Genomic DNA, 271521 nt, shown 5'->3' with positions numbered 1-271521 from the left:
TCAGTCACGACACCCATAGAAAGAGTCATTTTGTTCTTTCTGGCAAGGTACACACTGTGAGGGAGAGAAGATGATTCACAGCAAGTCCCAAAGGGTTTTTCTCCCTGCAGGCAGACTGGGCAGGGACAGAGTCACCAAACCCCCAAATATTTCATGACTTTTCTTAGGCTTCATGACACATATGAGTGGTTTCCCATGAAAGTGATTGTTCACAGGCTTTGGGCAGAAAGGAGTGACCTGCTGGATGAGCAGGTCTCCTCCTGCCAGCAGCGTGCCTGGGGGGGAGAAGGACAGCAGAGCTGGAGAGGGACTGGGGACAAGGATGGAGGGACAGGAGCCAGAGAATGGCTCCCAGTGCCAGAGGGCAGGGCTGGGTGGGATCTTGGCAATGAGGAATTGTTCCCTGGCAGGGTGGGCAGGCCCTGGCCCAGGGTGCCCAGAGCAGCTGGGGCTGCCCCTGGATCCCTGGCAGTGCCCAAGGCCAGGCTGGACACTGGGGACAGTGGGAGGTGTCCCTGCCATGGCAGGGGTGGCACTGGGTGGCACTGGGTGGGCTGTGAGGTCCCTCCATCCCAGCCCATTCTATCATTCCATGATCCCACAGCCTGAGCAGACCCCCAAGGTTCTGGCATCCCCTGAGACACAGCAGGATGGGAACAGCCCTCACTGCTACTGCCTTGTGGCTTCACTCCCACCTCCATTCCCACCCTGCTCTGAGTGCCCCCAGCACAGAAATCCTGTGGGGTGTCCTCTCCCCATGCTGCTCTTCCTGCTCCCATTCCATGATGTCAGAACGTCCCCATGGGTGCCAGCACCCCTTGGGCGGTGCCCAGTGCAGCACTGGCAGCACCCAGGTCCTGGAGGGGCTGATAAGGGGGTGCAGGAGGGTGGGCACTGGGGGTAGCCTGGCAGCCTTTTCCCTGCCTAGCCCCTCTTCCTGCCTGTGCCAGGCTGAGCTCGACTTCATTTGTCAGCGTGGTCCAGCCCCCAGCTGTGGGGACTGGATTTTCTGGAGAAAAGGCAAATGTAAGCAAATCTAATGAAGATTATTCATTCCTATTCCATTAAAAAAAAAGAGTCTACAACTACTGGGGGGGAAAGATATTGTCAGGCTGGACACCTCCCTTGCTATTTGCTTTCTTTTAATTGCTTTTCCTGCCATATTTTCAGTGCAAAAGACACTGAGCAGGAGATGGTCCCTGTAGGATGTCTGATGTGTGAGAGGAGCTTGGTCAGCCCTGTGGCTCTGCTGCAGCCTGGGCACACCCTCACCCATCATCCCCAGTCTGCAGGACCCAGCAGCTCTTCCTCAGCTCTTCCCAGCCAAACCCTCTGGGAAACAACAGGAAAACAGTGCACTGACCCTGGCTCCTTGGCACCAAAACCCCTGGGCTGATTTTGGCAAGAATGGTGTTTCCTGGGGCTTTGTGCAGAAAACAAAAGAGGAAATCTCCCCGGCATTGCTCCTGGTGAGGGAGCTGCCCCCCTGGCAGCTCCAGGGTGTGCCAGGGGAATCCAAACCTCTCCTCCAGGAGAGCCTGGCCTGCCTGAACGTGACAGGGGCACGGGGAACTGGAGCTCCCCCACAAGCTGTACATCCCTGAGCTGAGCCTGTGCTGGTTTTAGAGCCCCCAGCAGAACCTGCAGCAGCAAGCCCTGCGTTCCAAGGCTGTTTCAGTGCTCCTCAGGGCTGTGGCTGAAGGCAGGAATGGGTGATGTTCCTGCTCCTGCCCACAGCAGTGCAGCGGGCTCCTCCTGCACGGCTGAGGGGACAACGTCTGGGTGGGCCTCAGGCAGCATGGGTGAGCTTCGTGGTCCTTCCAGTCCAAACCATTCTGACACTGTCTTAGAATATCTCCCACTGGAAAGGACCTACCATGGTAATTGAAGTCCAGCTCAGAAGTTGGACTCCAAGGTCCAACTATAATTCCTCCTGCTCTGAAAGGCATAAATAAATCAAAGAGGTCAAGTTCTGTTACAGAGGAAGGTGTTGGGGTTAATGCAGATTTGGCTGCAGAGCCTGAGCACCCTCTGAGCAGCTGCAGCACAGCTCCTGGTGGTGCAAGGACACCCAAGGCCTTGGGCAGGGCAGGGACCTGCAGGGTTTGCTGGTGGCAAACCCCTCTGTGTGGCTCTACCACGGGCTGCATTTTGAGCATTCCCCCCGTCACTGACGCCAGGCAGAACCCGGTGAGCGAAGAGCTGGGGCACGAGCTCAGAGCTCACAGGAGCCAGCCCTGAGCCCTGCCCACGGCCAGGGGGATGGAGCATTGCTGGGGTCCTGCAGCCCCTGCCGTGCATGTCCCATGCTGGAAGGGGAAGGAGCTGCCCCACAGAGGGGATGGGCTAAAGCTCTGGAGCTCAGGATAACCAGAGGCCCCTTCTCGGGTGCCCCACCCTGGCCACCCCCTGCTGCCCCCCGGGACCCCCGCCCGTCCCAGCCAATGGCCGCGCTGCAGGGGCCCGGCAGGGGCTGGCCTGGGGCATAAAACCCGGCCCAGGCTCCGGGCTCGGCTCAGCTCCGTGTCCGCCTGCAGCCACCATGGTGCACTGGTCAGCCGAGGAGAAGCAGCTCATCACCAGCGTGTGGGCCAAGGTCAGCGTGGAGGAATGCGGCGCCGAGGCCCTGGCCAGGTGGGTGCAGCTCCAGAAGGCCCCTGCGCTGCAGGGAACCCCTGAGTCCGGCAGCTTCACCTGCCTCTGTCTCTCCCCAGGCTGCTGATCGTCTACCCCTGGACCCAGAGGTTCTTCTCTGACTTCGGGAACCTGTCCAGCCCCACGGCCATCATCGGCAACCCCAAGGTGCGTGCCCATGGCAAGAAGGTGCTCACCTCCTTCGGGGAGGCCATCAAGAACCTGGACAACCTCAAGGGCACCTACTCCAAGCTGTCCGAGCTGCACTGTGACAAGCTGCACGTGGACCCCGAGAACTTCAGGGTGAGCTGTGTTTGCAGTCCCAGCCCTTCCCTGGCTGGGTGGGGACAGCCAGACCTGCCTGCTGCTCTGTCCAGGGACATTTTCTGGGGCTGCTGGAGAACAATCCCTGTGAGAGGTCATGGTTTTTACGAGGGTCTTTGCAACAGTGTCTGTGACTTTCTCCCTCAAAAGTCCCATTTTTAGTGCCAGCACAGCACAAGGGAGGGGCAGGTACGGAGAGAACACCTGGAGGAGCCTGGTGGTACCTGCAGGAGAGATGGTTACCTGGAGGAGATCTGGCTGTGGAACAGCCCCAGGGCAAGGTGCAGCCGGGGCTGGAGGACTCAGAGCAGAGGGAAGCTCAGCAGAGCATTTCAGGAAATCCAAGTTCCCACAGCAAGACAGGCAGAACCAAGGAGCAGGGTCCTGCCTTGCCCAGCACAGGGCCTGGCACACTCCCTCCTCCTCCTCATCCTCCTCCTCCTCCTCCTCCTCCAACACTTTTAATTTAAAAAGGATCATTCTCTTCATTTATGTCTAAAGACAAAAAAGAAAAAAAAAAAAGTGGTTTTTTTAGGGTGGGTTTCAGGCCAAATCCAAATGCTTCAGCATTCTGAAAATGGGGAACTAGTTAGAGGTTCTTTCTTTCTGGTCTTGTTTTATTTTATTTTTAAGAATGAAACAAATACTGTTTTCCCAAACCCAGAGCTGTCTGTGGAAAGACTGAGGATTCTGTTGTGGCAGGGAGCAGGGAGTGAGCCATGCCCCTAACCAGGGCTGAGGAGGAAGAGGAGGAGGAGTGTGCGGGGTGTGGGAGCCCTTCCAGGAGGGCAACTCTGCCTCAGGGAGAAGTCAGAGGAGGAAAACTGGGCTGCAGGAGGGGTCTGGGGGGACAGGGACTGGGGAGGGGGAAAATCTGCTCAGAAACACCAGGGAGACACAAAGGAGAAGCTGCTGGTGGTGAGGGGGTTCCAGTGCCAGCAGAGCCTTGGTGACAGCGGGTCTGGCAGCCCAGCCTGGACAGCCCGAGCTGCTGGCTCTGTTCCAGCTGTCCAGGGGCTGGGGCTGACCAGGGACTGAGCAGGGGCTGGGGCTGGGCAGGGGCTCTGGCTGGCCAGTAGCTCCCAGCAGCACTGACCCACCTGTCCCTCTCTCCTCAGCTCCTTGGGGACATCCTCGTCATTGTCCTGGCGTCCCACTTGGGCAGGGATTTCACCCCTCTGTGCCAGGCTGCCTGGCAGAAGCTCGTGGGTGTGGTGGCCCACGCTCTGGCCCACAAGTACCACTGACCATCCTGGGGAGAGCAGGAGCCCCGGGCCAGCGCCAGCCCCACGGGGAGCCCCTGACCCTGATAAACCCTCTGATAAACCCTCTGATAAACCCTCTGATAAACCCTCCAATGAACCCTCCAATGAACCCTCCAATGAACCCATCCGTCAGCTCCCGTGCAGTGTCCGTGTGTCCGTGCTGGGCAGGGAGGGGCTGGGCTGGCCTGGGAGCTCGGGGTCACCCACCAGTGACCCCTGGGCTGGGGGCTGGGACAGCCCAGGATCCCCAAACCCTGCGGGGCTGGGGCAGCCCAGGGCTCCCCAGCTCTGCAGGGCTCAGAAGATGCTGCAGAGGGACTGGGGACAAGGATGGAGGGACAGGAGCCAGGGAATGGCTCCCAGTGCCAGAGGGCAGGGCTGGGTGGGATCTTGGCAATGAGGAATTGTTCCCTGGCAGGGTGGGCAGGGCCTGGCCCAGGGTGCCCAGAGCAGCTGGGGCTGCCCCTGGATCCCTGGCAGTGCCCAAGGCCAGGCTGGACACTGGGGCTGGAGCAGCCTGGGACAGTGGGAGGTGTCCCTGCCATGGCAGGGGTGGCACTGGGTGGGATTTCAGGTCCCTCCAGCCCAAACCACTCTGGGGATTTTCTTGGTGGGCTCCAGGAGGAGAGGTGCCATCTCCCACAACTGTGATTTCTATCATTTAACACTTTCCCAATGCCTTTTCCTACCCATTTGGCCAAAGAGCAATCCTCCTCTCCTGAATTCTGCTCAGTCACTACTCTCTGCTGTTGTTGTGGACATTCCCTTCCTTTGTCTCCCAGGCAGCACCATGTGCAGCTCATTGATCACAGTTTTGTGATGCTGTGGGACCACAATCCATCAACCTGCTGGGCTGAACTTCCCACCATTCCTGAGCTGCATTCAGAGGGACTCAGGAGTTTTCCATCTTTTCTAAATCAGACCTGAAGCAAATCTGTGCTGACTGCAACTCCCAGCATCTTTTAGGGAACTCTTATTCAAATGTTAGTCAGGAGCAGGTGAACCAGGGGACTATCAGATGTAATTATTTTTATCTTGGCCTTTTCCCCACACTTATCAAAATTGCTGGTGCAGAAAAAGTCCCCAGTTCACTTCTTAGCACAAGCCAGAAATACTCTTTAAGCAGCTCTGTGCTGCCCCTGCCGGGGTTATTTTTCATGTATTTATAGGCAGGATTTCACACCTCTCAAGGGAATTCTGTCAGGAGTGGCAGTGTCAGGAGCATTGAGCATTGTCCAGCCGAGCTGGTGGGGTTGGACTGCAGTCACTACACCAGCTGCCCCTGGGATTGTGTGCTGTGTTCGACACTGCTGCAAGGAGGGGACTGCCACTGTACTGCTCTGATGTTTAAAAGATGCCTCATGGCTTTTGGGAGGTAAATAAAGATGTTGTTTTCTCCAGGAACTGAGTGGAAATTCCCAACTTGCCCAAAGAATCTCTGTTCCTGCAGGGCCTGCTTCAGCTTTTGATACTGTGTCATGCCTCAGGGATATTTGGACAGAAAATCTCTTTGCCTGTGGCACAGAGGGGTCCTTGCAGATTTCCTAGGATGGCCTCAATGCACATGGCCAAGGCAGCAGGTGAGGCTGCAGGGAGGGGACCAGCCCTGCTTGCAGGCTGGGAACAGGATCCCAACCTTTTCCTCCCTCACTGCCACAATCTGGTGTCATGGCAACTGCAGCAGAGCTGCAAAGGCCCTCAGAAATAGCATGTGGATGTGAAAAGATTTTTGATCCCTTGGTGACTTTGGAGGAAGGAAGGTTGGAAGCCCCAGAGGGACTTGTCAGAGCTGATTTGCCTCATCTTTCCTTTGTTCCATACCCGTGCCTCCTCCCCCCGCTGTCAGTGCCCCTCTAGCCCAAATTCTCTGCAGCAGAGACCCAGACACGTGCAGGAATCACATTTCTGAGCTGCTGCTGCTGAGTTTCTCTTTCCTGCCCCTGAGTCTCACCTGACTTGGGCTGAAGTGCAGGAGTCTCACTGCCTGCACACAGCGACCCCAGAGACCAGACCCTGCTGCTCTTTGGCTTTGTTGGCAGTGTTTTTATGGCATCTCCCTCTGATGCCTCAGGTCTGGCTTTTCTATTTTTCACACTCTGTGCTGCTTTGGTGTGTGGGTCTGGGTTCATATTATGGGATGGAGAGCTCTGTGCCCAGAGCAGGGAGACAAAACAATTCCTGCTCCAGCTGGGCACCAAGGACAAATGAGCCAAATCTCAGCCCAGGAGCACAAACCCCGTGGGCTGGAGAGAGAAAAACAAGCAGGGTGGGAGTGCCTGGGCTAAAGCTGGGCTGGGACAATGAACTGCAAGGTGCAAATGGAGCAGAGCTGATCCCAGGGAGAGACCCCGTGCCCGGCCGTGCATTTTGGGGCCATTTTGGGTCATCTTGGGGGCAGCCCTGGCTGGGCTCTGGTGCTGCCCCAGGTGGGTCCATGCAGGAGATCCTTGGAATCAATCCCTGCTTTATTCCTTAGCTCTGCCCAGCCCCTGCTCTGGGTCAGCCTCACAGGGCATCACCTGCACCTCTCTGTGCCCAGGTCAGCTGAGGGCTGCTGTGCACACAGGGCACACAGGGCACCCCTCTCCTCCTCCTTCTCCTCAGGCCTGCCCCAGCCCTCTCTCCACAAAGTTCTGCATGGGGAAACCTGACTCTTGTCAAGCTCTTGCCAAAACCTGACTCTTGCCAAGCACGTGGAGAAGGGAGCATGAGGCTTTTGTGGTGACCCCAGTCCCAGAGCCACCGCGGCTGAGGCGCAGTCCCAGCTGTGACAGATCCCCAGCTGTGGCTGGAGGTGGTGCCCCAGCCCTGCTGGCCTCTCTGGCAGCCTGGCTGGGAGGGCTGGTGCTGCACAGGGGCAGGAGCTGCCCAGCCCTGGGAGGATCACTGCTCCCAGCAGAGCAGCCCCCGGGCTGGGGGCTCAGCCCGTGCCTGTGTCCCTCGGGGACAGGGCAGGAGAGCTGAGGGGTGCCCCTGCCTGGGTCTGGCTGGGCAGACCCGTGGGTGGGCAGCCCGTGGGTGCAGGATGGGACCTGTCCCAGGTCTCACCCGTTTTTACCCGGACCAGAGGAGGGGGTGATGCACAGAATGAATAAATCACCTGCTTGGTTTTGGGGGGTGCTGCAGAGGATGAGGATGCCGTGCAGGCATACTCAGATTCAAATACTTAAATCTGTATTTTCGTGCTGAAGGCCATTAGAGCACGCTGGAAAGCTGTCTGCTAATTTAACTTATCAAGCTAATTACTGAGCTGCTGGAGTGAGGAGCAGAGGCACAGATGTCTGGAGCTTTGTCTGGGATGTGGGGCAGTTGAAAACACACCAGCTCTATTTCTCATGGCATGCTGCTGAGTTCAGCCCTCAACTAAACAATGCCAAGTTCCCTGACTACACAGACAGAGTCAGTGTGAATTCCTTGAATGCTGGGGGCTGGAAAAGTTAAACTTCTCCCACACCAGCCCCTAAAAAGAGCAGTGGGCAGGTCAGGAGCTCCTTAGTGTCAGCTTGAGGGGCATTTTATAGCTTGCTTGCTTTTTTTCCTTACAAACCCAAAGGCATGTTCTGCACTGGAGGCTTGAGCCCTTTCAGCACCTCTGCTGTGCTGGGATTTGTGTTCCAGAGCCCAGCATCCCCCAGGGCTCTGGGGCTGGCTTGGGAGCCCTGGAGTGGCAGCTCTGTCCAGGGAGAGCGCTGGGTTTGGGCACATGCTGCCTCATTTCCTCACAGCTGTGGCTGTAGCATCAGCATTCCTGACAAGTATCAGATATGCTGTGTGTTTTCCTAATAAATATGGGCTGAAATGCCTGGCACTGGGAGCAGCTGGGGTTACAGCAGTGGCAGCAGCAGCTGGGATGGTGAATGCACTGGAAATGAAGGGAAACAAAAAGCCCTGGATGTGCCAAAGACCTGTGAGAGTGACCCGTGGCCTCGGGGGCAGTGTGGGTGAAGGTAAATTCTGCTAATTGCTGCTGTTCAGGTAGCAGCTCCACAGTGCCAGGCGCTGCACAGACACAGACAGGACACAAGTGCAGCCTTCCCCCTCTCCTTCCCCTGAAGGGTGTGAGGGCTGACAGCAAAGGGGGCAGCTGGGGGACAGGAGGAGCAGTGAAATCGTGGAGTGGTGTGGGCTGGGAGGGACCTGAAAGCTCCTCCCGTTCACCCCCAGCCACGGGCAGGGCCCTGTTCTGCACTCTGGCAGAGTGGCTCCAGCTGGAGGGGCCCCCACACCATGGATGTCCCAAATCCCACGACCAGATGCTTCTAAAGACCCCCCTTGCAGGGGGAATGGGGGACACCGGGGTTACTGCAGGACTCGGTTTGCTCTGCTCTGTCCCCAGGGAGTGCGTGGAGGGAACTCAGCAGAGCTTGCACAGGACACAGGGCAGGCTCTGGGCTGCCAACAGCTGCCCTCTGGGTTTTTAGAGGGCTGATAGAACCTCAGTTGCACACGGAACATTCCATCAGCTGCACCAAGCTCAGTGCAGCCCCAGCCCCCCAGAGCCCCGGCACTGGTGGCACCTGACTGGGACAGGCAGCACTGGGGTCACCAGTCCCACACGGGCTCACAGAAGGGAGCTGGAAGACCCCTCCTGCCCTCTCACCACCCTCCTGGGGTGGTGGTGGGTGTGTGCAACACATCTGCTGATGTGGGAAACCCCATGGAGTTTCTCAAACCTGGGGCTCAACCCCAAGACCCTGGGAAGGGTCTCAGGCTGTTCCTCGTTCTCCTAGTGCAGCCTCTTGGATCAAGCTGCAGATCCCAGAGCAGATCCCAGAGCAGATCCCACAGCAGATCCTGCTCATCCTGCAAAAGAATTCCCCAAAAAGAGCAGTCAGGACACACAGCAGAGCTTTGTGCCCCTGAGATGATGGGGGTCTGGAGCTGTGACTTGGCTGAGACAGCAAATTTTCCCTTTGTGCTCAGCTCCTGGCCAGGAGAACACAACCCCCGAAAGTCAGAGCTGGAGGAGCTGGAGGAGCCTCTCTGCTGAGGGATGGTGAGGGATGAGGGCTCCTGGCTGGGGGATGAGGGACTCCTGCATGTGCTGGGGCTCAGGGGCTGCTCACTCCACTGGCAGAGCAATCCTGAGCTGACTGTGCTGCTCCAGGGAGCAGCAGGGCTGGAGAGCTGATCCTGGCTGGAGGGAGGGAAAGCAGGGTGCATCCCACACAAACCCACCTCTGGGATGGGAGCTGGGAGCTGATCCTGGCGGGAGGGGGGGAAAGCAGGGTGCATCCCACACAAACCCACCTCTGGGATGGGAGCTGATCCTGATCCTGGCTGGAGGGAGGGAAAGCAGGGTGCATCCCACACAAACCCACCCCTGGGATGGGAGCTGATCCTGGCTGGAGGGAGGGAAAGCAGGGTGCATCCCACACAAACCCACCCCTGGGATGGGAGCTGGGAGCTGATCCTGGCTGGAGGGGGGGAAAGCAGGGTGCATCCCACACAAACCCACCCCTGGGATGGGAGCTGGCAGCCCCCTGCTCCTGGCAGCCCCCTGCTCCTGGCAGCCCCCTGCTCCTTGCTCTGGCCTGCCAGGCCCAGAGGAGGACTCTGTGAACACACCAGGACCTGGCTCAGGCATCACCTGAGATCGGAGTGTGGGGTCAGTGCTTTATGGAGGAGATTCCTGGATCCCTTCTGTGTGGGTGCTGCAGAGCACATCTTCTCTGCTGGCAGGGAGCCTCATCCTCACTTCAGATCTATTTTTGTCACTATTATTATTATTATTATTAATAGTAATCATCACCATTTGCACCTCTATTTTTCCTTCTTTCTGTGGAAAAGCCCCATGATGATCTTTTCCTTCCCCAGAAATACCCCTGGCAGCAGAGCCTGGGGAAGTGCCTTTGTGCCTCCCAGAGCTGAGCACAGCTGAGAGCCCAGGCAGGGCAGCCAGGCTTTGCCAAGCACCCAGCAGCCTGTGGCTGCCAAAAAGAGCTCTGGGAACATCTGCCAGCCCAGGGGAGGCAGATTTTGGGCTCAGCTGTACAAACTGGAGTTTTCCAGCACGAGAGAAGTCAGCAATAACCACACCACCCTCTCCTGGAGGGGAGAGCTCTGGCAGCTCCCTGTGCTGCCCAGGAGCGACTTCTGCGTGCTGGGAGGAGATGTCACAGCCATGTACCCACCTGGCAGGCTGGGCAATGGGCAAGGATTGTCCTTGCTGGCCTGGTGCAGGTCCCTGCTCTGAGGGAAGCAGTCTCAGGTGCTTGTCAGGCCCGCAGATCACACCATGGCACAGCTGGCACAGCTGGCACTGCCACGGGCAGTGTGTGCCACCCCTGCTCTGCCCTGGCTGGATGAATGGTGTGCACAGCTCTCCCCAGCAAGGAAAAAGGGTCTGAGGGCAGCCAGCTCTTGGTGACAGGGCCACCCTCCTCCCTGTGACACTGATCCTCACTGCCCCCACAGCAGCACTGCCAGAGGGAGCTGGTGTTCACCCAGAGCTGGCAGCTGAAAAGCAGCCCAGGAAAGCCCGGATCACTTTGCCTTAAATGCAAATATTGAAATGGATATTTCTATATCCAAACTCAAACAGGAGCTGCCGGAGCATCTTCCCTCCAGGCTGCCAAGGAATGCCTTTGCATCCCCCTCCACAAGGTCCCCCGGGAATCCCAGGCTCGTTCCCCGCTGCTTCTTCTTTTTCTTTATGTTTTTGGCTGGTCTGTGGTGCCAGAGGGGATGATGCAAACAGCTCCTGAGTGAACCCCAGTGGCCAGCTGGAGCTGCTCTGGGGCTGCCTTGGGCTGGCACCAGGAGCTGATCAGGACAGGGAGTGATGTCCAAGCAGGGTGGGAAGGTGCTGCTGGTTTATTTGAGGGAGTCCAGGCAGGAGGAAACGTTCCTGGCAGAGCCCCTGTGGGGCAGGAAGGAGAGATGTGAGTGCACCTTCTTATGGAGCTTTTAAATGCCACCACACAGTGCAGGAATGCTCTGCATGAGATGAAATCTGCTGCAGGAAGGTCTTCCAGAACTACTCAGCCTTACAGTGAAAATAATTAGTCAGGAGAGGATTTTTTTTTGAATTGTGAAAGGATTTTAGCAGTGAGGAGTTTAACCCCTGCGAGGGGTGAACTCTGCATTCCCAGGGGTGCAGAAGTCAGATTGAATGCTTTTGTGCCAAGTTTCATCCCACCATTGATGAAACCTCCTGGGCAGTGGTGACAGAGGAGAGAATCAAGTGATTTCTGCACGAATGGATCTCAAACTCCGGCTAGGGAGGGAGGATCCTCCCTGAGCACTCACAGTGCCACCCCTTGTTGAGTTTACCCACAGCTGCAGGAAACTGAGCACAGCTTGAGGCACATACAGAATCAGAAAGGTGGGAAAAGCCTTTGGAGTGATCGAGTCAGAAACCACCTGGGGCAGGTGCTGTCCCAGAGCGGCTCACACAACGGGGCTCAGAGTGGGGCAGGAGGGGGGGGCAGGAGGAGGGGCAGTGGGGCAGGAGGAGGGGCAGAGGGGCAGGAGGAGGGGCAGAGGGGCAGGAGGAGGGGCAGTGGGGCAGGGGGAGGTGCAGAGGGGGCAGGAGGAGGTGCAGAGGGGCAGGAGGAGGTGCAGGGGGGCAGGAGGAGGTGCAGAGGGGGCAGGAGGAGGTGCAGAGGGGCAGGAGGAGGTGCAGGGAGGCAGGAGGAGGGGCAGAGGGGCAGGAGGGGGGGGCAGGAGGAGGTGCAGAGGGGCAGGAGGAGGGGCAGGGGGGCAGGAGGAGGGGCAGAGGGGCAGGAGGAGGGGCAGAGGGGCAGGAGGAGGTGAAGGGGGAAGGAGGAGGTGCAGAGGGGCAGGAGGAGGTGCAGGGGGGCAGGAGGAGGGGCAGAGGGGCAGGAGGAGGGGCAGAGGGGCAGGAGGAGGTGCAGGGGGGCAGGAGGAGGGGCAGAGGGGCAGGAGGAGGTGCAGAGGGGCAGGAGGAGGTGCAGAGGGGCAGGAGGAGGTGCAGAGGGGCAGGAGGAGGGGCAGAGGGGCAGGAGGAGGGGCAGAGGGGCAGGAGGAGGTGCAGAGGGGCAGGAGGAGGGGCAGAGGGGCAGGAGGAGGTGCAGGGGGGCAGGAGGAGGGGCAGTGGGGCAGGGGGAGGTGCAGGGGGGCAGGAGGAGGTGCAGGGGGGCAGGAGGAGGTGCAGGGGGGCAGGAGGGGGGGTAGAGGGGCAGGGGGAGGTGCAGGGGGGCAGGAGGAGGTGCAGAGGGGCAGGAGGAGGTGCAGGGGGGCAGGAGGAGGTGCAGAGGGGCAGGAGGAGGTGCATGCTCAGAGACATGACCCCTGCTTGGCTGCTGCCCGTGCTGGGGGCTTTGTGTCCTGTGGGAAATAAAAGAGCATCCAGCACTCTGGACCTGGCCTGGCCGGTGGCAGACTGGTGTGACAGGTCTGGAAGCTGAGATTTCCCCACTGGCAGTGGCCAGGGGAGCCCTGTGAAATGAGGCTCCTGACAGCTCCCACTGGATGTGTCCTGTCCCTCCTGCTGGGTTCCCCTGGAGCAGACTGGATTCCTCCCGGGTAAATGGAGCAGCAGGACTGCCTGGCATGCACACTTGCTACTGTCCAGTGTTTAAAGGTGACCAGCCCAGGAGGCCAGGGGAGAGCTGGTCTGGAGTAAACCCTCCTGAGGGGTGCTTGGTGGGGAGAGGGGTCCTTGTCACCAGCCCTGAGCCCGTGGGTGCCAAAAAGAGCTCTGGGAACACCTGCCAGCCCAGGGGAGGCAGATTTTGGGCTCAGCTGTACAAACTGGAGTTTTCCAGCACCAGTGAAGTCAGCAATAACCACACCACCCTCTCCTGGAGGGGAGAGCTCTGGCAGCTCCCTGTGCTGCCCAGGAGCGACTTCTGCGTGCTGGGAGGAGAAGATGGCACCCCTGTACCCACCTGGGCAGGCTGGATGTTTGACAGCACCGTGCTGCTCTCAGTGTAAACTGAGCTGCCAAGAGCTCATCTTGGTCAAGAGACAATGGATTTCAGACCAACAGGGCCAGTGTCAGAGCATGTGGCAGCCCCCTGGCCCCCACGTGGGTGCCAAAGGACAGGCACTCACTCACACCCTGCACACTCTCAGCTCATTCCCCCTCATCCCAGCAGGAAGGATCCCTTCAGGATCCTGCAGAGCACACCAGGCTGATGTCCCCAGCCTGACTGGAGCTTTGGAACCTTCCTGCACCTCATGGAGACCTGCAGGCAGCAGAGGGATGGGCAGTGTCCCAGAACAAGGCCAGGCTCTGCAGTGCCGTCCCTGCAGGTGTCCCCTGGAGGTGGCACTGAGTGCTCTGGGCCATGGGGCACAGCTGGAACTCCCTGGGCTGGGAGGGCTGTGCCAGCCCCAGGGATTTTGGGGTTCTGGTCTAGTGGACCTCCCCCAGGGTCTGATGCAGCCAGGCTGGGCTCTGGTCCCACAGCATCCCCACAGATGTCACCCTTGTCACCCTGTGACCATCCCAGCCCATCCCAGCACCGCCACCAGTCCCAGCTGGAGCTGGGCTGTGCTGGAACCCCCGCAGGTGCTTTGGGCTGGGGGCCACCTGCACTCTGGGGACACTCCCCATTTTTTCCACCTGGATTTAAACATCCCAGGAATCTCAAGTCCTGACAATTTTCTTCTTCACCTCCTCCCAGGCAGCTGCCTCTGTTGATGGTGCTCTTCCTAGAAGTTCACTCATCTGTGGGGAGCAGAGGGGACACAGCTCCCGGGGCGAGGCAGTGTGGGCAGCACTGGGGCTGCCCCGTGGCCCCCGAGCCCTTCCTGCAGGGCAGGATTGCTGCCCCAGCCCTGAACGCTCCCCTGCCCCTCCAGGGGACTCTGCTCTGCAGAGACCTGAGGTGTTTTTCTGCCTGACACATCAATCCCAGCAGGGAGCTCTGCCTCTCCCCACGGCTTCGGGCTAATTAGAGACAGAAGCCAGAGGAGGTGGCAGGGTTTAACCCACTCAGTGCTGGTAACCTCGCAAACAGGGCTGAGTTTTGCTGTTCTGTACCTGGCTTCTTACAATGTTTTGATTTGGAGGAGATCTTAGAGCCATCACAGAGTCATAGAAGGGCTTGTGCTGGAAGGAACCTGAGAGATCATCGAGTTCCAACCACCTGCCATGGGCAGGCACACCTTCCACTAGACCAGAATCCCCAAATCCCTGGGGTGGCAAAGCCCTCCCAGCCCAGGGAGTGCCAGCTGTGCCCCATGGCCACCTTGTGCCCAGCCCAGAGCACTCAGTGCCACCTCCAGGGGACACCTGCAGGGATGGGCACTGCAGAGCTCCCTGGGCAGCCCCTGCCAAGGCCTGAGCACCCTTTCCATGGGCAAATTCCTGCTGCTGGCCAAGCTGAGCCTGCCCTGGCCCAGCCTGAGGCCGTTCCCTCTGCTCCTGTCCCTGTGCCCTGGCAGCACAGCCTGATCCCCACCCTACCCTTCCCCAGCTCCATTGCCCTTCTCTTGGCAGTTCAAGGTTAAATTTGTGTGTAATTGCTGGGTTTGCAATTAAGACTGCAGTAGTATGTACTAATGATCCTTTCCAAACAACAATCTACCCTTGCTCGGCTGCTTTTCATCCCCAGCTCTAATCCAGGCTGGGCCAGGGCAGGCTCAGCTTGGCCAGCAGCAGGAATTTGCCCATGGAAAGGGTGCTCAGGCCTTGGCAGGGGCTGCCCAGGGAGCTCTGCAGTGCCCATCCCTGCAGGTGTCCTAAATCCGTGGGCAGGGTGCTCAGGGACGTGCTGTAGTGGGGAACCAGCAGTGCTGGGTTAATGGTCAGAGCTGCTGCTCTTAGAGGGCTTTTCCAACCTTAATAAACCTTAAAAACTGGGAGAGGAGAGGAGAGGAGAGGAGAGGGAGAGGGAGAGGGAGAGGGAGAGGGAGAGGGAGAGGGAGAGGGAGAGGGAGAGGGAGAGGGAGAGGGAGAGGGAGAGGGAGAGGGAGAGGGAGAGGGAGAGGGAGAGGGAGAGGGAGAGGAGAGGAGAGGAGAGGAGAGGAGAGGAGAGGAGAGGAGAGGAGAGGAGAGGAGAGGAGAGGAGAGGAGAGGAGAGGAGAGGAGAGGAGAGGAGAGGAGAGGAGAGGAGAGGAGAGGAGAGGAATGTTTGGAGGTCAGAGGAGCTCTTCTAGGAGAAGATAGGATGCCAGGAGATCTTCTAGGAGATCTCCAACTGCTGCAGCCCTGTGTGTGTCCCTGTTGCCTCTATTGCCACCTCCAGGCTCCTGTGACTCCCAATCCTCTTACCACCTCTCCCACCCTCCTTTTTCCTCCCTCTCCCCCTCCAACCATCCCTGCCTTGTCCCAGCCCTTCCCTTTCCAGTCAGGTGAACCCAGCCCTGGCTCTGGCCCCGCTCACAGAGGAGATGAGGGCTGGGTGTCCCCACGGTGTGGTTGAGGTTTTCCTTCAGCTGCAGGAGAGGTGACCTGTGCCCTCAGCACTGGGCAATCCAGGAGGAAGGTGGCTGTGGTGTTCTTTGGCAAAGACAAGTGCCACGTTCCAGCATGTTCTGTTCCCCAGCAAAGCAACACTCCACGACTGAACTTTGGAAAACAAGATGTGAGCGAGTTTTATCTGCACCCAGGAGAAATCAATCCATCATGCCTTCCTGCTCCAAGCCTCTATTAACTCTCTGAGAAATAAATGACTAGAAAATACAATACAGCATTCCGGGGTAGTTCATTCATTTTTCTTTATTAATTTTTTTCTCAGCACAAGAGGAAATAAAGGAACATATGGGGAATGAGCAGGAGCCATTTCTCAGTGCCATGGCCACCTGAAAAGGGTTTGGACCCATGATGCCTCTGAAAAATTCATTCACATTTCCCAAATCACATTAGGCAGGTACAGATTGTTTTCATTTTTATGAATTTTTTTTACCCTTCCAAGCTCTATTAAACCAGAATATGCCAAAAATGACAGGGGACAGAATTGCCTTGAACTCCCAGATGAGAACCATTTGTAACTCACCTAAATGAACAAATTTATTTTGAAATAAATTGGGGTTGGATTTAGCAGAGAAGGTTATGCCAAGACTGAAGCTGTACCAGCACAGACTACAAAAATGAGACTTTTACTCTCAGCATTTGCTGGAACTGGGAGGAAACTGCACCAAACACTGCAACACTGGGGGCCCTGGCAGAGCCTTTGGGGACATCTTCCTTCTAAAGGTGGACAAGGGCCCTGAGCTCTGGGAGCTGGCCTCTGTCCTGGAGAGCCAGTCCATGGGGAACAGCTGAGGGAGCTGGGAAGGGGCTGGAGAATTCCTGAGGGAGCTGGGAAGGGGCTGGAGAATTCCTGAGGGAGCTGGGAAGGGGCTGGAGAATTCCTGGAGGGAGCTGGAAGGGGCTGGAGAATTCCTGAGGGAGCTGGGAAGGGGCTGGAGAATTCCTGAGGGAGCTGGGAAGGGGCTGGAGAATTCCTGAGGAGCTGGGCAGGGGCTGGAGAATTCCTGAGGGAGCTGGGAAGGGGCTGGAGAATTCCTGAGGGAGCTGGGAAGGGGCTGAGCCTGGAGCAAAGGAGGCTCAGGGGGCCCTTGTGGCTCTGCACAAGTCCCTGCCAGGAGGGGACAGCCGGGGGGGTCGGGCTCTGCTGCCAGGGCACAGGGACAGGAGCAGAGGGAACGGCCTCAGGCTGGGCCAGGGCAGGCTCAGCTTGGCCAGCAGCAGGAATTTGCCCATGGAAAGGGGGCTCAGGCCTTGGCAGGGGCTGCCCAGGGAGCTCTGCAGTGCCCATCCCTGCAGGTGTCCCCTGGAGGTGGCACTGAGTGCTCTGGGCTGGGCACAAGGTGGCCATGGGGCACAGCTGGCACACCCTGGGCTGGGAGGGCTGTGCCAGCCCCAGGGATTTGGGATCTGGGATGCTAATGGAGACCCTGGGCTTTGAGAGCCCCTGGGCCTCCTGATGGAGTGCAGGTCAGACCAGGGCTGCTGCAGCTCCCCCAGAAAGGTCTGGCAGGGCCTTGTGCCCCCCCTGGGCAGCCAAACCCTCGGGGGCCAGAGGGAGCTCAGCCCCTGCAGCCCCTCCCTGGGGGATCTCTGTCTGCTCCAGTGGGAACATCCCTGATTTCACCTCGAGTGTGAAACCACAGGTGATGATAATGAGAGAGCACGGAGAGGGTTCCCATCAATCCACCCACACCTCTCCAAGTGCCAGAGGATGGTGCAGACTCTGCTCTGGTGTGTCACTCTGCTGGTGACAGGACATTTTAGGAATTCCCAGTGTGGAACACCTTTGGCCTGGCAACGAGACCTCCTTCAGCTTGGAATCAGCACTGACATTTATAACTTGCTTATTTTTTCCCCCCTGGAGATGTTTTCATTTTACTGAATACAATTGCTAATTTAAATTATTTTTACAATTGCTACCAGTAACTCTGAATCTGAAGTTTTTCCACAGCATCTGCTCTGAGGAGGTTGAGGGTCTTGACAGAACACCCAGCAGGTCAGAACAAGACCACAGAGGAGGATGCTCTGTCTCTGAAAAGCATTTCTGCATCTGTAGTGTCACTTTGGACTGGTGTCCTGCAATTATTTTACTCAAAGAATGATGCTACGTGCAAATTTTTCTGGCAAAACTTCTGGAATGTGACTGTGCCCCATGTGAAAACAAAGAATGAAGTAAATCATCCCAAACCATCCAGCATTTTCTCTGCTCTGCCACGGTTAGAGGTGAGAAGGGAACCAAGAGGAGCGATGTTGGGACATCTGTGTAAGTTTGCTGAGTCACTTTTCCCTTCTTGTGGATCCTGCCAGGTTGGGCTTGGATTTAGATCATTACAGTCACTTCTCTCTGAGTTTGGTGAGATTGGGATTGGGTTTAGATCATTGCAGCCATTTCTCTGAGTTTGGTGAGATTGGATTGGGTTTAGATCATTGCAGTCACTTCTCTGAGTTTGGGGAGATTGGGTTGGGTTTAGATCATTGCAGCCATTTCTCTTTGATTTTGGTGAGATTGGGATTGGGTTTAGATCATTGCAGTCACTTCTCTCTGAGTTTGGGGATATTGGGATTGGGTTTAGATCATTGCAGTCACTTCTCTGAGTTTGGGGATATTGGGATTGGGTTTAGATCATTGCAGCCATCTCTCTCTGAGTTTGGGGAGATTGGGTTGGGTTTAGATCATTGCAGCCATTTCTCTTTGATTTTGGTGAGACTGGGATTGGGTTTAGATCATTGCAGTCACTTCTCTGAGTTTGGTGAGATTGGGATTGGGTTTAGATCATTGCAGCCATTTCTCTGAGTTTGGGGATATTGGGATTGGGTTTAGATCATTGCAGCCATTTCTCTGAGTTTGGGGATATTGGGATTGGGTTTAGATCATTGCAGCCATTTCTCTGAGTTTGGGGATATTGGGATTGGGTTTAGATCATTGCAGTCACTTCTCTCTGAGTTTGGGGATATTGGGATTGGGTTTAGATCATTGCAGCCATTTCTCTGAGTTTGGGGATATTGGGATTGGGTTTAGATCATTGCAGCCATTTCTCTGAGTGTGTTGAGGGCTCCTCCTCTCGGGAGGAGTTTACAAGCCTGGTGGCAGCACCTCAGAGCACACGGAGAGGACAGCCTGGCACCAAAGGCTCTGATGTGAAACGAGGTGAGCCAGGGTGAGGACACGGGGCAGCGGCCGGGCTAGGGTCACCGGGGAGCTCTGTCAGTGACGTGGATCAAGCTCAGGATCCTCCTCTGGATCTGCTTGGTCCTCACCCCGTAGATGATAGGGTTGAGCACGGCGGGCACCAGGATGTAGATGTTGCCCATGATGATGTGGACCAGCGGGGCCAGGTCCTTGCCGAACCTGTGCACCACGGAGAGCCCGATCAGGGGCACGTAGAAGGCCAGCACCCCGCAGATGTGGGCGATGCAGGTGCTGAACACCTTGAGCCGCTCCCTCCAGGCCGCCAGGCGCAGGACGGCCCTGAGGATGAGCAGGTAGGAGAGGCAGATGAGCACGGCGTCCAGCCCCATGACCAGCAGGATGGCGGCCAGCCCGTACACCACGCTGGGCGTGGTGTTGGCGCAGGCCAGGTTCATCACGTCCTGGTGCAGGCAGAAGGAGTGGGACAGCAGGCGGGGGCCGCAGAAGGGCAGCGGCAGGAGCAGCAGGGGAAGCGGCAGGAAGAAGAGCACGCCCCGGGCCAGGGCCAGCAGCCCGACGGCGGCCGTGGCGCGGCCGCCCGGCACGGCGGCGTGGCGCAGCGGGTGGCAGATGGCCACGTAGCGGTCGGCGGCCATGGCCAGCAGCACGGTGGACTCGGCGGCCGAGAGCGCGTGGATGAGGAACATCTGCAGCAGGCAGGCGCCGAAGCCGATCTCGCGGCTGCCCAGCCAGTAGAGGCACAGGGTGCGCGGCACGGTGGCGGAGGCCAGCGCCAGGTCGATGGCGGCCAGCATGCAGAGGAAGAAGTACATGGGCACGTGCAGGCCGGGCTCGGCGCGCACGGCCAGCAGCACGGCGCCGTTGGCCAGCACGGCCAGCACGTAGGCCGAGCACAGTGCCGCGGCCAGCCAGGAGTGCGCTCCCTCCAGCCCCGGCAGGCCGGCCAGCAGGAAGGACGGGCTGAGCTCAGAGCTGTTGGAGAAGGGCATGGCCCCCATGCCATGCCCGGGCGCTTCCTGCTGCGAGGGAAACACAAAGGGGACTTTTGACGAGCCCTTTCCCATGGCTCGGCATCCCACAGGGCCGTTCTGGGGATTCTCAGAGCTGCCACGCTGAGGCAGAGAGCTCCTCTCCTCTCCGCGCTTCTTACCCCGTTACGGCTCTGTGCAACAACATATGCAGTGACAAAATGCTGACATTTGAATTCAGGAATTGCCTGAATTCTCTAAAAGGCAGAACACCGTAAAATCAACCTTTTGAATAATAAACCCATCAGCTGAACTTGTTTGCTTTTCCTTTTAAAGGACAAAATTAAAAACTATAACAAAAAAACCCGGCAGATTTTTAGCGCTTTCTGTAATACTTCAGTGCTGCTTGATTTTTTCCATATGTGCTGTGGTGGCCTGTCAGAAATGTGCTCAGCGAGGCTGGAGCTGGCAGTGCTGCCTCCCACGACCCAGCCCTCCCCAGAACAGCTCACAGGCACAGGAAGACATGGGTCTTTCAAATGTTTTTGCACATGCAAATTGGATTTTCATCCTATGAAAAACATGTATGGAAAAAACAGAATATCTGCTAAAAAAAAAAAAAAAATCAGATTATTTACCTTATTCTGTACTTGTAGGTTTTCCAGGAGTGCTGTGATCCAAGGATAATGGCCTGAAGATATGGAAAAGGCTTTGCTTTAGGCACCTTTCTATTTTCAGGCACCAAGCCAGTACCTGTGCTGGAGTAAACCCACCATCCCTCCTGCCCTGGAGGGGCAGCACAAGGTCAGGCTCAGCCTGAGCTTTCTGGTTATTCCTTTGTGCCCAATCTGTGCAAATCAACGATGCCAAGTGGCTTTATGGCAAGCTCTGCAGGTTATTAATGGAGTTATTTCATAAGCAATGTTGGGTTGTGAAACATGGGGTTTTTATTGCACATCTGTGCTGAAGGCCTAAAATAGCATCAGGCTTTATTCTCCTGATGTGGGGCTTTTCCATCTCGGATGTATGACAAGTAGGACTCACATTGTGGCTTTTTATGCCCGATTTACACACAGTGTGGGAGGGCTGCTGCTGTCACTGTGCCCAAAATCTATTCCAGGGAGGAGGTTGTCAGCCAAGCATTTGAATTAAGACACAAACGGAATGAACAAGGAGCCTCAGTAATCAGCAGGTACTGAGGCACCTCAGCTGCCAGCCCTGATGGAATTACCTGAGTCCCACCCGAAAATTCTGCCCTCCTGATCCTTTCCCTGAGGGAGTGGGGCTGTGAGACAGGCACTGAAACAACCCCTGATGCTTCACCTCGTCTCTAATTCTCTGGCACTGATAAATGCAGTCAGGTTTCCATGAGTGGCTCAGGATTTGGGATTGCTGGTGGGCAGAGCGGGTGCTGTGAGGGCCTGGATTTCTGCAGAGGTGGAGACTGAATCCATGTCTTTGAAACACCAGTAAATGCAGATTCATTTTCCTGGGGGGCCCAAGCAGCACCCCCAGCAGCAATGCACAGAATCACTGAGGCTGGAAACCCAGGATCACTGAGCCCAGTCTGTGACCAATGCCCGCCTCATTAAAGAACCATGCAATGGTCTGGGTTGGGAGGAACCTTAAAGTTGCTCCTATTCCTTCCCCTGCCATGGCAGGGACACCTCCCACTGCCCCAGGCTGCTCCAGCCCCAGTGTCCAGCCTGGCCTTGGGCACTGCCAGGGATCCAGGGGCAGCCCCAGCTGCTCTGGGCACCCTGGGCCAGGGCCTGCCCACCCTGCCAGGAACAATTCCTCATTGCCAAGATCCCACCCAGCCCTGCCCTCTGGCACTGGGAGCCATTCCCTGGCTCCTGTCCCTCCATCCTTGTCCCCAGTCCCTCTCCAGCTCTCCTGGAGCCCCTTCAGGCCCTGGCAGGGGCTCTGAGCTCTCCCTGGAGCTTCTCCTCTCCAGGTGAGCACCCCCAGCTCTCCCATCTTTCCTCTCCTTCTTTCTCCTTCTCTGTTTTCTCCCCTCTTTCCCTTTCCCTTCCTCTTCCCTCCAACCTCTATCTCTCCCTCTTTCATTGCCCCTCCACCCTGCTCTCCAGCTGTGCTGACAGATGTGCTGATAAATGCCCCACACTTTGCCCTCCAACTCCCCCACAAACATTTTCTTACTGTGGCAGAGGCTCCTCAGGGTTTTTGTTTCAGAGCCATTCTGGAGAACAGCAGCAGCCAGGAAACACAGACATCCAGGGATGAACTCTGGAAGTGTTCAGAATGGGAGCAGACTCAGAATCTTCTCAGAATTCTCAATTTCAGAGTCCCATGTGAGGATGCTGCAAGCCAGGCCTCTCCACAGCAAAGCTCTCCTCTCCTGGCTGTTGTTCTCTTCTGTAAATTTCTCCTGCAAGCTCCAGTTTAGGTCAGAGGTATTTGAGCAGAGCTCTCCCCTTCCCCAGTGCCAGTGGGAGCTGCTCCCCAGGCTGAGCTCCCGGGGGCTGCTGGTGTCTCACCCTGGGAAGGGGCCCTGGGACACAGTGAGATAATGAGCACAGCACAGAGCAGGCAGTGGCCTGGGAATCCTCCCCTCAGGAATCCTCCCTGCCCTCTTTCTGCTTTTTTATGGAGCTGTTTCCGCATTATTTTTTTTCTCTCAGTTTTTTCTCTCCAGCTACTGCACATGTGGAGCAGAACAGAAAGTCTGACCTGGGCTGGTGAAGTGCTCAGTGCCAGGCAAAACCAGGACAGTTCAGGGCTGGGATCCTGTCCTGGTGCCTTTGCAGCTCCATCCCTCCCAGGCAAACACTGCCTGTTGCTGCTTCTCCACCATGCCCAGGACTGGCCAAAACGTGGTGTGAGATAACAGAACTACAGCTCTGCCATTTGGAGGAGAGAAATATTTACAGCTGACGTGGCTCAGTGCTCTGGTGTGAGTGACAAGGTGGGGGATCAGTCACAGGTCTGGGAGAGCTTTTCCAGCCCCAGTGGCTCTGTGATTTTGTTCTGTGATTCTGGGACACTTTACTCTGTCTGTGGGAGCCAGGAGAACCACGAAACCTTCTGCCTGCCTGGCTCCAGCAGAGCTAGGAGGTGCTGGGCATGCTGCCATCTCCCACCTGTGGGTGTCCCTGGGGACCTGCTCCCATGCTGAGGGGCACAGCCAGCACCAGCAGAGCTCAGAGGGAAGGCAGCACCAGGTGGGCCTGAGTGTCAGGATGTTTAGCCATTCCTACAATGTTTTTGAACTCCCCTCTTCTTGCAGGAGAGCTTCCAGCCCCAGCAGACCCCCAAGCCCATCCAGAGGCACACCTGGCTCATCCAGTCCTGCTCATCTGCAGCACACCCTGAAGATTTCACACAACCCCAACCTAATTTTTCTGCATCATACAGACAGAAAAAAAAGGCTTCCTCCAACCTTATGACCTTCCACAAGGAATAGATGGATTTTATTGCAGATGCTGCACACACACGACACTCAATGCAGAACAATGAATGGGACATTAATTGGCTGGTCAGACTCAAAGGCTTCCAAAAGGGATGCACAAGCAGCTGTGTTCTCACTGGGGATGGGCACAGCACTCTGCACACATGGGTGATGGCTGAGCATCTTTCTCAGAGGGTGAGAGTGCTCTGGGCCCCCAACAAGGCCAAATGAGAAGTGCTCTGTGCAGGAAGGTAGGAAAGCACCATGCCAGGACACAACATGAAAGCTCACAGCTCTGGGTTGGGGGACAGCACCCCAGTGGATCTGCAGTTCTTTCCTCTGGCAGTGACCTGCACGCATGGAGCACCAAGAGAGCAGTCCACCAGCTCTGCCTGGGAAACCAGGCCAAGAGCTCTGACCAAGGAACCAGCCCCAGAGCTCTGACAGAGAGCCCAGTGCCGGGGGTCTGACAGACAGACAGACAGCCCAGTGCCAGGGGTCTGACAGACAGACAGCCCAGTGCCAGGGGTCTGACAGACAGACAGCCCAGTGCCAGGGGTCTGACAGACAGACAGACAGCCCAGTGCCAGGGGTCTGACAGACAGACAGCCCAGTGCCAGGGGTCTGACAGACAGACAGCCCATCCCAGAGCTCTGACAGACAGACAGCCCAGTGCCAGGGGTCTGACAGACAGACAGCCCATCCCAGAGCTCTGACAGACAGCCAGGGGTCTGACAGACAGACAGCCCATCCCAGAGCTCTGACAGACAGCCAGGGGTCTGACAGACAGACAGCCCATCCCAGAGCTCTGACAGACAGCCCAGTGCCAGGGGTCTGACAGACAGACAGACAGCCCAGTGCCAGGGGTCTGACAGACAGACAGCCCATCCCAGAGCTCTGACAGACAGCCAGGGGTCTGACAGACATACAGCCCATCCCAGAGCTCTGACAGACAGACAGCCCAGTGCCAGGGGTCTGACAGACAGACAGCCCAGTGCCAGGGGTCTGACAGACAGACAGCCCATCCCAGAGCTCTGACAGACAGCCCAGTGCCAGGGGTCTGACAGACAGCCCAGTGCCAGGGGTCTGACAGACAGACAGCCCAGTGCCAGGGGTCTGACAGACAGACAGCCCAGTGCCAGGGGTCTGACAGACAGCCCATCCCAGAGCTCTGACAGACAGCCCAGTGCCATGGGTCTGACAGACAGACAGACAGCCCATCCCAGAGCTCTGACAGACAGCCAGGGGTCTGACAGACAGACAGCCCATCCCAGAGCTCTGACAGACAGCCCATCCCAGAGCTCTGACAGACAGCCCAGTGCCAGGGGTCTGACAGACAGACAGCCCATCCCAGAGCTCTGACAGACAGCCCAGTGCCAGGGGTCTGACAGACAGACAGCCCATCCCAGAGCTCTGACAGACAGCCCAGTCCATCAGCCCCTTCTGGCAGAACCTCTGGAGGAAGCTACCAGTGAGAGCCCCGCTTCCTGCACAGGGCCCTGAGCAGAGCCTGGCGGATGTGGGTGGATTTGATGCTGTAGATGACGGGGTTGAGGGCAGGGGGGATGATGAGGTAGGTGTAGGCCACCAAGGTGTTAACGAGGGGAGGGACGTTCTTCCCGAAGCGGTGGATCATGGAGAGCCCGATCATGGGGATGAAGAACACCAGCACGGCGCAGATGTGGGACACGCAGGTGTTCAGAGCCTTCAGACACTCCTCCCTGGTGGTGAGGCTGACGACGGTTCTGATGATGAGGATGTAGGAGAGCACGATGAAGACGAAGTCCGTGCCCACCGTGGACAGGAGAACGATCATGCCGTAGAAGACGTTGACCTTGATGTCGGCGCAGGCCAGGTTCATGATGTCAGGGTGGAAGCAGAAGGAGTGGGACAGCTCGGTCCTGCCGCAGTAGGTCAGCCTCTTGAGCAGGAAGGGGATGGGCAGCAGCGAGAGCACGCCCCTGAGCACGATGGCCAGGCCTATCTTCAGCACAGTGCTGCGGGTGAGGATGGCCGGGTGCCGCAGCGGGTGCGAGATGGCCACGAAGCGGTCAAAGGCCATGGCCAGCAGCACGGAGGACTCGATGAAGGACAGGATGTGGATGAAGTACATCTGGGTGAGGCAGGCGTCGAAGCCGATGCGGCGCACGCCGAACCAGAAGAGGCCCAGGGTGGTGGGCAGGGTGCACAGGGCCAGCCCCAGGTCCGTGATGGCCAGCATGCACAGGAAGTAGTACATGGGCTCGTGCAGGCTCGGGGTCCTCCTGATGATGAAGAGGATCACGCAGTTCCCCAAGAGAGCAGAAAGGTAGAGGGCACAGAAGGGGATGGAGATCCAGGGGTGGAGGGCTTCCAGGCCCGGGATGCCCATCATGAGGAAAGCTGAAGGCTGATAGAAGGAGCCATTGAATTCCCACGGGGTGTGTGAGTCATGCTCCATCCCAGCTCAGCTCTCACATGGCCTAGACCTAGAACAAACCAACAACACAAACCCCACACAGCTGGACTCTGTGCACATCCCTCCCCCTCCCCAGCAGCCTCTGCAGGGATCCCTGAGCTGGCTGGGAGCAGTGCCACACACAGCTGCACTCCTGTTCACCCACTACACCCCAAACCGAAGGAAAAGGATGGACAGTTTCTGTTGGTAAAGAGGGGGGAAAAAAGAAATACTTGAAATGCTTCCGAGTGAAAAGGAGAACATTCCACTGTTTCAGAGTCATCCCCAAATTCCAGGGTTTGAGATGCTCTGTGGAGTGAGCAAACGCCTTTTCCATGCTCATCCCAACCATGACCAAGCTGCTAAGCCAGGGCTGCTTTTTTATGCCAGCTGGAGATCAAAAGGTGTGAAAATTGTGAAAGTTTAACCCTGACACTTCTTATTTAGGAAATTAACACTGGAAACAAATGCAGAATCTGTTGGCACTGGCAGTGGCCCAGGCTGCCCAGAGAAGCTGTGGCTGCCCCGTCCCTGCAGTGGTCAATGCCAGCCTGGAGCAGCCTGGGCCAGTGGCAGGTCCCAGGTTCCAGGGATGGAACAAGATGGTCTTTAAGGCCCCTCCCTGTCCAAACCAGTCTGGGATTCCACAATTTCCAACAGAACAGAGAACCAGCCACCCAGGCCCTCCTGCTCTCAGCTCAGAAGATGGTTGCCAGGGCAAGGTGGATTTTCAGAGGTACTCACTCCCAGGCCCTGCTCTTTTCACAGCCTTCCTGCCAGGTGGAGGGAAATAAATGAGCAAAATCCCAGATGGACACAGGCTCTGTGTGGGGCCTGGGACGCCTGTTGAGAGCAGGCAAGCACAAGGCAAAGCCCAGGGCAAAGCCCAAGGTGTTCCAGGTTCAGAGCCCTGGGAGCTCCCTGGGGAAGTCTCTGGGGATGAACTGGAGGGGAGGGATGTGGGGGTGTTTCACACAGGGATCCAGAGCAGAGGGGAGGAGGCCTTGGCAGGGATCTGGCAGTGCCTGCTCCAGCTCAGCAGGATGTCAGCGGGACAGGTGGGTGGAGAACACCTGGAATGGGAGATCCAGGGAAGAGGCATGTTCAGCCCTGAGAAGAGAAGGTTTGTTTGAAGGGATCCTCCTCCCAAGGGGCATCAGGGAGGCTGGACTGGGATCTTCAGAGCAGAGCCTGGATGAAGGATGGGAGGCAGCAGGTGGAAGTGAGACGAGGGAGGTTTAGACTGGATGAAATGAGAAATGTTTCCCCATCAAGCACTGGAGCAGGTTGCCCAGAGGCTGCACATCTCCATGCACAGAAGTTTTCAGGACCCAGCTGGCCCCGCATGAGGCAGATGTTGGGCCAGAGATCTTCAGAATTCTCTCCAACATGAAGGATCCAATGAACCTCCAAGCCCAGGCACATCCTGCATGTCCTGTGACAGTGCTGCAGAGGCTGGCAGGGCCCTGAGCCCCTCAGTGCCACAGTGACCCGCTGGGTGGGCGGGGGAAAGAAACAAATGTGCAAGATGAGCTAATTAAAGCAAAAAAATATTTGTGACTCCAGTCTTCCTGCACCTTCCACAGGATCCAAGAGTGTGCCTGGATTCTGAGCCAGAGGGTTTGCTGTAACACAGCTCATCTTTGATTACAGACAGTTCTTCCATGACGTATTTATTAGGGTCCTAATATGATTCTCTTCATTAGATTCCCAGCTTGAGAGTCTAATGTGACAATAAATCCTGAAGCTTTGCAAGGACAGACATCTTCCTGCTCCGGGGCAAAACCAGCACATAACTGATGGCACCTGGGGAAAACCCCAACCATTTGGTTTTCTCCAGGCAGGGCAGAGCCACGTGTTGGCATCAGAACCACCCTGCCCTGCAGGGCTGAAGGGACAATCTCAGCCCTTCCTCAGCAGAGCCTGGGCAGCACAGGGGGGCTTGGGGCAGCTGCTGCATGCCCTGATGCTCCACAGAGCCTGGTGGTACCACAGCAAACTGCCCACGGGCACCTCTGGTCCTCACTGCTGGCTCAGAGCTCCCCAAAGGCAAGAGCTGCCCCTTTCTGCCAATGCAGCAGCATCTGGAGGGTGGGCAGGCCCTGGCCCAGGGTGCCCAGAGCAGCTGGGGCTGCCCCTGGATCCCTGGCAGTGCCCAAGGCCAGGCTGGACACTGGGGCTGGAGCAGCCTGGCACAGTGGGAGGTGTCCCTGCCATGGCAGGGGTAGCACTGGGTGGGCTCTGAGGTCCCTTTGTACCCAGACCATTCCACAATCCTGTGATCTGAGACACTGAATTAACTCTGCTGACTCCTGCAATTGGGGCCTGGGTTAAAAACCTAAAAAAATCTGAGTGTGTGCAGGCCTGTGTCCCCCAGTGCAGCTTCTGGCAGGCATCCAGAACTCTCAAAGACAGAGATTCAACAGTTCCTCAGGAATATGGAGGTGGAAAAAGAGACTGCTGGAGCACCAAGGAAAGAAGGGACTGGTGAGAGCTCCCTGGGTCTGTAGGAGATGCTTCACTTACAAGAAAACCTTCCCCCAAACCTGACTTTGTCCAACACCAGCAGCTCCCACCACAGTGTAGAAGTCACTCAGAACTTCAGGATTTATTCACTCTGCTCCCCCCTGAGCTGCTGTGGTTTGTTTTGTGCCCCAACACGTTACAGATTCCACTCCCAGATGGTTTTACCCCTCCGTGTCCCATGTGTGTGTCTGTAAAGGATTTGTATAAATATACACACGTAAAATGTGTGAAAGACATGAACAACCAGGCAGGCTTGTTCCTGTTTGTGTGCATTTCTGGTGTGTAGGTAACACACAGCTCAGCTCACAGCAGGCACGTGTCTGTCACAGAACCACAGAGCCACAAACCAGGCTGGGAAAGCTCTCCTGGCTGGCTCCCCTGGGATGGCCACTGCACCTTTCCTGTGCAGCCAAGCCCTGGGGAGGCAGCCAGCCTCCCATTCCTGGAGGATTCCAAGGTAAGGGCTGGTGGCAGCCCTGGCAGGTGGCTGCTGAGCCACCACCAGGGACAGGGTGTGTCCTGCCCAGTGCTGAGGTGCTCCTGCTCCCCAGGAGCAGCCCAGCCTGCCTGGGAGGAGAGGCCAGGCACCAGGGCAGAACCCTCAGGGAGGGCACGGTGTTCCTCCTCATGCCTTTAAAGCCACCTCCTGATTTTTGCCTGTCTCTGACCTTGATCTCTCCAGTAACTCAAAATGCTGGTGTTTTATCCAGAGAGGGCAGGGCCAGGGCCCTGGGAGCTGGGGCTGGCTGGGGCTCAGACCTCTGCTTCTTCCCAAAGAGGAGACCTTGCTGCTCTCTCAGCAGCATCCCTGCCTGCCCAGGCAGCCAAGTGAGGGCTCAGCCAAGGGAGCAGCATCAGTGCTGGAGTTTTGGAAAACCAAAGCCCAAGAGAGCAGCAGGGGGACCCTGGGGATGCAGCTCCCAGAGAGCCCCACTGCCTGGTGACACTGGAGGCCAGGACAGGGACCATGGCCAGGGCCATTCCCACAGCTGAGAGGGCCCCCAGGAGTGGGAGAGCAGCAGGATCTGACAGCAGGCCACAGCCCATGGACACCACCATGGCTCCACAGGGATGGCAACAGCCCCGCCCTCCACACAGCCCCCCCACGGCCACCACGGGGCCACGGGGACCACCTCAGGGCCCCTGGGGACACGGGGACCAGCTGTGTCACTGTGCCACCCCAGGGGCTCAGGGAGCAGCCCCGGGGCCGTGGGGACCACCCAAGGGCCCCTGTGGCCATGGGGACCACCCGAGTGGCAGTAGGGCCATGGGGACCGTGCTTGTCACTGTCCCACCAGACGGCTCAGGGAGCAGCACTGGGGCACAGCTCCCACCCGTGTCACTGTCCCACCCCAGGGCTCAGGGCACAGCTCCCACCCGTGTCACTGTCACACCAGAGGGCTCAGGGCACAGCTCCCACCCGTGTCACTGTCCCACCCCAGGGCTCAGGGCACAGCTCCCACCCGTGTCACTGTCCCACCAGAGGGCTCAGGGCACAGCTCCCACCCGTGTCACTGTCCCACCCCAGGGCTCAGGGCACAGCTCCCACCCGTGTCACTGTCCCACCCCAGGGCTCAGGGCACAGCTCCCACCCGTGTCACTGTCCCACCCCAGGGCTCAGGGCACAGCTCCCACCCGTGTCACTGTCCCACCCCAGGGCTCAGGGCACAGCTCCCACCCGTGTCACTGTCCCACTGAAGGGGCTCAGGGCACAGCTCCCACCCGTGTCACTGTCCCACCCCAGGGGCTCAGGGCACAGCTCCCACCCGTGTCACTGTCCCACCCCAGGGGCTCAGGGCACAGCTCCCACCCGTGTCACTGTCCCACCCCAGGGGCTCAGGGCACAGCTCCCACCCGTGTCACTGTCCCACCCCAGGGTTCAGGGGCACAGCTCCCACCCGTGTCACTGTCCCACCCCAGGGCTCAGGGCACAGCTCCCACCCGTGTCACTGTCCCACTGAAGGGCTCAGGGCACAGCTCCCACCCGTGTCACTGTCCCACCCAGGGGCTCAGGGCACAGCTCCCACCCGTGTCACTGTCCCACCCCAGGGCTCAGGGCACAGCTCCCACCCGTGTCACTGTCCCACTGAAGGGCTCAGGGCACAGCTCCCACCCGTGTCACTGTCCCAGCAGAGTGCTCAGGGCACAGCTCCCACCCGTGTCACTGTCCCACTGAAGGGCTCAGGGCACAGCTCCCACCCGTGTCACTGTCCCACTGAAGGGCTCAGGGCACAGCTCCCACCCGTGTCACTGTCCCAGCAGAGGGCTCAGGGCACAGCTCCCACCCGTGTCACTGTCCCACCCCAGGGCTCAGGGCACAGCTCCCACCCGTGTCACTGTCCCACCCCAGGGGCTCAGGGCACAGCTCCCACCCGTGTCACTGTCCCACCCCAGGGCTCAGGGCACAGCTCCCACCCGTGTCACTGTCCCACTGAAGGGGCTCAGGGCACAGCTCCCACCCGTGTCACTGTCCCACCCCAGGGGCTCAGGGCACAGCTCCCACCCGTGTCACTGTCCCACCCCAGGGCTCAGGGCACAGCTCCCACCCGTGTCACTGTCCCACTGAAGGGGCTCAGGGCACAGCTCCCACCCGTGTCACTGTCCCACCCAGGGGCTCAGGGCACAGCTCCCACCCGTGTCACTGTCCCACCCCAGGGGCTCAGGGCACAGCTCCCACCCGTGTCACTGTCCCACTGAAGGGGCTCAGGGGCACAGCTCCCACCCGTGTCACTGTCCCACCCCAGGGCTCAGGGGGAGGTGCCTGCACTTACCGAGGTGCCGGGGGCTCTCGGGCCAGCGCAGACTCAGCCGTGTCGAGGAGCAGAGGGAGATCCCGTGCCCATGCCCGTGCCCATGCCCGTGCCCGTGCCCCTGTCCCTGTCCCTGTCCCTGTCCCTGTCCGTGTCCCTGTCCCCAGGGCAGCCCTTTTAACGCCGACCCTGCCCACTCACCCGAGCCTGAGCCCCGCTCCCGTGCGCAAACAGCGGGAGGAGTGTGTGCAGTAAGTGAGCATTTCCATTTGTGCTGCCCTCCCAGCAGGCAGGATTTTCTCCTGATAGTTTATTGGTGACATGTTTATGGCTCCCTGTGATTTATGGCTGGCACTGCTGCAGCCACAGTGCTGGCAATGCACATAATTTTTATTGGGAGGGTAAATCTGTAGTGGAAGTCATAAATTTTGCAAGAGGAGTGCTCGCAGCATTGCTCCAAGGGAATGACAGAGGGGAAGTTCTGGCTGTCTCCCCTTGACCGGTGAGACGCCAAATGTTTAATTAAAATCAGAATATATTGCACAATGAAAACAAACTGGATGTCACGAAGGCAAACACAGCCCCAGGTGTCCCCTGGGATGGCCCAGGAGCCATCCGTGTCAAGATGTCTTGTGGCAATAAGTTTATCTTTGCCCCCTCAGCTGTGGGGTGGAAACTGAATTTACCTCTTTTTCTGTGCCTGAACCAGGCCAGGGAGAGCAAATGGGTTTGTCTCACATGAGGTGTCTGTAGGAAATGCAGTCTCTGGCCCTCTGACACTTCTGTGAACCCATCTGTGCTGGGGCACTGCCCTCTGTGGACACCAGGAAATTCACAGGATCCCAGGATCCTTGGCATTGGAGAAGTGTCCAAGACCACTGAGTCCAGCCTGTGCCCAAACCCCACCTTGTCCCCAGTCCAGGGCCAGGCCTGCCGTGGGCACCTCCAGGGATGGGGTCTGGTAAAAGTGTTCACGTGGGAGGACAGCACAGGAGGAGGCAGGGCAGGCTCAGCTTGGCCAGCAGCAGGAATTTGCCCATGGAAAGGGGGCTCAGGCCTTGGCAGGGGCTGCCCAGGGAGCTCTGCAGTGCCCATCCCTGCAGGTGTCCCCTGGAGGTGGCACTGAGTGCTCTGGGCTGGGCACAGGGTGGCCATGGGGCACAGCTGGCACTCCCTGGGCTGGCAGGGCTTTGCCAGCCCCAGGAATTTGGGCATTCTGGGGTTCCATGACCAAGCCTCCACCCCTCTTCCCTCCCTCCTCAGCATCCTTTCCCACACTCCTCTCAGCCCTGAGCCCCTGAACTCTGCCCTGCAGGGTCAGTTTGTGGGCACTGGCTCAGCCTCAAATCACAAACACTTCCAGCACAGGCTGCCGGTGCCAGGGGAGGCTGTGCCCACCCCAGCCGGCTCCTGGGAAAGCTCCTGTTGTTTTCCTAAGGATGGGAAAGCAGAGGAAAGCTGCTCACACCCTCCCCACACACAGCAGTACCTCTGGGAAAGGGAGTCCAGCAGAAAACCAGAGTGGCTGGGTGGGAGCACAGCAGGGAGACATCCCCGAGGGAAGCTCGGTGTGCGCAACGCCCGAGGCACGGCGCAGAGGAGCTGCAAGGTGTGGAGCTCCTGGGGCAGGATGAAACAGGCTCACACTGTGCAACAGGGCATTAAAGCAATGTGCCCCGTCCCTGGGAGGGCTCCAGGCCAGGCTGGAGCATCCTGCCCCGTGAAAGGTGCTCCTGCCCGTGGCAGGGGCTGAACTGGACGGGCTCGAAGGTTCCTCTGCAGCCAAAGCACCCGGAGCTCGATTCCACTGAGCAAACTAAAGAACCCTCCGTCTTGCCATGCCGCCACCAGGAGTGGCTATTAATGGCCATTTAGGAAGGTCGTTTTCAGATTATCATTCCCTTGGCACCTGCCCAGCATCTGGCAATCAATTCACAGGTTTGCTGAGGGGAGCAGCACCTCAGCCACCGCCTTTCATAGGGAGAAAAACAATCTCTCACCTGTGGACTTGTCTGATCCTTTTGCACATCCTTTGGGATCCCACCACATCCAGCAGTGATGGGTTCCATAATTCCACTCTAAGCTCATTTTAAAAACTACTTTTTTACTTGATCAAAATCATAGAAAGGTTTGTGCTGGCAGCGACCTCAAATACCAATTTATGAATATTCTTTAATTTATCTTTAATATGCTGACATTTTCAGGGTGTGTCCTCCCCTTCTAGGTTCACATAGTGTGAGTGAATCTGAATAATTATTCCATATGGATCACCTCCTCCCCATTTTTTATCTTACAGACCTTTCCTTCATTTATTTATTGGCTCTGTTCAGGGCTGAAAATTCCCTTTCTGACAATCTTGATTTCTACAGGAGCTTCCTTAGAGTGGTCAGGCTGATAGACTGAAAGGCTGTGGGTTCTTTCCAACCAAATCTTCCCCTTCCCCTTCCCCTTCCCCTTCCCCTTCCCCTTCCCCTTCCCCTTCCCCTTCCCCTTCCCCTTCCCCTTCTCTCACCTTCCCGTTTTCTCCCTCTGCACAAGTCCCTGCCAGGAGGGGACAGCCGGGGGGGGTCGGGCTCTGCTGCCAGGGCACAGGGACAGGAGCAGAGGGAACGGCCTCAGGCTGGGCCAGGGCAGGCTCAGCTTGGCCAGCAGCAGGAATTTGCCCATGGAAAGGGGGCTCAGGCCTTGGCAGGGGCTGCCCAGGGAGCTCTGCAGTGCCCATCCCTGCAGGTGTCCCCTGGAGGTGGCACTGAGTGCTCTGGGCTGGGCACAGGGTGGCCATGGGGCACAGCTGGCACTCCCTGGGCTGGGAGGGCTCTGCCAGCCCCAGGGATTTGGGGATCTGGGATTCATCATCTTATGAATGTTTTATGACCTTTACACTGCCCATGGATGAAATGTCAGAGGTGAGGGCACGGGGGCAGCTCCAGGGGGGAAATGGTGACTTTGACTGGAATCAGCAGAAGCCCCAGGTAAAGCCAAGGGGAATCAGCCAATTTCCTGGGCTGCCATGGGTGACACCCGGGATGCCGTGGCCCCCACAGCCCTCCTGCCCAGCGAAGGAGCTCTTCAGGGGCAAACATTGACACAGTTAATGCCTGGCTGGGTCCATCAGGGAGATAACCAGCGGGGCTCAGGAGCACGGAGGGCACAGGCCCTGGGGCTGCACAGGCAGCAGGCTCCACTCTCAGTGCACGGGATGGAAAATCAAACAGTCCAGAGACATCTGCAAACAGCGGGTTCTGCTTGCCCACACTGAGGGCAGAGAGGTTCAGAGGCACAGCCTGGGTGTCCATGGCTGAAAACAGGCTCAGAGCCCAAACCCCTGCCAGGCTGAGAGCTGCAAGTGAAAGGGATCCAAAGCTCTCAGACAGGGTGCAGAGGAGGGACACGAGGCTGGGGAAGGCTCTGGAGGGGCCCCCGAGGTGCCTCGGTCAGCTCAGCCTGGAGCAGCCTGAGCTCAGAGCTCCCCGGGGCTGCAGCTCCTCCCGAGGGGCAGCGCAGGGACAGCTCCCAGCTCTGCTCTGGGACAGGGACAGCACCAGGGAGCGCCTGGGGCTGGGCCAGGGCACCTCAGGCTGCAGGGCAGGGCAAGGTTCTTCCCCAGAGGGTGCTGGCACTGCCCAGGCTGCCCAGGGAATGGGCACGGCCCCGAGGCTGCCAGAGCTCCAGGAGCCTTTGGCCAGCGCTGCCAGGGATGCCCAGGCTGGGCTTGGGGGGGTCTGGGCAGGGCTGGGCTGGCACTGGGGGATCCCTGGGGGTCATTCCCACTCAGGATGTTCTGGGATTCTGGGATTCTGAATAACACCTGGGATACAATAAATTTACCCTGATGGGGAAGGAATGGCAGGCACAGCTGTGTCACTCCTGCTGCTGGGTGGTCCCAAGGACAGCAGTGCCCAGCCCCCAGCCCCAGCTCCACACTGGGGACTCCTGCACAAACAAGAGTCATTCCTGAGGGGAATGTTCCTCCCGTCCTCCTCCAGCCCCCACCCCCAGCACAGCTCCACCAGCAAGGGCTGGCAGGGCAGAGGACACAGCATTACCTGTGGAGACACCTCTGCTCTGCCAAAGCAGCAAAAGTGTCACTGAAAAGCCCACTTTGATTTCTGGAGCCTTCCCAGGTGCCCAAAATGGGCCAGATGCATCCAGGCGCTTGCCAGGGACAGGGACAGCTGTGGCTGCTCTGCAGGAGGATTTCCTTCCTAGAAAGAGTTCATTTCAGGGTTTCCAGGTTGCCTGGCCACATCTGGATCGAGGAGGCAGGGTTGAGGTGCATGAGTGGTGCATGAATTTCCCATTTTTCTTCACCCTGTTTCACAAAGTTTAAAGACCCCAAAATTCCAGAATACAGTGTCATAGAATCCCAGGCCAGCTTGGGTTGGGAGGGACCCAAACTTTAACCAGTTTGGGTTAAAGCCCAGCCTGCTCCACCCCCTGCCACGGGCAGGGACACCTTCCTCCAGACCAGGCTGCTCCAAGGCCTTTCCAGCCTTTCCAGCCTGGCCTGGAACATTTCCAGGGATGTAATTCTGAAAAGGTTTAGAAGAGTCCACGTTTTAATCTCCTCAACAGATCTTGTGCTCTGCAGTTTGAAGTAGTTTCATTCTCATAAGGCCAAGTGTGTCCATTCTCCTTTATCACTCTGTTTTAATGGGATTTTTGGAAAATATTGCAGCAGGCATCTCACTAACAACGCAAGGAAATGAGGGCAGAGCTGTGAGGAGAGGCAGTAACAACATTATGCTGCAATTCTGCAATGATTTCTCCAAAATAAATCACTGGCATGTCATCAAACTGGTCAAAATTCAATCTGGCAAACCATTATCAGCTGATTCTGCTTCCAGAAGGGACGGGGGAAGGATCCAGGGGAATTTATAACAGCCCATGAGCAGCTGTGATGCTGAGTGATCTCAGAACCTGTGCTGCTCCTGGAGAGCTGCTTTGGGGCTGGTGTCACAGACCAGCTGTGCCACTCGGGGGACCTTGTGGCTCTGCACAGGACTTGGACACCAGCATGGCAATTTCCCCATGGGAAGGGTTGTCCAGCCCGGGAACAGCTGCCCAGGGCAAAAGCTGAGGGTTTATCTCCTAAAGAGCTGTAAACACTTGCCATGGTCCCACCCACCAGGGAAGCCAGAGATGGAGAGTTTGGGATCTGGGATGGGGGTTTGGGGCTGGGATTTGGGTTGAAGTTTCCTTGTTTGAACTGACAGAGCATCTCAGCTCACCTCAGAGCAGGGGAGCTCCACCCCACCCACCACCCCCTGCCATGGCACCTTGGTCTTCACGGGTAGCCCCAAGCCTGGGACCCTCAGTGCAGGTCTGGGGAAGCTCAGAAGCTGCATTTTGGGAGGTTTTCTCATCGTGTGCAAGGCCCTGTATCCCTGTATGGTGTCCCACCTGAAGCGTGCAGTCCCTGCTGGCCTCACTGATGGCCTGCTGCCTCCTCAGGCTGAGCTCAGGGTGTGGAACCTGCTCACCCAGAGCCAAGGGCTGCTCTGCTGCTGCTCAGGATATGGAGGGTGAGCAGAGGAGTCTGTGGGCTCACACAGCTCAGGACATCAGTCCAGGTGCAATTCCCAGGTGCAGCAAACTCTCCCAGTGAAGGTGTGACCGCCCTCGGGCTCACACCCTGAGTGTTCAGGCACAAGGAGGTGTCCTGGGCCTTCACAGGATGGTGAAATCCCAAAGTACACAAGCAGAGGGGTTCAGTGGCTGATCCTAAAACAACAAAGAGGACAAATATCTCAGTGGAATGCATCAGAGTATCCCAGATCAAGCTGCATGTCAGAGTTGGTCTCCTTAACTCCTTTAACTCCTTAGGACCCCTTTTCTTCTCTTGCAGAGCAGATGAAGTTTTACTGCTAAGAAAGTTGAGCTGCTGCAGACACATCTCCCTTCCTGGGAAGAAAAACTCTTTCAAATCCATCAACAGCAGCCCAGCTGAATCTCTGGTGGGGCTGTGTGGGGTCAGCTGGCACCAAAGGAATGTCAGACAAGGGGCTAAAACGTGAGATTGGTACAAAACACAAATGTTGACCAGAATAAGATTGAAGTGAGGCAGTGTCATTTATTCATCATCATCATCAAGAGCTTTGGGTTGGAGGGACCTCAGAGCCCACCCAGTGCCAGCCCTGCCATGGCAGGGACACCTCCCACTGTGCCAGGCTGCTCCAGCCCCAGTGTCCAGCCTGGCCCTGGGCACTGCCAGGGATCCAGGGGCAGCCCCAGCTGCTCTGGGCACCCTGGGCCAGGGCCTGCCCACCCTGCCAGGGAACAATTCCTCATTGCCAAGATCCCATCCAGCCCTGCCCTCTGGCACTGGGAGCCATTCCCTGGCTCCTGTCCCTCCATCCTTGTCCCCAGTCCCTCTGCAGCTCTCCTGGAGCCCCTTCAGGCCCTGGCAGGGGCTCTGAGCTCTCCCTGGAGCTTCTCCTCTCCAGGTGAGCACCCCCAGCTCTCCCAGCCTGGCTCAGAGCAGAGCTTCCCATCCCTGTGAGCATCCTGGAGCTCCTGACCTAACCCCCGTGTGCTGGTGGTGTGAAGGGGATGTTGACAGCTCCAACTGTTTGCTGGCAAAATGGAATTCTGGCATGGCAAATACAGTGTGCAGGCCCAGGGCTGAGGAAATGCAGGAGGGGAAGGGCAGCGACAGCTGGAAGGCACTTGCAGAAAAATTGGTCTGTCCATTATTGCCGTGGGTGCTGCTGTGGAAAGTCAAACAGAGCAGAGCAAACAGGCCCTGCTGGGAAGGCTGGAGGTGCTGTCAATGATTAAAGGGAGGCAGCGAATGGCTGTGAGTGGGAACAGCAGGAGAGCAGCAGGGTTTGGGGGCAGCTGGCAGGGTGGGAGTGAGGAGAGGCCTGAGGGGACACAGGGCATGGCTCAGCCCTGGGCCATCCCACAGCAGGGCCAGCAGGGCAGTGTGCCACTCTGCTCTGCTCTGAGACCCCAGCTGGAGAGAGTCTGGGACCCCCAACAGGGACAGGGAGCTGCTGGAGCCAGCCCAGAGGAGCCAGGGAGAGGCTCCAAGAGCTGCTCTGAGCCAGGCTGGGAGAGCTGGGGGTGCTCACCTGGAGAGGAGAAGCTCCAGGGAGAGCTCAGAGCCCCTGGCAGGGCCTGAAGGGGCTCCAGGAGAGCTGCAGAGGGACTGGGGACAAGGATGGAGGGACAGGAGCCAGGGAATGGCTCCCAGTGCCAGAGGGCAGGGCTGGGTGGGATCTTGGCAATGAGGAATTGTTCCCTGGCAGGGTGGGCAGGCCCTGGCCCAGGGTGTCCAGAGCAGCTGGGGCTGCCCCTGGATCCCTGGCAGTGCCCAGGGCCAGGCTGGACACTGGGGCTGGAGCAGCCTGGGACAGTGGGAGGTGTCCCTGCCATGGCAGGGCTGGGATGGGGGTGCTGTGAGGTCCCTCCAGCCCAAACCAGTCTGGGATTCTGTGGTTTCCCTTTCTCTTTCTCCTCCTTGCCCACTCAGCTCCTGGGATAAGGAGCAGGCTGGGCTGAGACATCCCAGAGGAGAATAGCCCCAAGGGAAGACTCAAGGAAAGGGCCTGGCAGGACCCTGCAGGCAGCACAAAGCCAGCAGGAATCTCCTTGCAGGGAGGATTATTTTGCACCATTCCAGGCTGGTTAATCAGGAGGGATTGCCCTGGGATGGGGTGAGCTCCTCAGTGACCCCTGGATGCTCTGAGAGGGGCAGCCCAGCAGGCCAGGTGTGAAACATGTCACTTCTGCATCCCCAGTGTGCCTGAGGGACTGGCCATGCACTGCCAGCCCCACACATCCCGGGGTGATCGGGGTGGCACTGCACACCCAGGCTCCCTGGAGCTCCCTTCAGAGCAGCCTGTCCTCACTGGGAGCACAGCCTGGGCAGTGGGACAGGTTTTCCTGATGTTCCCAAAAGGCTCGTGGGCTGAGCAGGAGGTATCATGGGACAGGAAATTCCACACACTCCCCTGCAGACCCTTCAGGCAGACCACAGTCACATCTCTGGGTTTGTGTCCCAGCTGACTCAGGTTTCTGGGTTTGTGTCCACAGGCCACCCGTTCTTGTCTCCATAACTGCACAGCTGTGACTCACTCTGGCCGTGCAGGGAGAGCTGAGGGGTCCAGAGGGTCACACAACCCTGGGAACTGACAGTTTCATAGCCTGGACTGAACAGGGATGTTGCAAATAAAAACACAGCTCTGGGAACACTCTGTGTTTCTGCAGAGACCAAATCCCCTCTCAGCAGTGAACCCCAGCGAAATCTGCTCCAGCAGCCTTGTCTCTGCTGTGCCTGCAGGGAGGGCCCTCCAGAGAGTGGGCATCCCAAAAGGGGAGAGGGATGATGTGGATTGTCACAACCCATCCCTCGGGGAAGGGGAGCTGTGCCACGGAGAGGTGACAGCGATGGGAGGGAACACAAGGAATTTCTGCCAGGAGGGGATATTGCCCATGAGCAGCCAGGCTGAGAGAACAGCAGGAGGTTGTGAAAAAATGTGTATTTTATGATTGGCTTTTTGCAAATATTAAAATGAATATTAAATGTGTTATGTTAGAAAGTTCTGCTGTGTTAATTTTTTTAGTAGTGTGTTAAATACAGTTTAGGTTATAACATAAGGTTAAAATAGAAACTGTTTTCTGAGATACATTTTTAAGAAAGGAATGAGGTACTCACACCAGACAGCAGCCAGAGGACACCCAAATCCGTCAGAGAAAGAGAATTTATCGCCCCATTATCAGGACAAAGGAACTTCTCCCTGCCTGCTCAGCCCTGGAGACGCCGTCAGGATCCAGAGGAAGGAGCTGACCCTGCCCAGACAGAATCCTGGGTGGGAATGGGATTGATGCACCAGGGATGGGCTGTGGGAATGTGCAACAGGCTGTTGTTTTAAGGGTTAATCCTCTGTGCACGTGGGGCCTTTTTGGGCTTGTTTTGCCCAGAAGAGGTACCCAGACTGTCTGTAACTCTGTTTGTATTGACTCATATTGTCCCAATCCAAACTGTCCAAATTATTAGTACTCTAATTGTATTGCTAATTTTATAACCATTTTATTATCATTTAACTTTTAAAATTTTAAAACGAAGTGATTGGCATTTTTCACAAGGTGACTGGCATGAGGGAATGGCCACTCTGGGCTCCAGGCTGGAGAGGGTGGGAGGAGGATTCTGGCTTTGGGCAGCGGGCCTGGCCCTGCAGCCAGGTCCCTCAGGTGGATCACTGGGGCTGTTTTCCAGCTCTGCACCAGGGGCTTCAGGGCAGGGGCCACCAGGAGATGGGCACTGGCCAGCAGCCTGGGGCTGGGGTCTCTGTACAAACCACCAACGGGACAGCACTGCTGGGGAACAGCCTTGAGCTGTTCTATTTTCCAGCATCAGTCTCATTCCATGGGTATGGCAATGGGAAGGTGCCAGCAGCTCACATCCCAGGCAGCAGACCAAGAACTTCATGTTACAACTCACTTTAAAAGTTTTTAGACCAATCACACAAAGCAGAAGCACATTGACAGTGGTTCCATCCAACCACTATAAGCACACATTCCTTTGGTTAAACAATCCTTGCTTATTTTGAATACAGCACCTGCTTGTGAGCTTTAAAACACAATGCACAGAGCTCATTTGTTAGGCTTAGAACTTCCCAATATCTCACTAGATAAACATTTCTGTAGCTTAGGGAGTTGTGCTAGACAAGTGTTAATACACAGACCATTGTTCTATCTGTCCTTACTTTTCTACTTCTTACATCATTTTTCTGCTGACAAATCTCATGGCTCCTGCTTAGCTCCAGTCACAGTTCTGCTGTCTCTGAGGCCTGCCTTCTGCAGCTTTCCCAAAACCCTCTGATTTTAAGGATTCCCACAGCCTGGGGCCAGGGGGCAGCTGCTTTCCAAGCCTGTGGATGGCAGACAGGGGGATGTAGGAGATGAGGATGGCACACAGCTGGGACAGGCAGGTGCTGAAGGCCTTGGCTCCCTTCCATCAGATACGAGGAAGACACCAGACATCTTCTTCCTCATTTCAAAACAGATATTAGGAAGGGATTGTTCCCTGGCAGGGCGGGCAGGCCCTGGCCCAGGGTGCCCAGAGCAGCTGGGGCTGCCCCTGGATCCCTGGCAGTGCCCAAGGCCAGGCTGGACACTGGGGCTGGAGCAGCCTGGCACAGTGGGAGGTGTCCCTGCCATGCCAGGGGTGGCCCTGGGTGGGCTCTGAGGTCCCTCCATCCCAAACTGGGATTCCATGACTGATCAATGAAGGAGAAGCCACAGAGGAGCAGCCTCAGGATCACCATGGCTGTGCACAGCAGCAAACAAGGGACAGCAGTGGGACATTTAAGTGTCTTCCCCTGCTGCAGTCCCCTTTAAGTACCCACATTTTCAGGAGATTGGAGGTCAGCCCTTTGGGAAATGCCCCAAGGGTTCTCAGCAGCACAGGCAAACAGGCTGGGTGCTCCTGCCCGGGATGGAGCCCTGGGGATCAGCCTTGAATGGGGCTGGCTGCCCCCATGGCAGCAGCCCTGGCCACGCTGGCTCCTGCAGGGATGAGGCACCCGGCAGGGGAGGGGAGGGAGGATGGAGGACATGGAAAAGGCAGGGAAAAGTCCATGTTTGGAGAGTCCATGCTGAACCGAGCGGGGTGGGACCACAAGTGATAACATCTGCCTCAGAGAGGAGATGCAGCCCCAGCCAGGGTGAGCCTGTGCTGGTTCCTCCCCTTTGGTTCCAGTTTGGAACAGCGTGTGATGCTTTAGGGAGCTTTGTCAGCAGGACCTGCGGGTCAGTCATCCAAACATCCCCAAGGGAAGGAAAACAAGGAAAACGCCATTTGTATTTCTCAGTTCCAACAGGATTTTATGGAAAGGAAGAAATTCAGAGGCTCAAATCAGAGAAAACCTGAATCCCAGCATCCCCAAATCCCTGGGGCTGGAACCCAGCCCATGGAGTGCCAGCTGTGCCCCATGGCCACCCAGTGCCACCTCCAGGGGACACCTGCAGGGATGGGCACTGCAGAGCTCCCTGGGCAGCCCCTGCCAAGGCCTGAGCACCCTTTCCATGGGCAAATTCCTGCTGCTGGCCAAGCTGAGCCTGCCCTGGCCCAGCCTGAGGCCGTTCCCTCTGCTCCTGTCCCTGTGCCCTGGCAGCAGAGCCCGACCCCCCCGGCTGTCCCCTCCTGGCAGGGACTTGTGCAGAGCCACAAGGGCCCCCTGAGCCTCCTCTGCTCCAGGCTCAGCCCCTTCCCAGCTCCCTCAGGAACTCTCCAGCCCCTGCCCAGCTCCCTCAGGAATTCTCCAGCCCCTTCCCAGCTCCCTCAGGAATTCTCCAGCCCCTTCCCAGCTCTGCTCCCTGCCCTGGACTCCTCCAGCCCCTCCAGGTCTCTCTTTCTCTGAGGGACACTGCAGATGAAATGATGTTCCTCCTGCCCTGGGCTGTTAGAGAGCTCCCCAGCAGATCCAGTCCCTCTGTAAGGATGCTGCAGCCTCACAGCCCGGGCAGGAGCTGTGGTGCTCAGCCACAGGAGGTGGGGGCAGCCAGGGCCATTTCCAGAGCAATGTTCTGAGCAGGCTCTCTGTAGTCAGAGCTGAGCAAGTGATGGTGGCTCAGCCCAGCTCAGCCCAGCTCAGCCCTCCCCACGGCTGGCCAGGGGAAGCTGTGGGTCTCTGATCAGCTGGGAGTTAACACTTGTTGCATAACTTTTCACATAATTATAGATTGATTAAAATATGTCTCAGGCTCCTCATAGAATCCCAGACTGGTTTGAGTGGGAAGAGACCTCAGAGCCCACCCAGTGCCACCCCTGCCATGGCAGGGACACCTCCCACTGTGCCAGGCTGCTCCAGCCCCAGTGCCCAGCCTGGCCTTGGGCACTGCCAGGGATGCAGGGGCAGCCAACACCTACTCATGAATCACCTGAGAGCATGAGGGGAATTTGTAATTATTGCCCCAGGTGGACTTTTAGGGTCCCTTTTCATCAGCACAGATCGGCACAGAAAGCTTTTCCTTGTCTGCTCTGAATAAACAGCACCGTGCAAAATGGGAGGAGAGGGGGGTTTGGGGCAGTGGAGGGAGAAAAAAAATAGCAAAAATGATGTATGCAGGAAATTCACAGGTTTTCACCCTGCTCTGTGCAAATTTTGCATTTGGGAAAGCAAAGTGATCCAGTCTTGCTGCCCTCCTCCCCTGGCTGCCCCGTGCAGGTCCCTCAGTGATAGCAAGGGAGATTTTATAGATTTTATATCTGTGTATGTGCACATGGGTCTATATCACATTTAGAGAGAGATTCAGAGAGAGAGGGACTACACACCAGGAAACAAGGAGGAGAGCAAAATCCCCAAAAGGCTTCTGAAAAAGAGCACAGACCAAGAAAGCAGCCACAGGATTGACAGAACCATCACGGAATCACAGAAGGGTTTGGGTTGAAAGGACCTCAAAGCTCATTTCCTTCCTCCCACCCACCATGGTTCACACCTGATTCATAATCAGAAATGGTTTTTGGAGAGGTTTTCGGTAATGTGATGAATTTCACACACAGGTGCTGAGTGATGGGGTACAGAGCTGGAGGGGGTGTGATGCTCCCGTTGGCTGGGGGGGAGCCTCCAGCACCTGTGCCACACCTTTGGCAGGGCACAGCCAGGGCTGGGGTTGTGCCAGGGCCTGAAGGGGCTCCAGGAGAGCTGCAGAGGGACTGGGGACAAGGATGGAGGGACAGGAGCCAGGGAATGGCTCCCAGTGCCAGAGGGCAGGGCTGGGTGGGATCTTGGCAATGAGGAATTGTTCCCTGGCAGGGTGGGCAGGCCTGGCCCAGGGTGCCCAGAGCAGCTGGGGCTGCCCCTGGATCCCTGGCAGTGCCCAAGGCCAGGCTGGACACTGGGGCTGGAGCAGCCTGGCACAGTGGGAGGTGTCCCTGCCCACGCTGGGGGGGCGCTGGGTGGGCTCTGAGGTTCCAAACCATTTTGTGATCCTATAATAAAACCAGCACAAGAGCAAACAGCCTCAGGCTGGGCCAGGGCAGGCTCAGCTTGGCCAGCAGCAGGAATTTGCCCATGGAAAGGGTGCTCAGGCCTTGGCAGGGGCTGCCCAGGGAGCTCTGCAGTGCCCATCCCTGCAGGTGTCCCCTGGAGGTGGCACTGAGTGCTCTGGGCTGGGCACAAGGTGGCCATGGGGCACAGCTGGCACTCCCTGGGCTGGCAGGGCTGTGCCAGCCTTGCTGGTTCCAGAATCTGGCATTCTGCACAGGTTTGGGAAGGTCCTGGCTGCACTTGCCCACATCACTGTGGGCATCACCTCCATCCTGGTGCCCCCTGTGCCCACCCCCATCCTCTGTGGTGTGAGCACCAAGCAGGTGCACAGAAGGATCCTGACTCCAGTTTCAATTTTCAAGGCAGGAGCTCCCGTTGGGACCCCACTGGAAGGTTTGGGGTGGGAAGGGGCTGCTCAGCTGTGCCCAGGCTGGCTCTCAGCACACAGAACTCATCCTGCAGCAGAGCCATGCCCTGGGGCTGCAGTGAAGGGCTGAGCAGCCCAGCAGCTGATGGTTTCTGGAGCCCTCAGAGCCTGTCAGGAGCTCCACTTGGCTGGGACCTGCTCCTCCCCTTGCAGCACAGCCCTGAGTGACACTCAGGCAGACAGCACAAAGCATTCATCTGCAATTTACCATTGTGACATCTTTCTCTTGCATTTAACCAGTGCCTGTAATTTGGAAATTTATTTTTGGAAGAAGAAAATCAATAACACTTTGTGGAAGCAGAAAGTTCTAGCACAAACCCAATTAAGATCTTCATTTCCTGAATTAGGCACAAATTAACTCATTATCCACACAGCAAAATCATATTTGCAAACAGCAGCTTGAGATGTGTTTTGGGGTGGGTTTTGGGGTGGGTTTTGGCAATGGGGGGTGCACGGTGCCCAGGAGGGAGCTCTGGGCTCTCCTGTACCAGGCACGGGTGGTTCCACATGGATCAGGAACTGACCCATCACAAAATCCTGGAGCCACAAAATTCCAGATGGGTTTGGGTTGGGAGGGACCCCACAGCCACCCAGTGCCACCCCTGCCATGGCAGGGACACCTGCCACTGTGCCAGCCCCAGTGTCCAGCCTGGCCTGGGACACTGCCGGGGTGGGGAATTGTGGTGCCTTTGTGTAAATGTATTTATTATAAAGGGCAGAAAATATCAGACAGAGCAGGTACAGCCCTGAAGGGCCCCACCTGAGCAGGTACACCCCCAAAGGAATGAGCCCACACTGGATTGGACTGTCCAGTTTATCACTTCATCTCTCAGCATCCCAAATTCCCCCGTGATCCCTCATATCCAGGACCCTGCGTAGAGGGAGGTTCACAAAAAGCTTCAAAACAACCCAATTCCATCCTTTCCTTTATGTGCAAAGCTCAGTTCCTGCACAACTAAATTGGGAACCTCCCACAGGTGTGAAAAAGGACTATTTATATACTTTATTTATATATTATATATCTATTTAAATATGATATTTGTATTTTTTCCCTTCTCCTTGGCTGTGGGCTCTGTGCTGGAGAAAGAGCTGCTGAGGACACCTTGGGGGAAGCAAACACAGACCCTACAAAACCCTGTGACCTCAGGGCAGCAGGGGCCACCTGGGTGAGGGGATTTCTTACCTGCGGGCTGGGATGGCAAGAGCTGGATCAGGGATTCAGCAGTAAAATAGGCCAGGTTTGCTCTTGTGCCTCATGAGGAACCTCCTTTTGTATCAGCACAGATTTATAAATATTCCAGTTCTGCAGTTCCTTGTTCTAAGACTTGGGGGAAATAAAGAAGGTAGGTACATTAAATCAGTGGAAATATTATGGATTTCATTATCTTCAGCATGTCTCAGAGCTGCTGATTTGTGTTTGATCTGTGAATCAGCTCTGCAGCAGCCCCACACATCAATAACTAATTCAGGCAACAGAAATTATGTCGGAGTCATAGGAGGACAAACACACTGAAAAGACAGATTAAAGAAAAATCAGTGTTCTTCTCATGTTTGTGTTCTTCCCCATGAGCTGGAGCTGCTCTCCCTCAGAATCCCAAATCCCTGGGGCTGGCAGAGCCCTCCCAGCCCAGGGAGTGCCAGCTGTGCCCCATGGCCACCTTGTGCCCAGCCCAGAGCACTCAGTGCCACCTCCAGGGGACACCTGCAGGGATGGGCACTGCAGAGCTCCCTGGGCAGCCCCTGCCAAGGCCTGAGCACCCTTTCCATGGGCAAATTCCTGCTGCTGGCCAAGCTGAGCCTGCCCTGGCCCAGCCTGAGGCCGTTCCCTCTGCTCCTGTCCCTGTGCCCTGGCAGCAGAGCCCGACCCCCCCGGCTGTCCCCTCCTGGCAGGGACTTGTGCAGAGCCACAAGGGCCCCCTGAGCCTCCTTTGCTCCAGGCTCAGCCCCTGCCCAGCTCCCTCAGGAATTCTCCAGCCCCTTCCCAGCTCCCTCAGGAATTCTCCAGCCCCTGCCCAGCTCTGCTCCCTGCCCTGGACACACTCCAGCCCCTCCAGGGCTCTCCTGCAGGACCAGAACTGGGCACAGCCCTCGAGGTGTCCACAGTGCCCAGCACAGGGGACAATCCCTGCCCTGGCACAGCCCAGGTGCCATCAGCCTCTGGCACACCTGGGCACACCTGGGCTCGTGTCCAGCCCCTGTGATCAGTGCCCCCAGCTCTCCCAGCCTGGCTCCAGAGGGGCTCCAGCCCTGGAGCAGCCCCGTGGCTCCTCTGGACTGTCTCCAGCGCTTCCACATCCCACCAGGGTTAAAATATTGCCCTGTATGCCCCAGGATCTGTTTGGCATCTTGGTGCTGGGACAGACATCACCCCCGCAGTGGGAGTAGTGCATTTGTTTATCTTTTCTCTTCCTGGCTATTCCCAGGCAGCAGCTTCTCCCCCGGGATGACTCAGTCCCTCAAGCCCCAGCAGTGATTAGGGACATCAGCTTCCCTAAGACACTTAAATATTTCCATGCAGGTCTTTTTGCAGGCTGAGGCCGTTGCTGTGGGAGGAACCAGTACCTGCAGAGGTTGCAGGCACAGGCAGGATCAGGTCTCACTTCATCCTGGGTATGCATTTTTTCCTTTTAACCTGGTGTTGGGGCAGTGTTTTTAAGTGCAGTGCCATGCTCTGAGCCAAGCTCAAACTTCAGCAAGATCAAGGTGGAATATGAAAGAATCCAGCCAGAAAAGCTGCTGGGCAGCAGTGCCAGTACATCTAAGTGGGCTTTGGCTCTGATGGAGGTAATGAGCTGCTTCACCACCTCCAGACACCCCAGACTTAGTGAATATTGTGGTCAAAATTCACGAAATGTGAATTTATGTGCCAGTCACACGCGTGCAACCACCACTGGCTGCCTCACTGAGGTTAATTACAACAGTGCTAATTACCTGGCTCTCCCTTGGTCAAACCCACCTCAAACAAGCTGCAGACACGCAGGGGTGACATCTGCCAATCCTGTCACCTGGCTGAGCTGCAGTTCCCTGCTCCCAGCTCCGGCCTGTCCCTTGTGCTTGCACACACCTGGGAACAGCAAACACGACTGGAAGGAGAATGGAGCTTGGGAAAATCCCGAGCTCGGGGGAGGTACAGGCTTGGAGCAAGGAAAAAACACCTGGATGGGTGATCTGGGGGGAGTTCAGGGTTACAGCAGTGGGGCCCCCAAACCCACCTGGCTGCACCCTCCTGCCAGGCAGCTGTGGAGAGCCAGAAGGGCCCCCTCAGCCTGAAGGAGCAGCTGCTCCAGGTGGGATGCTTCACACAGGGCTGGGACTTGGAACTGGACACCTCTGTGAGTGTGTGGTCCTGAGGAGAGTCAGTTTAGATGGGATATTGGGCAGGAAATGTTCCCTGGGAGGGTGCTGAGGGGCACAGGGTGCCCCTGGATCCCTGGCAGTGCCCAGGGCCAGGCTGGACACTGGGGCTGGAGCAGCCTGGGACAGTGGGAGGTGTCCCTGCCATGGCAGGGGTGGCACTGGGTGGGATTTAGGGTCCCAAACCAGTCTGGGATTCTGCAATAAGGAAACAAGGCTGGAGCAGCACTGTGAACCAGAAGGACCCAGTAAAGCTGAGCCTGGCTGAGCAGCACTGTTTAATAACCTGGAGGGCTTTGTTACCCAGGATGAAGTGCAGAAACTGCTGCCCAGAGGATAGAGTACCTCAGAGAGGGAGGAGGGAAGGAGGGGCTGTTTTTTCCCAGGCTCAGGATTACAGCATCTCAGACGAGTTTGCCCTTTCCAAACAAACAATTCCAGCACGAGATGTGGTTCCTGCTGGAGTGGTCTGTGCCAGCTGCCATGGGAGTCACAGGTGCCAGGCTGGGAACAGAGTCCTCTGAGCAATAAGCCAGCATCAACACCATCCCTGGGCAGCAATGGCACCATGCTGGCTTTGCAGTGCCCGGCCTCACATGGCCAGTGACCATGGCTGAGCCAGGCAGAAAACCTCCTGGTTTGTGTCCCTGCCTGGGATCAGGCTGGAAAACCTCCTGGTTTGTGTCCCTGCCTGGGATCAGGCTTGAAAACCTCCTGGTTTGTGTCCCTGCCTGGGATCAGGCTGGAAAACCTCCTGGTTTGTGTCCCTGCCTGGGATCAGGCTGGAAAACCTCCTGGTTTGTGTCCCTGACTGGGATCAGGCTGGAAAACCTCCTGGTTTGTGTCCCTGCCTGGGATCAGGCTGGAAAACCTCCTGGTTTGTGTCCCTGCCTGGGATCAGGCTGGAAAACCTCCTGGTTTGTGTCGTGGGGAGGACTCAAAGTGACTTAGAAGACAGATTAAACTGTTTTGGGATCAAGGAAGTCAAATGCCTGGAAAGCCAAGGGGGTGAGGTCCAGCCCTTTGGAATTTTGGCTAAAGCAGAGGATACAAGTGCCTGAGAAAATTGCATCCCATTCCCAAACTGCCAGCAGCCCGGTTTAACCCTTGCATGCCTGTGCTCCCTGTAAAAGAGGACCAGTCACAGCGTTTCCTCTTGTGCCAGGGCTGGAGGGGACACAGCACTGTTTTCCTCTCACACAGAGACCCCGTGGGTGGGATGCCATCCAGAGAGGGGCTGCAGCAGGGCCAGCCCCACAGCTGACAGTGCTGTTTCACTCAGGGCTCCAGGCCAGGGAAAGCCACAGCCCCTGCACAGGAGCACCGGCGCTCCCAGCAAAAATCCTCTGGGCAGCACATGCAGGGGGGCAAAGGCACGCCCCACTTCCCAGGGTGGGGGTCAGGTGGGACACCCAGCCCCAGACATGGTGTGGCTTCCACCTGCACAGGTGTGTGGGTGAGCAGAGTCCTGCTGAGCTCGTCCTCCAGGTGCTCTGGGTCTCCCTCTCCCTCCCTAGGTTCTTATCATGATGGAAAATAAATGTGCTCAACCCTGAGTTTGTAACTGCCAGGCTGTGGAGGGGAGGGATGGGGTGGGATGGGATGGGATGGGATGGGATGGGATGGGATGGGATGGGATGGGATGGGATGGGATGGGATGGGATGGGATGGGATGGGATGGGATGGGATGGGATGGGATGGGATGGGATGGGATGGGATGGGGTGGGATGGGATGGGATGGGATGGGATGGGATGGGATGGGATGGGATGGGATGGGATGGGATGGGATGGGATGGGATGGGATGGGATGGGATGGGATGGGATGGGATGGGATGGGATGGGGTGGGATGGGATGGGATGGGATGGGATGGGATGGGATGGGATGGGGTGGGATGGGATGGGATGGGATGGGATGGGATGGGATGGGATGGGATGGGATGGGATGGGATGGGATGGGATGGGATGGGATGGGATGGGATGGGATGGGATGGGAGGTGAGAAAACTCCCGCAAGTTCGGGCTGAGAGCCTGTGAGTTTGTGCCTTGTCAGGGACAGCCTGCTCTGCACTGGAAAGCTCCTGGTGGAAGATCCTCCAGGCAATTTCTCCAGATGAATCTGGAGAAACAGTGTGCCAGCGGGGTCTGGTGTGTCAGCACTGCCTGGTCTTTGCTGCTTTCTGGGGAGAAGCAGCAGAAAAAATTTCAGCACGAACAAAGGTGTAGATCCTGCCCACCACACTCAGACTCTTCTTGTCCCTCCAGAACTGTTCTCTGGAGTTTCTGTTACCTTCAAACTTCTCCCATCTGAATAAACCCTCAGAAATTGGTGTTTTCTTCTGCCTGCCTGCCTTTGCAGGCTTCTGTCATGGGCAGATGACAGAAGGCAGAGCAGCAAAAGGGAACTTCATGATCACATTTAATGTCCCAGAGTACTGTTTTGCTCTACAAATTTGGAAGAATTTCCTGTGCTGGCCCCACTGAGGGAAGCCAGGGCTGGAAGCTGACCTTGCTCTCCTTGTCCTCTCCTCTTGCAGCTCATTTCAGGATGTAAGCTGAGCCCTGGCAAGCAGCCAACAAAGGAATCAGCCCTTCACAAGCAACAGACTAAAAGTCCCTTGGTTATCCCTGATGGCACAACCTGAAACATTGAATTTCTTCCCTCATAGGAACTTCCTAGCCACAACAACCCCATTTATTCTGCATTTCTGACCCATTCCCCCTAGCTAGTGATCCCAGAATCCCCAGATCCGTGGGGCTGGAACAGCCCTGCCAGCCCCATGGCCACCTTGTGCCCAGCCCAGAGCACCCAGTGCCACCTCCAGGGGACACCTGCAGGGATGGGCACTGCAGAGCTCCCTGGGCAGCCCCTACCAAGGCCTGAGCACCCTTTCCATGGAGAAAAGATGATATGCTGTTTCACACATCATCATAATTATCTGGATTCCTGATCTGGCTCTTGCACTGACGCAGAGTCCCCACCTTATCCCCCTGGTACCTCGGGACTCAAAGTTTGGTGTCTATTTTCAAACACAAATGAAGATTCTCCTGAATGGCTTCTGATTCCTTCAACAGGAGCTCCTCCTCCTCCTTCATGCTGGTGGGTGTGCCTGGCCTGGAAGCTTTCTCCACCTGCCTGGCCATCCTTTTCTGCTCGGCCTACGTGCTTGCCGTGGTAGGAAATGGGGCGGTTTTGCTGGTGCTGGGGCGGGACAGGGCCCTGCAGGCCCCCAGCCACATCTTCCTGGCCATGCTGGCGGTCACCGACGTGCTCGTGGTGCCGGCCGTGGGGCCCGAGCTGCTGAGCCTGCTCTGCCTGGGCTCTGCCGCCATCGGCCCCGCCGCCTGCTTCCTGCAGATGTTCCTGGCGCACTCCAGGACCGCCGAGGAGTCGGGGGTGCTGCTGGCCATGGCCCTCGACCGCCGCGTTGCCATCGCCACCCCCTGAGGTACCGGCGGCTCCCGGGCGGCCGGGCCGTGTGCCAGGCGGGCCCAGCTGCGGCAGGCGCAGGGCCGGCTACGGTTCCGTGCAGGGATGTTTAGAGAGAGGTATTTGCTGAGTCACAGGAATTGAACCAGGAGTCCTCACTCTGGTCCTCCAGGCCTGCTTATCTCTCTGTGACCCCACAGGCTAGTTTCCCTAACCCTTACAATTGGTCAGTTTCCAATCCTCCCTAACCCTATAAAAGAGGCTGTCTTGGCCCATTTCTAGAAGAGCAGCTTCAAGACCCTCCGCGAGACCCTCAGAATAAACCATCGTGGAACCCTTGGCCGCCTTCTCCTCTCTCTTTCCTCTGCCTTCCAGGAGCCACGGCCAGCCACAGCCCCTAGAGCAAGCTAAGAGCTGAAACCATAAAAGAGCTGATTTTCACTGAGAGCTGACAATCACTGAGCTTGCTAGGGGTCACGGCTGTACCACAGTCTGGCCTAGGGCACCCCAGCCTCCAGAGGGCTGAGGTGTCCGGCCTTGAGCCTGCTTGCCTGGGGCGCTTACCCTACGAGGGCCCAGCTATCGGGCTGAGAAGCTAGCCCCGGTGGCTTCATTTTATTTTACACCTGGCCATTGCACTGAGGGCTGTCCTGTGCGTGGTGCCCTGACGGGGCTGCTGATGTCCCTGCCCTGCTGCTGCTGCCCCTCTCCTCCTGCGAGCACCTGGCCGTGGGCGGCCTGGCCTGCGCCAGCCCCGCCACCAGCGGCCCCTAGAGCACGGCCTGGTCCTCCCTGCTGGTGGGGACGGGCGCGGCCCTCATCACCGTGTCCTACAGCGTGATCCTGAGGGCTGTCCTGGGGAAGGCGTCCCTGAGGAGGGCCCTGAGCACGCGCGGGTGCCGCCTGTGCGCGGTGCTGCTGTCCTACGTGCCCGGGATGGTGTCCATCTGCTGCCAGCGCTTCCCCGGCGCCGTGTCCGTGGGCACGCGGGTCCTGCTGGCCGACCTGCACCTGACCCTGCCCGCCGTGCTCAACCCCCTGGTGTCCAGCCTGAGGAGCAGGCAGATCCGCCAGGCCCTGCTCAGGATGCTCCTTCCCAGCAAGGGCTGTGCCTGACGCCAGAGCAGGGGGTTCCAGGGGTGATATATGTTATACAGTAATTCGTGCTGAGGGGAATTAAAACCACAGCGTCCTGTGTACCGAGCCAGTGTGGGGCAACAACAGCAATAGGCTGCGTGATAAAGAGTGGAGATTCAAACACCAGGAGGACACTGGCTCCAGGGATGGATATTTCAAGGGATTTCTTTCCGTCTGACAAGACCCCAGCAGGAGGCATTTGATAGGCATCATCAGAAGTTTATCCCAGAAAGGTCTCACCTGGCAGGATTCCAGGAATTATCCACCGGTTCCAGGAAATGTGGCAGCAAGAAGGAAAACCAATGATCATATGCTAAAATATGCTAATGAAGGGCCCCCTCCAGAGCCCAAAAACTGTATAAAATAGACCCCTTCAAAATGACATTTGGAGACCCACAGGGACTTTGGTGTGATAGAGGCCAAATCCTGAGTCTCCCAACCCTGGTTGCCTGGCTCAGAGTTGAAATTGCTTGTGGCTTTTTCCAAATTTATACTTGGATAATTTAATAAATTTCCTTAATTATTAAATTGGAGTATTCATTTATAACACAGGGATGGTCATCCCTGCAAAGGCAGCCCCAGCTGCTGTCCCAGGGAGAGCACCAGGTGAGCAGGAGCAGGCAGGAGGGAGGGAGAGCAGTGATAGTGATGGAGCGAGATGGGGACACTGACTTGGTGATCAGAATCCAATTTTATTGTGGGATACAAACACTTATGTACTATTTCAGGGAGACTAGTAATGTGTACTACAATGATTAGGTTAAAGTCATGTACACAAACTTATGCATATAACAACATCTCTTGCTTGCAGAGTTTAATGGGATTTTCTTTTTCTGGTAAACCTGTCTGATTTAATCTTCTTACAATCTAGGTCTAATTTTCAAAGTTCCGTTTGCTTTTGCCAAGGCATCCTGTTATCAAATCTCTTATGTTAACCAGGTCCAAAGTCCATCATCTGTCTTGTGTCCCCCAACATTCCAACATCTCCCCCTTTCCTTTTGACCAAAAATACTCTTTTAATGGCCTTAATAATTAATGTCTGCACACCTTGAAAGGTATCATGATTTACGATTATTATCAAAAATCCCACATACATACTCATCCTAAAAAGAATCTTTTAGTTACAAACTCCAGCCACTAAAAGGCTCAGGCTTGATCTTTATAAACTAAAAACATTCCTGATGGCAGCTGCATTACTGGATTTAGAAAGGCTGCCAGAAGTGTAATTGTACCAAAAAGATTGATTCTTATACACAGAGTGATAGGGAGAAACATCTCAAGCTTTAGACTGATTTCTTCCCACGTATTTAAAATTAACACAAAATCCAATTTCACAGAACCCAGGAATTCTAGTTCTTGGGATTCCACCAATGGCGTTTCAGGAGGGTAAGGGATCCAATTTAATATGATTTGGTTGCTTTAAAAACATTTTAGTGCAAATATTAGTGTAAAATTCTGAAGGAGCTATAAGCAGGAGCAGGCAGGAGGGAGGACTCGTCGGCTCTAATGAGCCCCTGCTCGTGATGAGGGTTATTTGGGACTGGGAGCAAGAGCACACCCCAGGTGCTCCTTCCCTTCCTCCTCTCCAGGTGACTGGGAGCAGCAGAACCCACCTCTGAGTGTGGAGATGTTCCCAGGGCCAGGAACTGTGATAATCTCAGGACTCCAGATGCACTTGTGTAAACACTCAGATCCTGATCCAAATGGAGAGATTTCTTCTGTCTTGTCCTCTTTGGTCCCCCTGGGCTACCCCAGGGGTTCTCCTCTCTTGCACAAGAGGCTGAGAGGGTCATGGATGGTGATGTCCCAGAGCTACCACGGGGCAATGACCCTGTCCAGAGCAGCTGTGACTGCCCCTGGATCCAAGGCCAGGTTGGACACTGGGGCTGGAGCAGCCTGGCACGGTGGGAGGTGTCCCTGCCATGGCAGGGGTGGCACTGGGTGGGCTCTGAGGTCTCTCCCACCCCAAACCAGCCTGCTCTGTGATTTTACGGTGGTTCTGACGGCTTCATTTTGAGGTTTCTGGATCACCTGGTCCTGGTACTTCCAGGAGTGTCCCTGTGGCAGCTCCTCCCCCGAGGGGAGTGGGCAGAGGCAGCTTTGAGTGATAAACCTTTCAGTGGGCAGAAATGGAATCTGGCTTCTTTGGCAGCAGCTGCTTCCTGCAGCCCACGTTGATTGCCCTAATTTAATTTGATTCCAGTCCTTCCATTCTCTACTGACCAAATCACCTGGTAAATTCCTGGGCTTTCCGCTGGGCTCTGATGTCAGGGTGACAATGGCAGCCCATCCCATCAGTGTCCCTGCCCCCCTGGGGACCATCCTGTCAGGGTGACAATGGCAGCCCATCCCATCAGTGTCCCTGCCCCCCTGGGGACCATCCTGTCAGGGTGACAATGGCAGCCCATCCCATCAGTGTCCCTGCTCCCTGGGGACCATCCTGTCAGGGTGACAGTGGCAGCCCATCCCATCAGTGTCCCTGCTCCCTGGGGACCGTCCTGTCAGGGTGACAATGGCAGCCCATCCCATCAGTGTCCCTGCTCCTGGGGACCATCCCTCAGGGTGACAATGGCAGCCCATCCCATCAGTGTCCCTGCCCCCCTGGGACCATCCTGTCAGGGTGACAATGGCAGCCCATCCCATCGGTGTCCCTGCTCCTGGGGACAATCCCTCAGGGTGACAATGGCAGCCCATCCCATCAGTGTCCCTGCTCCCTGGGACCATCCTGGGAAGTGCCTGCAGCCCCAGAATTCCTGGGAATTGCGCAGAGCCCACCACAGACCTCTGGAGATGCTTTTCCTGTCATGTAAATGATCCAAGCCAGCGGCTGTGTTTGTTTTTTATTTTTGCAGAGGGTGTTTAACATCTTTTAAAGCTGCCAGTCAAATAAATGACATTAAGAAATAAAGTTCTCTGATTGCCTTCTCTCAGGGAGGCTGGGACCTCCCTGCTCCATGCAGAGGACAGATGCCTTTGTCTGCTTTTATCTGACTTCTCCACTAAACAGCTTCCAACTCTAATCAGGTCAGAGAACCTTGACAATGTGCAAAAAAGCCCAGTAAGAGAGATACTGGAACTGGTCAGTGGAGATGAGGCAGTGCAGTGCTCTGGGCCTTCAGTTTGTGTCAATTTTATATCTTTTAGTTTCTCAAGGGCTCTGCCATGAGAGTTCTCTGGCCAAGAGAAGGCAGGAGAAGGAGCAGACAATGTTAAAGGAGAGGACAAGCAGAGGGTTATAACCCTGAGGGGGATCAACACCTGTGTGCCAGTCAAGGGGTGGATATTCTTCACCTCTGGGCACTCCAGTTTCTGCCAGGCCCACAAGCCTGGGCACTCCAATTTCTGCCAGACCCACAAACCTGGGCACTCCAATTTCAGCCAGGCAAGCATAATTTAGTGAATCCTGTGAGATCCAGAGGGGCAAAATTGGGTGTAAGTGCAGGGGGTTTGACAGGACCTGTTGTGCACGGTTTGGCCTCCAGTCCCACACCTGGGTGAGGGTGGAGCAGGGGTAGAGAGCCCATTTTAACTGGGCTCTCCATGGCTGGGACTTGCAGCCAGAGCTGCCCAGGGAGCCCGTGGGTCCCTCAGGGTCAGGCCACAGCAGGGAGCACCATTTCCCTGGCTGCAGGTCCTGTCACCCAGCTTCACCTCAGCCATGGTGCAGCTCCTGCACGACCCAAAGGAACATGGGGTGAACCTGTGTGACCTGGCCATGCCCAGCCCTCTCTCTGAGCAGGAGGGAGGACTCCCTTGAGCTCTGCCACAGAAATGGTTCTGAAGGTTGGGCAGGGGCCAAAGAGCCCGGGGTCCTTGGTGGCTTCAGCAGTTCTGGGTTAAGGTTGGACCTGATATCTTAAAGGTCTTCACCAGCCTAAAGATTCTGGGATTGTGCCCTGTTTCTGTCCCCTGAGAGTGGCAATAGTGGCAGGAAGCCACAGCAGGGCAGGACACCATGGTGCCAGCCTGGGACAGACATGGACATGGCAAGGGCTGGAGAAGAGGAGTCTGAGGGGAGACCTGACTGGAGTCTTCAGCATCTCCTGAGGGGCAGCCAGCTCTGAGCTCTGCTCTGGGACAGGGACAGCACCCAAGGAGCAGCTGGAGCTGGCCCAGGAGGGATTTGGGTTGGATTTCAGGGCAAGGTTCTTCCCCAGAGGGTGCTGGCACTGCCCAGGCTGCCCAGGGAATGGGCACGGCCCCGAGGCTGCCAGAGCTCCAGGAGCCTTTGGCCAGCGCTGCCAGGGATGCCCAGGCTGGGCTTGGGGGGGTCTGGGCAGGGCAGGGCTGGCACTGGGGGATCCCTGGGGTCCCTTCAGCTCAGGATATTCTGGGATTCTGAGTCCTTTGGGATGTGCTGACCACAGACGATCAGTGCATGACTGCAGATAAGAGGATCTGAAAGCTTTTCCCCAAAAACCAGAACACAGTTCCCTGATGCCATGGACACTGTGGTCACACCATGGCAGCCCAAATCCCAACTTCCTGTCACGGTTACAGGGAGCTGCAGCAGGGGACAGAGATGACCCTGGAATGTCTGTGGGGCAGCTCCTGGGTCTGGGTTCATCCACCCCCAGGTTCCTCCACAAAGGAGCCCAAGGAAAGAGGCCCTTTCCCTTGTTTACCTGCAGAGGAGACTGAGACCAGCAGGGACAGAAGAGTAACGAGCCTCAGGAGATTCCAGCTGAGCCTCAGGACAATTCCAGTTCTGAGCCTCAGGAGATTCCAGCTGAGCCTCAGGGCAATTCCAGCTCTGAGCCTCAGGAGATCCCAGCTGAGCCTCAGGGCAATTCCAGCTGAGCCTCAGGATGATTCCAGCTGAGCCTCAGAGCAATTCCAGCTGAGCCTCAGGGCAATTCCAGCTCTGAGCCTCAGGGCAATTCCAGCTCTGAGCCTCAGGGCAATTCCAGCTGAGCCTCAGGGCAATTCCAGCTCTGAGCCTCAGGAGATTCCAGCTGAGCCTCAGGGCAATTCCAGCTGAGCCTCAGGGCAATTCCAGCTCTGAGCCTCAGGGCAATTCCAGTTCTGAGCCTCAGGGCAATTCCAGCTGAGCCTCAGGGCAATTCCAGCTCTGAGCCTCAGGAGATTCCAGCTGAGCCTCAGGGCAATTCCAGTTCTGAGCCTCAGGGCAATTCCAGCTGAGCCTCAGGATGGTTCCAGCTGAGCCTCAGGATGGTTCCAGCTCTGAGCCTCAGGAGATCCCAGCTGAGCCTCAGGATGGTTCCAGCTGAGCCTCAGGGCAATTCCAGCTGAGCCTCAGGAGATCCCAGCTGAGCCTCAGGATGGTTCCAGCTGAGCCTCAGGATGGTTCCAGCTCTGAGCCTCAGGATGGTTCCAGCTCTGAGCCAGGGCTCACTTGCTCATTTTGAACTCCTCTGGGTGAAGTGTTCAAAGCAAACAACAGCTCAGCCCTGCAGGTGCTGGGGGGGCTTGTGCCCGCTGGCTGTTCAGAGATGGGCAGGGGACACCGAGTCCCTGCTGGGGCAGAGCTGGGGCAGGGGTGGCTTTGGGCAGTGACCCAGTCCTGGCCATGCATGGAAGGGTCTCTGCTCCCCCCACAGCTGGTTGCAGAGTTGCAAAGCCTTTGCAGTGCCAGCATCCCTGAACCACCACGGCCCCTCAAGGTCATGGAGTCACAGAAGGTTTGGGTTGGAAGGGACCTCAAAGCCCATCCAGTGCCACCCCTGCCATGGGCAGGGACACCTCCCACTGCCCTAGGTGCTCCAAGCTCCTTCCTGGGGACGTTGGTCTGGCTGCAGCTCCCTGGGCAGTGCTAGGACAAACCCCTCAGGACAGTGACCATAGCCAGAGCCAGCTGTGGGACAGCAGGAAGGAGCTGGGTGAGCAGGGACAAATTCCAGGGTTTCAGCAAGGCCAGCACTGGCTGCTGGGGGCCCAGGCTGGGCACAGAGCCCAGCTCCCCCACCATCCTCTTGCCTGGACCAGCCCAGAACCTGCACCACCCCTCCACCACAGCCCACACCCCGGCCTCAGGTCACTCAGCATTAATGTTTATTTAATTCCAGCTAAATTATCCCTGTCCAGCAGCATTTCCTGGCATGTCTGTAGTGTGCACCCTTCTCGGGACCTGCAGCACAAACTGCCAAAAGCCAAAGCCACCCAAACCCCTGCTCTGCTGCTGGGGGCTGGAGCTGCCACGGGCACAGCTTTCCCCATTTTGCCGTGGCACTTTTAGCCCCTAAAACTGCCTCAGCTGGGCTGGGTTTGGGGAGGGTGGCTTTGGCTTTTCCAGGAAAGCTTCTGCTGGACTGAGCTGCCCCACGGGCTGGGGGAGCTGCACGAGGGATGGATGGATGGATGGATGGATGGATGGATGGATGGATGGATGGATGGATGGATGGATGGATGGATGATGGATGGATGGATGGATGGATGGAGGGATGGATGGAGGGAGGGATGGAGGGATGGATGGATGGATGGATGGATGGATGGATGGATGGATGGATGGATGGATGGATGGATGATGGATGGAGGGATGGATGGATGGATGGATGGATGGATGGATGGATGGATGGAGGGATGGATGGATGGATGGACGGATGGATGGATGATGGATGGATGGATGGATGGATGGATGGATGGATGATGGATGGAGGGATGGATGGATGGATGGATGGATGGATGGATGGATGAGGGATGGATGGATGGATGGATGGATGGATGGATGGATGGATGGAGGGATGGATGGATGGACGGATGGATGGATGATGGATGGATGGATGATGGATGGATGGATGGATGGATGGATGGATGGATGGATGATGGATGGATGGATGGATGGAGGGATGGAGGGATGGATGGATGGACGGATGGATGGATGATGGATGGATGGATGATGGATGGATGGATGGATGGATGGATGGATGGATGATGGATGGATGGATGGATGGATGGATGGATGGATGGATGGAGGGAGGGATGGAGGGATGGATGGATGGATGGATGGATGGATGGATGGATGGATGGATGATGGATGGAGGGATGGATGGATGGATGGATGGATGGATGGATGGATGGAGGGATGGATGGATGGACGGATGGATGGATGATGGATGGATGGATGATGGATGGATGGATGGATGGATGGATGGATGATGGATGGAGGGATGGATGGATGGATGGATGGATGGATGGATGGATGGATGAGGGATGGATGGATGGATGGATGGATGGATGGATGGATGGATGGAGGGATGGATGGATGGAGGGATGGAGGGATGGATGGATGGACGGATGGATGGATGGATGGATGATGGATGATGGATGGATGGATGGATGGATGGAGGGATGGATGATGGATGGATGGATGGATAGACGGATGGAGGGATGGATGATGGATGGGGATGGATGGATGGATGGATGATGGATGGATGGATGGATGGATGATGGATGGATGGATGGATGGATGGATGGATGGATGGATGGATGATGGATGGATGGAGGGATGATGGATGGATGGAGGGATGGATGGATGGAGGGATGGAGGGATGGATGGATGGATGGATGGATGGAGCACCCCCAGGGGACCCCCAGGACAGTCCCTGCCTGGCCACAACAGGCACCCAGGGACAGCGAGGCACAAACGTGCCTCCCTCCAGAGAGGGGACCGGCAGAGAAGGGAACAGAGCTGTCCCCGGGCCCTCGTGCAGAGCTGGGGCTGGGAAGAGTGAATTACCGGGAGAGTTTGTCCGGGATCAGGGAGCAGGGTCCCGAGCCGCCTCTCTGCGGTGGCAGCGGGGACTGTCCCCGCAGCGCCACCAGCCCAGAGTGACGGAAAGTCCCCAGATGACGAGCATCCCCGGTGACAAGCCGGTCGGTGACAATGCCGTTAATTGGCCCCTGGGCAGCGGCGGGGGGGCCGAGCCGCCCGGCCAGCAGCGCTCAATGCTCCTGGGGCCAGAGCCGTAATTACCAGCCCGCTCGTTAGCGCTAATTGGACTCTCCCGGGAAGGGAACCTGATGGAAAAAACACAATAAACAAAGTTCAATTGCTTTTAACTTAGCCCTGTCGGAAGGTCCGGGGAGGGCAGTGACTCAGAGGGACGGCGGTGCGGGGAGGGGACGCTGCTGCCTCCGCCACCGTCACACGTCCCGATCCCCGGGCAGGGCAGGGACAGGACCGAGCCCCATGGCAGTGTCCCCCGGGCAGGGAGGGGACAGGACCGAGCCCCATGGCAGTGTCCCCAGGGCAGGGACAGGACCGAGCCCCATGGCAGTGTCCCCCGGGCAGGGCAGGGACAGGACCGAGCCCATGTCAGTGTCCCCCGGGCAGGGAGGGGACAGGACCGAGCCCCATGGCAGTGTCCCCGGGGCAGGGACAGGACCGAGCCCCATGGCAGTGTCCCCGGGGCAGGGACAGGACCGAGCCCATGGCAGTGTCCCCCGGGCAGGGACAGGACCGAGCCCCATGGCAGGGTCCCCCGGGCAGGGAGGGGACAGGACCGAGCCCCATGGCAGTGTCCCCCGGGCAGGGGACAGGACCGAGCCCCATGGCAGTGTCCCCGGGGCCAGGCCAGCCCGGCGATGCTGTGCCACACACCCCGCAGTGACCCACGGCGGGGGTGGCACCGGGGGAGCTCTCGGGTGCATCCAGCCCAAACCATTCCATAATTCCATGAGCACCTCTCCAGCAGGACCTGCCCCCTCGGAGCTGGCTCTGCAAGGGGGCTTGGGGGGTGTCACTCTGCTGATGGGTGACCACAGCACCCAGGAGGTCACCCTGCCCTGCTGCTGCTGCTGGTGATGGTGATGATGGTGATGATGGTGGTGATGATGATGGTGATGATGATGATGGTGGTGATGATGATGGTGATGATGGTGGTGATGGTGATGATGGTGGTGATGATGGTGATGGTGATGATGGTGCTGATGACGCTCGCACTGCCAGGCTGTCCGCAAGGAGCACGATAAATGGATGCCACTCCCAGCCTCGTCCCGGTGCCGAGGGCCAGCAGAGGCCGGGCCGGGCCGCCCCGGGAGCACGGCGGTGACAGGGACACCGGGCATGGCACTAAGTGTGGAGCGCAGGAGGCCCCTCCTGGCCAGAAGGCAGCACTGCCACCGCGCTGCCGTGCCGCCGCTTCGCTGTCACCTCCCTGCCACCCTCTGCCGCCTCCTGTCACCTCCCCGCACTGTCAGCACCTCGCTGTCACCCCCTGCCACCTCCCTGCACTGCCATCCCCTGTCTCCCTGTGTAGGGAGAGTCACTACCCTGAAGTGCCACCCTGTGCCCCCTCTCAGGGCATGGGCAGTGCCCGAGGAGCAGCACAGGGGCTTCAGGCTGGACTTTACACCCAGGGCTTGCCTGAGGACAGCTCTGGGAACAGCCCTGAGCGTGGGGTTGACCTTCTCTGACCCAAGACAGAACCATGGAATCACAGAATGGGTTGGGAGGGACCTCAGAGCCACCCAGTGCCACCTCTGCCATGGCAGGGACACCTCCCACTGTGCCAGGCTGCTCCAGCCCCAGTGTCCAGCCTGGCCCTGGGCACTGCCAGGGATCCAGGGGCAGCCCCAGCTGCTCTGGGCACCCTGGGCCAGCCCCTGCCCACCCTGCCAGGGAACAATTCCTCATTGCCAAGATCCCACCCAGCCCTGCCCTCTGGCACTGGGAGCCATTCCCTGGCTCCTGTCCCTCCATCCTTGTCCCCAGTCCCTCTGCAGCTCTCCTGGAGCCCCTTCAGGCCCTGGCAGGGGCTCTGAGCTCTCCCTGGAGCCTTCTCCTCTCCAGGTGAGCACCCCCAGCTCTCCCAGCCTCAGCTGATCCTCTGAGCTCTCTTGGCCTGCAGCCAGGGGGGTCTGGGCTGTGGCTCGCCTGTGACAGGTCCCTGTGCCCAGGTGGGCCCGGCTTAGGGACACTCCTGGCATGGGGACAGCCAGGAGCAGTGTCCAGGAGCCTTCTGGCTCCCTCTGCTCCCAGCTGTTCTCATCCTGGCCAGGATGAGCCCCAGGAGGCCCTGCCTGTGTGACAGCTCCTTCAGAGCCTCCCAGCCTCTGGTGACAGTCCCAGGGGAGCCCAGGACAAGAGCCCAACATGGATAAAGCTGTGCCTTTCCAACCTGCCGCTTGCTGAGGTTCTCGGGGATCCTGTGTGCTCTGCACAGAGCTGAGGAAGCTGTGGAGAGGCTGTGGAACAGCCTCAGCTTCCATGGAAACCCAGAGAGAGCTGACAGGAATGCAGATTCCTGTGATTCAGATGCCAGCCTGGAGCCCTTCCCTGGAGGTGTCCCACGGAGGGAGCTGGGGGTGCAGAGCTGCCCAGCTGCTCCCAGGGGCCGGGGCTGCAAAGACACAGGCAGAGATTGTGGGGGAAAACCACGAGGGTTGTGCAGGAAAAGCACAATTTGGTGGAGCTGACAGGGTGTAAAAAAGCACCCGAGCCTGGCTGGGAGACGCTGTCCAACCCAGCATGAGGCAGAGGGCAGAGACCTTTGGGCCATGGAAACCTCTTCAGCTGAACAGCCCCGGGTGCTGGCAGAGCTCTCCAGGAGCAGCCAGCCAGAGGGCACAACCTCTGCTGCTTTTCCATTTTGATGTTTCCTCCCAGGGGCTGAGACTGCAGCCCTTGGAGCGCAAAGCAAGGGGACAAAGTGCCAGAGCTGGGGGCTGTGAGCGGGGTTTGAGACCCTGCCTGGGCTGCCAGGGGCAGGTGCAGCTCCCGGGGATCCTGCCCTGCCCTGGACTGACCTTGCAGCTCCACCTTTCCCAGGGTGCCTGGCCCTGGGGCTGGGTGGCCGCTCTCGAGGTCTCTGCTGCTCTCAGTGACCCCCAGGTGTGTCACCAAGTCCCTTTTCCCAGCCTGGCGCTCGAAGAAGGACTCAGAGCTCCTCAGTTCTTGGTCTTAAGGTTGTTTATTGTTCCTTGCCTATAAAATTCTTCCTCCTGACCTGCTGAAGTCCACTAAGCAAGACAGTCAGAGGCACTCTGCCCGCCCCTGTGGCAGTGTTGTCTTTTTATGCTAAAAACCACATGTACAATATTTACAGTAACTTCCCAATACCCATCACCTGTGTCAGACAGTGAGCTTCTACTCTAAACCAACCCAAAAGTGCCACCACAACAGCAGAAGATGGAGGCCAAGAAGAAGAAGAAGGAGAAAGTCTGGACACACCCAGATTCCTCCACCTTGCCCCCTGAACCCCCTTCTAAAAACCCCAAAAATCTATTTTTCACCCTGTGATAAATTCACTATCATTCTACTCAAACTGTCATGGCTTGTAATTCTTCATATAAAGTTGGTAATTGTTTTTTTCAGGGCTAAATCAAAGGCCCAGGGGTCTTGGGCTCTGTGCCAGGGTCTCTGAGCCCCCAGGCAGGGGCTGGAGCCCTCCAGGGCAGCCAGAGGGATGTCCTGGGCTCCCACAGGCCACCACGTCCTCCCTGCATGGCCACACGGGCTGGCACCCCTGTCCCCCTGGCCTCAGCAGGGTGGCCCTGGTGGCTCTCCAGGGAGGGAACCCCAGTCAGCCAGGGCTGGTGCAACACTGGCACATCCAGATTTTGTGTCAGCTCCTCCTCATCCAGTTCAAGTACTGAGAAAAAGGACAGGTGATCCAAAGCCAAGTGACAAGGCTGGTCACGCTGTCCCCAAGGGCTCTAAAGGTGATGCTGGGGTGCCCAACCTCCCAACCCAGACCTCTCCCTTCCTCTGCAGCAGTTTCACCTCTTCCATCCCTTAATCAGAGTATTTGCTTTGGTTTATGTCAATTTTTAATGTTTAATTATTTCCACAATATCTTTGGCTGGGTTATCTTACTTGAGCCCTCCCCCTGCAGTCAGGAATTTTCCCTAGGGTCTTTGCCTCTTCTGTTCTAATTATATTAATGACATAATTAGCTCTCAGCCTGACTAACCCCAAGCACCCTCCATGAGTAATGTGTGTCTGTGCTATAAACCCCCTGCCAAATCAGGCTGGATTTCTCCCAGGCCGTGCTCCTCTGTGACTCAGCCAGTAAACCACAGAATGGCAGAAGGTTTGGGCAGGGAGGGGAGCACTGCTTGGTGTCTCCAAGTTCCCTCCTGATTCTGATTTCTGATTTCTGCAGGAGCTGGATTCAAACCTGGCAGCTCCCCATCCCCTCCCTGCAGCAGCCTTGGGTGAGCAGGGACCCAGCAAGGGGCTCTGCTCCCCCTCCTCAGACCCCTGGAGCCAAACTCCGGGGGTCCCTGAGCCTGGGGGGTCCCTGGCTGTCCCTCTCAGGGGCTGGAGCCCCCCACACCTCCCCTGGCTGTTGCTGCCTTACAGAGCAGCCGGGTTTGCAGGGATATCCACGGGAGCAGCCCCTGCCCCCAGCTCACTGCCTCAGCCTCACCAACACCATCCCAAGCCCCCCAGCACCTAATTCCTGCCAGGCTTCTGAGCCTGGCCCAAATTAAGGAGCAGCTCCACGTCTCTGCCCTCCAAGGTGTTGCTGTGCGTGGGGACGAGGTTTGGAGGGAGGCAGGAGAGAGCAGGAGCTGCCAGATGAATATTAAACCCAAAGAGCTGCTTGGCAATATTTAATGCTTTTACTGAGTTTGACTTCTATGCTTGTGGGAAAAAAAACAAAAAGAAAAAAATCCTGGGCAATGCAAGGGCTCCAGGGAATTAGTATCTTCCCCCAGCATAAAAGCCTCATTTTTTATGGAACACAAATGAGTTCTGTGCAGACAGGGAGGTCTGGGAGCACCTTGCTCTACTTGCCAGCTGATATTTCTAAGTGTCTACGGAAAGTTGGGAGGTCCATCAAGTGATGCATAAAAAATTGTAATTTTTGAAATAGGAAAATAGATGGGAAAGGGCCTGGGAGTGGGGGAGAGCTCCTTGTCTGCCTGCTGCATTGCGGATGCAGAGTTAAGGATCTCCATTAGGCTTTGCTGCCATAAATTAAGAAGCATCAAACACACAGACACAAAAAGGCAAGGAAAGAAATCAGAGCTCTTACAGCTCCAAGTCAGGGCTCTGAGAGAATTCCTGGGCAGAGCCCACAGTTCAGTGGAGGGGTGAAACCTGGGGCCAAGGGCCAGCCAAGGCTCTGGCTGCCCTCACCCCAGAGCAGGAGGGGTTTCAGGTGGCCTTGACAATGGGGCAGAGCCCAAAATCCACCGTGAGAAACCCAGCCAAAAGCAGGGGAAGTTCCAAACTTGGTGGGGAAGAGCACGGATTCCAAAGGGGGAAGTCCCACAGAGCATCCCTGCCCGGAGGAAATGAGGAGCAGGTTGCAGGGCAGCTCTTGGAATATCCCCTGGATCCTGGCTGCAGGCACACACATTCCCAGGCTGGGCTGGGCCTCCTGCCCGTGCCAGGTGTCCCAGGGACTGCAGGGACAGGCTCCCCTCTCCCCTGACACCCCTTTCAGCAGCTTTCCCTCCCTGGGCTCCCCACCATGCCCAGGCTCCCTCTGCCCTCTGGGCACCCAGAACAGCAGAGCATCCCACGGCAGCTGGGCCAGGTGGGATGGACAGACAGACAGGACATGTCCTGGGCAGCTTTCAGCTCTGGGATAATTTCCCAGGAATGGGTTGAAGCTGCCAGAGAGGAGAGATCCAGTCTTGGGAGCAGCAGGAGCACACAAAGATGCCCAGAGCCACGGGCCTTGGAGAGAAAAGCCTGGAAAGGCTGTGCTGGGAGAGACTGCCACTGAGGGGGCACAGGGGACACTGACAGGAGCTGCCCTGGAGGTGGCATCACCCAGATGTGACAAAGTTCAAGCCTCCCATGGACACATCCCACACAGCTGGAGATGGAAGAACTCCCACCTTCCACAAAGGTCCAGGTCTGGATGCTCATAACAAGGACATGGAGGGGCTGGAGCGTGTCCAGGGCAGGGAGCAGAGCTGGGCAGGGGCTGGAGAATTCCTGAGGGAGCTGGGAAGGGGCTGGAGAATTCCTGAGGGAGCTGGGAAGGGGCTGAGCCTGGAGCAAAGGAGGCTCAGGGGGCCCTTGTGGCTCTGCACAAGTCCCTGCCAGGAGGGGACAGCCGGGGGGGTCGGGCTGGGCTCCCAGGGCACAGGGACAGGAGCAGAGGGAGCGGCCTCAGGCTGGGCCAGGGCAGGCTCAGCTTGGCCAGCAGCAGGAATTTGCCCATGGAAAGGGGGCTCAGGCCTTGGCAGGGGCTGCCCAGGGAGCTCTGCAGTGCCCATCCCTGCAGGTGTCCCCTGCAGGTGGCACTGTGAAGCCCCGATGTGCCCGATGCCCACGGCGAGCTCTGCTTCGCGCCGGGAGGCTCGGGAAGGGCTGGGTCAGGTTCGGGAAGGTCAGGGAAGGTCTGGGGACATTTGGGGACGTTCGGGACCGGGACACCGGGGGGGGGGGGGGGCGGGGCGCGCTCCCAACGGCCCCGCGGCGGCCGCGCCACCAGCGCCCCACAGCGGCGGAGCGCGGAACTGCAGGAGCCGCGCTACCCCCGGCACCGGCACCGGGGTTCGAGTGCTGGGACAGAACCGGGACCGACACCGGGGTTCGAGTGCCGGGACAGAACCGGCACCGGGGTTCGAGTGCTGGGACAGAACCGGCACCGGCACCGGGGTTCGAGTGCCGGGACAGAACCGGCACCGGGGTTCGAGTGCTGGGACAGAACCGGCACCGGGGTTCGAGTGCTGGGACAGAACCGGCACCGGGGTTCGAGTGCCGGGACAGAACCGGGACCGGGTTCCTGTGTGCCCCGTTGCCGTTTCCTGTGTGTTGTCCCGGTGCGGGGCTCTGCGGGAGGAGGTTTTGGCAAAGCACAGCTGGTGACCGCTGCCCCCCCGCGCTGCTCTGGCATCTGTTCTGTTTGACAGAAGATAAATCCTGCCACGGCACTGGGATGGGGATAGATCCTGCCATGGCACTGGGATGGGGATAGATCCTGCCATGGCACTGGGATGGGGATAGATCCTGCCACGGCACTGGGATGGGGATAGATCCTGCCACGGCACTGGGATGGGGATAGATCCTGCCACGGCACTGGGATGGGGATAGATCCTGCCACGGCACTGGGATGGGGATAGATCCTGCCACGGCACTGGGAGCCCTCTGCTGATGCCAATTCCTGGCTGCTCTCCCCAGATCCTTGCTCTGTCCCCCGTGTTTTCCACCTGGGCAGGTCCCAGTGCCCTCAGGCACCCAAAGAAAACCCAGCTGTGGGTGGACATGGCAGCTCTGTCCTCCTGTTGTCCTCTGTCCTTGCCCTGCCACCCCGCAGCCCTGCACAGCCTGGCAGGGACACAGAGATGAACCTGCAGCCCCTGAGCTGCTCCTGCCCTTCCAGGGCCTTTGGACTGATGAGAAGAGCTGGCAGTCAGCATCCCCAAAAGGCCAACAGGTTGTTGGTTGGAGGATGGGGTTGGTTATCAGCTGTATTTATTGTTGTAGACTTGCCTCAGAGGCTGCCTGAGGGGTGGTCAGTGTGTTAGAAAAGGAATAAAGAGGAAAAGTTGATGGAATGGGAAATTCAGCATCTACCTCAACTGGCTCAGCTTCATGGACCTGCCTCAGGTGGCATTTTGAAGAGGCCTGCAGGAGAGATGGAGAATAAGGGATGGAGAGATGGGGCAAGGGGGAATGGCTCCCAGTGCCCGAGGGCAGGGCTGGGTGGGATCTTGGCAATGAGGAATTGTTCCCTGGCAGGGTGGGCAGGCCCTGGCCCAGGGTGCCCAGAGCAGCTGGGGCTGCCCCTGGATCCCTGGCAGTGCCCAAGGCCAGGTTGGACACTGGGGCTGGAGCAGCCTGGGACAGTGGGAGGTGTCCCTGCCATGGCAGGGCTGGCACTGGGTGGGATTTAGAAGGTCCTTTTCAAGTGAAAGGGTTCTGTGATTCTGTGACCAGTCTGGGCCCAGGTGCTCTCCTGCCCAGGAGATCAGCAGCTCCAGCTGGCAGGTGAGAGTTTTGTGCTGTCAAGGGCACTGAGGAGCTGCCCTGCTGGCCTGGCCTGCACAGAACCCCAGGTTCTCCTGCCTGGCACGGCACAGAACAGCACCAGTCTGGGTTCCTTCACCACCTTTCAGCCCTTGCATTCAGTGGGAGGTGGGGAGAGCTGGGCTTTGTTGGGAATCTGTCCCTGCCCAGCTGCAGTGACACCCAGAGAGCCACAGACAGCAGGGACACTGGGCTGGGGTGTGGCACAGCCCTGAGCTCCTGGACGGTGCCATACAGGAATCCAGCCTGGGTTTGGGTCCAGCAGGGACACTGGGCTGGGGTGTGGCACAGCCCTGAGCTCCTGGACGGTGCCATACAGGAATCCAGCCTGGGTTTGGGTCCAGCAGGGACACTGGGCTGGGGTGTGGTACAGCCCTGAGCTCCTGGACGGTGCCATGCAGGAATCCAGCCTGGGTTTGGGTCCAGCAGGGACACTGGGCTGGGGTGTGGCACAGCCCTCAGCTCCTGGACGGTGCCATGCAGGAATCCAGCCTGGGTTTGGGTCCAGCCCTTAGCACAGGACTCTGCACACCGAGAGCTGCAGCCATAAACGATGGCGCAGTTGCCCTGGGGAGTGCCAGGTGTGACCAACTCCCCCCCAACAGGAAAGGCATGGAATGAAACTTCCAGAACAAGCAGTGTGGCATCGCTGTGTAGCCATGGAGTGGTTTGGTTGGGAGGGACCTTAAAAGTCATCTCATCTTAAAAGTTGTCTCATTCCAGTCCCCCTGCCACCTCCCTGCATCCCTGTAGGGATGGAGGGCAGAATCGAAATGGTAGAAGGAAGAAACCCATGGGTTTTGATAATTTATTAATTAGAAATGAAGTCCAAGGCTCTTGGAGGGCAGTGTCCACAGCCCCCTAGTCGATGTACCTCACTGTCACCAGGGGGCTGGCGAAGCGGACGTGGCGGCTGCGGCGGCGCTGGGCGTGTCGTGTCCACCAGCCCACCACCAGCCCCCTCAGGGAGGAGCAGAGCTCCAGGAGGCCACATCCTGCCCCGGTGCCCCTCTCCTCGGGCTCCTGCTGCCGGGGCCTGGGCACGGACAGGGACGCCCTGCCCCGAGCGGTGCTGACAGTCCTGCCCGGCCCCAGCGCGCTGATGCTGTTCCTTGGTGCCCTGGGGCCGAAGCTCGCCACTTCTCCAGGGGGGACGAACCAGTCCATGGCTGCGGAGCTGCTGCCTTGTCCCAGCTCCAGGAATAGGGCATTGCCTCGTCTCCTGGCCTTGGCTCTGTCCTTCTTGGCCGCAGTGTCCGTGCCTGCTTTGGGCTGCTCCTCTCCGGGGCCCTGCGGCGACTCCTTGCCCCCCAGCAGCCCCGGCTCCACGGGCACCTCAGGCTGGGCCGCCCTGCAGCCCCTCTGCATCCTCGGCCACCGGGGCACCTGTGCCTCCAGCTCCTTGTGCTGCTCCTCCAAGAGCGCCTGGGAGGTTTGGGTGAGCCTTGGCTGAAAGTCTTGGGGCACCCCATGGCACCATCCCTGGAGCTCCAGGTCACCAGCACAGGCTGGTGAGGAGGCTCCCCAGAGACCTGCAGGATCCCAGTGAGGGGAGTCCAACCCTGCTGGGGTGGCAGAGGCTGAGGCTGTTGTCTGCCAGGACACTGCCAGACTGTGGTACCCAGCACTGTCCGTTCCTGTGGGGCCCCTTTTATAGCCTGGCAGAGTCCCCTGTGTGACATCACGGGGCAGCCAGAGCCCTCTTTGTGACAGCATGGGGCAGTCAGAAATCCGTTTGTGACACCCAGGAGCCCAGGGGAGAGCCCTCCCTGCCTTGGGCACAGGGCTGTGGGAAAGAAACTCGTGAGATAATAGAAACAAATTTTTAAAAAAATTGAAAGGCAAAATACAAACAAGAATAGAGAAAAGAAGAAGTGATGTGATGGGGGGAGGCTCTCCTGGGCACAGTGAGCACCAAAGGAGGAGTTCTGGATTCTCAGGGAAGCAAGGACAGAGGCAGCAGGGATGGAGATGACCTTTGGGAGAAGGGACAGCAAGGCAGGAGGTGACAAGGATGTCCTGAAGTCCTGCAGGAGGAAGATGAGAAGGGCCGAAGCCCAGCTAGAACTTGAAGTGGCTGCTGCTGTGGTAGACACTAAAACTTATTTTGCCAAATAACACCTTCGCTTTGGTTTGGTTTGCTTGGGGTATTTTTTCGTTTGGTTTTTTTTCACTGCTGAGAGGAAACATTGAGACAAAGAGTGAGGAAAAGTCCGAGGTACCCAGGAATCAGGCCTGGAGAGTGTGGGTTTGGGGAAGTCAGCTCCTGCCTGAGCAAGCTGCTCCCCTCCAGGCCGGGTGCCCGCCGGGCCGGGCAGGGCTGGGGAGGTGACAGTGCCAGGCCAGCCACGGCTGCTCCGCATGGACACGGGCATGGAGATGGGCACAGGCACGGGCACAGACATGGGCACAGACACGGACACAGACATGGGCACAGACATGGGCACAGACACGGGACATGGGCATGGGCATGGACATGGGCACAGAGACTGGCACAGACATGGACACGGGCACAGGTACGGGCATGGTCACGGACACGGAGATGGGCACAGACACGGGCACGGACACGGGCACGGCAGGGACACCGGCACGGACGCGTCCCGTTCCTGCGGCTCCGCAGCGCGGGGGCAGCGGGGCTCAGCGGCGGCGGCAGCAGCAGGCAGGGAGGCGGCGGCTGCACCAGGCTGCCAGGCACTCCCCGAGCCGGGCACGGAGCTTGCCCAGGGCCCGGCCCGGCTCCCGGCCCCGGCCCGCGGGCAGCGGCTGCGGCTGCGGCTGCGGCGGGGGCGGCAGCGCCGGGCCCCACCACGGGTCCGCGCTCAGGATGCCGAACGACAGCCCCAGCGAGCTGTTGCTGCTGCTGCTGCTGCCGCCCCCCGAGTCCTCGGCCTCGGCGATCTGCACGTCCCCGGGGATGAACCAGGCCAGGGCCGTGCGGCCGCTGCCGCGCTCCGGCTCCGGGCCGCTGCCGCTGCCTCGCCCCGCGGCCCCGGCTCGCTCCTGTCCGGCCGCGCCGTCCGTGCCTGCTTCGGGCTGCTCCTCTCCGGGGCCCTGCGGCGACTCCTTGCCCCCCAGCAGCCCCGGCTCCTCGGGCACCTCAGGCTGGGCTGCCCTGCAGCCCGCCTGCATCCGCGGCCACTGGGGCAGCTGTGCCTCCAGCTCCTTGCGGTGCTCCTCGAAGAGCGCCTGCGAGTCCTGGCAGCTCCGGATGAACCTTGGGAAACGCCTCCTGGAGCTCATGGAACCGCGTGGGGAGCTGCCGTGGGGCAGCCCCGTCTGTGCTGATCTCCGTGCCCTGCCCACGTTGCTCTGCCCCTCCAGCCGGCCTCTGGCTGCGCTTGGCTGCTCTGAGCTCTGACGGATCCTCTGCAAGAACCACGGCTGGGTGAGACAAGAGCAGCTCCCCAGAACGCTCCACACTGTCCTGCCACGCACGGCACAGCGGCACAGCCCAAACCCACAGGGCCCAGCCCAGCCCACACAGCAGATCAGAGGCCACCTACCCACAGACGCTTGTCCCGTAGCGTGACAAGAACCAGGATGAGCTGCAGCACCACCATCATGATTGCTACCAGCTCACCCATGGTGAAGATGCTGAGGAGCCCCATGGCACTGTCCCTTGTCACTGGCACAGGCTGATGAAGAGGTTCCCAGTGACCTGCGGGGCCCCAGTGAAGGACCCCCAACCCGGCTGGGGTGGCAGAGGCCCTGGTGATGCCACTCTGCAGTGTCACAGCATCCCATGGCCCCTTTTATACCCCAGCAGGTGGACAGAGGCCCCTTTGTGACAGTATGGGGCTGCGAGAGCCCCCTGTGTGACATCACAGGACAGGCAGAGACCCCTGTGTGACATCTGAGTGCCACTTGACAAAGGGGACATGCCCTCGTGCCAGGCTATTGAAGTGGAGCCATGGGGCTGCCCAGGAGCACACAGAAGGTGCTGGGCAGCTGCAGCCCCCGTGGCAGCTCCCCACACAGTTCCAGGAGCTCCAGGAATTGCTTCCAAGGTTCATCCAGAGCTGCTGGGGCATCCTGTTTTCCCCTTGCAGGACTTCAGGACATCCTTGTCACCTCCTGCTTTGCTGCCCCTTCTTCCAAAAGCCATCTCTCTCCATTTCTGCTGCCTCCGTCCTTGCTTCCCTGAGAATCCAAAACTCCTCCTTTGGTGCTTGCTGTGCCCAGGAGAGCCTCCCCCATCAAAACACCCACCAGTCCTGGAGAGTTTATCATTTTCCCTTCCCTTCCCTTCCCTTCCCTTCCCTTCCCAAACCTTCCCTTCCCTTCCCAAACCTTCCCAAACCTTCCCAAACCTTCCCAAACCTTCCCAAACCTTCCCAAACCTTCCCTTCCCAAACCTTCCCTTCCCAAACCTTCCCTTCCCAAACCTTCCCTTCCCTTCCCAAACCTTCCCTTCCCAAACCTTCCCTTCCCTTCCCTTCCCTTCCCAAACCTTCCCTTCCCAAACCTTCCCTTCCCAAACCTTCCCAAACCTTCCCAAACCTTCCCTTCCCAAACCTTCCCAAACCTTCCCAAACCTTCCCTTCCCAAACCTTCCCTTCCCAAACCTTCCCTTCCCAAACCTTCCCAAACCTTCCCAAACCTTCCCAAACCTTCCCTTCCCAAACCTTCCCAAACCTTCCCAAACCTTCCCAAACCTTCCCTTCCCAAACCTTCCCTTCCCAAACCTTCCCTTCCCTTCCCAAACCTTCCCTTCCCAAACCTTCCCTTCCCTCCCCGGGGCAGGGCAGGGTTCCCGAGGGGCCAGGCTGCCATGGGACAGTGGCTGCCGCAGGCTGGGCTGGGTGGGCACAGATGGACCCCGGGACCAGCCTGCTCTGGCCTCCAGAGCTCCGGCTGGGCCCTGCACCCCTTCCCGAGGGAAGCCCCCACCCCTCTCATGGGGAGCCCCATCCCTCAGCCAGGGCTCAGGGCCTGACCCCCCATCCCTCCCAGGGCCACCCTCCCCGGGCAGCACCCCTGTCCCAGGCAGCAGGGGCAGGACACACATTCCACGGTTTATTTCCACTTTGGAATTTCTCAGGTGCAGGATGCCACGGGGGGATGTGGGTGCCCACTCTGGTACAGTGGGACAGGGGCTGGGACCCCCCAGCCCTGCAGCAGGGGGTCCCACCCTCGGGCACCTCTTCCCCAGGGATGGTGCAGCTCCCACCCTGCAGCTCTGGGGGGCACCAGGGACATTTGTGTCACCCTCACCAGGCACCCGCAGCCCCCGCCATCCCGGGGGGTCGCAGTGCCGGGCCCGCAAAGCCATCAGGCAGCGTTGCCCAGGACCAGCACGCTCATGAGGAAGACCATGAGGAAGAAGACCCACATGAAGAAGCGGTCCATCACCTTGGCCACCTTCTTCCACTCGCCGGTGCGGCGCTGGTTGGCGCGGTGGCGCCGAAAGCAGCTGGCGATGTACCCGACGTTCCTCAGCAGGGCGTCGTGGTGGCACAGGCAGTGGTCCCAGGGGCAGCCCCTCACCTGCGTGCCCACCTGCCCCTCGCCGGGGCTCTCCCCCGCTGCCCTGACATCCCCCGCGGCTGCCCGCCCGCCCGGCCCACGCTGGGGGCTCTTGCAGCTCTCGCCCACCTCGTAGACGCAGCAGAGCCGGGCCATGTGGTGCAGGATGAGCCGGCGCGCCCAGGGGGGCACGGGCCGGGCCCCCGGCCCGCAGTGGTGCACGTTCATGATGAAGATGGTGAGCGCCGTGGAGGCCGTGATCATGGTCATGGTGGCGATGTAGTACTTCCCTGCGGGGGCAGCGGGCGCTGGCAGGGGGCACGGGGGGTCCCGCCGCCCCCTGGGCCGAGCCCCGAGCCCAGCCCTGGCACAGAGCCGGGCGCCCAGGGCTCACCGATGAGCGGCACGCTCTCCGAGGGGGGCATGCTCTCGGCCACCAGCAGCTGGAACACGGTGAGGGCCAGCAGCACCGTCACCCCCAGCGACACCTTCTCCCCCGAGGCGGCCGGCAGGTAGAAGCCCAGGGGCGCCAGGAAGGAGACCATGATGCAGGGCAGGAGCAGGTTGAAGATGTAGAAGGAGGCGCGGCGGCGCAGGAGCAGCGTGTAGGTGACGTCGGGGTAGGGCTCGGAGCAGCAGCCGTAGGTGATGACGTTCCTGGTGGCCGGCATGCCCAGCACCTCCCACTCCACGTTCTCCACGAAGTCCGTCAGGTCGCCGGAGTCCAGCTGGTTGCGGAGGTCGATCTGGTTCCCGTTGTAGGTCCAGGAGCCGAAGGTGAGGCGGCACTGCTGCCCGTCGAAGGGGAAGTAGGACACGTCCACCTTGCAGGAGCTCTTGGTGATTGCGGGCGAGTCCCACGTGATGTGCCCGTCGGAGCGCAGCACCACGTTGGTCTCCATGGAGCCGCCGAAGTGCTCGTCGGCGCTGGGCAGGGAGGGGTGCCCGTGGGGCCACATCCCCTCCCTGTGCCCCTTGCAGCCCCTGGCTGTCCCCTCGCTGCTGGGCTCAGTCCCAGGCACAGCTGGCTGCTGCCAGCACCCCCCCGCCCCCCATCTCCCTGCATGTCCCCCTTCGGGACCCTCCTGCTCCCCGCCCGAGGCTGGCAGCAGCCCTGGCCATGTCCCCCTCCAGGACCCTCCTGCTCCCCACCCGAGGCTGGCAGCACCCCCGCAGCCCCCCAGCCCCAGCCGGGCCCCCCCGGGTACCAAGCACAACGCACTTATTGTAGAGGATGATGTCCGGCCGCCAGACGTAGCTGCTGGGGATGCGGATGCTGTCGATGCCGCCGTACTCGTCCTTGTCCCAGGTGAGGTGGGAGTCCAGCCAGGTCTGGCGGACCCACAGGTAGGAGGTGAGCACCTGGTTCCTCTCGTCCTGCCGAGGGGAGAGGGTCGGCGTGGGCGAATGGACCCCGCGGCCGCCCCGCTCCCCTCGGCCCCCACCCAGCCCAGCGGCATCTCCGGGTGCCCCGCGGAGCTGAGCTGGGTTCGAGGGGCTCGTGCTGGTTTTGGGGGGAACCGGGCTGTCTGCAAAGTGCTCTGAGCTGACTCGAAACCACCCGGGCTGCTTTGGGGACGGATCCGGGCTGGTTTCAAGGGCGGAGCGTCAGCGCGGGGCCGAGCAGGACCCGGCGCGGGGAGCAGGGCGCGGGGCCGGTGCCGTGCCCGGCGCTCACCATGTCGATGATCTGGGCCAAGGTGACCTTGAGGGTGACGTTGAGCGCCCGGTCCGTGTCCTCCACGGGGCGCAGGGCGCTGGAGTAGTTGGCGAAGAGGTCGTGGAGCAGTTTGTAGGCGAACCTTCCCGGCGCCGCCCGGCAGCCTGGGGACACCCGGAGCGGGGCTTGGAGGGGCCGGGGTACAGCCGGACCCCTCCCGAGGAACCCCCAGGACCTGGCCGCGGGACCCTCCGGTAGCTGGGAGGGACAGGAAGCCCGACGGGACCCCCGTCCCCCCTCATCGCCAGCCGGAGCCCCCAGCCCCGGGATTCCCTGCGTGAGGGGCGATGCTGCCCCAGGGACCGGCGGAGGGGGTTCTGCGCCCCTCGAGCCCCCCTGCTCACCCGGGGCCGGGAGGACGCCGGCGAGGCAGAGGGCGAGGCACAGGCGAGCTCCGGGCTCCATCCTGCCGCAGGTGCGGGGACACGGGGGGGCCGGGTGACGTCAGGGCGGGGACAGGGCGGGGGGGCACGGCCCCCAGGCACCCACGGCGAGGGGTTACGGTGGGTGAGCCCCGCGGGCCCCGGCTGGGAGCGGGCAGGGGCCGGGATGGGCTCCGGGTGCAGCCGAGCCCCTTCGGGGATGGGTTTGTGGGGCGCCGGTGGCAGCAACGCGGTGTCTGTCCCTGCCCGGCACCGGCCCCAGCCCGGGGACACCGCACCCGCGACACCGGGACACCGCGGAGCCGAGGGCGGCTGGGGCAGCCCTGGAGCGGAGTGACCGCCCTGCACAGCAAGGGACATCCCGCTCTCCGGGCTTGGGAAAGAGCAAGGCAAGGGAAGGGGCAGATCCTTCCCGTTCGGTGGGAGGAAAACCCGGGAGGCTGAGGGGCACGAGCCGAGCCAGGAGGCGAAGCAGCGAGGGGCAGCGGCTCCGGGCTCGGAGGTGCCGGAGCATCCCCAGCTCCAGCCCCGGGGAATCCGCCGGCTCCTCTCCCCCGGCGCCTCCTGGCACCTTTCCCACGCCGAGCCCCGGCGGCAGATGCCGAGCGGTTTTGAGGCCGGAGGTTTTGTTTCCAGGCGGTGAATTATTCATCCCCGCCCGTGCCGCCCGGGCCGGGCCGCTCAGGCCCAATTACAGTAATGGAAGGAGGCGAAGCCGCAGTGACCCGGCCCCTGCACACAGCCAGTGTCACCTGAACGCGCCACCAGCCAGGGACAGGGACACCTCCCTCTGTGCCAGGCTGCTCCAGCCCCAGTGTCCAGCCTGGCCTTGGGCACTGCCAGGGATCCAGGGGCAGCCCCAGCTGCTCTGGGCACCCTGGGCCAGGGCCTGCCCACCCTGCCAGGGAACAATTCCTCATTGCCAAGATCCCACCCAGCCCTGCCCTCTGGCACTGGGAGCCACTCCCTGGGTGCTGTCCCTGCAGGCCTTGTCCCCAGTCCCTCTGCAGCTTCTACAGGAGCCCCTTTCAGTACCAGAAGGCCACAACCTGGTTTATCTGGGTTCCCCACACTCTGTCCCGGAGATGAGTGACGTTTCCTCCTGAGATTCTCAAGGAGCCTACCCTGATCACCACCGAGGGCAAGATGGGATTGTATCAGACATTCCTGGGCTGTCCTTACCCTCCACCCAACCCCCCCGGGGTGACACAGCACAGGACACACCTCCAAGCCCAAACCCTGCCTTAAAAACCAAAGGAACCCATGGGAGTACTATAAACATTTTATTTGTGGTTTTCAAAAAGACAGGAAAATAATCTAGAGCATTTATTTATATTTTTTTGATAAAAACCTTTCGATACTCCTCATGCATGAAGACCTTGGGAGCGCACCCCGGGGCGGTGCGGGGCGCGGGGCAGGGCCCGCGGCGCGCACGGGGCCGTTCCCCAGCACGGGGCCGTTCCCCAGCACGGGGCAGCTCTGCCTGGCCCGCCGGTCCCGGGCGAGGCCCGGGCCGGGTCCTGCCGGGCGCTGGCCGGGCGGGGCTCAGTGCGCGGCCAGGGCCAGCTCGCGCAGGTAGGCCTGGGTGAGGCCGCGCAGCTCCTCCAGCGCGTAGTCCTCGGGCATGGGCAGGCGGCCGATGTGCGGGGCCAGCAGGCGCAGCGGCAGGCGCGGCTCCGCGGGCTCGGGGCCCGCCTCGGGGCCCTGCTGCAGGCTCAGCACCGCCCGCAGCACGTTGGCCACGCGCTTCGCCATGTCTGCAAGAGCGGGGACAGAGCTCTGCTGTCACGGACATGTATGAAAACCCTTCCACTAGGATCTTTTCTCCTGAGAAGCTGAGAGGCCTCAGAAACGAAATGTAAACAATAATGATCTGCTGCTGTGGAATGCAACAGGTGCATCTGGGATCGGTCTCGTGCTTGTTTTTAATTAATGGCCAATCCCAGTTCAGCTGTCTCAGACTCTCTGGTCACTCACAAGATTTTATCATCATTCCATTCCTTTCCTTTGCTAGCCTTCTGGTGAAATCCTCCCTTCTATTCTTTTGGTATAGTTTTAGTATATAATTTTCTTTTGATGTAATATATATCAGAAAATAATATATCAGCCTTCTGAAACACAGAGTCAAGATTCTCATCTCTTCCCTCGTCCTGCAAACACCACCACACTCTGTGCGTGCTCCGCCCGGAGAGGGCTCCAGAGCAAACCCAGCTGGGACTGATGGGATGGGGACAGCCCGGGAGTGAAGGCACTGGGTGTGCTGTCCTCTCCCTGCTCCCTCCCTCAGCACAGGCAGTGCAGCCACAGGGGGAGAGCAAACAGCCTCAGGCTGTGCCAGAGGAGGTTTAGGTTGGATACTGGGGAAAAATTCTTCCCCCAAAGGGTTGAGGTGGCTCAGCCTGCAGAAAAGGAGCCCAAGGAGGGACCTTCTCACACTCCTCGACTCCATGGCAGGAGGGGACAGCCGGGGGGGTCGGGCTCTGCTGCCAGGGCACAGGGACAGGAGCAGAGGGAACGGCCTCAGGCTGGGCCAGGGCAGGCTCAGCTTGGATATTGAGAAAATTCCTTCCCACACAGGGCTGTGCAGCTCTGGCACAGCTGCCCAGGGAGTTGAGGGGGTCCCCATCCCTGGAGGGATTTCACAGCTCTGTGCATGTGACACTTGGGGACATGGGTCAGTGGTGGCCTTGGCAGTGCTGGGGAATGGCTGGACTCAATCTGAAAGGTCTTTTCCAACCTAAATGATTCTGTGAGTTTGGGATACAGCTGCTGCCCAGGTGTCAGCCAGGTGTGGAACTGGCTGTCCCAGGGAGCTGCTGGACAGGGTGTCACCATACCTGACTGAGCCAGGCGGTCCTTGGCCGTGTGGCACTGCAGCTGCTCTATCCTGTTGCACAGGGACGTCACTTTGGTGTGTAACCGCTCCAGCTCGTAGGTGGTAACATCCAGCTGCAAGCAAACACGGGTCAGCTCCAAGGCCAAACACCCACCAGGTGACACTACACCAAAACCTGCCTGAATCCACACCAGAGCAGGGAAAGGGGAAGCCTGGACAGGAATGTGGGGAATGGACAGGGAGACTGCTGGGTTTGTCCTGTCCCTTTCACTTGTCACGGCCACACTCCCACAGGACACAGCCCACCCCCTGCTGTGACAGCAGAGAGCAAAGCCCGGTTTTAGAGATGCCCCATGTTCTGTTTGAAGTGCCGGCCGAAGAGAAGCACCACCTCCCCCTCAAGAGGCAGTGAGAGGCTCAGTGCAGCCCCTGCGTGAGCTGCCAAGGCACGGGAAGGCAGCTGCCCTACCTGCTGAATCCTGTCCAGCATCTCGTTGACACGGATGTAGTCGAGGTAGACCAGCCCTGCCAGCTCCCAGTCCTGGATGAGCGCGCTGCGCTCCGGGGGCGCCAGGTCCTCCAGGAATCCCTTCAGGTACTTGTAGTTCTCGTTGATAATTGCATCTGGAGAGAACTGGAGTCAGGAACAGAGCCCACCCCATCTCCCACAGAGCAGGGACCAGGATGGCCACTGCTGCCCTTGTCCCCAGAGGCCCCTGTGCTCCAGGAAGGTGGGGCTGTGCAGCAGGGAAAGCACCGCCCTGCTTCCCTGTTTGCCCAGGAAAAGCACGGCACCAGGTATCCAGGGAGAGCTGAATTGGAACTGCCAGGCCTTCTGTGCTGACTCTGCTGCTCCAAACTCAGCCTGATCCCTTCACTGGCCACCCCATGGCTTGGAATCACAGAGTTACTGGTTTGGGTTGGGAGTGACATTAAATATCATCCAGTCCCACCCCCTTCCACTTGTCCCCAGTCCCTCTGCAGCTCTCCTGGAGCCCCTTCAGGCCCTGGCAGAGGCTCTGAGCTCTCCCTGGAGCCTTCTCCTGTGCAGGTGAGCACCCCCAGCTCTCCCAGCCTGGCTCCAGAGCAGAGGGGATCCCACTCCCACTCCTGCCATGCTTTTGGTGAGCTGCTCAAAGGACAGGTCGCAAGAGGAGCAGCAAGAACCCACCTGAGGCCAAGTGCCTGACAACCAGCTTGTGGCACTGGTTCCAGTGGCCAGCCTTGAAGAGGAAAAGGGCCTCTTTGTGCTTGTCGCCCTCCATCCTGGCCCGGACAGCCTTGGCCTCGTGGATCCAGCGCGGGGGCACGCAGAGGCGCTGTGTCAGGAAGCTCTCCTTGGCCCAGCACTCGGGGCTCTCGGCCAGGGCGCAGTGCCGGCCCAGCAGCTCCCGCACCGCCTTCTCGCGGGCACTGCGGACACACGGGGCACTGTCACCGACCAGCTCTGCTCCTGTCACCCACACCAGGAGCACACACTGCAGGAGATGTGCCTCGAGGCCCCTCCCCCCCACACCAGTCTGGGATTCTGGGATTTTCCCAAGTGGCACAAAGCCCTCCAGGCGCACAGCTCCATGTGGGAGAAGCCACTACAACCACAGGTCTTCAGGACTGACCCCAAGTTACTTCAAGGCCTGGAACAGGCACACAGGGTCTGTCATTGTGTGTCCAGGCCCAGGACAGTCACACAGGGTCTGTCATTGTGTGTCCAGGCCCAGGACAGTCACACAGGGTCTGTCATTGTGTGTCCAGGCCCAGGACAGCCACCCAGGGTCACTCAGGGTGTGTCCAGGCCCAGGACAGTCACACAGGGTCACTCACTGCATGTCCAGCCCAGGACAGTCCCCCAGGGTCACTCACTGCATGTCCAGCCCAGGACAGTCCCCCAGGGTCACTGTCACTGCATGTCCAGCCCAGGACAGTCACACAGGGTCACTCACAGCATGCCCAGCCCAGGACAGTCACACAGGTTCACTGTCACTGTGTGTCCAGGCCCAGGACAGTCACCCAGGGTCACTGTCACTGCATGTCCAGCCCAGGACAGTCCCCCAGGGTCACTGTCACTGTGTGTCCAGCCCAGGACAGTCACACAGGGTCACTCACAGCATGTCCAGGCCCAGGACAGCCACCCAGGGTCACTCAGGGTGTGTCCAGGCCCAGGACAGTCCCCCAGGGTCACTCAGGGTGTGTCCAGCCCAGGACAGTCCCCCAGGGTCACTCACTGCGTGTCAGGCTCGTGCAGCATCACGAACACGGCCCATTCCCACAGCCCCTCGCTCTCCAGCTGGGCAGCATAACTGGTGTTGAGCACTCCCCAGCTCTGCTGGGACAGGTGGCAGTAGTTCAGGGCCCTGAGCACCTCCCACAGGTGCCAGCTGAGGCGGAAATCCAGCGGGTCAGAGGTGACACTCCTGGGATCCAGCAGCTGGTCAAGCTCATAGGACCTGCAGAGGAGAACTGGTAACTGGGAGAGCTGATTGTGCCCACAAAATCACATCCAGTCCCCTCCCTTCACCCACCTCCATGTCTGTGACTTACATCGGTGTGGGGGCTCGGTTTTCTTTTTTAAGAAGAAAATTAACAGTATTTACTGCTAAAACTCTCATGAGTCTGCACTCAGACTGTCACCCCTTTTCCTCTGGATGTGCTCCCCTGCAGATTTCTCACTGCCTTCAAAAAAGGCAGCTACAGAGAAGCCTTCCTGCACTCTTCAGACACAGAAAGCACCTAAAACCCCACAAATGTGCCCCAAAGCTTAAGGTTCCCAACTCCACCATCCCCAGGTGACACCACCTTCTGTCAGGGGTACGTGTGGGGCTGATTTTGGACTGCTCCAAGAGTTTCAGACTGATTTCATCCCCCTGGTTGGTGAACTCAGGCAGTCACTGACTGATCATGACTTTTCTAAATACTTATTGAACTCTTTGCCCACTTACCTGTCACTGTAGAGCTTTAACAAATGGAAGCAGACATCTCTCAGGGGCCTTCCTCCATTGTCATCTTCCTCAATGACATACCCAGAATCCTCCAGGTAAGGAGGCAGAGGACAGCAGGCGTATTTTTCACACTCTGAGGTGTTCTACGGAGATAGTTTCAACAGTAAGTTTGAAGACCACATTCTGAACAAAACTGAATTCCACAGCTCAGCAGGCTCAGGAGACTGTTTCTGCACCTGCAGATGGAACCTCCCCAGAACTATGGACCAACATGAAAACCCTGACCTCAAAATGCTCGGGCATGTTCATGTCTCACACAGAGCTCTTACTAACCACTGCCTGGAGCTACATCCAGCTCTCACACACAGCCTGTATTCCTAAAGGCTTTTATAGCTGGAAAACCACGTAGGCCTTGGTGGAATGAAGTGGGAGCATCCCAGGGAGCCTTCTCTTCTCTCTGTAGCCACGCAGGGTCTGGGCAGCCATGACAGCACAGGATACACTGAGTCAGTCAGAACACTCAACTGAGAACTTTCCCTGCAGCTGGGTATTCAGAAGTGCTCAACACTCTGCACACCAAATATTGAAGCAAAGACCAGTGACAAATTTCCAGACTTGCTGCTGTCCTTAGGCTGCCTTGAGGATGGAGGGCTGAGCTGGCTTTAGTTAAATGATTAAACACGTTTTTCAGCAGAACCCTTTGTCCTGCTGCAGAGAGAGCTGAGAGCTCTGCAGCAAGACACAGGGCTCTGCATAATGCATGGAGCCACAGGGGTGTGGGACAGGGGCTGGAGGGGCACACATGGGGTGTGGGGCAGTGTCTGGGGAGGCTGAGGGGGCACACATGGGGTGTGGGGCACCATGGGCTGCTGGACAAGGCAGCTGAGGATTAATGACCCCAGTGGGAGAACAGGCTCCTTGCCTCAAAAGGGTTTTCCTGCTGTTGGCCACTATCCCTCTTCCTAATTTTGTCCAGTTGTCAAACAGCTAGACATAAACCTGGAAACACTCCAGAAATGGGTTTTCTCCACAGAACTTATGACTCTATAGAATTACAGAATGGTTTGGGTTGGAAGGACCTTAAAGATCATCCAGTTCCACTCCCTACCTTAGGATGCCTTCCACTGTGCCAGGCTGCTCCAAGCCCGGTCCTCTCTGGTCTGGGATGCTTTTAGGGATCCAGGGGCTGCCACAGCTGCTCTGGGCACCCTGTGCCAGGGCCTGCCCACCCTCCCCGGGAGGAATTCCTTCCCAGTATCCCACCTAACCCTGCCCTCTGGCAGTGGGAAGCCATTGCCCCCATATCCTACACTCAATTGCACCTTCAGCAACTCCTGGCTGCTCCTGGAGCTTCTGTGCAGCACCAGACAGGCAGGAGCCCCCTGAAGGGCTCCTTTAGGGCAGGAAGGAGTGACCCACCTGAAAGGCAGACTCGTACATGGCCAGAGCCCTGGAGATGGAGGCCGTGGGGGGCAGCAGGTACCAGAGGTGCACGGCCACGCAGCGCTTCCAGTCCAGCAGCGAGCACACGTTGACACTGATCCTCTCGGAGAGCTGCCACACCTGGAGCCACAAACCCTGCTCAGCCACCCCGGAGCCACACACCCTGCTCAGCCACACCTGGGGCCACACACCCTGCTCAACCACACACCCTGCTCAGCCACCCCTGGGGCCACACACCCTGCTCAGCCACACCTGGGGCCACACACCCTGCTCAGCCACACACCCTGCTCAGCCACACACCCTGCTCAGCCACACCTGGAGCCACACACCCTGCTCAGCCACACCTGGAGCCACAAACCCTGCTCAGCCACCCCTGGGGCCACACACCCTGCTCAGCCACCCCTGGGGCCACACACCCTGCTCAGCCACCCCTGGGGCCACACACCCTGCTCAGCCACACCTGGAGCCACACACCCTGCTCAGCCACCCCTGGGGCCACACACCCTCTCAGCCACACACCCTGCTCAGCCACACCTGGAGCCACAAACCCTGCTCAGCCACACCTGGAGCCACAAACCCTGCTCAGCCACACACCCTGCCCAGCTACACCTGGAGCCACAAACCCTGCTCAGCCACACCTGGGGCCACACACCCTGCTCAGCCACACCTGGAGCCACACACCCTTCTCAGCCACCCCTGGAGCCACACACCCTGCTCAGCCACACACCCTGCTCAGCCACCCCTGGAGCCACAAACCCTGCTCAGCCACACCTGGGGCCACACACCCTGCTCAGCCACACCTGGAGCCACACACCCTGCTCAGCCACACCTGGAGCCACAAACCCTGCTCAGCCACACCTGGAGCCACAAACCCTCTCAGCCACACCTGGAGCCACACACCCTGCTCAGCCACACCTGGGGCCACACACCCTGCTCAGCCACCCCTGGAGCCACACACCCTGCTCAGCCACCCCTGGAGCCACACACCCTGCTCAGCCACACACCCTGCTCAGCCACACCTGGGGCCACACACCCTGCTCAGCCACCCCTGGAGCCACACACCCTGCTCAGCCACCCCTGGGGCCACACACCCTGCTCAGCCACACACCCTGCTCAGCCACACCTGGAGCCACACACCCTGCTCAGCCACACCTGGAGCCACACACCCTGCTCAGCCACACCTGGGGCCAGCTGTGCAGCAGCAGGAGGTGGCTCTGGGAGAGGAGCCCCTCCCTGCAGTGCCCGTGGCTGCATGGCACAGCTCACCAGAGGAGGGGGTGATTGGGAAGGAAAGAAAGGAAAGTTTCCCTAAAGTAACCATCTTTCTCTTAGAAGTTAATGATTTCTATTTGGAATTTCCAACAGGCAGAGCTAATTTCTTGTACAGAGCTAATCCCAGCCAACAGCACTGCCACAGGTGGCAGAGAACCAGTCCCTGCTGAAGGAACCTTCTCCTAAGTCAGTTTCCTGATAAACTGTGCTAAGAAAACCCTGCACCCTGCCTGCCAGCTCTAAGATGCTCCAGAAAATCTGTCTGGACACTGGGGACTCAGAGTTGTCTGCATTTTGAAAATTGTTTTATGGGTGCCTTTGACTATTATTGTCATTTTCTGTTGATCCTTCAGAGAAGCTTTCTTAACAATATAAAAAACGGGGAGTTGTGGAGACCCTGGGGGCATTCCCTGCGTTAGGGAGACACAAGAAGCTTCCCTCAAAAGCTGTCTGACCCCATTGGCTCCTTCCCTTGTTCCTATGTCCCTGAGCCACTCCCTCCCCATTCCCCCACTGGCCCTCATCTTTGTAGTGCCCCGATGCCACTGTGCAGCCCCTGCCTCCCGAGGCACAGGGACCTGGACCCTCCCATGAGCGTGCCCTTGGACCCTGAACATCTCACGGCACGGCTCAATAAAACATCTGTGGACACCATGCAAAGGCCCTTTCTGCTTCTGTTGTATTGCACTAAATAGCTATTTAGTTATTTGCACTGGGTGTTTGGTAACTTGCACTGTTCACATGATTTGTATCCTACCACCACATGGTCTTCCCCTTTCCCCAACCCCTAAGTGTCACTGTGGTGGTCTCCCTGGTTTACCCCTCCCCTCGCCCTCCTCACTGGTATCCCACTGGCTGTAGTCCCTCTCCTCCAGCCCCCTTCCCAGCTCTTAAACCCCCTAGAGGCAGCTGGCCTGGCCTCTTTTCTACCTTGGAAACAAAGGTAGGACATTTGTCCCCATGTGGAGAAGAGCGCTTCTGGTCTTTTCCTTTGTCCATGTAAGACGGTGTGGGCTGGGGTCCACAGCTGGCTGTCTTGGACCCGAACAGCCCAGACACAGATTCCTACAGGCCTGCCCACCCCAGATGTCAGTGCCAGCTGTGCCCGTGGGCTGTCCCTGTGGGGCTGTCCTTACCGGCTTGCCCGCGAGCAGGGCGAAGAGGCGCAGCCGCTCCTCCTGGATGAAGCGGTCGCTGTGCAGGCGGTGCCAGTCCACCAGCTGCAGGGTCAGCAGGTCCCTCACGGGCTGGCTGCCAGCCAGCTGTGACAGCAGCAGCGCCAGGCGGTGGTCACCTGCAGGGACACCCCTCAGCTGCACACCTTAGAGCCCCACGAGGCTTGGGGTGGGAGGGATCCTAAAACTCTTCCCGCTCCAGCCCCTGCCCATGGCAGGGACACCTTCCACTAAGTCAGCTGCTCCAAGCCCCATCCACTGGGGCATGGAACACTTCCAGGAATGGGGAGGCCACAACTCCAATACTTCTTATGAAATAAACCACTCCATAAACACCTGGTATAACAGGGATAAAACCTGCCATAAGGCTCTGAAAATACACATTTTTAACCCAAATATAAAATGTCTGAACAGAAGCTCAATTAAAAAGATCATTCATTAAAAATTCAAAGGAGTGACTATGAAAACTCCCAGTTCCAAATGCACTCCAGCAGCACTTCCTAACTGGGGGTAGCTGACAGAGCCAGAGTGAAGGGGACCAAGGAGTCCAGCAGCATTCCATGATTTTGTGGTCTCTGACAAGGGAACACTTCACACGCACAACAGCCAGTGACTACGAGCTCTCTAAGTTTAATCCCTCTTTGTACATGTCCTTTATCCTCTACACAAAAGCTGTGATTTAGGAACCTTACAGAATCCCAGAATACCCTGAGCTGTAGGGACCCACAAGGATTGCCCAGTGCCACCCCTGCCCTGCCCAGACCCCCACCAAGCCCACCCTGGGCATCCCTGGCAGCGCTGGCCAAAGGCTCCTGGAGCTCTGGCAGCCTCGGGGCCGTGCCCATTCCCTGGGCAGCCTGGGCAGTGCCCAACAGCCCGGAGTGCTCACCTGCCTGCTGTGCCAGCCTGCAGGCCTCACCGATCCTCTTGCCCGTGAGGCAGCTGAACACGGCCTCGACGTGGCTGCCGTGCCGGGACAGAGCCACCTCCTCCTCGATGCGCCCGGCCGCCGTCTCGGAGAGCCACCGCGAGAACGCCCGGCGCCGCTCCAGCGCCAGCACGTACTCGCTGGGCTCCTCCAGGCTGGCCTCCAGCTCCTTCAGCTTGCCCCAGATGGCCTCACATAACGTCCAGGCCAAGCACCAGTGCTTCACAACGGCTGTGGGGACACACACCCAGTGTCAGGAGTGGGAGCACAGAACTCAGAGCAGCTCATGGGAGGATAACTCTGGAGGGTTCGTTGCCCCCACTCTGGAGGGTTCGCTGCCCCCACCGTGTTTGGCAGGGGCTGCCCAGGGAGCTCTGCAGTGCCCATCCCTGCAGGTGTCCCCTGGAGGTGGCACTGAGTGCTCTGGGCTGGGCACAAGGTGGCCATGGGGCACAGCTGGCACTCCATGGGCTGGCAGGGCTGTTCCAGCCTAAACCATTCTGTGAGAAGGATCATTCTATACTCACTCTCTGCCACAGTGGGATCCTCGGATGCTTTCCTGGCCCAGTCAGCATAGTCATGGATAGCAGAGACTCCAGGGTTGGGGGCCAGGAGAGGACAGGGCTCATCCATATGGACAGTGCTGTGCTTCAGCTTTATCTCCAGAGGGGTGAGATACAGCTCCTTGTCTCTGTCCATCTTCCATTGTTCCAAGCTCAACTTTTCCACGTGTACTTTGAAAGGGGATTCTGTGAGTCTGGAGGAAAAGAGGAGATAGACCAAGTAGCAAAAGTTCTGCATGATCTCCATGCAAGTAGAGAAGCTCATCCTGGAGCTTGTCCTAATTAACACGACAGTAAAACATGACCCAAGGCATGAAGATTCTGGTGAGCCTGGGATTTGGAGCCAGGCTTTGGGACTCTGAACAACCTGGTGTAGTGGAAGTGTCCCTGGCTACAGCAGTGGATTGGAACAAGATGGTCTTTAAGTCTCTGAACCCAAACCTTCTGTGATTTGGTGAATAAACTGTGTCTCACTGAACTCTGCAGAGGCAGCAAGCACACCTTCACTCCAGTTCATTCCTCAGCACTTCACTTATGCTGGAGAACATCCAGAGGAGCTTTCTGGAGCACTTCAAAGGTGGGACTGGGCTATATTCCAGTCTGGTTCAGGTATGGAGACCCTAAAGGCCCATGTGCTGCTGGATGCACAGGCAGCATGAAGGTGTCTGGGAATTGAACTAGAACTTCCTCAGGTAGGGCAGATGTCCTCAGGGAGAACCAAGAGATTGGAAGCTTTCTAGATAACAACTTTGAACCTTCTCTTCAACCTTGTGCTGGGTGACAGTGCTATTTGTTTGATAAAAAAGAAAAACCAAACCCTCTTACTATGCTATTCCAGGATTTGACAGAGATATTTTTGTGGAAAAGGGCCACGAAGGAGATCTCCATGGCTAACACCATTGCACCACTCCTGCATGTCAGAAGGAACAGCGACCTGCAACCAGGATTCTGCCAGTCATGGAGAGCGAGCCTGTCACACCCATCCTGAAGGGAAGCACTACTCACGATTTGGGAGCCACGGGAGTGGGCAGGAATCCATATTCCACAGGCTCCAGCTGAGCATCTTCCGCTTCACTGGAGCCACTCAGCTGATCTCCACAATTGACCAGCGTCCAATTGGGGCCCCAGCCCACACGGAAGGAGCGGCCCATGAAGAGTCCCATGTCCATCAGGAGCTTCCCTTTCCCGTAGGTGATGGACCTCTCCAGAGGGACGAGCCCGCGCTGCCTGCGGGCCCCCACTGTCTTCACCTGCACCTCGGGCACGGCCGCGGGCACGGCGAAGGCCGAGGCCAGCGGCGCCGCCGACCGCAGCGCAGCAGAGGGGGCACTGTCCAAAGTCCTGGGGCCCTTGGCATCTGCCACGGCAGCACTCGGTGCCTGGGAGAGCACACTGGCAAACTTGGATTGCAGCAGCCCAGCAGCTGACGGGAGAAGCGGAAGAACGGTTCAGTGGAAGGGCAGCCGAATTCCAGAGGGCATTTCTGGGCTTTGAAGGGATCTCAGGAATTGCCAGAATAGCCAGTGACAAATGCCTGAATGGTGTGATGGGAACATGGAGCTAAGTGTGACTGTGTGCAGGGCTGAGTTCCACTGAACCTCCAGCACTGCCCACAGGAACACATGGGGTGTTCCCAGGAAGGGGAAAGGCACAGCCCCATCCCAAACTGGGCCACTCCCAAAGGAGTCCCTGATTTAATGCTGCAATCAGGACACCAGAACAGAAGTGGGGTGGCACACGGATCAGCAGGACTCACACACACTTCAGGGCTGTCCCTGCCAGTCACATGGGCTTTGAATTGATTAACAGATCTGAATTAATGGGTTTCCTCCATCAGGGAGCACCTTCCTGCTTGTTCCCAGAGGCATTCCTCAATATCCCTATGGAAAGCACCACTTAGGGGGTGCACTGGGTGCAAGGGGCAAGGTTTGGGCAGTGGGGGAATCTGGTAGGGGCTGGCCTGTGCAGAGCACAGCTGGTGCCCACAGCAGAGCCACCACAGGCCACCTCCAAACCAAGCTGCAAAGTTGGTGCCTCTGGGAGATCTTAAAATGGGAAAAACCCCACACAAGCAGAAAAAAAACGAAAAGAAAAAGAGAAGCTAAAAGATCAGGGCAAGCATCAGAGGAGGTGAAGAGGTGCTCCAGGCACTGAGGTGTCTAGGGCAGGGCTTGTGCTGGAGCAGGGAATGAACAGAGGAGGAAGGAGTGGCAGGAAGGAACTGCTGCAGACCCCAGGATTTTGCCTGTTTATATTAAAATTCACCTTTCTTCACACAATCTGTGGTTTCTCACCATACCTGAGTGTCTTTTCTGTCCTTGTGATTTTGAAATGGGAAGCCTTGGGGAGCAGATCTCTTGGGAAGTGTCCATCTTGACAGGTTGTTTCCCAGGATAATCCAGGATCAAATCCAAGTCGTCATCATCAGCAAGTAAGGAAGCTTTCATGATCTGAGGATGTGGGAAGCCAAGCCAGAACATCAGGAATCCCTCCCACAGCTACAGCTCACTAAGCTCATCAAATTAGCTCTTCCCACCCAAAAAAACTCCTACATGCAGCACATGACCAAACAACACAGCCATGCTGCAAACATTCCAAGGAACAGTGGAGGGACAGCTCAGCTTGCTGCCTGATGGATGAGGTTTTACAACTACTTGTTACATCAGTGCACAGGACTCGCTGGGGATGGGGTGACATCCCACAATAACCCTGATTTCTTAGATCTTAGCTCTGTCTGCTGTTTGTCACCTTAAGGACTAACTTCTGATCTATTTGTCATTACAGGGAGAAACCAAAAAGTGTTCAAGGTTCTGTCCTTCCACAAAAATTACAAAGAGCTGGAGGGACAGGAGCCAGGGAACAGCTCCCAGTGCTAGAGGGCAGGGCTGGATGGGATCTTGGCAATGAGGAATTGTTCTCTGGCAGGGTGGGCAGGCCCTGGCCCAGGGTGCCCAGAGCAGCTGGGGCTGCCCCTGGATCCCTGGCAGTGCCCAAGGCCAGGCTGGACACTGGGGCTGGAGCAGCCTGGGACAGTGGGAGGTGTCCCTGCCACGGCAGGGGTGGGATGGGCTTTATGGTTTTACTCAACCCAAATCTTCTGTGGTACTGTGAAATAAAAGCATCAACAGCAAGCCCCCAATCAAGACCAGTTACCCCAAACCATTTTTTTTCTACCAAGGCAGAAGGGGTCCAAGGCAGCTGCTCTGGTATCAGTTCAGCTTGTCCCAGTGCCCACAGGCCAGAGTTCTGGAAACTGAGCTCTGGCTTTAAGGTGTTCCCTGTCAGTCAGGAGCTCTCCACAGGTGGGACTCTCCCCAGAACAGAGGTGTGGTGTGAGCTCAGTCCCACGCCATGGGATGCCCTGATCATTACAGGCTGGTGTGAGACCACCCTTGGGGAGGCAAAAGCATCCTTGAGAAGTGCTCCCTCATTTCCCAGCGAGGAGCAGGGGCAGGACACTGACCTGCAGCACGTAGGGGTTGATGCCCTGGGTGGATGCGATGTGCGTGGACGCTGGCACTGCCTCCTGCTCCTCGGCCAGGGCATCCTCTGCCAAGGGCTCCTGGGCTGGCTCCTGGGTGACGTCTGCCATGTCACTGTCCAGCTCCACCAGCCTGCCCAGCTGCTCCAGCTCCAGGGGCTGCAGATACAGAGGCCAGGTCACACCCACAGAGCACAGCTCAGCCAGGACAGCCACGGCTCCCAGCAGCACCTGTGGGCTCTGCCAAGGCTGCACACCAAGGGCAGGGATGGACACACAGAACCTTCAGGGTGTGCCACGCCAGGGAAGGAGCAGTCCCAGAGCAGCGGTGCCCTCCTGGAGTTTTCCCAGTTCTGCCATGCAGTTTAGGAAACTGTTCTTCAGCAGTGCAGTTCCCACGTGCCCAGCGAGGGAGAGCTCTGTGTGCCCTGCCTGCCTCCCTCCCCTCCCAGCTCCATCCCATGTGGCACAAACTCCAATCACAGAGCCTACATTCCACACAGATCGGCCTTTCACGTGGATACTGTAATGGGCAGGCCCTGGCACAGGTGCCCAGAGCAGCTGGGGCTGCCCCTGGATCCCTGGCAGTGCCCAAGGCCAGGCTGGACACTGGGGCTGGAGCAGCCTGGCACAGTGGGAGGTGTCCCTGCCATGGCAGGGGTGGCACTGGGTGGACTTTAAGGTCCCTCTAACCCAAACCCTTCCATGATTCCATGGCTAACTGCTCACATGTACTTTTGCCCAACTGGCTCTGTGGGACCTGAGCTCCCTTGTACTGGTTTGGTTCTAGTTTAACCATCCCATGACTCACTTTGTGTCCTGTGAAAGCCTCATGCTTCCAGCTTCCCAAAAAAAACACAGTAAAGAGCACTGAAGTGATGCAAAAACAGGAGTGAGGAAGCTTAGGCAGGGAGTGTCCTGGGAATCCTGATCAGGAATTAAGGAGCATGTTCACAAGGCTGTGCTCAGCTCTGTTGAACCAGCCAGGATGGGGTGAAGGTTCTCAGCTGAGATAAAATCACCTGGGGTGTCTGTAAGGACAGAACTGAGCGGCAGATACAGAATCTGAGCCTGGCCCCACGTGTGGAACAGATTTACAAGTCAAAATATGGTTACAAACACACAAGTTTCACTGCTCCCTTCATTGGGCTTTAATGCAGCAAGCTCCCTTGAAATATTAATAAATTCATTAATATTTAACTTACTGAGGGAAGACAAAGCAAAAACCAAGTCTAGATACTAAATGCTTCTTACAGCCCAAATAACAGTATTAACAGATATGTTCTACACCAGGTTTTTGGGATGTTTTAAGTGATGCTATGATGTTTCTTAGGGTTTTGGGAAACTGATGTTTTTCCTAATTTCAGAAATTAAAACCTAAGTTAATGTTATGCAAGTCAGAGAGGTTAATGAACCTGGAGGAGTTTTTGCTAAGTATACTGCATTGTGCAAGAATAATTGAATATATCAGTGATATTCCCAGTGTTCCTGAGTGTTTAAAACCTCAGCTCTGGTCCCCCCAGTTTGAACATGAAGCAGGGATGGGAGCTGAAGTGATGCTGTTGGGCAGCCAGGTGTGCAGCTCAAAATGCAAATAATTAAGGATCTGCTCCAGCAGAGGGATGAATGAGTGGGTGTTAATTAGCTGAGGAGCCAGGAGAGCTGGAGCAGCAGCTGGCCACTGCTCTGGGATTCTCCATGCAGAATGCAGCAGAGCTGGCAGCCCCCAGCCTGCCCCAGCAGCAGGGTGTTCTGCAATTGCTGAACAGGGATCAGGGTCCTGAGGGCCTCTCTCAGCTGCCTGGAGAGCTCTGCTCTCCTGCCACACAAATGGTCAGCAGAGACTCACACTGGGTACCAGGGACAAGTTCTGTGTTAGAAACACAGAGCTACTGAGGTGGGAAAAGCCTCAGAGCCCACCAAGTCCAACCACGCCCCAGCACTGCCAGGGCCACCACCGACTCCATCCCAAGTGCCACATGCACAGGCTGTGGAATCCCTCAGGGAGGTGACTTCACCACTGCCTCGGGCAACCTGTGCCAGGGCTGGACAGCCCTTTTCAGGAAGAAATTTTCCCAATATCCAACCTAAACCTCCCCTGGCACAACTTGAGGACATGTCCTGCTCCACCCTCCTGTCAGGGAGTTGCGCAGAGCCACAAGGGCCCCCCTGAGCCTCCTTTTCTCCAGGCTCAGCCCTTCCCCAGCCCCCTCAGCCCCTCCTGGGGCTCCAGCCCCTTCCCAGCTCCGTTCCCTGCCCTGGACACTCTCCAGCCCCTCCAGGCCTCTCCTGCTGGACCAGAACTGGACACAGCCCTCAAGGTGTCACACAGTGCTCAGCACAGGGGACAATCCCTGCCCTGGGTCTGTGGCCACACCATGGCTGGGACAGGCCAGGGGCAGGGGCCATTGGCCTCTTGCCTACCTGGGCTCCTGGTATTCCCAGTGAACTAGCTCAAACACTGCCTGTGGATCAAACATTCCTGTGTAAGATGGGCCCAGCGCTGAGGATGTTTTGCAAAGGTTTAAAGCAGTCACATCCAACACAAATATGTTTACGAAGCCAGCATATAGCCAGCCTTACAAAAAGTATTATTTTAATAAAAATAGAGCACATTCTTAAAATGGAAAGCAGACAGTCTTGCACACTAATGGTGGTAAAGGCAACTGAGTGCACAGCATCACTGTCCAGGCAGGCAGCACACGGCGGTGGCATTACGGGCGTGCATTTAATAGTCACAAAAACAAGGGTTCTTCCAGAAGAGGTGCAAATCTGCCAAACTCAGACTAGAATTCAAACAAGAAACAAGGGTTGAAAGGCTCCCCGCCCCATCCTTAGTCTGAAATGTCAAGTGTCTCAAAGGAAAACAACACGCAGCCACTCAGGCAGAGCTCAGAAGAGTTTCTGTAAGGCTTCACTCTCCAGATTGCACGTTACTCCAACCACCCCCTTCCCAGGCACAGCTATTCTCCAAATTCCGTGTCATCAACCCCCTTTAGTCACTGCTCTCCTTCTACCTGAGCTGGGGGTGCTGGTTTGCCGTTCAGGGCCATCTGCTGGGGTGGCAGGTGCCCTGGGGGTGGCACAGGTGTGGTCTTTAACTTCTTGGTGTCCACTTTTAAAGGATGATCTTCCTCTTCCTCATCAGAATCTTGCAAGCCATACTTGGAAAAGTGTGCTACCTGTGTGAAGGAGAAGGACAAATGTGTCACAGCTTGGAAGTGAAATTTCTGCAAGGCCTGAACACTGGGCAGGTGTAACTGTGTCCTATACAGGTGTACTAACACACAACTCTTGGGACACCTGCAACAAACTCAGCCTCTCTACAGAGGCTGTTGTTTTAAAGCTCATCAGCTGTCACAGACTCTGGGATGACAGTTCAGTGTTGTAGTGCTTGGCAATTGTATGATTTCACATGTGTTATTGATTATGTGTATTACAAAACCACCTGCTCTAGGCAGGTCTGGGGCCACAGTTTTCACCACAGAACTGCAGACTGGGTTGGACTGAGAGGGGCCTTAAAGCTCATTCATTCCATGAGCAGGGATATATTCCATAAGCATGCACTTCCACTAGTGCAGGTTGGTCCAAGCCCCATCCAACCCGACCTTGAACTCTCCCAGGAATGAGGAGCTGCTTTGGTGAGGACGGTTCTCACCAGAGCTGAGGGACTCCAGACAGCTGTCCAAAGTCAGAACGCCTGGAGCTGGGGATGCTGAGGAGCCTGCAGGCCGGGCAGAGCTGCAGGTGGCTCACCTTGAAGACCCAGGAGCCGGTCTCGGGGCGGTACTCCTTGAAGCGCGCGCCCTGCCTGCGGGACACGGCCTCCAGCCGGCCCTCGTAGTCCATCTCGGCCAGCCGCTCGGGGCTCTTGATCAGGCACCGCGACGTCTTGTCCGTGGGCCACACCCCGTCCAGGGTCACCTCGGCTCGCCTGCCAGAGGACAACAGGCTCGGAGACCAGGGGCTGGGAACCTGAGCACAGCACAGCCCCACACAGGGAAACTCCTATCGGCTCTTAAACCCAATCTGTGGTTCAGAAAGCTGGAAGTAACTCACTGACACTGCAAACCAAATGCACCAGTTGGATTTGTCTCTTGGTTGCAAGCCTGCAAGCACAGAACTGTCAGGGTTCTAAAAATCATCCTTATCTAACACTCACCTATTTAACCCTTCCCCAATGGGAGGTTTTTTTTCGTCATCAGGGTAAACAATAACTTCTTTTCTCCGGATATGTACAATCTCATCCAGGTTTAAGTTTGTTAGATTTATTTCTCCTTCGAAGTAAATCGATCCATAACCTGCAGAACAACCCAAAAGGTCACAATTAAATTGTCTGTGAAAAGTCATGTGCCAGAGAGCCCACATTCCTGCTGTGCTCCCCTTGTCCCCACCCAGCCCCATCCTGTCTCCCGAGCAAAGAGACACATTCTTCCCCCTGAGAAAACTATGGAGGAGCTTTATCCACTTTGACACCAATATCAAATGGCTGGGAGAGCTGGGGATGTTCAACCTGGAGAAGGGAAGGCTCCAACCAGGGCCTAAAGGGGTTCCAGGAGAGCTGGAGAGGGACGGGGGACAAGGCTTGGAGGGACAGGGAATGGCTCCTAGTGCCAGAGGGCAGGGCTAGATGGGATCTTGGCAATGAGGAATTGTTCCCTGGCAGGGTGGGGAGGCCCCAGAGCAGCTGGGGCTGCCCCTGGATCCCTGGAAATGTCCAAGGCCAGGCTGAATACGGTTTGAAGCAGCCTGGGACAGTGGAAGGCGTCCCTGCCCATGGAATGGGATGAGCTTTAATGCCCCTCACAAACCAAATTAGTCTGTGATACTGGGATTTATTTTATCCTAAAATCCTACAAAAGTTTGATGCCAACTGCTCCCAAAGCAAGGGCACTGGTGACAGTCAGACCGAGGGTTTGGAACTAAGGTTCTGCAGCTTTAGGATGCCTGGGTCAGGGTGAAGGCCCAGGAAGGCCCAGGAAGGCCGGGGCTCTCACCCGTGCGGCCGATGGTGAAGTCTGTCACGATACATTCCTTCCTGTCGTTGGTCAGCCGGGCCAGCTCCTCCAGGGTCGGGATGGTGTAGTAGCCAGCTCGTGTCAGGACAATCCCTGCAACACAACATCCCCTGAGAACAGGGCTGGCAGCAATGCATCAACATTCCCAGACTGTTATCCCATTTCTTTAGCCAGCCTGACTGAACAGCTGGAAGCCTCAGAGAAGCTGAGAATCAGGGCACCCACAGCCAACAGACACCACAACACCTTCATTCCACAGCCTCCAGAGCACATTTAAACCAACTGCTCTGGCAGGTTCTGCCTAGGCACCTGCCAGGGAGCAGCAGGTATGCAAACAGGAAGGGAAGAAGGTGTGCAGGGAGAAGAAAAATTGCAAATGTATCAACACTTCAAGGAAACACTCTCCCTGCTTTAGTAGCCAGGGGCATCAGGAACTGTAGACCAAACTGCAGCTTCTTCTACATTTAACAGGCTCCAATTCTTGTTCATCTATTAACTTGTCTAATGATCTTCCTATTTCCCAAAGCATTTTGCATCTACAAAATGTCTAGAGACATTTCTTCTGCACATGTCACCTGCCAGTTTCATTACATGCCACCTAAGTATTACCTGGAAGGATTAACAAATCCTTTCCCTTTACCTTCTCAAGTTTAAAAAACTGCAACACACGTGATATAAAACTGGGGGATAAAATTTAAATGCTTACTGACTCAGCAGATAAAATTTCTGCACTAGGTAAGAAAAACAACATTTGTATTCTGGTGGAAGGAGGAGGAAAAAAAGCAAAAGCTGAGGGTGTCAAAGAGCAGAAAACTCTGCATGCAATGCTGCCCCCGCCAGCCTCACCTGCAGGATGCTGCTGGAGCCCAGGTTCGATCTCCTTGTCCCACTCCTCCTGCAGGGAATCCTCCTGGAAGGAGGCGTCCTCGCTGCTGCCCTCCAGGCCGTTGCGCAGCGCCGCGCGCATGTTCAGCGCCACGATGGTGTCGTCCACGCTCGAGTGGGGCTTGTGCCCGCTGCCCTCCAGGCTCTGCGGGATGGGCTTGGCAATGGGGTTGGTGTAAAACCTGGTCACCTCGTGGGCCTCCTCCTCCTCCTCCCGCTCCCCGTCCTGCCTGTGGTTCTCCTCGGGAGGCACTGACAGGAAGAACCTGGGCAGAGGAAGGACAATGTGAATTATTTCATTCCCAGGGACTTAGACCAGCATTCCTGGGCAGGGCCGGCAGCTGCACTTGGGTGACCCCTGTGGGTCCTGCACTCTGTGATTCTATGATTAAAATTCTGCCCTTTCCACACGAAGAGCAAACATGACCACACCAACTGCAGTGTCAGTGATTATTCCCCTTCCCTCTGCTCCTGCTTGACCACCTCTGCCACTGAGGCTCCCACTGCAGCAAGGACAATGGTGAGACTGGGACAGTCCCCACAGGCTGGGGACTAAGGCACGTGCCCTGTGCAGAGCTGAGTGGAACAGGGAGCTCAGGCTGGACAGAAGCCTCAAAAGGGAGAGTAACAGCAACCTCAAAGCTCCAAATCCTTTGCCCACAGGGCCAGGGTGACCTCAATCCCACAGGAGCTCTTATTTTAGTAGCTTTCAATAAAATCAGCGTAGTGAGCTGGGCAGATTTTTTCCAGACTCTGATTAAAAGCAAACCAAGGCAAAAATCAGAGTCCAACTGAAATATGGCCACAGGTTTTTTAGAGGAGGTTGGAATTCTGGCTTTTGGTGGGAGAGGATGTAGCCTTAGAGGCTCCTCATTGTAATCAATCTGTACAAAACACATATAGAAGATAGAAATATGAGACATGAGGATCAGTGGGGCTCCCTTGCAATTCCCACATTACTGAGGACTGACCAGCAGAGGTTCTTCTCCCCTCAGAGCTAGGTTTAGCATTTCCCCAAGGAATATCCTGGTTTCTTGCTACAGGGAAGGAAGAGAGACTTGTCCAGAACCTAAGTCCCTGCCCCCTGACCTGGATTTTGGGTGAGGTGACCTGGTAGTGCCCACACAGGAAGAACACATGGTTAGTGCAGGAGGAAATGCATCTCCCAGCAGGTCAACTGCTTTCAATGAACAGCGAAGTGACATCCCTGAGAAGAAGGGGCTGCTGTCCAGCAGTAATTTAGGGACAGGCAGAACCAGTCTGCATTTCTGAGGACAAGCCCTGCAGGGTGACTTGCTCACCTGTCCCCATTCTCTGGGTACTCTGACGGCGACGCCAGGTCCTCGTTCTCTCGGCTCACAGGGGAGAACAGGTTGCTGCTGTTGAGGTTCTTCAGAACCAGCTTCTTGATGCTCTTCCTAAACACACAACACACCAAGGAAGGGAAATTTGGATCTATCCACTGCATACACGTATATTTCATATTTAATTCAGATGCTCCAGGGACCAGGAACCTGCTCTAAGACCTGTTCCCACACCCAGGACATATCAAGTCTCCCATAAGAGATCCTAAAATATTTTGGGGAATTCCATCCAAAGCTCTGGCTAATACAGAGGTGCAAAAAACACAAGCCAGTGAACAGCTCAAAGCCCAAGTTCAGCAAACCACAGTGTTCCCTGTTTCCCAATTAGCTTTTCTACAAACACAGGTCTGGCCCACAAGTGCAGGTTAATTTTACAGCAGGGTCACTTTAATCTTTTAGCCCTTTGTTTTTACTCCACTTCAAATCTTTCCAAACCCCTTTTCTATATGACAGCCACTGATGCACCTACAAACTGAACCCAAAGCTTTACTTGGGCAGATCCATGATTTATTTCTCACAGAAACATCTGTGGACCTGAAACAGAACCAAGGCTGGGATAAAACTACCAGAAACTGGCCTCCATACTAAGGGCATGAGCAAACCTAATGACACTCCCAGTCAGGAGCAGGAAGTATTACCCTGAGCAAGCTTTCCTTGTTAGAATTCCTCAATGACTTTATAGGAGCTTTGTTCCCATCATGGGCTGAGCTCATTTTACAGCTTATTTAGCCTTAAGAGTCTAAGCTGAACCTTTTCACCTCCTCTACAGGAAACAGTTCTAGTGAAACCTTACAGACAAGTTATCGTTCTTCCAATATGAACCAGAGCACAAAATCATGAGATTCAGGGTAATACACAGGAATTCCCAGAGGATTATCACACAGAAACAAAAGAGAAGCTCACTTTGGCATGAAGGCTCCATTGGACAGGGAGGGCTCATCATCATCCAGCCCATCAAAGAGCTGGGACTTGGCCGAGCCCGCTGACTGCAGGGCCTTGGGCCGCACTCTGGTGGCGGGGCGGGGGGTCAGCTTGTAGTGGGTGGGGGTCGTCAGGGCCTTCTGGGCTGCTGGGTTGGTTGGCTTCAGCCTCTGCAACAGAAAGATGGACAGGTGGAAATCTCAGGCATGGGGACAGAGCTTTAGGGTGCTCCAGCCCAGGGCCCTGAAAGGGGGTGGTAAGTAAAGGGAAGCAGTAATTGACTCCAGGTAAGGGGGGCTCCATGTACAGCCCCGGCCATCAGCCTGGATCCATGGGCACCCTGGGCTCCATGTACAGCCCCAGCCATCAGCCTGGATCCGTGGGCACCCTGGGCTCCATGTACAGCCCCGGCCACCAGCCTGGATCCATGGGCACCCTGGGCTCCATGTACAGCCCTGGCCATCAGCCTGGATCCATGGGCACCCTGGGCTCCATGTACAGCCCCGGCCACCAGTCTGGATCCATGGGCACCCTGGGCTCCATGTACAGCCCCAGCCATCAGCCTGGATCCATGGGCACCCTGGGCTCCATGTACAGCCCCGGCCATCAGCCTGGATCCATGGGCACCCTGGGCTCCATGTACAGCCCCAGCCACCAGCCTGGATCCATGGGCACCCTGGGCTCCATGTACAGCCCCGGCCATCAGCCTGGATCCATGGGGACCCTGGGCTCCATGTACAGCCTCAGCCATCAGCCTGGATCCATGGGCACCCTGGGCTCCATGTACAGCCCCAGCCATCAGCCTGGATCCATGGGCACCCTGGGCTCCATGTACAGCCCCAGCCATCAGCCTGGATCCATGGGCACCCTGGGCTCCATGTACAGCCCCAGCCATCAGCCTGGATCCAAGGGCACCCTGGGCTCCATGTACAGCCCTGGCCATCAGCCTGGATCCATGGGCACCCTGGGCTCCATGTACAGCCTCAGCCATCAGCCTGGATCCAAGGGCACCCTGGGCTCCATGTACAGCCCCAGCCACCAGCCTGGATCCAAGGGCACCCTGGGCTCCATGTACAGCCCCGGCCATCAGCCTGGATCCGTGGGCACCCTGGGCTCCATGTACAGCCCCAGCCATCAGCCTGGATCCGTGGGCACCCTGGGCTCCAGCTGCCAGGCAGGACTCACCTCCAGCCCCTGGAACCTGCTAAGGGGCAGCAGACACTCAGAACCTCCCCTACCACCTCAAAAGCCTGGGAAGTGTTTGTTTTATCATCTCTTGAACAAAGCAACAGGGAAAGGTTTCTCAGAGACTCTTGGGGATGTCCTAAGCAAAGCACTACAATTATTTTCCAAGCATTAACCACGATCCATCTTTATTCCCAATCAGTAGCAGGGAGCACTGGAACTCCACAGCCAAGGTGGTGATGCAGGCAAAAGCAGGAAATCATGGAATGGTTTGGGTTGGAAAGCACCTTAAAGATTATGCCCTTCCAACCCCCCCTGCCATGGGAAGGGAACTTTCCACTGGGATAAAATCAAGCACTTAGTGTCCTGGAAGGTAAAAAGCCACTGCACCACTGGGAGAGCACAGAGGGCAACCTACTTGGCTGCTCAGTGTGCACTGAAGTGAGGACTGCACACAGACCAAGTAATTCCAACTGCCACCCATAAAAGGAGTTCAGTGCTGATGGGCACTTACCTCTTCCTTCTTCTTCGGGTCTGACATGGGGTTCCTGAAGAGTGGGGAGTCCCCAAAGGGGGAGTAGGTCAGGCTGTTGAGGTGCTGCTGGAGGACAGCTTGCTGGGCTGCAGAGGCGTTGGGGTCTGTCAGAGCTACAAAAGGAGCAGCATTTTAGAGCTCTGGGAACAGAACCAGGGCAGGCAGAAATACAGCAGTGCCCAGAACATCTCTCTCCTCCATCGCAGTGTCCAACCATATTCACTGAGTTCTCATGTGTGAAAAGCTGAGGGCACAGAAAGCTACAGAACAGTGGAAAGAGTCTGGCCTGCCAGAACATTCAACTAATCCAGCTGGCTTCTGAAAGGGTGTGCAGGGAAAACACTTCATGCAGAATTTTGACATTACTGCTACCACAACCATACAGGTCTAGAGTCCCCTCCACAATGGATTCTAAATCTTGTCTCTGTCTTAAAGCATTTTATTTTAATTCCTATTGAAATGCTCTAAGACTTCACCCCATGAAACATTCATGCCACCAAAAGCAGCTTAATTCTAATTCCAATAAATGCAGGATGGATGTGGGCATTTGCAAAGAACAACAAAACCACTCTCAGAACAACAGCTTATTGTCAGGGTCTGCAGGAAGTTGGGAGGAGAGCTGGAGACAACTGGGTCTTATTTTTGTCCCAAAGACAGAACATTCCTGTTAATAAAGGCCCTCTAGGCCTCTCCTATCTGGAAGTACCGAAAAATCCAACGTTGCACTTCCCTGACTTTTCATTGTGCACATCTATTCTTGCTGCCCCAAATTCAATTTGGGAAATTTACTAATCTTCAAGACAATAATCTAAAATAGGTGCAATTATTGGGCATGTAAAGCAACTTGGAATTCCTTTAAAAATATACATATAACTAGCAAAAAAGGATGATTAACACGGTCTGCACTGTGACTGAGAACAGAAGTGACCCCAAGGAGATATTCTGTCGTTCCAAACCCTTTGGGAGGGATGTGCTCCTGTGTCCAGGCACATGGGCACAAGGCAGCAGGCTCATGGACACTCACCTACAGCAGGCTGAGGGGCCCCGAAGCCCAGGGTGGCTGTGGATGTGTTGAATCCTGGGGCTCCGAACGCTCCCGTTCCCAGCGTTCCCCCCAGCTTTGGCTGCGTGTTCCCAAACAAGGACGTCTGTCCTGCCCCCAGAGCTGTGACAGAGAGGGCACCGTCAGTTACCACAGCACTCTGACAACTTCACAGGCACAACAAAGAATGCTGCACTGGACTGCAGGAAACACTCTCCACGCCCATGCATGCTGCAGGCAGCAGAGGCTCTGAGCACAGAGGACCTCCCCAGCCATGCCCACTTTCTGTCAGGCCACTTGGCACTGTGCTGAGAAGATCCCCATGTTTGAGCTTCAAGCCCGGATGGCTGTCCTGAGCCATCCTGGCTTGAAGCTCAAACAGGCCCAACCATACCTAACTCAGCTACAGGCAATGCCCAGGCTGGACTGCACTGCAGCTTGAGGGCTGGAGCTGCCCAGAAATGAGCAGGGAAACTGCTTACCTGTTCCAAACCCTGTTCCAAGTCCAGTGCCCAGAGTCCCAGTTGCAGGCTTATTTCCAAACAAGCTATTTCCAGCAGTGTTGGCACCAAAACCTTCAACGACAGAATGAGCAGCTCATTAGAGATGAAATGAAAACAATGCATTTAAATAAATAAGCCTCACAGGGTCAAAGAGCCCTGCCAAAGCCAAATTTCTCACTGTTTCCAGCAGCGCAGGTTAAACTGGCAATCAGCAAGAAGGGACTTCACTGGTAATAAACACATTTTAGATATAAATATAGCATTAAAGCAGCAAAGAAAAATGTTGGTCTGCTTTCTTAAGCTTTTCAGTTTGTAACAAACTTCAGAGTTTCCCAGAAAGGCAGAGCTGCCATGATGCTGCTCTAGCTGGCAATGGAGTAAAACGTGCTGGGGTTGTTTGAGTGCCTGGAGGGAACAAACCTCATTTCATCCTGTTTATACCACACACTCATTTCTCTGACCCTCACCACAGAGCAGGTGGGAACTCAGATCTGCACAGTTCAAGAGCACAGCTGTAGCTGCAACAAGGCCACCCCAAATCTACCATGAGCTCAGTTCTACTGCAGATGCTGACCCCATCCCATGCTTGGCTATTACACAAAGCCAGGATTAAACTGAAAAAGTGCAGGTGTGCACCAACCCCTTGGAATCCAGCTCCATTCCTCCTAGAAACTGCTACAGAGGCAAACCAAAACCACACACTGCAGAGGCTCATCTCCATCAAATAGGGCCAACACACTGTGGGGCCATGGAGATCCTGAGCAGCAGAATGAGAACTCAAAAGCACCTTCCACACCCCTGGGAGGTTTATCCAGGGCTGCTCACCACAGTCAAACCCTGCTTGCCAAGGTGCTGCCCTGCTTCAGAGCACTGAGAACTACAAAGAGCTTGATTTGGGAAAGACCTAAAAGATCAGCCAGCTCCCTCGAGGTCTTCCCTGTCTATATGGGCAGGCTGGCACAGCAGGCTAAAGGCGTGGCAGTCCCCACTGCCTTTAAATAACCAACACAAAACAGCACTGCAGGACAGGGATGGCAGGGTCCAACCCCCTCCTACTCACTCTCAGAGACAGTTTTGTTGCTCTGAAATCCAGAATTAAAAAGGCAGAAGAGATTTCAGAGTCCTCTGAAAGAAGCTGCCACTCCCTTCAGCCATCCCTACACATTCCTCCTTCTCAGTCACACCCACCCAACATCAGTTCTCACATCAGAGGCCACCAGGAACACACCAGCAGCTCCTCAGGACTTTCCTTCACACCAAGGACAACAGCAGCCACCAGCTGAACTGGAGCTGACTCAATTCACCTTCACTGCAGTGCAGGATCTCCTGACACCTGCCCAAGCCCAAGGATCACTGGTTTTAGCCCAGTTCTCCCAGTGCTGCTGTGCCAACACAGGGTGTTCACAGCCTCACAAACCCCTCTGCTCCCCAAATCCTCGATTTCAAGAGTTTTCAACCACAGAATTACAGCATGGCTGGAGTTGGGAGAGACCTCTGAGACCCCCCAGCCCAGCTCCCTGTCTCCAGAGAGGGAGACTCCAGCCCCTGCCTGGGCAGCTGTTCCAGGGCTCTGCCCCTCCAGGGACGAAGTTCTTCCTCAGGCTGGCCTGGAATTTTTGTGTTTTAGATCCTGGCCATTGCTCCTTGTCCTGCCACTGGCACTGGCACCGCTGAGCAGAGTCTGGCACCATCCTGACACCCCTGGAGAGATGTGGACGGATGGACGGACGGATGGACGGATGGATGGATGGATGGATGGATGGATGGATGGATGGATGGATGGATGGATGGATGGATGGGGTAATTGGGTGGATGGATGGATCCCCTCTCAGCCTTTCCTTCTCCAGACTGACCAGGCTCAGTTTCCACAGTCTCTCCTCACCAGAGATGCTCCAGACCCCAAATCATCTCTGTGCCCTTCCCTGGACCCTCTCCAGTAGCTTCTGGTCTTCCTTCAGCTGTGGAGCCCAGAACTGAACAGGACATTCCAGATGAGCCTCCCTGGAGCTGAGCAGAGGGGCAGGATCCCCTCCCTGACGTGCTGGGAATGCCCTTCCCAATGCTCCCCTGGATCCGGAGCTCTCCTGGCCATCCCAGGCTGAAAATTCCCTTAAAGACTCACCAACACAGTGGCACTTGACCATCTACTTCCCAAGTCAGGGAGCCCCACCAAGAGCAAAGGCACAACCCAGCACATTCATCTGTGCCAGGGCCATTGCTCACCTGCCAATTCCAACACTACAGTACTCAACATGTGCTCTCTGCAGTGTGTGGTGCACACAGTACAGATTTAAATGACTGAAACCACATTTTTTTCCCTGTCCCCAAACTGGAAGGGTTTGTAGGGGTTCCTAAACTCAGAGCAGGTTTGTTACCAAAGAGTCCCCCGCCCGTGGTGGTACCGAACGAGGGAGCGCTGGTCGTGGTGGCTCCAAATCCAGCAGGCTTGTTCCCAAACAGGGTCTGAAAGGAAAACAACAGGAGTTTGGAAACCTGGCATGCTGACACCACGGGAATTGTGTCGGTGTTTGGCTGCAGGCAAGGAAGAAGAACTAAAGCCAAGCACAGCTGAGCCCCATCAGCCCACCCTCCCATGAGTGGGGTTATCCCAAGCCACCTACAAAACCCCCCAAAAGCTGCCAGTAGGGTCAGACTCAAGGGGCTTAAGGGACTTTTCCAATCTCAGTGATCCTGTGATTTTTGCTCCACCAGAACCAAAATGACTGAGTATCAAAAACCAAGGTTGGTTTTGGTCCACCACAACTTACAACCTGTATTTCCAACCCTATGCTGAGGCACCCCAGGCACTCAGAAACTCAGTATCTCCTGCTGCTTTCATGACTCCACACTTCACCTGTCAAAAAATTACTCTACTATACCTGTTTATCCTCCAGTTTACAGCAAACCACCTGACTTTCACATCTCAGACATCCTAATTCCTAAGCTGACACAACTTCTGTGCAGTCATCACCCCGAACAGGGCTCTGCTTGGTTTTCTCTCTTTATTACAGTGGCACAGACATACCGAACCACCAACACCAAATCCCGTGTTGGCTTGTCCAAAAAGGCCAGTTCCCGTTCCAAATCCAGTCCCAGCATTTGTATTGGCAGCTGTCCCAAAAAGGCCTCCAGGCTGCGAGGGCTGGGTGACCCCAAAGAGACCCTACAAAAAGGAACCAGGTTAAGGTAATGCTCCCAGGCTTTTCCAAGTCCAGCACTGACAACAACAGATCCAACACACAGAATCAGGCAATAAAACAATGCTACATTTGCCCTCGTGCTGGGGGAAGAGGACAGGTGAAGAGCATTCCAGAAGCTTTAGTCTTCCTTCAAAAAATTAGTTACCAAAAGGAAATTTAAAAAAAAAAAAATTTATGCTCCAGGATTTAAAGGATATTGGAATTTCCTCATTGCTTTGAGCAAGGGAGATGGAAAATAAACATTTCACAGGGTTTTCTAGGAGAAGTCACAACAAATTCACAAAGAACACAGGATATCTGGAGAAAAAGCCTCTAGTTACACAAGTTACAACTACGTAGAATCTTTCTGTCACAAAAGCCCCCAAATGTTGCTCATTTGTCACCAGAAAGCCCAGGACTGAATTCCCACAGAAGGCTGATAATGGAATGACGTTATCTGTGTGAAAACGATCGGAAGCACAGGAGCTGCTAGAGGGAAGCTGCTTGAGGAGGTGAGTGGGTACATGATTTGTCAACAGCTGACTGTTCTCCAACTGTCAGGAACAAAGCTGACTGCCAGGAGGTTCCTCACTCCACCGCAGCCTTCAGAGCCTGGCACGCTGCTTTTATCCCACGGCAGTGGAACGTGAGGCACACCCCAATGCTGCAGCCCCCCGTGCCCAGCAGGAGCAGCTGCAGCCCCCCTTACCATGGTGCTGGTGTTGGGCTGGCCCAGGGTGCTGGTGCCCCCGAAGGAGAAGCCGGTGTTCTGCGTGGTGGTGGCCTGGCCAAAGGGTTTGTTGAACAGACTCGTGGTCTGGGACTGCTGCCCAAAGAGCCCCCCGGTGGTGCCCGTGCCAAAGCCGGTCGTACCTGGGACACCAAGGGCAGTTAGAGACCCAGCCCAGCAGATCCACACCCCAGCAGGCACACAGCAAAAAGGGTCACAAAATATCCTGAGCTGAAGGGACCCCAGGGATCCCCCAGTGCCAGCCCTGCCCTGCCCAGACCCCCCCAAGCCCACCCTGGGCATCCCTGGCAGCGCTGGCCAAAGGCTCCTGGAGCTCTGGCAGCCTCGGGGCTGTGCCCATTCCCTGGGCAGTGCCAGCACTCTCTGGGGGAGAACCTTGCCCTGCTTTGCAGCCTGAGCTGCCCTGGCCCAGCCCCAGCCCAGCCCCAGCTGCTCCCTGGTTGCTGTCTCTGCTCATCCAACAACCACTTCCATTCCTACAGCCTGGAGGATTTGTATGTGTTTACAGTCGAATTCCACAAACACAAATATCCACTTCTAGGAAAAAATTCTTCCCTTTGAGGGTGGGCAGGCCCTGGCCCAGGGTGCCCAGAGCAGCTGGGGCTGCCCCTGGATCCCTGGCAGTGCCCAAGGCCAGGCTGGACACTGGGGGGGCTTAGAGCAGCCTGGGACAGTGGAAGGTGTCCCTGCCCATGTCAGGGTGAGACCGGGTGAGCTTTAAGGTCCCTTCTAACCCAAACCATTCTGGGATTCTGTGATCTCTTTACTTTTCAATTTGCACCAAAACCCAATAAAAATCCAACACCTGTTTCAATTTTTCCAAGAGAAGTAAGAAAACAGATTCCTATGGCAAGGAGCTGCACCAGCCAATGCTGGCAATACAACCAGCACAGCTCTGCGCTCACAGCAGTGTTTCAGCATTTTGCATCACAAAATGCTAAATGGTTTAACAGAATATTTGCACACATACTCACAGGAACATCAGGGCCAGGCAGTACTTACTGGTTCCAAAAGCAGTTTTATTCTGCCCATAGGAGAAGCCTGTATTGGTAGTGGAAGAGCCAAAAAGCCCTGTGGCTGTGCTGGACGTGGCAGTGGAAGAACCAAACAAGCCAGCAGTTGCTCCTGCTCCTACAGGATTCGTGGGCCCTTTCCTATTTGCCTGGTAGTCTTCCAAACGGAGTTCCTAGAGGAAAATCCAGCTCTTTTTACCCAGGACAAGGGCAGGCAAATGTCCTTACCACACTCACACAGCACCCCATCCTCACCAGTGTGAAGGCTCTAGAAAAGCTGCAGCACCCACATGTTTAAAAGGACAATAAAAATGGGACCTGAACTTAGATCCATGTTTTTACTTCAATTTGACATGCCAGAGCCTTTTCAGATATTTTATAAATGATCTGTTTTGAAGGGTCAAACAAACCAGCCCAAATGGGAAGGCCTCAGGTCAAATCCTTGGGAACACTAGTTTATAATAAACAACTGAGTTCTGCCTGGGATCCTGCTGTTATCTCAGCAGACCAGGGTTGTTCCCAACAGGACCTCATGTCCTTCTGACAAGACAGAATTTCAGCTCGTCCAGAACTGCATCAAGCACTTAAACCCAACTACAATTAACGTGGTGTTTCATTAATTGTTTTACTTGACAACACCTCTTGTGTGTGATACAGACATTGAAGGTTCACTAATATTTCTGCATTAATGAGCACAGACAGTAGGTGAGGCCCAGAAAGGCCTAAGGCAGGGCTGTGTGCCCCTGCACTGACCTCGAGGGACTTGCTCTCGTACTCCTTCATGGCAGTGATGCACTGGTGCTTGGTGTTGATGCTGGTGCTGACGCCAGATTTCACCATGGTGTCGGTGCCGGTCGGGGGCTGCCAGGAAGGAAGGAAGGGCCAGGTTAAAATCCAGCCAGACTTGGGGGAACACAGCCACAACTCCCTGCAGATCCCGGGAAATCCTACACCTAGCAGAGACCTGAGGCTCAGTGTGACTGCTCTGCTCGGGCAAGACCCCACCTGCAGAGCTGCCCCAGCCCTGGGCCCAAGAGCAGGAGGATGTGGAGCTCTAGGAGCCAGTCCAGAGGAGCCATGGAGCTGCTCCAGGGCTGGAGCCAGGCTGGGAGGGCTGGGGGTGCTCACCTGCAGAGGAGAAGCTCCAGGGAGAGCTCAGAGCCCCTGCCAGGGCCTCAAGGGGCTCCAGGAGAGCTGCAGAGGGACTGGGGACAAGGATGGAGGGACAGGACAATGGGAATGGCTCCCAGTGCCAGAGGGCAGGGCTGGGTGGGATCTTGGCAATGAGGAATTGTTCCCTGGCAGGGTGGGCAGGGCCTGGCCCAGGGTGCCCAGAGCAGCTGGGGCTGCCCCTGGATCCCTGGCAGTGCCCAAGGCCAGGCTGGACACTGGGGCTGGAGCAGCCTGGCACAGTGGGAGGTGTCCCTGCCATGGCAGGATGGGCTTTGAGGTCCCTCCCGACCCAAACCTTGTGTGACTACATGGTTTTATGATTCCATCATTATTTGTACAGCTGAGGCCTCACCCACGTGTGTTCAAGGATGATCAACAGTGGAATTAGTCACAGGAACACTCAAAACAACTCCCAGCAATTCTGCTTTCAGTTTCACTTTAAAAGTAGCTTACCTCAGCTTCTGACACAAATCCTGGAGCTCTGCATGAATTCCAGTATCCCCCCCTGTTTTTACCAGTGCTGTGGAAGTACAAGTCAGCAGCACTGCAAGAGCCCAGGCAACAGCACAGCTCTGCCACCAAAGCCTCAGTCTTACATCAGCTCAGTCCAGAAATGAAGAGGGATGAGATCTGCCTGCACAAGTTTTTGGGGAACAGAGTCCCTCCTCCAGCAGGCCCCAGGTAGCCCAGTTCCTCAAGGCCTCTCTGCTGGGCCACCCTCCAGGTCCAACTGCCACAGAACTTTGTAGCAGTTACTGAATCCTGTCTTAAAGGGGACTCGTCCAGAGGAGGCAGGACACCACTCCTCTCCTTCCAGGTCCCCTTCCCAGAGCCAGGCTGGCTCAGCAGAGCTGTGCTGATTCTGACCCATTCCAAGACATCTCTAACCCTTACTGCTGCCAGCATTTGCCATCCATGGCACCTGCTGGGAAGGCTGAGCTTTAGGAGCTCCTTTACTCTTTCAGTGTTGGCACTAAACCCAGCAAGCTTGCAATTCTACAGTGGTTGAGAAGGGATGTTTTCAAATCAGTTCAAAACACTTGCAGGTGAACTCATTTTTTCACCTCAATGACCAAGACATCACACAAACAACTGCAAAACTGAATACTTCCCACAGTAAATGGGCTGAAGTAAGAAGAAAGAACAGAACTTACATTAAATTTAATAGTCGTGCCAGTTGGAGCAGCAGTGAAGCTGGTTGGGCCAAAGAGAGAGCCAGATGTGCTCCCAAAGGGGTTGGAAGTGGTGTTGGTGGTCCCAAAGAGCCCTCCACTGCTGGTGCTCGTACCAAAGTCTGAATAAAGCATAAAAAAATAACAACATCAGAATTACAACAAACCCGAATTAAGTATTTAAAACTTAAACCCTAATACTTTATTCAAACTAGAAGCTGGATTGAAAATGGAAAGAACAGCTGGGAAAAATAATTTGAAAACAAAGCGGGAAGCTGATGGTGCTGCCAATGCAGTTCTCTGCTGCAGAAGTGTCCTTAACTCAGCACCCCAGAAACACTACACAAACCACAGCAGTTTCCTTCTAGAGCAGTCAGATTCCTTTCTTCCAAGTAGGAAGAAAATAACACAATAACTTTATAATAAAGAGAAATCAGCAAGGCTCCTTTTCTTTCTTCGGAAGGGGCTGCAAGCAGTTGCTTTTGCCTTGTGAAATTACAGAAGAGTTTAACAGCATTCCGTGTCTTCTCCTGCCACAGACAAACCCAATTGTAACTGCTCTGCCACAGGATAAAAACCTAAAATTAAACAGCACCTAAACAGTATTCAGGATAAAGAATTCCAACCAACCACCTTTGGCAATTGATTTTAAAACGTAGGGCTGGAATCACAGCTACAGATTCAGGAGCACGTGGGCTCCCCCTTGGCTGCTGTGGGCAGAGATGTCACTGTATCCTCCAGGAGAAACCCCTCAGCCCCACCCTGACCCCTGTCCCAGCCCCCAGGTACATCCAGCTCCCACTGCTCTCCCACCCAACAGCAGAGGGGCACGAGCCTCACTCACTTCCAAAACCAGCTGGCTTGTTCTGTGCAAAGGCATTATTCTGGGATGAGAACAGGCTTCCACCAGTGCTGGTGGTTCCGAAGAGGCTGTTTGATGTCCCAGTGGATGTTCCAAAGCCAAAGCCAGTGCTGGTGGAGGAGGTGGCTGGTTGGTTGAACGTGGTGGACCCAAACAACCCTCCTGCAGACAGAAACAGGCTGTTAATCCTTCACAACCTCCTCTGCTTGGGAGCTTTGACAGGTTCTTGCTGCCCTGGGCTTAGGAGGGTGCTTTTTGGCTCTTTCTGGCTGGTTTTTGTGGAGGATTGCGTGGTTTGGGGCTGCTCCCTTTCTCCCCTCCCTCAGCCCCCAGGCCGTACCTGGCTTGGTCTGTGTGCTCCCGAACAGGCTGCCGGTGTTGCTGCTGGAGCCGAAGGCCGAGGTCCCGAAGGCTCCTCCGCTGGTCGTACCAAAGCCAGCATCTGCAAGCACAGCCCCGTGAGCCCCTCAGGCTGCAGCTCCACAAACACCCCCAGAACACACACACTCCTTCCTTCCAGGCCTTCCCAACAAACCCACTACTGAACTGTTCCAGCCCCGAAACACCCCAGTGATACTGCCCTCCCCAAGCACTGCATGTTTCACTCTTCCCACAGAAGGAATTTCCACAGCAGACACGGAATCCTGGTTGTCTGCTCAAACTGAAAGCTTAGTTAGGGGTGAAGCCTCAGGCTCCCGGGCCTCTTCCAAGCCAGCTGGAACAGCCAGCAGCTCCCTCATTCCATACCATGAGGAATCACCACCTCCATGGGATGCTCTGAGCTGCACTCCAGGAAAAGACACCTCATTAAAACCACCCTGGATATTTCACTTACTTTGCCCAAAAGTTGAAGTTGTCCCAAAGCCGGTGCTGCCTCCGAACGGAGTTCCAAAAGATTTGTTAAACATTTTCAGGATGTATCAGGTTTTCTTCCTAGACCTGGAAAGCAGAATTCAGGTGTTATTGAAAGCTCACCCTGCAAACTCATTTTCCATCTCCCTCACTGCCAAGGGCAGCAATCCCACCAGAATCCTTCAGCACCGACCCCATGGCACTGTGTGATTCCAAACCCTGCCACAACCCCAGGAGGGTCAAGAGCACCAACATTCCAGTGAACCACAGCTAAGGAGGTGTCACTAAACATCAGTGTCCCTAAAACTAAGGTGTCACCCTTAATTATGGCTGGAGTTCCTGCCCATCTCGGCCTGTGTCCTGGGCTGCAGTGATCCCACTGCAATCCTGGGGGTTTCCAGGAATGATTTTCCTGTTCCACCCTCTTTGCCAACTGCTTCAAGCACGGCAGAGGGGAATGCACTGCACAGGGATTACAGGAACCCAGCCTCCCTCTGCTTTCCCCTCCTGCACTTCCCGGCAGCTGCTGTCCAGGGGAGTTTGGCTGGGCCCAGTTCCCTCTCCAGCCCCCACGGTTTTTTTACAGCACATTCCCTGCTGCCTCTCCCCAGTCTCCTCCCCCAGCACAAACAGATACAAACTTTGCTCCAGCTCTCCGAGTTTGTCAACAAATCCAGCACAATCCCCACAGCTCCTCAGGCACACTGTCAGGGAATTGTGGGGTGTTTTCGTGCAGCTTCACCACTGAAAATTCCAGATTAGCCAAAAACGTGCCAGATTAACAAAAAAAGCCAGTACTACCGCAAATAATGCTCATATCATCCCCAAAAAAACACTACTAGCAACAAAAAAAAAAAAAGTTAGAACTAGAAAAACAAAATGCCATGTTAACCCAAAAAAACCCAAAGTTAAAAAAAGCTAGCATTACCTCCAAAAATGCCATGTTAACCAAAAATAATGGCTGTAATGATCCATGAAAAGCCATATTAGCCACAAGAAAATGACAACGCTAACTAGAAAAAATACACATTACTAAAATAATGTCTATTAACAAAAAAAAATGGTAGTGCTACCCCACCCCTCTCCAGATTCAGCAGGAAACGAGGAATTCCCCTGCATTCCCAGGTACTCCTGGCAGCAGTAGCCACACACAGCACTGCAGAACTAAGAACATCAGCAGTTCAAGGATGGCCCCCACCAGGAATATTCCCAAGGCAAACTATTCCAGTCAAAGCCAAAGCTGCCCTTTCCCTGTGCCCAAGGCAAGCAGAGAGGGACTGGGCACTGCCCAGCACAGCCTCCCCCAGGGAAATGGCTACATCCATGTGCCCATCCTTGAAACTGAAGTGTTTGTTTCCCTAACACCAACAGCACTTTCTGGGAATGGCCAAATCCAGACTGGGAGCAGCCACAGTCTCCCCCCATCTCTGAGCAGCTGGAGACTAAATCAGCCCAGAACCACCAGCCCAATCCAACACTCCCCTGGCAGGAGACCAAAAAGATGATTTTTAGTGTCACCTCCAACAGACACACAGCACAATTTTGGAGTGTTAAGGGTCTCCACACATCCACAGGCAAATCCTTAGAGGTTTTCTTTGTCATAAGAAGAAGAATTTCAGTGAAATGATCCTGGTAAAAGCCAGGAAAAGCTGCTCTGAAAAACTCTCAGAGCTCCCCAAGCTGAGAGGAGCTCCTTGGGAGAGCTCCTCTGGGACAGGGTAACACTGCACCCTGAGCCCTCCTCACCTTCTCCCATGGGATCCCTGGGGCTGGCAGAGCCCTCCCAGCCCAGGGAGTGCCAGCTGTGCCCCATGGCCACCTTGTGCCCAGCCCAGAGCACTCAGTGCCACCTCCAGGGGACACCTGCAGGGATGGGCACTGCAGAGCTCCCTGGGCAGCCCCTGCCAAGGCCTGAGCCTCCTTTCCATGGGCAAATTCCTGCTGCTGGCCAAGCTGAGCCTCCTCTCAGAGAGTTACGGGAGTGGAAAGGTCCATCCTGCACATCCTTTTCTCCAGTCTGACCCCCCCAGCTCCCTCCTCACCAGGACCTGCTCCCAAAGACACCTCTCCATTCCTATGGAATATTTTCAGTCACCTCCCCTTGTGCCAGTGCAAGTTTCCCTTTCAGGCCTGACAAAAATCACCTGCACTTTCCAGCTGTCCGATGTTGTGACTCTCAGCCTTATCTGCAAATTCACAAGTCACTCATTTTCTGTGGTTCCTCTTTCCTAAGTCACTGTTCTCACATTGTCCTGAGATCACTAAACGCCAAACTCTACCTAAGAAGAAAACTAAAAAATCACATTTTAAGAGAAAACGTGTTATGGAAAGATTTCCCCCTCCCACAGCAAGCATTTTGTTCTACTTCAAACCCACCCCTCCTCCCCTGCACCTTGAGAGCTGTGTCCAGTTCTGGGCTCCTCAAAGAAAGAGAGACCTGGAGGGGCTGGAGAGTGTCCAGGACAGGGAACAGAGCTGGGAAGGGGCTGGAGAATTCCTGAGGGAGCTGGGAAGGGGCTGGAGAATTCCTGAGGGAGCTGGGAAGGGGCTGAGCCTGGAGCAGAGGAGGCTCAGGGGGCCCTTGTGGCTCTGCACAAGTCCCTGCCAGGAGGGGACAGCCGGGGGGGTCGGGCTCTGCTGCCAGGGCACAGGGACAGGAGCAGAGGGAACGGCCTCAGGCTGGGCCAGGGCAGGCTCAGCTTGGCCAGCAGCAGGAATTTGCCCATGGAAAGGGTGCTCAGGCCTTGGCAGGGGCTGCCCAGGGAGCTCTGCAGTGCCCATCCCTGCAGGTGTCCCCTGGAGGTGGCACTGAGTGCTCTGGGCTGGGCACAAGGTGGCCATGGGGCACAGCTGGCACTCCCTGGGCTGGGAGGGCTCTGCCAGTCCCAGGGATTCGGGGATTCTGTGAACCCAAGAGCTGGACCAGAATTAGTAAAACTCGAAGGTTCTACACAGGATTCCACTCCCACTCGCTGCAACCCCAGCTGAGGGAAGCCTCACGCCAAAAGGCTGTAATTGAAGTTTAACAGCAACAGCAGAAAATCCCCCAAAACCACCCAAAGAAACCCATGTCATCAACAAAACTTCAACCCACATATAACCAAGCTAACTTTAAACTACGACTAATTAACACGACAGTAAATAACTCCCGGCCCCGGGGACAGCCGGGCCGTTACCCGCATCCAGAGCCGCGTATCCCCTGTGGAAAACACCCGGAATCTCCAACCGGACCCGCACCGGGACAACCAAAAAGGCCTAAAAATCCCCAAAAGCGGCCAGGTACTGCGGAGGTAGCCGGTGCACGGCTGCCGGGAAATCCCCGCCGCTCACGGCCTCCCCGCCTCCCTCCGGCCCTCCCTCCGTCCCGGGACCTCCCCGCGCCCCCCCCACTCCGGGACCGCCCGGTCTCCCGGCACAAAAGGCCTGGCGGCGGCGCCACAGCCACGCCGGGAGGGCAGGGTGGCCAGGCCGCGTCGCTGCCCGCGGGGGGCGGGCAGGGCAGCCCCGGCAGGCCCCGGTACTCACCGCGGGTGCCGAGAAGCGCCGCTCGGAGCGGCCGGGCCGGGTCGGGCCCGCGGTGCCGCCGCCGCCGCCTCACGGGGCCGCAGCTGCGTCACAGCCCGCGCGCGCACTCCCGGCCTCCCCCGCGCGCCGCCTCGGCGCCGCCCCGCCCTCCGCGCTTCCGCCTCCCATTGGCCGCGCCCACCAGCTCTCGCCCTGAGCTCAACGCTGATTGGGCAAAGCGGAGCGGCGCACTGAGCGCCCATTGGCTGAACGGGCGCCGAAGAGGGCGGGGCTTTGCGCCGCGGAAGGGTCCAGAACGGCCCGCGTCGCGGCGCCACCCTGACATCCGGGGCGTTTGAGGGGGCGGGGCTTCTGCCGCGCGGACCAATCGAGTATCGCGGCGCGCGGGAGCTTGGCCTCGCTTCTTAAAGGGGCCGCAGCGTGGTTGAGGGCGGGGGAAGAAGAGGAAGAGGTGGGAGAAAGAGAGGAAGAGGAGGAGGCGGAAAAGGCGGAGGAGGCGTGGTGGGGCTGCCGGGCCGGGCCATGGGGCAGTGCCACGGGGGCTGAGCGGTGAGCGGGGGCACGCGGGTTTTGGGGAGGGGGTCCCAGGGACGGTCCCTGGCGGATGTGGGCTGCCCCGAGGGGTCACTCACTGCGGGAGCCTGGGGGTCCTGGGGCGGGGGGCGCCTGCGGGAGCCTGGGGAGGGGTCTCAGGGGGTCTCTAAGGGGGTGTGCGGTCCCTGGGGCAGCTCTCGGGGTGCTGCAGCCCGTCTCCTGCAGGACAGGTCGCGGCCATTCAACACGTGACACAAAAGATTTGCCTTTTATTTTCGCTCTTTGGGTGAGACCTCCGGGGGGAGGGAGGGCAGGGGCTGCGGGGCTCCTGCCGTGGGCTCCCCGGGGTGTCCCACGGCACAGGGAGCTGTGGCCGAGCCCCCCGAGGGAGGAGCAGGGTTTGGGTGGCTCCATCCCCCGCTCCGGGCTGTGGGGAGCCCTCAGGGGGTCCCGGGGAGGGGAGCCTGAGGCGGCAGGGGACCACCCTCCACACCCAGTCCCGGCCCTTTGGAGCTTCCCTTTCTCTTTGCTTTAATCCTCAAATAATTCCCTCTCTTCGTGCCCAGCAGCGCGGGTGGGGCTGAGCTCTGCGTTCGTTCTGTGGCCCCTCGCTGCTTGGGGTCGGTGCCTTCCCTGGGGCTCGGTACCCCGTTGTGGGGGGCTTTTGGTGCGGGCAGAGTGGCCGTGCTGCCCTGGGGCACTGCCCAGACGGATCAGGGATTGTCCATAAATCGGATTTGTCCCACAGCCGGGCGGTCGGGAGGTGGGATCCATCCCAGCCTGATCCCTCGGGGCTGGGGCACCTCTGTTCTGGGGCCTGCCAGGCTCCAGACGTGCCTGTCCCCGTGTTCCCGACCTGATGAGCCCCGGTTTTGCTGCTGATTGGGGCTTGTGCTGCCCTAACCCTGCAGCCGGGGGTGTGTGGAGTCATGGAATGGCTTGAGCTGAAGGGACCCGCAAGGATCATTGATGGGACCCCACCAAGCCCAGCCTGGGCATCCCTGGCAGCGCTGGCCAAAGGCTCCTGGAGCTCTGGCAGCCTCGGGGCCGTGCCCATTCCCTGGGCAGTGCCAGCACCCTCTGGGGAAGAACCTTTCACAATACCCAACCTATCCCTGCCCTGGCCCAGCTCCAGGCAGCGCTGCCCGTGCAGGGCCGGGTGCGGCGGGGCGAGCGCGGGCCGGGGGAGCCGGGGCTGTGCCGGAGGAGCTGCGGCTCCGGCGGGACTGACAGCGGTGGCCCGGCTGTGTCAGCGCTGCTCCGAGCACAGGGAATGGTCTGGATGGATGCCACGGGACAGAGTTCACGTGCCCTTCCTACCAGATCCCTCTGGAGGGCTGCAGGGAATGGCCCTGCCCTGCTCTGCCCTGCTCCCTGTTCTCTGTGAGTGTCGGGGTGCCCTTTCTTTGTCTGCCCATCCTGCAGCTGTGGGGTCACTCAGGGTGTGAGGGGCTGAGCTGTGTGTCTGTGGGGTCATAGGGGGTGTGAGGGGCTGAGCTGTGTGTCTGTGGGGTCACTCAGGGTGTGAGGGGCTGAGCTGTGTGTCTGTGGGGTCACAGGGGGTGTGAGGGGCTGAGCTGTGTGTCTGTGGGGTCACTCAGGGTGTGAGGGGCTGAGCTGTGTGTCTGTGGGGTCACTCAGGGTGTGAGGGGCTGAGCTGTGTGTCTGTGGGGTCACAGGGGGTGTGAGGGGCTGAGCTGTGTGTCTGTGGGGTCACTCAGGGTGTGAGGGGCTGAGCTGTGTGTCTGTGGGGTCACAGGGGGTGTGAGGGGCTGAGCTGTGTGTCTGTGGGGTCACAGGGGGTGTGAGGGGCTGAGCTGTGTGTCTGTAGGGTTACTCAGGGTGTGAGGGTCTGAGCTGTGTGTCTGTGGGGTCACAGGGGGTGTGAGGGGCTGAGCTGTGTGTCTGTGGGGTCACTCAGGGTGTGAGGGGCTGAGCTGTGTGTCTGTGGGGTCACTCAGGGTGTGAGGGGCTGAGCTGTGTGTCTGTGGGGTCACAGGGGGTGTGAGGGGCTGAGCTGTGTGTCTGTGGGGTCACAGGGGGTGTGAGGGGCTGAGCTGTGTGTCTGTGGGGTCACAGGGGGTGTGAGGGGCTGAGCTGTGTGTCTGTGGGGTCACAGGGGGTGTGAGGGGCTGAGCTGTGTGTCTGTGGGGTCACTCAGGGTGTGAGGGGCTGAGCTGTGTGTCTGTGGGGTCACAGGGGGTGTGGGGGGCTGAGCTGTGTGTCTGTGGGGTCACAGGGGGTGTGAGGGGCTGAGCTGTGTGTCTGTAGGGTTACTCAGGGTGTGAGGGTCTGAGCTGTGTGTCTGTGGGGTCACAGGGGGTGTGAGGGGCTGAGCTGTGTGTCTGTGGGGTCACTCAGGGTGTGAGGGGCTGAGCTGTGTGTCTGTGGGGTCACTCAGGGTGTGAGGGGCTGAGCTGTGTGTCTGTGGGGTCACAGGGGGTGTGAGGGGCTGAGCTGTGTGTCTGTGGGGTCACTCAGGGTGTGAGGGTCTGAGCTGTGTGTCTGTGGGGTCACTCAGGGTGTGAGGGGCTGAGCTGTGTGTCTGTGGGGTCACAGGGGGTGTGAGGGTCTGAGCTGTGTGTCTGTGGGGTCACACAGGGTGTGAGGGGCTGAGCCTTGTGTCTGTGGGGTCACTCAGGGTGTGAGGGGCTGAGCTGTGTGTCTGTGGGGTCACAGGGGGTGTGAGGGGCTGAGCTGTGTGTCTGTGGGGTCACTCAGGGTGTGAGGGGCTGAGCTGTGTGTCTGTGGGGTCACAGGGGGTGTGAGGGGCTGAGCTGTGTGTCTGTGGGGTCACAGGGGGTGTGAGGGGCTGAGCTGTGTGTCTGTGGGGTCACTCAGGGTGTGAGGGGCTGAGCCGTGTGTCTATGGGGTCACAGGGGGTGTGAGGGTCTGAGCTGTGTGTCTGTGGGGTCACAGGGGGTGTGAGGGGCTGAGCTGTGTGTCTGTGGGGTCGCTCAGGGTGTGAGGGGCTGAGCTGTGTGTCTGTGGGGTCACAGGGGGTGTGAGGGGCTGAGCTGTGTGTCTGTGGGGTCACAGGGGGTGTGAGGGGCTGAGCTGTGTGTCTGTGGGGTCACTCAGGGTGTGAGGGGCTGAGCTGTGTGTCTGTGGGGTCACAGGGGGTGTGAGGGGCTGAGCTGTGTGTCTGTGGGGTCAGTCAGGGTGTGAGGGGCTGAGCTGTGTGTCTGTGGGGTCACTCAGGGTGTGAGGGGCTGAGCTGTGTGTCTGTGGGGTCAGTCAGGGTGTGAGGGGCTGAGCTGTGTGTCTGTGGGGTCACTCAGGGTGTGAGGGGCTGAGCTGTGTGTCTGTGGGGTCACAGGGGGTGTGAGGGTCTGAGCTGTGTGTCTGTGGGGTCACTCAGGGTGTGAGGGGCTGGGCTGTGTGTCTGTGGGGTCACTCAGGGTGTGAGGGTCTGAGCTGTGTGTCTGTGGGGTCACAGGGGGTGTGAGGGGCTGAGCTGTGTGTCTGTGGGGTCACTCAGGGTGTGAGGGGCTGAGCTGTGTGTCTGTGGGGTCACTCAGGGTGTGAGGGTCTGAGCCGTGTGGGGTCCCTGCCCAGGGCTGTGTGGGGCTGGACAGAATCCCAGAGTTTCAAAAAGCCCCCCAGGGTCATCGAGCCCAGCCTGTGACTGATGCCCACCTTGCCACCCTGCCTAGGGCAGGACGGAGCCCCCCAGCCGACGTTTGTTTGTTTATTTCCAGGTTTCCAAGATGCTGCAGGTCCCGCTGCCGCTGGATCGGGACGGGATCCTGTTCCGGCTGCGCTTCACCACGCTGGCCCTCGGGACTGTGTTCTGCCCCCTCTTTGGGTTCCTCTTCTGTGTCATCTGGTCTCTGCTCTTCAACTTCCGTGAGACGACTGCGACCCACTGTGGGGTGAGAGACTCCTGGGAGAAAGCCATGGTCCTGGGGGTGGCAGAGCTCCTGTGTCCTCCTGGGCTCCTCTGTCTCCTCTCCTGCCTCCTCTCCCTCCTTCTGGGCTACCTTCACCTCTTGGGCTCCTATCCACCTTCTGGATTCCTCTCTTCTCCTCTGGGCTCCTCTCTTGGGCTTTCCCACCAAAGTGTTCCAGAATCCAGAACAAGCTGCGTTGTTTCCATGTCCGTGTGATGCCTCAGGGCCGGCAGCAGCAGGTTTGGCTTTGTGCTGGGACTGAAGGCAGCACAGACTGCTGGTGCTGGTGTCTGGACTGGGCATCCTGGGGGTTATTGCAGTGAGGAATAGAGGTGGGGAAGCTGAAGGGAAGTACATTGTCCTGGGGAGAGCTTGGTCCAGAGCTGCCACCTGCAGGTCTGCTGGAGTTAGAGGAGCCACAGGTGTCTGGGGAGGGAGGGCCTGGAGCTCCGTGTGGGATGGGATTGGGCTCTGGGCTTTCAGGCTGCTGGATGAGCAGCTGGACATGAGCTGGGAATGGAGGGCAGGAGACATCTCACTCCAGCAGGAGAATTTTAGCAGGGTCTGGAGTGCCAGGAAAGAGGGAATGGCTTCCCACTGCCAGAGGGCAGGGCTGGATGGGATCTTGGGAATTGTTCCCTGGCAGGGTGGGCAGGCCCTGGCACAGGGTGCCCAGAACAGCTGGAGCTGCCCCTGGATCCCTGGCAGTGCCCAGGGCCAGGCTGGACACTGGGGCTGGGAGCAGCCTGGGACAGTGGGAGGTGTCTTTGGGCCTTAAGGTCCTTCCAACTGAAACCATTCTGGGATTCTATGGACAATCAGGAGTGTAAAAGCAGGAAACCTGAGCAGGTACCTGGGCAGAGCCCCTCAGCACCCCAGGGCTGCCCCAGCAGGGCTGTGGGATCCACGACCCCATGGGATGGACCGGAGCACTGCCACAATACATTCCCTGCTTTGGGGCTAGGAATTAGCTCAGTCAGAATTACAAAAAGGACAGTTTCAGTGTCTGGAAGAGCTGACTGCTGTGCCGTGTGCCTGTCCCCACAGGTGCCCAACTACCTGCCGTCCATCAGCGCGGCCATTGGGGGCGAGACCCCGCAGCGCTACGTGTGGCGCCTGTGCATCGGCCTGCACTCGGCCCCGCGCGTCCTCGTGGCCGTGGCCTACTGGAACCACTACCAGAGCTGCCACTGCCCCCACCCCCGCTACCTGCGCCTGTGCCACGTCACCCTGCTGCTCAACCTGCTCGAGAACTTCGCCCTCCTCATCCTCACCTACGTGTCCTCCACCGAAAACTATGGTAGGTGTCACCCCCCGCCCAGGCCCTGCCCTGCTGCGCCCTGCCTTGGGCCGCTGCTTTGCAATGAGGCAGTTAGGGGAGAAAAAACAGTTAAAAGCCCCCAGAGATTCCACTGAAGTTAGTAGTTATAGAGGAATTAAGTGTGCATAGCATGCAAATAGCCCTGCTCTTCCCACAGTTCTTGGTTGCTGATGCTTGGTTGAAGCCTTGGGTTCCGGTTGGGGAGGAAGCCTGGACCAGGCCTTGGCACCTGGTTCCACCCGTGTGCCCCGGCCTGATCCAGGGCTGAGGGCAGGTGGGTGAGGTGGGTCAGACCCTCCATCCCCACAGCAGGGCTGGGCTCTGAGCTGGCTCTGCTCCAGCTGCCTTCACATACCCTCCCCAGGAATTTCTGGGCAAAATTCCATAGAGTCACAGAATGCCAGACTGGTTTGCATTGGGAAGGGACCTCAGAGCCCACCCAGGGCCACCCCTGCCATGGCAGGGACACCTCCCACTGTCCCAGGCTGCTCCCAGCCCCAGTGTCCAGCCTGGCCTTGGGCACTGCCAGGGATCCAGGGGCAGCCCCAGCTGCTCTGGGCACCCTGGACCAGCCCCTGCCCACCCTGCCAGGGAACAATTCCTCATTGCCAAGATCCCACCCAGCCCTGCCCTCAGGCACTGGGAGCCATTCCCTGTGCCCTGTCCCTCCATCCTTGTCCCCAGTCCCTCTGCAGCTCTCCTGGAGCCCCTTCAGGCCCTGGCAGGGGCTCTGAGCTCTCCCTGGAGCTTCTCCTGTGCAGATGAGCAACCCCAGCTCTCCCAGCCTGGCTCCAGAGCAGAGGGGCTCCAGCCCTCTAATAGCTCTTGGAAACAGAATCAGAGTTGTTCAGGTTAAATCCATGTGTCCAGAACCTGGCCACGACAGGCTGGGAAATTCTCTTCCCCCACATGGTCTCATCTCAGAGGAACATAAGTGCCAGTGCTGGTCTGCAGATGCTGTTTCATGCTAGAATCTGGAGGAGGCAGCAGGGGTTAGCTGGAGAGCACTGAAATGCAGGAGCCAGCAAGGTGGTGCTGTCACAGTGGGAACACACCCTGTGCTGGCCTGTATCAGCAGGACAATAATGTGTTGGCTTTCCCTGCACAGCAGGATGGTGATGATGGGTAGTGTGTCCAGCTGTGGGCTGTAGAGGGACTTTGAACAAAGAATGGAGTGCCAGGACAATGGGAATGGCTCCCAGTGCCAGAGGGCGGGGCTGGGTGGGATCTTGGCAATGAGGAATTCCTCCCTGGCAGGGTGGGCAGGCCCTGGCCCAGGGTGCCCAGAGCAGCTGGGGCTGCCCCTGGATCCCTGGCAGTGCCCAAGGCCAGGCTGGACACTGGGGCTGGAGCAGCCTGGCACAGTGGGAGGTGTCCCTGCCATGGCAGGGGTGGGATGAAAAGGTTTTTAAGGTTCCTCCCAACCCAAACTGTTGTGGGATTCAGGGCTGTGGTGCTTTGAGCAGAGTCCCAGGATCTCCCTCAGCCCTTGAGGCTGAGGATGGTCTGTGGCAGAGCCCAGAGACTGGGATGGCAGGGCAGGAACCTCCTGCTGATGGGAGGTCTGTCAGTGATGGAGAGAGACAGGGACACTGTCTTGGTGATCAGAATCCAATTTTATTGTGGGCTACAAACACTTATGCACTATTTCAGGGAGACTAGTAATGTGTACTACAATGATTAGGTTAAAATCATATGCACAAACTTATGCATATAACAACATCTCTTGCTTGCAGAGTTTAATGGGATTTTCTTTTTCTGGTAAACCTTAAACCTGTCTGATTTAATCTTCTTACAATCTAGGTCTAATTTCCAAAGTTCCATTTGCTTTTGCCAAGGCATCCTGTTATCAAATCTCTTATGTTAACCAGGTCCAAAGTCCATCATCTGTCTTGTGTCCCCCAACATTCCAACAGAGGTCTGTGTTCTGGGGCCTGTTCCTGTCCAGCTCACCTTCCTTGTCTCCCCTGCCAGCCTTCCCTGTCCCCAAGGCAAGGTGTCCTCTCATGGCAGGGTCTGCAGCCTGACCTGCCCCAGGGGCTTCTCCAGCTTGTCTGGGCCAGGGCCCTGCCCTTGGAAATCCAGGTGCTGCTTTGAGGTTTGGCCAGCTGGGCCAGCCTGGCCTGGCCCGGTGCAGAGCCCTGGCTGACCCACTTCCTGGGATCCTCACCCCAAACTAATCCCTGGCTCTGGGGAAAGTTTCAGCTCTGAGCTGCTGTGCTCAGGTTAATCATCCCTGCGGGACACCCCGGTCTGACCTCTCCCACCTGCTGGCACCTCACCCCTCGCGTGCTTCCCTTCCCCTGGCATGGAGAGGGCAGACAGGGATGGTCATTCCTGGTGTTCGGGTGGTTGGGAATCCAGCCTGAGGTTCAGCTTCTGGAGAAGGGGCTGGGAAGTTCTTTTCAGAGCAGCACTTAAGAAAATCTTTCACCTGAAGGTGCAGGGATTGTGTGGGGTTTGGGGCCCTGGGAGCAGCTCTGCCTTAGCCTTGCTCCAGCTGCTTTCCCAGCCAGTTCCTGTACCTGGGCTAGTCCAGGTACACACAAGGCAACCTCAGTGCTGCAGATGAGGCTGCTGCTAATGGGCAGGTAGGTAATACAGGGGGCCAGAAGATGGACTTTTCTGGATTTTGGACTGACTCACTCTGCAGCCCCCCTTCCCCATGCCTCAGTTTCCCCATCTCTAGAAAAACAGTGGCAATGCTGAGCTGCACCCAAGGGTCCCTGAGTTTACAGCCATGTGAAGCCATGGTCCCAGAGCACAAAAGCACCCTCCTGGCACTTTGGGATAAGTCTTCCAGGCACTTTTGTATCCTTCCAGGCACTTTTATCCCCTTCTAGGGGGCTCCTGAGGCAGCATGAACAGGTTATGGAACCATGCTGTGCCTGTCTCCTGCCAAGACCCCACCAGAATACCAGCATCACTATCATCTGCTGGAGCTCCCAGCAGAGCACAAAGTCCTCCCAAATCCTGCCCCACATTCCCCTTGTGCTCCTGGCTTGGATTGAACAGCAAACCTGTTGTTTGTCAACCCAGCAATCCACGAAAATGCCTTCATCGTGTTCATCACGTCGGCCCTGGGCCACATGCTGCTCACCTGCATCCTCTGGAGAATGACTAAGAAACACACAGTAAGTCCTGAGGTACAGACACTTTCCTTTCTTTTCTCTGTGCTGGGAGCTGGCAGGGGGCTCTGGGCTGGCACTGGAGGGCTTTGGCTGTCCTTGCTTGTGAAATAACCCTGAGCAGGTGCTAGAGGAGCCAACAGCAGCAGGTGAAATGGAAGAACTCACCAAAATCCATTTACCAAACCAAAATGTGAAGGAAGCTTTTCATTTCCTATTTTCTGGTTTTATCATAGAACCACAGATTGGTTTGGGTGGGAAGGGACCTTAAAGCCCACCCAGTGCCACTCCTGCCATGGCAGGGACACCTCCCACTGTCCCAGGCTGCTCCAGCCCCAGTGTCCAGCCTGGCCTTGGGCACTGCCAGGGATCCAGGGGCAGCCCCAGCTGCTCTGGGCACCTGTGCCAGGGCCTGCCCATTCTCCTAAGGAAGGATTTCCTCCCTAGAATCTGATTAAGTTTTCATTGAGAAATCATATTGGAAACCACTTAGCATCCCTGTGGATTGGGATTGCTCATCACTTCTCCATGCCTGTTTCTAAGCTGAAGTTGGCTTCCCTGTGCTGGGAATTGCTGGTCCTGCAAGCTGGGAGCAGTGGGCAGCAGGAGTTGTTCTGCCTTTGCTCCAGAATGACCGTGAGCTGGCTGGCTCTGGCTCCTTTTCTGGGGAAGGGTCAGGGGGTGCAGGGGCTGCTTGTGGGGTCAGCAGGTCCAGTGCAGGATTCAGCCAGGGGCTCCTGGCCCCATTGCAGCTTCTATGCTGGTTTGTGGTGTGAGTCCTGGACCACAGGCAGGACATCCAGGTTTGCCCTGGACTGTGGGCACTGGCAGCCACGGGCAGGGCAGGACATGCAGGTTTGAGGCTGTGAGGTCCTGTTTCTGTGCCCACGTGGCTCCTGCACACTTGCCTTCACCTGTGGATCTGGACTGCCTGGATCTCTGTCCTTTCCCCCGGGGATACTTCTCCCCAGCTGATCCTAGTCCAGCCTTTGTGGTCCCAGTGTTAAATGGGGAGGGGTCTGGGGGCGGTGTTGCCCCAGAAAGGTGACAGTTTGCAGAGCAGAGCCCTTGGGAAGTGTGTGCCTGTGGCCCAGACTGGCAGGCTGCTGAGGGCCAGACAAGCCTCTCCCAAGGGACTGTGAGCAGGGCTGCAGGGTGGGTGCTGTGCCTGGGGTCCGTGTCCCAGCAGGATGAGTGCTGGGGGGCTGAGCTCTGCAGCCCCAGCAGGATGAGTGCTGGGGGGCCCAGCTCTGCAGTCCTGTCAGGATGAGTGCTGGGGGCCCAGCTCTGCAGTCCTGTCAGGATGAGTGCTGGGGGGCCCAGCTCTGCAGTCCTGTCAGGATGAGTGCTGGGGGGCCCAGCTCTGCAGTCCTGTCAGGATGAGTGCTGGGGGGCCCAGCTCTGCAGTCCTGTCAGGATGAGTGCTGGGGGGCCCAGCCCTGCAGTCCTGTCAGGATGAGTGCTGGGGGGCCCAGCCCTGCAGTCCTGTCAGGATGAGTGCTGGGGGGCCCAGCTCTGCAGTCCCAGCAGGATGAGTGCTGGGGGGCCCAGCTCTGCAGTCCTGTCAGGATGAGTGCTGGGGGGCCCAGCTCTGCAGTCCTGTCAGGATGAGTGCTGGGGGCCCAGCTCTGCAGCCCCAGCAGGATGAGTGCTGGGGGGCCCAGCTCTGCAGCCCCAGCAGGATGAGTGCTGGGGGGCCCAGCTCTGCAGCCCCAGCAGGATGAGTGCTGGGGGGCCCAGCTCTGCAGTCCTGTCAGGATGAGTGCTGGGGGGCTGAGCCCTGCAGTTCTGTCAGGATTAGTGCTGGGGGGGCCCAGCCCTGCAGTCCTGTCAGGATGAGTGCTGGGGGGCCCAGCTCTGCAGTCCTGTCAGGATGAGTGCTGGGGGGCCCAGCTCTGCAGTCCTGTCAGGATGAGTGCTGGGGGGCCCAGCTCTGCAGTCCCAGCAGGATGAGTGCTGGGGGCCCAGCCCTGCAGTCCCAGAGCAGCTCCTGCCCCGTCACCACTGCTTATCCTCCCCTTCCGCCAATTCACCGAGCCTGTCCCTGCTGCCTGACTCCAGAGACCTGGGAAAGAAGCTTCCAGCAGCTGTTTTGGCCGTAGGACTCCTTAGGAAGGCGACTTGTGGAGATGCTGAGAGTCTCCTTGCTCACTGGGAAGTGATCTGTTCTCTCTGCTGATATGGGAATAGCAGGAGCTCACAGTCATTCCCTGGCAGCTTTCCCACAGCTTCCTTTATTTCTGTCATATTGTTTTGGCTTGACTTTTTTCTGGGTGAGACCTCCAAGGCCCTGGATCTCCTCCCCTGCCACATCACCCACTGGGGCTGGTTCATCTCCCCTGCAACGGGCAGGGGTGAGGCATCCCAGATCCTGGGCTCAGCTTTAGGGCCCTCAAGGCAAGAGGGCCTTTGGGGGGCTGTAGCATGTCCAGGGAGGGGAATGGAGCTGGGGAAGGGGCTGAAGGAGCTCAGCCTGGAGAAAAGGAAGCTAAGCAGGGACGTTCTCTGCACAACTCCTGACAGGAGGGGCTAACTGGGGGTTTGGGCTCTGCTCGCAGGGAACAGGGACAGGACAGGAGGAATCAGCCTCAAACTGTACCAGGGGAGGTTCACATTGGATATTGGTAAAATCACTTCCTAGACAGGGCTGTCCAGCCCTGGCACAGCTTCCCAGGCCAAGGGAGTCCCATCCCTGGAGGTATTTCACAGCTGTGTGGATGTAACACTTGGGGACATGGATTAACGGTGGCCTTGGCAATGCTGGGGTGCAGTTGCACTCGATGGTGTCAGAGGGATTTTCCAGCCTCCTTGGTTTCTGTGACTTTACACATGGACTGAAGGAATCTGCACATCCGTGTGGGGAAGGACAGGGAACGTGGTGACTCCTTGGCTGAGCATGCCACCACCTGGCACAGTGCCACCACTCACTTCCTCCTCCCATCCTGGAACAACCCTGCTGGTAGAAGGGAGCTGCCCTCGGGGCTGCGTGGTCCCCCCAAAGCTGGGGGTTTCCCCGAGGAGACAGGAGCCCTCCAGGGCCAGCCCTGACCTGAGGCCACCGCGGGTGCAGTATCCCTGTGCCAGCTCCAATGTCCCTGCGCCAGCTCTGGTGTCCCCGCCCGCTTCATGCGCGGCCACAGGATGGAGCTGTCGCCCAGGGCACGAGGGTGATGGGTAAGGGAGGAGGAGGAGGAAGGCGCTGCAGGCTGACACAGCTCCCAGACCGGCTGTGTCGGGGTGAAGATGGCACAGTGCTTGTCACACCAGCAGGCGGCCCCTTTGGCTAAGGGACTCAGTCACTCTGCAGCTGCCGCGGCCCCGTGTCCGGTGATGCGCCTTGGGCTCGTGCCGCCAATTCTTCCCACGGGTCCTCTAGGCCGAGCGGGGTCTCCTCGGGCTTGTCCCACTCTGCCTGGATTCTTCGGACTCCAAGCCCTCTGCTCACGGCTGGTGGCCCTGGCAGGCTTGGCACAGCTCCTGTGACACCCGTGGTTTGCTTGGCTCGGCAGGGTGGGACACGGGAGGTGCCACTGCCATGTCCTTGCCACATCCAAGGGCTCGGGCAGTGCCAGTGAGCTGCCCAGCCACACTCGGGGGGCTCTTTTGGGCCAGGGCACAGCTGATCCCTCCGTGTGCATCACAGCATCTTGGGGACAGACTCTGGCTCGGTTGGTGTCCCTTGTGGAGCCTTTGTTCACATTTGCTGCCCCCAGCCCTGGAGCTGGCAACGGCAGGAGGGGACAGGCAAGGGATGGCTCTGGTCCTGCGGTGTTCTGTCCTCCCCTCCTCCCCAGCAGAGGGTCCTGACAGGGTTCAGGTTCTCCAGGGCCAAACCTGGGACCAGGACAAGCTCCGTGTGGGGAGCTGGAAGGAGGAAGGAACAGGGGGCTGTGCCTTCCCCACTGCACGGCTGGCACTGCTTTTAGTGCTGCTGGTGGGGGTTGAGCTCCCCAGGTCTGGCATTGTAGAAGAGACAGGAATTGGTCTTGCAAAAGCTTCTCATGTCCGGCAGGGCTCCTGTTGCAACGGGTGTTCTGTGAGGGCAGGAAGGTGCAGAGGAACTGGTTTGTAATGGGGAAGTACAGGCGGTTTCCAGTTTCGAGGTGGCAAATGGTGAGAGAAAGGAAAATAAAGCTCTGTGGGAGGGGAGAAAAGAGAAAGCAGGAGAGAGAAAAGGAGGGGAGGGGGCAAAGCAGAGGAGAGAGATTCTGTGGAAAAGGGAAATGGAGCCTGAGAGCCTTCAGCTGTGGCTGATCACTGCACCCTGTGCTTGGTGCTTGGCCGTGGTGTGGCAGTGCCCACCTGGGCTGGCAGCTCTGCTGTTCCTGGCTGGCTGCTTGCCCTTAAAACCCTCCTTCCCCCCAGCCTTGAGTTGCAGAGCTGGGCAGTGGGGCACAGCAGTTTCACTTCTTGTTTGCAAACATACTTTCCCCCCCCCAGCTCAGGGATGGTGGCCCCAGCAGACACCAGTGTGTGCATGTGGTGGCCACAGGGCTGGCTGGCTCAGGCCCATCAGGGGAGCCACGGAGATGCTCAGAGGGCTGGAGCTCTGGAGCCAGGCTGGGAGAGCTGGGGGTGCTCACCTGCACAGGAGAAGCTCCAGGGAGAGCTCAGAGCCCCTGGCAGGGCCTGAAGGGGCTCCAGGAGAGCTGCAGAGGGACTGGGGACAAGGATGGAGGGACAGGAGCCAGGGAATGGCTCCCAGTGCCAGAGGGCAGGGCTGGGTGGGATCTTGGCAATGAGGAATTGTTCCCTGGCAGGGTGGGCAGGGGCTGGGATGGAATTCCCAGAGCAGCTGGGGCTGCCCCTGGATCCCTGGCAGTGCCCAAGGCCAGGCTGGACACTGGGGCTGGAGCAGCCTGGCAAAGTGGGAGGTGTCCCTGCCATGGCAGGAGTGGCACTGGGTGGGCTGTGAGGTCACTTCTAGTCCATGCTGTGGCTAGTGCAGCTGTGTCCTGCTGTGCCCTTAGCCCCTGGGCTCTGTCCCACAATGTCCCACTCCCCTGGCATCTGCAGGGCACAAGGGCTGAGCCCAGCCCAGGCTGCAGCCAGTGCAAAGGCACGGGAGCCTCTGGGGCACAGCTCCCTGTGTCCCCTGGGCCAGCTGAGCCCCCGGAGCTGGAGCAGGGTGGCTGAGCTGTGTCCCTGCCCAGCAGGGCCGTGTGAGCAGCGGGGACCACAAGCACCTCGGTGACCACGCGTGGTTTCACCCCAGCTCCCCCCAGCGCCCCTGGGAGCTCTGCCGGAGCTCAGACAAGCCCTCTGTAATTAGCTGAGCTCCGTGTGGGGCCCTTTGGCTCCAGGCTCTCTGCACACACCCGGAAACCCTCCAGGGGAGCTGGGACTGGTGTGTGACACGCAGCCCTGCAGGTGCCACTTGTCCCTCAGAAAGGGATGGTGGCTCCCAGGCAGAACCAGTGCCTGGGAGGGCCCTGCAGAGTGAGCTGTTCCTGTTTGAGTTAAGATCACTGTCATCCCTGTCCCCATCAGGGACTGGGGGCTAGGCACAGTCCTTCTTCTCTCTGGAGGCAGTGGAAGAAGCAGGAGGTTCCTGTGCCTCCTTGCCAGTAGCTCTCAGCAGCCACCTCAGCCCTCAGAGCTACATTTGCAGGGGTTGGGGCTCCCCCAGCGTGGGGGAATGAGACTCCCTGTGCTTTCTGTGGGCTGGGAGCAGCATCCCAGAGTGTGCCCCCCGGGCTGGCTGGGCTAGGGGCAGCATCCCAGAGTGTGCCCCCCGGGCTGGCTGGGCTAGGGGCAGCATCCCAGAGTGTGCCCCCAGGGCTGGGAGCAGCATTCCAGGGTGTGCCCTGCCCTGGTCCCAGAGTGTGCCCCCAGGGCTGGGAGCAGCCACTCTCTCCTCCCCAAATTGTCCAGCCTCCTGCTCCTGACTCACCTTCCCCTGCTGGGGAATGTGCCTCAGCTCCGGCCCGCCAGCTGGGCACTAAATATAATTCCCCTGTGCTTTTCTGAGCCAGACACACATGCAGCCACGGAGGGCTGGGGTGGCTGTGTGACACTCCTTGCAGGGGCCACGGGTGCCCCAGTCTGAGTTGCCAGGAGGAAGTTGGCAGCCCCAGCTGTGCCAGCCCAGCAGCCACAGCCAAGCCACAGCCAGGGGAGCTTGGCACCAGCTCAGCTGGGAGCACCCTGTCCTTGGGATTTTCTTACCCCTTTTTCCTCACAGGCAGCCAGAGTTTCATGGCTTCTTGCCAGGGTGCTTGGAGCTCCCAGCTCCTCTCCAGGCCTCTGACCTGGGGGTTCTTGGTCCTGTCCAGGCTGAGCAATTCCAATTCTCCTAGTCTTTCCTCACAGCAGAGGTGCTCCATCCCTCTAATGTTGGTGCCCTCCTCTGGCTCCCTGGGTTGTCCCCAGGTGGGGGATCCCCACACAGCTGGGGCCATGGGAAGCAGGGACAGTGCCTGGCACTGCCTGAGCCCTGAGCAGGGCAGTGGGTCCAGCCCACACCAGCGAGGAGATGGGCAGCTCCTCCATCCAGCAGCTCCTGGAGCTCCCACCATGCTGCCCGAAGTGTGGGCTGGCCCTTTCCCTTCCTGCTGCAGCAGGGCAGGGTGGCACTCCAGCTCCCCCATCCCACGGGGGTCCCCCTGCTGTGCCTGGGCATCCTGCTCATGCTCCTGCAGGGACCTTCCCCAAGGTGCCACCTTCCAAGCCAGCTCTGCTCAGCACTGTGGCATGTCACCAGGTGCTGCCCTGTGATCCCCTGGCACCGGCTGAGCCAGCTGTGCCCTGGAATTAGGGATTAACACCTAATTGTCCGTGTGATAATCCCGGCCCAGACCGGGAGAGGGGGAGCTCAGAGGGCACCCAGCGGTGCAAGGTGGTGACCCGGGGTGGCTCCCACGGGGCCATCTCAGGGTCCTGCGGCAGGACCAGGGCGTGGAGCTGGATGAGCCGGGCTTTCTGTGCCTCGGTGCTGCCGGGAGCAGCGGGTCCCGGGAGGCCCCGGCGGGGCTGTGTGGGTGCGGCGGGGCCGCGCCGGGGCTCAGCGCAGCCGTTTGCCGTGGGAGCGCGGTGACAGCGCGGTGACAGCGGCTGTTCCGAGCCGCTTTTCCGGTGTGAAACTCGGCACCGCGCCCCGGCCCCGGCTCGGGGCTCTCTGCCGCTCCCGGTGCCGCCGCTGCTCCTCACGCCCCGCGCCCGGCTGGGCTGCTGCTGGCCAGGGGGACCGTCAGTCCCAGCAGGAAGGACCAGCCCAGCCCCCGTGGGCTGGGGTGGCGTCACCCGCGTGTCCCCGCACGGTGAAGTGCCCGTGAATCCGTCCTTCCTCTCTGGGTTTTCCTCCCTGGCCGAGCCCCTGGCACGCGTTACGGGGGTAATGGAAAGTGTGATGGGGCAATTTAAATTTTCCTTATTATCAGCACTCCCTCAGAATGGAATCTTTGTCTCACATGAAGCGTCAGGCGAGGGGGAAATTCCCCTCCCACCTGTAACAGCCAGGGCTGTCTGTGGTATCCCCAGCCCCTTCTGCTTCCCCCTTGCAGCCCCCCTGCTCCAGGGCTCCCCTGCACCCTCCTTGGGCTCCAGACATGGCTTGGGGTTCCTCTGCCCCCCAGGCTGTGGGATTCTTATCCATGACCCTCAGAGTGATAGGAGAAATAGAGGAAGGGAATTGGAGTCAGTACCTGCTGTGGCTGCCCCGGGGTCACTGCACCCCCAGCCCCCAGCTTTGGGGTGCTGGGCAGTGGGTTGGGATCCTATCACAGGGGACAGGCCTGGCCCCTAGGTTGTCACCAAGGCTGAGCTCTGGGGGCCAGAAGCAGTGAGCTGGGAGTATGGGGCCGCTGGCAGCATCCCCATGCTCTGTTCCTGCCCCATCAGAGGAGGTGCTGGGGGGCAGGATGGGGCCCCTCCAGTGCCAGGGCGGGCTGGGCGAGCTCTCCAGCGCAGCACCCGCCCCAGCTGCCGCCCTTCATGTGGTTTCCTCCTCCCTGCTGCTGTTGTGGGTGAGAGGGTGCAGCACCCAGTGAATTCCCTGTGCCCTGGAGCCACCTGCAGCCACCCAGGCCTGGGATTCTGCCTCTGGTAGAGCCTTGGCCCGTCCTTGAGGGATCCCCTGAGCACCCCAGCACCGGGGGCCCCATATTTGTTGGGACCCTGTGGCTCCCTCACACGCTGTATTTCCATGTAGGTGTGAGCCCTGTGCACCCCTGGCATCACCCAGCCCTGCCCAAGCCACCCCTGGGGCTGGCCTGGGGGGCTCTGCACAAGAAGCCAGGATGCAGAGACCCCCCTGGGGCTGTGCAGGGCAAGGGCAGAGCTTCCCTGGGATGGGCATGGCATGGCATGGCATGGCATGGCATGGCATGGCATGGCATGGCATGGCATGGCATGGCATGGCATGGCTGCTGTGTCATCAGCCAGCCCTTGGCCTCTTCCAGGAGCGCAAGTCGTACAAGTGGAAGCAGCTGCTCTTCTTCTTCACCTTCATCACGTTCGCGTTCGCCGTGTGCGTTTACTTCCACCACAACTGGTACTGCGGCCCTGGAGGTGAGGGGGCTGCTGGGGGGCATGTGGGGAAGGGGCTGGGTGGTCCCAGAATCACTGAATCACAGGATCCTTAAGGTTGGATGAGATCCCTGGGATCAGCAAGTCCCAGCTGTGCCCCATGCCCACCTTGTCCCCAGCCCAGAGCACCGAGTGCCACCTCCAGGCCTTCCTTGGACAATTCCAGGGATGGGCACTCCTAACTCCCTGGGCAGCTTCTTCCATGCCTGACCACCCCTTCTATGAAAAAATTCCTATGATGTCCAAGAATTCTTCCTGTTGTCTGACATCCTCCTACTGTGATGCTTTGCCTTCCAAATCCCAGCCTAGGGAAGCTCCAGGTGCCCAACCACACTTCTTCCCTGGTGGGGTCCAAGCCTCCCAGCCCCTGCTCTGCTGTCCCAGACAGGTGGCCCAGAGACACCCCCAGCTCCCGGGGCAGATGCAGCTGTGGGTCCCCCTCACCTGCTGAGTTTCCTCCCGCAGTGTACACTGTCTTCGCCTTCCTGGAGTACCTGGTTGTCCTCTCCAACATGGCCTTCCACATGACTGCCTTCTGGGACTTCGGCAACAAGGAGCTGGTGGTGAGCTCGCTGCTGGAGGACAAGCACTTCTAGCCAGCCCCGCTGCTGGGGGCTCCTCTTCCCTGTCCTGCCGGGGCTGGGTGTTTGCTGTGGAGCTGCTGCGAGGATCCTGCCCAGACCCCAGAGTGTCTGTCCCTCCTGCACCTGCAGCTCTGCTCCAGGGGAGCTGCAGTCTCTTCCCAGAGACCCCCTGCCCTGGCTCCCTCCAGCTCCAGGAGCACAGGACAGAGGAGGAACAGGGACCTGCTGCCTGTTGCTTTGGAGAATGCTCCAGGGAGAGCACAATGCTGCTCCCAGTATTGGGGCACAGGGGTCCAGCCCTGCCCTGTCCTTTCTTGGTCTGAGAGGTCTCACGGTTCCTCCTCCAGGCTGGAGGTCTTGGGGCAAGTCCTCAAAAAGGGCTGGTGGCCTTTTGGGCTGGCTTCAGGCACTGGTCTCGCACTGGGCTGGGGCAGGGTCCTGGCCCATGTGTGCCTGAGTGCCCAGGAGGGGAGCGGGAAGGTGCTGGGCCATGCAGGGACTGCCTGGAGCAGGGTGGGAGCACACAGGGCAGAGCAGGTGCTGGGAGCATCCACGTCTTGCCCCTGCCTTCCCCAGAAGCCCTCCCAGCTGAACACGCTGTTCCAGGGGTGCTGTGCCCGTTCCAACCCAGTTTGAGGAGGAAGGGTGAGTGTGCTGGTGCTGGAGGTCTTTGCCCCAGTGTCCCCATGGCTTCCCCTGTCACGTGGGGCTGGAGCTGGGAACTGCTGGGGTTCAGCAGTGCCCCCAGTGTGCAGCTCTGGCTGCCAGGGCACAGGGGACATGGCTGGATGGCAGATGGGGGCTGACAGTGTCCCCAAGCTCCTCCTGCAATGCTGCTGGAAGGGGCACCTGGAGCTGTCTTGATTTTGGGGAGGTCTGCCCTTGCCAGGGCTCGTCCCACACCACCCTTGGCCAGGAAGGACCAGTGTGGGTCCCTCCCTGCCCTTCACCTGAGCACAGCCACCACCAAGAGTCCTCTGGGATGTCCCAGTGCTCATCCCAGGGCTGGGCAGAGCCTCCTCCAGCGGGAGCTGTGGGGCCCTGGCAGAGCTGGGGCTGAGCTGGCTTCGAGCAGTCCTGCTGCACGTGTCCATCGTCAGTGTCCCCATCCATGGGCTCCATCCGTGTCCCTGCATGCGTGTGACACGCTGCCCCCGCGGCGCCTTGGCTTTGAGGTGGAAATAAAGCACTAAGTATTTTTGTGAGCTCTCGGCAGCCTCCGTAGCATTTCCACCTGGCCCAGCCTGGCATGGCCCTGACACAGCCCTGGGAACAGCCAGCAGGTCCAGACCAGCACCATGGGCAGGGTGGGGGCTGCAATGGGGTTCAGGACATGGACCCTGGGCACTGGGGCTGGAGTGTGGGATGTGGATCCTGGGTGTTGGAGCTGGGGTGCAAGATGTGACCCCTGGGTTCTGGGCTGTGGATCCCTGGAGGTGGGGCTCAGGATGCAGATCCCTGCAGGAGGTGGGTCGCTGGGGTGTGGAATGTGAATCCTGGGTGCTGGGGTGTGGGGTGTGGATTGCTGGGGTGTGGAATGTCAGTCCTGAGTGCTGGGGTGTGGGGTGTGGATCCTGGCTCTTGGGGCTGTGGTGTGGGACATGGCCCCTGGGTGCCGGATGAAGCCCGGGAAGGCTCAGCGAGGCTGGGAACTAGCCAGGAGCTGGGCTGCAGGCGTGGGACTGAGCCCACCCTGCAGCTGGCGGCCCCGCTCCCCGCCCAGCTCCTGGGGCCGCTCACTTGGCTGCTGATCCTGCAGATCTTACTGCTGCGGGGCCAGGGCCAGCACAGCCCCGGGGACAGAGCCTGGAGCCAGGAGGGCAGGGGCTGGCACTGCTGGGGCTGGGGCTGGGCTGGGGCAGGGGAGCTGCCGGGGGCTTTGTTCCCCCTGTCCCGGGCCATGGTGGGGCCCTGCCCTCGCTGCCGCCGCCCCGGGAGCAGCTGGGAGGGGAAGAGCCATGAGCTCATCCGGCTGTGCTGGGCCAGGGCAGGGCTGTGTCCCCTTCGTGGCATCACAGGGTCCCCTCCTCGTCCCAGAACCCACTGCTACACCAAACCCCACCGGGGTGGCACCTCGCCAGCCCCACAGTGGGACCCGGACAGGGCCATGGGGATCCCTCTGTGGGACACAGACATGGCAGTGGGGATCCACCACAGTGGGAGCAGGACATGGCCCTGGGGATCCACCACAGTGGGAGCAGGACATGGCCCTGGGGATCCACCACAGTGGGAGCAGGACATGGCCCTGGGGATCCACCACAGTGGGAGCAGGACATGGCTGTGGGGATCCACCACAGTGGGAGCAGGACATGGCTGTGGGGATTCACCACAGTGGGAGCAGGACATGGCTGTGGGGATCCACCACAGTGGGAGCAGGACATGGCTGTGGGGATCCACCACAGTGGGAGCAGGACATGGCTGTGGGGATTCACCACAGTGGGAGCAGGACATGGCTGTGGGGATTCACCACAGTGGGAGCAGGACATGTCTGTGGAGATTCACCACAGTGGGAGCAGGACATGGCTGTGGGGATCCACCACAGTGGGAGCAGGACATGGCTGTGGGGATCCATCACAGTGGGAGCTGGACATGGCTGTGGGGATCCACCACAGTGGGAGCAGGACATGGCCCTGGGGATTCTCCCACAGCCAGACCAGGACGGGGCTGTTGGATGCCCATGGTGGGAGCAGGATTTGGTGCAGCGGGGACCCACGAGCCGTGGCTGTGCAGCAGCCCTGGGGCCGTGGCCCCTGGCCGTGGGCTCTGGCACACTCTGCCGCGGCCCGGGAGCTGCAGGAGGCGCGGCCGGGGCCGGGCTGGGCCGTGGCCGGAGCCCCCCAGCCCCGCTGCCCACGCCTGCCCGGCTCTGGTGCAAACGGGAGCAGGGAACAAAGGCGGCTTGTGGCGGGCGCCGGGTCTCTGCCCTTCCTGCAGGAAGGCCCTGGGGCCGGACAAGGGGCCCTGTCCAGACCTGGCCGCCTGCCAGCACGTGCCGGGGGGGTGGCGAGGGGGTGGCGAGAGCGGCCGGGGATGCCACTGCTGCCATCACCAGCTGCAGGGCACGGGAACACCAAGCACACACCCTGGGCTCTGCCCTCCACCTGCCCCTCCAGAGGCAGTACTGGGGCTGGGATGCCTGGGGGCTGCCCAGGGGGGACCCCACTCATGTGCCAATTCCTGCAACGTCCCCATCCTCAGTGTCCCCATTCCCACACAGTTCAATGACCCCATGGCCAGCTCCTGCACTGCCCCATTGCTGTCCCTTACGATGTCCCCAAGCCCCCAGGTGGGAGCTCATCTGGGCACAGAGATGGTGGGGTCAGGACTGGCCATGGCAGGGACATCCCAAGCTTCCCCTGGCAGTTCCCTCCAGAAGAGAGCTCTGGCAGACAACATGAGCACCCTCAGCTTGGCCCTGGCACGGTGAGGGGTCCCAGCCCAGCTCGGGCCAGTGACACCCGTGTCCCTCCAGAGAGTGTCCCCATGCCCAGGAAAGGTGGCTGTGTGTGGGAGAGCACAGGACACGGGGGGCCTGGGCAGGTTTTTATTTAAGGAGAAGCAACTCTGGGGGCAGCTGGTTACAGGTGAGTCCTGCTGCCCTGTGGAGCTCCAGCACCAGCCAGGGCAGGAACTCTCTACTCTGGCCACACTGGCTCTGCTCTCAGCAGGGCTGGAGGTCCCTGGTGTGGGGCTCACCCCAAACACCCCCCAGGAGCCCCTGGTGCCACCGGGGGGATCCCGGGGCAGGAGGGGGCAGTGCCAGCGAGATGCTCTGGGCTGGGCAAGTGCCAGGGCTGGCACAGAGGGGCTGGGGACCCCCTGTGCCCCAGCTGGCGTAGAGGGTGGAGGTGGCAGGTCCCCGTGGGGTGCTCAGGGCTGCAGTGGGGGTGGCCTGCCCCGGGCATCCCCTTCTCAGGAAGCGTTGCTGTGCCAAGACCGGAGAGGCGTCACCAAAAGCGACGGCTGAGAGCGGGGCGGGGCGGGAGCCCGGTGCCCCCGGGGCGGGCGGCAGTTAGTGCAAACAAGGTCTGTATTATTAAAGCTGGAGGCTTGGGTCCCACCGAGGCTCGGGGAGGCACGGGGGTGGCTGGGGGCAGGAGGTGTGTGGGGGCACGGGGGCAGGGCCAGGATCGTCTCTCACAGCCCCGTCACAAGAGCACACAGGGCTTCTTGGGCTTGGCCGGGACAGGGTTGAGCACGGCCCTCACGGCCTCGGTGAACACATCCTTGATGCCCTCCTGGTTGAGCGCCGAGCACTCCAGGTACTTGACGGCACGGATCTGCTTGGAGAGGCTGATGCCCTGCTGGGTGGTGATGGGCGCCTGGTTCTGCTCCTTGAGCCGCTTCATGGTCTCGGGGTTGTTCCTCAGATCCTTCTTGGTGCCGACGAGGAGGATGGGCACGCTGGGGCAGTGGTGGCACACCTCGGGGTACCACTTGTGCTTGACGTTCTCGTAGGAGGGCGGGCTGGCGATGGAGAAGCAGATGATGAAGACGTTGGTCTGGGGGTAGGAAAGCGTCCGCAGGCGGTCGTACTCCTCCTGGCCGGCCGTGTCCCACAGGTTTAAGTTAATAGTCCTGCCATCCACCGTGTTCTGGGCGCTGTAGTTGTCGAACACGGTGGGGATGTACTCCTTGGGGAAGGCGTTGGTGGTGTAGCAGATCAGCAGGCAGGTCTTGCCCACCGCCCCGTCACCCACCACCACGCACTTGATGCTCTGCATCCCGGCGCTCCTGGTGTCCCCTCAGCAGCCTGTGGGAAGAGAACAGGCTCAGGGAGGGGACGCTCCAGGGCTGGGTCAGCGTGGTCCCCCTGCTCTGACACCCCGAGGGCGGGGGCTGCACAGGGGTCACACCCCCCCTTGGTTCACCATCCAACCTGGCGCCCAGATGAGCTTCCCAGGCAGGCAAATCCCCCCGACAGAGACCCCCCAATGGGGATCTGCCTGCCACGACCCAGGGACACACGTGTGCCACCATGGCCGGTGTGCACGGGGACCATATTGTCCCCAGGGTGCTGCATCCATGGCAGCCAGGCTGTGGCAGCACCCCGTGCCATGCCATGCTGTGCCATGCTGTGCTGTGCCCCCAGCCCAGAATGGGACGGAGGGCAGCAGGGCAGGGAGCAGGGAGCAGGGCCATACCGGGGCTCCGGCAGCCCGTGGGCTGTCACCGTTTGTCCCAGCCCCACGCTGCCCACAGCAAGCAGGGCCAGTGCTGGTCCCGGCGGGCTGGCGCTGTGGCTGGCGTGGCCGCGGAGCCAGCGTCCGCTCCGGCAGCTGTGTTTATCCCCAATCCCGGCGGCGTTTTCCTTCCTCAGGTTCCCTCTGCGATTCCCATTAAGGGCTGCATCCTGCTCCCCTTCCTGCTGCTGGCCGGAGCCCGGCGCTGCCAAGCCCTGCCCAGCCGAGGCGGGGGCACCCACGGTGCTGGGGTGGGGACGTGCCCACCCTGGGGCCGGCAGCCCCTTTCCCACCGGGATCCGGCCGTGGGCAGCTGGTGCCCTCCCATGGGATCGCTGCGGGAGGACAGGAGCCCCGATCGTGTGCCAGTGACGGGCAGGGAGCAGAGTGCCGGGGCGGAGAAGCCGCAGTGTCCCGGAGTCCTGGGCTGGGGGTCCCCGCTGCCGAGACCCCGCTGAGTCCGCAGGGCTGGGGAAGGGGGAAGGGCCCGAGCCCCCGGCCCGAGCCCCAGCCCGTCCCTGCCCCCTCGGATGGGGAAGTCGCTCTTCCTCTTCCCGCCCTGACACGCGGCTTCCTGCGGCTGTGCCGTGACCCCCGCCCTGCCTGGCTGTGCCCCGACCCCCGGGACAGGCACGGGGGGCTGCCAGGACCGCCCCGCAGCGCTGTGCCTCAGCTTCCCCCGGCAAACCCGCTCCCCACGGGCATCCCCGCGTCCCTGCCGTGCGATCGGGGAGCAGCGGGGCCGGCACAGGCGGCCCCCCCATCCCCATCCCCGCAGGAAGCCGCCTGCAGGGTCCCCGGGGGCCACAGACAGTCCCGGCCTTTGGCCTCCAGCTTGGGAGCGAACACAGCCCGCAGGTTTCCTCGCCCTTTGCAGCAGTTGCTGAGCCCGGGGCAGGCGCAGGCAGTGCTGTGCTGAAGGGGCACGAGGTGGGCGGTGGGAGAAGGGACAGCGGGGTGGCAGCAGGAGCAGAGTGATGGGGACGGGACCAGAATCAAAACCGTGGGATCAGGGTCAAGGAGACAGGACAGTGGGCGAAGGAACTGAACCAGGAGGAACTGGAGCAGGACAGTGGGGGAAGGAAGTGGATCCGAGCAATGGGAGCAGGAGCAGAGGGAGAAGGAGCAGGGCAGTGGGGGGAGCAGGATCACGGTCATGGGACCAGGATCAGGGGCCAGGATCAGGACTGCAGGAGACCGAGGTCCCGTCATGGCTGCACAGGGCCACCCTCAGGGGCACGCACCTCCCACAGGGGCTGTAACTGCCACCCACGTCCCCTGAGCCCCTTCTGCCCTGCAGCCACCCCATCCCTTGGCCCATGGCTCCCAGGGCTGGGGGGTAGCCCAGGGCAGCCCCTGCAGTGGGACACAGCTGTCCCCGTCACCCCGAGGCCCCATTTGGCCTGACTCAGTCTGGACCCAAAGCAGCCCTGAGCGCCAGCCTGGCCCTGTGCCCATCCCACACTGGGACACTGCACACACTGCTGGTGCCGAGCCCAAACTGACGGTGGGCACCTCGGGATGAGCTGCACTTGGCAGGAACCAGCCCCATCCCCATCCCATCCCATCCCATCCCATCCCATCCCGTCCCATCCCGTCCCATCCCATCCCATCCCATCCCATCCCATCCCATCTCCATCCTGGCACAGAGGAAACACTTCTGCCCATGAAGGCCATCACCACTGGGAAATGGAGAGGAGGAAGGAAAGGAGGAGGAAGAGGAGGAGAAGGAGGGCTCGAGGCCAGGGGTCACTTCTCCATCACCCAGCACCCTGGGGGTTGGGAGCCCCACAGTGTCCCCAGGTTTGTCACCAGCACACAGCAAACGTGGGCACACACCACAGTGCCCATGGAGGGGCCACACAGGATCTGAGGGCTCCCACAGGAGCCTTCTGGCTCCTGCCAGCCCTGGCACTGCCAGCACCAGGTATGAGGTGCCCGTGGCACCACGAGGGGACCCGCAGGCACGGCCCACACTCACAGGGCAGATGCCTCGCTGAGGAGGGGGCTTTGTGTAGGGCAGAGCCCCCGCTGCAGCCCCAAGTCTGTCTGGGTGCCAAGGAGGGGATGTGGGTGCCAGGGGGGGCTCTGTCACAGCCAAGGTTTGCAGCCACAGCCACCACATCACAGTCCCAACCAGCCCCTCCAGCTCTAGCCAAGCCCCCGACTCACACTCGTCTTCCCAGGGAGGATGAGGAGGGACCAGTGCCCTGCCTGTGTCCCCCAGCACGGGACAGGAGGGTCGGCAGGAGCCCTGCCAAAGAAACCCCATTCCAGGACAGGCCAGGGGCTGCCCGGTGGCATCCTGGTGGTGCCAGGCTGGGGCTGGAGTTCGCCCGTGTCCCTGCAGCCACGCTGGGGCTCCGAGGGCCCCTCTGCCCCGGGGGCAGGACGGGCCCGTCCGGGGACACTGGGTGGGTGCCTCGGCCCTGGTGTGCCCCCACGGCTGCTGCCAGCTCCGCTGCCGGCACAAGGCCAGCTCTGTTCTCCAGGAGATCCGCGGCACATTTAACCCCTTCTGGGCCCCGGGATGCCGGGGTCAAAGCGGCCTCGTGGGGCTGAGGGGACAGCCCGTGGGGGACACTGCCCATGGGGCACTGCCAGCCCGTGGGGGACACTGCCCATGGGGCACTGCCAGCCCGTGGGGGACACTGCCCATGGGGCACTGCCCCTTCCCAGCCCCAGCAGAGGGGCCCGGGGCAGGAAGGGAGGGAACACCGGGGGCTGCACCGTGCCCAGCCCCGGGGCTTGGCCCCCCGAGCCCCCCGGCCCCCTCCTCACTGCGGTGGCGTCTGGGGGGCTGGGGAGGAGGCAAGGGGGGCTGTGGGTGACACACAGAGGTCCCCCCTCCCATCGCCACCCCCTGGCACGGGAAAAGCGACTCATCTCTTCAGCAGAAAAGGGAAGCAAAACTCTCTGCCAGCGCTCCCGGCCGGGGCAGCCCCCGGGGGTTTTCCGCCGGGGAAGTGGAGCAGCCGCCCCCGTGAGCTCCCTGTCCCACGGTCCCCAAACCTGAGCGGACCTCCCTGAACCGACCCTGCACCACAGGCACCCCTTCCCCGCCCCACAGCCGCCAGCACACCCCACTGTGGGCACCTCACAGCCCACCGTGCCCCCGGGCACCCCTCCCCAGCTGCCGGGTCCATCCCAGCCCGAGGGACGTGCTCAGGGCCACCCAGGGCTGGGGTCACCAGCCCCAGTCACTGGGGTCACTCCTACTCTGGGGGGTGCAGGCACAGTGTTGCCCCCCCGGCCTGCAGCCTACTCAGCAGCAGAAATTATTAAAACTGCTAAAATCTCTAAATCCTGAGCAGGGACCCTGCGGGGGTCCATGGCCATGGTGGGGATGCAGGGACCCCCCAGGGGCCCCCCAGCTCTGCCCCAGGCTCTGCCGTGGCAGCTAAAATAACTCCCATGCTGAGTCGGAGGATTTTGATTTCCCTCATTTTCCAGCTGTTGTGACTAATTTCCTCATTTTATTTCCCTCCCGGGCCAGGTCCCGCTCTGCTCCTCGCCACGGCCATGGCCACTCCCGGCCCTTGGCCTCTGCCCCAGGAGCTGCCACAGCTCGGCAGCTCCAGGGCTGCATCCGGGGCCAGGGGATGTGGGGACCCCCTCCTTGAGCTGGCCACTGCACCCTGCAACCACCGGGCTGGAGCAGGGGGATCCTGGGGGGTGGGTGGGGGATGGATGGAGGGAGGGAGGGAGGGATGGATGGAGGGAGGGATGGAGGGATGGAGGGAGGGATGGATGGATGGATGGATGGATGGAGGGATGGATGGATGATGGATGGATGGATGGATGGATGGAGGGATGGATGGAGGGAGGGAGGGATGGATGGATGATGGATGGATGGATGGAGGGAGGGAGGGATGGATGATGGATGGATGGATGGATGGATGGATGGATGGATGGATGGATGGGTGGATGATGGATGGATGGATGGATGGATGGAGGGATGGATGGAGGGATGGATGGATGGATGGATGGATGGATGGATGGATGGATGGATGGAGGGATGGATGGATGGATGGATGGATGATGGATGGATGGATGATGGATGGATGGAGGGATGGAGGGATGGAGGGATGGATGGATGGAGGGAGGGAGGGAGGGATGGATGGATGGATGATGGATGGATGGAGGGATGGATGGATGGATGGATGGATGGATGGATGGATGATGGATGGATGGATGGATGGATGGATGGATGATGGATGGATGGATGGAGGGAGGGATGGATGGATGGAGGGATGGAGGGATGGAGCCAGGCAGGCCAGGCCAGGCTCCATGGCTCCAGCGGGTCCCAGTGCTGGGTGGCAGCACCATGCTGCTCTGGCACCTCTCTGGGCCACGGCCAAAGCAAACCCAGTGCCACGCACAGGGCACAGCCCACACCTGCACCATGGCCAGCACAGCCCAGCACCTCCACAACTGCCCACAGACACTCCTGGTGCCTGGGCCGGCCCTCTCCCACCATAACCCATCCCTGTGGGCCCCCTCCCACCACAGCCCATCCCTGTGGGCCCCCTCCCACCACAGCCCATCCCTGTGGGCCCCCTCCCACCACAGCCCATCCCTGTGGGCCCCCTCCCACCACACTCCCACCACAGCTTGTCCCCATTGGCCACAAATGGTACCTCAGTGGCTTCTCCTTCCCCCAAGCCAAGCGGGGGATCCCAGCAGCCCCCAGCCCCCCTCAGGCTCCAGGGGACCCACGGGTGTCCCCACGCTGACTGAGTGACCCAGTGACTCCAGGGGAGACCCCGGGGGACCCCATGACAAGCACCCAAGCAGGAGCCCCTGGCACGTCCTGGCTGCTGCACACGTGTGGCAGCGCCTGCCAGGGACGTGCGGGGTCCCACAGGGGGTCAGTGGGTCACTGCAGGGGCCACTGCAGGGGGCAGTGGGGTCCGTGCGGTGGAACAGTGCTGGAGGTGTCACTGGGGTCACTGTGGGGGGCTCGGGGGGTCCCTGTGGGGGGTCAGGTCAGGGGGATCAGGGGGATCAGGGGTCGGTGCAGTGCAGCAGTGCTGGGGGGAGGTCAGTGGGGTCAATGCAGAGCTGGTCAGGGCAGGGGCTCAGTGCTCATTGCACGGGGTTGGGGGGGGTCAGAGCAGTGGGGAGCAGCGCAGGGGGCCGGGGGGTCGGTGCAGGAGGGGTCAGCGCAGGGGGCCGGGGGGTCAGGACGGGGACCGGGGTCCCCGCGGGCCGTGCAGCGCCCCCCGGTGTCACGCAGCCCCTGCAGCGCCGGGCCCGGGAGAGGGGCGGGGGTGCGGCTGCAGATTCGGCGGGTGCGGGGCCGGGGGCAGGGGTCCCGCCGAGGGGGTCGGGCCGGGCCAGTTTCTGTCCCCGTTCTGTCCCAGCTGCTGCCAGGCCCGCTCCCGCCCAAAACTCCGCTCCTCCGGCACCGCGGTCCCCCGTTATCCGCGGCTGTCCCGTTACCCCCGGGCCCCCGTTATCCCTGACGGTTCCGTTATCCCGGGCGGTCCCTTCGTCCCCGGAGCTCCGCTATCCCACCCCGTTATCCCCGGCAGTCCCGTTATCCCCCGTGGTCCCGCTCCGGGCGGGTCCCGCTGCCGCCGCCCCCGCCCTGGCCCCGACAGGCGGCTCCTCCCGCCCCCCGCTCGAAGCCCGGCCCGGCGGGGACCCCCGGCCGCGGGACCCCCGGCCCTTCCCGGTGCCCCGGCCCCGCACTCACCCCGGAGCATGGCGCGGCGGCGGGCGCGGGGCCGGGGCGGCAGCGGCAGGAGAACGAAGAGCAGGGCGAAGAGGAGGAGGAGGAGGAGGAAGTCTGCGGCCGCCTCCTCCGCCGCCCCGGGCGGTCCCGCGGAGAAACTTCCCCCGCCGCGCCCGGCCCCCCGCGCCCGCCGCTTCCTTCCTCGGCCCCGGGCCGGGGCAGCGCAGCCCCCGCGCCCTCCGCCATCGCCCCGGGCTGCGGGCACCGCCACGGGGCTGCGGGCTGGGCCCGCCGCGGCTTTGGGGCAGGACCGGGCACGACCCCCGGCACCGCCCCGAGCGGGGACCCGCAGCCCCCGGGGCCGGGTGGGGCGCAGGGACCCTCCTCCCTCGCCTCCCCAATCCTTGAGCCCCCCACCCTTGACCCCCCACCCTTGAACTCACCTCTGACCCCCCCACCCCTGGCACTCATCCCTGACACCAACCTCGCTCACCCCGACCCCAGCGCCGGGGACAGGGCTGGGCACGGGGACACACCGGGAGGGCCACTGCCAGCCCGGGGGGCCCGGAGCTCTGGGGGTGCGAGGGGTGAGCGGGGGGGGAGCCCACCCCACCCGGGGTCACCTGGGGACTCGTGGGCTGATGGCGGGGGGGAGGTGACACCCCCTGCCCTCGGGCTGCCTGGGGCTGTGCGTGGGGAGGGGGTGGCAGCACAGGGGGTGACAGCACAGGGGGTGGCAGCACAGGAGGTGACAGCACGGGGGGGGGCAGCACAGGGGACCAGCACTGGGGCTCCCCTGCTGCACCCCAAGGGAGAGTGGGGGGTCCCGGGGTGCTGTGGGAGTGCCCCCCTCACCCCGAGGCCAGAGGAGCCCGGGCGCTGTGAGGGTCCCCCAAGGGCCGGGTCCCCCAGTCTGGGAGTCCCCACAAGGGCCGGCTCCCCCCAGCAGTGCCCCCAGCCCATGGGGGTCCCTGGGGCTTGTGGGGGACACTCGGGCATGGAGGGGAGGCAGTTCCCAGGAGTGAGTGGCCTGTCCCCATCCCAGTGGCCTGTCCCCATCCCAGTGGCCTGTCCTCATCCTCATCTCGGCGTCCGCAGGTGTGGGATCCCCACCCACAGCTGGCATCTTCCCCAGTGCCAGCACGGGGACCAGAACCCAAGGGAGACTGGATGGAAGCCTGGACAGAAGCCAGCCCCGTGTCCCCGCCCGGACACCCACCATGGCCGGGGGTCCTCCCAAGGGGCTGGCCTGGGACCCCCACCCCAGAGCGGGGGCGTGGGCACCTGGCTGGGAGGAGCCTGCTCCAGGGACAGGGAACACACACCGACAGGGGTGTCACTGCTCGGAGCCCCCCGGCCGAGTGGGACAGATGTGGGGGGGGACAGATGTGAGGGGGGACAGATGTGAGGGGGGACAGATGTGAGGGGGGACAGATGTGAGGGGGGACAGATGTGCGGGGGAGACAGATGTGAGCGCCCCCAGGCGGTGGCCTCTGGGCATGCTGGTGGCACCGCTCCAGCCGTGCCACCGGGCGGTAGTGGCCCTGGAGGTGTCACAGCTCTGGGAGGTGTCAAAATCTCCTCAACCCCGCTGCGAGCCAGGTGCCGCCTGCTGGGACCCCAAAGTGTCTCGGCCCAGAGAGCCAGGGTGGGTGACACGTCGGGGTGTGTCCCATGTTGGGGTGTGTCACATGTTGCAGTGTGTCTCATGGGGCGTGTCCCCTGTCCCGGGATGTCCCCTATTGCAGTGTCCCTGTTGCGGTGTGTCCCCTGTCCCGATGTGTCTCCTGTCAGTGTGTCCCTCGTTGCGGTGTGTTCCATGTCGCAGTGGGTCCCATGTCCCAGTGTGTTCCATAGGCTCTCTCCCCTGTCGGTGTGTGTCCCCTGTCCCGGTGTGTGTCCCATGTCCTAGTGTGTCCCATGTCGCGGTGTGTCCCATGGGATGTGTCTCCTGTCCTGGTGTGTCCCTGTCTCGGTGTGTGTCCCCTGTCCCGGTGTGTCCCCATGTCCCAGTGTGTCCCATGTCGCGGTGTGTCCCCTGTCACAGTGTATCCCATGGGATGTGTCCCCTGTCCCAGTGTGTCCCCTGTCCCGGTGTGTCCCCTGTCCTGGTGTGTGTCCCATGTCCTAGTGTGTCCCATGTCGCGGTGTGTCCCCTGTTGCAGTGTATCCCATGGGATGTGTCTCCTGTCCTGGTATGTCCCTGTCTCGGTGTGTGTCCCTGTCCCGGTGTGTGTCCCCTGTCTCGGTGTGTGTCCCTGTCGCGGTGTGTGTCCCCTGTCTCGGTGTGTGTCCCCTGTCCCGATGTGTCCCTGTCTCGGTGTGTGTCCCTGTCTCGGTGTGTGTCCCCTGTCGCGGTGTGTCCCTGTCTCGGTGTGTGTCCCTGTCTCGGTGTGTGTCCCCTGTCTCGGTGTGTCCCCTGTCGCGGTGTGTCCCGGTCCCCCCGTTCCCGCCATTCCCCGCTCAGCCCACCAGAGGTCGCTGCGGGCCAGCGCCGTGCCCGCTCGGGCGGGAGCGGGGGCGTGGCCACGTGCCCGCTCCGTTGGCTCCGCCCCCTAGCGGGTGTGGCCGGGTGGCGCTTGGCCACGCCCCCTATCAGCGCGCGCGCGGCGGCGCCAGGGCCCGGTGCGTAGCGCGGCGCGCGGGGGGGGCGGACGAGACCACCGCGGTGGCGTGGGGGGTGGTGGGGGGGCGGAGCTGTCCCGGCACAGACAGAGCGGAGTTTTCCGGGAGGCACCGCAGCCAGGAGGCGGCGGAGGGACGGAGCGGGCCGGGGAGGCGCTAGCGGAGGTGGCGGGAAGAGGGGTTATCCCGGCAGAGCGGACGGGGGCCGGCGGGGTTACCCCGGGAAGAGACCACTGGGGGCGGGGGGACTGGGGCTGCCCCGGGAGAGACCACTGCGACGGGGGGGGAGGCTGTCCTGGGAGAGACCACTGCGGGGCGGGGGGGGCAGAGGGTTCCGGTAGCCGGTGCGCGGCCGCAGCTCGCGGCAGTGCCGGGATAGCCGGGATAACCGGGACACCCTGCGGCCCCCCAGCCGGTGCCGATGCCGAGGAGCAGCTGACGGCGGCGGGGACGCGGAAATGGAGCCGCGGCCGGGCCGGGCCGTGCGGGCGCTGTGCGGCCTCTTCCTCCTCCTCCTCCTCCTCGTCCTGCAGCATCCCGGCCGCGCCGAGCGAGCCCCCGGCTCCCACCTGGACGACTCGGCCATCGCAGGTGAGCCCCCGGCCGGGCCCCCGTGGTGCCCTGCCCGCCCCGCCGGGCTCGGGCGCTGCCCGGGGAAGGCCGTGCCAGTCCCCCCCCGGACTTCGTTTTGGGGCCATTCCTCCGCCTTTCGGGCAAGAGCTGCGGTGATCCCCGGTTCGGGACCCCGCAAGGACCGAAGTAACCCCGGTTTTTTCCTGCAGCGGGCTCCGGCTGTTTGGGTCAAAAGTTTAAAATTTCAGCTCATTTACAATATTGTGCTCTTCTTCGTTAAGTGGCGTCGACTGGGAGCGGTTCGCGGGATTTGAGATAATTTGTGTTATTTACTTGTTCGCCCTGTGGTAAGGGGAGCGGTGCCGGGAGCTCGGGACGGTGCCGAGAGTTCCGCACGAGCTGTTTCAGGGCCGGTCCGCGCTGTGGGACCCCCGCGGTGCAGAGAGCAGCCAGTCCCACCTGAGGAGCGCGGCCAGCACAGCCCTGGCGCTCTGCTCGCCCCGTTCCCATCCCCTCCGCCCCAAAAGCCGAACGGGCAGCGGGAGCCGAGCCCCGGCACGCTGCGGATTTGCCCCCGGAGCCGGCTCCGTGGGCTCCGTGTCCTTGTGGCGGTGCCCGAGGTCAGCCGGAGCTGGCCGTGCAGCCGCTGTGAGCCTGGGCCGGCCCCAGCCCCGGGGCAGCTCCGGGCACCGGCAGTGCCGAATCCCGCTGCCGGGACCCCCGGGCTGCAGCCCGGCCCAGCAGACCTTTCCGGGGGCGGCTCGGGGGGTGTGGGCGCGGGGAAGGGGCTGGGGCGGTGTGTGCATGCTGGTGTTTGATGGAAGGCGCCGCAGCGGCGTCCTGGGAAGGGCTCGGCTCTGACCATGGGGCTTGCCGGGGGCAAGGAGCGGGGCAAGGAGCCGGCCCTGGAGCCTGGGACCAGCAGAACCATGGGCAGCTCGGCGGCTCCGTCCCGGCCGGGGATGGGGTCTGTCACTGGCTGTCTACGGGACGAGGGCTCCTCATCCCCCCTGGCCGTGCTCCTGAGCCCTCGGGCCCCTTCGCATCCAGTCTGCTCCACTAAGGAAACTGGATCTCCGCAGTCCTTGTGAAGCAAGGTTTGTGCCTCCAAGGAATTTCCAGCGCGGTTATTTTTGGAGGCCCTGCAGAAGTGTGGCAGCCTGGGTGATTCAGCTGCTGGCTGTGCTCTTGGCGAGCGGAGGCAGCCCCGGCACGGGCGGGAGCGGCCCCAGCGCCCGGGCCCCAGAGCTGCCCCCGCAGCGGCTGCTCCAGCGCTTTGGGTCACGCCGGGCCGTGGTTTGGCTCCCGAGCCTGCATGGGACTCCTGGCTGGCTCGGGCTGGGGCCCCAAAGGTGCAGGAATGTGGCCAGGCAGGGATCGGTGTCCCCTGCTCCGTGTCCCGTCCCGGGGCAGCCCGGAGGGCTGGGAGGGCTCCGAGCCCTCTCCTGCCGCAGCTCCGCGGGTTCCCCGAGGTCTCTTGGCCGCTTGGTTTGGAGTTCTCTGAGCTGTCGCTCCCAGCTCCCAGCAGGGAATGTCCTCAGCCGGCACAGGACACACTTTTCCCGCTGTGTTCCCTGGAAGCAGAAGGTGTTGGCTGCTCGGTGGGAGGCAGAGGTGAGTGTTGGACCTTTTTGAAAGTGAAAGTGCTGGGCTTTGATACGTTTTCCAACGTGCAAAGGTGCTTTTTTTTGGTGGTTTTTTTTTTTTAATTCCTTAATTAGGATGGTAGAATTTTAACGATAAAATGTCAGCACCGGGGAAGGTTCTCAGGCGGTGCAGGGCAGTGCTTGCAAAGAGCAGGAGCCTGAGCTGCAGCACTTCTTGAGCTGCTGAGGTTGCTCTGCACACTCAGGGGATGCATCAGCAGGTTTTATAGAGGATTAGGGAATGATCCCGATTCATATTTTGGGAGATATTTTAAGCAAGAGTTTGAAACGGGTGGGTTTATCCATGCGGGAAAACCAGGGTAGGTGACTGAACCTCGGGGAAAACCAGATTTTCTCTTGGCTTTGACTCTCTCAGAGGTGAATTGAGGCCTTCATCTTTGATCTGTAATCTCTTCCTGCCGGGATCGCATTGAAGTTTGGTTGCACTCGGCAGCACAGGAGCCATGTAAGGAGGTATGGGGGGTTTGGAGCCCAGGCCAGGCAGCAGGAGCCCCGGCAGCCCCTGGCCCTGCCCGAGGCCAGGTTTGGGCTCCTGCCGCTGTCACAGGATGTGTGACGGCCCCACGGCATTGTTTGCACCCGCCCTGGTTATTTTTAGCCCGAATTTGTCAGGCTGCAGCCGGGCCTGGGACCTTTTCACACCCTCTAAAAGGGGGCAAACCAGGCTCCTCAGGGACAAACTGGACTTCCAGGAATTTTTTCCCTTCTTTCTGCTCATTTGCTGTGCTCTGGCTGTTGCCCAGATCAGCCAGGTTTTGGTCCCTTTTCTGGTCCTTATCAGAACATCCTCTGGGGCTGTGGCCAATGTTTTACATGAGTTTTATGTGGGCCATCAAAAATGTGACCAATTGTTTGGGTCAAATGTCTTAAGCTTCATCTCATTTAAAATATTAGTCTTGCTCAGCTGGCTCTTCCTCCTTAAATCACATCATCTGCAACCAGTGTGTGGGATTTATTGTTGTTTTTATTTCAATTGCTTGCTCTCTGTGCAGCCCAGCACAGGTGGGCACTTCCAGGTGTGTTTGTAGGAGATCCAAGGAAAGCTGACTGTGGAGAGGTGGGGGTTTGGATGGCTGGGGCTCATCCCTGGTTCCCTCAAAGGTGACAGCTTCCCCCTGCAGATCCAGGGGGGTCCAGATCCCCCTGCAATAACATGGAAGTGGTGCCAGTCTGCCTTGCCCTGAGCCTTGTTTCAGGGAATTCCTTCCTGAGGTCTGGCATCCACAGGGATCTGGGGCCTCCTGTGGGTCCCTGTTCTGGCATCCTTGAGGCAGGTCAGGGATCGTGGTGTGGATTTTCCCTCTTCCCTGCAGCAGCTCAGAGGTGAGCTCTCAACTGTGTGTTGTGTGAAGGCATTTTTGAGTGATGCCTCAGAGGGTGGCAAGGGCTGGGCTCTGGTGCCGGGCTGGCACAGGTTTGGTGGCTTTTCCTCTTTCCACAGCAGCTCCTCTTTCTCATCCTTGCTCCTTCCCCTGCCCTGTCTCCTGCTTCACTGATTCCTTCATCACAGCCCTTCTTGAGTCATCTTTGCTCTTATCTCAGTGATTTAAAGAACAAGTTGAAACCACATCCTCATGGTGTCAGTGCCCAAAGCTGGAGGGCTGTGCTCTGGGCTGTTCCTGTGTTTGCCTTTAAGCTGCCCTTAACCCCAGGGAGCATCCTGTGGGACAAAGTCAGGGTGAGGAAGGGGGGCTGCAGCCACAGGCTGGTGACTGTCATTGATTCCAGAGGGGAGAATGTGAATTTCTGGGTGAGGAGGCTGTGCCCCAATCCTGTCTGTCCTTGCCATCCCAAGGCCCAGGGGTTCATTGGAAGTGAATCCTTCACTGCAAAACCTCTGCCTTGGGAAGTGCTGGGTTTGGGCTTGAAACCAACATGAGGGCTTTTGTCTTGTGGGCAGGAGGAGGCCTCAGTGCAGCCATGGGGAGCTCAGTGATGGCTCATCCTGCAGGGTGGAACAGGCTGGGTCTCTGTCCTTCCACGGACCCGGGGGAGTTCATGGGGCACAGTGACCCTCTGCACCCTCCTTGCTTTGATAAAATGCCTCTTAAAGGAGATGTTGCTGTTAAATTAATTCCTTCCAGGGCTTCACTGAGTAGAAGTTGCACCTGTGAGCAGCAGCGTTGGGTTGGCCGAGGGAGATGAAGCAGTTGTGGGAATATTTGGAGGCTCTGCCAGGGAAAAGTCCGTGCTCTTCCCCAGCTCAGCTGGAAGCACAGCCTCGGCTTCCTTCGGGAATGAAACTCATCTCGAGGAATTGCCATTCTGAGAGCTGGAAAAATCGTGTTTTGGCAGCAAAGTGGCCTCATGTGGAGAAGGAGAAGGAACAGGGCTGACTGGGCAGCGCTGGGGCTGCTGGGGAGCTCCTGGCTCCCTCCAGCTCATTCCCTTCCCTGCTTGGCCCAGAAACTTGGAGTACTGCTCAGCTGGATCAGAGAGAGGCTCTTAATTTAATTTCTCGTTAGATTTATTTATTTGCTGCCTTGGAAGGCAGCTGTTTCCATGTCTGCTGTGCCCCTGGGGTGGTCCCTTCCTGCAGGAGGGTGCAGGGGGAGCTGCTGGGGCTGCAGGGAGCTGCAGCTCCTGCTCCAAACTGGGCTTTGGGTTGGCCTTTCCCACCATGGGGCAGGGATTCACACACCCACGTGGAAGTCCAAGGCAGCAATCCTTCTGTCCTTTCCATTCTTTGCTCTCAGGAGGGCATGGAGCAGAAAATGTGTGAGGAAGGAGCCTCCTGACATCCCTTGTGGTGCATCTGCAGGGTCTGGGATGCTCTGGTGGGCCTGGAACGGAGCCTCATCCCAAGAGGAGTGAGAAGGGAAAGCACTTTGTGTTTCTGTGGCCTGCTCAGTTGGTCTTTGGCTCGTGGGCTGCCTGGGTGTGTTGGTACACCACAATTCCCTGTGGGAGCTCTCTCCTCCCCTGGACTGTAGGGACGGGTGACAGTCTGGGGACAGCCCAGGGGAGCTGAGGTACCCTCCAGGGAGGTGTGGTTCACGATCTGCCTGGCCTTTGAGGAGGGAGGGGAGCTAAAAGGCCATCCTGGTATTTAGGGGCTGCCCAGGGAGCTCTGCAGTGCCCATCCCTTCAGGTGTCCCCTGGAGGTGGCACTGAGTGCTCTGGGCTGGGCACAGGGTGGCCATGGGGCACAGCTGGCACTCCCTGGGCTGGGAGGGCTCTGCCAGCCCCAGGTACTCTGGGATTCTGGGGTTTGTTAGTAAAAAATCCCCTTCTGCGAGCTGGTGGCTGAACAGCAGCACTTTTCCCTGGGGTTATCCCTGTCCTGCTGCTTGTCCCACTTGGAGGCTGTGCTGGCAGTGGCTCGTGTCCCTGGTGCTTCCAAGCCCAGGGTCAGTGCCAGCCCTGGCCACCCTTCAGTGCTGGACTGTGCCCAGCCTGGCATCCTGCTCCCCAGAGCCCTAATTGCACAAACTTATTAGTGTTAAAAAAGCTGTTTCCTCCATTAATTAGCTCTGCTTTGAATCCAGAGAGGGAGAAATAAACTTCTGGCAGGCAGGAGAGTTGTGGCTCTCCCTGGGCAGCTCTGGATTGCCTCTGGAAAGGCCCTTTTGGGACCAGGGTGGTTCCCGTTCTGGCTGGCCCAGCTGTGGGTAACTGGGGGCAGGAATGTGCTAGAAACAGGAGCTGGGACCTTCAGTGTCCTTGGGTTCAGGTCTGGGCATCCCCCTGCCCCCCGCTGGAGAAGGAGATTCCATCAGCCCTCCTTGTGTCAGTCAGGTCCTACTGGGGAGAAATCCTTCCCTGGTGGGGTGGGCAGGCCCTGGCCCAGGGTGCCCAGAGCAGCTGGGGCTGCCCCTGGATCCCTGGCAGTGCCCAAGGCCAGGCTGGACATGGGGCTGGAGCAGCCTGGCACAGTGGGAGGTGTCCCTGCCATGGCAGGGGTGGGATGGAATGGACTTCAGGGGCCTCTAAGCCCAGTCCAGGGTGGGATGCTGTGATGGGGGTTTGGGCCTCTTTTCTGCCTTCTCCCTGTTCCCAGGTGCAGCCCTGGGACCTGCTGCTTCCCCCTCCCGCCCTCCAGGGTCTCTTTGCTGCTGGAATTTGAGGATGTTTCCTGTGGAGGCAGTGCTGTCGTGCTGAGTCTGCTTAGCTCCCATGGCTGATCCACGCTGGGCTCTCTGGAACACTTTAATTTTCCCTCACCTTCATTTCCCCAGCCCCTGCAGCTGTGCCTGATTAATTTTGTGGCACCTCCAGAGCTGCGGTTCAGTTTTAGGAGCTGGTGCTGGCAGGGACAAGGACTCTTTAATTAAAGCCATTGCTGTGTCACTCCTGCAGCACATGGGAGCCTTGAGGAGCTCTTGCCTCATGCTGTGCCAGGGCCTCAGCACTGACAGGGAACAATTTCTGCCCAAAATCCCACCCAGCCCTTCCCCCTGGCACTGGGAGCCATTCCCTGGCTCCTGTCCCTGCAGGCCTTGTCCCCAGTCCCTCTGCAGCTCTCCTGGAGCCCCTTCAGGCCCTGGCAGGGCTCTGAGCTCTTTGCAATAATCCTAATAATACAGTTAATGGCAAGGAGTGATGGCAGGACTGTGCCCAGGAGCTTCTCCTGGCCCATGTGCCTGGCCCTGCAGTGGATGGAAAACCTTGAGAGGAGCATGAGAAGTCACTGAGGAGCCATGCCTGGTTGTGTCCCAGGACTGTCCCTGCCTGCTTGTTTTCCCTCTGTGAAATAGTACCGGGGTGCTTGTTTGTTTGGATTATGGACCTATTTTTAAGTAACCTATTTTTTCCACTTTGGAAAATGCATTAACTCACTGTGTGTCACAGACATCTGTGGGGTTTGACTTTGGGAACCACCAAGTGCTCCTTGGAAGTCTCTCACCACCCTGAGAGGGAGAGGGGTTGCCTCTGGCACATAAATATATATTTGTGTATATGTTTTTATCCCCACCTTGCTGAGGTTTGCCACAAGAGACATTTGCAGGATCCACAGAGGCAGCTCCTTGGAAGTGCTCTTTATCCCACCGAGGAGCTCTGCATGTTCTCAGTTCCAACACCCCTTCACCTCCTCTGGGGTTTGGGACTTGCTGATCCCAGCAGCTCTCAGAAAGTGGAAGCAGCAGCAGTGCAGTTGGAAACGGGGATGTTTGGTAGCACACACACGTTTTGCAGGAAAAGGCACTATTTTTGTAGCCCAGTGTTTGTTTTTCCCTGAAGGATGGAGTTTTAAGGTCAGTTTAATTCTTCTCTGCAGGTTTGGAGCTCCGGTGCCATAAATTTGGCTGTTCTGGGAGCATAAAAATGCAATAAACAGGAGAACTTGAGGAATGTTCCTCTCTGAGTTACAAAGGAACAGCTTGCTGGTTGGAACAGCCTGCCCCTTCCTAGGCAAGGGAGGCTTTGGATTGCAGGAAAGGGAGGAATAATTCAGGATTAAAGCTGCTAAGCAATGCTTGTGTTTAGATCTGTAAGAGTGCCAGGACATAATTAATGGGTGAGTAAGCCAAAGGGAAAAAAAGTTATTTTTTCAACTGGATAGAGATGGATGGAGGATAGAAACTAATTTTTGGGGGACAGAAGTAATTCTGGAAGTATTCTGCTCCACGCAGCTGCTGTTGTTCAGGGAGCCTGGGTGGGTTTGTTCTGGCAGTTTGGCACCTGGAAGGCAAAAATCCAGGTTTGGCGCCTTGTGCTGGCCTGAAGGCCTCGTGCTTGTCACAGAGCAGCTCCAGGACTGCAGGTGAGGTGAGGAGAGCTCCAGGCCAGGCAGACTGTGGAAGGGTTATTCCCTCTTAATCCGTGTGTGATGGCTTTTCCCACCTGCTGGCACTTAGCTCAGGGGGTGCTGCTGAGGGAACTCATCCCATCTCAGGCAGGGCCGATCCCGCTGGAGCTTCCCAGCTTCCTCCTCTGGTTGGCATTTCTGGAGATGGATCCAAGTCCAGGGATGAAGTGTTGATGGGGAAATGGCTGTTTGGAAGGTCTGAGCACCTCAGAGTGTTTTGGGAAGGTGACAGCAGTTCAGTGTTCCTGGGGTTTCACAGTGGGTCTGGGCTGTAAACTGCAAAATCGAGGAGATCTTTTCCAAACCTGTGGAAAGGATCAGGAAGGACGTTCTTGTCCATGCCATGCTTTTATCTGTGTGGTGTGTGGATCCAGGTGGCTCTGCCTGGGGCACTCAGGTTGGTTTGTCCCCAGCCAGGACTGGGGCACAAACCCAGCACAGCTGCTGATGCTGCCGGGGGATCTGGAGTGTTGGGTTGTGCCAGGCTCTGCGAGAGCAGCCCCAGCTCTGCTTTGTCCTGATAGCCAGGGTCTCAGAGCTTTTATCTTCCCAGCTCTCCTGGAGCCCAGGCTGGCTCTGGCTGGGGGTGTCCCCAGAGGAGTGAGTGCATCCTGCAGAGCTGGCAGGATGAAGAGGAGCCTCAGCTTCCTCAGGGTGCGGCACTCCTGCAGCCTGGCCTGCTGAGAGTCAGTTAATTAAGCTGTGTCCTGGAGGGCCTCTGGATGAAAGAGGGCATGCTCCAAAAGTGTGGAACTGACAAGTGTGGTAGTTGGAATGCAGCTGGTTTTGTGGGAATGGTGATGGCAGCACACGTGGCAGAGGGATCTCTTGGTGGGGCAGTGGTGGGGGCTGTCCCCATCCCACCTCATCCCACCATGGGTGCTATCCTGGTGCCACTCCAAGGCTGTCCCCATCCCATCCCAGGCCTCTGCTCCTGCTGCTCTCAGAGGTTTCTCATGGACCACACTGTTTCCTGGAGATTTGCATGCTGGGTTTTGGAGATAAAGAAGTTTTCCTGTTCATTTCATTTGCTGTATCATTAACACAGAAAGAGGGTTGAAAGGGATATTTGGGGGCATTCAGTGCTGTTCTCCCACACTGTAGGATGATTCCTAGAGAAGTTTTCCTGACAGCAATCAGTGTGATAAGTGGGGTTGCTGGTTATTTTTTCTCCCATCTTTTATTTTTCCTCTTGGGAAAGGAGAAAAAATGCTTCATGCTTCAAAGGGTGAGGCTCAGCTCTTGGAGTTTGTCACTCCTTAAAGGGAATGTCTGGCATTCCTGTGCCATCCTGCAGATGGTTATCTTCAGAGGTGTGCTGGATGGGGCACTGCTCTCCCTGCCACCCCTCCCTCCCCGAGGGCTGGCCTGGGGGGATGCTCCAGTGTCACTGACCCCTCTGGAGCTCCCTGGGCAGGACACAGGACAGAGCTCTGGACAGGACAGGGGACAGGACAGATCTCAGGGCAGGACAGAGCTCACTCACTGCTGGCCAGAGCCTCCCGCTGTGGAGAACTTGTCCAGCTGGTTTGTTTTTCATCCCGGGTCTATTTTCAGTGCTCAGCCTAACAAGGTGAAGTGGCTGAGATGCTTTCCTGTCCCTGGGACTCTGTTGGGAGGAGGTCCTGCTATCCCACTATCCTGCTGTCCCACTGTCCCAGCTCATCCCAGCCAGCTCCACAGTACCTTTGGCTCTTTGCTGTGTTGGCAGCACTCAGGGGTTTGGAGGAGCCATCTGGGCTCTGCACAGGCCCCCTGAGCACAGGGAGCCCCAAATCCCAGCAGTGTGATGGCCCTGGGGGCCTCCTGAGGCTGGGAACGTGGGAGGATCCAGGACAAAGCTGAGCTCTACATGGAAGAAGCAGCAGGAAAGCCAGGATCAGCCCAGGCCTGCTGTGCCCACAGGGCTGTGGGATGTGCTGCTCTTGGGTCCTGCCAGGACCACTGGAACTGGGGTGGAGGTTTCCTGAGGTGTGGGAAAAGGGGACATTTCACCCCAGCTCATCTGGACTCCCACTGACAATGTGTAATGGGTTCATTCTCCTGATTCCTTTGGGGTTGGGAGAAGCTCCAGCTGCTGTTCACTGAGGGAACAGGAATTGTTTAACCAAACCCGAGTCTTGCTCTGTGGTTCAAGCTCACACCTGTGCTGGGAATGTCACTTCCAATTCCTTGGAGTCCCCCACGGGCTCTGGATGTGTAACCTCTTGGTGCTGTGGGATGTGGAAGCCCCAGCCTCCTGTTCCTGAGGCAGGAGTAACATGCAGGGATGTCACTGCTGTGCAGGAGGTCACCTGGCAGGGACTCGAGACCCTCCCCAGAGGCAGTGTGGTGGCACATCCAGCATTCCCAGGAAGGCTCCCAGGAAGGCTTCACTGACACCTGCCCTGGCCCTGGGAGTGAATCCAGCACATTCTGTCCCAGAGAAACAAGGGAATTTGTGTTGGAAAGGAGGAGGAAAAAGGCTTTTTATTCACTAGAGTCTTTGTGTGAGCATTGGTAGAAGTACTCATGCAGGCTTTGGTGCACAAGGTGAGAAAGGGCTGGGTTTACTGGGGAGTATCCTGGAATTATTTAGGTTGGGAAAGCCCTTGCAGAGTTCAGCTAAGCCATGTCCCCAAGTGCCACATCCACAGCACTGTTAGATCCCTGCAGGGATGTGATTCCATCCCTGCCCTGGCAGCCGGAGCCACTTGGAATAGGTTTGGACAAGAATTTTCAGGGAAGCTGCAGGGAAGTTCCCTGTTTGCAGCAGAGGAGGAAGGAAAGCTCGTGGCTCTTTTTCCCCTTTGTGCTGCTGCTGCAAAGAATATTTTCTGCCTGGAGGGTATGGAGTGTTTTTTTCCTGAATTAATGAGGTATTAAAGAAGATCCAGAGGAGTCTGTGCTCGTCCTCCTGAGTCACCTGAGTGTTTGTGTTAGGATTTGGTCGGGAGCTTCCCTGGTAGCCAGAGTTATCCCTTTGGTAAACACAGTCCTTCAGCGTGGCTGTGGCTGGTGCTGAACGCCGAGTCAGCCCAGCCCAGCAGAAATAACCCAGAATTTCACACTCTGACAGGATTTTTGCAGCCCAACATCCCCAAGTGTTGCTGCTCAGATCCCAGGGCTGCTGCTCCTCTGGTCCTGGAGGAGCTGCAAGGAATCAGGCCTGAATAATGAGTTTAAAGAGTCAGATCTGGGTGAATGCAGAGCTCTCTGCAGATGGTTTGGTTTGCTGGTGCCTCCTTGGCTCTGGGAGTGGACAGGGCTTAGGAGGGATTTCTCTGTGGCCTAACGATGGCTAAACTTAGTCCCATGTGTTCTGGCTGGGCACGGAAGTGCTGCAGAGGTGACACTTCTGCTCTTGGGAAAGAAATGCCACCAGTACAGCCAGTGGCTGTGTCCTGTGCTGGTACCGGGCAGGAGACTTGATAGAGAGAAACTCAGCTTCCTTTTTTGGGTTTTGGGGACTTTTATTTAGATCGGCTGATGTAGCCTGAAGATACAAGACTTACATGAAAAAGTAGCATTTATTTTTCCTCACAAATGCTTTTTTCCCTCCAAGTGAAGTGTCCAAAACCTTGGGCAAATAAAGCTTCCAGCCAGGTGATCTGGGAGTGGGATTGGCTGGGATGGGCTCTGCTCTCCTCCAGCCCCAAACCTCCTTCCCTGGGGACCCTGCAGCAGAGCTGCTCCACTTTGGGGGTCCCCTCACAGGCAGGACCTGGAGCTGCTGGAGAGAGCCCAGAGGGGCCATGGGGCTGCTCCAGGGCTGGAGCCAGGCTGGGAGAGCTGGGGGTGCTCACCTGGAGAGGAGCAGCTCCAGGGAGAGCTCAGAGCCCCTGGCAGGGCCTGAAGGGGCTCCAGGAGAGCTGCAGAGGGACTGGGGACAAGGATGGAGGGACAGGAGCCAGGGAATGGCTCCCAGTGCCAGAGGGCAGGGCTGGGTGGGATCTTGGCAATGAGGAATTGTTCCCTGGCAGGGTGGGCAGGCCCTGGCCCAGGGTGCCCAGAGCAGCTGGGGCTGCCCCTGGATCCCTGGCAGTGCCAGGGCCAGGTGGGGCAATGGGGCTGGGAGCCATGGAAGGTGTCCCTGCCATGGCTGGGAGTGGCACTGGATGGATTTCAGAGGAGACCAGGTGCAGGTTTTTTTAGAATTTAACTTTTAAACTGTTCATGACAATAATAATGTTCTGTTAAGTCTCCTTTTTTTTTTTTTTTTCCCCAGTAATGAAATTATTTTATTTTTAATTTGCACATGGAAAGCTGCTGTTTTCTCAAGTTTGGTGGCTGATGTCATGCAGAAACTCTTGGTCCCTCCCACTATGTTTGGGAACAAGAATCTTTTTAAATAAGTCAAGGCCATTTTCTGTGATTTGAAGCACATCTCCGAGGCAGCCTCAGCTTGCTGGAAGCTGTGCTGGTCTGTAATTAACTCTGCTAAACAAAGTGTTCTGTGCTCATGGCAGCCACAGACACTGTGCTGTGTTCCCAGGGTGGTCCCAAACCCTTCCCAGCTGCAGTTTGGGGCAGTTTGAGCTCTCTGTCCTGTGCTCTGTGTGCTCTGCTGAGGGGCTGCTCCGAGTGACAGAGCTGTTACTGCCAGGGCACTGCTCCTATGGGGAATGTTTCAGTGCAGCTGCCCAGCCTCGGGATGCAAACAAGGAGTGGGATCCCAGAGCCCCGTCCATCCGGGAGTGGGATCCCAGAGCCCCGTCCATCCGGGAGTGGGATCCCAGAGCCCCGTCCATCCAGGAGTGGGATCCCAGAGCCCCGTCCATCCAAGAGTGGGATCCCAGAGCCCCGTCCATCCAAGAGTGGGATCCCAGAGCCCCGTCCATCCAAGAGTGGGATCCCAGAGCCCCGTCCAACCAAGAGTGGGATCCCAGAGCCCCGTCCATCCAGGAGTGGGATCCCAGAGCCCCGTCCATCCGGGAGTGGGATCCCAGAGCCCCGTCCATCCGGGAGTGGGATCCCAGAGCCCCGTCCATCCGGGAGTGGGATCCCAGAGCCCCGTCCATCCGGGAGTGGGATCCCAGAGCCCCGTCCATCCAGGAGTGGGATCCCAGAGCCCCATCCATCCAGGAGTGGGATCCCAGAGCCCCGTCCATCCAGGAGTGGGATCCCAGAGCCCCGGTCCATCTGGGAGTGGGATCCCAGAGCCCCGGTCCATCTGGGAGTGGGATCCCAGAGCCCCGGTCCATCTGGGAGTGGGATCCCAGAGCCCAGTCCATCCAGGAGTGGGATCCCAGAGCCCCGTCCATCCAAGAGTGGGATCCCAGAGCCCCGTCCATCCGGGAGTGGGATCCCAGAGCCCCGTCCATCCGGGAGTGGGATCCCAGAGCCCCGTCCATGGCACCGAGCCCTCTCTGAGCACACTCAGCTCTGGGTTTGTGGTTTGTAAGGCTGGGCCAGGGCCGTGAGGGGAGGGAGCGCCATGCTGGTCCCAGAGCAGGCCTGCAGCTCTGCTGGCCTCGGCTCCCGTGCACAGAGCTCCCACCTTCTGCCCCCCTGTGTGCCTGCAGGATTTATGGAGCGCTGAGGAAGGCGCCTGAGGAATTTATTTGTTTGCCCTTGGAGTGCTGCTCCGAGCACTGCCTGTGTTCCTGCAGGGCCGGGAGCATGGCTCGGGCCCTCACAGCTTTCCCTGCCCAGTGATTGATTTATCCCCTCCCTGAGGCTCCGAGTGATTTATCCCCTCACTGAAGCTCCGGGGGGCATTTCCTTGGCGAGGCTCTGCCTGTGGGAGGGATCTGTTTGTTCAGCCCCGGTGCTGTGGGGGCCGAGCCAGCCCTGCCCCCTGGCTCCTGCCCGGGCTGCTCTGCATGGCGCGCTCCCCCTCAGCGCTGGGGAACCACGGGGGACGTGATTGTGTGGGGTCTGGGCATGCTCTGGGGAAAGCTGCAGTGTGGTGGGGTCTGGGTGTGCTGTGGGCTCTGGGGAAAGCTGCAGCACGGTGGGTCTGGGTGTGCTGTGGGCTCTGGGGAAAGCTGCAGCACTGGGGTCTGGGTGTGCTGTGGGCTCTGGGGAAAGCAGCAGTGTGGTGGGGTCTGGGTGTGCTGTGGGCTCTGGGGAAAGCAGCAGCACGGTGGGGTCTGGGTGTGCTGTGGGCTCTGGGGAAAGCTGCAGTGTGGTGGGTCTGGGTGTGCTGTGGGCTCTGGGGAAAGCTGCAGTGTGGTGGGGTCTGGGTGTGCTGTGGGCTCTGGGGAAAGCTGCAGCACGGTGGGTCTGGGTGTGCTGTGGGCTCTGGGGAAAGCAGCAGCATGGTGGGGTCTGGGTGTGCTGTGGGCTCTGGGGAAAGCTGCAGTGTGGTGGGTCTGGGCATGGAGTGGGCTGTGGGACAGGTAGAAAAGAAGCACCTGGAGCCCCCATCCCAGGCCCTGAGGGGCACTTGGGGCAGTAAAAGGTGTGTGTGCAGGTATGTGGTACAAGGGACGGAGGGCAGGGATGGATCAGGAATTCTTGGCAATGAGGAATTGTTCCCTGGCAGGGTGGGCAGGCCCTGGCCCAGGGTGCCCAGAGCAGCTGGGGCTGCCCCTGGATCCCTGGCAGTGCCCAAGGCCAGGCTGGACACTGGGGCTGGAGCAGCCTGGCACAGTGGGAGGTGTCCCTGCCATGGCAGGGGTGGCACTGGGTGGGCTGTGAGGTCCCTCCCAACACAAACCAGTCTGGGATTCCATGGCTGGGCTATCACAGTCTGATTCCCAGCGACTGGGGTTTGGAAAATGCCCCTTTCCTGCCTCAACTTCCCCTAAAACCAGCTCTTCTCCACACAGGGCTCAGAAGAAGGGCACATTCCAAACCCTGCAGTGCCTCTCCAGCTGTCTGGGGAAAGCCACAGCTAAACCATGGTTTAGGAATGATGGGGAAAAGGTGAGCTGCCCTTCTGGGGAACCCCAGATCTGCTCAGATTTGAGGATTTTCTGGGCATTCTACACTCTGTGTTCCCAGGTGACTCTGTGCAGTCTAAGGGAGGGTTGAGCTGAGTTTAGCACAGGCAGAGGAGGAGCAGTTGTGGGGTGGCACTGGAGCTGGGCTAGGGAAAGGTTTGGGGGTTTCCTTCCTTCGGTTTTTGCTTACACAACATCATTTTAAAGTGCTGAACTGCAACAGGGGTTGCATCATGCTGGAGCTCTTCCCTGTGTGCTGAGGAGGAAGAGTATGTTGTCCAAGGAGGTCCCAGCTTGTCTTTTGAAGCCTCTTTATTACTTCAAAGGCCCTGAAGGATTTTGGAAAGTCTGTGTTCAGGGAAGGAGCATCTGAGGTTTGGGATCACTCTGAAATCCCTGCTGTTCCTAAAGCCCAAGTGGCCATGTGTCCCCTGGTCCTCAGGGAAGCCAGGTGTGGGAGCTGCCTCTCCATGTGGAGTTTTGAGACCAAGGGTGAGGTTTCAGGAGCTACTGAGCTGATGGAATCACCACTTGTCATCTCTGGAAAGCATTCCCTCCATCTCTCCTTCCCCAGCACAAGAGGGAACGGCCTCAGGCTGGGCCAGGGCAGGCTCAGCTTGGCCAGCAGCAGGAATTTGCCCATGGAAAGGGGGCTCAGGCCTTGGCAGGGGCTGCCCAGGGAGCTCTGCAGTGCCCATCCCTGCAGGTGTCCCCTGGAGGTGGCACTGAGTGCTCTAGGCTGGGCACAAGGTGGCCATGGGGCACAGCTGGCACTCCCTGGGCTGGGAGGGCTCTGCCAGCCCCAGGGATTTGGGGATTCCCTTCTGGTTTTGGCAGCTCCTGCTCTCTCCCCGCCAGGTTTCATGGCCTAGAGGTGACACCTTGCATTTTTTGTCACCTTTTGCTGCCCCAGCACTGCCAGGACCCTGCTGGGATGAGGAGCCTCAGGGTCCCAGTGCTGCTCTTGGTCTGTATCTGTTCTAGAAAGTTCCTCTTTCCCTGATCACTCTCAGAAAACAGCCACTTTAGGAGGTGTTTTTTATCTGAGGGGTGAATATCCTCACTGCCTCCTCCAAAAGTAGCATTTCCATCTTCCAGTGTAGCAAAGCATAAAATTCACAATTTAATCCTGATTCCACAGTGACTCATTTCAAGACTTTCTTTTTAAATTGTTTTTTTAGTAACAACCTTTTCAGTGAGGCAGCTCCAGGGAGGCAGGGCTCATTCACTGCTGGCACAGTGCCACTCAGAGCTGGGGGGGGCTTCTCTTTTCCCCATTGGATTAAAAACCAGCAGTCTCACTTTGGGGCAGAAGTTTAAAAATCAGGAACACCTGCCTTGTAGCAGCACGTTAGGGATCATTGCTGTTTGCCCATCCCATCCATAAGGGATTTTTTCTACCTGAGGAAGTGGCTGGGGCTGGGCCAGGGCACCTCAGGCTGCAGGGCAGGGCAAGGTTCTTCCCCAGAGGGTGCTGGCACTGCCCAGGGAATGGGCACGGCCCCGAGGCTGCCAGAGCTCCAGGAGCCTTTGGCCAGCGCTGCCAGGGATGCCCAGGCTGGGCTTGGGGGGGTCTGGGCAGGGCAGGGCTGGCACTGGGGCATCCCTGGGGTCCCTTCAGCTGAAGATATTCTGGGATTCTCTCATTCTCCTGGCCCTGATGTAACCCAAAGTGCTCATGTATGGCTGGCAAGGGTGGGAAAAGACTTTCAAACTGCTGTTTTCCTAATGTGAATCATCTTTGCCTGCTAGAACAGGGATTTATTTTCATTTGTGCTGCTGGTGCTGCCCCTAAGTTGCTGTTTTTCACACTCTGCCACCCTGTGTGCTGCGTGGTATCCCCTGGCAGTGACTGGGCATGGCTAAAGGGCGTACCTGGGGTTTAGGGTGATTTTTTTTTTTATAGTGACATTTAGTGAAAAAAAGATGTGTGGGGTTTTGTGGGAAGAGTCTTTCTCCTCCCCATGTGTGAGTGGGGCTCAGGGTTCCCCCTCAGGAGTGGTGTGGCCACTCTGCTGCAGCCTGTCCTGCAGAGACATGTCACTTTCTTCCCCATGTACCTCTAACCCCTCATCCTGCCATATCACTGAGCTTGTCCCAGGTGGGATCTGGTAGCATTCCATTGCTGAGGCACTGCACAGGCAGTGCCTGGCACATCCAGGATCTTGTTCTTCTTCTGGGATTCCCCCTGTGACCGTTTGTGCCTGGAAACGAGCAGGTCTGTGAGCACCACGAGTAAGAACTCGGCTTCTTTGTGGGCTTGTGTTATTCACAAGCTCCTTCCTCCTCCTTTCCTCTGCCTTCTTCCCATGCATGTCTTTGGCTTTCTCCTCCTCCGTGTGCCAGGATCCACATCTTCCTTGGGTCCCCCTTTGTTGCTATCTTGATCCTTGTGAGAAGGGAATTATACAGGAGAGTGGCTTTGCTGGAGTTTGGGGAAGTAGAGGATAAGAGGATCACTGGGTAGGGGTTTTATTCCCAAAGAAGTCAAGGTGATGGCTGCAGGCTGTTGTTGAGGTTGGATAATTGAGGTTAGGCTTAGGGATTTCCTGTGGAATCAGCTGTAGGAATCTGGGGACAGGCAGCAGCTTGCCCTCTTGGAGTCCTGTTCTTCAGTGGAAGGGAAGGACTTTGCTGGGAGAGGCACGAGCTGGCTGCAGCAGCGTGGGTGGCTTGGGAGCAGCTCATTCCTTCTGGCTGTAGGAAAAGCAGATTGTGCATGTGCCATGGCCAAGGCAGAGGCTGTTGTCACCCTGTTTCCTGCTCTGCAGGGCTCCTGTGAACATGGGAATCATCAGTTCTTGGTGAGACACATGAAGGATAACTAAAGCTGGAATTGGGAGAAGCTGTCCTTGTACAGCAGCGTGGGAATGGTGCTGCTGCCCTTGGATTAATTTGCAGAGCGTGTCTGGGAGGGGAGCAGGGCAGTCCTTGGAGCCTGGGCTGCTGGGGAGGAGAAGGAGGAGGAGGAAGAGGCCAAGAAATGCAGGGAAGAGCCCTTCTGAAGGTCCACATTACTCCTGGAGCCCTGGGCTCCCTCAGCCATCCTGTGAGGCTGTGAAGGTGAGACAGAACTGGGCTGTGAGCCTGTTTTTGGGTCAGCTCTGAGCTCTCCATCCCGGGCCTCCAGCTTGGAATGGACATGGAGCTGTGGGAACAGCTCCAGAGGAGGCCACAGAGAGGCTCCAAGAGCTGGAGCCAGGCTGGGAGGGCTGGGGGTGCTCACCTGGAGAGGAGAAGCTCCAGGGAGAGCTCAGAGCCCCTGCCAGGGCCTGAAGGGGCTCCAGGAGAGCTGCAGAGGGACTGGGGACAAGGGATGGAGGGACAGGGAATGGCTCCCAGTGCCAGAGACCAGCTTGGATGGGGCTTGGAGCAGCCTGGGACAGTGGAAGCCGTCCCTGTCCATGGCAGGGTGGCACTGGATGGGCTTTGAGGTCCCTCCCAAACATGAGCCTTATTTGTCATTCTGTGATTTCTCAGTAAATTCTGACAGCAAGAGAGGAATTCTGTACTTTTGTTACCTTGTCAGAGTTGCCACAATTTTTGCTTCTGTATCTCAAGCTCTTCCTGCTCCAGGTGTTCTTGGCCCAGAGCTGTCCCTGGAATGCTGGCTTTGGGCAGGCAGTGCTGCAGGGATGGATCTCCTGGCTCAGGGGTGGCAGGATGGAACAGCAGCAATGGTGTGGGTTTTTCTTTGACTTCTAAGCTTTCTTTGGCATCTTCAGTTTTTCAGGCAGGGATGACTCACTCATCCATTATGTGGTTTCCTGACTTTCAGATTTCTCTTTCACTCCATGATTATGGCTTTGGATCCCAGCGTGCAGCAGCCGGCGCACGGCGTCGTGGGCTGGGGCTGCCTGGGGCGGTGACTCACGGCTGGCACGGGGGCTCGGGGGACTTGGATTCCTTCCCACCCCTCACTGGGAGTCTTTCAGAGTACACTGAACAGAAGCTCTGGCTGCCCCTGGATCCCTGGCAGTGCCCAAGGCCACCATGGACAGGCTTGGAGCAGCCTGGGACAGTGGAAGATGTCCCTGCCATGGCAGGGGGTGAGACTCGATGATCTTTGAGGTTCTTCCCAACCTAACCCATTTTGGGATTCTGAAAATCCCTGGAGAGCTGGTGTGGGCCATGGGATAATCCTGTCTCTTTGCAAAGCAGGAATGTTGATCCTGGGTCCCTCAGAACTGGAGCAGGTGCCCCAGGATTGTCCAGTCCCGTGGATTCCTCTGGTGCTCAGCACTGCCAGGGCTCTGCAGAGCATTCCCAGCCCATGGACTCACAGAATCCTACAGTGGTTTCAGCTGGGAGGAACCACTATGCTCATCTGCTGCCACCCCTGCCTTGGGCAGGACACCTTCCACTATCCCAGGTTTCTCCAAATCCCATCCTTGGGCACTTCCAGGGATCCAGGGGCAGCCACAGCTTCTCTGGGCCAAGGCCTCATCACTCTCACCGGGGAAAACCTCCCCCAGTCTCCAATGGAAGTCCCCTCTCTTAGTTTGAAACCATTTTGCCATGTCCTGTTAGTGTCTGCCCGTGTAAAAAGTCCCTCTCCCGTCACTTTTGGATGGCCCTGGCTGTGGCTGCAGTTCAGATGATTCAGTCTTGTTCCACACAGTGGGGCTGGAATGTGTCAGCACTCAGATTACTTGGTTTATGGTTATGAAGTAACCCAATCTCCAGTTATTTCAGCTCCTTAGAACTTCCCTGCCCACGGGATATTTTGGCTTCTGCTGCTCCTCAGAGAAGGCCCTGACGTGATATTTGGAGCTGCCCGTGGGCAGAGCCGCTGTGCCTGACAGGGTGGTACCAGAACCACCTCTGTTATCTTATTTGTTCAGCCCAGGAGCAATGTCCCCCAGGCCTTGGGCTGAGGAAAGCACGGAAGGAAATGGGTGAAGTTGGCACTTGGAGGCCGGAGCACCCAAGCCAGGGTGCCCAGATCTGCTCTGGGGAGGTTTGGGAGCCACAGCGAGGGTGGAGTCACTCCCAAAAACTCTGCTGGACACAGGGGGGTTGTTCCCAGATAGAGGGGATGGTGTGTTGGGACAGCATGGGCAGGAGGAGGGGTGGGCACTGCCAGGACAGGCAGGGGATGGGATGGGGATGGGAGCATGTGTTCCCACTCCAACAAACACCAGCCTTGTTTTTTGGGGGTTGTGTGTGATTTGGGGGTGTGTGCTGTTTTAATGGGGTGCAAAGAGCAAAGCACTTGATGAAAAGTAGGGTGACTAAGTTCTGGTGGGGGGGACTGGGTGGAAACCAGGGATGAAAGGTCTGTGCTGCTGCTGCAGGGAAGGGAAAGGAAGGGGAGGATGTCTGGAAGCAATGGGCTGACATTAAATCAGTAAATTGGTGCATGGAGAGCATGAAAAAGGCTGATTGCACTCGCTGGTGAGAGAATTGATGGTAGTAAATAAATGCTGAGCATGTGCCAAGGAGAGGAGCCTATTTGGGGAAAGAATTTTAAGGTTTTAATTGAGTGTAAGTTCATGACAGTACAATAACCTCCCTTTGCTGCTTAATTCCTTCCTGTGGCTCTCTTCAGCTGTGGTGGTGCACGAGGGCTCAGTGCATCACACAGGGCTTCCTCCTGCATCTGTGTGACCCTGTGTGGCTTTGTCATGCTAATCCAGAGACAGGGCACTCCCAGAACAGAGACAGCTTTGGCCTCAGGAGCTGGGGACAGCCTGTTTCCCTGGGCATGTTATTAAATGGTTTGTGAGCATTTAGGGTTGGCCCTTCCAGCAAAGACCCGAGGGCGTTGGTACTCCTTTGAAAGTCTCTCAGAGATCAAACAGTCCAATCTCTGCTAGGATTTACATTTTTTCTAGACTGTTTAATCTGACTTGGGTACGAGGATTTGTTTTTTTGCATTGTGCAAGGTGCTCCCTTAGAGGAAAAATGTCTCCTTGAACTCCTGCTAAAACTTCCTCAGTTACTGAAGGTTGGAGCAACCTGGGACTGGCTGGGGGTGGCACTGGATGGGCTTTAAGCTCCCTCCCAGCCCCAGCCAGTGTGGGATTCCATGGGATGGAAAGCTGGCTGAGTGCAGTGAGTCCCTGTTGAGCTGCTCCAGACCCTGCTGTCCCAAGGGTGATGGGAACCCCGGGGCAGGAGCACGGGCATCATTCCCTGTTGAGCAGATACTTGGAGGCTCTCCTTGGTCTGCTCTGAGCAAACTCCCTTCAGCTGCCACGTTCCACAACCCAAAACTGCTGGGAGAGTCACTCTAGGAGTTTCCACACTAGAAGGGAGGTGGGAACATGGATGAGGTCTGTGCTGGTCATGGAACAGGCTGATTTGGGTTGGGAGGGACCCTAAATCCCACCCAGTGCCAGCCCTGCCATGGCAGGGACACCTCCCAGTGTCCCAGGCTGCTCCAGCCCCAGTGTCCAGCCTGGCCTTGGGCACTGCCAGGGATCCAGGGGCAGCCCCAGCTGCTCTGGGCACCCTGGGCCAGGGCCTGCCCACCCTGCCAGGGAACAATTCCTCATTGCCAAGATCCCATCCAGCCCTGCCTTCTGGGTCGCTGCCTGCCCAGGGCAGGACTCAGTGCCCTGGCTCTGCACCTCCCAGGGAAGGAGTCTGCCAGGGAAAGTAGGTCAGAAGGAACAGGAGAACGAGCATGTGCTAAAATCCCGATTCTGTTTGATAAATCCTTTTTTTTTCTTGACAAAAAGGATTTATATGTGAATTTCACATGTGTTTGTGCATTAGACCTGGAGTCTGACAGTTCCCTCTGTAGTAAACAAGCTGTACAGTGTCAGCTTGAAGTATAAAACTCTGATGACTTTCCTGACCGTGGCAATGGCTGGATGCTCTCGTAGCTCCATCAGCTCTGATGTTTGGGAATCAGAGCTGCAAACCCAGGATTATTACTGTGCCCTTTTGGCCTTGCCCTCTCTGCTGCTGCTGCTCTGCAGTGTTGCAAGATGTCAGGATTTCCAGGGTTCCCCTTGCTATTCCTTACCCCTCCAGAGGGAATGGAAATCTCTGCATGCATCCATCACAGCTTAGTGCCTTCGTTAAAATTCCTGAAGTTGTCCCCTGCATTTTTTAGTTGAAACCAAGAGTTCCAGGGGAGGAACCCTGAGCACGGAAGTTCAACTGAGCCCTTGTTTACACGGGTGAAATATGTAAACAGTTCTTTTTCCCCAAATATAGGGCTTTTTTCCTTGGCTGCCCTCCCGGTGTTTATAAAAGCCAGTTATGTAAATGACAATTGTAATAATTAAGCTGCTGTTCAGCGCTGTCCCCAGGGCTGCTGCTGCTGCAGAGCTGGAGCTGCAGGGGCTTGGGGCATTATTGGAGATAATGGGACCTCACAGAAGGAAATCAAGGGGAATTAAACAAACAAAATCCTTGTTAGAGAGAATCTCCCATGAGAAAGGAAAGGTCTGGAATGAAATGATGTTCCAAGGGAGCTCTGGAGATTGTCCTCTCCAGCCCTGCCCAGAGCTGCTGGTCCAGGGCCCTGTCCATGTCCTGTTGAGTTTTGGGTGGCCCCGTGGCTGGAGTGCCCCAAAACAAGATTAACAAAACAAGTCTGGGTGACTTGTGCCAGCCAAAACCACCATAAGGCACATCTTTGTCATCTCTTACAAAACCACCCCAAACTGCCTTCCGTGGTAGGTGAAAATGGCTTCAAATTGCACCAGGGAGGTTCAGGTTGGATACTGGAAGAATGCCTTAATGGAAGATGCTGTCCAGCCCTGGCACAGGTGGAGTCACATCCCTGCGTGGATTTCACAGGTGTGGCACTTGGGGACATGGTCAGTGGTGGCCTTGGCAGTGCTGGGGAACAGCTGCACTCGATGGTGTCCAAGGGCTTTTCCAAGCTCGATGGCTCAGTGAAATTCCAGCTCTGCTTTAGCACTTTGGCCTCAGGGTCCTTTGATGATCTGGGTGGGGGTACCTTTGGGGTGGCAGCAGGACCCCCAGCAGAGGCTGCAGAGAGCCTTTGGTGGGGACAGCGAGCCCCGGGGGGTGAGGGATGGAAGAGGCAGGGTGAGAGATGGAAGAGGGGCAGCAGGAGGGATGTGAGGCAGCAGGAGAAATGGAAGAGGGGCAGGAGGGATGGGAGGGGGGCAGGAGGAAGGATGGAAGGAGCAGGAGGGATGGAAGGGGCAGCAGGAGGGCTGTGAGGCCGGCCCGTGTTGATGTGCCCCAGTTAATGGCCCATCAAGGACACCCCTTGGGAAGGACAAAGGTCTCTTTATTCTGCACGGCGGGGCAGATGCAACCTGTGAGTCGATGGTGGGGAGATAAAGAGCCGGCCTGGAGCCACCGAACAGCGGGATGGAGACAGAAGGTTCCTGGTGACTCAGAGAGGCGGGGTGGGAGTGGAGGTGATGGTGGTGCTCCTCAGGAGTCACAGCCCTGCTGAGCACCAGCCAGGACCAGCAGGTGTCTCTTGGGGAAGCTGCTGGAGCAAAAGTCAGGGCTGGACGTTCTGGAGAGGGAGATTTCCTTAAAGCAAATTTCTCAGTCATTTTGAGGCTTTTGTTCGCTGAAGGTGTGTTGGAATAGCCTGATTGCAGTATTCCAGGCTTGCTTGGAGCAGCCTGGGGCAGTGGAAGGTGTGGATGAGCTTTAAAGGTCCCTTCCCACACAAAGGACCATTCTGTGCTGTGATCTTTAGGCTTAATCTTCCATCAGTCATAGGCAAAGTGGCTGGTGCTGGTCTTTGTTCCTTCATTTGGGTATTCTTGCAGCTGCAGTCCCTGGAGATAAAAGGGAGAGGAAGGGAGATAACAGGGAGGGGAATGAACAGCCCAGAGTGGCTGCTGAAATGTTGGACCAATTCTGTTGTCACTTCAGGGTTGTCTGCTGATTAAATCACTTGTGCCCCGTATTCAGGCTCCTTTTGGTCTTGATGAAAGCACCAGATTCCTCCCGGGTTTGGTTTGATTGCTCTTGATGGTGCAGTTGATTATCAGCACCTGGCAGCTCTTTAAAAGCCTTGTTTTATCGCTCTTGCTGCTGCTCTCAGTCAATCTTCATTCCTGGCATTTGTGCTGCAAATACCCAGGGGTTGTCCTTGGGGTGGTAGGAAATCAGGGCAGGATCCCCTCAATCTTTGACTCCTCCAATCCTTCATCCCCACCGGTCTCTTTCCCTGGTTGAACCCCCTGGGCAGATGTGAGCCAAGGCTCAGGAGTTCCGTGTTCAGGAGGGGGTTAATCAGAATAAACCCACTTTTACAATAACACGACCTTCCCTTCCTATAATCCAAACTTTGCTACAGCGTTGCCACGTTCTCCCCTGCAACAACAAGCACAGGCTCGGAACAAGATAACCATGTAATATTTTGGGAGATATCGTTTAGCCTGGCTTCATTTTTCCTTCTGGAGTCGTGTCCAAGGGCAGCGTAAACACAGAGACCATCTCGTGTCCCTGCCTCGGAGATAATGGGAGCAGCCAGCACAGAAAGGCCCAGCCAAAGTTCTGAGCCACCAGAGAGCTCTGGCAGGGTAGGAGAGGAACCCCAGATCTCTCCAAATCAGACTCAGGGCATCCAGTGTTCTTCCGAGGTCCTTGTGGCTTCTTCAGGAGTGGCCTGGGGGAGCAGAGAGCCCTGGGGAAGGTTCCCAGTTCTCTCACTGGTTTGGTCCCCAGTTCCCAGCACTGCTGGACTCCCCTGGTGACATGGACAGACCTGAGTTAACACGGAGTCAATTCCCCGAGGTTTGGGAGCAGCAGGACACCAGCCCTGTCTCTGCAGGAGGCTGCGTCATTGTCCAGCCCATCTTGTCACCGGGAAGTCATTCCCTTGTCCCCAGTCCCTCTCCAGCTCTCTTGGAGCCCCTTTAGGCCCTGGAAGGGGCTCTCAGGTATCTCTTCTCCAGATAACACCCCAAGCTCTCCCAGCCCCTGCAGTACCTTGCACTTGGCCCTGCTGAACTCCATGGCCTTGGCATGGTCCCAGCTCTCCAGCCTGCCCAGGTCCCTCAAGATTCCCCATCCCTGGGTCTCCTGTCACCAACTGGCAGTGCCATGGAAGGCCTGGATCAGCCCTGTTTGGTGCTTGCATGGACTCAGGCATGCAGCAAAACATAAAGTGTTAGTCTTAGAAAGTAGAAAATGTTGTGAAAAGCAGCCAGAAGAGCCCGTTCCATAATCAGGAAGAGGGAAGGGTTTTAATTGCTGTGTTTTATAAACACACAGCTCTTCCTCCCCAAACGCCCTGGCTGCACGTGGTGCCAACACCAACAGCCTCCAAGGGAGACGTGGAGCTGGGGACGTGGGCAGGAGCCAGCCCCTGCTGGGAGAGCTGCCCCATAGGAGTGTGGAGGGCTGGGCTGAGAGGGGCACCCTGCCCTGCTGGAGCTGGGGACGTGGGCAGGAGCCAGCCCCTGCTGGGAGAGCTGCCCCATAGGAGTGTGGAGGGCTGGGCTGAGAGGGGCACCCTGCCCTGCTGGAGCTGGGGACGTGGGCAGGAGCCAGCCCCTGCTGGGAGAGCTGCCCCATAGGAGTGTGGAGGGCTGGGCTGAGAGGGGCACCCTGCCCTGCTGGAGCTGGGGACGTGGGCAGGAGCCAGCCCCTGCTGGGAGAGCTGCCCCATAGGAGTGTGGAGGGCTGGGCTGAGAGGGACACCCTGCCCTGCTGGAGCTGGGGACGTGGGCAGGAGCCAGCCCCTGCTGGGAGAGCTGCCCCATAGGAGTGTGGAGGGCTGGGCAGAGAGGGACACCCTGCCCTGCTGGAGCTGGGGCCACAGGCAGGAGCCAGCCCCTGCTGGGAGAGTGGAGGGTTGGGATGAGATGGGCGCCCTGCCCTGCCCTGCCCTGCCCTGCCCTGCCCTGCCCTGCCCCCTGGGCTGTGCTGGTGGCAGCCCGGGCAGCTGCAGGGACACAGCGAGGGTCGGTGCTGCTGCCTGAGGGGTCGGTGCTGCTGCCTGAGGGGTCGGTGCTGCTGCCTGAGGGGTCGGTGCTGCTGCCTGAGGGGTCGGTGCTGCTGCCTGAGGGGTCGGTGCTGCTCCCTGACGTGCTGCTGTTGCCCCAGCAGAGTTCTGCCGCATTGACAAGGCCCTGTGCCACGATGAGGACGAGCAGCTGAGCTTCGAGGCCGTGCGCAACATCCACAAGCAGATGGACGACGACGCCAACGGCAACGTGGACGTGGAGGAGAGCGACGAGGTCGGTGCGGGGCTGTGCCCGGTGGGGCCTTGAGCAGCTGGAACAGGGGCTAGGTGGAGTTAAGGGCAATAAAGAGGGTAGTGATTGAAGGGCCTTCAAAGGCCACAGCCTGGCAGGACCTCAGCCACAGTCCTGGCTCTGCCCAGGTGGCTCCAGGATGGAAGCAAAAGAGGGCTTGGTCATGAGCTCTCACATTTGTATAAGTTTCAGTCCCTTTGCATACAGGAGTTAACTGTGCAATTAATGACTTCAAATGATGAGGTTTCACCCTCCTTGCTCGCTTGCCCGCCCTCCTCTTTTCATGGTGTTTGTGCTTTGGTCCTGAAGTTTGAAGAGATTGTCCATGAGTCTCCAGCTAGAATAGGATAGTTTTGTCTTCCCCACCCTGTGAAAAGATCCCAGTAACATTTAAAATAAAGTTAAAAGCTGAACACCAAACAGAGCAGAGAAACTTCAAACCCGAGGTATCACCAGGGCCTTGTCCAGCCCAGTGCTGGAGCTGCTCTCACAGTCAGGCTGCCGAGGCCAGGGCTGCACTTGGGCTTGGTGCCTGCTCCTCAGCACAGAGGAAGCCAAGGGGTGAGATGATGATCCAAGGGGTGTCTCAGCACTGTCACCAGTGCTGGTTAGGGCTTCTCCTTGCTGCTGGGGGTTTGTAGCCACTTCATTGTTGTCAGAGCAGCTGTGGCTGCCTCGTCCCTGGAAGCATTCAAGGCCAGGTTGGATGAGGCATGGAGCAACCTGGGATAGTGGAAGGTGTCTCTGCCCATGGCAGGGGGTGGAATTTAAAGAGCTTTGATGTCCCTCCCAACCCAAACCATTCCATGATTTTATCTTTACGGCATTCTTCCAGCAGCTAGCTAGAGAGGTTTCAGTCCGTGGGTGCTCACTGCTAAAAAAGGAGCAGCTTTTTGTTGTGTCAGCCTTGGACACTTTAGCTGATAAAGGATGGAAGAGAATGAAAGTTGTTGTTCTTTGTTTACACAAGCACCTCTAGAAATAAGAGTCTGCAGGAAAAGGAAGAGCTCTTTGTTTGCAGTGTTGCCTCAGTTGTGGTGGGTGCTCGTTGGAGGTGAGGAATTCTGTCTTCTGGGGAGAACTGGCAGCTAAACAGGAAAGGCAGAGTGTTGGAAGCTGAAAGGAAGCACGTGGGTGCAGGGATCTGCTGCCACTCACGACTGGCTCTGCAGTCCCAGGTGACAGAATCCCAGACTGGTTTGGCTGGAAGAGACCTTAAATCCACCCAGTGCCACCCCTGCCATGGCAGGGACACCTCCCACTGCCCCAGGCTGCTCCAGCCCCAGTGTCCAGCCTGGCCTTGGGCACTGCCAGGGATCCAGGGGCAGCCCCAGCTGCTCTTGCAAACCCAGCCATCACAATGTCCCCCAGGAGCAGTGACAGTCCCCAGGGACACTGCACAGGCCCCTGGTGCCAGGCTCTGCTGGTTTTGGGTGGCTGTTCCCAGCTTGCAGGGCTGTTCCCTCTGCCTCAATCCCACTTGACTGAGTAATGAAAACAATTGAAAAGCTTCCAGTTGCATTTCCTCCACCACCTGAGGTGTTTCCCTGGAGGCAGTTCCCTGCACTGGGTGGTTGGACCTGCAGCTCAGCCTCTCCCAGGGACTGGGGCAGCCTTGGGCAGCCCGTTTCAGCCCAAGTGTGCTGTTCCCTGGCATTAAATTAAGAATGAGCCTTGTGTCCTTAGGGCTGGGCAGAGCTGGCAGTTTTATGTCTCTGAGCAAATCTTGCCCTCGCTCCCACTGGAGTCATTGGGAGCTCCTGGTACAAAACACTGCTGGGAACATGTGCTCAGAGCCTTGGCACAGAGACACTGCCAGGGTGGGAGGATTCCATGGGTTTTTCCAGGAGGCCCCAGAATCACTGCCTTGGTGCTCTTACAGGCACTCCCCAAACCCCTCTGAGCTGCATCTGAGCAGGGCTGCTCCTGCTCCCAGCACCTCTGCTCTGCTTCTAGGAGGGCAACAGGGCTGGAAAAGGGTCTGGAGCACCAGGAGAGGCTGAGGGGGCTGAGCCTGGAGCAAAGGAGGCTCAGGGGGCCCTTGTGGCTCTGAACAAGTCCCTGCCAGGAGGGGACAGCCGGGGGGGTCGGGCTCTGCTGCCAGGGAACAGGGACAGGAGCAGAGAAAATGGCCTTAGTTGAGCCACGGGAAGTTCAGGTTGGACACTGGGAAAATTCCTTGTGGAAAGGGCTGTCCAGCCTGAGTGGGGCAGAGGGGCACAATCCCAATCCCTTTCCTGCTGCCCACCCTGTGGGATCAGCCCAGGGCACAGGGATTTCAGGTCCCAGTGCTCGTGGCCAGGGCCTGGGGAGCTTCTCCCACCAATCCCCAGCTCCTTCTCCCAGGGCTGCTCCCAGTCCATTCTCCCCAGGCTATGTTTGTGCTGGGATTGCCCTGAGCCAGAGGGCTCAGGCTGTTGAATTTACAGTTGGGCTCCATGATTTTGGAAGTCTTTTCCAACCTCAGTGATTTCTCGTCCCTGGATCCATCCATGCAGTTGCTGCTTTACCTCTGCTAAGCTTTTATTGAAGTTGCATTAAGTTCACCTGTCAATAAGCTCTGGAGGCTCTCAGTGAGGTATTGCAGGAATTTCCCTCTCTGAGCTGGCTCCTGCTGTGTTCTCCCTGTCAAGGTTATCACTGTCCCCCACATGCACCCTGCAGTCAGGTTTAACTCTGGGCTGTGGGGGGACAGCTGCTGGGGGATTATTGGGAAGAATGCAGCAGGCTCAAATTTAAACCTTTTACGGGGTTCATGGACTTCCAGGATGGTCTGGGTTGGGAGGGACTTTAAACCCCATCCAGTTCCACCACCTGCCATGGGCAGAGACACCTTCCATTATCCCAGGTTGCTCTAAGCCTGGTCCAGCCTGGATTGGAACACTTCCAGGGATGGGCACTTTCCTGCTTGGTTGAGAACTTTATATTTTCATTTGTTATTTTGGCCCCTACCTTTTGGGGGTAAATGATGGGAGTATTTTGTTTGGACTGAAGCCCCTTCCTGGGCAGAAAGGGACACACAGACCACACAGGTATTTTGAAAATAAATGATGGGTGGAGTTTTGTCCCACAGCTTCATGCTGTCCATAAATCATCCTTGCAGTTTTCCTGCTGGGAAGTGAATTTTCAATGAAGTTTCAGATGACATCAGTGGCCTCAATTAAAGTGAAAGAACTGTCCCTCATGGGGAAATCTTCTAATTAGGGATCTATTCCTGTCTGCACACTCACAGCAAAGGCAGCTCTGGCTCTTTGGGATGTGGCTGCCCAGTGCCAGGGCTCTGGGATGCTGCCAGCCTGATTTCCTCAGGAAACAAGGTTTGTGTTGCTGCTCAGCCTTTCTCTGGCTCCTCCCAGAGCCAGGTCCCGCTGCCTGGGCTCCCTGGGTGGGGAAGGCCTTGGAGCCAGGAGTTGTCTGTCCCTCTGGGGCAGCTGGGAGCTCAGGGCAGCTGCTGGAGTTGGGGAGCACAGGGAGCTGCCGGCTCGTGGCCGGGCCTGGCCCTTGGCTCTGCTCGGCAGGAGCTGGTGCTCAGGAGGGAGGGTGGCACACATCCAGGGATGTGGGAGGGATGGGAAGCTTTGAAAAATCACTTCAGTAGCTGCAGTTTCTGTAGATAAAAAAAACACAGAACAGAGTTCAAGGAGAGGTTGGACAAGGCTCTCAGGCACAAGGTGGGGTTGTTGGGGCTGTGCAGAGCCAGGACTTGGACTTGATGATCCTTTTGGGTCCCTTTCAACTCAGGAGATTCTGTGATTCTATGGAAAAAAAAACCTCCAGAAAATCCCATTTGGTGGATCTGTTCATTTCTGAGTGTGCCTTCAGCCAGCAAGTTTGTCCCAGTCTCTCTCCCTCTGCAGCTCTCCTGGAGCCCCTTCAGGCCCTGCCAGGGGCTCTGAGCTCTCCCTGGAGCCTTCTCCTCTCCAGGTGAGCACCCCCAGCTCTCCCAGCCTGGCTCCAGAGGGGCTCCAGCCCTGGAGCAGCTCCGTGGCTCCTCTGGCTGTTTCCAGCAGCTGCAGGTCTTCCTGCTGTTGGACGCCTCAGAGCACCAAAATCAGCATTCCCAGGCTGAGTCTTCCCCAGCTCCTCCTGGGGTTTGTAGCAGTGGTTCTGGTCCTGTTGCCTTTCGCTGATTTGACCAGGGTTTGCCTTTCCCTGAACTTGGTGAGGAGACTCAGGATTGACTCATATTGCTTCTGTCCTTGTGGATTCACAGCCTGGCTGAGGCTGGGTTGGTCTGGATGAGAGCTTGGAGATGGTCTGTGGGACCTTGGCAATGGTCTGGTCCACCCTCTGTCCAAGGCTCAGAGCTTTGGGTGTCTCCAGGCCCGGGATCAGTGGGACCTTTAACACTTGGAAGTGCTGCTTTTCAGTGGTTTGCAAGTAGGTCAGTGCTCTGCACAGTGCTTCTTGTGCTTGGGGTTTGGAGTGTCTGGGATAGTGGAAGGTGCCCCTGGCCATGCAAGGGGTGGAACTGGGTGGACTTTAAAGTCCTTCCCAACCCAAACCAGTCTGGGACTCCACGATTTTGTCTTTTCCCCAGAAGATACTGGTGGAAAATGTGCTTTAAGTTCTCTCTGGGCTTTGGTGGGTTCAGCCCAGTTCCCCCAGCCCCATCCTGCATCCTCTCCCTGCTCATTTACCAGGACATCCCCCAGCCCAGCTCCATTCCCTCCGCCGAGTCCTTGGGTTTGTTTTGGCCACCGTGAGCCCAAGGGAAGCCGAGGGATCACCTTTCCTTTCTGTGCTCCCGAGCTAAATATACAGAGCAGCAGCTGACCGTGCTGCAGCGGGAGCTGGAGCAGGGCTGGTGACATTGGTGACATCGGTGACATCGGTGACATTGCTGCGTTCCCGCTCGGTCACGGCGGCACCCACAGGGAACAGGGCTTGGCACAGCTGGAGCCCCGGGGTTCAGCCCCTGCTGAAACACACATTTCCCCACATTCCCCCGTTTTCTGCATTTCCCCACATTCTCCTGTTTTCTGCATTTCCCCAAATTCCCCCGTTTTCTGCATTTCCCCAAATTCCCCTGTTTTCTGCATTTCCCCAAATTCCCCCGTTTTCTGCATTTCCCCAAATTCCCCCATTTTCTGCATTTCCCCACATTCCCCCGTTTTCTGCATTTCCCCAAATTCTCCTGTTTTCTGCATTTCCCCATATTCTCCTGTTTTCTGCATTTCCCCACATTCTCCCGTTTTCTGCATTTCCCCAAATTCTCCTGTTTTCTGCATTTCCCCAAATTCCCCCGTTTTCTGCATTTCCCCAAATTCCCCCGTTTTCTGAATTTCCCCACATTTTCCTGTTTTCTGCATTTCCCCACATTCTCCTGTTTTCTGCATTTCCCCACATTCTCCTGTTTTCTGCATTTCCCCACATTTTCCTGTTTTCTGCATTTCCCCACATTCTCCTGTTTTCTGCATTTCCCCAAATTCCCCCATTTCCTGCATTTCCCCAAATTCCCCCGTTTTCTGCATTTCCCCAAATTCCCCCGTTTTCTGCATTTCCCCAAATTCTCCCATTTCCTGCATTTCCCCAAATTCCCCCGTTTTCCTGTGTTCTGCTAGGCAGGAAGAGCCCTGGCAGCTTTTGGGCAGCAGGGCAGAGCCCCAGGCTGGAGGTGCCTCCCTGGGTTTGCAGGGAGCCTGGGATCTCAGGCTGCCCAGGTCATCTCCACGCCCTGTCTGATGCTAAAGCACATCTCCAGCTCTGAGGTGGTTTTTGGGTGTGGGTATCATCCTGCTGCTCATGGAAGAGCCCAGGGATGAAGCTGCTTGTGTGGGGATTTTGTCCTGGGGGGTGGGAATGTGGAATTCTCCTTGAACTTGGTTCCATCTGTTGGGCACTGGAGTGTGAGTGGTTCTCTGTCTGCTGGTGGATTTCACAGCCTGGTTTGGGTTGGAAGGACCTCAGAGCCCACCCAGTGCCACCCCTGCCTTGGCAGGGACACCTCCCACTGCCCCAGGTGCTCCAAGCCCCAGTGGCTGGAGTCCAACCTGGTCTGGGACACTGCCAGGGATCCAGGGGCAGCCCCAGCTGCTCAGGGCCCCCAGTGAGCTGGGATACATAGATTTAGTTATATTTTTCAGTGGAACTGCCTCTCCTCCTGCCTGTGGCATTTGTTCCAGCTTGGATTAGAAGGTGCAGATCAAATCCAGTGATAATTCTTGGCTTCTTACTCCAGTGACATAAAGCTGGTTTCATTGGGCCACTTAAGTGAATTTTTGGTGTTACTATAATTCAGAGAAAAGTCTGGAATCCCAAGACCGAAGGTTCTAATTAATTATCCCTTCTCTGTATTAAAATGAATTTAACATATTTACTTACTGAATATTTCCTGGCTGGTCTTCCCAGGAACAGAGATATTCAGGGGTACTGCAGGGAATATACTTATATCTGTATATATCTAGTATATCCATTATATTTATGGGCTTTTTAAAATTCAGATTTATTATGACTTTCCCATCAAAATTATTACTATTCAGAATTTTTTTTTATGCTCCTCATCTCCCTAGAAGATGAACCAAAGCTTAATCCTGCTGTTAATTCCTCTCCTAGTTCTTGAGGGAAGACTTGAATTACCATGACCCAGCAGTCAAGCACAGCACTTTCCATGGAGAGGACAAGCTCATCAGTGTGGAAGACCTCTGGAAGGCCTGGAAAACATCTGAAGGTAAAAAAGGGCAAAAAGCCAAAAAATCCTTTCCCAGGAGTGCCAAAGAGTTTGGATTGCAGATGCCCTGGGCAGAGTGTGCAGCTCTGAGGAGGAATGTGCTGCATTTCCTCCCTTGTACCAGGCCTTGTGCTCTTCCAGCTCCCTTTTAGAGGTGTGGATTCCCAGGATTTCCTCAGGCTTGGTGCTTCCACACTGTTCCTGCTGCACCTGAGCATGGCCACCAAAGGATCAGTTCTTATTTTGTTCCTCTGCCCTAGAAATGTGTGTTAAATGCAGCCAAATTCCAGGTTCTTCAAACACCCAGTTCCAGATGGAATTGTACTGGGGTGATAACATCCTAAATGTTCAGTAGAGCTGCTTGGGAGCTTTCCTGCAGGTGGTGTTTTCCTTAGGAGAAACTTTCTGAACCTGGAAAGCTCCTTCACAGTGAAAAGAAGGGAGAATAAAATCCAGGAAGTGTCATAAGTACAGTCCATGTAGAAATAGCTTTTAGCCATTCCAAACTGCTGTTATTTATCCCAGCATCCAGGGAGGTGGGGGGAGTTCAGCCTCTGCTGAGAAACTGCCTGAAACCTGGGAATCTTGGAACAAACTTTTAAGATTGGCAAGTGTTTCCCCAGTGCTTTCACACAGAATTCCACAGAAATCATTAATCCAGTTTTTTTCAGTGCTCCTCATCTCTAAAAGAGGAGTTCTGTCTATGTCCATTCCCTGAAATACACGATTCTAATCAGTTCACCAGCCACAGAAATTTCAGTTTCTCCTTTGTGTCCTGCTGGTATTTGACTTTTCTGTATTAGCCCCTAAATTCCTCTGGTGGGATGTGCTCTGTGTTCCCAGAGCTGTGGGTGCAGCTGCAGGGAGTGCAGCAGTCCCTCCCATTCCCAGGAGCACTGAATGAGGTGCAGCATTTGTGGATTGGAAACACAGTGGGGCTGTGCATGAGAAGGGAAGGCTCCAGGGAGAGCTCAGAGCCCCTGCCAGGGCCTGGAGGGGCTCCAGGAGAGCTGCAGAGGGACTGGGGACAAGGATGGAGGGACAGGAGCCAGGGAATGGCTCCCAGTGCCAGAGGGCAGGGCTGGGTGGGATCTTGGCAATGAGGAATTGTTCCCTGGCAGGGTGGGCAGGCCCTGGCCCAGGGTGCCCAGAGCAGCTGGGGCTGCCCCTGGATCCCTGGCAGTGCCCAAGGCCAGGCTGGACACTGGGGCTGGAGCAGCCTGGGACAGGGGGAGGTGTCCCTGCCATGGCAGGGGTGGCACTGGGTGGGCTCTGAGGTCCCTCCCAATCCAAAGCAGTCTCTGTGATATCCGTGTGACAATTCCAGAGCTGAGTATCCCAGACCAGACTCTCTCCCATGGAGCTGGACAGGGATGTGTTGACAGCTCTTGTCCACATCACTTCAGGAGGGGCACAGTTGCCCAGGACAGGGATGGAAACACATCCTGTGAGGATATCACAGCCCTGTGGATGTGGCACTTGGGAACATGGTCAGGGGTGGCTTTGGCAGTGCTGGGGGTGGTTGGACTCGCTGGGCTCAGAGGGATTTTCCAGCCTCAGGGATGCTGTGATTTCATGACTCTTCAGTCCCTTTGCCTCCTGTAAGAAATATTTATCCCATTACAGGCTGTTTACACATGGCTTTGCCTGGAGTGTGTTTTGCTGTCAGCTGGGAAAGGGTAGAAATCATTAAGGGGTGGAGGAGAACAGCCCTTGATACTCACCAGGCCCCTAATTACTGAGCTGCCCTGGCTCTGTCCCTGCCCCTGGCACACCCAGCACCTGGCAGAGCTGCTGTGGCTCAGTGCATGTCCAGTGCTGGACTGAGCTCCTGCTCTTGTTTTCCCTTTCATCATCTTGTAGATCTGGCTGATAGAATAAGTGACTGGTTTCTGAAGGGTGCTCTGATGTCATGGAATCACAGAGAGTTTGGGATGGGAGGGACCTCACAGCCCATCCAGTGCCACCCCTGCCAGGCATGGAGCCTTCCACTGTCCCAGGCTGCTCCAAGCCTTGTCCAGCCTGGCCTGGGACTCTTCCAGGGAAGTCTGGTGCCTGATTTTGGGGTTGGAGCTGAAGTCATGAATCAGGCTCGTAGGAAAGGTCTGCTCCCTCCTGTGGCTGTGAAAAGCAGCTGTGAAGGGCACTGCCATCCCACAGGGATGGGGGTGGCTGGGCCTGTGTCATTTGTTTTCAAGCCATTGCTTTTCCTCCCTTCCATTGCTGCTGTTCCTGGTCACGTGGAAAGTATAAAGACATTTCTGCCCCTGAATTATGGCAGAAGATGCTGCTAGGTGTAATGGCTGTGATGCTGTTACAAGGTGCTGAGTCTGAGGAATGGCACCTGGGTGAGCCTGGCTCTGCCAAAGCCGTGGAAGTGATGCCAGATCAGCCCCTGGGGTGAGGAGGCAGGGCAGGGTCCTGCTCATCTGTGCCTGTGCTTCTCAGGGATTCTTCCCTAAAGAAACACGGCTGCACATGGAACTGAGGGAAGCCAGGGGCTCTGGAGCCCCAGGGCTGGCAGTGCTGCTGGCTGGGGATGTGGCCTCATGCCCTGTGGCAAGTGCTGGTGATGTCACTGTGTAGGACCTGTGGCTTCTCCCATCCTCCCATCATTGGCATCCTGCTGGTGCCCACAGCCACAGGTGTCCCCCAGTGCGTGGGACAGTGACCAGGACTGTAGGGAGGATTGGTGGCCTTGTCTGTGCCACCCTGCAGCTGGGTCACCGTGCCAGCATCTGTGGGGGTGGCACCTTCCTTTCGAGCCTTGCTGTCCTCGCTCAGCACTGGGCTCTGCCTCTGCTCCCTCAGCTTCATCAGCTCCCTCAGCTTCATCCTCTCAATTAGCTCTGAGCTCTCTCATCTCTCCCAGATCCCTCATGTCTCTCATCTCTCTCATCACTCTCATTTCTTTGAGTTCTGTCTCCCTCAGCTCCCTCAGGTCTGAGAGCTCCCTCAGTTTCCTCATCTTCATCTTTCTCCACTTCATTAGTTCAATCAGCTCTCTGAGCTCCCTCATCTCTCTCAGCTCCCCCATGTCCCCCATCTCCCTCATCTCTCCCGGATCCCCCATCCCTCCTCTCCCTCAGCCCTCAGCTCCCCATGGGAGGCACTGGGCTCCCTGGAGCTTGGGCAGATGTTTCTGTGCTCGTGGGCCCAGTCAGGGTTGCATTGTAGCAGAGCCATGCAGCCCTGCCAGGGAGAGGGGATGATAAATTCAAGTGTGATAAAGCCCCTTCTGTCCAATAAACACATCTGCTGTTTCCCAGGCCAGGTTGGACATGGCAGTGGGAGAGTGAAAGGTGTCCCTGCCATGGCAGGGGTGGCCCTGGGTGGGCTGTGAGGTCCTTCCCAACCCAAACCAGTCTGGGATTCTGGGATTGTTTGCCATTGCTGTAAGTGCAGCACAACAAAGTGGCAAAGACAGGAACTTGATTTCCTAAGGTTTCCTCACTTATGGCTCTGGAGCTGCGTGACAGCTCCATAAATAATCCCCAGATGCCTGGGGAGGAGGTTAAGGAGCAAAGTTCACCTGGTTCACTTGGGCTGCAGCACCTGCTCCCCTTCCTCCCACAGATCCTTTCTCCAGCTTCTTCCGATGGGTTTTCTCTGTGTGTGCTTTTCTTAGTCAAAGCTCAGAGGGAATCCCAGAATCACAGAGGGGTTTGGGTTGGAATGGATCTCACAGCCCACCCAGTGCCACCCCTGCCATGGCAGGGACACCTCCCACTGTGCCAGGCTGCTCCAGCCCCAGTGTCCAGCCTGGCCCTGGGCACTGCCAGGGATCCAGGGGCAGCCCCAGCTGCTCTGGGCACCCTGGGCCAGGGTCTGGAGCAGGGGGTGAGGCTTTGGGAGCTGACCTCAGAATTCAGGGCCTTTGGGCACGTGCTGAGGATGAACATTCCCTGTTGGAGTGTGGAGGCAGCAGCATTACCTGGCTGATGGAAACCCCAGTGATCCCAGCTGTCACCTGCCAGCACTTTGGGTGTTGGCCCTGCCCAGATGCCCGGCCCGAGCCCTGCTGGTGCCATGGCAGGAGGAGGAGCCTCCTCTGCTCCTCTATCTGATGGCCTTGTTGCATGTGTTAATTTTGGGAACGGGGAGCACAAATGCAAAGCAGCCCTGGGAATGGTGTGTTGTCCCAGGGAAAGCTCCAGGCAGTTCTTCCCATGCCATGTGGGGTCTGTGGGGGCTCAGGGGCAGCAGAACCTCAGGAGTTCCTGAGTCTGAGCAAAAATGGTCCCACGAGGTGGAGGCTGAGGTTCTGCAGGACTGCCTGGAGTGTCCCAGTGCCAGAGGACAGGGCTGGATGGGATCTTGTCAATGAGGAATTGTTCCCTGGCAGGGTGGGCAGGGGCTGGCCCAGGGTGCCCAGAGCAGCTGGGGCTGCCCCTGGATCCCTGGCAGTGCCCAAGGCCAGGCTGGACACTGGGGCTGGAGCAGCCTGGGACAGTGGGAGGTGTCCCTGCCATGGCAGGGGTGGCACTGGGTGGGCTGTGAGGTCCCTCCCAGCCCAGAGCTGTGACTCCCTGGTGTCCATGCCCCCAATGAGCTGTGCTGTTGTGCTCTCTGCAGTGTACAACTGGACGGTGGACGAGGTGGTGCAGTGGCTCATTTCCTACGTGGAGCTGCCCCAGTACGAGGAGACCTTCCGCAAGCTGCAGCTCAGCGGCCACGCCATGCCCAGGTCAGTGCCATGCCCAGGTCAGTGCCATGCCAAGGTCAGTGCCATGCTAAGGTCAGTGCCATGCTAAGGTCAGTGCCAGGTCCGGGTCAGTGCCAGGCCCGGGTCAGTGCCCCCAGTGTCCCCATGGGATGTGTTCAGGGACAGAACCAGGGCCTGGCAGGAGTCAGCTCCTCTCATCACCTGAAGTTCCTTGGCCTGTGCACTGCCCAGTTCTGCTCCAGCTCTGAGTGAAAAAAGGGGAACTTAGGGTTAGATACAGGGAATGAGGAATTGTTCCCTGGCAGGGTGGGCAGGCCCTGGCCCAGGGTGCCCAGAGCAGCTGGGGCTGCCCCTGGATCCCTGGCAGTGCCCAAGGCCAGGCTGGACACTGGGGCTGGAGCAGCCTGGCACAGTGGGAGGTGTCCCTGCCATGGCAGGGGTGGCCCTGGGTGGGATTTAAAATCCCTCCCTACCCAAACCATTCCATGATTCCGTGGAAGAGGAGCACTGGCTGGGAGTCAACCTAAACTTGTAAGAGGTTTGAAAAACCTCGGTGCAGCTTTTTTGGATAAAGGTTCCTGTTGCTGAAAAATGGCCTTTTCAGCTGACTGGGAAGGAGGGATTAAGTGGGGATAAAATAAGGATGTTTTTGAGGCAGCACAGTGAGTGTCCACATCCCTTCCAAGGGAGAACTGTGTTTGTGGTCTGTGACTCAGAATGTAAAGGCAATGGAGATTTGGTTAAAAAATACTTAATAGCGATTGGTAGGACACCAAAAGATAGGTTTTGATGGGAAATCAGTTCCTCATGCTGTCAGGTAATGAATTAGTCCTGGCCCTGGTTTTTCCTGCTCTCTCTCTGTCTTAAAAATGCTGCTGCAAAGTGTCCTAGAGACACCCTGGCTAGAGACAGCAGCAGTGAGGGATTTTCCCTGGTAGCAGGGAGCTCCCAGGCCCTGCTCTGTGTCTCCCTGATGCCTGCTGTGTGGCTGCCCTGCTGGATGTGCCCACAGCAGTTTTGTGTCCCCCTGTTGTGCAGGCTGGCAGTGAACAACGCCACCATGATGGGCACTGTGCTCAAGATGACCGACCGCAGCCACCGGCAGAAGCTGCAGCTCAAGGCTCTGGACACGGTGCTCTTCGGGCCTCCTCTGTGTGAGTAGCACACCCCACCTGCCAGCCCTGGGAACCACCCCCAAGGCCAGCAGGCCTGCCTGACCCAAAGGGCCCAGCACAGCCCCAGCCAGGGGAGTCATCCCAGCACAGCTCCCCTGCAGCAGGAAGGGTTGGTCCTGGCTTTCTGGGGGCAGCTCTGTAGCCTGGAGCATCCTGGGCTGGCATTCCCATCTCAGAGGGCTCTCCCAGAGGTGCAGATGGGATCTCCCACTGTGCTGCTGGGATCTCCTGTGTCCACAGGGTAAAACCTGCTGCCCTTCAGTGCTGCTGATGGTGCTGGAGGGCCGCAATCCTGCCTGCTCCCAGGGCAGCTGCTGCCGTGTCCTGGAGCTCTGTCATCATCTCCTGGGTTTTCCTGGGGCTCCACTGTCCTGTCCTGAGGCTCTGCTGGTGACTCAGGCTGTGAACTACCCACCTCTGGAGGAGGGAAGGAGCAGCAGGCTGAGGTTGAGAAGTTTAGGGTGGTGGTGGGAGGCCCTGGGCTCCTTTGATGCTTTATCAGGATCTCAAGCTCTCTGATGTGTGTCTCCATGCTCCAGGTGCTCCCAGTTCTCTCTGGCTCCTGTCTGCTCCCTATTGGAAGTGCTTTTGTCTCTCTCCTTCTCTGGCATGGCTTTCTCCTGGGCTTTGGGTGCAGAGGGGTGGAATCCCCCCTTTCCTGCTGCCCAAGCTGGGGGATCACCATGAGAATTTTGGGGTCCCAGTGCTCATGGCTGGGGCATGTCTGGCCTCTCCCACTCCAGCACCCCCAAGTCCTTCTCCCCAGGGCTGCTCTCCAGCCATTCCCCCCCAATCCTGGGAAAACTGCCTGCACAGTGTGAACCACAGTGTGAGGCTTGGCAGAGCCACAGGGAGGAAATCACAAGCCTGGCTTGTATAATCAGCCATTTTTGCTCACAGTTATTGAAAAGTCTCTTTTTGCACAGGCACAGTTTGGTTTTTATTTATTGCCTGTGTTAAGTGTGAAGCCTTTTGCTGCCTGGGTGGCTCCAGCCCAGCGACTCCTGTGCTGGGGGCAGGATTTTTCCAGAGTAGTTGTGCTGTGTAAATGGCAGAGTGAATGGCTTGTCCTGGCTGGGAATTAATGTCTGTTGCCACGCTGGAGCTGTTTGTTCTGCCCTGCAGCTCCCTGGCCCTGCAGCCTGACCCTCCCTGGGGCACGGAGATCAAAGTGTGCAGGGAGCCGTGGTGCTGCTCTGGAGCCAGGGCTGCTCACACCTCAGCTCCTGCTGGGAGCTTCCCAGGCCAGCCTGGGCTGCTGGAAGGTGTCCCTGCTCCCAGAGGAGGTGGAACAGGATGAGCTTGGAGGTCCCTCCCAACCTAAACCATTCTGTGGTTCTATGATTGTGTATGCAGGGTGTGTGAGAAGTGGAAATACACTTTAAATCTGCAGCTGAAGGAGAGATTGATCCCTTTTCAGAAGGTAAAATTTGCTGGTTTCTGGTCATCTGAATGGCTTTGTCTCCAGTCATGGGGAGAGGTTGTTTATCTAAACCAATTCCTTCAGGAATGGATTGCACAACACCTTTCAGGAGGCAGCAGCAAGTGGCAGCTTTGGGCAGTGCTCAGTGACCTTTCAAGCTGCAGAAGCTGCTTTGCACCTCCTTTCCCATGGTCAGGGGAGGTGGCTCTGGAGGGGAGCTGGGCTCTGGGGCTCTCTGAGCTGCTGGCAGTGGGATGTGGTGCCCAGGTGCAGAGTTCCAAGGGTTTGTCTCCTCTCTTGAAGCTCTCTTCACCACAGGTGTAAAAACTTTGGTAAAAGCAGCCTCAGTTGGAGCCCCAGTCCTCCTGCAGGCTCCTAAATCCAGACACCCTGCTGCCCATGGGGGTCACAGCAGGTGGATTCACAGTGCTGTTCCTGCTGCTGGGTGAAGCTTTGCCCAGCCCAGGGCTCCAGGGGTGGGTGTCTGGCTCGTGGCAGAGGTTCCAGCCACATTCCATGGCCAGTTTCCATGTGGATCTGCGGGCTCCTGCCATCCCTCCAGGTCTGGTTCCTGCTGCCAGGCTCCAGCCCTGCCATTTCCTCCAGCAAACAGGTCTGACCACTTCAGCTTTAATTAATCCAAGTGCAAGGGAGCGTGGTGCAATTATAATCTAAGCAAGATGAGGTGATTCCTTCTGTGTCTGTCCCTTTGGGCTCCTGTTCCTGTGATTCAGGAATTTATCTGGCACAAAATAGCACAACTTCAGGTGAAACATGGAATCCCAGACTGGTTTGGGTTGGGAGGGACCTCAGAGCCCACCCAGTGCCAGCCCTGCCATGCCAGGGATCCAGGGGCAGCCCCAGCTGCTCTGGGCACCCTGGGCCAGGGCCTGCCCACCCTGCAAGGAACAATTCCTCATTGCCAAGATCCCACCCAGCCCTGCCCTCTGGCACTGGGAGCCATTCCCTGGCTCCTGTCCCTCCATCCTTGTCCCCAGTCCCTCTGCAGCTCTCCTGGAGCCCCTTCAGGCCCTGGCAGGGGCTCTGAGCTCTCCCTGGAGCTTCTCCTCTCCAGGTGAGCACCCCCAGCTCTCCCAGCCTGGCTCCAGCCCCATGGCCCCTCTGGGCTGTCTCCAGCAGCTCCTGCTGTTGGTGTCCCAGGGCTGGAGGCTCTGCAGGTGCAGCTTTGCTGCTTTTGAGCTTGGGAGAGAACTTTCTGTAATTTAATCTCTTTCCCTGCTGCTCCTGTGCCCTGGGCCAGAGACTGAGGGCACGTGGCAGAGCCTCAGATTGTTCCTGTGCAGTCGATTGTGATTTAAATCCCCTGGATTTGTCTCTGCAGGGCTGGCACAGCCTGTCCTGCTCCCGTGTGGCCGTGGCTGCTCCCAGCAGCAGGCAGGCCTGGGCTCACCTTACACCTGCAAAGGCTGCAGGAAAAGCCACGTACACCATGGAAAACAGACTTCTCCACCTTTCCCATTTCCTTTTTTTGGAAAGGGAGGGAGAGCAGGCACAGTTTTATCACAGACTGATTGTTCTGCTCAGCTGCAGGACTTGATGTCCTGCTGGGCTTGCAGCTCTGCCTGGGCTTGATATTTAAAAGAAGTGAAGACTGACCAAGAGGGGAAGGTCTGGAGCTGCAGGAGGGTTGGTTGGGATTAGAGACCCGAAAAAAGCATCTACAATGAAGTGAGAAAATGGAGATGCTCCCAGGGCTGGAACCCCTCTGCTCTGGGGTGCCAGGCTGAGGGGGAATGGCTCCCAGTGCCAGAGAGCAGGGCTGGATGGGATCTTGGCAGTGAGGAATTGTTCCCTGGCAGGGTGGGCAGGGGCTGGCACAGGGTGCCCAGAGCAGCTGGGGCTGCCCCTGGATCCCTGGCAGTGCCAAGGCCAGGCTGGACACTGGGGCTGGAGCAGCCTGGGACAGTGGGAGGTGTCCCTGCCATGGCAGAGGTGGCACTGGGTGGGCTCTGAGGTCCTTTCCAACCCAAACCATCCTGGCATTCCATGCTTCTACATTTCCATCCAAGCTGAGTTTTCCTCGGAGTTTCCTCATGCCCGTGCCTGTCACTGTAGGACATGAAATAACATGAGGTGCACATGCTGCTGTTCTCAAGGCAAAAAAGGGAAGTTTTTTTTCTGACTCCAACATTTATAGATTTCTGAAAGTGACAGTGGATTGGAGGGTGACTGTGCCACCTCTCCGTTGTCACTGGACAAACCAGCAGTCCATTAAATTTCTCTTCCTCCATAAAAGAATGCAAAACAAAAAGTTATTTACAGAAAGTGTGTGAGAAAGTTCATTACAAGAGTGTAAACATCAGAAGGCTTAGAAAATCCTAAAAACTCAGGGAGACATATGTCTTTGGCCAGGGCTGGTGCAGAGCAGAGCAAGGATGTGTGCAGTGCTGCACTCCCAGCTGGAGCTGAGCACAGCTGGCACCAGGAGCAGGACAGGGACCAGGTGGGGTGGGGCTGGCAGGGAATGGCCCCGGGGGGGCAGGAGAGCAGGGATGTGGGGATGTGGGAGGCTGGAACACAAAGCACTCTCCAGATGGGAGCTGCAGGGATTGAGGCTGAGGGATGTGCAGGCACTTGCCAGGATCTGCTCCCTCGGAAGAGGATGTTGTGCTGATCCATCCGGAGGGGAGCGGGGCCAGCGCTCACCTTGTTTAGTTCTGAGTGCTGGATTCACCCTGGGTGCTTGCAGGGAGTGATGGATCCCAGGTGCTGGGGCAGACCGTGCTGACCTGTCTCACTGGCCTTGGGGAGGGGTCCTGTCCCTCTGCCTCTGGGGGGAAGCCTGTGCATTGTGGGCAGGGAGCAGCAGCCCTGTCCCCACATGTCCATCCAGGTCAATCCGTGCTGAGCTCTGCCTTCCCAGTTCGGGTTTTCACCTCCTTGGTCCCCTCCTGTCCCCCCAGCTCTGCCAGTGTAACAGATGTGGTTTAGCTGGGGAGGGGCTTCAGCTCCTGCCTAATCCACCCCTGCCGTGGCAGGGACTCCTCCACAGCCACAGCTTCCCTGGGCACCCTGTCCCAGGGCCTGCCCCCTCAGTACAGGTATTTTTTCCCTGGATCTGGTGTGAGTTGCCTGTTGTTTGGTTCAAAACCAGTGGATACTGATCATTAGTGGCCCAAGGCCAGGCTGGACATTGGGGCTGGGAGCAGCCTGGGACAGTGGCAGGTGTCCCTGCCATGGCAGGGGTGGTCTCACTGCTGTTCCTGATCATTAAGTCCCAACTCACTGGATTGAGCTGCTCTTTGATTTGTGGCTTTTCCAGCACACACTTGGTTGAGTTACAGGAAAAAAATCTGCTTGACTCATCTTTTGGGCTTTGTTTAGCACTTGAGCCCACACGTAATTACTTTCATCCTCTCACATGCATCAACACCTTTTTTTGAATTAACTGTTGAAAAAGGGAATTTCCACACTGAGTTGTGATTCTGATGGAAAGTTTGGCACCTTGACAGTTGGACTCTTGGGCTGCCCCAGCTCTGTGATCTCAGCAGTGTTTATTTTGTTCCAAGTGTTTATTTTGTTCTTAGTTACCTGTGCTGCCCTGTGAGATCACAGCCATTCTGGAGGGGTTCCTCTGTGCAGTTTCCCCTGTACCACTTATTGCCAGGCAAATTAAAGCTGGAAGATTTGGAATTTATCTTTTTTGTTGTTGCTGCTGTCTCCAAATTGAATAAATGTTGTCAAGCTTCTGGTTTCCTCCTGAAACACTGAAACAGCTCCACTTTTCCCTTGGTGAGTCCTGGGCCGCAGTTCCTTGTGAGACTGCCCTGAGCTCTCCCGTCCCACTCCTTGCTGCAGAGCCCTCTGGAGTTCTCCCAGTGATGCTTTGGCTCCAGCAGTGTCTCTGGTCTCTTGCAGTGACTCGTCACAACCACCTCAAGGACTTCATGCTGGTGGTGTCCATCGTCATCGGCGTGGGCGGCTGCTGGTTCGCCTACATCCAGAACCGCTACTCCAAGGAGCACATGAAGAAGATGATGAAGGACCTGGAGGGTCTCCACAGGGCTGAGCAGTCTCTCCACGACCTGCAGGAGAGGTAGGTTCCCATTGTCCATCCAGCTGGAGCACTCAGCTCTTCCTGCACGGTTCTATTCCTTCAGATTTCAGGAAATGCCTGGTTTTAGCTTTCCTGGTGCCTCACACCAGAGTCAGCCCCTTCCTGAGGGACTGGCAAAGCTGCCAGCAGCCTCTGGAGCTCAGATGGGGCCCTGTCTCCTCCTGCAGGGACTCCTGGACCAGTCTGTTCTTTCCTAGTCACAGAACCAGGGAATGCTTTGGGTTCAAAGGGGCCTTAGAGCTTGTCCAGTCCCACTCCTGCCATGCAGTCCAGCTCACATGGAATTTGCCATCCCAGCTTGTTTCACCTTGGCTTTTGATGGAGGAAAGCGTGTGGGAGCAATCAGGGATTCACACATCCCCTCTTGAATTCTTGGAGCTGGGGGAAGCAATACCTGAGTCAAAGGGTGTTGCTTGGAAAGTGAAAAAAAATTTGGAGTATTGAATAGGAATGTCTGGGCTTTTGGCATATGGATCAAATCTGCAGCCTCAGGAATGGGGTCTCTACTCCCAGGGATCACTGCAATGGTTCCAGTAGAGCTACTGATGGGAGAACATGCTCCAGGAGAGCCTCTGGACATAGGGATCTTCTGGGACAGTGAAAAGCCTTCAGCCGTGGTGATGACAAACCCGTGGGGTGCTCTGGCCATGCAACATTGTAAGGGCAGATTTAACAAATAACAGAGCAGGATAGTGTGGGCCTTGAATGGTTTTCTGTGAGGTTTCAGTGGACTTTGGGAGGGTAGACAATTACTAGGCTGCCCTGTGAGCTGATGGCTGCATTTCCAGTGACTTCTGTGAACGTGAGTTTGATGCCAGGCCAGTCACGGGGTGTGAGGAGTGCCCCATGCAGGCACCAGGACCCCGAGGATGTCGGGCTGCCCTGCAGGCCTGCAGCCAGCCACCTTTTGGGAATCTGTGCAGTGCACCCCCAGGTCTGCAGCCCCACTTCTTGTGTACAGGCCCATTAGAGCCTCCAGGGGTTCACCCTGCCCCTGAGTGTTGCTGGAAGGGCTCCTGTCCCCCCGTGAGGTGGCACCAGTGGGTGTCCCTGAGGAGAGAGCTCCCAGGTGATGGAGCCACGCTGGGCACGTTCCCTGGCACAAATCCACTCCCCTCTGTGGCTCCAGCCCACAGCTGGTTCCACACAGCCTCGGAGTTCTGTGTTACAGCTTGGAAGCACTCCCAGAGAAAGTTTGATTTATTTTTCCTGCATCTGGAAGGAGACAGGAATCCCTTCTCCGTGTCCATCCCTGGAGCAGCGGTGTCCGGGCAGGAGGGCTCGGCTGGGTGTCACCTCTGAGCTCCAAACTGGGAATGTGCCTGTGGGGAACGACCTTGGGCCCTGCTGCTGAGGGCAGAGCCATGTAAACAAGTGGATGATCCTGGGAAGTTCAACTAATGCTCTAAAGCCCCTCAGGAAGAAACACAAAACCTCCGGGACTCGGCACAGCCTTGAGCCAGAGCACTCGGCAGGGCTCGTCCTCCACAGAGGGCACTGAGCAGGAGCTCAGGGCCTGGGAGGGCAGCTGGGGGCCTTGGGACACCTCTGGAGGGGAAATGTCCCTTCCCTCCTCATGCTTGGGAGGAAAGGAGGAGAACTGGGGGCCTTGGAACACCTCTAGAGGGGAAATGTCCCTTCCCTCCTCATCCTTGGGAGGAAAGGAGGAGAACTGGGGGCCTTGGGACACCTCTGGAGGGGAAATGTCCCTTCCCTCCTCATCCTTGGGAGGAAAGGAGGAGAACTGGGGGCCTTGGGAGTCCTCTGGAGGGGAAATGTCTCTTCCCTTCCTAACCCTTGCCCAGCGTGGTCTGGCTGGGATCTTCATCTGCCACAGGAACAGTGAAAACTCCGGACAGCCCCAGTGCTCTGGGACTGGTGGAGAAGTTGTGCTGCAGTTCTGCTCAGAGATTTCATTTTCAGAGCTTGAAGGGCCCTGCTGTGCTGGCTGGGTGAAGCTCAGTGCTGAGCAGCCCTCTGGAAGGCACGGGATGCCTCTCCAGAGCCAGTGCTGCTGGAATGTGCTGAGCAGCTCAGACATGCTCCTGAGGAGTTGGGAAAGTTCATACCAAACCCCAGCCTTTATTCATCTCCAGAGCACCTTGGAGAACACCCTGCAGCAGTGACACTTCCCAGGCCATTAAGTGACTCATCAAGATCATCAAGTCTTGGCACATCCTACTGAAGCCTGAAAGGAGTGGGTGGGTCTGTTTTGGAGATGTGTGGATTGCATGGAAGCTCCTGGAATGTGAGCCCCCTGCTTGCCCAGAGCAGCTGGGGCTGCCCTGGATCCCTGGCAGTGCCCAAGGCCAGGCTGGGCACTGGGGCTGGAGCAGCCTGGCACAGTGGGAGGTGTCCCTGCCATGGCAGGGGTGGTCTCACTGCTGTTCCTGGTGCTGGGGGAGGTCTGTTCCAGCCTGCAGGAGTCGGTGCCTCAGGCACTGCCCCGGGGCAGCTGCAGCAGCCTGGCCCTGGTGCCTGGGCATGGCCCCATCCTTGTGTGCTGCCCCTGCCCCACTCAGCTAAAACTGACCATAACAACCCCTCAACTGTGCCCCCAAATCCCATGGTCATCCCCATGGCCAGGCATGAGGGGGATATGTCACGACTGTGTCACCTGTGTGAGAGGACATTGGGTGTGGGGCATGACAGGACCCAGGGCTGTGCCAGCAGGGCGTGTGGGGTGTCCTGGTGACTGCAGGGCTGTGCCAGCCTGTGCCAGCAGGGCCTGTCCCAGCTGGTGTCAGACACGTGTTCTCAGTTCTGCAGCAGCTCTTTGTCACTGCCCTCTTCACTTTGGGACAGCTCCGTGTCTCTGTTGAATTTCCCCTGGTAATGGTCTTGGGCAATGGTGTCTTCCCCTTGGGACAGCTCTTGGTCTCTGTTCAGTTCCCCTTGGGACAGCTGCAGGTGGGTGCAGTCTCCCCTGGGACAGGTGACACTGGATGCTCTCTGAGGGTCACTGGCCCAGCTGGTGCCCTGCCAGCCTCACAGCCCTGCTGGGAGCCTCAGCACAGGCCAGCTCCTCATGGGAGATCCCACCGATCCATGGAGGTCCAGGGTTTCATTGTTGCCATATATTCCTGCTGATTCAATCTGTCATGAGGAGGAAAAAGAATGGCCAAGCAGGATTAAGACATGTCTGAATTTGCAGGATTTTGTGGGAGGAACATGGATCCATCCCATCTGATGGGCTCTGGCAGATCTTCCCCTGTTTTGTTTTATCGAAGTCTTCGCTTGGCTGAAAATACTGAAAATTGAGCTTAATTTGAGACTCGTTAGAGGAAATCTGGGTGTGCTGTGGGAAATGAAGAAAATGCATCCTGAGCATTTGGTAAACGAGAGCAGTTGACAATTTCCTTTCTTCCCAGCCACACTGAACTCTCTCCCTGCCATCCCTGTGGGCAGAGCAGGGCAGGGCTGGACCTGGTGGGCAGAGCACAGGGCTGGTTTTGGTGAGCAGAGCAGAGCACAGGGCTGGTTTGGTGAGCAGAGCACAGGGCTGGTTTGGTCAGCAGAGCACAGGGCTGGTTTTGGTGAGCAGAGCAGAGCACAGGGCTGGTTTGGTGAGCAGAGCACAGGGCTGGTTTGGTGAGCAGAGCACAGGGCTGGTTTTGGTGGGCAGAGCACAGGACTGGTTTTGGTGGGCAAAGCACAGGACTGGTTTGGTGAGCAGAGCACAGGGCTGGTTTGGTGAGCAGAGCTCAGGGCTGGTTTGGTCAGCAGAGCACAGGGCTGGTTTGGTGAGCAGAGCACAGGGCTGGTTTGGTCAGCAGAGCACAGGGCTGGTTTGGTGAGCAGAGCACAGGGCTGGTTTGGTGAGCAGAGCACAGGGCTGGTTTGGTGAGCAGAGCAGAGCACAGGGCTCGTTTGGTGAGCAGAGCACAGGGGTGGTTTGGTGAGCAGAGCAGAGCACAGGGCTGGTTTGGTGAGCAGAGCACAGGGCTGGTTTGGTGAGCAGAGCACAGGGCTGGTTTGGTGAGCAGAGCACAGGGCTGGTTTGGTGAGCAGAGCACAGGGCTGGTTTGGTGAGCAGAGCAGAGCTCAGGGCTGGTTTGGTGAGCAGAGCAGAGCACAGGGCTGGTTTGGTGAGCAGAGCAGAGCACAGGGCTGGTTTGGTGAGCAGAGCAGAGCACAGGGCTGGTTTTGGTGAGCAGAGCTCAGGCCTGGGTTTGGTGAGCAGAGCAGAGCACAGGGCTGGTTTGGTGAGCAGAGCAGAGCACAGGGCTGGTTTTGGTGAGCAGAGCAGAGCTCAGGCCTGGGTTTGGTGAGCAGAGCAGAGCACAGGGCTGGTTTGGTGAGCAGAGCACAGGGCTGGTTTTGGTGAGCAGAGCACAGGGCTGGTTTGGTGAGCAGAGCACAGGGCTGGTTTGGTGAGCAGAGCAGAGCTCAGGGCTGGGTTTGGTGAGCAGAGCAGAGCACAGGGCTGGTTTGGTGAGCAGAGCACAGGGCTGGTTTGGTGAGCAGAGCACAGGGCTGGTTTGGTGAGCAGAGCAGAGCACAGGGCTGGTTTGGTGAGCAGAGCACAGGGCTGGTTTGGTGAGCAGAGCAGAGGGCTGGTTTGGTGAGCAGAGCAGAGCACAGGGCTGGTTTGGTGAGCAGAGCAGAGCACAGGGCTGGTTTGGTGCGCAGAGCAGAGCACAGGGCTGGTTTGGTGAGCAGAGCAGAGCACAGGGCTGGTTTGGTGAGCAGAGCAGAGCACAGGGCTGGTTTGGTGAGCAGAGCAGAGCACAGGGCTGGTTTGGTGAGCAGAGCAGAGGTGTTTCTGGAGGACAGCCCCGGTCCTGGCTGCCTGCAGGGCCCGGGGAGCTGGCCCAGCACTGGCCCTGGCTCTGTGTGTGTGTTGCAGGCTGCAGAAGGCGCAGGAGGAGCACCGCTCCGTGGAGGTGGAGAAGGTGCACCTGGAGAAGAAGCTGCAGGACGAGATCAGCATTGCCAAGCAGGAGGCACACAGGCTGCGGGAGCTGCGCGAGGGCACCGAGAACGAGCTCAGCCGGCAGAAATACGCCGAGCAGGAGCTGGAGCAGGTGAGGGCTCACCTGGGCAGGCACCTGCACAGACATGGCCCTGAGGGCAGTCTGCTGCATCCCCCTGGGATTCTGAATCACAGAAACACAGAATGCTGCGTTTGGAGAGACCTCAAATCCCACCCAGTGCCACCCCTGCCATGGCAGGGACACCTCCCACTGTGCCAGGCTGCTCCAGCCCCAGTGTCCAGCCTGGCCTTGGGCACTGCCAGGGATCCAGGGGCAGCCCCAGCTGCTGTGCTCTCACCTGTGGGGCACAGGGACACAATCCCAATCCCTTTCCTGCTGCCCACCCTGTGGGATCAGCCCGGGGCACAGGGATTTCAGGGCCCAGTGCTTGTGGCCAGGGCCTGGGGAGCTTCTCCCACCAATCCCCAGCTCCTTCTCCCAGGGCTGCTCCCAGTCCATTCTCCCCAGGCTGTGTTTGTGCTGGGATTGCCCCCAGCCAGCTGCAGGCCCTTGCCCTTGGTCCTGCTGAGGCTGGCACGGTCCCAGGTCTCCAGCCTGCCCAGGTGCCTCTGGATGCTCCATCCCTTCCCTGCAGGGTGTGCCCAGAGCACCAGCTCCGTGTCACTGCCAGGGTGGGGCTGCCCTGGATCCCAGTGTCCCTGTCACCAACAAAGACATTCCCAGTGCCAGTCCTGGCTCCTGGGGGACACCAGTCCTCACTGCTCTCCACCCCCCCTGAATCCAGTGATGCTGCTGCCCCTCTGCCTTTGCTTTCCCACTCCCCTTCGTGGAGAAAAAGCCCTGAGTCTCTTTTCCATAGTGTCCATCACACATCCCAGTCACTGCTGTGGTGTTGGACTGGGCAGGTGCTGGCACCTTGTGACATCCCAGCAGGAGCAGAGGGGTTGGACCTGCCCTGGAGCTGCACCCTCTGGGATTTCTGGCTCCCTCCCCAGTCCATGCAGTCTCTCTGTATTTGTGTTCTTGGTTTTAGGACAGATTTAGAATGAGTTCAGCTATGCTCTCCATGTTTTCTCGTGGATCAGAGGGGTGTGTAAGGGTTGGAACAGCCCTCTGAGGCCATCCAGTCCAGCCCGTCCCCAGCACAGCCAAGGCCACCAGTGACTGTGTCCCCAGTTGCCACATCCTGTTAAATCCCTCCATGGATGTGACCCCAGCATTGCCCTGGGCAGCCTGTGCCAGGGCTGGACAACCCTTGCCATAAGGAAATCTTCCCAGTATCCAACCTTAACCTCCCCAAACCTACAAGGAAGTCCAAACCCACAATCCCAGGAGCTGCTTCCTATCTCACCTGAGGGACAATTCTCACCTGGCTGCAAGTTACAGATCAGTTTAAACTGAGACTGGAGCCAGACCTGCCCGAGCCAGGCAGGTTCCTCAGATGTTCCAAGGCAGTGTGTGTGTGTGTATCCTCCCAGCTGTGTCCAGTCTGGTTTGCCACCATGGAGGACGGGGAAGAAGCCAAGGCAGGAATCCAGGGCATTCCCTGGCAAGGCAGGACCAAGTGTCCTGAGAGCCCCGGGGCAGTGCAGGGGGACAAAGAGCAAATTCCCTTCCTGCCTGGGACTGCAGCAGCCCCGAGCCCCTCAGGAGTGCTCTCATCCAGCCTCTCCACAGGGCTTGGGGTGTCCCTGCTGGCACAGACAGGCACTGGGGCGCTGTGCTTAGGGCACCACTGGGGCTGGGTGCCCTTGGCCCCAGCTCTGGAGCAGCCCAGCCCTCACCCCTGCCCTTGCCCTGCGTTCCCATCAAGGAGCCCAGGAGCTGATGTGACCTCTGAGCTGCCCAGGCCGAAGGCAGGTGAGTACTGCAGTGTCCCACAGCACTGTGTGACTGTAACCCCAGCACTGCCCCCACAGCCCCAGGACACCTGAGACATTAACCTGTCACCCCTCTGACCCCACAGCTCCTCCCAGCTCAGCATAGCCCCTGCTCCCAGGGAGCATTAACACAGACCTCCTCTGCACCAGGGTTCTGATCACCTCAGCCACGCCAGAGGGTTTGGCTGGGCCTGCTGGAGTTGGGTGTATGGGATGGAGAAGTGTCCTGTTCCCAGGATCTTCATCCCTCCCTCCCTCCTCGCTGGGTCACCTTCCACAGACCCCAGTGGGGCCACAGACCCAGAGAGCACTGAGAGAATTGTGGAATAGAATCCCAGATTGATTTGGCCTGGAGAGACCCTAAATCCCACCCAGTGCCAGCCCTGCCGTGGCAGGGACACCTCCCACTGTCCCAGGTGCTCCAGCCCCAGTGTCCAGCCTGGCCTTGGGCACTGCCAGGGATCCAGGGGCAGCCCCAGCTGCTCTGGGCACCCTGGGCCAGGGCCTGCCCACCCTGCCAGGGAACAATTCCTCATTGCCAAGATCCCACCCAGCCCTGCCCTCTGGCACTGGGAGCCATTCCTTGGCTCCTGTCCCTCCATCCTTGTCCCCAGTCCCTCTGCAGCTCTCCTGGAGCCCCTTCAGGCCCTGCCAGGGGCTCTGAGCTCTCCCTGGAGCTTCTCCTGTGCAGGTGAGCACCCCCAGCTCTCCCAGCCTGGCTCCAGCCCTGGAGCAGCTCCATGGCTCCTCTGGACTGGCTCCTAGAGCTCCACATCCTCCTGCTCTTGGGCCCAGGGCTGGGGCAGCTCTGCAGGTGGGGTCTCACCAGGGCTGAGTATAACTTTTATATAAATTTCCTTATAAATTCCTGCTCTTAGTGATCCAAATGGGGTCTCAAAGATCTTCCCAGGAGAATGGAGACACACACAAAATAACTCCTGTTTGCACGGATTCCCTGCAGAACCACAAGAGTTTGGGTTGTGGACACTCATTTTAGCCACTGGTCCTTGCCTGTTCCACAGCACTTCCCTTTCCCACCATTCCCTAAAAACGTTGTTCCTGTGAGTGTTATGAGCACTCCTCTACCCCAAACAACCAGTGACAGATTTCCTACCCATGTTTTTTCCATATTCCCAAATCCCAAATGCCTGTGGGTGATGGTCAGAGTTCTGCTGAGGTGGGAGCAGCACCTGACTGGTGCTGCTGGTGTCCAGTGGGAAAAGCCAGGAAAAACCCAGGGTCTGGGACTGAATTGGGCTCTCTGAGACTGATTTAGGCAGTTTTATACTGAACAGCCCTAAATCACACACAAGTGGTACAAGTGTTTGACCTCCTGTGTGTGGTGCCTCGGGGCTGCTCCTGGATGGATGGTCCCTCTGGGTAAAACACAGAATTGCAGAGATCTGCCTGTACCCTGGGGCTCTTGGCTCCCTAAACCCCCCCAGGCTGGGCTGGGTGGGACATGACTGAGTTAAAGAAGAGCACATCCAGGGAAAAGCTCCAAGTGTGAGCAATCCTGCACAAAAACTCTTCTCTGCATCCACCCACCACCGCCAGGCACGGCCGTGCCCGTGGGCTGGGAGCTGCAGGAGCAGGGCAGCTGCTGTGGGTGGGAGGCAGAGCTGTTGTGCAGGGTGAAGCCACAGCCCCCCCGAGCCCCAGAGTGCTGTGGTGGCACGGTGCCCCATCCCTGCAGTGTGTCCTGGGGCTGTGGTGCCATCCTGCTGCTGCTCCAGGCTGGCACACCTTCCCTTCCTGCAGGGCTAGCCCAGCTCCAGGGCTGAGAGAGCCTCTCCACAGGGTGGGCACTGCAGCAGATGAGTTCATTCTTGGTGGTCTGCACCACTAAAGGCTTTTCTGTGAGGCTGCAGTGTCCTCAGCTGGCTTCTCAGCCAGTCTCTTCTAATCTTTATCTCTGTGGGGTGTCAGGGTATGCAGGAGCCTGGGCTGGGGATGAAGGAGACACCCCAGGAATGGCTGATGCAGCCAGGCTGTTTCTTTTCCTGACCAGCAGCACATGTTTTGTGTCTAAATATTTTTCTCACTTTGTGCAGTGTGGAAGTTGTCTCCTGATGAGCTCCCCGGGCTTGGCTCGGAGCTGTGGTGAGACAGGGATTGCCTGTCAGGGGGTTCTGCCTCCGCAGGGGGATCTGGGGGTTTACAGACAGGCAGCAAGCTCTGCAGAGCTTCTGGAGGCTGCAGAAACCCCCAGAGCATCCTCTCTGTGAGCCTAATTCCCTTTTAGCCACCTTGTGCACCGTCATATCGGCTCCAGAGGGTTTTCCTGTGGCTCCTGGTGATGTGGAGGGGTTGAGAGGGGGCTCAGCACGGTGCTGGCTGGGAACTTCTGGGGAAGGAGCTCAGCTGTAGGGTGGCAGGAATGGTCTGTCAGAGGTTCTGGTGCTTGGAGCAGCAGCCTGCCATGTGGGTGGTTCCTCTCCTACAGCCCCCAGGATGCCACCACTCCTCCAGAGGGATTTTCTATGGCTCCTGGTGACGTGGAGGGGTCGAGAGGGAGCTCAGCACAGTCCTGGCTGGGAACTTCTGGGGGAGGAGCTCAGCTGTAGGGTGGCAGGAATGGTCCCTGGGAGGTTCTGGTGCTCAGAGCACGGTGCTGGCTGGGAATTTCTGGGGAAGGAGCTCAGCTGTATGGTGGCAGGAATGGTCTGTCAGAGGTTCTGGTGCTTGGAGCAGCAGCCTGCCGTGTGGGTGGCTCCTCTCCTGCAGCCCCCAGGATGCCACCGCTCCTCCAGAGGAGTTTCCTGCTGCCAGGACTGGTGCAGCTGCCTGGGCAGGGGTGTGGCAGCAGAGAGGGGTGAGCTGTAGGAGGGCCGTGTCCCCGTGGCTGCTCCATGTGTCCCGGCTGCCTCTCCCCAGGTGCGGATGGCGCTGAAGAACGCGGAGAAGGAGCTGGAGTCCCACTGCAGCTGGGCTGCCCCCGAGGCCCTGCAGAAGTGGCTGCAGCTGACCCACGAGGTGGAGGTGCAGTACTACAACATCAAGAAGCAGAACGCAGAGAAGCAGCTGCTGGTGGCCAAGGAAGGGGTGAGAGCTGCAGTGGCCTCCTGCTGGGTCCCTGGGCAGGTCTGGGGGGTGAACCTGCAGAGCTGCTTTCTCTGCATCCTCTTGGCTTTGTGCCATCGTGGAGTCCCAGAATGGCTTGGGTTGGGAAGGACCTCAAAGCTCATCTCGTTCTGTGGGCAGGGACACTTTTGATTTTATCCCAGGCTGCTCCCAGCCCCAGTGTCCAACCTGGCCTTGGGCCCTGCCAGGGAACAATTCCTCATTGCCAAGATCCCACCCAGCCCTGCCCTCTCTCAGCTCAAGGGCAGTTTCTTTCTTCATGCCTTAAATTTATATCTTGTACAAGTGCAGCTCAAGTGAGGTGTGAGCAGGGGCTGAGCATGATGAGGATGAGGATGGTGCTCCTGAGCCATGGGCTCTCAGGGTGGGCAGGTCCCAGCCTGGCTGCTGCTGGAGCCTGCAGCCCTGGGAATCTGGGCAGGGGTCGCTGCCCTGGGAGCTGGGGGAGCAGGAGGCTCTGACCTCTCAGCACCATCCCTGCTGCAGGTGATGAGCATGCTCAGGCAGTGCAATCCCGAGGTCCTGAATCATCACTGCATTCCTGGTCTGGGGTTTGGTGTGCCAACCCTGAGGGATGAGCCCAGGGAGCTGTTGTGACTCGTCCTCTTCCCCATGGCCATATGGAGCAGAGCTGGCAGGAGGGAAAACTGTGTGCCTTAATCTGCTTTGATTGGGAACATTTTAACATTCCAACAGTTTTCCTTTGGCTGTGTCAGTTCTTGCACCCACATCCTTGTCTCTCCTAAGTCCCAGCTTCATGCACTGGAACTGGAAATGGAAGAGCTGTGGGAGACTTTAATTTTTGATACAATGGCACAAACTCAACCTCAAACCAGAAATCCTCCTCAGCCCACACCCTGGGGTGTGTTTGGTGGTTATTCAGGGGAGGGATGAGCCAATGTGAGTGAGGTACCTGCCTCGTGGAATCATGGAATGGTTTGGGCTGGAGAAACCTCCAGAGATCTTCAAGTCCACCTATTCCTGAGCAGTGCCAAGGCCACCACTGCCCCATGTCCCCAGGTGCCACATCCACAGGGCTGTGAAATCCCTCCAGGGATGGGGACTCCAGCTCTGCCCTGAAAGTTCAGCCTTTTCAGTTCAGTTCCCTCTGGTTTTTGGGAAACTGGGAGAAGGAAGCATGAAATCCCCAACCTGCTACTTGCTGCTGGGGAATTCCTCACCCCAGTGTCAGGCACAACATTCCTCAGTAACACCACCATTCCCACTGTTCCCATATGTGCAGGCAGCTGCAGGGACTATTCCTGTCACAGCCCATCCAGGATGTCCATGGCCTGGAGGAAACTTCAGGTTGTCCTTTTCCTGTGACCTTTCTCTGTTGATATTCCAGGCTGAAAAGATCAAAAAGAAGCGAAACACCCTTTTTGGGACGTTCCATGTTGCTCACAGTTCCTCTCTGGATGATGTGGATCATAAAATCCTGACTGCAAAGTGAGTGTCTGCTCACCTCCCTCTTGATCCCTCCCCTGTCCCAGGCAGGAGTGTCCTCACCTCTGCAGGGGCTTTGGGGCTCATTTTGCTGAACTCCTGTTGTCCTCAGTGACCTGGGGTTGGACTTGCTCCTCCTCATCAATAACCTGATTCTACCTGAGAGAAACAAGGGATCACAGTGACATGGAGCTGTTAAAAGTCCTGCCAAAACAAGGTTCCAGGAGCCTGCAGGATGCTTAAGGGATTGTCATGGAATGGCTGGGGCTAGGAGGGACCTCAGAGCCCCCCCAGTGCCAGCCCTGCCATGGCAGGGACACCTCCCACTGTGCCAGGCTGCTCCAGCCCCAGTGTCCAGCCTGGCCTTGGGCACTGCCAGGGATCCAGGGGCAGCCCCAGCTGCTCTGGGAATTCCATCCCAGCCCTGCCCACTCTGCCAGGAACAATTCCTCATTGCCAAGATCCCACCCAGCCCTGCCCTCTGGCACTGGGAGCCATTCCCCCTTGTTGTTATCCCTGGGTACCTCAGCTGCTGCTGCATTTTTTAATTGCTTTATTCCTGGAATTGGAATGAAAAGAGTCTGACATTACAGGATGCACAGCTGACCCCAGCTGACCCTAACAACTCCCCCTCCTCTTTATACTATGTAGATTTTAAATAGTTTTATTAATTATTTGTTGAATGTATTGGAGTCAACAGGTTACCATGATTAGTAGTACAACTATAGTACAATTATTATGATGACTAAAATGTATAAATTCATTTTTAATAGCTTTTTTTACTTACAGTGTTAAATTTTATTTACTAAATGAACTATTTACTACGTTTTATTATCAGCTTGAATTTTTGATACACTTTAGTTGAGATGTTTTGTAAATAGATTCTGAGTGATTAGATTTATTTATGTATAAAAATGTATATATATTTATATATACAGTTTATATGTATAAATATATATAATCTTATGTATTTTTATATATAAATTTATATACATTTTATACATAAAATATAGATTTCTATTTATATTATATATAACATTATATATTTATATATTATATATCATATATAAAATATATATTTATATCATTTTATAAGTATAAACTTTATATATATAAATTTTTAAAATTTATATATATATGTGTGTGTATATATATATATATACATGTATGTATGTATGTATGTATGTATATATACACACACATTTTTTAAAATCTTCACGTCTGTATATTAACGAAAGAACATCAGTTGTAGCCTTGTGTTTTAAGAAATCCAAGTGCAGCCCAGGCAGGGCAGGGGCTGTGTCCCCAGGCAGGGCAGGGGCTGTGTCCCCAGGTAAGGCAGGGGCTGTGTCCCCAGGCAGGGCAGGGGCTGTGTCCCCAGGTAAGGCAGGGGCTGTGTCCCCAGGTAAGGCAGGGGCTGTGTCCCCAGGCAGTGCAGGGGCTGTGTCCCCAGGTAAGGCAGGGGCTGTGTCCCCAGGTAAGGCAGGGGCTGTGTCCCCAGGCAGTGCAGGGGCTGTGTCCCCAGGCAGGGCAGGGGCTGTGTCCCCAGGCAGGACAGGGGCTGTGTCCCCAGGCAGGGCAGGGGCTGTGTCCCCAGGTAAGGCAGGGGCTGTGTCCCCAGGCAGGGCAGGGGCTGTGTCCCCAGGCAGGGCAGGGGCTGTGTCCCCCAGGCAGGGTCTGTGTCCCCAGGTAAGGCAGGGGCTGTGTCCCCAGGCAGGGCAGGGGCTGTGTCCCCCAGGTAAGGCAGGGGCTGTGTCCCCAGGCAGGGCAGGGGCTGTGTCCCCAGGTAAGGCAGGGGCTGTGTCCCCAGGCAGGGCAGGGGCTGTGTCCCCCAGGCAGGGTCTGTGTCCCCAGGTAAGGCAGGGGCTGTGTCCCCAGGCAGGGCAGGGGCTGTGTCCCCAGGCAGGGCAGGGGCTGTGTCCCCAGGCAGGGCAGGGGCTGTGTCCCCCGGTAAGGCAGGGTCTGTGTCCCCAGGTAAGGCAGGGGCTGTGTCCCCAGGCAGGGCAGGGGCTGTGTCCCCATCAGGGCAGGGGCTGTGTCCCCCAGGTAAGGCAGGGGCTGTGTCCCCCAGGTAAGGCAGGGGCTGTGTCCCCAGGTAAGGCAGGGGCTGTGTCCCCAGGTAAGGCAGGGGCTGTGTCCCCAGGCAGGGCAGGGGCTGTGTCCCCCAGGTAAGGCAGGGGCTGTGTCCCCATCAGGGCAGGGGCTGTGTCCCCAGGCAGGGCAGGGGCTGTGTCCCCGTGCCTGCCTGCATTGTCCCCGTGTCCCTCCCCAGACAAGCTCTGAGCACCCCAGGCAGGGCAGGGGCTGTGTCCCCATCAGTGCAGGGGCTGTGTCCCCAGGCAGGGCAGGGGCTGTGTCCCCAGGTAAGGCAGGGGCTGTGTCCCCAGGCAGGGCAGGGGCTGTGTCCCCAGGTAAGGCAGGGGCTGTGTCCCCAGGCAGGGCAGGGGCTGTGTCCCCCAGGTAAGGCAGGGGCTGTGTCCCCAGGCAGGGCAGGGGCTGTGTCCCCCATCAGGGCAGGGGCTGTGTCCCCATCAGGGCAGGGGCTGTGTCCCCAGGCAGGGCAGGGGCTGTGTCCCCATCAGGGCAGGGGCTGTGTCCCCAGGCAGGGCAGGGGCTGTGTCCCCATCAGGGCAGGGGCTGTGTCCCCCAGGCAGGGGCTGTGTCCCCGTGCCTGCCTGCATTGTCCCCGTGTCCCTCCCCAGACAAGCGCTGAGCGAGGTGACGGCGGCGCTGCGGGAGCGGCTGCACCGCTGGCAGCAGATCGAGCTGCTCTGCGGCTTCCAGATCGTCAACAACCCCGGCATCCCCTCGCTGGCCTCGGCCCTCAACATCGACCCGGGCTGGATGGGCACGCCCCGGCCCAACCCCTCGCACTTCATCATCACCGACGACGTGGATGACCTGGACGAGGAGCTGGTGTCACCCATGTCCATCCAATGTACGGCAGCCAGGGAACCAACGGGGGGATCCCTGGGAATGGGGCAGTGCGGGCTTTGGGGGCTCCTTGGAACTGGGGGGGGTCCATGGGAATGGGGGGACTCCCTGGGAATGGAAGGCTCTGGGGGCTCCCTGGGTATGGGGAGCTCTGGGGGCTCCTTGGGACTGGGAGGGGTTCCTGGGAATGGGGTAGCTCCCTGGGAATGGAGGATACCCCTAGGAATGGGGCTCTGGGGTCTCTGTGGGAATGGGAGCCTCCCTGGGAATGGAGGAACTCCCTAGGAATGGGGCTCTGGGGTCTCCATGGGAATGGGGGGCTCCCTGGGAATGGGGGGTCCCTGGGAACAGGGGCTGTGTGTGCTGGGGTTGGGGGCTGTGGCACAGAGCAGACCTGGATCTGTAGTTCACCTGTATCAGGAGGGAATAATTGATCCAAGGTGGGGTTTCCATGCCAAAGACCACAGCTGGTCCATCAAGGTCAGGAACATCCCTAACAGGCCAGGCCCCACTGCTGGGGTTGTTTGGAGCCTGGCAATGCCAGCATGACTGGTAATTTAGGAATTGTTAATCATCATTTCATTCTATCTGTGCTCTTCTGGTCAACTCAGTGATTTAAGCATTTACCCAAAACCCCAACCAAAGGCATGGGTAGTCATAGCAGTGGGACAGGAAAAGGGATTAACCCCATGTCCCCTTGGCCTGAGCACCTTTTTGGGATTGAAAGGAATCAAAGCTGCCCCCTCCTGAGGCAGAGCTGGACCTGTATCCTGCAGCATTCCAGCTGGGAGCAGCACTCCTCCAGCCTCAGGGACCTGTTAAACACTCCCTGGAGCACAGGCTGCCCCAGTTCCCAGCTCTGTGCAGGCCTTGGGCTCAGCCAGGGGGAACCTCTGTCCCTCTTTGCTGGTGACAGAGAGCATCACCCCCAGGGTGGCTGTCCCTGCTCTGCCAAGCCCAGAGCCCACAGAGGGAGGGCTGAGCATGGATCACGCTGTGCCTGTGACCCCCCAGCTGCTGGAGTGTCACTGGGCTGGGTGACACTATCACCTTCTCTGCAGCAGCTGGGAGCAGCCCTGGCTGCTGTTCCTGCCTGCAGCTGGCCCAGGTCCTGCCTGGCTTCTCCCAAAAGGCATTTCCCAAATAGTTTCCCCTTGGCTAGAGCAGGGACAGGGCCTGGGGGTGCAGGAGCAGCACCCGGCAGGGCACTTTCATGGAATCATGCAATCACAGAGTGGATTGGCTCGGAAAGACCTCAAAGCCCCCCCAGTGCCACCCCTGCCATGGCAGGGACACCTCCCACTGTGCCAGGCTGCTTCAGCCCCAGTGTCCAGCCTGGCCCTGGGCACTGCCAGGGATCCAGGGGCAGCCCCAGCTGCTCTGGGCCACTCTGGACAATTTAATCCAAGCCAGGGCTGTGTGGGGGAGCAGGAGGGAGCAGTAGAAGGGTCTCAGGGCTGGCACTGTGTGCTGCAGGAGGTGCCCTGTGTGCCAGGCCCACGTCCCCTCAGCCTGGGGAGCTCAGGGCAGGGGCCAGGGGAGGCAGAGCTTGGAGGCTTTGGGTAGTGCAGGAGGAATGGGGGTACCTGTGTGTTCCCAGGGCTCTGCAGACATGGGGGCTGCAGCCACAGTTGGTGGGATCAGCTGTGCTGGAAGACATGAAAGCTTCACGGAATGGAGACATCCTGCTCCTTTTCATTAGCAGTTGCCCTCAGAATTGAGCTGGACATCTCTGATAGAGCCCTGGCCCAGCCCCAGCTGGGCACTGATGGCAGGGATGCTTGGGCAATCCCAGGTGACACCTGAGGACCTGAGCTGGCCCAGGTGTGAGCCTCCAGCCCCGATTTTAGCCTCAGCTTCTTGGCACTTGAGACACCTTGAGTGAGACATTTCCAGGGAGCACTTCCAGTTCCATCATCCCAGAGTGGGCAGAGAGCCTGCCCAGGCTCCTGCCCACCTGTCTGCCCAGCTGCTCACCTGCCTGCCCCCTCCTCCCTGCAGGTGATACACCTGGAGCAAGCACTGGGCACTCCCAATTCCCAAAGCAAGGGAACCTTTCCCTGTAGGATTTGCTTCCTTTGTGTACAAACCCTGCCTCAGGAGAGCAGTGTTTCTCCTGCCCAGGTGTGTTGTGAGGACCCGTGGTGCTTCTCCCAGTAAATCCCATCTCTCTCTTTCCTGTTCCCACCTGGCTGCCCCCCCAGATGCAGCCTGGCTTTTCGGGCGCAGGTTCAGCGACCGCTCCTCGCTGTCCTCGGAGGATCAGTCCCTCTGGAAATACCCTGGTTTGGTTCTTTTCAATTTTATTCTCTTTTTTCTTTCTGCCCTCTGGCCTTTATCTGGACTAAAATACATCCACCAATTTTCCATCTTTCTGGCACGGGAACTAATGAATGTATCTGTCCTCACTGAGCCATCGCCACCTGCACTAACCCCAGGAAGAGTCTGGTGGGATGAAGAAGAATCTCAGCTGCAGCTCCCACGTGCTGCTGGGTGCAGTTTGGGAATCTGGGGGGTTGGACTCAACTCCATTCTACCCCTGAGGTGGAGATGAGGGAGCCAGTTAGGCCCGGAGGAGGTGACAGCATTCCCTGCTGTCCCATCCCTCCCCAGAGGTGCTGTTGGTGCTGTGTTCCCTTAGAATCCCCCAAAAAGCTGAGCAGGGCCACTCCTAGGGAGAGCTGTCCCTGGAGCCCCAGTGCCCTGGGGATGTCACACAGCCTCCAGGCCTTGGCTTCCTTTGGAAACTCCCCTTCAGAGGGTGACAGAGCAGGTGGATGTGCCAGCTTCGAGCAGGGAGGGCTTTTCCTTGGGCAGGGAATTTGGGGAATGTTGGGAAAACGTGTCTGGAGGGAGGTGGTGGGTCTGGGAAGCCAGGTCCCAGCCTCTGCTCCAGAGCTCATTGCAGGGTAAGTCTTGGAGAAGGAGAGCATGAAGGTGGGAAGTACTGAGTTGGGAAATGAGGGGTGGAACACCAGGAAAAAATGGGGAATCCTTAGGGAAAAAAGCATGGCCCAAGGGAAAAAGAAACCTGTAGCAAAAACCCATCACCCCAGTGAGTTACTCTGCAGTCACATCCCTGTCAACCCTCCACAGTGACATTCCCAAATTAAAATTGCAGCTCTGGAGCTGAATATAAATATCTTGCAATAGAATATACGGTGTAAAATTCCAAGTTCATGGATGGGCACTGTCGGGAGCAGGAAGCAGTGGGAAAGACTGGGGTTCACCTTGGGGCTGTGGAAACAGCCAAGTTGCCAGAATTATTCCTTCTTATTCCTTCTTCCACTGGAAATATGTCCCTGTGGATCTTTCAGTCCTGCCAGAGGAGCCCTGTGTGTCCAGCTGGGATTTTCCAGAGCAGGGACTGCTGGTTCTTCCATTCCCAAAGGAGCTCTCCTCCTCCTCCATTTCTGAGCTTTCCTGTCTCTGCATCTCTTTAACCCATTTGTACATTAATTTCTTATGCACATAAGAAATCCTGAGCAATCCTGAACACCTTATCTCCTGCCAAAGGAGGATCATCTTGTATGGAACAGCAGCAAGGGGATGGAATAAAGCCAGCTGGGGATGGCCCTGGGATCCTGCTTCTCATGATGGAGGGGAGCATTCCCAAGGCTCCAGGCAGGTGAAGGGCCTCCCCTGGCTCTGGGGGTGACCCTGGGGCCAGGTGTGGGGCACAGGCAGCTGCTCAGGGGTTGCTGGGCTCCACTTCCAGCCAGGTGTGACCACAGGGCTGGAGAGATCCCGGGGAGCTTTGAATTCAGGAACTGGTGCTGGGGCTCCAAAGGACATTCCCATGTGGTTCCCCAACCGAGGGGAATTGGTGACCAGAGGAGAATATTTCTCAGGTTTAGGGTCTCTGATCAGTTGCAGTGGTCATGGAACAGGCTGGGAGCAGGTGAGGCCACTCTGGGGCCAGAGTCACCAGTTCAGGCAGTGAGGAATCCGGCATGAATCCCAGAAAGTCTGGGTTGGGAGCGACCCCAAATCCCACCCAGTGCCACCCCTGCCATGGCAGGGACACCTCCCACTGTGCCAGGCTGCTCCAGCCCCAGTGTCCAGCCTGGCCTTGGGCACTGCCAGGGATCCAGGGGCAGCCCAGCTGCTCTGGGCACCCTGGGCCAGGGCCTGCCCACCCTGCCAGGAACAATTCCTAATTCCCAATATCCTCAACCTCAGTATTTTCAACCAAACAGGGAACTGCCCCTGGATCCCTGGCAGTGCCCAAGGCCAGGTTGGACACTGGGGCTGGAGCAGCCTGGCACAGTGGGAGGTGTCCCTGCCATGGCAGGGCTGGCAAGAGATGATCTTTGAGGTCCCTCCCAACCCAATCCCTGTATGGTTCCATGCTGCCAGGGCTCTGCCCTTGGTGCTGCCCCTGCACAGTGAATCAAGCAGAGCTGAGCTCTGGGAGCAGAGCTTCAGGTGCCAACATTGACCTGCTCACCTGGGGCTCCTGCTTTGGGCTGTGCAGGTCCCACCCAGGCAGCAGGACTGGAGCCATGAGATGTCTGTGAGGGTGGAATGGCCCTGGAAGTGCCCAATTCTTGGCTCTCCAGGAGCTGGGTGGTGGCTCCAGGTGGGATGAATCACGTAGCCGCTCTCTGCGTCAGGCAAGATGCTCAGATAAGGTGTTCAGAGGCACCAGCATCAGCAATGGTGGAGTTCTCCATGGGCTGGGCATTAATCCAGCATGTTCAGCACCAGCTTAAAGCTGCTTCTGCATTAAACAGGCCTTAACTGCTGGCACGAGGTGGGACAGTGCTGGTGGCACAGGGACAGGGGCGTGGTGCTGCTGGGATGGTGTCTGTGGGACTGGGATGGTGTCAGTGGGGTGGTGCTGCTGTGGTGGTTCCCGTGGGATGGGGATGGTGCCAGTGGGGTGGTGCTGCTCTCATGGTGCCAGTGCTGGCGGAGCTCCATGGGCTGGGCTACGTCCCTGCTCTGTCCTGGTGGAGCTCTGTGGGCCAGGCTGGGCTATGCCCTCGCTCTGTCCTGCTGGAGCTCCACGGGCTGGGCTGGGCTATGCCCTCTCTCTGTCCTGGTGGAGCTCCACAGGCTGGGCTGGGCTGTGCCCTCTCTCTGTCCTGGCAGAGCTCCACGGGCTGGGCTGGGCTGGGCTATGCCCTCTCTCTCTGTCCTGGTGGAGCTCCACGGGCTGGGCTGTGCCCTCGCTCTGTCCTGGTGGAGCTCCACGGGCTGGGCTGTGCCCTCGCTGTGTCCTGGCGGAGCTCCACGGGCTGGGCTGGGCTGTGCCCTCTCTCTGTCCTGGCGGAGCTCCACGGGCTGGGCTATGCCCTCGCTCTGTCCTGGTGGAGCTCCACAGGCTGGGCTGGGCTTTGCCCTCGCTCTGTCCTGGTGGAGCTCCACGGGCTGGGCTGGGCTGTGCCCTCGCTCTGTCCTGGTGGAGCTCCGCGGGCTGGGCTGTGCCCTCGCTCTGTCCTGGTGGAGCTCCACGGGCTGGGCTGTGCCCTCTCTCTGTCCTGGTGGAGCTCCACGGGCCGTGCCGTACCCTCACTGTCCCCGTGTGTCGTTGCAGCTCCGGCCTTGCCCAGCACAGTCCGGCAGCGCCTGGTGGAGCCGCAGCACGGCCACGGATCGCAGAGGTTGGTAGAGAGTCTCGTGCCGGGGCAGCCCGAGGCGGGCCCCGTGGCCCCGCTGCGGGCGGGCCGAGTGTCCCTGCGCCGAATGCACAGCCTCACCTCCGGACAGTCCTTCGGCTCCGACCCGCCCGGCTCCAGCCCATCGCCTGCCTCCACCTCCTCCACCTCCTGCTCCTCATCCACCACCACCGCACCTGCTCCTGCTTGCCATGTCCACCCTATCTATTACCATCACACCACCTCTTATTTCCTCCAGATGGATTCCATCCCCGACCTGCCCCCTCCTGATGTCACCTCTGGAGTTCGCTGTCGCACTGGGAGCTTTGGGTATATTGCTGTTTCTTTTCTAGCTGCCTCCTGCCTGCCGTGCCTCGGAGCTGATGCTTGCTGGGGTGCTCTTTCTCTCACCTTCCTCACGCCCTTTTCTTTTGGGCCTTTTTTCCTTGATTTATCCACTTTTGTTCCTTCTGCTGCTCTCCTGAGCCGCTGGAGCCTCTAAGGAGGATTCCGTGGGCCATCGGCACGCTCGCGAGCTCAGTGGGGGCGTTCCCGAGGTGCTCTGCTGTTGTTTTACTGCAGCTGAGCAAATGAGAATTCCCAGGTGCTCAGTGTTCCCTGAACAAGGGGATGTGAGGAGGTAATAGAGCTGATCACCAAACCTGATCTGATTTGAAGCCTGGGCCTCCCTGGGCTCCTCACAAGTGAATTGCAAAGGGAACATGATGGGTGGGGACCATGAGGTAGCAGCTGGAGAAGTCTGGGATGGTTTTCAGAGGTGCTAGAGTGGCAGTTCAGCAATGTGTTCTGGAGTGACTCCGCCTCTGGTCTGGTAGGGATGAGGAATGGGGTGTTTTGGCTAGGGAATGTCTGAGGAGGGAGCTGGAGCTACTCCTGTTGGCTTTAGCTTGGCCCCTTTCAGGTGGCTCTTTGGTCCATCCTAGGGACTGGTTATCCTCCATCCCTCAATGCCAGAGCTGTCCCAGTTCATGGTGCTGGTGACAGGGAGGAGCAGGAATCCTGCCTGGTGTTCCAAGGGGGCCCTGACAGACTGACAGGAATGCTGTGTGTCCCAAGCACAGGGTCAGGCTCCTGGGGTGGCTTTCACCCAACTGAGATCCCAGACATCCTCATCCCACAGCGTCAGGGGTGCAGCCAGTCCCAAGGTGTTGTGTCCCTGTGGGATCCCCCTGGGGCACTGGGATGTGTGCTCGTGGCCTCAGCTGTGCCAGGCACTGGATGCAGGCAGTGGGGAGGCTGTGATGGACCAGGGAATCCTGTCCCTGCCAGGTCATTCCATCTCTGTTCCGTGCCTTCTCCATGGCAAAATTAAAACCAGTCTGCTGATCCTCAGTACTGGGGAGCAGACTGCTGGGAGAAGGCCGGAAGTCTCTGGGTGAGGCAGAGGAGAGGGGAAGTGTCTTTCCATCATTTCTCCAGGCAGGGAAACATTCCCAGTCACCACATCTTCACCCATCCCAGCACGATGTCCCATTATCCCCTTACCTGTGGGTCCCTCTGCCCTCAGGTGCTGGGATCTCTCCTGGCCTTGTTCACAGTCTCTGGTTGGGATGTTCCACCCCCTCTCTGCCCTGTGTGTTTCCAAGATGAGCAGCCCCAGGCACATTCTGGAGTCTGGAATACCAAGGGGGAAATTCCTGCACCTGCTCCACAATGGAGAATTAAAGAGCAGCATCTCAGTTAATTCAGCAATGGTTGGTTGGGGATGATGAGAAGCAGTGTAATTAATTAACTCCTACCAGTGGGAGCTCAATTGCAGCTGTCCCAGTTGGACTGGTAAAAGCTGGGAATGCTGCTGGTCCCTGCTTCCATTGCCTCCCTGACTCTGCAGGAGGGAGTGCTCATCCTGGCAGCCTGGGGCTCATGTCCTGTGTCCAAAACAGCTGTTTAAATGTGATTTACTTCCACTGAGCCCCATGGCACATGGAATTCGTGCCCAGGACAAAGCCTGAGTCCCTATAGACCCCCTGAGAGTGGCAGAGGGAAACAAGATCCAGTGTGGGGACCCCAGGAAGGGAAGGGGACAGTGCCAGAGGAGGGAATAAGTGGGGCCTGCCCTGGTCAGAGCCCAGCTGGTCACCACTGGGTGCCAGCAGGACTGCCCTGTCCCTGCTCCCGTGGCTAAGCCCAGCTGGTGATGCAGGAGAAGGGATGGAGTCAGAACCTCCCACCTGGGACTTGCTCCAGCTGCACCTCAGCAGGCAGCTCCCCCACCTCATCATCCCTGCTCAGCCCAGCAGCAGAAATGAAGAACTGGTGCCCAAGGATGTGGGTTTGTGGTGTGCTGATAACTGTTTTATCCAGCTGCATCATTAGCAGACCCTGCTTTGATGCATCCCCAAAAGCGCCGCTGCCGGGCCGATGGATTGCTGCCCCTCCTTGATACCCCTGCTCCTGGAGGCCTTTCCTTACATCCCTCAGCCTCCACTCTGGGGAGCCTCAGAAAGGCCCTCCAGGAGTCACTGCAAGGAGCAGAGCAGAGCCCCAGAGAGTCCTGGCTCCCTTGGTAGGAGGAAAGTGCCACCCTGGCGCTGGGGGCTGCTGGAGCTCTTTAGCCTCTCGCACATCCAGCAGAGCCAAGGCTGGGCAGAGCTCACAGGAGAAACCTCTCCAAGGAGCTGCCCCCGAGGAGCGAGGCTGGGGAATTGCTGTCTCCGGAGTCCTGCTGGGGTAATCCTGGCAGGGAGCCTCTCCCTCAACTCCTCACTCTCTGCTTCTCTTTTGCAATTGGCTTCAGAGGATCCGGCGCCAATAAGGTCAGAGCGGTTCCGGGCCGGAGGCGGCTGCGGGATCGGGGGATCCCCGGGGGGAGAGGGGCTGGAGGGGCTGTGTGTGCACAGGGGTTTCTGCTGCCAGTGCCTGCCTCAGGTGGATAAAACCCACGGAGATGGGAGCGTAGCACCAAATGCCCATGCCCAGGCCCTTCTCCAGCCAGGAAGGGAGGTGGCAGCCAAAGCTCAGGGAAGGGAGAGTCATGAATCCAGGGAAATGAGTAATTCACAGCTCTTGCAGGGTGGAAGGGAGGAAGCTGCTGTTGGGTGTGCGTTGAGGCTGTGCCAAGCTCAGCCCCACAGCAAATTTGGGACTTTGCCTTAAGAAAAGCCTTGGTCCCTGGTGCCACACGCACGGAGCCCGGCAGCCGAGGGTGCTCCGAGAGCCAGACACAGAGGGGTGAGGCAGCCAGGGCTCTGTGGCTGCTGGAGCACACCCAGCGCAGCTCCTGGGCCATGCTGGGCTGGACCCGAGTGGGAACAGCCAGAGAAATCCCTCATGGGCTGCAGGGCTGGGGAAAAACAGGTGTTTGTTCTCCATCCTCCTGCTGCTCCTCCCCTGCTTCTCCTCCACTCCCAGGCTTCCTGTACTCCAGGCTTTCCTTATTCCATGCTTTGCTCTCTGCTTCTTTTGTTCACCATCCCCATCTCTCCTCACCCTCCCTCCCTCCCTCCCTCCCTCCCTCCCAGCTCGGGTGGGTCCTGCTGGGGTGCGAGGGAGCCAGGAGGAAGCAGATCCATCCTGCCTTAGGCAGGGTCACTCTGTGGAGGTGCTGGAGTGCCTGGATCCGTGGAAAAGAGCAGGGAGCACTGCTGGCATGGAGGAAGGCTCGGGCTCCCAGGTATTTCCCTGTCCGGTTGCTGCTCTTTGGTTTCCAGGAGGGATGAGCTGTCAGGGGCTCCTGCTGCTCTGCAGAAACACTTCCTGATCCCTTCCTGGGATCTCGTCAAGGCCAGCCTGTCCTGGGATAGCTTTTCCTCTTGAAAGTGTGCTGGAACAGTTCAGGAGCATAATCCTCATCTGGGATGATGGAAGTATCCTGGGAATGCTCTTTCCTCCCTGTTGTCCTGGCATGGACTCAGGAGTGTCCACTCCTCTCGCTGCCTCTGATCCAGCCAGTGTGATCCCGGAATCCTGTCCCTGCTGTTGTGCACTTCCTTGTGGGAACCACCAGGAAAAGGCTCATTTGGGGCTGAAGAAAATCACAGAAGTTCCTGGCTGCTGGTGTTCAGCTCCCGAATTCAGCCCCTGGGTGCCCCAGTAGGAATGCGGGAGGTCCCTGTGCCTGTGCCAGGTGTCCCTTGGATTGTCCCTGCAGTGGTGGGTGTGTCCTGTGTGCTGGGATGTCCCCACAGCCTGGCACAGCAGGGTGGGCACTGCTGCTGCTCTCATGGGTGCTGCTGTCACCAGCTCCTCTTTGTGTCCTTTAGGAATATATTCCTGACTTAGAGCTGGAGAGATTGTGTACGGGCAGAGTAGGAATATTTGGGAATTGTGTGCTCTTGGGCATCAGCTCCTTCAGCCCCCCCAGATGAGCCCAGAGGGATGAACTGGGGCTCCCAGGAGGTGGAACCTATGTGGTGCACCCACTCCAGGGTGAGGATCCCAGAGAACAGCCAGGCCAGGAGCGGGGACACGGACCCTGTGCTGCAGCCAGAGCGGCCCCAGGAGGTGACACAGTGGCCGTGGTGTCACCGAGGCCCTGCCCAGCTCTTGCAGTGTGGGACCAGCTGTCCTGGGATCGGGTTCCCGCTCTGCTCTCCGGGCAGAAGATCCTCCTGGAGCAGAGCATTGCTTTCCATCTGCTGTCATCCTTTGCTGCACCCGCTGCCAGCACTGCAGGGCTGCTTTGGTCCCTGCTGCATTGAAACCTGGCAGGCCTGCAGGAGAGGGAGCAGCTCTCGAGCCCAGCAAGGAACACTCGCCCTCTTCACACATCCTTGAAGTCTCCTCAGTTGGAAGAAAATCCATTTTCTCCTGTATTTGCTGCCCTCTTGCTGTTTGAAAGGGTTTCTGTCACGGACGCTGACCCGGATCTCTCCCTGTGGGATTATGGCAGCCAGAAGGGATGGGCTGGATTTCCTGGAGAAGGTTCCTTGGTGGAGCTGGGGCACTGCCTGTGAAGGGAGCAGGTGTTGCTGTGCCCCCATCCCCAGCCAGGGCATGTGGGGTCCCTTAGGGCTCTCCCACCCCCTCCATGAGTCCAGAGTGGGCCCTGCATTCCTGCCAGGATCCGATCCTGCCTGGCCCTGACCCTGGCTCTGCCCAGCACCATTCCCATGCCAATGTTCTGCCCCTCAGCCTGGCTCCTTCTCCAGCCCTACTGGGGCCCAGCGCCGGCCGCTCCCGGCCTTGGGCTGGTGCCAGCCCCTGCAGCCAAAGGCTGCTTTGTTCTCCTGGAAAGGGGCACCTTCCAGGGATTTGTGGAGGACATAAACCTCTGGAACTGGGTGTTCTCAGCAAGGGCTCAGCATGTGCAAGTGAGGGCTTCTGCCATCTTCCCTGGGAGAGGAGTGTCCAGGCAGGAGTTCCAGCAGAAATTCCCCTTTGCAGTTGTGGTAAGCCACGAGTAGAAACATTTGGGAAGGGCAGGAGATTCCTGAATTCCTTGAAGGAGCTGGAGGCTGTGATGGCAGTGACATTGTGTCAGCAGGCACTGGCAGCATCCCGAGGTGTCCCAGCCCAGGGGTGTAGGTGTGTCCCCGTTTTGGGGGTCAGCTCCAACACCCCGAGTTCTGCCCCACTGTGTTCTGTGGCTGCTGCTGCTCCCCAGTTATTGCAGTTATCCCAGTTAGCCCAGATATCCCAGTTGCCCCAGTTATCCCAGTTACCCCAGATATCCCAGTTGCCCCAGTTTATCCCAGTTACCCCAGTGACAGCCGTGGGCCACCAGCCGTGACAGTGACCTTCTGCAGTATCTGCTGGTGGCCCTGGGAGCTCGGTGGCTACACACATGTGATGATGGCACTTGTGTCCCTTGGAGGGGCTCCAGCTGCCCACTCAGAATCCCCTGGGATCTCACACCACTGGACTGTTCCCTTCTCCCAGCGGCTCACCCGGGATGTGGCTCAGACGCCAGCTGGGCTGGGCTCCAGGCAAGGACAAGGACAATGCCAGCAGTGCCCAGGGCTCTTTGCTGCTGGGCAAGAGGAGAGCTGAGGTGTTCTGCACAGCTGGGCTACCCCAGTAAATCCAGGATTGAATGCCAGCCACCCACAGGATCCCCTTTTCCTCTCTGTGTTCCCTGGAGCTGCTGAGTGAGGGCGCAGCTTTATTCCCTGGGTTCTGTTAAAGGAATGCTCTTGTTCCAGCACGAGGAGAATGTTCTGGGCTGTCCCAGCACAGAATTCAGCGTGTGCCAGCACTTTGTGGAGAGCATGAGGAGTGCCTTCCTCAGAGGCCAGGACTGGGACCGGCACTGGGAAATGTCAACAGAGACTCGGGGATCCAGGGCAGGGACAGGGACCCAGGGCAGCCCCACCCTGGCAGTGACACGGAGCTGGTGCTCTGGGCACACCCTGCAGGGAAGGGAAGGAGCATCCAGAGGCACCTGGGCAGGCTGGAGACCTGGGACCATGCCAGCCTCAGCAGGACCAAGGGCAAGGGCCTGCAGCTGGCTGGGGGCAATCCCAGCACAAACACAGCCTGGGGAGAATGGACTGGGAGCAGCCCTGGGAGAAGGAGCTGGGGATTGGTGGGAGAAGCTCCCCAGGCCCTGGCCACAAGCACTGGGACCTGAAATCCCTGTGCCCTGGGCTGATCCCACAGGGTGGGCAGCAGGAAAGGGATTGGGATTGTGCCCCTGAGCCTCCTCAGGTGATTTCCCACCTGCAGAGCTGCCCCAGCCCTGGCCCAGCCCTGGAGGAGCTGGAGCTGCTGCAGAGAGCCCAGAGGAGGCTCCAGGATGAGCAGAGGGCTGGAGCAGCTCTGCTGGCAGGAAAGGCTGGCACAGCTGGCATTGCTCACCTGCACAGGAGAAGCTTTGGGCTGAGCTCAGGGTGGCCTTGCAGGGCCTGAAGGAGCCCCAGGAAAGCTGGAGAGAGACAATTCCCAGGGGATGCAGGGACAGCACCCAGGGAATGGCTTTAGGCTGAAGGAAGGCAGGGTTAATGGGATCTTGGCAATGAGGAATTGTTCCCTGGCAGGGTGGGCAGGCCCTGGCCCAGGGTGCCCAGAGCAGCTGGGGCTGCCCCTGGATCCCTGGCAGTGCCCAAGGCCAGGCTGGACACTGGGGCTGGAGCAGCCTGGCACAGTGGGAGGTGTCCCTGCCATGGCAGGGGTGGCACTGGGTGGTCCTCCTGGTTCCTTCTCACCCAAACCATTCTGGGATTCCTGAACATCTCTGCAGTTCTGCCTCGATGTCTCCAGCTCTGTTGAGGAGGTTTTCCCTTGTCTTGCCGGTCTCTTTGGCTTCCTCCAGGCCAGTGGTGATGGTGGTACCTTAGGAGATGATCTGGAGGCTCTGTGCAGTGCCAAGTGGGTTTGGTGACCCATGTGCAGGGTCTGTGCCAGGAGCAGAGATCAGGGGTGCTCCAGGGCGAGGGACAGGTCAGCACCTCCCATCTCTTCCCACCCCCTCTCGCTTCTCTTCCCCTCGCTCCTTTTGTTTCCATTTGCCTCCCATTCCGCTGCTCCCTCCTGTGCGTGGGCAGGGCCGGGGACCCTCACCCATCCCACTGCCCGGGGGGCAGCTCCGCCCCTGCCCTGGGGTCCGTGGGCAGCACTGGAGCCCCTGGCCCGGCACCTGCGCAGGGGTCCCGGGGAGGGGGGCCAGCAGCATCCAGCCGGGAGGAGCGAGCTGTGACTTGTCATTTCCCTCGTCCTCCTGCCTCCCACTCTGCAGAGGGGCTCCCGGAGCCCCGTTGGCCGTCACCGGTAGGCACAGGCCGGGCACAAACCACGTGCAGCGGCGGGGCTGGGCATGGCTTCGTGTGGGCACGGCCAAGCTCTAATTCCTCCCGCCGGGATTAGAGCTTGGCACCAGCTGAGCCGGGCTCGGGGCAGGGGTGGGGGGCTCGGGGGGCGCGGGTGCACACACGGATGTGGCAAGGGCTGAGGGACCCTCGGGGAATCTGGGGGGACACTGGGCTTGGGGCCAGCTGGGATCCATGGGGAGGGATGGATCCCGTTCTGGACTGAGGGATCCCCTGAGATCCATGGGGAGGGATGGATCCCATCACAGACTGAGGGATCCCCTGAGATTCATGGGGAGGGATGGATCCCGTCCCAGACTGAGGGATCCCCTGAGATTCATGGGGAGGGATGGATCCCATCACAGACTGAGGGATCCCCCTGGGATCCGTGGGGAGGGATGGATCCCTTCCCGGTTCTGTGTCCTCTCTCCCTCCAGCTGCTCGGGGTGAGCCCCCGGCCCGGGGATCCCCCACCCTGGGGCACAGAGAGGGGCAGAGCCGGGGCCGGGTGGGCAGGGGCTCAGTGCCAGCCTCTCTCGGGGTCATTGGGGTCCCCTCAGCCGCTGCTGCCATCCGTGTGTGCGGGGCCGGGCCGGGCCGGGCCGGCACTGACCCCTCTCTCTCGGCGCTCTCCACCGCAGAGATTTAACTCGCTGCGACTCCGACTCCTCCATCCCGCACCTGAGCGACCACCAGCGTATCTCCAGCTCGGCGCCCAAGCTGCTGGCTGCCCGGCCCACGCTGCTGACCAGGTCCATGGAGGAGGCTGTCCCCGGGCCCCCGGGCCCCGGCGCGCCCACCCCCAACGGCGGCAGCCGGCACGGGGAGCCCTCCGCCCTGGCGGCTTTGCAGGAGCGGCTGCCCGAGAGCCCCATGGTGATGAAGAAGATGATGACGGTGAACCACGGCATGGAGAAGTCCTCCAGCCTGGGGGAGATCAGCCACCCGACGGCCGGCAAGCCCAGCCACTCGGATTCGTCCCGGTCGCACAGCCCCAGCTCCACCGACCCCGACACCCCCTCCCCCATCTCTGACTGCCGGCCCAGCGGCGCCAGGAACACCCGCATCCCGCAGCTGGCCGCCAAGAAGAGTCCGGGGGACGAGGACAGCAGCCTGACGGGCGACGAGGTTGACCTCGGCCAGAGCAAGAAAAAGTTCCCCCTAAAGATCTTCAAGAAGCCCAAGAAGTAGGGGGGGAGACCCCCGGACGCGTCCCGCCGGGCCCGGGGCCGGCCGTGCACCGGGAACGCAGCGCGGCCCCGGCACCCCCCGCACCCCGAGTCACCCCGGCGCCGGCACGGGAGGAGCTATTTAAACTTATTTATTTCCTCATCTCCGAGACGAGAAGCGCGACGCCGCCGGCTCCCCGCGAGAAGAGCCGCCCCTGCCCTCCCTCCGACCGCTGCGGTCCCGGCTTTGCTGTGCATGGCTTCCAGTTACTCCTGCTCTGCTCAGCCACGCGGCCTTTGGGTTTGGTTTCAATGTGGTTTTATTTTTTTTTTTTAATTTTATTTTTTATTGTTGTTATTAATTTGTTTTCCTGCCTCCTCCGACTTTTGCACAGGCTGAGGGCGGGCCGGGGCGGCGCCGGCCGCTCCGCGCTGCCCCTGGGGTGACTCCGGTCGCAGCGGTTCTCCCTCATTTCTCCGAGTCACTTTCCCAGCCCGGCCCCTGGCTGCGCCCCTGGGAAGGGGATCCCCTCCGAGCAGCTCTCGCTGCGCAGGAGCAGGGGAGGACTCTGCCCTTGCCGGTACTTGTGTGCTCCCGGTGCCCACGGCCGCTGGGGGCCGCGGGGACGGGGCTGTCCCCGCACCGCTCTGCCCGGTGCTTGGGAAGGTCGGGACGCGGGGCGGGAGGGGCCCACGCCCATCCCCGGCTGTACTTCCCCGGGGACCCTCCCTGGTGCCCTGCACTGCTCCGAACCCGCTGTGCCAGGGACCCAGCTGAGGGCCCTGGTGACAGGGACAGTGAGGGGAGAGCCCTGCTGACAGGGACAGTGAGGGGAGAGCCCTGGTGACAGGGACAGTGAGGGGAGAGCCCTGGTGACAGGGACAGTGAGAGAAGGGCCCTGCTGACAGGGACAGTGATGGAAGGGCCCCTGGTGACAGGGACAGTGAGGGAAGGGCCCTGCTGACAGGGACAGTGAGGGAAGGGCCATCCCGAGGGGTGTTGGTGCAGAGCCCGGTCCAGCTGCCACATCCACACGGAGAGGAGAGGGCTCCCAGGAGCAGGTCCCCTGTCCCTTGTTCCCTGTCGTGCCTGGGCAGGGCCAGAGGGAGGGACCAGGACACAGCGGGGCTCTCCAGGGCAGGGGACAGGCTGTGCCTGGGGGGCAGGACCATGACAGAGTCCTCCCCTAGAGGAGGCCGGCTCCTGGGGGCTCTGTGCCCCACCCCGAGGGACTCAGGGGGCTCACACAGGCAGTGTCCCCCTTGCCCTGAGGCCACACGCCGCAGTGTCCCCGGCTGTACCAGCCTGACCTGGGGCTCAGTCCATCCTGAGCCGCTCCTAGGGGCTCTCCTGTCCTCCCTCAGCACATTGTGGGTCACATCCTGCTGCTCACAGCCCCCGGCTCACCTCGGCGTGGCCCCAGCACAGCCCCAGCCACTGTGGAGTCCCTACTGAGGGCAGCAGCTGTGGCCGAGTCCCACTCCCTGCGAGGGCCTGGCCTGTCCCAAGGGATGAGCCCTGCCCCATCCCTTGCTCCCCTTTCCCAGCTCCTCCAGGAGCATCCCCCAGCCCTGGGGCTGCCAGGGGAACCCCCACGCCACTTCCCAGCCCACTCGAGGCGCTCCCTGGCACCACATGACCCCCCAGCCGGGGGTCCCTGTCCTCAGCACCCCCTCCATCCCCAGACCATCGCCCCACACATCCTTGGGGGTGGGCAGGGGGCTGCTCCTGCCGAGGCGGAGGAGAATGCACCATGAGGGGAGGAGGAGGAAGAGGAGGCCGAGAGCCCCCGGGGCCTTGCTTTATGCCAGAGTAATATATTTGTGTCTTGACAATTCAGGAAGGGCTACAAAGGTGTTTTTTGTTCCGTAGGCGGGAGTTAAATGATTTCACTGTTGCTTTGGGATAAGTGAAAAATTCCTCTCAATGACTTTAAGTGCCTGCATTTCCCTGGGGGTGGGGGGACGCGCTCGGCCCCACAACAGGGCTGCTGCCTGGGCACCCCGATTCTGTGGGCACCCTGATTTGTGGGCACCCCAATGCTATGGGCACCCCGATTTATGGGCACTCCAGTACATGGGCATCCTGATTCCGTGGGCACCCTGATTTGTGGGCACCCCAATTTATGGGTACCCCAATCTGTGGGCACCCTGATTTGTGGGCACCCCAATTTATGGGTACCCCAATCTGTGGGCACCCTGATTTGTGGGCACCCCGATTTGTGGGCACCCCAATCTGTGGGCACCCCGATCTGTGGGCACCCCAATCTGTGGGCACCCCAATCTGTGGGCACCCCAATCTGTGGGCACCCTGCTGTCACAGGCAGGGCCCCCAGGAGCGGGGCCGGGGGGGTCGGGGCCAGAGCTGCTTGTGGTGGCAGAGACCTGTGGATGCTTCTGGATAAGGGGTTGGGGATCCAACTGTTGACACATCTGCCAACTCTTGATTTAAGGTGGTTTTTGTTTTTTGTTTTTTGTCATTTCATAAAACTTTTCAATCCAATAAAGCATGTAGTCTATTTTACGAGCCCATGGCTGCTGCTCTCTTCTTGCAGCCTTTGCCAGGCTTCCAGCACAGTGGGGTCGGGGCACTGGTGCCAGCTGGGGATGTGTTCCTGGCCAGGTCAGTGGGGACAGACGGACACTCTGGCTCCCCCCTTGCACCAGGGCCCTGCCATCATCCTCTCCTGTGGGAATTGGATCCACAGGCACAGTGGATCAATGCTGGGGACATCCTGGGACTGCCACTGCCATGAGGACACTGCTGGCAGCTGGGACAGGGACAGGCAGGGACAGGGACAGTCACCCCCAAACTGCTTCAGGAGATGGGACAGCTCCATGGGCAGTGGGTCACAGAATTCCCAGAACCCCTGGGTTGGAAGAGACCTCCAAGCCCATCGAGTCCAGCCCAGCCCCAACAGCCCAGCTGAGCCCTGGCACCCAGTGCCACCTCCAGGCTTTGTCAAACACACCCAGGGATGGGGACTCCACCACCTCCCCGGGCAGCCAGGCCAGAACTTTCTCCCCCTTGCTGGAAAAACCTTTTCCCTGCTCTCCAACCTGTATTTCCCTGGGTGCAGCTCCAGGCTGTGTGCTCTGGCTGTGTCAGTGCTGCTGGAGACAGAGCCCAGCCCCAGGTGAGCACAGGCACCTTTCAGGAGCTGTGAGAGTGATGGGGGCACCCCTGGGTCTCCTTTTCTGCAGGCTGAGCACCCCCAGCTCCCTCAGGGCTCCCTCTCAGGGTTTGTGTTCCCAGCCCCTCTCCAGCCCTGCTGTCCCCTCTGGATGTGCTCAGTGTCCCAAGGTCCTTCCCAAATTGGGTCCTGCTCCCAGCATGCCCCAGAGTCACCTCTGAGCTGCAGGACGTGTCCAGGACAAACAGAGGGATCCGTGGGTGGCATCAGCCGGGCTGAGGGACAGCGATGGCAAAGGGGCAGGCAGCAGCCATCCCATGAGGTGATGGCACAGGGGGTACAGCCATCCCACGGGATGATGGCACAGGGGGTACAGCCATCCCACGGGACGATGGCACAGGGCAGCAGCAGCCATCCCATGGGATGATGGCACAGGGGGTACAGCCATCCCACGGGATGATGGCACAGGGCAGCAGCCATCCCATGGGATGATGGCACAGGGCAGCAGCAGCCATCCCACGGGATGATGGCACAGGGGCAGCAGCAGCCATCCCACGGGATGATGGCACAGGGCAGCAGCCATCCCACGGGATGATGGCACAGGGGGTACAGCCATCCCACGGGATGATGGCACAGGGCAGCAGCAGCCATCCCACGGGATGATGGCACAGGGGGTACAGCCATCCCACGGGATGATGGCACAGGGCAGCAGCCATCCCACGGGAGGATGGCACAGGGGCAGCAGCAGCCATCCCGTGCCCCGGCAGAGCCCGGTGTTCCCTCTCCAGTGCCCTGCCATGCCCATGGGCACACCCCCTGTCTCAGCACACCCTCCTGGGGGCAGACCCCGCTCCCTGCAGCCCCCGCTGCCCGTGTTTACACTGAAAGCACAAAAGCACATTTTCCAGGGCAAAATCAGTATTTCCCCAGCCCTCCGAGCCCGGCCTCTCCCGGGGCAAAGCTCCCCACAGCCTTGGGGGTCATGCAAACCCCGCAGACCCTGGCGGGGCTCCTCCTTAGCCTGGCGCTCATTAGCGCTCATTAACACTCATTAGGGCCGGCTGCCTCCACGCGGGCATCCCGGGGATCTCCCGCGGGCTCAGCACAGCCGGGCAGGGCTCAGCACACACGGGCAGTGCTCAGCACATCCCAGGCAGGGCTCGGGACACCCGGGCAGGGCTCGGGACACCTCTGGGGTGGTGGCACCGGCGTGTCCCTGCCCTGCCTGTGGCAATGGCTCTGTCCCCAGCCCTCCTGGCAGGGAGTTTGGGCAGTGATAACGTCTCCACTTCGCTGTGGGAGCAAGGCCCAGGGCTCCTGGCAGGGCTCAGAGGTGGTGCCATGGCTCTGGTTCCTGCCCGGGGCCCTCCCGTGGGAGCCATCCTGGGGCAGTGCCCAGGGTTTCCTTTCCTCTGCAGACACCTCAGAAAGGAGCCTGCTGCTCCACCTACTCCTGCTTTCAGAGCAGGGGAGCAAAACTCAGAGGAGAACTGAAGGGCAAACATCTGTAAGTGCAGCTCAGGCTCCAGCCAGCCCAAAATGCCATTTGGGATTATTTTCCTTCTGTAGGCCCTTTTCCAATGAAACAGAGACACCAGCCCAGCTTCATTCCCCTTTCCTGATCAGTTCCATTCTGTGTCCCATCTTTCGGGGGGGGTGGGGGGGCTCTCTCTGAGCAGGACCAGGCTCACCTGGGGCATTGGGCACCTTCCCACCCACCCTGGGGGCTGAGGAACCCCCAGTGGGGTATCTGGCTTGGAATCTGAACTTGGAATCTGAACCAACACCCTCACCTCAGAAGGGACAGAGGCCCATCCACAAGCAATAAAAAACTGAATTTCCAGCCGCTTTGAGCCCTGCGATGTCTCTCTGAGCCCCTCAGGATCAGCCTCAGCCCAAGGGTAACTGACCTGTTGATGATTCCTTGTCCTGTCATGGAGCAAACCCCAACATTTCTGGTGTGGTGCCTCATTTGGCTGCGCCTCCTGCTCCCCCCAGCATGGGGAAGGGGCACCTCACAGGCTGCAAACCACAGACAGGAGGTGTTCCCTGCCAGCCTGGGCTCCCCAGTGCCACAGGGACACTCAGAGTGGGGTTGGGGAGGAGCTGATGGTGTTTGGGGCTGGGTTCTGCACAGGAGCCTCAGCAGGGCTTCGGTGCTGCTGCCCTGAGCCCTCACAGGACCTGCAGATCCATGGAATGGTTTGGCCTGGGAGGGACCCTAAATCCCACCCAGTGCCAGCCCTGCCATGGCAGGGACACCTCCCACTGTGCCAGGCTGCTCCAGCCCCAGTGTCCAGCCTGGCCTTGGGCACTGCCAGGGATCCAGGGGCAGCCCCAGCTGCTCTGGGCACCTGTGCCAGGGCCTGCCCACCCTGCCAGGGAACAATTCCTCATCGCCAAGATCCCACCCAGCCCTGCCCTCTGGCACTGGGAGCCATTCCCTGGCTCCTGTCCCTCCATCCTTGTCCCCAGTCCCTCTGCAGCTCTCCTGGAGCCCCTTCAGGCCCTGCCAGGGGCTCTGAGCTCTCCCTGGAGCCTTCTCCTGTGCAGGTGAGCACCCCCAGCTCTCCCAGCCTGGCTCCAGCCCCATGGCCCCTCTGGGCTGTCTCCAGCTGCTCCTGCTGTTGGTGTCCCAGGGCTGGAGGCTCTGCAGGTGCAGCTTTGCTGCTTTTGGGAGAGAACTTTCTGTAATTTCAGCTCCTTCCCCGCTGCTCCTGTGCCCTGGGCCCATTCCACAGCAGAGCCTCAGATTGTTCCTGTGCAGTTATTCCTTGGACACCTCCAGGGACGAGGACCCCACCACCTCCCTGGGCAGCGGGACCCAAAGTTTAATCACACATTTCACACCTGGGCCTTTAATTACCCTTCAGGGCAATTAAATTTAACATAGTTAATGTTTTGGCGTTTCAGGACGAGCTGTTTTGTCCCTCGGCGGGCTCTGTCTTTGGCGCCCTCAGCCCCGTCGCGTCCCTCCAGCTCCTCCCCGGCGAGTAGGGGGGGGAGCCCTGGTACCGCCATCTTTGAAGCGGGCGGGATCCGCGGTGTTCCCCGGCGGGGCGGCGATTCCCGGGGGAAAAACGGGGAATATATCGGGATGAGGGCCGGGGTCGGTGTCCGCCCGCGGCCACAGGCAGCGCTGGGAGCCGGGCGGTGCAGGAAGGGGCCGGGCAGGGAGCCGTGCCCGCAGGCAAGATGGCGGCGGCCGCCTCAGCGGGGCGGGGCGCGTGCGGCGGGCGCGGGAAGCGGCGGGCGCGGAGACACCGAGAGGGACTGAGGGGAACCGAGAGGGACTGAGGGGCACTGAGGGGAACCCGCCGCCACCATGCACGTCGTGAAGCGGGGTGAGCGCTCCCCCCGCCCCGGGGGTGCCGGCGGGCCGGGGAGGGAGCGCCCCGCTGCCCTGGGGGTACCGAGTGTCGGGGATGGGGGGCTCTGTCCTACCCAGGGGGTGGGCACAGGACCCCTCGGCCTTAGGGGTCCCTCGTGGCACCTGAAGGCGAATCCCTGCCCCATTCTGGGGTTCCCTCTGCTTTGGGGGGCCGTTGTGTGGCACCCAAGGTAAGCAGATGGGGAGCCCCCCATTTTGGAAGGGTCCCTCATGGCACGTGAGGGATGGGTCCCCCTCAGCTTTGGGGGTACCTTATGGCACATGGTGTGAGGGGGTGGTGTGACCCCCTTGGCTTTGGGGGTCCCCATCATGGCAGTACAGAGAGCAGAGAGGGTGCCCCCCTCTCCTCCATGGGAGCACGGGGTCCCCTCAGCCCTGATGGCACCTGGTGGGAGGAGATGGGCTCCCCTCTCCTTTGGGGGAGCCCAGAGTGAGGGGTGAGACCTCTCCTCTGGTGTGGGTCCCATGGCAGGAGCTTTGGGTTGGTCTCCCCCTCTTTTGGTCCCAGGGGTGCTGGGCCAGGGGAGGGGTCCCCAGGCTGAGGTGGGGGGTGACCCTCAGCTGGGTCCCCACCCTGGGAATTGGGTTGGTGCAGTTTTAGGTGGGAATTCTTGGGGTGGAGGGGGAGCCTTCCCTTTCCTTGTACCCCACCCAAGCACTCCACCCCACTCCCTGGTGATTCCCACCCCGAATTCCCCCACGGGAGGGGCTGGGCAGGGGTGTTCTGTGCTGAACTGGTTCTTACTGGGGCTGCACTGGGGTGTTCTGTTCTGAACTCATTCTTACTGAGGCATCACTGGGGTGCTCTGTGCTGGCTGGTTCTTACTGGTGCAGCACTGGTGAGCCTGGGCAGGGCTGTTCTGTGCTGAACTGGTTCTTACCGGGGCTACTCTGTGTGCTGTGTTCTGGACTGGCTCTCACTGGGCTGCCCTGGTGTGAGGGAGCAGGATTGCTCTGTGCTGGACTGGTTCTCACTGGGCTGCTCTGTTCTGGACTGGCTCTCACTGGGCTGCTCTGTTCTGGACTGGCTCTCACTGGGCTGCTCTGTTCTGGACTGGCTCTCACTGGGCTGGTCCATGTGTGTGTGTCCCAGATGGGCGCCAGGAGCGGGTCATGTTTGACAAGATCACCTCACGCATCCAGAAGCTCTGCTATGGCCTCAATGTCGACTTTGTGGATCCCGTGAGTGCCATCCCCTGCCTGACCCCACCTCTCCTGGGCAGGAGCGGGGTGGGAACCCGGGCAGGAGTTCCCGGGGTGTCCTGGGTTGGGTTTGGGATTCCTGGGGGTCCTCTCCTGCTCAGGATGTTCTGTGGTTCCCTGAACTCTTGGCAGACGCATCCAGAATGGGTTTGTTGCAATTGTTTGTGCTCTGAGGGGTTTTGCTTCCCAGGTGCAGAGACTGTGGAGGGGAAAATCCTCTTTCCCTGCTTTCTCCTCAAACCTTGGGGAATCCGTTGAGCCCCTTTTAGTTAAAAAACAAGTTTTGTTGCTCCAGTTCCCATATTTTGGATTTGGTAGGTTGCTCCCAGTGTCAGTCTGCAAAGCTGGAGCAATGCCACATGGAAGTAGCTCTGGATCACCTCCTGGTCAAACAGCAGGATAGAATTCCCTGCCATTGCCACATCCCTGCTTGGTTTTCTGAGCTGATTTGGGGTGGGCATTGATCCCACTTATGGGGGCTTCTCCTTCCAAAGCCTGTGCCCAGGATGACTCCCCATTGGATCCACTGGTGTCTGTGAGATTTTTATGCAGGCTTCAGACCCAGTGTAGCCATTTGGAGTTGCCAGTTAAGGCTCTTCTATCTCCTAAGTTCTCACGATCCATTCTCCTGTCTGAAATTCCACCCATCAAACAGTTGCCATTGGTCCTGTACCCAAAAGTCTTTGGGATGGATGGCAGGAGGAGGTCACTGGTGACTTGGTGATCACAGCATGAAGTGCCCTGACTTGCCTGTAGTGACTAGGAGTTGATGCTGAGGACAGAAGTGAAATTCTGAGTCCTCCTGCCTCCTTGTGCCCCTGAATTCTTATTTATTCTGCAGTCGTGTGTGACCTCTTTCCCTGGAGCTCAGGTTCTCCTTTGGCACTTGGGTCTGCTTGTGCCAGAAGCTTCCCAGGCCAGCAGTGCCCCTCCCAAACCCTGTGCTAATGCTCCCTGCAAGGCTGTAAACCCACGAGTTGTGCAAAAATAGCAACAGTTCACAGAGGTTCAGTAGAGACCAGTCAATCCTATTGCCTGGAAGCCAGTCTTACAGAGTCCCAGCAGGGTTTGGGTTGGAATGAGCTTTCAAAGCCACCCAGTGCCACCCCTGCCATGGCAGGGACACCTCCCACTGTGCCAGGCTGCTCCAGCCCCAGTGTCCAGCCTGGCCTTGGGCACTGCCAGGGATCCAGGGGCAGCCCCAGCTGCTCTGGGCACCCTGGGCCAGGGCCTGCCCACCCTGCCAAGGAGCAATTCCTCATTGCCAAGATCCCACCCAGCCCTGCCCTCTGGCACTGGGAGCCATTCCCTGGCTCCTGTCCCTCCATCCTTGTCCCCAGTCCGTGTCCAGGAGCATTCCCAGTCTCTGTTCCAGTTGGCTCTCCCCCCGCACAGCTCATGGTGCTGTGGGCACTGGATCCATCTGACCCAGAGCTCTGGGGCTCCCTGAGCTCGGGCCTTTCCCTCCTGCAGGCACAGATCACCATGAAGGTGATCCAGGGGCTCTACAGCGGGGTCACCACGGTGGAGCTGGACACTCTGGCCGCAGAGACCGCGGCCACGCTGACCACCAAGCACCCCGACTACGCCATCCTGGCCGCCCGCATCGCCGTGTCCAACCTGCACAAGGAGACCAAGAAAGTCTTCAGTGGTGGGTGAACGCCTCCAGCTGCTGGGGGGAGAGACAGAGCGAGAGGTCTGGAGCACAGAAATAGGGAAATCTCTCAAGTGGGAGCTCCTGAGGGCCCAGGCTGGCTGGAAATGCCGTGGAGATGAAACCCACGAGTTTCCCAAGGCAAATGGAATTGCCTGGCTTGTGAAAAGTAGTTGTAGAAATGGCATGGTGAAAAATGTGATGGATTGAGATCAGGTTGTACCCACCTTCCTCCCCATTTGCAACTTTTTACAGTGGGGTTTTGACAGAATTTTTTAGAAGGGGGTTGTTCAGGTTGGCAGTGCTGAGCTGCAGAAGAGCAGCTGTGTGTTTCAGGGGCTGGGGGGGTTATTTCCAAGGCCTTTCCTGCCTTGCCCATCCCTGAGTCCCAGTGCCACGCAGTGACAGAACAGGGCTGGATATGTCCTGCTCACATCCCTTTCCCTGCAGATGTGATGGAGGATCTCTACACCTACATCAACCCTCACAACGGGAAGCACTCCCCTATGATCTCGAAAGAGACTCTGGACATAGTTCTGGCCAACAAAGATGTAAGTACTGTGGTTCTTTTAACTTCAGAACAATTGCACTGAATGTTGAAAACTTATATAATTCGCTTTTCTTATTTTTTAAGCAAACCATGTTTGTTTTAAGGTAAAAAAACAACACAGAAACCAGTGCAGGACATGAGTGGAGAGTGTAAGATGGGATGTAGGAGTTTTCTTCTTCTATGGATGTTTTTGTAGTAAAATTTAGTTTCTTGGATGTTCCCACTGCCATGATCAGCACAAGTTATTAATTTGAGAAGTACCTTGTGCTGGAGCAAAGTGAGGCAGCACAGAAGGGAGAGAAGAGATTTGGGCTCAGTTTCCAGGTCTGTGTTCTGACTGGGAAGTTCCTTTTGTCCTTTGGTTCTGTGTTTTGTTTCTTGTTGTCCAATCAGATTTCAGTAAATTCAGCCAAAAACTGAGTGAAAAAAGGTTGTTGAAGCTGTGCTTTTGTTGTTTTGAGGGAAGTGCTGTTCCTGCTTCATTCCTGTGCTCTGGTGCCCCTCACACACGGGAGCTTTGGGGCCAGGGATGCCAACAGGTATAAATAACATTGTTACACCTTGTAAAAGTCAATTTTGTTATTTCCTGCCAGCGCCTGAACTCTGCCATCATCTACGACAGAGACTTCTCCTACAACTACTTTGGCTTTAAGGTAAAGAGCACATTGCTCCTGGGTCTGTTGGGAAGGAGGGGAATGCTTGTGGAATCATCTGGACGGGGCAAGGAGGGGCACAGGAGGGGGTGGAACATCAGTGGGGCTGTGAAGATGAAGGGGGCCTGCACTAAGCAGCTGCCCAGTGGGATGAGCCACAGAGTTTTCTTGCTGCTGGAATATTTTAACTGTTGGGCTGGGTTTCACAGCAGATCCCAGTCAGTGTTGTTGGATGCCATTCCTAAAGGAAATATTCTAATCCTCTATTAGCCAAGGAAGGGATTTTTGCTTTTGCCATTGTTCAGTGCAGCAGTTCTCTCAGGGTGTCGTCCCACACATTTATCCTCCCTGTGCTGCTGGAATGTCTCCCCTCAGCACCCCAGGGGCTGCTCTGCTGCCCCCACACCCAGCTCAGCTGTACTGCTGTGGTTTGGGTCTGGCTCAGGTTTAGGGCTCTGGGCAGAGAGCTCCTGTGGGTTCAGGACAGTGTGGAACCTCCTGCTGTGCTCCACACTCTGTAATCCAAAGCAGTGTTGGAATCTTCCCGTGGAATTGTGTGTTTTCAGTCATTTAGCACCTAATTAAGCTAATAAAGAGAGGAGCAGCAGAGTGCAAGGGTGGTGAAGAGTGGGATGAGGGGTGTGGAGATGGTTGAGTTTGGAGTTAACAGGGTTTTTTAAAAAATTAAAGTCTGCCTGTTTGCTAAAAGCCATCCTCTCTTTTAAAGACTCTGGAACGCTCCTACTTGCTGAAAATCAACTCCAAAGGTAATGGCTGTTCCTAGTGCTGAGCACTTCTTAAAAATTTAAGTTAACTTAAATTAAAGCTAAGTTTAGGTACTGTGCTGCCAGTGATGCAGGCCATTGGCTTGGATATCCTGGGACACCAGAAGGGTCAGAGATTAATTATAATATCATAAAGCTGAAACATAACTGGATTCTGGACTGCATATTTGTTTGAATTTAACTGTCAGTACAGGTGGGGGGGGTTCCCTCCTCCATGAGAGCAGCTGAGCATTGGAGCAGATTGTTCCTTGAGTTTTTCAAAGCCTGATGGGATGCAGTCCTGAATAAACAGGCCTGGTGCTCTCTGAGCAGGAGTTGGGCTGGAGAACTCAAGTTCCTTCCAAGGCCTATCACTCCGTGATTCCATGAAAACGCTGGCTCCTAGTTGTCCCACTGCAGCATTTGGAGCTTGCTGCTGTGACCCTGTGACTGTCACAAGGAGTCTTCCTCCCTGACCTTCTGGGTTTGCTTGGTGGCTGAGGGGCTGGGCATGCCCCAGCCATGTGCCTTGGCATCCCAAAAGCTCTGTGCCCTGGGCACATTCCAGTGTGGGCAGCAGGAGAGGGATTGGGATTGTGTCCCCTCAGGTGATTTCCCACCTGCAGAGCTGCCCCAGCCCTGGAGGAGCTGGAGCTACTGCAGAGAGCCCAGAGGAGGCTCCAGGATGGGCAGAGGGCTGGAGCAGCTCTGCTGGGAGGAAAGGCTGGCACAGCTGGCATTGCTCACCTGCACAGGAGAAGCTTTGGGCTGAGCTCAGGGTGGCCTTGCAGGGCCTGGAGGAGCCCCAGGAAAGCTGGAGAGAGACAATTCCCAGGGGATGCAGGGACAGCACCCGGGAATGGCTTTAGGCTGAAGGGAGGCAGGGTTAATGGGATCTTGGCAATGAGGAATTGTTCCCTGGCAGGGTGGGCAGGCCCTGGCCCAGGGTGCCCAGAGCAGCTGTGGCTGCCCCTGGATCCCTGGCAGTGCCCAAGGCCAGGCTGGACACTGGGGCTGGAGCAGCCTGGCACAGTGGGAGGTGTCCCTGCCATGGCAGGGGTGGCACTGGGTGGTCCTCCTGGTTCCTTCTCACCCAAACCATTCTGGGATTCCTGAACATCTCTGCAGTTCTGCTTCGATGTCTCCAGCTCTGTTGAGGAGGTTTTCCCTTGTCTTGCCGGTCTCTTTGGCTTCCTCCAGGCCAGTGGTGATGGTGGTACCTTAGGAGATGATCTGGAGGCTCTGTGCAGTGCCAAGTGGGTTTGGTGACCCATGTGCAGGGTCTGTGCCAGGAGCAGAGATCAGGGGTGCTCCAGGGCGAGGGACAGGTCAGCACCTCCCATCTCTTCCCACCCCCTCTCGCTTCTCTTCCCCTCGCTCCTTTTGTTTCCATTTGCCTCCCATTCCGCTGCTCCCTCCTGTGCGTGGGCAGGGCCGGGGACCCTCACCCATCCCACTGCCCGGGGGGCAGCTCCGCCCCTGCCCTGGGGTCCGTGGGCAGCACTGGAGCCCCTGGCCCGGCACCTGCGCAGGGGTCCCGGGGAGGGGGGCCAGCAGCATCCAGCCGGGAGGAGCGAGCTGTGACTTGTCATTTCCCTCGTCCTCCTGCCTCCCACTCTGCAGAGGGGCTCCCGGAGCCCCGTTGGCCGTCACCGGTAGGCACAGGCCGGGCACAAACCACGTGCAGCGGCGGGGCTGGGCATGGCTTCGTGTGGGCACGGCCAAGCTCTAATTCCTCCCGCCGGGATTAGAGCTTGGCACCAGCTGAGCCGGGCTCGGGGCAGGGGTGGGGGGCTCGGGGGGCGCGGGTGCACACACGGATGTGGCAAGGGCTGAGGGACCCTCGGGGAATCTGGGGGGACACTGGGCTTGGGGCCAGCTGGGATCCATGGGGAGGGATGGATCCCGTTCTGGACTGAGGGATCCCCTGAGATCCATGGGGAGGGATGGATCCCATCACAGACTGAGGGATCCCCTGAGATTCATGGGGAGGGATGGATCCCGTCCCAGACTGAGGGATCCCCTGAGATTCATGGGGAGGGATGGATCCCATCACAGACTGAGGGATCCCCCTGGGATCCGTGGGGAGGGATGGATCCCTTCCCGGTTCTGTGTCCTCTCTCCCTCCAGCTGCTCGGGGTGAGCCCCCGGCCCGGGGATCCCCCACCCTGGGGCACAGAGAGGGGCAGAGCCGGGGCCGGGTGGGCAGGGGCTCAGTGCCAGCCTCTCTCGGGGTCATTGGGGTCCCCTCAGCCGCTGCTGCCATCCGTGTGTGCGGGGCCGGGCCGGGCCGGGCCGGCACTGACCCCTCTCTCTCGGCGCTCTCCACCGCAGAGATTTAACTCGCTGCGACTCCGACTCCTCCATCCCGCACCTGAGCGACCACCAGCGTATCCCCAGCTCGGCGCCCAAGCTGCTGGCTGCCCGGCCCACGCTGCTGACCAGGTCCATGGAGGAGGCTGTCCCCGGGCCCCCGGGCCCCGGCGCGCCCACCCCCAACGGCGGCAGCCGGCACGGGGAGCCCTCCGCCCTGGCGGCTTTGCAGGAGCGGCTGCCCGAGAGCCCCATGGTGATGAAGAAGATGATGACGGTGAACCACGGCATGGAGAAGTCCTCCAGCCTGGGGGAGATCAGCCACCCGACGGCCGGCAAGCCCAGCCACTCGGATTCGTCCCGGTCGCACAGCCCCAGCTCCACCGACCCCGACACCCCCTCCCCCATCTCTGACTGCCGGCCCAGCGGCGCCAGGAACACCCGCATCCCGCAGCTGGCCGCCAAGAAGAGTCCGGGGGACGAGGACAGCAGCCTGACGGGCGACGAGGTTGACCTCGGCCAGAGCAAGAAAAAGTTCCCCCTAAAGATCTTCAAGAAGCCCAAGAAGTAGGGGGGGAGACCCCCGGACGCGTCCCGCCGGGCCCGGGGCCGGCCGTGCACCGGGAACGCAGCGCGGCCCCGGCACCCCCCGCACCCCGAGTCACCCCGGCGCCGGCACGGGAGGAGCTATTTAAACTTATTTATTTCCTCATCTCCGAGACGAGAAGCGCGACGCCGCCGGCTCCCCGCGAGAAGAGCCGCCCCTGCCCTCCCTCCGACCGCTGCGGTCCCGGCTTTGCTGTGCATGGCTTCCAGTTACTCCTGCTCTGCTCAGCCACGCGGCCTTTGGGTTTGGTTTCAATGTGGTTTTATTTTTTTTTTATTTTATTTTTTATTGTTGTTATTAATTTGTTTTCCTGCCTCCTCCGACTTTTGCACAGGCTGAGGGCGGGCCGGGGCGGCGCCGGCCGCTCCGCGCTGCCCCTGGGGTGACTCCGGTCGCAGCGGTTCTCCCTCATTTCTCCGAGTCACTTTCCCAGCCCGGCCCCTGGCTGCGCCCCTGGGAAGGGGATCCCCTCCGAGCAGCTCTCGCTGCGCAGGAGCAGGGGAGGACTCTGCCCTTGCCGGTACTTGTGTGCTCCCGGTGCCCACGGCCGCTGGGGGCCGCGGGGACGGGGCTGTCCCCGCACCGCTCTGCCCGGTGCTTGGGAAGGTCGGGACGCGGGGCGGGAGGGGCCCACGCCCATCCCCGGCTGTACTTCCCCGGGGACCCTTCCTGGTGCCCTGCACTGCTCCGAACCCGCTGTGCCAGGGACCCGGCTGAGGGCCCTGGTGACAGGGACAGTGAGGGGAGAGCCCTGCTGACAGGGACAGTGAGGGAAGGGCCCTGCTGACAGGGACAGTGATGGAAGGGCCCCTGGTGACAGGGACAGTGAGGGGAGAGCCCTGGTGACAGGGACAGTGAGAGAAGGGCCCTGCTGACAGGGACAGTGATGGAAGGGCCCCTGGTGACAGGGACAGTGAGGGAAGGGCCCCTGGTGACAGGGACAGTGATGGAAGAGCCCTGCTGACAGGCACAGTGAGGGAAGGGCCCCTGGTGACAGGCACAGTGAGGGGAGAGCCCTGCTGACAGGGACAGTGAGGGGAGAGCCCTGCTGACAGGGACAGTGATGGAAGAGCCCTGCTGACAGGGACAGTGAGGGAAGGGCCATCCCGAGGGGTGTTGGTGCAGAGCCCGGTCCAGCTGCCACATCCACACAGAGAGGAGAGGGCTCCCAGGAGCAGGTCCCCTGTCCATTGTTCCCTGTCGTGCCTGGGCAGGGCCAGAGGGAGGGACCAGGACACAGCGGGGCTCTCCAGGGCAGGGGACAGGCTGTGCCTGGGGGGCAGGACCATGACAGAGTCCTCCCCTAGAGGAGGCCGGCTCCTGGGGGCTCTGTGCCCCACCCCGAGGGACTCAGGGGGCTCACACAGGCAGTGTCCCCCTTGCCCTGAGGCCACACGCCGCAGTGTCCCCAGCTGTACCAGCCTGACCTGGGGCTCAGTCCATCCTGAGCCACTCCTAGGGGCTCTCCTGTCCTCCCTCAGCACATTGTGGGTCACATCCTGCTGCTCACAGCCCCCGGCTCACCTCGGCGTGGCCCCAGCACAGCCCCAGCCACTGTGGAGTCCCTACTGAGGGCAGCAGCTGTGGCTGAGTCCCACTCCCTGCGAGGGCCTGGCCTGTCCCAAGGGATGAGCCCTGCCCCATCCCTTGCTCCCCTTTCCCAGCTCCTCCAGGAGCATCCCCCAGCCCTGGGGCTGCCAGGGAAACCCCCACACCACTTCCCAGCCCACTCGAGGCGCTCCCTGGCACCACATGACCCCCCAGCCGGGGGTCCCTGTCCTCAGCACCCCCTCCATCCCCAGACCATCGTCCCACACATCCTTGGGGGTGGGCAGGGGGCTGCTCCTGCCGAGGCAGAGGAGAATGCACCATGGGGGGAGGAGGAGGAAGAGGAGGCCGAGAGCCCCCGGGGCCTTGCTTTATGCCAGAGTAATATATTTGTGTCTTGACAATTCAGGAAGGGCTACAAAGGTGTTTTTTGTTCCGTAGGCGGGAGTTAAATGATTTCACTGTTGCTTTGGGATAAGTGAAAAATTCCTCTCAATGACTTTAAGTGCCTGCATTTCCCTGGGGGTGGGGGGATGCGCTCGGCCCCACAACAGGGCTGCTGCCTGGGCACCCCGATTCTGTGGGCACCCTGATTTGTGGGCACCCCAATGCTATGGGCACCCCGATTTATGGGCACTCCAGTACATGGGCATCCTGATTCCGTGGGCACCCTGATTTGTGGGCACCCCAATTTATGGGTACCCCAATCTGTGGGCACCCTGATTTATGGGTACCCCAATCTGTGGGCACCCCGATTTGTGGGCACCCTGCTGTCACAGGCAGGGCCCCCAGGAGCGGGGCCAGCGGGGTCGGGGCCAGAGCTGCTTGTGGTGGCAGAGACCTGTGGATGCTTCTGGAGAAGGGGTTGGGGATCCAACTGTTGACACATCTGCCAATTCTTGATTTAAGGTGGTTTTTGTTTTTTGTTTTTTGTCATTTCATAAAACTTTTCAATCCAATAAAGCATGTAGTCTATTTTACGAGCCCATGGCTGCTGCTCTCTTCTTGCAGCCCTTGCCAGGCTTCCAGCACAGTGGGGTCGGGGCACTGGTGCCAGCTGGGGATGTGTTCCTGGCCAGGTCAGTGGGGACAGACGGACACTCTGGCTCCCCCCTGCACCAGGGCCCTGCCATCATCCTCTCCTGTGGGAATTGGATCCACAGGCACAGTGGATCAATGCTGGGGACATCCTGGGACTGCCACTGCCATGAGGACACTGCTGGCAGCTGGGACAGGGACAGGCAGGGACAGGGACAGTCACCCCCAAACTGCTTCAGGAGATGGGACAGCTCCATGGGCAGTGGGTCACAGAATTCCCAGAACCCCTGGGTTGGAAGAGACCTCCAAGCCCATGGAGTCCAGCCCAGCCCCAACAGCCCAGCTGAGCCCTGGCACCCAGTGCCACCTCCAGGCTTTGTCAAACACACCCAGGGATGGGGACTCCACCACCTCCCCGGGCAGCCAGGCCAGAACTTTCTCCCCCTTGCTGGTAAAACCTTTTCCCTGCTCTCCAACCTGCATTTCCCTGGGTGCAGCTCCAGGCTGTGTGCTCTGGCTGTGTCAGTGCTGCTGGAGACAGAGCCCAGCCCCAGGTGAGCACAGGCACCTTTCAGGAGCTGTGAGAGTGATGGGGGCACCCCTGGGTCTCCTTTTCTGCAGGCTGAGCACCCCCAGCTCCCTCAGGGCTCCCTCTCAGGGTTTGTGTTCCCAGCCCCTCTCCAGCCCTGCTGTCCCCTCTGGATGTGCTCAGTGTCCCAAGGTCCTTCCCAAATTGGGTCCTGCTCCCAGCATGCCCCAGAGTCACCTCTGAGCTGCAGGACGTGTCCAGGACAAACAGAGGGATCTGTGGGTGGCATCAGCCGGGCTGAGGGACAGCGATGGCAAAGGGGCAGGCAGCAGCCATCCCATGAGGTGATGGCACAGGGGGTACAGCCATCCCACGGGATGATGGCACAGGGGGTACAGCCATCCCACGGGACGATGGCACAGGGCAGCAGCAGCCATCCCATGGGATGACGGCACAGGGGGTACAGCCATCCCACGGGATGATGGCACAGGGCAGCAGCCATCCCATGGGATGATGGCACAGGGCAGCAGCAGCCATCCCACGGGATGATGGCACAGGGGCAGCAGCAGCCATCCCACGGGATGATGGCACAGGGCAGCAGCCATCCCACGGGATGATGGCACAGGGGGTACAGCCATCCCACGGGATGATGGCACAGGGGGTACAGCCATCCCACGGGATGATGGCACAGGGGGTACAGCCATCCCACGGGATGATGGCACAGGGCAGCAGCAGCCATCCCACGGGATGATGGCACAGGGGGTACAGCCATCCCACGGGATGATGGCACAGGGCAGCAGCCATCCCACGGGATGATGGCACAGGGGCAGCAGCAGCCATCCCACGGGATGATGGCACAGGGGGTACAGCCATCCCACGGGATGATGGCACAGGGCAGCAGCCATCCCACGGGAGGATGGCACAGGGGCAGCAGCAGCCATCCCGTGCCCCGGCAGAGCCCGGTGTTCCCTCTCCAGTGCCCTGCCATGCCCATGGGCACACCCCCTGTCTCAGCACACCCTCCTGGGGGCAGACCCCGCTCCCTGCAGCCCCCGCTGCCCGTGTTTACACTGAAAGCACAAAAGCACATTTTCCAGGGCAAAATCAGCATTTCCCCAGCCCTCCCAGCCCGGCCTCTCCCGGGGCAAAGCTCCCCACAGCCTTGGGGGTCATGCAAACCCCGCAGACCCTGGCGGGGCTCCTCCTTAGCCTGGCGCTCATTAGCGCTCATTAACACTCATTAGGGCCGGCTGCCTCCACGCGGGCATCCCGGGGATCTCCCGCGGGCTCAGCACAGCCGGGCAGGGCTCAGCACACACGGGCAGTGCTCAGCACATCCCAGGCAGGGCTCGGGACACCCGGGCAGGGCTCGGGACACCTCTGGGGTGGTGGCACCGGCGTGTCCCTGCCCTGCCTGTGGCAATGGCTCTGTCCCCAGCCCTCCTGGCAGGGAGTTTGGGCAGTGATAACGTCTCCACTTCGCTGTGGGAGCAAGGCCCAGGGCTCCTGGCAGGGCTCAGAGGTGGTGCCATGGCTCTGGTTCCTGCCCGGGGCCCTCCCGTGGGAGCCATCCTGGGGCAGTGCCCAGGGTTTCCTTTCCTCTGCAGACACCTCAGAAAGGAGCCTGCTGCTCCACCTACTCCTGCTTTCAGAGCAGGGGAGCAAAACTCAGAGGAGAACTGAAGGGCAAACATCTGTAAGTGCAGCTCAGGCTCCAGCCAGCCCAAAATGCCATTTGGGATTATTTTCCTTCTGTAGGCCCTTTTCCAATGAAACAGAGACACCAGCCCAGCTTCATTCCCCTTTCCTGATCAGTTCCATTCTGTGTCCCATCTTTCGGGGGGGGGGGGGGGCTCTCTCTGAGCAGGACCAGGCTCACCTGGGGCATTGGGCACCTTCCCACCCACCCTGGGGGCTGAGGAACCCCCAGTGGGGTATCTGGCTTGGAATCTGAACTTGGAATCTGAACCAACACCCTCACCTCAGAAGGGACAGAGGCCCATCCACAAGCAATAAAAAACTGAATTTCCAGCCGCTTTGAGCCCTGCGATGTCTCTCTGAGCCCCTCAGGATCAGCCTCAGCCCAAGGGTAACTGACCTGTTGATGATTCCTTGTCCTGTCATGGAGCAAACCCCAACATTTCTGGTGTGGTGCCTCATTTGGCTGCGCCTCCTGCTCCCCCCAGCATGGGGAAGGGGCACCTCACAGGCTGCAAACCACAGACAGGAGGTGTTCCCTGCCAGCCTGGGCTCCCCAGTGCCACAGGGACACTCAGAGTGGGGTTGGGGAGGAGCTGATGGTGTTTGGGGCTGGGTTCTGCACAGGAGCCTCAGCAGGGCTTCGGTGCTGCTGCCCTGAGCCCTCACAGGACCTGCAGATCCATGGAATGGTTTGGCCTGGGAGGGACCCTAAATCCCACCCAGTGCCAGCCCTGCCATGGCAGGGACACCTCCCACTGTGCCAGGCTGCTCCAGCCCCAGTGTCCAGCCTGGCCCTGGGCACTGCCAGGGATCCAGGGGCAGCCCCAGCTGCTCTGGGCACCTGTGCCAGGGCCTGCCCACCCTGCCAGGGAACAATTCCTCATTGACAAGATCCCACCCAGCCCTGCCCTCTGGCACTGGGAGCCATTGCCTGGCTCCTGTCCCTCCATCCTTGTCCCCAGTCCCTCTGCAGCTCTCCTGGAGCCCCTTCAGGCCCTGGCAGGGGCTCTGAGCTCTCCCTGGAGCTGCTCCTCTCCAGGTGAGCACCCCCAGCTCTCCCAGCCTGGCTCCAGCCCCATGGCCCCTCTGGGCTGTCTCCAGCTGCTCCTGCTGTTGGTGTCCCAGGGCTGGAGGCTCTGCAGGTGCAGCTTTGCTGCTTTTGGGAGAGAACTTTCTGTAATTTCAGCTCCTTCCCCGCTGCTCCTGTGCCCTGGGCCCATTCCACAGCAGAGCCTCAGATTGTTCCTGTGCAGTTATTCCTTGGACACCTCCAGGGACGAGGACCCCACCACCTCCCTGGGCAGCGGGACCCAAAGTTTAATCACACATTTCACACCTGGGCCTTTAATTACCCTTCAGGGCAATTAAATTTAACATAGTTAATGTTTTGGCGTTTCAGGACGAGCTGTTTTGTCCCTCGGCGGGCTCTGTCTTTGGCGCCCTCAGCCCCGTCGCGTCCCTCCGGCTCCTCCCCGGCGAGTAGGGGGGGGAGCCCTGCTACCGCCATCTTTGAAGCGGGCGGGATCCGCGGTGTTCCCCGGCGGGGCGGCGATTCCCGGGGGAAAAACGGGGAATATATCGGGATGAGGGCCGGGGTCGGTGTCCGCCCGCGGCCACAGGCAGCGCTGGGAGCCGGGCGGTGCAGGAAGGGGCCGGGCAGGGAGCCGTGCCCGCAGGCAAGATGGCGGCGGCCGCCTCAGCGGGGCGGGGCGCGTGCGGCGGGCGCGGGAAGCGGCGGGCGCGGAGACACCGAGAGGGACTGAGGGGAACCGAGAGGGACTGAGGGGCACTGAGGGGAACCCGCCGCCACCATGCACGTCGTGAAGCGGGGTGAGCGCTCCCCCCGCCCCGGGGGTGCCGGCGGGCCGGGGAGGGAGCGCCCCGCTGCCCTGGGGGTACCGAGTGTCGGGGATGGGGGGCTCTGTCCTACCCAGGGGGTGGGCACAGGACCCCTCGGCCTTAGGGGTCCCTCGTGGCACCTGAAGGCGAATCCCTGCCCCATTCTGGGGTTCCCTCTGCTTTGGGGGGCCGTTGTGTGGCACCCAAGGTAAGCAGATGGGGAGCCCCCCATTTTGGAAGGGTCCCTCATGGCACGTGAGGGATGGGTCCCCCTCAGCTTTGGGGGTACCTTATGGCACATGGTGTGAGGGGGTGGTGTGACCCCCTTGGCTTTAGGGGTCCCCATCATGGCACCACAGAGAGCAGAGAGGGTGCCCCCCTCTCCTCCATGGGAGCACGGGGTCCCCTCAGCCCTGATGGCACCTGGTGGGAGGAGATGGGCTCCCCTCTCCTTTGGGGGAGCCCAGAGTGAGGGGTGAGACCTCTCCTCTGGTGTGGGTCCCATGGCAGGAGCTTTGGGTTGGTCTCTCCCTCTTTTGGTCCCAGGGGTGCTGGGCCGGGGGAGGGGTCCCCAGGCTGAGGTGGGGGGTGACCCTCAGCTGGGTCCCCACCCTGGGAATTGGGTTGGTGCAGTTTTAGGTGGGAATTCTTGGGGTGGAGGGGGAGCCTCCCCTTTCCTTGTACCCCACCCAAGCACTCCACCCCACTCCCTGGTGATTCCCACCCCGAATTCCCCCACGGGAGGGGCTGGGCAGGGGTGTTCTGTGCTGAACTGGTTCTTACTGGGGCTGCACTTGGGTGTTCTGTTCTGAACTCATTCTTACTGAGGCATCACTGGGGTGCTCTGTGCTGGCTGGTTCTTACTGGTGCAGCACTGGTGAGCCTGGGCAGGGCTGTTCTGTGCTGAACTGGTTCTTACTGGGGCTACTCTGTGTGCTGTGTTCTGGACTGGCTCTCACTGGGCTGCCCTGGTGTGAGGGAGCAGGATTGCTCTGTGCTGAACTGGTTCGCACTGGGCTGCTCTGTTCTGGACTGGTTCTGACTGGGCTGGTCCATGTGTGTGTGTCCCAGATGGGCGCCAGGAGCGGGTCATGTTTGACAAGATCACCTCACGCATCCAGAAGCTCTGCTATGGCCTCAATGTCGACTTTGTGGATCCCGTGAGTGCCATCCTCTGCCTGACCCCACCTCTCCTGGGCAGGAGCGGGGTGGGAACCCGGGCAGGAGTTCCCGGGGTGTCCTGGGTTGGGTTTGGGATTCCTGGGGGTCCCCTCCTGCTCAGGATGTTCTGTGGTTCCCTGAACTCTTGGCAGACACATCCAGAATGGGTTTGTTGCAATTGTTTGTGCTCTGAGGGGTTTTGCTTCCCAGGTGCAGAGACTTTGGAGGGGAAAATCCTCTTTCCCTGCTTTCTCCTCAAACCTTGGGGAATCCGTTGAGCCCCTTTTAGTTAAAAAACAAGTTTTGTTGCTCCAGTTCCCATATTTTGGATTTGGTAGGTTGCTCCCAGTGTCAGTCTGCAAAGCTGGAGCAATGCCACATGGAAGTAGCTCTGGATCACCTCCTGGTCAAACAGCAGGATAGAATTCCCTGCCATTGCCACATCCCTGCTTGGTTTTCTGAGCTGATTTGGCGTGGGCATTGATCCCACTTATGGGGGCTTCTCCTTCCAAAGCCTGTGCCCACGATGACTCCCCATTGGATCCACTGGTGTCTGTGAGATTTTTATGCAGGCTTCAGACCCAGTGTAGCCATTTGGAGTTGCCAGTTAAGGCTCTTCTATCTCCTAAGTTCTCACGATCCATTCTCCTGTCTGAAATTCCACCCATCAAACAGTTGCCATTGGTCCTGTACCCAAAAGTCTTTGGGATGGATGGCAGGAGGAGGTCACTGGTGACTTGCTGATCACAGCATGAAGTGCCTTGACTTGCCTGTAGTGACTAGGAGTTGATGCTGAGGACAGAAGTGAAATTCTGAGTCCTCCTGCCTCCTTGTGCCCCTGAATTCTTATTTATTCTGCAGTCGTGTGTGACCTCTTTCCCTGGAGCTCAGGTTCTCCTTTGGCACTTGGGTCTGCTTGTGCCAGAAGCTTCCCAGGCCAGCAGTGCCCCTCCCAAACCCTGTGCTAATGCTCCCTGCAAGGCTGTAAATCCCACGAGTTGTGCAAAAATAGCAACAGTTCACAGAGGTTCAGTAGAGACCAGTCAATCCTATTGCCTGGAAGCCATCCTTACAGAGTCCCAGCAGGGTTTGGGTTGGAATGAGCTTTCAAAGCCACCCAGTGCCAGCCCTGCCATGGCAGGGACACCTCCCACTGTGCCAGGCTGCTCCAGCCCCAGTGTCCAGCCTGGCCTTGGGCACTGCCAGGGATCCAGGGGCAGCCCCAGCTGCTCTGGGCACCCTGGGCCAGGGCCTGCCCACCCTGCCAGGGAACAATTCCTCATTGCCAAGATCCCACCCAGCCCTGCCCTCTGGCACTGGGAGCCATTCCCTGGCTCCTGTCCCTCCATCCTCGTCCCCAGTCCGTGTCCAGGAGCATTCCCAGTCTCTGTTCCAGTTCGCTCTCCCCCCGCACAGCTCATGGTGCTGTGGGCACTGGATCCATCTGACCCAGAGCTCTGGGGCTCCCTGAGCTCGGGCCTTTCCCTCCTGCAGGCACAGATCACCATGAAGGTGATCCAGGGGCTCTACAGCGGGGTCACCACGGTGGAGCTGGACACTCTGGCCGCAGAGACCGCGGCCACGCTGACCACCAAGCACCCCGACTACGCCATCCTGGCCGCCCGCATCGCCGTGTCCAACCTGCACAAGGAGACCAAGAAAGTCTTCAGTGGTGGGTGAACGCCTCCAGCTGCTGGGGGGAGAGACAGAGCGAGAGGTCTGGAGCACAGAAATAGGGAAATCTCTCAAGTGGGAGCTCCTGGGGGCCCAGGCTGGCTGGAAATGCCGTGGAGATGAAACCCACGAGTTTCCCAAGGCAAATGGAATTGCCTGGCTTGTGAAAAGCAGTTGCAGAAATGGCATGGTGAAAAATGTGATGGATTGAGATCAGGTTGTACCCACCTTCCTCCCCATTTGCAACTTTTTACAGTGGGGTTTTGACAGAATTTTTTAGAAGGGGGTTGTTCAGGTTGGCAGTGCTGAGCTGCAGAAGAGCAGCTGTGTGTTTCAGGGGCTGGGGGGGTTATTTCCAAGGCCTTTCCTGCCTTGCCCATCCCTGAGTCCCAGTGCCACGCAGTGACAGAACAGGGCTGGATATGTCCTGCTCACATCCCTTTCCCTGCAGATGTGATGGAGGATCTCTACACCTACATCAACCCTCACAACGGGAAGCACTCCCCTATGATCTCGAAAGAGACTCTGGACATAGTTCTGGCCAACAAAGATGTAAGTACTGCGGTTCTTTTAACTTCAGAACAATTGCACTGAATGTTGAAAACTTATATAATTCGCTTTTCTTATTTTTTAAGCAAACCATGTTTGTTTTAGGGTAAAAAAACAACACAGAAACCAGTGCAGGACATGAGTGGAGAGTGTAAGATGGGATGTAGGAGTTTTCTTCTTCTATGGATGTTTTTGTAGTAAAATTTAGTTTCTTGGATGTTCCCACTGCCATGATCAGCACAAGTTATTAATTTGAGAAGTACCTTGTGCTGGAGCAAAGTGAGGCAGCACAGAAGGGAGAGAAGAGATTTGGGCTCAGTTTCCAGGTCTGTGTTCTGACTGGGAAGTTCCTTTTGTCCTTTGGTTCTGTGTTTTGTTTCTTGTTGTCCAATCAGATTTCAGTAAATTCAGCCAAAAACTGAGTGAAAAAAGGTTGTTGAAGCTGTGCTTTTGTTGTTTTGAGGGAAGTGCTGTTCCTGCTTCATTCCTGTGCTCTGGTGCCTCTCACACACGGGAGCTTTGGGGCCAGGGATGCCAACAGGTATAAATAACATTGTTACACCTTGTAAAAGTCAATTTTGTTATTTCCTGCCAGCGCCTGAACTCTGCCATCATCTACGACAGAGACTTCTCCTACAACTACTTTGGCTTTAAGGTAAAGAACACATTGCTCCTGGGTCTGTTGGGAAGGAGGGGAATGCTTGTGGAATCATCTGGACGGGGCAAGGAGGGGCACAGGAGGGGGTGGAACATCAGTGGGGCTGTGAAGATGAAGGGGGCCTGCACTAAGCAGCTGCCCAGTGGGATGAGCCACAGAGTTTTCTTGCTGCTGGAATATTTTAACTGTTGGGCTGGGTTTCACAGCAGATCCCAGTCAGTGTTGTTGGATGCCATTCCTAAAGGAAATATTCTAATCCTCTATTAGCCAAGGAAGGGATTTTTGCTTTTGCCATTGTTCAGTGGAGCAGTTCTCTCAGGGTGTCATCCCACACATTTATCTTCCCTGTGCTGCTGGAATGTCTCCCCTCAGCACCCCAGGGGCTGCTCTGCTGCCCCCACACCCAGCTCAGCTGTACTGCTGTGGTTTGGGTCTGGCTCAGGTTTAGGGCTCTGGGCAGAGAGCTCCTGTGGGTTCAGGACAGTGTGGAACCTCCTGCTGTGCTCCACACTCTGTAATCCAAAGCAGTGTTGGAATCTTCCCGTGGAATTGTGTGTTTTCAGTCATTTAGCACCTAATTAAGCTAATAAAGAGAGGAGCAGCAGAGTGCAAGGGTGGTGAAGCGTTGGATGAGGGGTGTGGAGATGGTTGAGTTTGGAGTTAACAGGGTTTTTTAAAAAATTAAAATCTGCCTGTTTGCTAAAAGCCATCCTCTCTTTTAAAGACTCTGGAACGCTCCTACTTGCTGAAAATCAACTCCAAAGGTAAGGACTGTTCCTAGTGCTGAGCCCTTCTTAAAAATTTAAGTTAACTTAAATTAAAGCTAAGTTTAAGTACTGTGCTGCCAGTGATGCAGGCCATTGGCTTGGATATCCTGGGACACCAGAAGGGTCAGAGATTAATTATAATATCATAAAGCTGAAACATAACTGGATTCTGGACTGCATATTTGTTTGAATTTAACTGTCAGTACAGGTGGGGGGGGGTTCCCTCCTCCATGAGAGCAGCTGAGCATTGGAGCAGATTGTTCCTTGAGTTTTTCAAAGCCTGATGGGATGCAGTCCTGAATAAACAGGCCTGGTGCTCTCTGAGCAGGAGTTGGGCTGGAGAACTCAAGTTCCTTCCAAGGTCTATCACTCTGTGATTCCATGAAAACGCTGGCTCCTAGTTGTCCCACTGCAGCATTTGGAGCTTGCTGCTGTGACCCTGTGACTGTCACAAGGAGTCTTCCTCCCTGACCTTCTGGGTTTGCTTGGTGGCTGAGGGGCTGGGCATGCCCCAGCCATGTGCCTTGGCATCCCAAAAGCTCTGTGCCCTGGGCACATTCCAGTGTGGGCAGCAGGAGAGGGATTGGGATTGTGTCCCCTCAGGTGATTTCCCACCTGCAGAGCTGCCCCAGCCCTGGAGGAGCTGGAGCTACTGCAGAGAGCCCAGAGGAGGCTCCAGGATGGGCAGAGGGCTGGAGCAGCTCTGCTGGGAGGAAAGGCTGGCACAGCTGGCATTGCTCACCTGCACAGGAGAAGCTTTGGGCTGAGCTCAGGGTGGCCTTGCAGGGCCTGGAGGAGCCCCAGGAAAGCTGGAGAGAGACAATTCCCAGGGGATGCAGGGACAGCACCCAGGGAATGGCTTTAAGCTGAAGAAAAGCAGGGTTAAATGGGATCTTGGCAATGAGGAATTGTTCCCTGGCAGGGTGGGCAGGGCTGGGCTGGAATTCCCAGGGCAGCTGGGGCTGCCCCTGGATCCCTGGCAGTGCCCAAGGCCAGGCTGGACACTGGGGCTGGAGCAGCCTGGCACAGTGGGAGGTGTCCCTGCCATGGCAGGGGTGGCCCTGGGTGGGCTGTGGGGTCCCTCCCAAGGCAGCCCACGGGATTCCTGGCTCTGTGTCCCTGCAGTTGCTGAACGTCCCCAGCACATGCTGATGAGGGTGGCCGTGGGCATCCACAAGGCCGACATCGAGGCCGCCATCGAGACCTACAACCTGCTCTCGGAGCGCTGGTTCACCCACGCCTCGCCCACGCTCTTCAACGCCGGCACCAACCGCCCCCAGCTCTCCAGGTGCTCTCCCTCTCCCCCTGCACCCTGCCACAGGGAAGGCCTTGGGGATCACATCTGCTCAAGCGAGACGCTCGCACAGCCTCTGAAATGAGCAGCTGAGTTTCTGCATGTGTTTTGTGATGTTTTGAGGAGCTGCTGTCAGGTTTTGGCTGTTTTTGGGGAAAAATGTCCAGGTTTCTGTCAGCTCTAGAGATATGGGAAACCTTTGCATGGCTGTGTTGTATTGGAAAGTTCCTGATGTGCGTAGTCTGCTGCAGGTTACCAAATGAATCCTGGTAATTGTTTTCAAAAAGCAGCAAGCATAACTAAGAGGTTTTTGATATCCTATATATCTGGAAAAGGTTTCTATTTTATAAAGGTTTGTTCAGTTTTTTGGGAAAAGGTTCTTCTCCCACAGGGTCCTGGACACTTCCCAGACTCCCCAGGGAATGGGCACGGCCCCGAGGCTGCCAGGGATGCCCAGGGTGGGATTGTGCAGGCCCATAAATTGGACTGATCCTTGTGGGTCCATTCCAGCTCAGGGTATACCACAATTCTGTGATTAAAAACAGGTAGCTGAGGTATCAGCAGTACAAGTACTGCTCACGATGTTTTCTGTTTTGTCCTTTATTCCACACTTGTGGGATTGCTTTCTGGAGCATGCTAAAGGTCCCATGTTTGCCCTGGGTTTTGCAGCCTGATGAAACACTTATGACTTTTCCTTCCCATCTTTGTCTGCTGAAACCGTTTGTTTCCTTCAGCTGCTTCCTGCTGTGCATGAAGGACGACAGCATCGAAGGCATCTACGACACCCTGAAGCAGTGTGCCCTCATCTCCAAGTCTGCTGGGGGCATTGGCCTTGCCGTGAGCTGCATCCGTGCCACGGGCAGCTACATTGCTGGGGTGAGTGCCTGTCCTGCTCTGAGTCACCCAGGACAGGGACAGCACAGGGACACTGCTGCTGCTCCCAGGAAATGCCGAACCAGAAATGCCTCTCTCACAGTTCACACAGCCCTGAGCCTCCCTCAGTGGGCCCTGGCCTAAGGCAGGAAGGTTGGTTTTCCTTGGTGTTTTGGCTTCCTCATAGAAACCCTTCTAGAAGGAGGATCTTATACCAGTGTTTGGTCAGACAGTTCCCATGCTTGTCTGTTAGCAGCCTAGGAATAAGCCCAGAGACTTGTGCACTAGCCATTTGCCTTTCTGTGTCTCTAACTGCCCCAGACCTTCTGTGGATGTGTTTTTGGGGTTTCTTGTCACACCATGTGTAAACCCTGCAAGCCTTCAGGTGACATAATGTAGGGGAAAGAAGTTAGGAAGAACATTTTCTTAACTCTGGGACATGTAGCTGATATATACATTTTTGTTATAAAAAGTGTGGGGAAGGGACTAGAAATAATTGGTGGTGATCAGTGTAAGAGCTCTGCAGCCTGAGGAAAGACCCACAGGAGGTGCATGGCAGCCCCTGCAGGGAGTTGCTTTTGCTGATGGTTTTCCTGTGCCTCTGCAGACAAACGGGAATTCCAACGGGCTCGTTCCCATGCTGAGGGTCTACAACAACACCGCCCGCTACGTGGATCAAGGTGGAAACAAGGTACCTTAAATGAGATCCAGAAGGGAGCCTTGGCTAATGGGAGAGCTTCCACACTGCAAGGGCTGTCCCATGAACGTCAGGGAGCTGATGGAGTGGTTGTGGGTGTCACATAATCATAAAAGGGCATTTTTCCCCTTGTCTTGGTATCTGGTGCTGCCCCCCAGTTCCCAGCTGGTTTGGAGTGTTGTGGGCACTCGGGAGCAGGGCAGGAGGTTTCTTTCCAAGGACCATTTGTTCTGACCCAGATTGTGTTCTGTGTCCAGAGACCTGGGGCTTTTGCCATCTACCTGGAGCCATGGCACTTGGACATCTTTGAGTTCCTGGACTTGAAGAAGAACACAGGTAAAGAAGAGCAGCGAGCCAGGGACCTGTTCTTTGCTCTCTGGATCCCTGATCTCTTCATGAAGCGAGTGGAAACCAACCAGGTGAGAGCTTGGCTGGTGCAGAAAAGGCCTGGTAGTGGAGGAGCAGGTGAGCAGCCCTGGAAGGAGCTCAGCAAGGGCTGCAGAGCTGCTTTGCTCCTTGTTCCTCCCAGGACCTTCCTGGGAGAGCTGCTGCACCTTGTTTGAGAACTTGGCTGTGCAGGTGGAGAATGGAGCTGGGCAACTGCTGCTCCGTGTTTTGCTTCAGGGCTGAATCTCACAGCCCATGATTTGTTCTTGGACTGTTGGGCTACTTTGACTCTGGTGTTTCAAACCTTAAGGCATCAACATTTTCTCAGTAAATTGTTCCTATGCCTGCTTGTATTTCACAGAATCCCAGACTGGTTTGGTTTGGGAGGGACCTTAAAACTCATCCAGTACCACCCTCTGCTATGGGCAGGGACATCTTCCACTGTCCCAGATTGCTCCAAACCCCATCCAGCCTGGCCTTGGACACTTCCAGGGGTGGGGTAGCCACAGCTTTAATTAACAGAGTGCCTAAAGATTTCCTCTGAATATTTTTCCCCCATACAGGACTGGTCCTTAATGTGCCCAAATGAGTGTCCTGGCCTGGATGATGTCTGGGGAGAGGAATTTGAGAAGCTCTATGAGAGGTAAGAAGAGGGAGCAGACCTGTAAGTGGTGCCATTTCAGCCTGTTAGGGGAACAGTGCTCCTGTTAGAGAGACATCCAGGAGCAATCCCCACTCAGGGCACTCCATAGCTTTGTGTGGCTGCTGTGGTGATAGACTGGTTCCCCTTAAACAAGGGCTGTGCTGCTGCTCTCCTTTGAGGGCTCCCTGTGCAGAGCTCAGCGGGGAGGAGGGCCTTGGCTGCCCCAGGCCCTGAGGAGTTCAGAGGCCTCTCCCAGGTGTTTGGGGCTCGGGGGCTGACAGGGCTCCCTGTGTGTTGCAGCTACGAGCGGCAGGGCCGCGTGCGCAGGGTGGTGAAGGCCCAGCAGCTCTGGTACGCCATCATCGAGTCCCAGACCGAGACTGGCACCCCCTACATGCTCTACAAGGACTCTTGCAACAGGAAGAGCAACCAGCAGAACCTGGGCACCATCAAGTGCAGCAACCTGTGCACCGAGATTGTGGAGTACACCAGCAAGGATGAGGTGGGTGCAGAGTGGGAGCTCGGAGTGCTGGGCAGGCTGGGAGTGCTCCTGGGGCAGCTCCCTGCCTGCCTGCCTGCCTGGGAGTGCTCCTGGGGCAGCTCCCTGCCTGCCTGCCTGCCTGGGAGTGCTCCTGGGGCAGCTCCCTGTCTGCCTGCCTGCCTGCCTGGGAGTGCTCCTGGGGCAGCTCCCTGTCTGCCTGCCTGCCTGGGAGTGCTCCTGGGGCAGCTCCCTGCCTGCCTGCCTGCCTGGGAGTGCTCCTGGGGCAGCTCCCTGCCTGCCTGCCTGCCTGGGAGTGCTCCTGGGGCAGCTCCCTGCCTGCCTGCCTGCCTGGGAGTGCTCCTGGGGCAGCTCCCTGTCTGCCTGCCTGCCTGCCTGGGAGTGCTCCTGGGGCAGCTCCCTGTCTGCCTGCCTGCCTGGGAGTGCTCCTGGGGCAGCTCCCTGCCTGCCTGCCTGCCTGGGAGTGCTCCTGGGGCAGCTCCCTGCCTGCCTGCCTGCCTGGGAGTGCTCCTGGGGCAGCTCCCTGCCTGCCTGCCTGGGAGTGCTCCTGGGGCAGCTCCCTGCCTGCCTGCCTGCCTGCCTGGGAGTGCTCCTGGGGCAGCTCCCTGCCTGCCTGCCTGGGAGTGCTCCTGGGGCAGCTCCCTGCCTGCCTGTCTGCCTGGGAGTGCTCCTGGGGCAGCTCCCTGCCTGCCTGTCTGCCTGGGAGTGCTCCTGGGGCAGCTCCCTGTCTGCCTGCCTGCCTGGGAGTGCTCCTGGGGCAGCTCCCTGTCTGCCTGCCTGCCTGGGAGTGCTCCTGGGCAGCTCCCTGCCTGTCTGCCTGCCTGCCTGGGAGTGCTCCTGGGGCAGCTCCCTGCCTGCCTGCCTGCCTGGGAGTGCTCCTGGGGCAGCTCCCTGCCTGCCTGCCTGGGAGTGCTCCTGGGGCAGCTCCCTGCCTGCCTGCCTGCCTGGGAGTGCTCCTGGGGCAGCTCCCTGTCTGCCTGCCTGCCTGGGAGTGCTCCTGGGGCAGCTCCCTGTCTGCCTGCCTGCCTGGGAGTGCTCCTGGGGCAGCTCTCTGGGATATGTCTGACTGTTGCTTGGGAAGGGAGCAGGCAGCTGAGAAACTCCTGACCTGAGTACTCACAGCCCTTCCACTGACTGTGGGTTCCCTTCCCACTCACTCCTGTGGAGGATTTGGGATGACACGAGACACCCTTCAAAGGGAAAGTGACAAGGAAGAAATCAGGCTTGAAAATTCCTTCCAACCCAGACCCTTCTGGGATTCTGTGTAAGGGTGGTTTCCAGGCAGTAGGAATGACCAGGGCAGGATTTTTCTGGTCATACCAATTTCTACTAAACCTTCCTGAATTGTTGCTACCTTTGGCACAAGTTCTGACGTGCCAGAGGACCAAGGGGTGCACTTTCCCAGCCTGGCAGGTTCCCTGGCGGGTTGTTCCCATGGGTTTGGGGCAGAGCTGTGTGTTCTGGGCCTGTTCCCAATGATCCCCTGTCTCTGCCCCAGGTGGCTGTGTGTAACCTGGCCTCCATCGCCCTGAACATGTACGTGACCCCCGAGCACACCTACGACTTCAAGAAGCTGGCTGAGGTCACCAAGGTCATCGTCAGAAACCTCAACAAAATCATTGATATCAACTACTACCCTGTGCCAGAGGTGAGTAGGGCTGAATCCTGCTCAGAGCAATCCCTGGGCAGTCTGGGACACAAGGAATCACAGAGGAGCTCCATAGACCTGCTGGGAGCTCTGTGAACCACCTGTTCCCAGGTGGGACCTGTCAGTGCCTGCCTGAGCCTCAGCCCAGAGCAGTTCTGTGGTGAAGCAGTTGTAGGAAAGCTTCCCACTGTTCTGCCACTGGAATTTTTTCATGTGTGAGGATTTCCGTGAAGCACAGACCAGCACTAGGAGCAGAGGGAAGTGGAACAGAGAGAAGGATCCTGGAAAGATCCTCAGAAAGTGTAACTCATTTTGGCTGGTTTTACAGCTCCCTGACAGGAGGGGCAGCCAGGTGGGGGTCAGGCTCTGCTCACAGAAAGCCAGGAAAAGGACACGAGGAAATGGCCTTGACTTGTGTCAGGGGAGGTTTAAGTTGAACACTAGGAAAAATGCCTTAATGGAAAGGGCTGTCCAGCCCTAGAATGCCCAGGGCAGTGGTGAAGTCCTCATCCCTGGAGGGGATTTAATATCCATGTGGATGTGGCACTTGGGGACATGGTCAGTGGTGGCCTTGGCTCTGCTGAGGAACAGTTGCACTGGATAGGCTCTGAGGGATTTTCCAACCTCAGTGATTCTGTGATTCTGCTCTATTAAATGTCTTCATTTATCAGAATGTGCTGAGTGTTCTCCTAAATTTTGCCTCCCCTTGCTGGGTTAAGCAATCACAGTCTGTGCTAAGGTCTGACAAACTCAGTCTGGCCTCAGCAAGCAGTGGCAGGACGGAAGGAGTGCTGATGCACTCATGGCATGCTGGAGGTTTTGCTCCCTGGGGCCTTTCCCAGCCGTGCTGTGGGTGGCGTGTGCCGTGCTGGAAGGTGACGTGTGCCGTGCTGGAGGTGGCGTGTCCGTGCTGGAGGTGGCGTGTCCCGTGCTGGAAGGTGGCGTGTGCCGTGCTGTGGGTGGCGTGTGCCGTGCTGTGGGTGGCGTGTGCCGTGCTGTGGGTGGCGTGTGCCGTGCTGGGGGTGGCGTGTGCCGTGCTGTGGGTGGCGTGTGCCGTGCTGGAGGTGGCGTGTGCCGTGCTGGAAGGTGGCGTGTGCCGTGCTGTGGGTGGCGTGTGCCGTGCTGGGGGCGGCGTGTCCCGTGCTGGAGGCGGCGTGTGCCGTGCTGTGGGTGGCGTGTGCCGTGCTGTGGGTGGCGTGTGCCGTGCTGTGGGTGGCGTGTCCGTGCTGGAGGTGACGTGTCCCGTGCTGTGGGTGGCGTGTGCCGTGCTGGAGGTGGCGTGTGCCGTGCTGGGGGCGGCGTGTCCCGTGCTGGAGGTGGCGTGTGCCGTGCTGTGGGTGGCGTGTGCCGTGCTGGAAGGTGGCGTGTGCCGTGCTGGGGGTGGCGTGTGCCGTGCTGGAAGGTGGCGTGTGCCGTGCTGGAAGGTGGCGTGTGCCGTGCTGGGGGTGGCGTGTGCCGTGCTGGAGGTGACGTGTCCCATGCTGGAGGTGACGTGTCCGTGCTGTCCCGCAGGCCGAGCGCTCCAACCGGCGGCACCGGCCCATTGGCATCGGCGTGCAGGGCCTGGCTGACGCCTTCATCCTGATGAGGTTCCCCTTTGAGAGCGCCGAGGCGCAGCGCCTCAACCAGCACATCTTCGAGACCATCTACTACGGGGCCCTGGAGGCCAGCTGTGAGCTGGCCAGGGAGCAGGGCCCCTACGACACCTACCAGGGCTCACCGGTCAGCAAGGGGGTGAGTGCCAGGGATGGCACAGGGAGAGGCTCTCGGAAGCTGATCCTGTGCCTGGGCTGCTGCAGAGACCTGCAGGGACCTGGTTCATGGCAAGTGAGATCTGAGTCAGCAGTGCCCTGGAGCCAGGAGGGACATCCCTGTCCTGGGGACACCATCACTACCCAGAGGGAAGGGATTGTCCCAATCTGCTGTGGGCTGGGGCAGCCTCACCTCCAGTGCTGGGACAGGTCTGGGTGTCTCAGTATCAGACAGATCCAAGAGAGAGTCCAGAGGAGGGACACGAGGCTGGGGAAGGCTCTGGAGGGGCCCCCGAGGTGCCTTGGTCAGCTCAGCCTGGAGCAGCCTGAGCTCAGAGCTCCCCGGGGCTGCAGCTCCTCCCGAGGGGCAGCGCAGGGACAGCTCCCAGCTCTGCTCTGGGACAGGGACAGCACCAGGGAGCGCCTGGGGCTGGGCCAGGGCACCTCAGGCTGCAGGGCAGGGCAAGGTTCTTCCCCAGAGGGTGCTGGCACTGCCCAGGCTGCCCAGGGAATGGGCACGGCCCCGAGGCTGCCAGAGCTCCAGGAGCCTTTGGCCAGCCCTGCCAGGGATGCCCAGGCTGGGCTTGGGGGGGTCTGGGCAGGGCAGGGCTGGCACTGGGGGATCCCTGGGGGTCATTCCCACTCAGGATATTCTGGGATTCTCTGATTTGAAAAGACAGGCAGACTCAGCCTGTGCTGGCTGTGCCCTGGAGCAGTCACAAGATGGAGTGTTTGTTAGGTCATACCAGAGCTTCACTGAGATCTAATGGGAGAAAATAATTAAGAGGAATAACAGGTCCATTTCCAGGGGGGTTTATAAAACATGGAGAAAAGAGTGCCCTCTCTAATTTGGACCAAACTGTGTTCCTCAGATCCTTCAGTATGACATGTGGAATGTCACCCCCTCTGACCTTTGGGACTGGAAGGCTTTGAAGGAGAAGATTGCCAAGTGAGTAACCCTGCACGGTTTGTAGTAGATGTCAGATAAAACCCAGACTGGGTTGGGTGGGAGGGACCTCAAAGCCCACCCAGTGCCACCCCTCCCATGGCAGGGACACCTTCACTGTCCCAGGCTGCTCCAGCCCCATCCTGCCTGGCTTTGTATATGGATTTGATATATTCTGTCTACTGAGAGCTAAAGGCAGGGTCCCAGTGTGAAAACAGTCCCATATGTTCCCCCCACCCAGCAGATCTTTCCTTTGAGCTGTTTTTTGGGTGGCTTTCTTTCCTTTTTGTCCTTCCAAGGCTGGGGAGGCCACCCTCACTGCTCTGCTTTAGCTGAGCTCTAATTCCATTTTGCATGCATCCAGCAGGAGGATTTGTGTTCCCATTAAAAAAACTTAGTGAGGAGTGAGCCATGAGCTGGCCCTGGGGCTCTTCCCAGCTGCCAGGGAAAAGCTGAGCCTTGAACATCCTGAAGACAGCGATCACTGAAGTGTGAAGTGCCTGCCATGGACTAATTCTGGCTGTTTGGCTCTAATTTTTAAATGTGGTAAATCTGTCCCCTGTCCTGTGTGTGGAAAGGTTTCAGCTTCTTCATGTGCTGCTGGTTCAGTTCTGCCTCAGGGCTGTGGATGGTGCAGTGCCTGGCAGATTGCCTTCCCTACACCCCACCCATGACTGAATCATTTGGGAAAGCCTCTGGTGAGGGATGAGAAGAGCAAAGCTCCTAATTCCACTTGCACTTGACCCCCAGTGCCAGTTCAGTGGTGCTTCCCTTTTCCCTGTGGGTGATGTGAGGCTTTGCAGGTTATCCCAGGTTTATTTCCCTGCTGTTCCTGGCCTTTCCTGCCCTGTGTCCCTTGGCTGCAGCTCCCTAACCTAGCCTGTTGTCCCCAGATACGGTGTCAGGAACAGCCTCCTCATTTCCCCCATGCCCACGGCCTCCACTGCCCAGATCCTGGGCAACAACGAGTCCATCGAGCCCTACACCAGCAACATCTACACACGCAGGGTCCTCTCAGGGGAGTTCCAGGTGAGCTCTGGGGAGCAGCTTTGCTCTTGCCTCAGGTTTTATGACTAAGGAAGACAAGGGGAGGCCTCACACCTGGGGGCTCAGTTGAGCCTGATGTTTGTGCCCAAGCACCAAGGGGACCTGGAGCGCTGGGTGCTACAGGAGTCCGGCTCTGTGTGTTCCACAGTCACCAGGGAATAGGTGAAACTGTAAACAAGTGCTGCTTTTGTCTGGGAAAAGCCTTTGTGGGGCCTCAAGGTGGGCTGCAGGAATAACTGCTGAGGGGGGTGGTGATGTCGTGGAAGGGACATGGGAAGAGTAGCTGAGACCACGGTTCTGAGAATGAGCTGTGAAGCACTCAGAGGTCTGAAGGGGCCATGGAAGAGCTCCACAGGCTCAGAGAGGTCTGTCAGTCAGGAAAGGGAGTGAAACAAGTTTGGTTCTGAAGGCTGGAGTTAGCAAAGCCCCCTGTAGAGACAAGGGAAGGCTGTCTCTGTTTGGGAGGTGTGTCCATCCCCTCTGGGGTGTCTCAGTGCTCTCCATTCCTTCTGGCTGCAGGATCACCCCAGACAGGAGTGGGGAGGTGGAACAGGAGGCTCATTGCCCTGCCTCCCTGTGTAGGGCTGGGGGACAGGGACCCCAGTCCCAGCAGGAAAAGGGGACTGTGTTTCCTTCCCAATACTCAGCCTGCCCCTCTTCTGTTCTTTCCCCTCCTGACATCAGTCTTGGATTTTTACACCCTTCTTTAGCAACTCAGGTTGTGGCCAGTGCTCCTGTAACAGTGAGATCTCTCCTTTTCTCCTCTTTTGGAGTTCCTCATGCAGGGCAGTTCCATGCAGCCCCCTTCTCATTTGCCATGTCCAGCAGAACCCCAGAATGGTTTGGAGGGGCCTTAGAGATCAAGTAGTTCCAGCCTTGCCATAGCAGGGACACCTTCCACTACCCCAGGCTGCTCCCAGCTTGTCCAGCCTGGCCTGGAACACTTCCAGGGGTGAGGGTCTGTCAGGAATGTGCAGGATCTTGTTCAGCCATTTAGAAACTTTGGCCTCTGCCCTCCCAGGTTGTGAATCCCCACTTGCTGAAGGATCTCACGGAGAGGGGCCTGTGGAACGAGGAGATGAAGAACCAGATCATCGCCCACAACGGCTCCATTCAGGTACAGGGGCAGCAGGACAGGCATTCCTGCCAGACACCTCCTGCTCCTTATGGATTCCTACTTAGCAGGAAGATGACAAAGGGCTGGTTTCATAGCAGGGAATATCATGGAATGTCCTGAGCTGAAGGGACCCCAGGGATCCCCCAGTGCCACCCCTGCCCTGCCCAGACCCCCCCAAGCCCAGCCTGGGCATCCCTGGCAGCGCTGGCCAAAGGCTCCTGGAGCTCTGGCAGCCTCGGGGCCGTGCCCATTCCCTGGGCAGCCTGGGCAGTGCCAGCACCCTCTGGGGAAGAACCTTGCCCTGCCCTGCAGCCTGTCCACATGTAGCTGCTGAAGGAGAGCTGAGGGTGTTTGCAGGTGTGCTTGGTGCTCGCAGACACAGGATGTCCAGAGGAGGCCACCAAGTTATCAAAGGGATGGAGCACCTCTCCTGCAAGGAAAGGCTGAGAGAACTGGGATTGTTCAGCCTGGAGAAGGCTCCAGGGTCACCTAACTGTGACCTTCCAGGCCCTAAAGGAGCCAACAGGAAACATGGAGAGAGACAGTTTACAAGGCCTGGAAGGACAGGAGCCAGGGAATGGCTCCCAGTGCCAGAGGGCAGGGCTGGGTGGGATCTTGGCAATGAGGAATTGTTCCCTGGCAGGGTGGGCAGGCCCTGGCCCAGGGTGCCCAGAGCAGCTGGGGCTGCCCCTGGATCCCTGGCAGTGCCCAAGGCCAGGCTGGACACTGGGGCTGGAGCAGCCTGGCACAGTGGGAGGTGTCCCTGCCATGGCAGGGGTGGCACTGGGTGGGCTGTGGGGACCTTCCAGACCCAAACCATCCTGGGATTCTGTGTTTGGACTCAGGGATAGAGCTCAGCTGTACAGGCCTCAGTTGCAGTCAGGATTGCTGGAGCCCCAGCAGTCACTGAAGAATTCCATGTTATAAACAGGGATATCTGGGCAGTCAGTGCTTTCCACCCTGCAAAACTCTTCCCGTTCTTCCAGAACATCCCTGAGATTCCCGATGACCTGAAGCAGCTCTACAAAACTGTGTGGGAGATCTCCCAAAAAACCATCCTGAAGATGGCTGCAGACAGAGGGGCCTTCATCGACCAGAGCCAGTCCCTGAACATCCACATTGCTGAGCCCAACTATGGGAAGCTCACCAGCATGCACTTCTATGGCTGGAAACAGGTACAGCTGGGCTCCTTCCCTAAAACAGGGCATCAGCTGGGATTACTGGGGCTCCTTCCTCACAATCAGGGATTCTTGGGGCTCCTTCCCCAAAACAGGGCATCAGCTAGGGCAGGAGCTCCTTCCCCACAAACATCAGCTGGGGCTGGGGGCTTGTTCCCAAAAACAGGGGCATTATCTTGGATTGTTCCCAAAAAATAGGGGCAGTGTTTGGGACTGGGGAGCTTGTTCCCAAAAAACAAGAGCTGCACCTGGGACTGGGGGGCTTGTTTCCAACAAATGGGGCCCAGTGAGTTTGGCACACAGGGACTGGTAACTTCAGGCACAGCAAGCTGGTCTCAGTGATTCTGGGAAGGGCAAATGGCTGTTTCCTTCCAAGAATCTTGTTTTCACCTGGAGTGTCCCCAGAGCTGGGGGTGCTGCCCTGGAGTGTCCCCAGAGCTGGGGGTGCTGCTCTGGAGTGTCCCCAGAGCTGGGGGTGCCTGCTCTGGAGTGTCCCCAGAGCTGGGGGTGCCTGCTCTGGAGTGTCCCCAGAGCTGGGGGTGCCTGCTCTGGAGTGTCCCCAGAGCTGGGGGTGCCTGCTCTGGAGTGTCCCCAGAGCTGGGGGTGCCTGCTCTGGAGTGTCCCCAGAGCTGGGGGTGCTGCCCTGGAGTGTCCCCAGAGCTGGGGGTGCCTGCTCTGGAGTGTCCCCAGAGCTGGGGGTGCTGCTCTGGAGTGTCCCCAGAGCTGGGGGTGCCTGCTCTGGAGTGTCCCCAGAGCTGGGGTGCTGCCCTGGAGTGTCCCCAGAGCTGGGGTGCTGCCCTGGAGTGTCCCCAGAGCTGGGGTGCTGCCCTGCTGCTGCCAGCCCTGAGCTCCCCGTGTCCCCAGGGCCTGAAGACTGGCATGTACTACCTGCGGACGAAGCCGGCTGCCAACCCCATCCAGTTCACCCTGAACAAGGAGAAGCTGCGGGAGCGGGAGAAGGCGTCCAGGGAGGAGGAGGAGAAGGAGAGGAACAAGGCAGCCATGGTGTGCTCCCTGGAGAACAGGGAGGAGTGCCTGATGTGTGGCTCCTAAGGGATCACCCACGGCTCCGGCACAGCCGCTGCCCCTGGCTGGAGCTGCTGGGACAGGAGCATCTGGAAGAACGTGAGGAGGCTGGGGCTGGGGCTGGGGGGTGGTGTAGCTTCCCCATCCACAGGGATGGGGTGAGCATAGCTTTAGTAGCTGGGCTTCCCAGGGATTTTAGTGCTCTGGCGTGGCCTTCCATGGAAGCCTGCAGGTGGGACTGGGGACAGGGAGGTGCTGGTGCCACTCACAGGTCTGTCCTGGGCGCTCCAGACTGTGCCTTGCAGTCACCAAAGACTGCTCCTCGTGTGCCAGAGGGAGCAGCACACTGGCTGGTCCCTTTTCCTTGGCTGGGAGCCCCCCAGGGTAGGTGTGTTCAGTGTCCGCCAGGGCACAGGGGTGGCCGTGTCCTGCTGACACACCTGCGGTGTCCCCACCCTGCCACAGCCTCCTCATCCCCCCGCTGCTTCCTCTCCTTGTCCCTCCTCTGGCTTTTCCAGACCGCCTTTGGAAGGAGCAGATGGGTGGAAGGGCTGGTGCTTCCTGGCTCTTCTCCCTGGCCAGGACAGCCTGGCACTGGCTGAGTGTCTTCCAGTGGGGCCAGGAAGGGCAGAGCTGCTGCCCTGCATTTGATTCTGTATTAAATTCACTAATTTGAGCTTTTTGCTCAGGCAGTTTCCTGGCAGGGGGCCAGTGCTGTCCTTGGCCACAGGTCAGGTGCCATTTTGGGAGGGCCACATGTCACTGGTGAAGGTCACCTGCCATCTCTTTTCAGGGAGCTCCATTCCTCCAGCCCAGGTAGTTCTTAGATTTTTTAAACTTCTTATCAATTTACTGCGCCTGTACTCACTCCCTGCTTGAGCTCAGTGGGGCTTCAGGCAGTTCTGCAGTATTTATTGAACTCGTGAACCTCACCCCACCAGAGTCCCAGCTCAATAAAAGGCGGAATGTCGAAGGAATGGCTGGTGCTGTTGGGAACGCTCTTGGTGGTGATGGACACCGAGCATCTGTGCTCACAGGTTCGTGCTGCTGCTCCTGGGCTGCTTTCCACGGGGACACGGAGACATTGTCCCTCTGTCCCCCTGCACGGCTCCTGGCAGGAGGGGACACCTGGGAGCTGGGCTCTGCTCACAGGGAACCGGACGGGAGCAGAGGCAACGGCCCCAGGCTGGGCCTGCTTCTGTCCTGAGCTGACGAACCCCGGTGCCGGTGCCGGTTCTGTCCCAGCACTGGAACCCCGGTGCCGGTTCTGTCCCAGCACTCGAACCCCGGTGCCGGTGCCGGTTCTGTCCCAGCACTCGAACCCCGGTGCCGGTTCTGTCCCGGCACTCGAACCCCGGTGCCGGTTCTGTCCCGGCACTCGAACCCCGGTGCCAGTCCCGGTTCTGTCCCGGCACTCGAACCCCGGTGCCGGTTCTGTCCCAGCACTCGAACCCCGGTGCCGGTGTCGGTTCTGTCCCAGCACTCGAACCCCGGTGCCGGTTCTGTCCCAGCACTCGAACCCCGGTGCCGGTTCTGTCCCAGCACTCGAACCCCGGTGCCGGTGCCGGTTCTGTCCCGGCACTCGAACCCCGGTGCCGGTTCTGTCCCAGCACTCGAACCCCGGTGTCGGTGCCGGTTCTGTCCTAGCACTCGAACCCCGGTGCCGGTTCTGTCCCGGCACTCGAACCCCGGTGCCGGTTCTGTCCCAGCACTCGAACCCCGGTGCCAGTCCCGGTTCTGTCCCGGCACTCGAACCCCGGTGCCGGTTCTGTCCCAGCACTCGAACCCCGGTGTCGGTGCCGGTTCTGTCCTAGCACTCGAACCCCGGTGCCGGTTCTGTCCCGGCACTCGAACCCCGGTGCCGGTTCTGTCCCGGCACTCGAACCCCGGTGCCGGTGCCGGTTCTGTCCCAGCTCTCGAACCCCGGTGTCGGTCCCGGTTCTGTCCCAGCACTCGAACCCCGGTGCCGGTGCTGGGGGTAGCGCGGCTCCTGCAGTTCCGCGCTCCGCCGCTGTGGGGCGCTGGTGGCGCGGCCGCCGCGGGGCCGTTGGGAGCGCGCCCCGCCCCGCCCCGCGGTGTCCCGGTCCCGAACGTCCCCAAATGTCCCCAGACCTTCCCTGACCTTCCCGAACCTCCCCGAACCTGACCCAGCCCTTCCCGAGCCTCCCGGCGCGGAGCAGAGCTCGCTGTGGCTCACTCCCCGGTTTCCTCTCGCGGGCTCTGCAGTCGGGGTCGCCCGTCCCGCGCCACCGCCCCAAAGCTCCCGCTGCTTCCCGGGGGAGCTCCGGCAGCGCTGCCCTCCTCCAGCCCGGCTTCCCCGGCCGGGCGAGGACAGTCGGGCAGCACGGAGGTGGCTCGAGTTTTCCTCGTGTTGGAATTTCCCTTCACCCCCCTGCTGCCGTCCCCGGGATGCTCCGGTTGCCCCCGGGGCACGGCTCTGTCACCGCAAACCGGAGGGGACCAGGGCCAGCTGCTGGGCTGCCACGGCAGACCCGCATCGGAGCTGCTTGGAGTGGGAACAGCGGGGTGGGAATGGGGGAATGGGATGGGAAACGGGACAGGAATGGGGGAATGGGATGGGAAACGGGCCAGGGCACGGGGAGGACAGCTCAGGACAGGGGAAAGGGACAGGGGCACTGGGGAAATACCGCAGGACTGTGGGGACAGGACAGGCGTCCTGGGGTGTAGGACAGGGGCACTGGGGCCTTGCTGGTGCCTTCCTGGGAGCTTTGTGCCCAGGCTCTGCAGCTGCTGGGGCTGTCCCAGCTTGGGCACGGGTTCCTGGCATGGGATTCACTGTGCCTGGCTTGGGCTAAATGCTGAGGAGTTCCTGAGCCAGGAGCTTCTTGCAGGTTCCCCCAGGAATCCAATGAACTCCAGGAAGTCCCCAGGGCCCCCGTTCCAGGGTGCCAGTGGCTGTTCCAGCAGCCAAGTGACCCCAGCTCTCAGCCTGCCAGGATGGGCAGCGTGGTGGCCCCTAGGCTGCACTGCTGCTCCCCACTCCACTCCTTCCCTCCACTCATTTTCTTCTCCCAGGCAAGGGGGTTTGGGAGGCTGGGAACAGCTCATGCCCAGGGCAAAGGGAATTTAAAACAGGGAGGCACAAAGGAACAGAATCCTGCTACCTGTCTCCCTGGCTGAGCCTTTGGAGTTACTGGCTTGGGAAAGTGCTGGATTGGGTTTGGATGCTTGGAAGTAACAGAGAATGGAAATAAAAAGGAGGGAGGAGTGTTAAAATAAAAGCAGGATTTAATGAAGACATTTCTTCAATGTCTTCAGGAGATACACTGAGGATCTGGAGCGTGTCCAGGACAGGGAACGGAGCTGGGAAGGGGCTGGAGAATTCCTGAGGGAGCTGGGAAGGGGCTGAGCCTGGAGCAGAGGAGGCTCAGGGGGCCCTTGTGGCTCTGCACAAGTCCCTGCCAGGAGGGGACAGCCGGGGGGGTCGGGCTCTGCTGCCAGGGCACAGGGACAGGAGCAGAGGGAACGGCCTCAGGCTGGGCCAGGGCAGGCTCAGCTTGGCCAGCAGCAGGAATTTGCCCATGGAAAGGGTGCTCAGGCCTTGGCAGGGGCTGCCCAGGGAGCTCTGCAGTGCCCATCCCTGCAGGTGTCCCCTGGAGGTGGCACTGAGTGCTCTGGGCTGGGCACAGGGTGGCCATGGGGCACAGCTGGCACTCCCTGGGCTGGGAGGGCTTTGCCAGCCCCAGGGATTTGGGGATTCTGGGATCTGTGTCTGTTCCTATCCAGCAGCAAACACTGGAGGTAAAGGCATGGAATAATTAATTTAAGTGTAATTGTTTTTCTGGATGTGAACATTTTTAGGCACTTAAGAGGAACAAACTCAGGTTTATTACAGTTTATTGGATCCCAGATGTGCTTCCAGCAGTCATTCCCAACCAAAGAACAAACCCACCCACCAGGCTCCTGGTACAATTCCACCTGCCACAGGAAGTGAGGAGCTGAAATATGGACTGAGAATGGGAAAATCTCCCAGTTTTAGGGAGCAGGTGGATCCTCAGAGAGCAGGAATGTTCCCAGCTGGGAGGGACTCACCTCTATGTGTCATTCCTGCAAGTCAGAAGGAACAATTCTGGAGAAAATCCCTGCTGCAGAATGAATAAACCACAGAAAATGAATACAGACATTATACAAACATGGGGGGTTATTCACAGAGTCTGTCAGGAGGAAAATCACTCAAAAGCCCTGGGGAAAAAACCTCAGGACTGAACAAGATCCTGACTTTGCTGCAGCTCCTGCCCTGGTGTGCAGACACACGCAGAGCCTGTGCTGCTGCAGTGCCTTATCAGCCCTTTGGACCCCATCCAGCCTGGATCAGCTCAGCTGCTCATTTGGGCACAACTTCTCCATTTCATTCCATCAGATTCCTTGGATGCTTTTTTGAAGACCTTTTTCCTCTCTAAAATGAAATCTCCTCTATTCCCTATTTGCTTGTCGGGGTAGATCCCAGTCCAGTGGTAGGGATTGGCTCAAAACCAGTGAATTGTGAAGCTTTGGGAAGAAATGGGTGAGAATTGAGTCTGGATGATTTTCACATTTGTTATTCTTTCCAATTATTCCCTGGGAATTACACCCAGCCCAGGGAGTGCCAGCTGTGCCCCATGGCCACCTTGTGCCCAGCCCAGAGCACTCAGTGCCACCTCCAGGGCACACCTGCAGGGATGGGCACTGCAGAGCTCCCTGGGCAGCCCCTGCCAAGGCCTGAGCACCCTTTCCATGGGCAAATTCCTGCTGCTGGCCAAGCTGAGCCTGCCCTGGCCCAGCCTGAGGCCGTTCCCTCTGCTCCTGTCCCTGTGCCCTGGCAGCAGAGCCCGACCCCCCCGGCTGTCCCCTCCTGGCAGGGACATGTGCAGAGCCACAAGGGCCCCCTGAGCCTCCTCTGCTCCAGGCTCAGCCCCTGCCCAGCTCCCTCAGGAATTCTCCAGCCCCTTCCCAGCTCCCTCAGGAATTCTCCAGCCCCTTCCCAGCTCCCTCAGGAATTCTCCAGCCCCTCCCCAGCTGCGTTCCCTGCCCTGGCCACTGCCAGCACACAAGAACTGTCCTGGTGCTTCCAGCCACTCCCATAAGTGATAGTTACCAGGAAGCCCCACAGTTATCCCCAAAGCTGCCCTGAGAAATGAACATTTGGAGAGGTGCCAGGCTCTGAACTCCCATGTTTATGATCACGCCACGCAGGCGATGCTTCCTTTCACCAAGGGGGGACAATGAGAAGCAAATGACAAAAGCATTTGATTTTATGTGTGTGGTCTTCATCAAATTAGCAAAAAAAAAAAAAAACCCAGAAAAAAAAAAAGCTGGGCGGGCAGGGGAGAGTTTGCAGGAGCATTAAAGAAATGGATTTTTAAAGGACCTTGAAAGGGGCTCGTGAATCAGGGAGTGCCTGATGGGTTTGCAGCCAGAGCAGGGGAGTGAGGAGCAGCTGTTCCAGCTCTGCTCACCAGCCCTAAACCTCTGGGAATCCCTGCAAAGGCTGCTGGCTGTGCAAACAGCGTCTCTGGAGAGTCCCAAAGGGGGAAGTGTCCCACACGCTGCTGTTTACATGTGGAAATCCGTGACAGCAGCCGGCCCCTGCCCTCTGAGGGGTTTGGGGTTTTCCTTTCTTTTCCACGAAAAGTAGCTGGGATTGGCACGTGCAATAATTCCAACTTCTCCTCTTCTCCTGGGCTGGGAGTGAGCTGGCACTGAGGCTGCTCAGTGCTGCTTTCATGCTACTCTCTAAAGGTTTTTACACAAGTGAAGAAGGTAAATACTGACAGATAATTAGAAAAGAAAAGATGCTACAGGTGCTCTCTGTACAAGGTCCTGCACAGCATTTTACTCTAAATGAACTAGGGCTTCTCTTTGTCAAAATTAAACCCAATTAGTTCCCTTATTCCACATGCAGAAAATGTCTAATGAACGTGGGAGTGGCTCAGGTGCTGTAAACACAAATGAAAGGTCAGGGTAGAACAGCTTCTGGTTGTGAAATCCTGGTTCAAAATGAGTGATGTTCCCACTGATCTTTTCCTGGTCCTTCTGGAGATCAAATTCCCAAACCAGCAGCAGCCACTCAGACCTCCCAATGGTGCAGGTGAAGTGTCAACCCCACCACTCACTAAATAAAAATGAAATTAAACCACATCATTTCTTCCATGGGCTCCAGCCAAAAGCTCTTGAGCAGCTCTCCAGAAAAGATGGCAGAGGAGAGGAAGATTTTTTCCAGATTCAAAGTACATGGAATATTTCACTGTTATCCCCTTTTGTCATCTCATTAGGAGAACCAAAGGCTTCCCCTTTTCCAGTCTCCATTTGCATTTATAATAACGCGTTGCCATGGCAAAATCTGATAATCCTGGACTTCTTGGGTGCAATCACATCCTTCCAGGAGCACCAGGAGGGGAAAAGCCCAACCACACTGGGTGCATCGGGGTTTTCCAGGGGTGGCCCAGGTCCCTGCTGGGGCTCGGGGCTGGTTCAGCTCCAGGGCATTCCAGGGGTGTGGGGCTGGAGGACAAAGGCAGGCTGGATGTGTCACACCAGTCAGGGATGTGTCACACGAGTCAGGGCACAGGAAGCTGCAGGAGCTGCCTTTTGTCCCCAGCTCGTGCTATGAAATGTGGGATTAGGGAGGAAACAGCCCCCCCCTGCTCCTGGGCCCATTCAAGAGCAGTTCCCAAATTTTGTGACAAGGGGGCTTCTCCTGAGGGCCCCACTGACAGCGCAGGGGCTCAGGGGTTCATTAGAACCAGGTGATGGGAAGGACCCAGTGGTGGCACTGCCCACATGGCACCGTGGCAGGACAGCAGTGTCCCACTGTCACCGAGTCCCTCAGCACCGGGGGATTTCTCAGGTGGGACTGACACCTGCAGCTGGTTCCCTTCCTCCTGCTGGGGAAGGTGAGTGGGGTCCCTCCCCAGCCAGCCCGGCAGGGATCAGCCCCAGGGAACCCCCGAGGGTCCCCCCCAAATCCCTCTGTTCCTCCTCATCCAGGGTGTCAAATCCAGCCCCCAGGGATTGTCCCCTCCTCACTTCAGGACAGAAGGAAAGATTGTCCCTGGGTCCCTGGCAGTGCCCAAGGCCAGGCTGGACACTGGGGCTGGAGCAGCCTTGGACAGTGGGAGGTGTCCCTGCCATGGCAGGGGTGGCCCTGTGGTCCCTCTCAACCAAACCTTTCCCTATTTCTGTGATTTCACTGAAAATAACAAACCATCCCCCAAGAAGGCAGTGTTAGAGTGGATAATTTGAAGGCTGGTGCTACAGCTGGGCAGGAGCCTCATCTCTTCCATTTGTCACCCCCTTGGCTGTGCTGGGCGTCAGGGCCTGCCCAGCACCTGCAGGGGAGGGATGGGATCCCCCTGTGACTCCTGTTGGCTCTGAGGGGGGCCCCAAATCCCAAACATTCCTGTGGGGGAGCTCTGGGCTCTCCTGGGCCATTACAACTCCCTGTCTTGACACTCAAGGTGGCCAGCAGCAGGAATTTGCCCATGGAAAGGGGGCTCAGGCCTTGGCAGGGGCTGCCCAGGGAGCTCTGCAGTGCCCATCCCTGCAGGTGTCCCCTGGAGGTGGCACTGAGTGCTCTGGGCTGGGCACAAGGTGGCCATGGGGCACAGCTGGCACTCCCTGGGCTGGGAGGGCTCTGCCAGCCCCAGGGATTTGGGATCTGTGGAGCTGCAGGACACTGTCACTGTCACTGTGCCACCCCGGCAATCCCAACCCCTCCTCCCATAGCCACGAGCCCACTGCAGGTGCCCACCCCACACATCCCCTCCTGCCACCCCTCGCACCTCCAAACCCCCAGGCCAAAATCCCACCTTTTCCTCGGACAAGGAAAGTAGAGCAAAGAAAGAGCCGAGTCCCGCTCCTGCTTGGCCGGGCAATTCGGGAATTGCAGCAGCAGTGGAGGAGAGGGAAAGGCACGGCCTCACCTGCGCTCCAGGGAAATTCATCTCCCCTGGGGCTTTTTCCAGAGCCTTGGGAGGAGGAAAAGGGGCTTTTGGAAGCTCTTTATCATCGGAGAGCGAGTCGGCAATTAAAGCTGACTCTGCTTATTCATTAGATCACATTAAAAACCGCAGCAAAAGTGGAGGGGGAACTCTCTAAAGAAATTTGGGCCGCTCTCCCCTCATTCATCGCCAGTTAGGAGCCGTCAATGCGCTCCATTTGTGCTCTAACTGCTTCTGAAGCACAACCATATGGTTGCGTTAAAACATCTTTTTCGTGCTTAATTTGAGGCACTGATGGTCCCTAATCAGCCGTGTGCGGATGAGCCCCCTAATTGATGACTAATGAGTCACGTGCATCCCGAATTAATCCCGTTAATCACCGGCGTTGGTTGGCGCTTCCAACGGCCGCGCTGCAGGTGGAGGGGCTGGGGCTGGGGCTGGGGCTGGGGCTGGGGCTGGGGCTGTTCCTGCCCCTGCCCCCCTCCTGCTTTTCCTGGGCACGGGGGAGCCTCATCAGGACTTTGGGATGGGGCTGTGGCTGCGCTGGTACAGAGGGATTCGAGCTCTCCGATGTCAGCTCGTCCCTGTGATCCCTGTCCCTGCTTATCAGGAAATGCTTTGGTTTGGGAAGGACCTTAAAGCCACCTCATCCCACCCCTGCCATGGCAGGGACACCTCCCACTGTGCCAGGCTGCTCCAGCCCCAGTGTCCAACCTGGCCTTGGGCACTGCCAGGGATCCAGGGGCAGCCCCAGCTGCTCTGGCAATTCCATCCCAGCCCTGCCCACCCTGCCAGGGAACAATTCCTCATGGCCAAGATCCCACCCAGCCCTGCCCTCTGGCACTGGGAGCCATTGCCTGGCTCCTGTCCCTCCATCCTTGTCCCCAGTCCCTCTGCAGCTCTCCTGGAGCCCCTCCAGGCCCTGCCAGGGGCTCTGAGCTCTCCCTGGAGCTTCTCCTCTCCAGGTGAGCACCCCAAGCTGAAATGCTGGCATGAGGCTTTTCCTGGTTCCGCAGGGAAAGCAAAGCAGGGACGAGATGCCTCTGCTGCCATCCAGCAGCTCAGGGCTCCTCGTGTCTCTCCCTGGATCTGGGGCTGCTGATCCCTGCTCTGGGTTTGTTCTCCCCCTCTGCCAATGCCCATCCCGGTGCCAAGGGCTGAAGGGATTTTGACCCAGCCAGGTCTGGGTGCTGCCCAGCAGGAGGAGAGCTCGGCTGCTGTCCTTCCCCTCCACAAAAACAGGCTGGGACATTTTCCTGGGGGTTCTCCTGGCAGTTCCCTGAGCAGACACTGCAGCTGCCACGAGGAGACTTTGCTGCATTCCCAAATTAATGTCCCTGCTTAGACCAGGACAGAAACTGGACTTCAAGCTAAATTCTAAATTCCATTTAATCAAAGCGGATACTTGTGCTCTGGCACTTAAAATAAGTAAAAACCAGTCAATAATGACTTGTCTGGTGTTCATTAGGGCACAGAAACATTGGCACTGTGTTATTTTTCCATTGCTGCCTCCAAGCCTTTCATATGGAGGCTGGATTGATTATCCCTATCTGTCAGAAGCATCCAGCTCTGGCATGATTGACCTTACACCGTTAATTGCACAATTATCTTTCAACTCTGCAATGAAGTGCTGCTCATTCTTATGTTTTGAATTTTAAAAATCCTACTGTTGAACTCCTGTGCACAGACCTTTAGCTGCAGTGAATAAAAATCCCTATTTCCCTTCTTCCTCACACTAATAAACACCCCTGGGCTGTGTTGTCTTTCTATTTTTAGTGGGAACAGGGCTCCAGACTGGTTTAGCAGCACAGAAACATTCCAGGTACAGGTGCTGCTGCCTGGGGGTCTTGGAGAGCTACAAACCAGAAGGTAAATTTACATAAGAGGGTTTGAATGCTTTAAATTAAAAGGTGAAAAGCTCAACAGCACTGGCATGGAAAATTGTTCCAAAATGTTGTGGTGACCAAGGCTGGAATTGTCCCCTGTGCTGGGACCCCTCGAGGGCTGTGCCCAGTTCTGGTCCTGCAGGAGAGCCCTGGAGGGGCTGGAGTGTGTCCACGGCTGGGAACGGAGCTGGGAAGGGGCTGGAGAATTCCTGAGGGAGCTGGGAAGGGGCTGGAGAATTCCTGAGGGAGCTGGGAAGGGGCTGGAGAATTCCTGAGGGAGCTGGGAAGGGGCTGGAGAATTCCTGAGGGAGCTGGGAAGGGGCTGGAGAATTCCTGAGGGAGCTGGGCAGGGGCTGAGCCTGGAGCAGAGGAGGCTCAGGGGGCCCTTGTGGCTCTGCACAAGTCCCTGCCAGGAGGGGACAGCCGGGGGGGTCGGGCTCTGCTGCCAGGGCACAGGGACAGGAGCAGAGGGAACGGTCTCTGTTTCTGAGGAGGAAATTCACACCCACCCCAAATAAATCCCTTCGAAGGTGCAGGTCCTGCCCGGGGTCCTGACACCCCACCCCAGGTCAGGCCTGGTGGGAGCAGGGCAGAGCCCCCACTGGGGGGGTGTGGAGATGTTTGGTACCAACCCCTCGAGGATTTCAGAGATTCCCAGGGCTGCTGGAAAAGCTGTCCCTGCTCCCCTCTAATCCCAGCAGAGTGAGGGCACCACTCTGCACAGAATCCCCGAATCCCTGGGGCTGGCAGAGCCCTCCCAGCCCAGGGAGTGCCAGCTGTGCCCCATGGCCACCCTGTGCCCAGCCCAGAGCACTCAGTGCCACCTCCAGGGGACACCTGCAGGGATGGGCACTGCAGAGCTCCCTGGGCAGCCCCTGCCAAGGCCTGAGCACCCTTTCCATGGGCAAATTCCTGCTGCTGGCCAAGCTGAGCCTGCCCTGGCCCAGCCTGAGGCCGTTCCCTCTGCTCCTGTCCCTGTGCCCTGGGAGCAGAGCCCGACCCCCCCGGCTGTCCCCTCCTGGCAGGGACTTGTGCAGAGCCACAGGGGCCCCCTGAGCCTCCTCTGCTCCAGGCTCAGCCCCTGCCCAGCTCCCTCAGGAATTCTCCAGCCCCTGCCCAGCTCCCTCAGGAATTCTCCAGCCCCTGCCCAGCTCCCTCAGGAATTCTCCAGCCCCTTCCCAGCTCCCTCAGGAATTCTCCAGCCCCTTCCCAGCTCCCTTTGGGCTCTGATCAGGAGCAGCCCAGGCACTGCTCTCTCCACACCTCAAGCTCTCCCAGGTTTGAGGGAATGAGGAGCCTTGGTGCAAATTTGGATGGAACGAGGAGCAGTGGTGGGAATTCCCATGGAATGAGGAGCCCTGGTGGAGAAGCTGAGCTTGAGGCCCAGCCTTGTCTCTGCCCTGGTGTGGGGAAGGGCTTTTCCCCCCTGTCCTGGGGATTCCAACCCCACTCAGGTGGGGCTGGAGCACACAAGTTATTTCAGACACGTCCCGGGATTATCCTTGTTTGTTACTTCCAAACCATATTCAGCTGCTATTTTGGGGCTTTGTGCAATGATGGTCATTATGTGATATTGCAGCCAGCTATTATTCCTGCTCTGGCTTTAATAAATGCCTGGCAGATTTAATAAAACTGATCCAGATTTAAAGTGTCCCTCTGGTGATAAATCACCTGGTAAAAATTTCCCAGCCCGCTCTTGCTCTGGGATTTCTGCTCAGTTCAATTCACGAAGTGAAGCAAGTCACTCTGCCTCGTGAAAATCAAGCTGTTTCCACCGAGTTTGTGCTTAGCTGCTGAACAAAGGAGCTCCTAAATCAAAATAATTACGGCTAATGATTAATGCAATTAAAAACCTACAAAAATATTGCAAACAGTTTTGATCAGCAGGTATTAAAAATCATTGAAATGAACGCTGCAAATCCCCGGGCTTTGGGAATTAACTCAATCGGGGTGTTTTAGGGGAGAAGCAGCTCTGCCGAGGGGTTCTGCCCCTGGAGGGGCTTCCTTCCCCCCGCACCTTTTCCTTGGGGAGGGAACGGCCCCGAACCAAGCTGGTTTCTGGTGCTCTTCCCCCTTCGGCAAACAGCTCGAGGCGCTTTGTCCTCACAAACGTGGCCCATTAAGGGAGCCCCTAAATGTAATTCCCCTAAATCCCGCGGCACAAGCAGTAACTGTTTGTGTGCCAGGCTGTCCCCGGGGCTGCCCCTTTGTCCCCGTCCCCCGGCCGGGCCCGGGCGCCGCTGTATAATGACCAGACTGTTTCATTCGGAGCACAATTCCCTCGGCAGAGCCAGCCCAAACAACTTGTGGGAGCGTTTGTGAGCAGAATGCCACCGGGGGGGGCGAGTGGCACACAATGGGCACCGCCACCAGCGCCACCAGCGCCCGGCCGGCCGCGCATGCAGAGCGGGGATTAGGGGGTCCCGCCCGGGGTCAAGTGTCTCGAGGGGAGCCGATAAACACCCCAAACCTGACAACAGCTTTGCCTTTCTTCCTGCCCCGCTCCTCGAGTGCCCGAGCAAATCTCCTGAATGGCCGGGCGCTTTGCTCGGGGCCCTTTTCTCCTTTTCTCGCCGAGGACACTTCTCGGCATTGCCGGGCGCCGCTTCAGGCGCTCTCCGGAATAAATTTGCTCCGCGTCCCGCACAAAAAACACCCCCGGCCTCCCCCCCGCCTCCCTCCTGCAGCCTTTGTCTCAAGGTGTGTGAACAAGGGGGAAAATCTGGGCTGAGAAAAGCGAGACCGAGTCCCCCCGCGGATTAAGTCGAGCACTTTGAAGGTTGGCTGAATGACTGACTTTTCATCTTTAAAAAAGAGGTGGTTTTGGGGGAAAAAAGAAAAAAAAAAGTTGTTGGGTTTTTTTTTTCCCCCTTGGTTCTACTTCCAAATAAATATAATAAATATATTATTTTCACCAGCAGCGGCCGTTGCTGGGCTGGGAGGCTGCTGGAGGATTCTCTGAGGGAGGGATTGGCTGACAGAAAGCACCTGGAGCACCTTCAGCTGCCGTGCTCTGCTGGTGAGCCCAGCTCCCTCCGAGGACAAATGGAAGGCAAGAAATGGACCCAGAACATCAGAAACCAGAGCCAGCAGGTGTCACAGGAAGGGCTCTGCAGGCCAGGGGTTGGGGTGCTGGGACAGCCGGAATTCTGCAGCTCTCCTGCTCTGGTGGGCACGGGGGAGCTGGAATACTGCTGGAATATTGCTGGAATATTGCTGGAATATTGCTGGAATGAGACGACCTGTATGCTCCTTCCAACCCCAGCCATTCCGTGGCTCCATGGTCACTCAGCTGGGGTGAGAGGGCTGGGGACAGCAGAGGGGACAGCAGAGGGGACAGCAGAGGGGACAGCAGAGGGGACAGCAGCCTCCTCCCTGCACTGCTGCTGCTCCCACCCCTTTGCCCTCCCGGAGGCCCAGGCTCGGGATGATCCCGGGCCCTGGAATAAGGCAGGGGTTAGTCCCAGTTTCAGGTGACAATTTCCCTGTGGGACAGGTGGAAAAGGCACAGAGGTGGTGGGAAGCACCCATGTGGATCCCTGCTCCCTGTTCTGCTCCCAGGGCTCTGGCCTGGAGCCCTGAGGGGCTTTTCCTCCTCACCCCCTGGTTCCCACGGCTGGCAGCTGTGCCAGGCCATTCTGCTCCTGGGCTGGGCCTGGGCCCTTCCTGCCGGTGCTGCTGCCTGCAGAGACCCCGAGGTGGGAAGGCAGCTGGGACCCCCAGGGCTCCTGCACTGCTCAGCCAAAACAGCCCGAGAGTGACCTGACCTTGCTTTGTCCCTGTTTGCAGATGGCAAAAGAGGCACAGACACCTCCAGACAGCTCCCAAACGGGCAGAGAGCGGCAGAGCAAACCGGCCCTGTGTGAGGGGACGTGGCACGGAGTGCCCTGGGCTGGGCACAAGGTGGGCAGGGGCACAGCTGGCACTGCCTGGCCACGGGGCACAGCTGGCACCGCCTGGGTTGGGAGGGCTGTGCCAGCCTCAGGAATTTGGGGATTCTGTGAATGTGCTCGGGGGTTGCTGCCCCATGGGCTCTGGGGGGGCTGTGGGTGCTGTGGGGGGCTGTGAGGGGGCTGTGGGGTGATGTGGGTGGTGTGCTGGCTGTGGGGGGCTGTGGGGGGCTGTGGGGGGCTGTGGGGGCTGTGAGAGGCTGGGGGGGCTGTGAGGGCTGTGAGGGGGCTGTGAGGGGCTGTGAGGGGCTGTGGGGTGATGTGGGTGGTGTGCTGGCTGTGGGGGGCTCTGAGGGGCTGTGGGGGCTGTGGGGGCTGTGGGGGCTGTGGGGGCTGTGGGGTGATGTGGGTGCTGTGGGGTGATG

The 271521-nt window shown here is 58.3% G+C and overlaps 11 protein-coding genes across 24 annotated transcripts; 6 read left to right on the top strand and 5 right to left on the bottom strand.

Annotated features, from left to right (window-relative positions):
- The first annotated feature begins 2442 nt into the window (after positions 1-2442).
- Positions 2443-4509, top strand: LOC132324172 (hemoglobin subunit epsilon-like). Its single transcript, XM_059840260.1, has 3 exons — positions 2443-2634; positions 2715-2937; positions 4077-4509. Exons 1-3 carry the CDS (start codon positions 2543-2545, stop codon positions 4203-4205), a joined length of 444 nt encoding a protein of 147 aa, XP_059696243.1. The 5' UTR covers positions 2443-2542; the 3' UTR covers positions 4206-4509.
- A 13564-nt stretch (positions 4510-18073) lies between these two features.
- Positions 18074-23749, bottom strand: LOC132324167 (olfactory receptor 51E2-like). The gene is made up of 3 exons (XM_059840250.1): positions 21895-23749; positions 20370-20422; positions 18074-19782 (listed from the first exon to the last, which is right to left on the bottom strand). Exon 3 carries the CDS (start codon positions 19759-19761, stop codon positions 18802-18804), a length of 960 nt encoding a protein of 319 aa, XP_059696233.1. The 5' UTR covers positions 19762-19782; positions 20370-20422; positions 21895-23749; the 3' UTR covers positions 18074-18801.
- A 729-nt stretch (positions 23750-24478) lies between these two features.
- On the bottom strand, positions 24479-30988 carry LOC132324165 (olfactory receptor 51G2-like). Its single transcript, XM_059840249.1, has 2 exons — positions 30878-30988; positions 24479-25611 (listed from the first exon to the last, which is right to left on the bottom strand). Exon 2 carries the CDS (start codon positions 25581-25583, stop codon positions 24609-24611), a length of 975 nt encoding a protein of 324 aa, XP_059696232.1. The 5' UTR covers positions 25584-25611; positions 30878-30988; the 3' UTR covers positions 24479-24608.
- Positions 30989-50683: 19695 nt separating this feature from the next.
- On the top strand, positions 50684-52177 carry LOC132324230 (olfactory receptor 52I2-like). The gene is given in 5 exon segments (XM_059840332.1): positions 50684-51065; positions 51068-51118; positions 51683-51724; positions 51727-51756; positions 51759-52177. Coding segments are annotated over 5 exon segments (924 nt in total).
- Positions 52178-73116: 20939 nt separating this feature from the next.
- CHRNA10 (cholinergic receptor nicotinic alpha 10 subunit) lies at positions 73117-76786 on the bottom strand. Of its 2 annotated transcripts, XM_059840247.1 has the most exons (4): positions 75241-76786; positions 74785-74939; positions 73957-74489; positions 73117-73852 (listed from the first exon to the last, which is right to left on the bottom strand). In XM_059840247.1, the coding sequence occupies exons 1-4, from the start codon at positions 75685-75687 to the stop codon at positions 73368-73370; spliced, it is 1620 nt and encodes a 539-aa protein (XP_059696230.1). In that variant the 5' UTR covers positions 75688-76786; the 3' UTR covers positions 73117-73367. The 2 variants fall into 2 exon arrangements, with proteins under 2 accessions (XP_059696230.1, XP_059696231.1); XM_059840248.1 differs by lacking the exon at positions 75241-76786 and having other exon boundaries at positions 73957-74350; positions 74785-74907.
- A 149-nt stretch (positions 76787-76935) lies between these two features.
- NUP98 (nucleoporin 98 and 96 precursor) lies at positions 76936-114408 on the bottom strand. Of its 3 annotated transcripts, none has more exons than XM_059840244.1 (34): positions 114280-114387; positions 112899-113045; positions 110738-110841; positions 110243-110344; positions 109885-110064; positions 109023-109162; positions 107449-107556; positions 106685-106868; positions 105641-105804; positions 104778-104915; positions 104128-104215; positions 101732-101824; positions 101232-101372; positions 100187-100320; positions 98470-98657; positions 97504-97620; positions 96164-96468; positions 95297-95410; positions 94462-94600; positions 94056-94233; positions 93317-93481; positions 90282-90458; positions 89118-89268; positions 87824-88241; positions 86783-87012; positions 86217-86486; positions 85289-85446; positions 82857-83000; positions 81438-81580; positions 80724-80945; positions 79673-79914; positions 78971-79125; positions 78503-78614; positions 76936-77422 (listed from the first exon to the last, which is right to left on the bottom strand). In XM_059840244.1, the coding sequence occupies exons 3-34, from the start codon at positions 110808-110810 to the stop codon at positions 77211-77213; spliced, it is 5385 nt and encodes a 1794-aa protein (XP_059696227.1). In that variant the 5' UTR covers positions 110811-110841; positions 112899-113045; positions 114280-114387; the 3' UTR covers positions 76936-77210. The 3 variants fall into 3 exon arrangements, with proteins under 3 accessions (XP_059696227.1, XP_059696229.1, XP_059696228.1); XM_059840246.1 differs by having other exon boundaries at positions 104155-104215; XM_059840245.1 differs by lacking the exon at positions 112899-113045 and having other exon boundaries at positions 114280-114408.
- Positions 114409-114733: 325 nt separating this feature from the next.
- PGAP2 (post-GPI attachment to proteins 2) lies at positions 114734-133470 on the top strand. 3 transcript variants are annotated; one of them, XM_059840242.1, is made up of 6 exons: positions 114734-114828; positions 118515-118688; positions 119754-120006; positions 123067-123161; positions 131555-131663; positions 132147-132425. In XM_059840242.1, the coding sequence occupies exons 2-6, from the start codon at positions 118524-118526 to the stop codon at positions 132275-132277; spliced, it is 753 nt and encodes a 250-aa protein (XP_059696225.1). In that variant the 5' UTR covers positions 114734-114828; positions 118515-118523; the 3' UTR covers positions 132278-132425. The 3 variants fall into 3 exon arrangements, with proteins under 3 accessions (XP_059696225.1, XP_059696223.1, XP_059696222.1); XM_059840240.1 differs by having other exon boundaries at positions 123067-123173; XM_059840239.1 differs by lacking the exon at positions 123067-123161 and having other exon boundaries at positions 132147-133470.
- A 2325-nt stretch (positions 133471-135795) lies between these two features.
- RHOG (ras homolog family member G) lies at positions 135796-143292 on the bottom strand. The gene is made up of 2 exons (XM_059840243.1): positions 143150-143292; positions 135796-137018 (listed from the first exon to the last, which is right to left on the bottom strand). Exon 2 carries the CDS (start codon positions 136987-136989, stop codon positions 136414-136416), a length of 576 nt encoding a protein of 191 aa, XP_059696226.1. The 5' UTR covers positions 136990-137018; positions 143150-143292; the 3' UTR covers positions 135796-136413.
- Positions 143293-145710: 2418 nt separating this feature from the next.
- Positions 145711-235341, top strand: STIM1 (stromal interaction molecule 1). 9 transcript variants are annotated; one of them, XM_059840232.1, is made up of 14 exons: positions 145711-145753; positions 146166-146344; positions 171622-171752; positions 178326-178440; positions 183016-183127; positions 184145-184260; positions 189584-189761; positions 194632-194809; positions 199477-199644; positions 201032-201132; positions 203832-204067; positions 206268-206348; positions 209606-209672; positions 232225-235341. In XM_059840232.1, exons 2-14 carry the CDS (start codon positions 146212-146214, stop codon positions 232772-232774), a joined length of 2166 nt encoding a protein of 721 aa, XP_059696215.1. In that variant the 5' UTR covers positions 145711-145753; positions 146166-146211; the 3' UTR covers positions 232775-235341. The 9 variants fall into 9 exon arrangements, with proteins under 9 accessions (XP_059696215.1, XP_059696213.1, XP_059696212.1 ...); XM_059840230.1 differs by lacking the exon at positions 145711-145753 and adding an exon at positions 145839-145918; XM_059840237.1 differs by lacking the exon at positions 145711-145753 and adding an exon at positions 209926-209996 and having other exon boundaries at positions 146062-146344; positions 232225-232368.
- Positions 224872-229910, top strand: LOC132339730 (ribonucleoside-diphosphate reductase large subunit-like). Its single transcript, XM_059870178.1, has 6 exons — positions 224872-225019; positions 226160-226248; positions 227743-227920; positions 228374-228474; positions 229067-229126; positions 229854-229910. The coding sequence occupies exons 1-6, from the start codon at positions 225001-225003 to the stop codon at positions 229908-229910; spliced, it is 504 nt and encodes a 167-aa protein (XP_059726161.1). The 5' UTR covers positions 224872-225000.
- A 3969-nt stretch (positions 235342-239310) lies between the features above and the next one.
- Positions 239311-258353, top strand: RRM1 (ribonucleotide reductase catalytic subunit M1). Its single transcript, XM_059840228.1, has 19 exons — positions 239311-239456; positions 240537-240625; positions 242121-242298; positions 242752-242852; positions 243445-243504; positions 244232-244271; positions 245400-245562; positions 246303-246444; positions 247049-247132; positions 247396-247557; positions 248089-248168; positions 248469-248670; positions 250166-250315; positions 251828-252049; positions 252939-253015; positions 253906-254041; positions 255081-255176; positions 256163-256351; positions 257219-258353. The coding sequence occupies exons 1-19, from the start codon at positions 239438-239440 to the stop codon at positions 257405-257407; spliced, it is 2379 nt and encodes a 792-aa protein (XP_059696211.1). The 5' UTR covers positions 239311-239437; the 3' UTR covers positions 257408-258353.
- Positions 258354-271521: the final 13168 nt, after the last annotated feature.

Source organism: Haemorhous mexicanus, chromosome 2, assembly GCF_027477595.1.
Source record: "Haemorhous mexicanus isolate bHaeMex1 chromosome 2, bHaeMex1.pri, whole genome shotgun sequence".
Classification (NCBI taxonomy): Eukaryota; Metazoa; Chordata; class Aves; order Passeriformes; family Fringillidae; genus Haemorhous; species Haemorhous mexicanus.
The sequence above is the reverse complement of the archived record's forward strand: the minus strand, read 5'-3'. Positions and strand labels throughout refer to the sequence as shown.

Excerpts from the sequence above, each read along its gene's own strand:
- LOC132324172 (XM_059840260.1), top strand. The coding sequence starts at position 2,543 with ATGGTGCACTGGTCAGCCGAGGAGAAGCAGCTCATCACCAGCGTGTGG. Across the intron at positions 2,635-2,714 it reads GGCGCCGAGGCCCTGGCCAG|GCTGCTGATCGTCTACCCCT; the intron begins GTGGGTGCAGCT and ends GTCTCTCCCCAG. Across the intron at positions 2,938-4,076 it reads TGGACCCCGAGAACTTCAGG|CTCCTTGGGGACATCCTCGT; the intron begins GTGAGCTGTGTT and ends CTCTCTCCTCAG.
- LOC132324167 (XM_059840250.1), bottom strand. The coding sequence starts at position 19,761 with ATGGGGGCCATGCCCTTCTCCAACAGCTCTGAGCTCAGCCCGTCCTTC.
- LOC132324165 (XM_059840249.1), bottom strand. The coding sequence starts at position 25,583 with ATGGAGCATGACTCACACACCCCGTGGGAATTCAATGGCTCCTTCTAT.
- CHRNA10 (XM_059840247.1), bottom strand. The coding sequence starts at position 75,687 with ATGGAGCCCGGAGCTCGCCTGTGCCTCGCCCTCTGCCTCGCCGGCGTC. Across the intron at positions 74,490-74,784 it reads GACATCATCCTCTACAATAA|CGCCGACGAGCACTTCGGCG; the intron begins GTGCGTTGTGCT and ends CTCCCTGCCCAG. Across the intron at positions 73,853-73,956 it reads GGAGAGCGTGCCGCTCATCG|GGAAGTACTACATCGCCACC; the intron begins GTGAGCCCTGGG and ends CTGCCCCCGCAG.
- NUP98 (XM_059840245.1), bottom strand. The coding sequence starts at position 110,810 with ATGTTTAACAAATCTTTTGGAACTCCGTTCGGAGGCAGCACCGGCTTT. Across the intron at positions 101,825-104,127 it reads CACGGGCGGGGGACTCTTTG|GTTTTGGTGCCAACACTGCT; the intron begins GTAACAAACCTG and ends CTGTCGTTGAAG. Across the intron at positions 100,321-101,231 it reads GGCCCCTCAGCCTGCTGTAG|CTCTGACAGACCCCAACGCC; the intron begins GTGAGTGTCCAT and ends CTCCTTTTGTAG.
- PGAP2 (XM_059840239.1), top strand. The coding sequence starts at position 118,524 with ATGCTGCAGGTCCCGCTGCCGCTGGATCGGGACGGGATCCTGTTCCGG. Across the intron at positions 118,689-119,753 it reads CGACTGCGACCCACTGTGGG|GTGCCCAACTACCTGCCGTC; the intron begins GTGAGAGACTCC and ends CTGTCCCCACAG. Across the intron at positions 120,007-131,554 it reads GTCCTCCACCGAAAACTATG|GAGCGCAAGTCGTACAAGTG; the intron begins GTAGGTGTCACC and ends GGCCTCTTCCAG.
- RHOG (XM_059840243.1), bottom strand. The coding sequence starts at position 136,989 with ATGCAGAGCATCAAGTGCGTGGTGGTGGGTGACGGGGCGGTGGGCAAG.
- STIM1 (XM_059840232.1), top strand. The coding sequence starts at position 146,212 with ATGGAGCCGCGGCCGGGCCGGGCCGTGCGGGCGCTGTGCGGCCTCTTC. Across the intron at positions 178,441-183,015 it reads GGCCTGGAAAACATCTGAAG|TGTACAACTGGACGGTGGAC; the intron begins GTAAAAAAGGGC and ends TGCTCTCTGCAG. Across the intron at positions 201,133-203,831 it reads CATAAAATCCTGACTGCAAA|ACAAGCGCTGAGCGAGGTGA; the intron begins GTGAGTGTCTGC and ends GTCCCTCCCCAG.
- LOC132339730 (XM_059870178.1), top strand. Across the intron at positions 226,249-227,742 it reads ATGTCGACTTTGTGGATCCC|GCACAGATCACCATGAAGGT; the intron begins GTGAGTGCCATC and ends TCCCTCCTGCAG. Across the intron at positions 227,921-228,373 it reads GACCAAGAAAGTCTTCAGTG|ATGTGATGGAGGATCTCTAC; the intron begins GTGGGTGAACGC and ends CTTTCCCTGCAG.
- RRM1 (XM_059840228.1), top strand. Across the intron at positions 242,299-242,751 it reads GACCAAGAAAGTCTTCAGTG|ATGTGATGGAGGATCTCTAC; the intron begins GTGGGTGAACGC and ends CTTTCCCTGCAG. Across the intron at positions 246,445-247,048 it reads CGGGCAGCTACATTGCTGGG|ACAAACGGGAATTCCAACGG; the intron begins GTGAGTGCCTGT and ends GTGCCTCTGCAG.